Source organism: Mirounga angustirostris, unplaced genomic scaffold, assembly GCF_029215605.1.
Source record: "Mirounga angustirostris isolate CCGP_5_RB_7025 unplaced genomic scaffold, mMirAng1.0.hap1 SCAF_2, whole genome shotgun sequence".
NCBI lineage: Eukaryota > Metazoa > Chordata > Mammalia > Carnivora > Phocidae > Mirounga > Mirounga angustirostris.
This window is the reverse complement of record NW_026991710.1, coordinates 139,997,070-140,285,427: the sequence shown is the minus strand read 5'-3', so window position 1 is coordinate 140,285,427 and position 288,358 is coordinate 139,997,070. Positions and strand designations below refer to the sequence as shown.

General features: G+C 39.1%; 2 protein-coding genes and 1 long non-coding RNA gene across 4 annotated transcripts; 1 reads left to right on the top strand and 2 right to left on the bottom strand.

Moving 5' to 3' along the window:
* Nucleotides 1-142,562: 142,562 nt before the first annotated feature.
* CPE (carboxypeptidase E) lies at nt 142,563-259,382 on the bottom strand. 2 transcript variants are annotated; one of them, XM_064585239.1, is made up of 10 exons: nt 258,765-259,382; nt 181,074-181,214; nt 180,695-180,891; nt 178,855-179,022; nt 170,307-170,424; nt 168,284-168,466; nt 152,426-152,565; nt 147,804-147,903; nt 144,967-145,085; nt 142,563-143,371 (listed from the first exon to the last, which is right to left on the bottom strand). In XM_064585239.1, exons 1-10 carry the CDS (start codon nt 259,069-259,071, stop codon nt 143,273-143,275), a joined length of 1,572 nt encoding a protein of 523 aa, XP_064441309.1. In that variant the 5' UTR covers nt 259,072-259,382; the 3' UTR covers nt 142,563-143,272. The 2 variants fall into 2 exon arrangements, with proteins under 2 accessions (XP_064441309.1, XP_064441311.1); XM_064585241.1 differs by lacking the exon at nt 181,074-181,214 and having other exon boundaries at nt 258,765-259,371.
* On the top strand, nt 229,766-230,594 carry LOC123848112 (rRNA-processing protein FCF1 homolog). The gene has a single exon (XM_045880180.3). It carries the CDS (start codon nt 229,785-229,787, stop codon nt 230,379-230,381), a length of 597 nt encoding a protein of 198 aa, XP_045736136.2. The 5' UTR covers nt 229,766-229,784; the 3' UTR covers nt 230,382-230,594.
* A 13,084-nt stretch (nt 259,383-272,466) lies between the features above and the next one.
* On the bottom strand, nt 272,467-284,221 carry LOC135363670 (uncharacterized). Its single transcript, XR_010409610.1, has 4 exons — nt 284,042-284,221; nt 277,498-277,544; nt 277,121-277,255; nt 272,467-272,700 (listed from the first exon to the last, which is right to left on the bottom strand). It is a non-coding gene; the product is annotated as an uncharacterized LOC135363670 (long non-coding RNA).
* Nucleotides 284,222-288,358: the final 4,137 nt, after the last annotated feature.

Genomic DNA, 288,358 nt, shown 5'->3' with positions numbered 1-288,358 from the left:
AACTTAAATCTCAGTAAGCACCTATATTTAAAAGCCCATAATAATTACTGGATGTGTAGCCTTAAATGAGACTAATACTGTATTCATGCATTGAGTAAATGCTAATAGTATACTATGCATTTCATAAACACTAATTAGTTGTCAAAAGCAATTTTTCTTAACCTTTTCACAGTGTAGTAAGATATGTGTAATGCATATTACATAAAGTGACTGAGGGTGGGGTCTGGAAGATGCAACAAGCAAAAATAAAGCCAGATGTCAGTGAAATTATCCCAGGGTGAGCTGTCTATCTCTTCCCTTGCTATTTCTCTATTACTATATTATGAAACTCCAATTGGCAGAGAGCCATTAAATTTTAGTAGCAGGAACCACCCAAGAGAAACAGATTTCTAAATTTTTTTCTAATCTATTTGGAACTTCCTAGAAATAGTAGCGGTAATATTGTAAGTCCCAGAAGTTTTAACATGTTAAGTGTACATCGTAATCCCCTTTTTCCTCTGGTAAATCTAAAAAAGTGACATGAAGACTGATAACGCTTTACAAAAACATTTTTCTCAAAGAATTTATAACCAGACAATTGCAGACTTTAGAACAGCCACTATTGGTAAATATTCCTTTATTGACCTCTTTGTTTCCATGTCTTTCTCTATAAAATGGCGGTAGCAATAGTGCTAACTTCATAAGGTCATTGTGAAAATTGAATGAATTGGTATATGACAAATTCTCATAGGCAGATATGGCTCAGAATTTAGAGTTATAACTTTTATTTTAGAGAGATAACATAGTACATATACCATGTGTTATGTGACGCTGTAATTAATCACAATATTTCTTCACAGCCTGTAATATTTGCCTTGATGGGGTGAAGATTATAAATTAAAAATTGCCCATTCAGGACAGTTCTTGCCACCAAATGAATTCAGACAGTCTTGCTGCCAATTTAGCTTAAAACAAACTTTTTGATTTTTAGAATCATAGACAAAAATTGCAGTCCCTTATCTATAGAACACTTAGACACTTAGCACAGAACCTCACATATAGTGAGCATTAAGCATATGTTTTTCAATAGTTATATTTTATATGATTATTATTATCATTATCCAATTTGGAACTCAAGAAATTTCTTCCCTTTTTTCCTTTCTTCCTTTTCTCTCTTTCAACAAATAAATATCCAGGGCATTGTACTTATAAGGCACAATTCTACATGATGAGATAATTTGCCAAGGGTAACACTTACATAAAATGCAATTCCTTTCCCAGGACCAAGGACCAGTAAGATTCCTAAAAATATTACTTTTTATTGCTGCGTTAAGCTGTTTATCACTAAAAACAAAACTTACACTTTATATAGCCATACTCAACAGCTTTCACCTGTACATTTATAAAGTCAATAATTGAGTTAAATTAGCAACTAAATGGCAGCCTTTCTTATGGTGTTATTGTAATGTTGACATAATTTGATTACCAAGGTTTTCTCTGATCAACCACTTCTTACAGGAAAAAAGAAAGACCCTGGAAGATTCTTCATAATCAAACTATTCTTAAAACGAATAACTAAATAATACACATTTAAGCCTTACTTTGATATTTTCCAAAACATTTCCCCTCTTCCCAAATATGAGATTTCCAACCAAATTTCTAATTCAGTAACAGGGCTGGTTTTAAAAAAGAAGAAGAAACTAGGGTAATACTCCATACTTATCCAAAGAGTATTGATCAAAACCAAATCCTTCTTGAATAATATTTTAAGAGTTAAAAGTACAAACTCTCAGCTATAAAATAAATAAGTCATGAGGATATAATATACAGCATAGGAACTATAGTTAATAATACCACATTGTATATTTGAAAGTTGCTAAGAGAGTAGATCTTAAAAACTTTCATTGCAAGAAAAAAAATTGTAACTATGTGTAGTGACAGATGTTAACTAGACTTATTGTGGTGCTCACTTCACAATATATACAAATATTGAATCATTATGTTGTATACCTGAAAATAACATAATGTCAATTATATCTAAATTAAAAAGAACAAATCCTTATTAAATAACATTTTACACTCAAGAGATGAAAATCTTCAAAGCATTCCCCATTAATTCCATAAGAGAGTTACTTACGTTTGGTCCAAATCTGTAGAGAAAAAACTCTTGGGGCAAAATGTTAAGTATGTCTTTTAACATAATAACAACCGATCATACCTCAGATTCTCTCTAAATTCAATTCTAACTTCTAAACAGGACAGACCCTTCTGCTGAAAAATGTTTTCACCATTTTTCTCAGTTATTCAACTGCTATACTAACATGTTTAAGATCTAATTAAAAGACTAACCTGGGACTTTTTACATTTATAACTAATTTTGCCTATTTTGAATACAATACTTTGTGAAATGAGGATAATAAATCTTACCTCCTACAGTTACTATGTGTGTCCAATTCAATCTCAACGCACATTTAATTTCAACTATTATTTGCCCAATAAAGATATGTAAAAGGTTGTGTAACCTGTTAAACAGCATAAAATGGTAACAGTTTTACTCTTAATCTAAAAGTGAAAAAAAATTATGTAGAGAATCACATTCATACATTTCTATTAGGTAGGGACCTGTGGCAGATTCATCTTAAAATTCTTTAATTTGTGAGACATTTGTGACTTTCTAAACAGCTTGATATAGGCTATCTTATTTTACTCCCCTTAGCAACCCTTAAGGAGAAAGTTCCTAAAGAAGTCTAAGTATCTTCCTTGAACTCCAGAGTTACTGATAGGACATCATCCTTCATTAATGAGGTCCTAGGTCCAAATATCAGGATATTATGTGACTTCCCTAGGTTGTTCTTGGTTGAAGCAATGTGCCTCGCTAGAGAAGAGACCCTAATTCCCCTAAGGTCCCAAGGTATCTCTAGAGCAATTGGGCTGACTGTATCACTGGAGTTGAATCAGATTGTATCCTCAGGTAAGATTAGAATCACCCACTCCACTTAGTTTTGTGATTGCACTATTATTATATAACATACTTATACAATGGCATAGTATGAATAGAAATGCAATAGAAATAAACAGAACAGAGCAACAAGATATGGCACATGTGGTAAATTAAAAAAAAATGTTAAACAAAATGGCAAGTTGCAGAATATATACAGTATATTATGTATATGTCATTTATAATATACATGATATCTTATATTATATATATACACATATAGTAGAAGTATGAAAATATAGGTAAGAATGATCAGAAGCAAATTCAGCATGGCTTATTTCTAGAAAGGGAAAGGAATGAATGACATAGCGGAAGGGACACAGACAGGGCTTTAACCAAATCTAAGAAACTTAACTTCTTTAAAAAAAAAAAATCTGATATAATTATAACAAAATGTTAATATTTGTTCAAACTAAGTTTGGATGACCAAATGTATATATATGTTTCATAAACTGTTATACTATTATAGTAAAATTTTTCATAATTTTAATTTAAAAAATGAATATGTGCATGATAGGGGGAAAAATAAAACAAAGGAAGAAAGCATGTTACCCCTAATGCATTTTCTCTTAGAAACTGGCAACGTATACACACCACTCCGATTTCCTAGTAATCTGTTTATTAGCAAAACAATGCCAGATTTTTCTGAAAACTGAAAAAAACTTCTATAACATTGAACACTTAGTATTAATGCAATTCTATACTGCATGCTCTAATTTAATCATTCCAAAAACTTTGTGATAGTCATCATCCCCATTTTGCAGGGAAAGAAATTCGGAAGCAAAGTAATTTTTTCAAGGTCATACAGCTGTGGCAGAACTAATGTAAAACCCACACAGGTGTGGACCCAGAGCCCATTTTCTTCTGTCATTATTATATTAGGAAACCATAATAATCAGACAGAGGAGGAAGGAAGCAACTAAAGCAAATAGATTAGAATGGGAAGAACTGGAGATATCACTGGAGTTGAGTCCGTTAGAAGCCAGCTTAAGTGGAGAAATGCTTTTTAAAAAACATTTTAAAAGCATTTTTAAAAGATGAGATCTGAGCCATGCTTTAAACGAGATGTCTTTACTGACTTAGAAGAATAAAATGCAACACAGGCAGTGAAGCAAAAAGGGAGGGTGAACTCATGGGAGACAAGGTTCATTTTTTCAGAACAAGAATGGGGAGTGCAATTGACACAAACAAGAAAAAGACAAAAGAGAGAATAGGCCTAATGGAAATTTAAAGAAAAGAGATCCAAATCAGAAAAGAAATTAAATGATAGAAAACATATGAAGACTATTTAGACAGAAAAATAAGGAAGATTGAAGAATCAAATATTAGCTTCTGAAATCTGAATCAAACCAAACTTTTAAGGCAGAAAGAAGAGCTGAATCATCTGATTTCAAAGGTAGGAAAATTGGAACAAATGATTAAATTGAGAAAAAAAATGGGGAGCAGAATTGTGGTTTGTTTATTTTTAGAGGTTAAATGGAATACTCTTTTGAAACATGTATTAAAAGCATCTGATTCCACATAAGGAACTTTGAAAGTGGAACAGGAAAAAGAATTCTGCTTCTGTTTCTTGAGCCTTCTGAAAGTACTTAGGTGGGTGTGTTTGGGTGGAAACATGAGCTTTTTTTTTGAACACCCTCTGATCCTCCCCCACCTCAACCTGAAATCCTAAAGCTGTGTTCATGACAACACAATCATTTCTACAGTAACTAAAGAGCTGTCAGCAAAAGAGGATTATTACTTAAGTTGAGAAATAAGCAACTAAAAAAAAAACCCGTAAACCACAAAGAACAGGTTCCCATGCCAATATTGAAAGTGACAAAGCCAAAGCAATGCCAATACGGAAAATGTTATGAGCTGGGCAGCCCCAACTGACCTTCTAGCGATTGGTTTCCAAACTTTAGGGAAAGATTTCTACAGTTTAACCCAATATAGTCAGACTTTGATATATTTTGCTGACTCCTCAGATACAAATTTATTAATGGGTATCCAAAGTCAATGGAAGGCATTTGGTTTGTATGCTACTTCCCACCCACCTGTGACTTATTGTATTCAAATTGAGTCATTTGGGTACTCTGTGATAAGAATTATGAATTCTTTGTGAAGGTTTGAGGTGGTCCAAACTCCACCAACATAAATAAATAAATTATACTCTTTGTTTAGTTAATGTTGCCTAGGAGTTCTAGGGAAAATAATGATGTATTACTATTCCAGGAAAGCTATCAGACCATCTCCCAACATGGTAGTAGAAAAGCTACCACATGGTTTCTGCAGTGAGCTCACTTTCCTTCTCTTTGCTAATTCAGTTTAGAGTGCCTCACCCTTCTCTTTTTTCCAATTTTTGCAACCAATAAAGAAGGGTTTTAATATTGTTTACAACAAATTACATGTTCAATAGGTTATAGATTCAGAAAAAAAAAATCCCTCTTAGCAGGTTTGCCATCTCATGTCAAAGAAAAAAAATGATTGGAAAAAAAATGATTATCTACCTTACCTAAGTATTTGTTCTAAATAAAAGAAGCTACGAGTTCCCACTTTACAATTTTTTAGTCTGAAAACATGTGTTTCAATCTGCCAGACAGCAAGTGATAAATTGAGACAGGACATATTGATATCATGAAAGAAATTTACTTTCAGTAACAGTAACTATGCTACTGGAGAATTAGAGTCTTCAAGGAATATTTTCAAGAATTTTTATGCCATCATTTATATAATTATAAAATAAATGTAAAATTGAGGATTTTTCTAATGCTGAATAGATGCTTTCCACAAAATGTTGGAATTTTCCATTCCTCAAATTTTGGCAATTTAGGGAGCTGGGTTCATTCTGCTAAGCCAGTAGGGCCCATTTTACAACAAAGAACCTTGCTAGTCCTCTTAAAAAGTTAAGGGGCTTCATTGGATGGTTCCTTGGAAAGCAATGGCAGAAAAAGGTAATATGGTCTTTTCAAAAATGTGGAGTTGAAGTCAGAAAATCTAGAATCTATTCTAACCCTAGCTATTTTTACCAGCCAGGTGACCCTGGTTAAATCAGTCAGTAAACAGTTTCTTCATCAGCAAATCGGGGACAATATCAACCACACTTCTCTCACAAAATTGTGAGAATCAAGTATGTGCATATGCATGTACATAGGATTGAAAGGATTTCTGTGTATATGTGTGGACAGTAAAAAATGTAAAAATTCAGACAAAATGTGAGTACCAAAGTCAGAAAAAGCCAGCAGATTGGCACGTGAAAATGCATGCCAAAAAATATGCAAAATGGTAGCAAGAGAGGGGTGCACATTTGGTGGAAAGATGGTTAGATTCCAACACATCAAAGCCGAGGCAGAAAATGAAATTGCAGGATTCATGACGTCCATCCATAAAAACACAACAGTGACAGAAGTGGGACAAATTCTTTATGATACCAAAATAGAGAAATTTCTCTAGTGGGATCTTAAAAAAAAAAGTGTGCACTATATAAATGAAAATCACCAATGTCCTCCCAACTATTTCCTTGGATCCATAAGATGATAAATTTCCCAGGGCTATTTATTGTCATGAATCTTAGCATAGGCTAACATAGGATTATAATGTCAAATCATAGTTTAATAGAAGCAACTTTTTGGTGTATAAAAAGAAAAAGTGTGGTGCAGGTACACAGCTCTTTACTGGATGGTGTGAATACATATAAATGTATTTACCTAGAGCAGTAGATCTCAAACATTTGGATCTCAGGATCCCTTTACATTTTTGAAAATTATTGTAGCCACAAAGGGCTTTTGTTTACCAGAGTTATATATATACCAATATTAACCACATTGAAAATTAAAACTGAGAAATTTTTAAAACACATGAATACACCAGAGTGATGATATCTTCACATTCCATGTGCCTCTGGAAAACTTCATGGTACACTCATGAGAGAATGCGAAGAAAATGACAAATAATACCACAGCGTTAGAGAAACAGTCTGACATCGCAGGCCTCCAGAAAGTAAGAGTTTCACATCATACTCAGAAAACAGCTAATGTAGAGAAATTAAAGATTTATGCATCCTTTGAGCAAGGTTTCATGAATATTATTTCTTGAAATCAAACCTTTAATAAGAACTAGGCAGCAGAAAATTTGAGATATTACCTTTGAAAAAAAATTTAGATGGCAGGCATTTTATAAAGTTTCTGGTTGTGAGAAATTCCATTTACTTACATGATCAACTGAGGAACGTTTTTTTTGCTAAAATTAAGAAACTAAACCAAAAGTAAAACAGACCTTACCTCCATTTGAAGACAGACCAAGACAATTTCTCACAAAATTTAGTTGGGATATTATGGCCAAATGTTCTCCAATGGACAAAACCATATACATACAACTTTAGTAGTTATTACCAGTCTCTCATCATGGCCAGAAACAACACATTTAACTAAAGCACTCAGAGAATATTTAACTGCAAGCAATACATCTCCCTGGTAAGTCCTAAATACGCAAATTGCTAAATGTAGCCCCATATGGTTGAATGAATGAACCTGATAGAACTATTCAGTATATGCCAAGTAAATGTTGGAAGACATCTCTTGAAAATCCTAATTTGAAATAGTTTAACTTAATTCATTTTTTACAAATACTAAATTGTCTTCGAGCCACTGTTGTGTGGACAGTGATAACAATGATATCGTGAACTGAAGGAATCCTCTTAATTCTGTAGACTGGAGTGGAGGCAGAGCTGGAGGGGTGCCTCGCTTATTCAAACATGATATTGTGTCTTTACAATATAAGCCTAACAGTTCTGATTCAGAATATCTTCAAATAACACTTTAGCTTGTTTTTAAATCAGCTTAACTAGATAAAGGACTATTTCCAGGATGCAGGGGGGAGAGGGGAAAGGCAGCAAGGGATTTCACATCTGGGCTGTAAAATGCTCACATATCCCAACTGGAATCTGGGTTCCCTTGATCTCACACTCCAAATTCATGCTACAGAACATCCTCATGATCAGTTTTAATGTTTAGCTCAGATCTGATCTTCCTACTCAAATTTATTATATCGGTTTTTCCAGGGTAATGAGAACTTTATAATAAGATTGAATTTGATTGAATTCTGGGTATCATCTTCCAAATTTCAATTAGCTATGGCTCACAAAACCAGCGGTCTTCATGGTATCGGTCATTAGGAGAATGAGCTCTACATTTGATAAATCCAAATTAGATAACATTGGTTTAAATTTAAGAGCAGATCACTGGTAATAAGTAAAAAGAAGACTACTTGTTCCAAGCAACAGAGGCAGAGTTCTGAGCAACCTTCACATAACAACAGATCGACATTGGGATCCAGCGTATCTTTCCTAACATTCCCTTATTTTATTCCAGCTTTATTTAAATATAATTGACATATAACATTGCATAAGTTTAACATTTGCTACACATACATATTGCAAAATGATTACCACTATAGTGACCTGTTGTGAATGTGTGTGTGTTGAGTATTTTAAGATGCATGTTAACTGTGATAATCTTTCTTCCTTTTTTTTTTTTAAGATTTTATTTATTTGACAGAGAGAGACACAGCGAGAGAGGGAACACAAGCAGGGGCAGTGGGAGAGGGAGAAGCAGGCTCCCTGCTGAGCAGGGAGCCTCATGCGGGGCTCGATCCCAGGATCCTGGGATCATGACCTGAGCCGAAGGCAGACGCTTAATGACTGAGCCACCCAGGTGCCCCTGTGATAATCTTTCTATACAGTATATCCCCAGAACCTATTCATCTTGTAACTGGAAGTTTGTACCCTTTGACCACCTTCAACCATTTCTCCTAACCTCCACTCTTAGTAACCACCCCCATCTATTCTCTGCTTCTATGAGTTTGTTTTTTTTAGATTCCACATACAAGTTATCTCACTTAGTTTTCGTCTTTCTCTGTTTAACTTATTTCACTTAGCATAATGCCCTCAAGGCCTGTCCATTTTGTTACAAATAACAAGATTTCCTTCTTTTTATGATTAAATAATATCCCATATATCTCACATTTTCTTTGATCATTCATCCATCAGTGGTCACATAAGTTGTTTTCATATCTTGGCTATTATAAATAATGCTGCAATGAACATGGAGTGCAGATGTTTCTTCAAGGTCCTATTTCCATTTCCTTTGTATATATACCAAGGAGTAGAGTTGCTGAATCATATGATCATTCTATTTTTTTTAATTTTTTTAGTGGCCGCCCAATTCATATTCCCACCAATAGTGTACAAGTGTTCCCTTTCTCCACATCCTTGCCAGCATTTGTTATCTCTTACCTTTTTGATGATGGCCATTCTAACAGAGGTCAGTCAGGTGATATCTCATTGTGATTTTGTTTTGCATACCCCTGATGATTAATGATGTTGTATACCTTTTCATGTAACTGTTGGCCATTTGTATGTCTTCCTTCAAAAATTGTCCATTCAGGTCCTCTACCCATTTTAACCAGATTATTTTTATATTATTGAGTTATATGAGTTCCTTATATGTTTTGGATATTAACCTTTTATGAGATACATGGTTGTAAATAAGTTTTCCCATTTCATGGATTCACTTTTCATTTTGTTGATTTTTTCTTTTGCTGTGTAGAAACTTTTGAGTTTGATATAGTCCCACTTATTTATTTTTGCTTTTGTTGCCTATACTTTGGGTGTCGTAACCAAAAAAATCATTGTCAAGACCAATGTCAAGGTCTCTTCTAGGAGTTTTATGGTTTCAGGTTTATGTTCAAGTCTTTAATCCATTTTGAGTTAACTTTTGAGTTAACTTTTTGAGTGGCATAAGATAGAGGGTCTGATTTTATTCGTTTGCATGTGTATATCCAGTTTCCCCAACACCATTAACTGAAAAACTATCCCATCCCCATTGAGTATTGAGAATACTTATCATGTATTAGTTAACCATATATGCATGGGGTTATTTCTGGGCTCTCCATTTTGTTTCATTTGTCTATGTGTCTGTTTTTATGTCAGTACCATACTGCTTTGATAACTATAGTTTGGAATCAGAAGTGTGGTATCTCCGGCCTTGTTCTTCTTTCTCAAAATTACTTTGACTATTTTGGGTCTTTTGTGGTTCCCTATGAATTTAATGGGTTTTTTTTTCAATTTTTGTAAAAAAAAAAAAAAATGCCATCGGAATTTCAATAGGGATTGCCTTGGGTAATATGAACATTTTAACATTAATGCTTCTGATTTACGAACACAGGATACCTTTCCATATATTTGTGTCTTCAGGTTCTTTATGAAGTCCCCTCTGGCTGAGGGAGTCTTCCAGGCTCTTTTTCCTGGCAGACCAGTACCACTGGCTGAACTTCACAATTTGGCAGGACTGCAGCTGGGCTCTGCAGTTACTTCTGTTTGGATGGGACTTCAGGCTGTATTCCCCAACCAGACAGTGTCTCTGGCTGCGCTCCATGTTCAGACAGGGTGCAGGCAGAGCTCTGTGGTTGGATGGGGGCTCAGATTGTGCTCTGGGATTAGGCAGGCCACAGGCTATACCCCAAAGCTGGGTGGGGCTGCAGACTGGGCATTGCAATCAGATAAGCTATAAGATGTCCTCCAAGATGCTGGGCATCTGTAGCCACAGAGTGCAAGACCAGACATTATTCAGGGAAGTGGAGTGTGGCTTTGAATTTGCTTCTCTGCCTGTGTGGGGCCATAATATGGATTCCATGGCCAATGTGGCCCATTTGGTGGGTACTAAATCAGGTGGTACTGCTAGCTGAGCTCTCTGGCTAGATGGGGCCACCAGCTTAGCTCTGCAGATGGCCTGAGACACTGTCTGGGATCTCTGCCCAGACACCATTGTAAGTAGGGACTGAGTCTGCCAAGATCTGAGTGCTGGTTTCTGAAAGCCCTGCTACCCTTCTCCATCTCTATCTGATCCCCAGTGGTCAAGCCCTGCAAATTCCCCCTGTGATCCCTGTGAGGCGAGACTCAAGTGGGCATCCCAGGAAGCATGTGCCAGTGTTGAGGAAGCTAGATGTCCACCTTGGATTTTCTCTTCCCCCTGGAGAAACTATAGACCCAGGGCAGCCCTCTCAGTGCAATGCTATGCCAGCCTGGGGGAGGGACAATATGGTCAAAATGAAATAGTTACTCTTATCCTTCTAATGAGGTCCTTGTCCATCTCTGTGCTCCAGAGGGGTACTTCAGACTTACCCTTGAGGCCTGGGATTTTCACGATGGTGTCTTGTCTATGAATAGTTGCTAGTTGGTCTTCTGGTGAGGAGGACTGAAATTGGAAATGAACTATGTCACTATCTTAATGATATCACCTAGTTTTTTTTTATTTCCACAGTGGGCCTTTATACGTTCCACTTTTCTGGTGCTCCACACATGAGGGGTATGATAGCATCACACATCTTATTGCCTAGCTCAAATGCATCCTACTCAGGTACCCACTCTCCTGACTTGGTGGAAGATGTCTCAAGACTCCCTTACTCTTTTCAACCATTAAATTAGACCAGTACAACAGTTAGACAAATAACACTGTATAAAATAAATATTTGTTGATTATAAGAAATGTAAGATTTAGAAAAATATTAAAAATATAATAAAAACTGCACTGAGTTAATATTTAATATTTTGATATATATCTTTCTAGAATATATAAGTATATTTAGAGAAAGAAATTAATATGCACATAGAAACTAGGATAAGATAGTAGTAGATATATTCATTTATATAATTAGCTTGATGTGAATAATATATTATGCCAGCATCATGCCAATTATATATTAGCTGTACTCATTCCATACAAAGCATTTTTTCTATCAAGAAGCATCTTTAGAAACAATTTTTAACTGAATAATCATAATTTTAATTTTGTTCCTTTATTATTAACCATGTGGGTTATTTGAGAATGCTTTGAAACTATAGATCACTTACAAGTAAAAAATAAAAATTAACATGATTGCCATTATTATAGCCCCAGGAAGATTATAGTATAACCTGAGTATTATCTTTTGCTCTGAAAAGATGGCCATGTTATACATTAATATATGAATAAACTTACTGGAGAAAATAATTTATTTGAAAATAAATGCTTTGACACCTACACAAGTCAGCTAAGTTCTCTATAGACTCACAGAATGACTATAAAATAACTACCCATTTTTTTCTTAGTCAGTGTTGTTTCCTAATGAATTTTTCTAAGTGGTTTGTCCTGTCTAATTTTATCAGTCTAATAAGAATCCATGCTTCAACTTTCTCACTGCTTTAGGCAGAAATTCCTGTGAACATGTCAAATGCATGAGTGAATGGACAAATTGGCATAGTGGGAGAGCACACACACAAAAGTGAGATGGTGGCTGACCGATTTCCCTAATTACTGGAGTTTTAATGAGATGATAAAGCCCTTACTAAGGATTTCCTAAGTTTTATTAGAAGTCAATACTCTTTTTCTATTTGCAAAACAAGGGCAGCTCAAACCAACTCACAAAAGGGCAGTGTCATATTCAGTTTACAGTTGATGGTCATAGTTAGTGCCAAATGAAGCACTAATGGACAGCACTGCTGAACATGCAAACAAAGCAAAACACAGCAAAACAAAATTTAAAAGGGGGAAGTGATCTCACATGGTAAGCGTGACAAAACAGCGAGGCCCAAATGACTGGATCTCACCTCTCCTTTAAAATCGTAGCCCTGAGTCTTCACTCATCTGAGCCTCTGATCCCACAAAAACAACTGAATCATGTTAATTCTCTTCTAATCCTGCCACAGCACATCTCTCCAACCAGTAAATATCTGAAGAATGTGCTCCTTTTTACCTAAAGGACTTGTGTTTCACTCAAATTAATCCAGTTGGCATCCTTTGTTCATAATGCCCACCTTACTGTTATTAGTTACCTATTATTATTACTTACTGGTATTAGTTTCTTAAATATCTATGTATTAGCTCTAAACCCCAATTCTTATGATTTCTCCTTACAGGTTGCTCTCACAAAGCTTCACAGCCATGAACAGTTTTATTTTTTTTTTCCAAATCAATGAAATAAGAAGAGAGAAGTCATGAAGTCAGCAATATATCTCCTTTATTTCTCCGTGTTTCAGAATACCTCTTTCCTTGAAACACAGGGGGCTTAATGGCTCTTACTACTAGTTCAAAACTCAGACAGCAGAGGATTGCGGTTCAGCTCCCTGCCCCGTAGACAAAACATACGCAAATATGCCTGCTTAAGAAAATTGCCTAGCCTCAGACTAGTGTGATTTAGTTTCATGATCCTTAGTTTTCTAGTTGATCTAAAAAGCAGGATCATTTGACATGAGAATGTATTAAGTGACGTGCATGGTCATTATCCCCAAGAGAAGGTGGCACTCTCTAACTTCTTAATCAACCCAAAGACTGGTTATTGATTTTATCAATTGCATAAATTATTTTTAAACTTTTAAAGGACTTTTTATACTTTATAAAAGGTTTATTTCAAAATTTGCTAATACTCTGGCATTTACTGAATGTCATTTTTAAAAGGTGTGAAATGCATATTTAACTTCTCATAGCTAAATTACCAAAATCTATTTGATATGCACAAAATACTGGCTTTGGGGGTAGGCTCATTTATTGAGTGTTCCTCCTCTTAGAAAAATCCTTTGGGGGTGGCCTTGGTGATCATGTTTGTTCAGGCAACACTAATTGGCTCCCACAGCCCTAGGAGATTATGCCAGGGATAGACATCTGACTTAGATTCTCTTTCATAGGAATTTGGAATTGAGACCAAGAGAAAATAGTTTCCTCAGTTTGTAGATGGAACTGAATATTTAAACTTGGGTGGTATGGGACAGCCATATTTGTGGAGAAAACCATACTACACAGAGAGTGAGTTTTGAAGACACCCACAGAAGGAAAAAGAGACACAAGGCCATTAGATCACAGTTAGAGAGGCTGAGAGGATAGTTGGGTTAGTTTTTGATGGTTTTTTAATTCTTGACTGCAAGGCCTTCATGGTATGATTAACTCCTGGATTTTTAAATTTCCTCTTTATTTTTTAGCTCACATAAAAGAGATTGTGTTATCTTTTATTTAGAACTGAAAGGATACTGGAGTTTATAGCTGTAGAAATGATGGTATTTTTCATTTTATACATCATAATTTTCAGTTCAAAAATTTCATTTCCTTCTTTTCTAGGATTTCCATTTTTCTGTTGAGATTTCTTTTTTGTTCCCTGATTATATCCCTCCTTGCCTTTAATTTCTTGAATATGTTTATTTTATTTTATTTTATTTTTAAAGATTTTATTTATTTATTTGTCAGAGAGAGAGAGCACAAGCAAGCGGGGGAGCTGTAGGCAGAGGGAGAAGCAGGCTCCCCACTGAAAAAGGAGCCTGATGTGGGACTAGATCACAGGACTCTAGGCTCATGACCTGAGCCAAAGGCAGATGCTTAACTGAGTGAGCCACCCAGGCATCGCTATAAGAGCTCTTTTAAAGTCCTTGTCTGTTAAGTACATTATTTCTGTAATGCTGCATCTATTTTGGTTTTTATGCTAATTTTTTTAGAAGAGGGTCACTCACATTTTTTTGCTTCCTCACATATATAGTCATTTTTTATTGTATGCTGGACATTATGGGTGTACATTGTTGCATGTCTGAATTTTGTTGTCTTCCTTGAGTTTTAAGGTTTGTTCTGCCAGGCAGTTAATTATTTGTAACTCTGCTGAATCATTTAAAAGGCTTGTTTGTAAACTTTGTTAGGGTGGACTAGAGTCATCTTTGACTGGCTCTATTGCAAAAGGGTGGCCTGACTGAGAACTCTACTGAAATCCTGAGTGTTCACTGAGCTCTCTCCACTCTTTCTGATTAATCAGAAATCAGAAATCTCCCAGCCCTTTTCAAGCGACAAAAACTGTTGCCTTCCCAACTCCCCAGCAGTTTTCATTCTCAACAATTGTTTTTGTTTGTTTGTTTGTTTGCCTATTGTGGAATTGTGGAATTTTGTCCTGAGCATGTGCAACTTAAGTTTTATGAACTCCTTTTCTTTGTAATGTCCTCCATTCTGGTAACTTTCCTCAGACAAACCAGCTCCTTCACTATCCCGAACTCTGATCTCTGCTGCACGAGCTCAGCAAGACCACTGGGCTTTTTTGGGTTCCCCCTACTTGCACAGTAGATTAGAAAGTATCTCCAAACAGAAAGTCAGGACTGTAATACAGCTCATATTGTATGTTACCAACAACTGAGGAATCACACTCTTGCACCTTTTATCTAGAGTCTGAAAAGAATAATTTCATATAATTTGTCCTGTTTTATAATCATTCATGGTCAGTGCCCAGTCTGGGGTCAATTAGCCTATTATGGAGAGCATTTCAAGAGATTTATTGTAAAAATGTTCCTTAAAATTAATTTTATCTAGAATGAATCTATGTGTTGACTATATTTTTGCTTACTTGCATAAACACAAACATTACTGTATTTTTATTATCTTGCTTAATATTAGGTTTCTTCACACATTTTTAAAATTATGTTTATAGGTTTATTGTGAATCAAAGAATTTTTGTTACTTTGATCTTACTTTTGTTTCCTTTATGCTTCTTCTATCTAGCCCTAGAGCTGTCTTTTCAGTACCAGATCTTATAAAAGTATTTTGGGTCACCTGTCCTACAATGATATATCAAATCTAGACACAGAGCATTTGGGTACATTCATTCATTCATGATCACAATGATCTTTGTGGGTACCTTAACATTCTCCTATTTGCCAAATCTCAACAGTGTGTAAAGCCTTCATCACTGTCCCCATGAATCCTTTAGTGCCCTTTGCAATGCAGGAACAGAACTCAAAGCTACTATTAGATAATTGTGGATCTAAAGCTCGATAGGTCAGCCCCTTCCATCATTGGTAAATAGTAAGATTTATCTAGTTTTTGGTTAACTCTTTTACAATTTTTCTATTATTGCTATGTACTTGGAGAAAAACATGAAATCCTGAGCCATCTTGACCGAAATATATCTCTAACCACCCAGTAGACTTCTTTCTCTGAAGTTCCCAAAATTTAAACATGAAACACAGTAAGCAGTTCTGATTTTATAGAGTAAAAGCCTTATATAAAAGAATCATTAAAAATAATAAATCATCAAAGAGCATGTCCTCATCAGAAAGTAATACCCTCTACGTAAAAGGAATAGAATCATTACATGAATTGTAACTAAAGTTTTTTTTGTTTTTTGGTTTTTGGGTTTTTTTAAAGATTTTATTTATTTATTTGACAGAGAGAGACACAGTGAGAGAGGGAATACAAGCAGGAGGAGTGGGAGAGGGAGAAGCAGGCTTCCCCACTGAGCAGGGAGCCCGATGTGGGGCTCGATCCCAGGTCCCTGGGATCATGACCTGAGCCGAAGGCAGACGCTTAATGACTGAGCCACCCAGGCACCCCTCTAACTAAAGTTTTAAACCCCAAAACACTATCACTTTTGTTTTTTTAAAATTGTCTCCTTCCTTTCTGTAGTCACAATGAACTAACATGTTTTGACATGGGTAAGCACAAATTTTAAAATCTGTCCACTGCTACATATTTCCCAGGTATAAAATGCTAGAACCGAAATAAGTAATCTCTACTATCTCTTCCACCTCTCCTGTTCTCCATATAAACTTATTGTTGCAACAGGAAATTACCATGATGTTATGGTAGCCTTTGAGTTTATTACTCCTAGGTGAACTGTTCCTAAAAGAGTCACTGACCAAATTAAAATGCTCAAATCACAACTTACTGAATCAATTTAAAACATACAGTGAGAACCAAGGAGAAAGAGATGGGATAGGTTAAAACACTTAGGACCAGATGTTTACTAGACTTATTGTGGTGACCATTTCATAATATATACAAATATTGAATTGTTATGTTGTACACCTGAGACTAATATAATGTTATATGTCAATTATACTTCAATAAAACACACACACATGCATACACACACACACAAACACACACAAGACAGGGGACAAGTGGAGTAGAAGGACCATATTACCTGAGTTCTTTATTAGACAATGTGTATGTACACTCTTCTCTCTCTCTCTCTCCTTCTACCCCCCCCACCCATTCCCATCTCAGCAGCCAGAAGAGTTATAAATACCAGAATTGAGATTGAATAACAGAACTTGACAGATGAAAGATGTCTGGATAAACACACTCTTTTTCCTTCAGAAACAAGTACTTGCCTCAATTCTAACTCACCAATAACTAGCTGAGCAGCCATAGCTTTGATTTGTTTGTTTCAGGAAAGGATACATAGGATCAGAATGGGTGCTACCAATGGATGCCCAAGGTGATATAACCTGTAAGTCATAAATATTCAGTAACTTTATTGGGCTCTTCCCCCTTTTTTTTTTTATCTATGTCCTATACATGTATGTTCTCTTTACTAACTCCTTTGGTTTATTTTATGTCTAGCATGCCTCAGAAATGACTTCCTTACTTATTATCAATACTGAGTTTCATTTATCTTCCTGAAGTATTTGTTTCTCTTATTCTCTATAGCAGATTTGAATATTCTTAATACAACAAATATTCATTAAAAAAGTTTTCCAAAGTTCTAATAATATCTAGTAATTATTTCACATTGATTATGCCAAGCACTTTAGTAGAGTATCACATAGTAGAATATCATATAGTAAATTGTCATATACTCTGACAGATAGATACTCTTTGTTGCCTGACAGTCACTTTCTTCCACAGAAACAGGACGCATCTGAATATCAGCCCACCGTCACCATGTGCATATGGTGCTTTGTTCTCCAAACACAGGAGGAGTATCATGATTGGTCACAGCTCATTGAAGCAATCTCGTCTACCCAGCCAGGAAATGGCATTTGACACAGTCCTGGCCAATAATATCAAAGGGGATCTGCTGTGGGGATTCTGGAAAAGATATTCCTCACTGATAATAAGAGCTTAATAAGAACCGTTCCCTTATCTGGACATTATTTTACCTTTATTCAACTCTTAGATTTGCAGTAACCTCTTGGGATTGTGGTGACAGTTTATGAAAATAAGCCAAAAGGATGAGAATGGCAGAGCAGAAAGATGGAGAGAACCAGAGAATTTGATGATTCTGTTAAGCCACTGAATTAATCAACCCTGGAATGACCCAATCGCCAATATTCTTTTTTTTTTTTTTTAAAGATTTTATTTATTTATTCATGAGAGACAGAGAGAGAGAGAGAGAGGCAGAGGGAGAGGCAGGCTCCCAAGGAGCAGGGAGCCCGATGCGGGACTCGATCCCAGGACCCTGAGATCATGACCTGAGCCGAAGGCAGACGCTTAACCATCTGAGCCACCCAGGCGCCCGCCAATATTCTTGTTATATAAAATTTTCCTTAATGTTTAAGGTACTTATGATGGAATTTTCTGTTTACAGATTTTTTTTAATCCTGACTGCTACAAAAAACAGGACTCCATTTAATTCTCCCAATACCCCTAACACCCTAACAAAACAAAATTTATAAGTTATAGACCTGGGATTAGAATACAACTTTATCTGATTCCAAAACTCATATTCTTAAATGTCATGTTAAATCGATTTGCTAATAATACGTTTGATACAAACAGTTCAAATGTTTTCATCTTCCTTGGTTCCTATAAGTGGATCTTTTCACTCTTCTTTTCCCTTACCTACCTTCCATTCCTTCAAATTTATATTAATGACACTAGGTCCAATAGGCTATATGCATAACAAGTTTTCAGTTTTCTTTTATTAATATATTCATTAATATTTTTTCTTTTCATTTTGTCTTAGATAAACCACATCACTGATCTTTTTTTTTTTTTTTTTTTTTTTTTTTTTTTTTAATTTTTTTATTCTTATGTTAATCCCTTTACATTACAACATTAGTTTTAGATGAAGTGTTCCATGATTCATTGTTTGTGCACTACACCCAGTGCTCCATGCAGAATGTGCCCTCCTAAATACCCACCACCAGGCTAACCCATCCTCCCACCCCCCTCCCCTCTAGAACCCTGTTTGTTTTTCAGAGTCCATTGTCTCTCATGGTTCGTCTACCCCTCCGATTTCCCCCGCTTCATTCTTCCCCTCCCGCTACCTTCTTCTTCTTCTTCTTTTTTTTTTTTTTCTTAACATATATTGCATTATTTGTTTCAGAGGTACAGATCTGAGATTCAACAGTCTTGCACAATTCACAGCGCTTACCAGAGCACATACACTCCCCAGTGTCTATCACCCAGTCCCCCCATCCCTCCCACCCCACCCCCCACTCCAACAACACTCAGTTTGTTTCCTGCGATTAAGAATTCCTCAGCCCAGGGGAAAAAATGCCTCCAGAGGAAGGCACTCCCTTAGGAGAAACCGTCTGTGATACTCTCTGTGTTGGCACCTGAGTCTTTTCTAAGTGACCTTAGTTTCTTCACTCTTTTTTTTCCCATGTAAAGTCAGTTGGCGATTCACTCTCAGTTCCTTCTGGGCCTTACACAAAATGTCTTCAACTTTAAGTGTGGGACTTGTGATTTTCATCCAGAAGACAACAAACAGTCCTGGAAACCACTTAGCTGAGTCACTTCGATACATCATGTGAACTTGCATATTTCATGGGGCACAGAGCCCTGCTCCCTGGGAAATGCTCATCTCCAAGATTTGAATAAGACTGTCAGGATGAATTAGCATGAAATGTGACATTCATTATCCCTTCAACTTCCAAGAGGTGAGAAGGAAGATACAGCTTCTCTGTCAAAAGAGATTTGTCTTTTTGTATAGTGAGATCAACCAAGGAATCACAGGCTTGAAAGGACACATTTGAAAAATATTATATAACATTATATTTACAGTGGAAATCCCAAACATCTAAGGAGCAGCAAAGAATAGGTAAATAAGAAAATAAGGTCCCTGACCAACAGCACTAAATATCACAATGTTCATTTGCTGTTAAGTCGCATACATCACTTTTAGAATAAGCCTTCAAGTTCTTACTCAGAAGCCATTACTCCTGTTTGAGGCATTATTATAATAAATTGGGTTAATTTGTTCTTGGTTCCTAACAAATGAAACTCACAACATCAGAAGGAATGCATTGTTTAAGGAAGAGGATGGTTTTAATAACATGCATATTGAAAGCAAGGGGAAGAAAATAGACAAATGACAGACAGAAGCACCACTTCACAAAAGCATGCTAGCCTATGGCCATTTATTCAGTGCCAACAAGTCAACAGGCTTTGAAATTTTCACTATTTTATGGCTCAGAATTATAATTAATAGTCATAATTATGACTTCACACTAACAAGACAAATTAATAATATTTGATACACATGATTTTGCAGCTTTAGCAATGATGGTTGAATGAGTAGCAGTGACCAAAGTTTTCTTCCACTAATCCATTCAAAAAGATTAACAAATTATATTCAAATATATATTATTGAACAAAACTAATCATAGGGGTGGCTCAGTCCGTTAAGCATCTGCCTTTGGCTCAGGTCCCAGGATCCTGGGATAGAGCCACATACGTCCTGCTTCTCCTTCTCCCTCTGCCTCTCCCCCTGCTTGTGTTCTCTCTCTCTCTCTCTCTCAAATAAAATAAATAAAATCTTTAAAAAAAAAAAAAACAACTAACCATAGATCTTTGTAAATATTCTTCAGCAGTAAAAAAACCTGAGAATAAAAACAATAAAAATAATAAGTACCTCTGGGTGAAAAATGACTTGATTTATAAAGTATGTGACGGAGGGGGGAGAAATAGCTGAACATTTCCAAAATGACAATTCAGGAGACCCCTAGCAGACAGTCTGCCTGCCCCCACAAAGATTGGCAATTAGAGAGCCATCCATGAACAAAAACAGTACTGGGCGGGGAGGGGCGGGGGCCCTCTGGAGTCCACTTAAGAAACTTCAGCAACATATTAAAACCAAAAGTCTAAAAATAACCGAACAAGAGGAGAAGGAAAACAGCTTCATTTTGCCTGCATCATCCCAACCCCCACGCCAACATTGCTCAGAGCCAAAAGGGAACTTCCCAGCTAGGAAGAGTTGCCCTCACTTGGAAAAAAGAGTGGGGGTTTGCAACCAGTTTCCCCAACCATTCAGGGCACTGCACGAAGGTCCCACTTAAGCTTCCCTCAGCTCACACTGGCAAAACTGAGATCTGTAGAGGCATCTAGAAATGAGGAAGAAAAGCAGGGGTTTCCAGTGGCAGCCCCCCAGCAGGAGGGATCACGGTTCACAGTGACCTGCTCTGCAGACAAATTTGCCAATGAAAAAACCAATGGGCAGTGCAGACACCCTGCAGATTTCCCCAGCCTCACCCCACCGGCATTAGCAAATGCTGATGTTAGCCATCTGAGTACCTCCCACTCCCTCCCCCGCCCCCAGCCCTGCTGGAGCCCAGGAAGTGCCCTGGCAGGCAGCCCAGGCCTCCCCAGCTTCATGAGTGCAGGGTACCAGGCTGGATGACTGCAGCTGACCCCCCACCACCATGCAGGAACTCAGGACTACCCCCTCCAGCTGGGCACTTTCACCCCGCTGACCTGACACCTGTCGCTACCCTCGATGGCAATGCGCACACCTTCAGGGAGACTGTGCACCCACAGGAAAGCACACTGACAACACCCAGGGCCTTCCCAGCGGAGTATGGGCCCAGACCAGGCCCTGTCTACTGTCAAGGGCGTCCCCTGCCACGCACTGTGGCAAGACCCAGAGAACAGAGTAATGCACACACCGTGTGCCAGTGTAGCCACAGTTGGACCCAGCCCGCGCTTCCTACCCTGGGCCCCACCACCTCATGTGTGTCTGCAGCCATCCCCGGCCACCACACGGGTACCTGCAGCTGGCCCCCACAGCCAAGTGTGCCCACGCTCCTGGCTCTGGCCACTGCGGCAGCCCGACCCCGTCCGATCCACTGGAACTTCAGGCACTGCTGAGGACCCCAGCAGCCCTTGGACCCAACTATACCATATGCACATTGCCAATAAGTAATAGACATTCCCAAATAAATCAAAATGAATGAGATAAAAACCAACACCTGGAGGAATAGTAAGATTATTGAGCAATAAGAGCACTGAAATCAAGCATTATGAGAAATATGGATTTAGAGGCGCCTGGGTGGCTCACATGGTTAAGCGTCTGCCTTCGGCTCAGGTCATGATCCCAGGGTTCTGGGATCGAGCCCCGCATCAGGGTCCCTGCTCAGCGGGGAGTCTGCTTCTCCCTCTGCCTGCCACTCCCGCTGTTTGTGCTCTCTCTCTCTCTCTCTCTGACAAATAAATAATAAAGTCTTTAAAATTTTTTTTTAAGATTTTATTTATTCATTTGAGAGAGATACAGAGACAGAGAGAGAGAGAGAGCACAAGCAGGGGTAGAGGCAGAGGGAGAGGAAGAAGCAGACTCCCCGCTGAGCTGGGAGCCCGACATGGGGCTCGATCCCAAGACCTAGAGATCATGACCTGAGCCGAAGGCAGACGCTTAACCATCTGAGCCACCCAGGCACCCCAATAATAAAGTCTTTAAAAAAAAAGAAATATGGATTTAAATAAAAAACCTAATTATATAAGTTTCAAGCACAAAATTCATATCACTTTTGTTTATTAAAAATCGTATCACATTTGTTCATATGGAATAACATATCACCCATATTGACTGAATATAGACAAATTATCATTCATCTGTTTGCACAACAGAAAGACATTTTCAGGTTTAACAAAGCCTTGGAAAATTTACTAATTAACTTTTCTGTAAAAATCATGAATGTGCATTCCAGAGAACTAATGATTGAATTTAAGAAAGAACACACATGTGAAGACACAACTATATTACAGATATATAATGATTATTGAACTGAAACTCCACAGGATGAGAAGATTGATATAAGGAGAAATACTGTTAACAAACATAATCTTTAAGCTTTTTGTGTTAAAGTGAAGTCATAAAAGAACATAGCTGCAGAGTGTTAGATTCGTGTATATATGAGAAGCGTCAGGGACAAATTAAAAAAGAAAGGCAAAACTAAGTACATGATTTCTTGCTTTACTTATTTCCATTTACAGAACCCGTTAGTGGCAAAACTGTCCTCAATTTAAAAATTAAATTGGGTCTTTTGCCTTGTTGCATCCAAGAGAGCAAGATGGGCCCACCAGCAGCGCTCCTGGAGCCATCTGAGGAAATCTGGCCAGGCTTCTCGTTCTCGACATGTCTGCTCAAACTGGCACGGTCTGATCCAGAAATACAGCCTCCATAAGTGCCACCATGTTTCCATCAGTGCCCAAAGGATTAAGTTGGCTTAAGGGAACTTCCTTGAAGGGGTCATCCAAGAGACCTACCTTAACTGTAGATATCCAGCATACCTACCTTAATGCTAACTCACTGTACATAAAATAAAAATACTTCAATTATGAGTGTTTTAATGTGAAAAAAATTAAAATTAAAAATTAAAATTAAATTGGGATATTCATAAAATTCAACATGTTTGACAAATGTTTTTTTTAAAGTATCACAAGTTCATATTAAGTGTTGAATTGCAGATCATCATCTTTATTTTTTTAAACAAAGAATAGTTTGAATACCAAGAAGCTGATTCAAGTTTTCTTTTGTGGAAAAAAAAGAAATCATAACATAGCAAATTTTAAAAATTAAGACCAAAACATCAAAAAAATACAAAAAAAAAAAAAAAACCCATAAAATTCTATTATTTACTTAACATACCTCCAGAACACTTCCTCTTATTTTATATCTGATGTTCTTTTTTTAGTATCTGAGCTTCTTCATCATCTCTTCATAGATGATTTTTTGTTTTGCTTTATTCGCTTTTAATATACATACAGTACAATGTGTGTAAATTAAATATACAGTTCTAGGAGTTTGACACTACAACAATCAAGGTACAGAATAGGTCCATTGTCCCTGAGTTTTGCCCTCTGTGACCAGCTCCTCAAAACCACTGACCCATTTTTCTCTTCCCATAATTTCACCTTTTCCAGGAGTTGGAATCACAGAGTATGTTGTCTTCTTAGTCTTGGTAAGACTCATTCAGCATAATGCACTTGAAGTTCATCCATGTAGTTACATTTAGCAATAATTTTTTCCTTCTTATTGCTCAATAGCATTCCAATGTGTGGAAGTTCCATAAATGTTTATGAATTCCCCCTGTGAAGAATACTTGGGTTATTTCCAGTTGGGAAAATTATGAATAAAATACCTGTAAAGTTTTTTTGTCGGAACACAAGTTATTTCTTCTGAGTATAATACTGTGGACTAGTTTCTAGGTCATGTAGTAGGTGTATACTGACCTTTATAACGGCACTTCTAAACTATTTGCTGAAATGTCTGTCTTTCATTTTGCTTTTCCACTAGCGATATAGGGGAACTCCCCCTGTATATTCTCACGAGCACTTTAGGTTTTTTTGTTCACCTGTTTGTTTTTCTCATCCTAATATGTATGTAGTGATATCTTATATTTTAATCTGCATTTTTCTAATGACTAATCTTTATTTGCATTTATTTGTCAACTGTGTGTGTTCTTTGGTGAGGTGTCTAATCTGATCTTTTACTCATTTTTAATATTTCTTCATATTACTTTTGAGAGTTTTCATACATACTTAATACATCTTTATGAGATATGTGATTTGAAATATTTTCACCTTGTCTTTGGTTTGTCTTTTCATTTCCTTGAAAGTAACTTTTGCAAAGAAATTTTTAATTTTGATGAAATTTAACTCATCCATTTTTTAATTGTGTTTTGTCATCACAAAGACACCAAATAATTCTAAGAACTCTTTAAGTAATCCAAGACCACAGAGACTTTCTCTGATGTTTTCTCCTAGAAATTTAACAATTTTAGGTTTCACATTTAAGTCTATGATCTGTTTGGGGTTAATTTTTGTATTGAGTGCAAGGCACAGCTCTGTTGGAGGTTTGTTTTTGTGTGTGTTGTGTTTTTCTTTTTGTTTTTGTTTTTTGCCTGTGGATGTTTAATTATTTTAGCACTATTTGTTGAAAAGATTCTCTTCTCCACTGAATTGCTTTTGCACCCTTGTTAAAAGCCATTTGACCATATCAGTATGAGTCGATTTCTGGATTCTCTATTCTGATCTGTCTACCCTAATACCACATACTCCTGATTTCTGTAACTTTTTAGTAAGTCTTAAAACTGGGTGAGTTTTCCTAGCATTTTTCTTCACATTCAAAGATGGTTTGGCTATTCTAGTTCTTTCCCCTTTCCATATAAATTTTGGAATCACTTCATTCCTATGTGCAAAAAAAAAACCCATTGTTTCAGATCTTGATTGGGAGTGCATTAGATCTATAGTTCACTTGAAGAAAATTGACATGTTAACAATATTGAATCTTCAATCCATGAACATTTCTTTCTATTTATTTTCATCTTTTTTGATTTGTCTCATCAGTCTTTTGTGGTTTTTAGCATACAGATTCTGTATATATTTTGATAGATTTATACCTAAGTATTTTCTTTTTTGGCATTATATTTTTGGAGATTTTTTTTGGAACGATTTTAATTCAATTTTCAATTGTTATTGTTAATATATAGAAATATAATTTATTTTTGTATATTTACCATGTATCCTGTGACCTTCCTAAACTCACTTGTTAGTTATAAGAGCTTTTTTCTAGATTCCTTAGAGATATGTACATAATTCCCCAAAATTGTGTATAAATAGGGATAGTATCATTTCTCCCTTTCTAATTTGTATACTACTTATTATTTTTCTTATATTATTGCACTGCCTAGGACTTTCACTATGATTTTGAACGGTAGTGGGAAAAGGGGGCATCCTTGTTTTGTTCCCAATCTTAAAAATTCAATCTTTCACCATTAAGTTTGATGTTAGCTCTGTGTGTGTGTGTGTGTGTGTGTGTGTGTGTGTGTGTGTGTGTGTGTGTGTGTGAATACCTGCATTAGTTTGCTCAGGCTGCCATAACAAAGTACCACAGTCTGGATGATATGAGCCAGAGGAATGTATTTCTCACGGCTCAGAAGGGTAAAAGTCCAAGATCAGGGTGTCAGAAGGTTTGATTTCTTCTGAGACCTTTTTCCTTGGCTTGCACATAGCTGCCTTGTCACTGTGTCCTCTCACGGCTTTTTGTCTGTGTGTCCAAATTTGCTCTTTTTTTTTTTTTAAGATTTTATTTATTTATTTGACAGAGAGAGACACGGGGAGAGAGGGAACACAAGCAAGGGGAGTGGGAGAGGGAGAAGCAGGCTCCCCGCTGAGCAGGGAGCCCGATGTGGGCCTCAATCCCAGGACTCTGGGATCATCACCTGAGCCGAAGGTTGTATTGATTATAAACCAATATAATTTATAATTGATATAAATTATATTGATTGATTTCTTTAATGTTTAACTAGTCTTGCATTCTCAAGATAAACCCATCGGTCATGCTGTATTATCATATTTTATACTATTGAATTTAATTTGCTAGCATTTTTTCTTTTTTTTAATTATGTTCAATTAGCCAGCATATAGTACATCATTAGTTTTTGATGTAATGTTCAATGATTCATTAGTTGCATATAACACCCAGTGCTCATCACCACACCTACCCCATCCCCCCACCCCCTCCCCTCTGTAACCCTCAGTTTGTTTCCTGGAGTCCAGAGTCTCTCATGGTTTGTCTCCCTCCTGATTTCTCCCAGTTCAGTTTTCCCTCCCTTCCCTTATGGTGCTCCCTGCTATTCCTTATGTTCCACATATGAGTGAAACCATCGGGAACCTGCGCTCGCGATTTGCTAGGATTTTGCTAAAGATGTTTGCATCTGTGATCCTAACAGGTAATGGTCTTTAGCTTTTTATTTTTCTTGTAATATCTTTCATTTTAGAATCATGGTAATGCTGAGATCATTAAATTAGATGATTGTCATATTTCTAGAAGGGCTTGTGTATGCATGATATTATTTCTTCTTTGTTTGGTAAATGAAGCCATCTAGGCCCAAAGCTTTCTTTGTTGGAAGTGTTCATGAATTCAATTTCTTTGACAGATATAGAACTCTTCTGGTATAGCAATGTTTTTTACTATCGTTTCCATAGAAGAGAAAGATAATTCAGTCTTTCTTCCAGTGTGGTTGGTGGGTATTTGTTATTTTATTCATGATAGTTAGGCTGCAGAAACATGAGCCTTCGCGCATTGACATGTTCACTATTTGTAGGACAGCTATACAGGTTTTTGCCCCACAATCCAGGAAGTCTGATATGTTTTACACAGTTTTTAAACAATTCTCATCAAAGAAGAAAATGTATGGTATTTTCATGAATGCTACTTTATTTTACACTTTATTAAATGTATACTATAAAGGAATACTTTATCATAGTGTTATTTAAACTATAATATATATACAATATACATCTTATTTTCAAGGGTACATCAATATTCATGATATAACCATTTACTAAGCCACAAAAAAAGTCTAACTGAATATAATATATGGGTATATTAATTCTTACTTTTAATGCATTGACTATTATACATCAATTTATAAATTAAAATACTTATAAATGTTTAGAAATATTTCCTGATAAAGTAATTGAATAGAAGAAAAATCAGAATATTTAGAAAAAAATGAAAATACCGAATATAAATACAATAAATGCAGTTAAGACATTTTTATTAAAAATAATTTTTAAATTTACATTCTCTTATTATTTAATAGACAATTCAACTAAAGTTATAAAAAACTTGTGGTTTAAAATTTAAAGAATATGAACAAAAATGTAATAAATTTGAAAATCAAAATAAGAATGATAAGTTTCTGGTAAATTTTAATATGAAATCTCCAGAATTAAGCTAGAAACCTCACAAAGAACTATTTCAGTAACAAAGTGAAAAAGTCATCCAAGAACTACGCTCAACCACAGTTGCGGAAGGAGGTCAGTTAAACCTGACAAGCCCTTTGAAGAAAACTTTCAAGCATTCAAATTGATGATTTCCTTGTAATTCACATTTAAAAGCCTAGGAAAAAATTCGGAAATTACTTAATTTATTTCACAAAAAAAAATGTGGTCTTCCCCAGTCAAATCTGTTTAATGCCAAAAACACTCTATCTCACTTATGAACATAGGTGTGAAAAATCTATTTTTAAAATGATGGACTAACGTACAGAAATTAGTTATACCATATAAAATAACCCACTATAACTAAGTATGGTTATCTCCGAAATGTAAGAATTTCCCAATATGAAGAAGTCATTTTAAGTGGCATTTTAGTTCAACAAGAAAAAAATATAAAAAGTTTCGTTGATGCTGAAAAGATTTAGGAACAGACTGAGACTTGCCCAGGTCCCATCAAGAAGCCCCGGAGAGAAGACTGATGGGAGTGTTCCAAGAGCCTTGAAGAAGAGGTTGCTGACATGTGTTTGTTTCTGAACACAGGGAACAGAGAAGAAACAATTGCAGAGTCTGTGAATAAAGGCGGCTGATTAGAGCTGGGATAATGGCCAATAGCAGATTGTGCTAAAGAAAGTTGGTACCAAGAAGAACCAGAACATAAGAATTACTATTTATGAGATGGATGGTGGAAACAAAGTAAGGGTGAGCAGATTGATAGTCAGGAGCCAGATGTCCAAGCACTGGCCTAGGTCACTCAGGTGTTACTTCTCATGTGGTCTTGCGAGCTTTACTTGGCTAGAAGTGGCTTCCTAAAATTACTGAACTATGCCAGAGAAGTTATCTAATAAGTTCCAATACATCATTCCCAATGTTCAGTGACATGATAAAGAATACCTATGTTAAATACTGAAAAGGCATTTTAAAGGCATTTCCTTTAAATAAAAATATAAGCTTAAGTTTATTAATATTGTGTTCAAAATTCTGGTTTTGCAATAAATGAAGAAATGAAAGTTCTGGTTATAAAATAAAGAAAATGAATAAAAATACTGTAAATATGGAGAGAAAAACAATCATTTTATTATAATTTTATCTATAAAACCCCTCAAATCAACTAAAACAAATTATTAGAGGGGCACCTGGGTGGCTCAGTCAGTTAGGCATCTGCCTTCAGCTCAGGTCATGATCTCAGGGTCCTGGGATCGAGCCCCATGTCAGGCTCCCTGCTCAGCAGGGAACCTGCTTCTCCCTCTCCCTCTGCCCCTCCCTCCTGCTCATGCTCTCCCTTGTTCTCTCTCTCTCAAATAAATAAATAAAATCTTTAAAAATAAAATAAAATATATTATTAGAATTATTTTAAGAATTTAATAAAGTTTTCAGATTTAAAAAAACATACACATATCAAACATGACTCATATGACCTGAACTATTAAGGGATTTTTTCTCTTTTATTTGGAGAAGTAAAGAATGAATACTTTATTTCCGGATATGAATGCTATATACGATGAAATATCAGCTAAGTTATGGGTATTAAAGAGGGCACGTTCTGCATGGAGCACTGGGTGTTATACACAAACAATGAATCATGGAACACTACATCAAAAACGAATGATGTAATGTATGGTGATTAACATAACATAATAATAAAAAAAAGAAATATCAGCTAAGTTAATATGTAGGTTTAATGCAAGACCAATCAATCAAAAATAGATATATAGAGATACAGACATAGACATAACTATAAACATGGATGTATTCAAATAAAGATATAGCTATAGATATAATTATTTGATCAGAGAGAAGCCAGAAATATCAGGTTATTATATAAAATAAAAATTAAAAGATATTTTAATAATATTTCAAAGCCTAAAAATAAATCTGACTAAATATAATAATTTAATTTATGATAAAATATCTGCAGAAATCAATGAAAGAGATCTTTTTTTCATCAATTGAGTTAACTAGCTAGAAGTTTGGGAGATGTTTATTTTTTCTATAATCTATGTCATAAAACAACGCAATTCTCTCTGACCACAAAATCGTAACTTCCCACACTTCCTGTTGTTGCTACGGAATATGCTCTTTAACCTCATTATGATCCCTAGTCTCCTCATCCCACACATTGGCAGGGTTTCATTGGCTTCTCTGTGCATTTGAGGGCAACAATTTCAAGGCAGCCCACCCTAACGGTACAGGAAAATTCCCACCTTGTCCATTGCCAGTCTCGATCAACTACCAGTTTACTCTGTAGGAGAGGACATGTGTAATGCATTTTATAAACTGCAGATCATTCCATAAATGCTACCTGTTAATATTATTTCTTGAGCATGGTTCCAGGCTCCTGAGTGCTGCCAAAGACACTGACTAAACTGAACTGGAAAACCATGCTCTCCAAAATCACGTGGGCACATTGCTACCTGGAAATTGTGTCATCTGTCTTGGTGTAATGAGCTACATCATCTCCCACAGTGATTTTCACACATCTTTTTTGCTATCCTTAAGTAACCAATCCCACCCATTATCTTGTATTCTAAACAGATGACCTCATTTCCCGTTTGACCAAGAAAATTGAGACCCTCTGAAACAAAGTCCCTCAATTTTCCTAATCTCTCACTGTATCTATAAAACCTCACTGAGTATTTGCAATCCTCTTGTTCTCTTTGCTATCTGAGGGGGAAAAGATGATACCTCTTCTCTTTGCCAAAGTTCGCTCACTCTACTCACTTTTGATCTCACTCTGTACAACATCCCTTGGGAATTTTTCCAGTCCTTTTTGCCTTTCTCCTTCATACAACTTCTTTACTGCTAATTTATTTTCCTGTACCTCACACCCTTCTCCCTTCACCATAGAAATAAACCTTCCCAGTCATCAAGACTCTTAAATAGTAGTTGCTTCTTAATCTTGATTCACATCCACACAATCTAACAGTTTACAACCTGGCTTCTGTTGCCACCAATGTTCTGAAATTGTGGATAAATCCTAAGCACCAAATCCAATTACCTTTTCTCACTCTTCGTCCTCCTTGACATCTCAACAACATATTACGTTTTCCTTATTTTCTCGAATACAGTATCTTTCTTGCTCCCATGAAAGTTACTTTTGGGTTTCCTTCTCTGACTCATTTTCCTTTTCATTTCCCCTAAATGCTGATGTTTGCACCAAGATGGCATTTCTTTCTCATTCAGAGAGATTGCACTCACTCACTACATTTCAACAATAACTTCAGTTGTTCCTCTTTATCAAAAGCTTCTGTCTCTGTATTTCCACTTTCCTTATAAAAGCTATATATGTCATCCTGAAACCTCAAACCCAATATAGACAAAATGAAAGTCATTTCTCTTTAAACTGTGTCTGATTAACCTCAGAGAAAATTACTCTTCTTCTTGAAAATATTTGCTAACTGAAATGTTTGTGCATAAACTTGATCAAGAAACTCAAAGCCACTTTGCCTCTACTTACACGCTGATTAACACAAGACTCCTCTGATTAACCAGACACACCGGGGATTCCCAACTTTTCTGTGTTTTCCATGTTCTCTTTTATCAGTCTCTCCATACTACCTCCTTTAAAAAAAGCTTTTTTATTACTTTGACCTATTCATATTTTTTCTTTTATCAAAACTAATATATACCTATTGCATAAAATTTGGAAAATACAAAAGCATTTTAAAAATAATTAAACTTGGGGTGCCTCAGTGGCTCAGTCAGCCAAGTGTCTGACTCTTGATTTCAGCTCAGGTCATGATCTCAGGGTTGTGAGATCGAGCCCCGCATCAGGCTCCACACTGGGAGTGGAGTCTGCTTGGGATTCTTTCTCTCCCTCTGCTCCTCCCCACCTCCCTCTCCCCCTCCAAGAAAAAAAAAAAAATTAAACTTGCCTGAAATCTTAGCATCCAGAACTTTGTTCACATATTGATATGTATATACATATATATGCATATACATAGATACATACATATCTATACACATAAAATATATATATACATATCTATATATATATAGATAAAATTCCTGTTTTCTCTGTAAGTACAGTTCAACAACAAATTCTGCCAATTACCAACCATGTAACCTCAATGGGCTCAGTTTCTTTAATTATAAATAGAGAAAACAGTACCTATATTGTAGATTTATTGTGTAAATTTTTCAAAAATATTAAAACCAACAGAGGCTATATCATACAGTAAGCGTCGGAACACATGTTAGCTTTTTTCCCCCCGTTGGACATTTTTATGTCATTAAATATTCCTCAGAATATTATGATTAATTTCTCTATAGTTTTCCATAGCATGAATGACAAAGGCATTTACCCTGTTCCCTACTACTTGATATTTAGTTTGATTCTAATTTTCCACAACTGTAAAAAATACTGAAATTAATATTTCTGTGCATATCTAACAATCATAATTACCATCATTTATTTACTGTTTACTCTGTGCCTATCACTGTGTTAAATACCTCCATTACCTCGTTTAACTCTCATTATCATGAGTCCCATTCCATACATGAGGAGAGAACAGCATAGAGAAGGTAAGTCACTTGCCTAATGCCAACTGGTAAGTGCAGAAGGCAGGGGTCAGACTCAGTTCTTCTGACCTACAAAGTGTATGTTTATAACCATTTCACAGCACTGCCTTCTCAGATTTCTGACAAACATACATTCCTGAAAAAGGAATTTCTAAAATGAAAAGTATTGACATTTGATAAATGTTATAAAGTGATACTTTTAAAACTCTAGGCCAAGTTATACTCCCACTAGCCAAGTACGATGCTGTCTACTTTCTCACACTCGGGCATTGTTAAAATAACCGTAACCAGTTTGATAGTGAAAAACGTACCTATTGTTGTGAGGGTTGCATGTTGGAGGCTTTCACGAATAAGATGGTGCATACAGCATTGAGAAACGCCTGAATCCTCTTCTGGATTCAGCACCTTCTTCCCTGTAAGGTTTTTGAGGTGAATGTGCTTCAGGAATAATACTGAGTGAGAAGCAAAATATCATTTTATTACTTCTCAGGCCACTGTCCAAGAACGCTCTGTGCTCTTGTTCTGATAATTAGAGCTTAAAAAATGCCAGAGATCTAAGCAAGAATCCTTTCCCCACTAATTGGATTTCTAATCTTGAGATCTTAGGATCTTTTGGCTGTCCACGTGGAGGAAAAAAATTGAAGACTTGCTTTCAGTCATTCATTTTTTTATTCATTCCAGAAATGTATTAAATATCTACCTTCTGCCAGGTCTGCTCTAGGAGCTAAGGATACAGCAGTGAACGGAATACATTGAAGTCCTTCTCCTTATTGAGCTCACATTTCACAGATGAGATAAACAATATTTATTATTTCTTTGTTTATAGCTTATTTTATCTGTAGAATAAACAAACAAAATTGTATTTTATGTATTTTGTATTTAATATAAATTCTGCAAAATTATATAATATAATATATAATATATATAAAAAATATATATAAGTATATATTTATAATTATATATGTGGTATATAATATATATAGTATACATGTAGTGTAGTATATATATAGTATGTATATACAATTCCCTACAGTGTTAGGATTATGAAGAAAGTAATTCAGGGTAAGGGAAAAGGGAGTGATGTGGGCTCCTATCTTATATGGGTGGTCAAGGTAGGCCTTACTGAGACAAAAACCTGACATAGGGAGAGATAAATTGAAGCATTTAAAATAAATTCTTCCCTCTACATTTGTTTTAATTCATATTCCTTCAATTATTAGTGAGGTTAAATATGTTTCCATATGTTTCTTGGCAATAATTATTTATATGTGTGTGAATGTGGCAGGGCGAGAGAGGGGGGCTATTGTCGTCTATCATGAAGTCCTTTTTGATCCCCAACCAAAATTGATTTAATCTTACTTGGAAGTTCAATAAAATTGTATTTGTGTCTCTTGTGTGCTTATCATACTCCACCTAGTATTTGAAATATTTTTTGCTTGTCTTATCTTCAAAGTGTCAATCTTTTGAGGTCTGCAATTATTTATTTAATCTGCATCACCCTTTCTATGTAGCTTAATGTGTTGTATGTGGTAGGGGTTCAGTAGGTCTTTCTTGAATTAGGCTGAATCATGAGTGCACAGGGATTTGATCTCAGATAACCTTAGATGAGATTGTCTTTTCCAAGTCTTTAGGTGTTTTTGCTTTACTCTGTTATATGAGTTTAGTAATGGTTTGTGTCCTGTGACTGTGTACAGATCACAGGGAAAACTGTCACATTATTTTTAATTTTCTTGATATTATACACAAGTTTATTTCAATATAATAGAGTCCTCTGATTTCTGATTATTTCTGTACAAATATTTCTTCCTTCCTATGAAGGAAGGTTTTCTCTCTCTCTCTCTCTCGATTTGCATTTGCCCTTTGTCCACACACCGATGTTATCCATCTTGGCGGTGACTGCTGTATTCACTGACCCAACCCCGGGGTCAATACTAGGTCTTGTCTTCAGCAATTCCACCTTTCCCCGAATTTGTACAAAACCCCAAGGAGCCACTGACAAACACAACTATGTAAAATACAAATATTATAGTATTTTAATAACGTAATCATATTAACATCCAATACCCAAAAGGAAATCAATTACTTACCCTGGCATTATTCTAACTGTAGTTTCCCTGCCCTCCCCCCCGCCCAAAGTCGAGTGTTCCTGTGAAAGCTTTCATAAACCAAAATGACCTAAAGCAAAGAAGCAATGATCATTCATTTGTATGGAAAATGTTTCCAGCATTGCCAGATTCAAAAAGTAACCTCTCTTAAACTTTTCTGACACCTTAGGCGACATCTCGCTAACGGATGCACAGACTAAATTGAGATAAAGCACAGAAGCTCACAGATACAATTCAAAGCCCTTGAGGCTTGTCGCCGAGTGTAATTCCCAGGCAAGGAGCGGGACGGGGACACTCCAGACACTCTCGGGGTGCGCGCTGCCTCCGTAATGACTCACTGGGAAACAAACGCCGAACGCTATTTGCACTTTTCGCCTTTTTCATAAAAACAAAAATCCTCCTCAGATTTTTTTCAGTTAGTGAAAACAGGTACCAATATAGGTCTTTCACAAAAGCAAAGGGGCCTAATGCGATCCTTCGAAAAGTGAGGGATACCTGGATATAAGAATAAATGTTGTAATGAAGGAAACATGTTCCTAAATAAAGCCAAGCTACTGTACTATTAGAAATGGTGAGGTTAGAACCTGTTTGTCTCTTCGGGGCGTAGCATCATGATGTCTAGAGAATTTAGGTAGTCATTCCTACTTATGATCCTTTGATATACTGATAATAAAACAGGAAAGAAGAGTGTGCTTAAAGGGACAAACTAGTCCCATGCATCCCTGGGTATGAAACCGCGGAACCTCAGCAGGCAGCAAGAGAACCACATTAACTGAGTCCCAAGAGTCCACCAAGTCTGTGCAGAGCTGGTTGCCACAGTGGCGGCTGGAACAACACCGGCAGCCAAAGGATCCAGAAACAGGAGGTCAAAGGATGCCAAGTGGTGCAAAAGAGGTGGCTGATACAGATCTCCTTCTAGCGCTGAACTGTCACGGATGATGTAGAGTCTGCATTTCGGTATCAGATTAGGCAAGCAAATCTGTTGCATAGAGAATGCAATTTGAATGGGGTTTGTTCCTATTTCTGTTACACAAGAAAGTCTATCATGAAGAAATAGTTCGCTATTCCTTGCCAGGTGGTCAATCCACCTCTTGTGGGGCAACAGAGGGCCTTTCATATTGTAAATGCAGCATCTCAGAAATGCAGAATCTACCTCGCTTAATGCCCCAAGATTTGACTTTCAGAACCAAAACCTGAAGCTCAGAACATTCACATACGGTTTGCTAAAAAAATCACAGCTACGAAATAGAAGGATCAGGGCAGTCCGTGCCACAGGTGTTCTGACTCCCTGCCCAGGGCTTTTAGTAACACACCTCACCATATAAATACTGTGTCTTCCCTAAGCCTGTCTGGTACTGGCTGTGAGATAGTTGCCTGGATTCTGGCCCCCTCCATTCCACACCTACACTGACTCTCTGGAACTCCGGACATGCCCTGACAATCAAGATCCCCAACCCCGAAAACGCAAAGATCGTTCCATTTGTAGGGAACACAGCCAGCATCTAAGACTCATCAGAGCTCGCTGCACAGAGTGTAAACCAGTTTCTGCTGCACCAGGGAGGACACCGCCTGCCCCACTGCGGGAATACCAAGCGAGTGTGTGCATCATGCTCAAGTTAGCGCAAGAGGGCTGCCCTCCAAGACCCAATGGCAAGAGTGGACTTCCAGTCTCTGAAATGGGCTTTCTCCCCAAAGAAAACATCAAGAGAAAGTTCATCCATGACCAGAAATCACCCACTGCCAACTATTGGTGCTTTTTCTGGGAGTCCAAAATGTCCTCTAGCTGAATGTAGGTTCTGGCAATCATATTCCTAAAACAGAGCTCTGAGCCAACCACTGGCTTTTTCCTCACTGCTTCCATTTAAGAGACTGAATGAGAGGCTTCCTTTCTCCGAGATTTCAAAGTCATCACTATCCATTGATGTCTGTGTGTTTGCACTGTCTAAAATGACATTTCTGATGTTCATTCATCAAGTATTGAAAGAATGTACATTTGTCATAAAGCTCTTATGCTCAGCACTATATAGGATACCAGAATATACAAAGCACACAGAACTCACCATTTCCTTCTATTCATAGATAGGTAGCAAAGCAGTTTGAAAGTTTTATAGAAATACAAGGATTTATTTAAGGTACAGACCTGCACCTACAATATCTAGGAACGATTAATGTATTCAATTCTGATGTCTGACAAATATTCTGACAATCTGAGAAATACAGTATAGATAATGGCCCATCCTTATACACATTCTCACACAAACAGCATATTAGAATTCACCAGAACAGAACTTGTAAACAATTTTCTGTTTTGTTAACTGTACAATTGTCAATTACCTAAAGACCATCCACATGGGTCGGTACTAATTCAATGGAACCAAGGGCAACAGGTAAGTGAAGAGATAAAAATGAGTAAGAAAGTAAACTCTCAGATCAGACATTCTTGACCTCTTAAAGTCTCGATGACATACACAGGCTGTACTAACAAACGCAGGACTGAAATTACCAACATTCCTCTTTGGAAAATATACTCATGGCTCTGTACACTGTAAGTGTAGTACACTTATAATAAAGAATTATAACATATTTTTAAAATATCAATATTAGAAAATACTAGTGTGCTATTCAAACTATATTAAGGAATAAAATATAGTATTTAAGAACTGTGTAAATAGTCTTATCTACTTTGATAATTGTGTTGAAAAGCATTCAGATGGTCAGACATAGGTATAAGCTAAAATCTGCACTGGGTCATTTTTCTACTCGATCTACTTAAGTACAGAAAAAAGCTTCAAACATCTGTTCCAAATCCTCCCTAAAATCAAAATTAAAAATTCACATAAAGATCCAGCAACAAGTCAATAGAAAAGAAAATATGTATATGTGATCTCTTTATGCATAAGTTCTGGTCTCATTTTAGAAATTTAGGGCATCTATTACTTTAGGGAATGTTTGTTTCTAGTGTTTTTAATATTTGCACTGCAAAATCGATTTTCCTCCTGATCCCAAGAACCCCTCAAGTATGATGGGGTGAACATTTATTAAGCAGTGACCTGGAGTCCTGAAAATCTAGAACACTCCAAAAGATTCTAATTTACCTTTTGACAGATTTAATTTATAATTATTATGATAGGTTGAATAATACTGTCCCTAAAATTCCTGTCCACCCAAAACCTCACACTGTGACTTTATTTGGAAATGGGATCTCTGCGGACGTAATTAGTTAAGGATCAAGATGAAATCATACTGGACTAGGGTTAACCCTAAACCCAATAAAAATGTGCTTGTAAGAGTCAGGAAAGGACACAGAGGGAAAAGGTCATGCGAAGACAGAGATTAGTTACACTGTCGCAAGCTAAGGAAGGCCAGGAGCCACCAAAAGCTAGAGAGGTGAGGAAGGATTCTCCCCTACAACCTTTAGAGGGAGTGTGGCTCTGCCAATACCTTGATTTCAGACTTTTGGCCTCCAGAACTGTGAGAGAAGAAATTCCTATTATGTTTGTGACAATTTGTTACAGCAGTCACAAGAAACTAATACAAGCGACATGATCTACTCCAGGGCCTAAGTCCATTGATGGAAGTTTAACCTGGAGACAAACATATTCCCTTTACTGGATCCCAAATTTACACCGTGTTGAATCGATTGTAAATAATGTGCAACAGGGGCACCTGGGTGGCTCAGTTGGTTGAGTGACTGCCTTCGGCTCAGGTCATGATTCCAGGGTCCTGGGATCGAGTCCCACATCGGGCTCCCTGCTCTGCGGGGAGCCTGCTTCTCCCTCTCCCACTTGCCCTGCTTGTGTTCCCTCTCTCGCTGTGTCTCTCTCTGTCAAATAAATAAATAAAATCTTTAAAAAATAATAATAATAATAATAATAATGTGCAACAATGGTGCTAAAAAATTAATTATTCTCCTAAGAGTCTTAATTTAGGGAAAAAGTTCAATAATAAGATGCATAGAAGATGTCTTCGTCCACTTCTATTTTATCATATGTTCTCCCATTTAAATATTTTTGAAGTCAAAGCTAATTTAAAAGTCATCTTAAAGTTCAAAGTTAAATAGACTTTATAAAACAACTGTTTTCAAAACACTATGTGTGTTAGTCTCAATTTAGCCTTCACGTTTTACAAGATGTGATAATCAAATTGCTTTTTTTAAATGTATATTTATGGCATTTTACCTTCTCTTAAAAATCATCATAGAATGAAGTGCAAATTCAACCCTACACTTGCCATAAATGAGGTGATCTCAACTGTCACTTTACAAGTTGTACTCGAGAGTGACTTTATTTCTCCCTAATATTTCTTGCCTTGTATGAAATGGCTCCTTCAGACTGTCATTCCTGCATTCTTTTACTGCCCACAGACCAGTAAAGGTTGGCTCCATCCGGGCTTCCTCAGGGCATCCTGCTCTGTCAGAATGTCAAGGCCAGCAGGGTTCCAGTATTACTTACCCTTTATAGGCTATTGTTCCCACCAACTATATTGTCGTACGTTGTCATCTAAAGGGCGTATAAGATTTATGGCTAATTCAATGGTCCTGAGCCACAGTAGCAAGAACCTTTCAAGAGACAATCATATCCTTTTAAGGAAATTACAGAGCTGGCCATAATTTGCTGCCTCCAAAATCTACCAGACCAGATTACAAGTCCTATGAAAATTAAAACCAAAGTGACACTGCTTAGCATTTGGGATTGAAATAAACAAAAGGGATACACATGGCTTAGAATCCCAGAAGTCAGAGAAATGTCTTCGTTCTTTAAAACAGAAACATAACAAAGTTTTCAGAAGGTAATCATATGGTTACTCTCATTGGGGAGCCTAAAGCAGAGAAGGACAACTTTTCAGTTGCAATTTTTTATATCGTATGAGAACAGGGAGAGTTGTCATCATTCGGCAAAGTGGATGTTTTAACAGTGAGCCTCTGAGTGCAGATGCTTCAGTCCATGTGAATGTGTTGACAGGGGGCAAGGCCAAGGGAACCCTTAAGGTAAATAGTGGCCCCTGCCTTGGAGTCCCCTACTCCAGGAACATGCAGTGAAGAACAAAATGACAGGACAGGATGTTCTGAAGAGCAAGTACGCACCTCAGCACCACATCTCCATCTCTCAAGCACCTAAGGGTCCATTTTATGAGAAGGAACAACAGTTGGTCCCTGTCCCATAAAATGTCAAAGTATATGCCTAGAAAGGTAAAGTGCCAGTAGAACTAAAAGGAGCCCCTCAGGTTTCTGATATCTGCTATAAAATATATTTTTAATCAATTGAATTTTATTTCTGCTTTGGCTAAATTACAACATGCTTTAGGATGTTGATGAGCTCTACTTTACACTGAGTAGATGTTTGGACTATAATCAAACTCCTTAAGTGAGTTTTTAAGATCCTTCGTAATTGGACTCCCTCGAACAGCTTTCATTTTTTCCCTACTCCTCCCCTTGACCCTGAGCTCCAGCAAATCTGAAGATTACAGGTTTGGAGGCACTATGCTGGGTGTTAGGTTACAGGCATTCCTGTCGTCAAGGAAATCAACAAGAAGTGCAGTAAGTACGATAAGAGCTACATATATACAAACACGGGACACTTGACCCAGTTTGGGGGTCACAGAAGGCTTTCTAGGAAAAATGTCCAGAGCAACATCTGAAAGGTAATTAGGGTTAGGCAACTTGGGTTGTATGCACAAGTTTTCCTTACAGAGGGAACAGCCTGTGCAAATGCTAGGACGTCAGAAATTCCTTGAAAACATGACAAACATTCTCTAGCTTATCTCCAGCTTCAATTTGTCAATGGTATCTAAGTGCCAGTTACCGTGAGTGAATTTGAGATGAGTTCTCAACACAAGTTTCCCCCCCAGGTTCTCCTAAATTTCACAAGTTTCCTGGGCTCAGGCCAATTATAGGAACCAAGAAACAAGCCTACACAAATTAAGAGTGGGATGATATACGTATCATTTTGTGAATTGCCATCCCTAAGTACAGTATTCTTCCCTAAACTATAATGCCTGGCCCCATGTGGCTCTGTTAATTGTTTTATTTCACTCACTGTTTAAATTGTTCTCACTCTTCAATAGACTGAAGGCCTGTGGTCTCCGTGAAAGACGTCCTAAAAGCAAACTTGGCTTTGAGCAGCTGTTTCTCTTCTGTAATCTTTTATATTTCATACAATTCAGGTTCATTGGTCTCCCTGACAATATCCTCATTTGAAAACACAAAAGCAAAGCAGGAACAATGCTATCAACCATGCGTGTTAAAAGCATGACATCTCCCCACCTCCATTTTGGCCTGACCCCTCTCATTTTTCATCCCTTGGCCTCATTCCCAAGTTCTTCCAGTCATCCCCTAAGCTACTAGAAAAATATGTTGGATGAGAACTTGGCAAAATATGGCCCTTCTTTAGCTAAATATACATGTGTAATACACATATGTGTTCAGAAAAGAAGTAGGCAGAACTAATTTCATATACACCACAGTGGCACCACATCTGTTCTCCATAAATGTCAATTAAGAGGGAGAATTAGCTTGGAGTTGGCCCAGAGACTAGAAACTCTTGTGTGTTCAATTCCTGGCACTTTCTTTTGACTGACAATGTGATGCTTCACAAATATTTTACCCTTTTGGCACTCAACTTTCCTTCTCTGTAATGTCTACTGGTCACCGTGTGTACTTCCTAATTTCTGTGTATAGTTTTCACTAATCTTGATAAGTATTCAATTTAGAGGGAGAAGGGAGATCATATGCATGAAAAAAATAGAGCTCTTTCTGGTTTGCAAAATTACTTGATTAAAGTTAAGACATGAAGTACAAATATTGTCCATGTAAGTCTATTTTTAATGCCAAGTTCTGATGTTAAAATATGCTCACATTTTTACCTATCACTTGTGGCATGTACTTTCTACTCCAAAAGATAAAATATTATAATTCTAGAAGTTTTCTAGGTAATATCAACATCCTTCAATTTGATTTTTAAAATATATTTCCTTTTCTAAGGCTCACACACAAAAACATAGATCAGTCCATTTTTTTAAACTCCAACAGTAAATAAATTGTGATTCTAATTATCTTTATGTGCTGCCTGACTTATAAAAAATTAAAATAAAAATTTTAATAGAAATTAAAATGAAAGTCTGTGGCAATGCTTGTCTTCAGAAGAGCTCTAAGAAATTTATAAATACTTCTTCAACCATTTCTGGTGTTCTAATTTAAAATGATGCATCATGCAAGAGTTATAAACAATTTTTTCTTATAAGATTACCTCCCATACAAAGCTTGGTATCAGTTCTTATAAGTCATTTCCTATGATTTCTGAATCATTTGGCGAGTAGTTATACATCTGAGTGTAACTGAGTGACCTAAATAACTTCTGATTCATCACGCCCCCATCCTATTTTATATTTAGCTGTATTTGCTCCCCAAATGGGAATGTCAACAAGGAGCAAGGTTGTATCCAAATAGTCTCCAACTTATAGTTTTATTGTTCACTTCCCCAAAGACATGTTTACATCTTTTGTTCTCCTAAGTTTTTCTTATTTTAAGTTCTAAGCCATATGGTTTTGTCAGGCAAATATACAGATCTTAAAGCTGGAAAAAAAAAATCTCAAGGTTGACTAGTTTCAACTACCTAATAATGCAGGAATATCTTCGTAAACTCTCTGAAAGGTAATCCAGACACTGAACAGTTCTAGGATGGCGAACCCATAAAATCACACAGAAACCAATTTCTTGTATTCCCAAATTAAGACTACTTGCCTTTTCCAATGTGTGGTGAGAACAACATCCCTGCAGGCCTTTGCATGACTCGCTCCCTAACTACATTCAAGTGTCTACTTCAGTGTCACCTTCTCAGAGAGGCTTGTCATTTCTTCATAATACTTACTGTCACCCAACATTAAACTATAGGTCTACTTGGGTTTTCCTTGATTATCTGATGCAACACAGAAAATAAGCCCCAAGAAAATAGGGACTGTATTTTACTACCAATGTATCCCCAGCTTCTAGAATAATGCTTGGTATATAGTAGGTGTCAGAAATGGTTGGCGATTGATTGAATATTGAACTTCAGTGGGCATCCCTGTATCTTTCACCACTGATCCTTTTTGGAAGCAAATGAGAGCAAACATTCTTCTACCTAACAGCCAATATTCAGATATTTAAAAACATCTTTTCTTTTTTTTCTTAAAGATTGATTTATTTATTTTAGAGAGAGAGTGGGGGAAGTGGCAGAGGGAGAGAGAATCTCAAACAGACTCCCTGCTAAGCATGAAGCCAGGTGCCAATTCAGTCTCACAACCCTACAATCATGACCTGAGCAAAACCAAGAGTTGGACGCTTAACGACTGAGCCACCTAGGCGCCCCAAAAACACTTTTCAAACTCTTTCCTTTCAGAACTATAGTACATGGCAGCAGAAAGCATTTTCAAGAGCATGATTTTAGAATGTAATTTTATCATCTCAAAGCAAACAGCCACCAAAGTAAATCTGGGGAGCAGGACGTGGGATCCAAGATATTAGAAGTAATATAGTGATTTTTGATTAGGAGATGGAATTGGGGAACAGGGAAGAAATCTGGACTATTGCTATTTTCTCTATTTAAGGGGTAGTACAGAAAATGAATTACCAGGTCAATACAACAGCTTTTTGATAGAGTGCTATAAATTCCAACAAGCTGTAGGAATGGCCACAATATTAATTCTTTCTCAACAAAAGTGTTCTATGTTACCTAAGGAATTAACTCATAGTTTCTTTATCTGTAAATTGAGGGGGTAGACAAGATTATCTTCAACCTTCTGACAGCTTTGAAATTATCCTTACAACCAACTTCCTTCTAGTTAATAAATGATACCTGAAAAGAACATAAGTCTTCTGCTGAGATTGGAGATGTGGGGGTGGGGCTGAGGACCTGAGCAACATGAGAGTTTTGGAACAGCCTTTCTCAGAACTGAGCTAGGGAACTTTAAAGAATCATGACCTGAGCTGAAGGCAGTGGTTTAACCAACTGAGCCACCCAGGCGCCCCACAAATCTCATTTTCAACAATCATTTTAACCTCCTCTTCAACAAGTCTTTTATATGAGTTTCTATGACTAGCAAAATAATCTGGCTTTCAGTCTTATCTGCTCACCAAAAAGGCAAGCAGCCAGGAGTAGAGGAGGGCCAAGAGTGCAGAGTTGGCCCCATAGCCTGTCTTCAACACAAGTATGCTCCGCCTTCTTACCTCCTATAAAACTGTACCCACATTCTTTGTCCTTCAGAAAGTCAGCTAGGGAATATTAAGCAACCTTCCACGCTGACCAAATTCTTTTCATTTACCTTGCTAATTTTCTTCTTAGATTACCTCCATCTTCACTTTAGAAAATAGGCCCAGCACTAGGGTCTCAAACTTGTATTATCACAGCATATTTTTTCCATGTTTCTAGTCCTCTTTGCAGATCTCCATTTATCATTACCACTTTCCTTTTTCCAAAACAATGAGTACTTCTCTAAGGACTAGGCTGTGGCCCAGTCTTCTTCACCTTTCCTTCCTTACAAATATCCACAGAAGGACCCTATCACCAAAATATTTACTGATTGCAAGAATTCCTTCCTCATGTCCCCAGTGAGGCTTCTTCCCCTCTGCCAACACTATCTTCCACCAGATAAAGACATTGTTACCTGGAGGAAACCGGTTTCCTGTCTGTAATTTGCTGAGTCACATTTGCCATTACTTTGCTATAATCATCCAACACTTGTTTTCTATTTGCACCTTATCCTACAAAAAGTGTGTCTCTTCATTCAACTCTTTATGGTTTTCTCAGCCAAAATACAAAGTTCAACTTCTGCATCATGGATGCTTCCTTCAACCTCTCACTGGCCATCAATCAGATCAACTCTTTTCCCACCTACACAGCACCCATTCCTTCACTATTTGCTCTAGGAGCTCTGGGAGCAACATAAGGAAGCATGATCATCCCACACTTCACAGGTAGGAAAATTGAGGCCTTGACAAGATAGTTAATTACCTAAGATGGTAGACTAGACAAGCGTGGTGGTGACTCACTGTACTCATGAAAGTAACATTGATGTGTTCAAAACAGAAACTGCTAGATAACATCTTATGAATGTATTTTACCAAGAATTTAGGTGAACACATGACTGATTTTCCACTGGTCTCTTCCCCATCTGAGCACAGACGTTTATATAGGTTTAACTTCATCCCAAAGAGCCCAGGCCAGAGAATGATAAAAAAAAAACCTGAGGGCACATTCGCCAAACCTCCCTTTCCAGAACTCAAGCATCCAGCCTGTCCCCAGGTCCTTGTGAATGAGAATATCATCTTCTCTAGGGTTGCTTGAAAGGCACATCTTTCCTATTATTTCATTTTCAACATGAGGAAGTCTTCCTCTTCTTAATCTCCACTTCTCTCTTTTCCATAAAAAAAAAAAAAAACCTGTAACAAAGTCAGAAATAAAGTATTTCTCTTAGTGATCTCTCAAATAGATGGAGACTATCAGTGTCCTGCTTTACAAAATGCTGAGCCATGCTTTATTGTTCTGCTTTAGGTATTCAACTTCGTATTTCCTTAGATAAAGTGATGACTAGCATCCAATAACATTTTGCTTAAGCAAGATTTCATCTTAGACAATCTGACAGTGTCCTACACTATGCATATGTAACCTGAAAACTTTCAGAATACATGAAAGAATTTGGATTTCTAGATAAGAATACTTTGTGTTCGTTTTCCATTGCTGCGGAACAAATGATCACAAACTTAGCCATTTAGAAAAAGATGACTTTATTAACTCAGTTTCCTAGGGCCAGGAGTCTAGCACATTTCTCTTGGGTCCTGTGTTTATGGTCTCACAAAGCTGTAAACTGTCAGCCAGAGTAGGACTTTATCTGAGGCCTAGGACCTTCTAGGCTTCTTGGTTGTTGGCAGAATTCAGCTCCCTGTGATTATAGAACTGAGATAATCTCTTTATTTCTGGGGGCTCCTGGGTGGTTCAGTCGTTAAGCATCTGCCTTCGGCTCAGGTCATGATCCCAGGGTCCTGGGATCGAGCCCCGCATCAGGCTCCCTGCTCTGCGGGGAGCCTGCTTCTCCCTCTCCCACTGCCCCTGCTTTGTTCCCTCTCTCGCTGTGTCTCTCTCTGTCAAATAAATAAATAAAATCTTTAAAAAAAAATCTCTTTATTTCTGGCTTTTACCTGAGGCCCATCCTCACCTCCTGGAGTCTACCCATGGTTTACTGCCATGTGGCCTTCCTTATATTGTGGCAGGTTACATCTTCAAGGCCAGTAGGACAGAGCCATTCTTGCTTTGAATCTCTCCCTCCAGACTTCTAAGACAAAGTCTTATATAATATAATGTAATCATGGAAGTGACTAGCCCATCATATTCACAGGTCCTTCCCACAATCAAGCGGAGAAGATTGTATAGGATATGTTCAACTATTGGGGCAGAGCAGGGAGGATGTGTGTCAGAGCCCCATGTTAGAATTCTGCCTACCAAAATGGTTCAGACAGGAGTTGCCTCCTGAAGAGACATGAGTCATCCATTTTTTCTGAGGTTATCACAGAGGATAATTAATGGAGTTAGTCAAGTCACAGATGCAGCAATTGCTGTTTTCAGTGGGCATTTTCCCAACACTGTGACCCTAGTAGGATGTTCACCTGTCTGTGAGAGGCTAAGGGACTGTTGTTCGCAAATCTACCACCAGTCTGGAGTCTACAAGATAAAGAAAATTCAATAACCTATGAATGGGTACTAAGTATTTTAATTTTAAAGCTTTTGAGCATGGGGGATTCTTTGTGCTGATAATTCTAGACAAGCTTTGGGGGAAGAATTCAGAAGATAAACTTTCAAGTAGTTTCGTGCTTTTAAGGCTGTTTCAGGCATGAATTATCAATAGCATGCCATAAACCCTTTCCCATAAAAATTTTAAGCTTAGCCTGAGAAATTATGATGTTTGAAAGAAAGCAAAATAATAATAGTCTTCCTCATTAGTATTCTAAAACTGCAGGCTAGCAAAGCTTACAAATACTCAGTCTATGATAGCATACATGAACAAAAATTAATAAAAATGTGCCAGGACATCATATTTGCAATATTTAACTTCACATTCAGTAAAATGTAACATTGCTCCTGTTTAATTTTTTTTTTTTTTAGTTATTAGATAAAACTTTCCATAAACCTTACTAGATTAAAAGACTTTTTTTTCCCACAGTGCTTCTATTTTGAACTTTAAACATGTATGGTTTTGATAGTGCCAGCTAAGTCAATTAAGACAGGGAGCTAATGTTGTCTCCCTAAATTGTGAGGTTGTCTACCATCAATTGTAATCAGCCTTCCCCAGGATATAGACCCAGGGAATTCTCTTTCCACCAACTGCCAATCTATGCCTACCACAACATGCACAGGAACATGGTAAGAAGAGGCTGATTCAGCACAAATCCACTATGTACTACCATGAAATAACTCAATGCATCTATTCAATAGATCCCAGAGCAATTTCTTCATCTTTGAAAATGAAGGCACCACATTCGTATTTGAACCTCAAATCAGATGCTACAGGTTTCTTTTCATTCGTGTTTTCTAGTTTGCGTAACTTGCGTCAATTCAGTTGGAACTAAGAATTCTGGCAGTTTTTCTCCTTCTCTTCTTGGGTTTTGGATGCTCTTTCTGCACCGTGGGATCTTTCACTGTAAAGCATCTCATTCCAGGCAAGTTCTATGGGGACACATGAGCTGGAAATGATGCTGGCTCTAAGAAGAGCCTGACTTGCTGGCATTGTTCTTGGCTCTTCAGGAACTTCTCAACAGTGTCCAGCATTCTCAAGCAGCATCCAATTATATCCAGGCCTCCTGAGGATCTATGTAGGCTGTCTCACTGCTTATTCTCAGCATTCTGTAATGTCTGTGTCTCTGGATCATGGCAGATCCAAAACATGCCTTTAGATTTCTTTTAGCAAGTGTTTGGTTCTATGCAAATCCTCAGTATATGGTTTTTATTTCATACCTATACAAATCACAGGCCTGGATCTTTTTGTCTTTGAGAATGTGCTATCCTTATCTAGGTTTTTGCCATTTTTCTAGTGTGCATGTGGGAGGTGGGGAACTAAGTGGGGGTGGTTGACAGTTCATGTTCAGAATTGAAGAGGGAGAAATCAGAGGACATAGAAAATAATATAAGCATATTTTCTAGATATAGGAATATTCTGGAAGAATATATAAGAAACTGTCAACAATTGTCACCTTTGGAGAAGACCAGAGAATTGAAGAGACTATTGATTATACACCACCGATTATTGATTATACATTCTATTTGAATGTGTTCTACTCATTCATTTTATAAATGTGCATTTAATTTTTTCAATTAAAAATGAAAATGAGGAGCACATGGGTGGCTCAGTTGGTTAAGCACCTGCCTTCAGCTCAGGTCATAATCCCAGGGTCCTGGGATCGAGCCCCACTTCAGTCTCCCTACTCCGCAGAGTCTGCTTCTCCTTCTCCCTCTGCCCCTCCCCCTGTTTGTGCTATCTCTCTCTCTCAAATAAATGAATCTCTTTTTAAAAAATGAAAGTAAAAAACAATGAATACTCAAATGAATACTGTGTCAGTTTGATTTAAGAAGAGAATAGAGAAGTTCACTGATGTGAATCGACATCAATTAGAGCTAAAGTGACAAACCACCTCCCCTTTCGCAGAAAGGAGCATTTCTTCTTCATTCAAACAAAACCTTGCCAAGCACTCTTCTGGGTGCCATAAAAATTCACACAAAAGACATCATACCATTTTCATCCCCCAGGAAGCAGAGATGTGTCAGACATATCAACCAAAGAATAGAAGTTAAAGCAGCTGATGGTTAAATGCCAGAAAGTCTCTTCTGGCACGAAATGCACAATAGTTGGAATCATACTGTTATGAGTTGAATTGGATCCCCCCTAAAAGAGATATATTGGCATCCTAACCCCTAGTGCCTCAGAATGTGACCTTATTTGGAGATAGGGTCTTTACAGAGTGATTAAGTTAAAATGAGATCATTAGGGTGGGCCCAGTCTGACATGCTGGTGTCCTTATAAAAAGGGGAAATTTGTACACAGAGACTGGCCCATATAAAAAGAAGATAATGTGGAGACACTAGGAAAGCACCATCTCTGAGGCAAGGGGGGCCCAAGGCAGCCAGAAGCTGGGAGAGAAGCCTACTACAGACCCTCCGTCACAGCACTCAGAAGAAACCAACCCTGCCAACACCTTGATCTCAGTCTTCCAGCTTCCAGAGCTGTGAGACAGCACATTTCTGTTGTGGAAGCCACCCAATTTGTCAAACCTTGTTACAGGAGCCCATCGAAGCTAGTATATACACATTAACTTACTGACTGTTAAAATGAACCCACCCTTCCTACCCAACCACAAATTAGCCTTGAAAAGAGAAAGAATAGAAAGCCATGTAGATTAACCTCAACTGTGCTCATTGTAGCTTCCTTTCTCATCAGTGGTTCTCAACCAGAGGAGACATGCCATCCAGGCGACATTTGCCAACACCTGGCGACATTTGGGGTTGTCACGACAGGGGGGATTGCTGCTGGGATCCGGTGGGTGTAGAGGCCAAGGATGCTGCCAAACACCCTACGATACACAGCTCAACCCCCAACAACGAAGCTTCATCTGGCCCAAAATGTCAAAATCACTGGTTGATAAATTCTGTTTCTGATGACATTAAACCAAGTTTTCTTTCTACATAACATATTGTATTTGTACAGTATTATATACTATATACATAATATATTGTATTTTCTTTCAACAAATAGTTGAATGCCTATTATATTCCATGTGCACATAAAAGGACATTTGTGAAAATATATATTCATTCAGTATCATGAACAGCAAGTAAAATGTGGCACATCGTACAAAAAGTGACTCTTCTCCAAATACCTTGCCTCTTTCTGCTTACCACCCCCTTATTTATCTAACTAATGTTAGGCTCATTGTTGTGTTTCAGTTTTGCAATCTAGTTAAAGTAATATATCATCCCCTCCATGTTATAACTTCAAAATCATCTCTAATAAATTAGCACATGTCTCAAGAAAGCAACTGCTCTGAAGCTGGTTTTAGATTCCCTGCTCTTGTAAAGCTTGTGGGAGGTGACTCGGGCTAAGAGAAAAGAAATTAACAGACAGCTGTTGCTATGTTCTGATCTGATGGGACTGAAGCCACATATTCTGTGGTTTCTCTCCCGGTTTTCTGTGCAGTCTCCCCAGTATAGTACCTCTGTCTTCTTATTCCACAAAGGGACTAAAGCCTTTTTTTCCCCATTTAAAATATCTCTAAACCCTTTCATTCAACTGTCAAAAAAGTAAAATACTGATTTTCTTCTTTAAAGAATGTGTAATGTGTTAATAGGGTTTTTTTTTTTTATTTCCTTTGATGAGTTTAGATTTAAATCCCAAATTGAGATGGCTATTGAAAAGATGTCTTGTAGTTTCATATAAATGCCTGATGGTCTTTTATCCACATTAACCATTGTATATTTGAACTTGATGGACAGTTTTTCTCAAAAAGAAAAAAAGAGAAGGTTCTAAATTACCCCAAAGATCAGAATGAAATGCACGGGCAGCTTTACTCCATGCATATTAGCATTTACTCATTTATTCATTTATTCACTATACCTTAGAACAGTTTCCTGCGGTTTTTGACTAGGAGAAATCTGTCTGAACAGTTCATGCTGTTAATGAAAGGGGACTATTTTTTCCACATAAATGTTTTAAAGCCATTGACCTGATTCGCAGTAACTCTAAATGGATGGGTTTAACTATAAAACTTCCCAGGTGAATGGTTTCTCAAAGACAAAAGAAGTTGTGTGCATTTAAAAACGTAATTGAGGAGCAAGCATTGCCTACATTACGCACAACACAGCTGCATATAAACATAAGGTATTACAACCTCATGTCACATTTTTACTTGAATATTTTACCGTTGGAAGAATTCTTGTATAAGCCATTTGAAGAGCCTCGAGGGAAATTTGCAAGCCCCAGAAGAAGGTCCACATCTTTTTTTGTTATATATGTTGGTAATGGTTTTGTTGCAACCTTGGAATGCTGTAAGTAAAGGAATAGAAGAAACTTAAAATGCCACCTAGAAAAAAGTTTGCATGTGTCTGTTTATTTACTTGTTTGCTTGGTTGCGTGTTTCCTGGGAGCACGAGCTCCGTGAAGTCTTCTGTCAAATACCAGGCTTGCTTCCAAAAAAACAGGGTTTCTTCAGGGGGCGGAAAAGAAGTAAATCTCACCGGCGGAGTCGTGAGCAAACGGAAGGATGACAGAGATGTGTGGAGTGCGCAGCTTCAAGATGAATGCTGTCAGCATAAATTAAGTGTGGCTCCTAGAAGACAAACAGCAGTAGCACCAGAAAGACAGAGTTATTTGTAGGCTTAGAACTGAAAAGCAGATGAGAAAATAAAAAGACAAAACAGTGTGTAGTGCAAAGCTTGGAGAGGGCAGCCTGTGGGGAAAAGAAATGCTCAGGGATTTTATTGTGGTGCAGGACACGGAGCATGAAGGGACTGTAAGAAAGGGAGCGCTCCAGAGAGAAAACGTCAACCAGAAATAAAAAGTACAGGACAAAGGGATCATGAATGTATGAGGAGTCACAGCAAAGACAGCAAAGCTGTGTTAAAGAACTGAGGTTGAATAGAGATTGAAGGAATCTCAAAAGGCGCCTGAAAGCACCCTCTATCACAGAGAAGGCAGCAACAATAGATAAAGATACACAAGTCACAAAAGCAACTTTGAAATATTGGCATAGCCCATGGGTTTATTCCATTAATAAATAATAGGAGCTAGAGAACGGCTATAAATTCCCTGATGAGACAGGATTGATGGTTTAAAACTACACCAACACCCCTATAGTATGCTTCTAATTCACTCTTCTGTTTAAGTGGAACTCTTAATCGACTTGATGATTGCCAAATCATCCCCTTTAATTAAAGTATTGCTTAAAATCTCTACTCAATTTTCCATCTCAAGTAGAAGTCCTTGGGTGGACCTGTCGATGGAAGCAATGTCAGTACATAAGCTCTACTGATTCATTCTGTTTACGCTCTTACCTAATTTTTAGAGATAAAAGGACAGATGGTTAAATAACCAGCACCCCAAAATGGATGGTTACCCGGCAGTACTTTTTTTTTCACTTGATAACCTCCCTTCTGTGGAAGGTAATGAGTTCTCAAGCATTCAGAGATGGAGCTGGCCTGCTTATTCCTGCTTCACTCTCTTCCAGATTTCCCTTATCTTGTCCGCTAGAGTCAATCAAGCATTGCTCGCTAGTAGCTGACAGGCTGTGTATTATTTCTGGCATGACACTGAGAACACCATGGAAAAGTTCCATCTTGGGCTCTGCACAGCCAATGGAAGCATTCTTGGGCAAATACTTTTTACCCCTACGGGGCTGGTTTTACAGCAGTAATTTATTCATTCACTCGTCTCATATTTATTGAGTTAAAACCTATAACCCGACAGATACGGAGCAGTTTTCCCTGCCCACCTGGGCTTTGGGGTAAATTCTAAGTGCAGCTCCTCTGAGTTCCTGAAACTAAGGATTAGCATAATCTAACTCCTACTGACATTTAGAGCGGGAGTAACCACCTCTAAAACGGGAAGTCCAGGAAGGCATCATGGAAGAACTAGAGTTGGAATTGGTTGAAAGTACCTCAAAAGGTAGAGATGTGAAAGAAACTAATACCTGCATATTACATGGAGAATGACCATAATAATCAGAAGGGCCATGTTTGGAAAGCAAATGTTTAGGTAAGAACCAGTTAAGGTTGACTTGAAGGCTGGACTCAGTGAAGAAAGCAGAAGAGATTACACTGTCTAAGTGGGTGGGCCCTAACAAAGGAGACCACGCTCTTCCCACTGGACCATGAGTAGTTAGCGGGAAAGGAAGAGCCACTGAAGGCTCTGGAGCACAGGAGTGGACATCAATACGATAAAGTTGTAACAGTGTTTTGAATGGACTGGCACACATACAGAGCTACAAAATTCAACTGGCAGAATATTCTAGCCATTTAGGTATAAATTTCATTGAAAATGAGAAGTGAACAACTAGTTTAAAAGCTGCTGATGGCAAGATCAGTACTCTTGCTATCCCTGGCACCTAGCACATTATATAAAGACACAAAATGTTTTTCTAGTAAGCAAAGATTTAGGAAATGAATCAGGAACACCCACAGAACAATGAAAGCCAAAGGGCAATCAATGCCAGGTGCCATGGCATGGTAAAGAAGGACCAAGGCTGGAAAATGGCCAATAGATTTTACAACAAGAAGGTAACTGGTAACAATAAAGAGAAAAATAAGTGTTTAATCACTGGGTGGCAGGAAGAGGGGAGGTGGAAAATCTTTACTCCTATTTCAAGAAACTTGAAAGAAAAGGAAAAAGAAAGACTCTTTGGTAAGAGGTAAATAATGAATTTTTTTTTCTTAAAAGTCTTTGTCTCTCAAAAAGGACACCTGGGAAGGATTTACTTGGTGGGAGAAAACCTAGTGTTCAGGGACAATAAAGTCTCCAGCAAGAGAGTAATTAACTAGATAAAATTAAATAGATATAATCCAGTAATGAATATTTGTTAAATACACTTATGAACTGAAAACTATGCTAAGCAATGGAGATATGAAGAAGAAAATAAACAGTTTCTGTCCTCACAGAATTTATAATCACAGGGAGAATCAGATAGGACTAACACACAATTACAATGCAATAATGACTTTAATGAAGGCATGTACCAATTATAAGTAAGAGAGGAGAAGGAAACAAAGAGTGCCTGGGGGAGTTATAGAAGATGTCATGGATCCACTGTCTCTTTTTTGTGTTAAGTGAACTCTTATAATGCTTTTGCAGTATCACCCCACTCCACCAAGTCCACGTGGTTTGATCAGATTGACCAAGATCTCCAGCTCCAAGATAGATATAGGACCCCGGGCCAGCCAATCAGAATAATACATCCCCCAGTGATTAATCTGGGAATGGGCATGTGACCCAGTCCAGGCCAATCAAAATCCTCCCCAGAATATTGTTTAACTATGAGTAGCAAGAAGAGCCAGTTTCTCTTCTATAAATGACATATGGCAGCACCAAGCAAGCCTTGGCTGCAGGTGTTCTCTCTGCCAGCACAAGAGAAAAGGCTGCCTAATAATGAAGACAAACAAAAAATTAATTAATTAATTAATTAAAAAGCCAACAGAAAAAGAAAAAGAAAGGTAATAAAAAGAAAAGACTTCCAATAACATTTAAGACCCTTAAGACTTTGTGCAGGTAGCATATTTAAGAACAAACATAAAATCTTATTATACTAATTAGGCTGACAGAAGTATTCTAAAGTTGTTATGGATTGAATGTTTGTGTCCCCCCCGCCCCCCCAAATCCATATGTTGAAGCCTTAACCCTTAATGTAGTGGCGTTTAGAGATGGGGTCTCTGAGAAGTAATTAGGGTTAGTTGAGGTCATGAGGGTAGGACTCTGGTCTGATGGGATTAGTGCTCTTATAAGAAGAAACATCAGCAAGCTTGTTCTCTCTCTTTCTCTCTCTCTATTTACCTACGTGCACCAAGGAAAGGCCATGTGAGGACACAGCAAGAAGGCAGCCATCTGCAACCCGTGGAGAGAGCTCTCACTAGACACCAAACCTGCTGGCAGTTTGACCTTGGACTTCCAGTCTCCAGAGCTGTGAGAATAAGTTTCTGTTGCTTAAGCCACCAGCCTATGGTATTTTGCTATGGCAGTCCTACTTGACTAAGATAAGTTTCAAACACATAGTCACCCAGAACCTTACCTAATATAAGTACTTGATGAGCAGTATCAATGGTGATTTTGGTATATCTCCATTGCCAGATCATGCCATGGACTATCAGTGTTCTCTTTACTGCTGGAAATAGGATCATTAGTGCCTTTAAATCTAATAAAAGTAGAGAATCAGTTTGAGAAACCTAAGAACCAGTTCAGAAAATTCATCCATAAGATTCTGCTTCTCTAGAACCATTCTCAGTACTAAAATAGAGAGAAAGAGAAAGATTGATTTTAAGAAGTTTTCTCATACAATTGTAGGAGCTAGCAAGTCAGAAATCTGTATGGCAAGCTGGCAGGCTGGAAATTCAGGCAAGAGTTGATGTCGCAGTCTTGAGTCTTAATTCCATAAAGCAAAGGGTTGGAAACTTGGGCAAGGTTTCTATGTTGCAGTTTTGATACAAATTCCTTCTTCAGGGACTTGTCTTTGCTCTTAAAGCCTTCAACTGATTGGATGAGGACCACCCACATTACAGAATGTAATCTGCTTTGCTAAAAATCTACTGATTTAAATGTTAATCTCATCTAGAGATTCACAGTGACATCTAGAACTGGTGTTTGACCAAACCTCTGGGCACCACAGCCTAGCCAATTTGACACATAAAATTAACTATCACCTCCACATAAAAACTTGTCCACAAATGTTCACATCAGCTTTATTCATAATAATTTCAAACAGGAAATGACCCAAAATATCCATCAGTAGGTAAATGGATAGATTGTGGTATACTCATACAATGAAATACTGCTCAGTAATAACAAGGACAAATTATTGACATAAGCAATATGGATGAACCTCAAAATCATTATGCTGAATGAAAAGACAAAAAAAAAAAATACACATTGCATAATTCCATTTCAAGAAAATTCAAACTAATCTATAGTGACAGAAAAAAGTGGAACAGTACTTTTCAGAGATTGGAGGTGGAAGGAGGAATGAATTATAAAGGGACATAAGAAAAATTTAGGGGGATGATGGAAATAGCAATTATTTTGATTGTGGTGATGGTTTCATGGTGTACACATATGTCATAAAGTCATTGTGGCAGGCAGCCTCTGAGATGGCCCCAACAATCCCCACCTCCTGGTATTCATATCCTTGTGGAATCCCCTCTGCTTAAATCTGGGCTGCATTTAGTGACTCACTTTTTTTTTAAATTGACATACAACTTTGACCTTTGTCTTCATGGTTCTATATGGTTGGTCAAAGGATCAAACTCATCAATATGAAAAAAATGTCAATTGATTTATCAAATACCAGAATATGTTGGGAGCATTTGGTAACTGTTTTATTTCTAAAACTATTGATGGGGAGAAACAGCTTCCTTACTGATTCTGATAATGGTCTGACCTGGGTAAAGCAGGTGTTGTAGCATAGAGAACTGGAGGAACTTATGGAGGCAGAAAAGTGTTTTTCCCAACTGCTCAACTTCCCAGCTGACCAACATCCCAGAAGGTGGCTTTGTTTTCTCTTCCTGAGGGAATTAAAGAAGAGATTATCTTTTTTTATAAGTCAAATTCATTGCTTATTAACCTTGCTTTTTATTTGTTTAAATATATTTATTCTTTATACTCATCCATGTGTTCACTCATAAACATACAGTAATGTTTTCCTCTTCCCAGTCTCACTCCATGAGTGAGCTCATGCACACCCACTAATTTCAGCACCATCCTCTTGTTTACCCTCAGACTGCAGCCCTGACCTCTCTCTTGAGCTTTAGAATTCTATACACACTATTTGATATTTCTTGGATATCTAATAAGCATCTCAAACTGAGTATCTTCAAGAGAAAGCTCTTACTTCCCTCCTAAAGGAAATGCTTCTTTTCACTCCCAATATTACAGTACCAACTGTCACCCAATGGCTTGATCAAAAAGTTTAGGAACAATACCTGATTCTTTCTTTTTGCCCACCTCTACACCCAATTTATTAGAAAGTTCTGTTAACTTCATTCCATCATACATGCCGGATCTCTCTGGTTCTCATCACCTCCTATAGTTGCTCATGTTCTCTAGTTGCAACTATAACTCATTCTCTATAGAGCAGCTAGAGTGAGTTAAAAAGAAAAAGAATAAAAGAAAAGAAAGGAGAAGAAATCAGATCCTGCCATTCCTCTTCTTTCCATTTAATAATAAAATCTAAAATCCTTAACCTGATACCCATCGCAAGCATTTAAATCACCACTAACCACTATTTCTAGCTAACTCCCTCTAGTTCCCAGTTCTGCTAATTTTTTGACCCACCATGGTCTACAATCCATAGATCTTGGCATCTTTCACTGTCCCTCCCCTCTGTCATCTTCTCATCCACTTCTTTGGCCAGTTTGAAATCTATGATCAATAATTACAATCAGTCATTTTGGATATACTTCCAAATCCCTTCTTCTTCTCTTACTACTTCATAATTACTTGGCAAACTTCAACTCTTGGTTAAATCTGACTCAACTGTTAGACCATATCTGTATCCACACAAACAAATGGGACCAGAGAAAAGCACGATGCTCAAATTGATGATTCTTCTAGCATCAAGAAGACTGTTAGCGCTGCCTGGCAAACCTGCTGTGTTTCTTTGGCCAATTCCCTTTCTCACTCCTCCAATCTCTCAAATAAGACCCAGGCATCCTATTTCTCTGAGAAAATAGAAGCAATCAGAAAATCTTCATAATCTTCCATCACTATATCCACCAAGCTACCTGTATCTATGCCCATATGTTCTGCCTTTTCTAATTACTTTGGATAAACTGTCCATGATTCATTCTAGCAAAGCAAACAAACACTCCATTTATGCATTAGATCCCATTACCTCTGATCTACTCGAAAACATTGCTTCATGACTCTCCCACTTCTTTCCAGTACCATCACATTTTCCTTCTGTCCTGGATCTTAATTATTTCCATCTTAAAAAAAAAAAAGTTGTTTGATTTCACATGCTCCTCTAGTTACTGCTCTATTTCTCTTCTTTTTACAACAAAATACCTCAAAAGATTTCAGGCTTCAATATTCCTCTTCAATCTTTGAGCCCACTCTGATTAGCCTTTGTTACTATTGAGTAGGGAAAACACATTCCTTCTGTGTGCTTCACTCACTCTCACATGACCCCCACATTCACAACACTTCTGTCATCAAATGTGAATTATAATCAAATGTGTGGGGTTTTACTCCCAAGCAATACCCCAACACCAGCTGAGTGTCCTACAATCTAAATCAATTCTGACACTACCTACCTGGAGGTAACATTAGATCCCACAGGTTAAGGACTCAGTCCCACAAGACTGCCTTCCTCCTCTTCAGATACCAATCACAAGTCTTCAGGTGGTCACCTGTGTTTCTGACAACCACCTATAAATTGGCATTCCCATAACCCCTCTCCTCACGTTCCGTTCCTTGCTAGAACAGCCCACAGAACTCAAGGAAACACTTTCTTACATTTACCAGTTTATTAAAGGACAGGATAAAGGATGCAAATGAACAGCCAAATGAAGAGATACATAGGACAACGTCTGGAAAGGTCCCAAGTACAGAAGCTTTTGTTCTCATGGAGTTGAGGTGTGCCATCCTCCCAGCATTTAAATGTTTTCATCAACCCAGAAACTCTTCTGAACCCCATGCTTTGGGGATTTTTTATGGAGCCTTCCTCACATAGGCATCATTGATCATTAACTCCACTTCCAGCCCCTTTCCCCTTCTTGAAGGAAATGGGACAGGGGTGGGGGATGGCTGAAAGTTCCAAGCTTCTAAAAGCTCATGAAAACCCACTGCTCAGTTCTCAGCTGTCTTTCACCTGACTTCAGCAGTATTTGCGACAGTTCTTTACTCCATCCCCTCATTAACATTTGATTAACTTATTGTCTGGCAAACCACACTCCCCTGCCTCTCCTCTTATCTCTCTGGCCCTCTATCTCAGTCTCCCTTACCTGTTCCTCCTCTTCTCTCCAATCTATTAATATTGATGTACTCTAAGGTTAAGTCCTGAGACCATTTCTTTTCTTTGACCCTCACTGCGATGATCTCATCTGGCTTTATGGCTTTACATATCATCTATCCACTGGTAATTCTCAGATTTGTAACCTTAGGCAGGACATCTCTGATTTCCAGAATCACACACCCAAACATACCTACTCAATAGCTTCACTTAGATGTCTGATAGGCATTCAAAACTTAACATGTCCAAACCTGCGCTCTTGATCTTCCCTCTCAAACCTTCTGCATTTCAGTACGTATCAACTTCATCCTTCCAGGAGCCTAGACTGAAGTCTTTCTCTTATACCACACATTCAATCTCAGCATGTCATGCTGTTACCAACTGAGTACAAACTGCCAGGCTTCCTCTTTACAACCTACTATCATCTCCTGATTAGATTATTGCAATAGCATCCTTTTGGGTCTTTTTGACCTTATCTTTGTCCCTTTACGGTCTTTTCTCAGTGCAGCAGCCAAAATGACCCTGTTAAAATAAAACATAAGTGGTCCCATCAAACTCTCTAATAGCATCTCATTTCAGTAATAGGGAAAACCAAAATCCATAGAATGGCCTGCAAGGTCTTAGGTGTTGCGGCCCTTTTAGGGCTCTGATCTCATATCCTGCTACATCCAGTCTTGCCTTGTTCACTCTATTCCAACACATGGGTCCCTTGTTGTTTCTGGAAAAAAATCAAGCACCACAGGACCTTTGTACAGGCAATTCCTTCTCCTACCTCACTCTTTCCCCAACTACACTCAATCCTTTATCTTCTTCAGGATTTCTTTCAAATGTTATTTACAATTATTACCTCTTTGCCCCCACATTACTCCCTACTCCTCTTTTCTGCACTATTTTCCTCCATAGCACTTACGAACTTTAATCATTTCTGAATTCACTTCTCTGGAATTTCTTCAACTCCTTTATATCTGTGCATGTGTGTGTATGTGTGTGCATGTGTACAAGTGTACATATGTGTGAGAAGGGAACAGACCACACTCGATCCAGTTCTCTAATCTGAATGCAAGAAGAATAGAGTGAGAGACTTACTTCTGAGTCTCTCATGATTCCCTAGTCAATGACATAAATTAAAATCTGGAAGTCTAAGAAATAGTTTGTAATAATAATTGTTACCACTACTTTTGCAGATAAGACTGTCTCACAGAAACTTTAAGTGACTTGCCTAAGGTCATTCAGCCAGTAAAGAAGGCTAAGCCATGAGCCACAATTTCAACCCAAGACTTTCTGACCCCAAAGCTCACAGACAAAATCACTTTTCTAGGCATACTGTCCTAAAGCTGTTAATTATGTAACATATAACATCCATGGAAAGGCGATATAACTAAAAGTTATTTTGCCTATAACTACTTTCATACATGGTCTATAATGCAGCCTCTTTTTTTCCCATAATATGCAATCCTTTACAATTATAGCCTGGAAATTCCATCCATTCTAGACAGAACAACTGTTTACACCTTCAACACAACAAATTTTCATTTACCTTAACAACCTGCTTTACTCTTTCCACTGTGCTTATGATGCTCATAATTAACCGAGGCTGAGGTTCATCTTTCACAGCCAACCAAGGCCAAACAACAGATACAGACTTGCACTTTGTGACAGTGAACTATGATTCACACCATCATAAAATTCTCCAGACTTTATTTGGGAAATAGCTAAAGATATCGAAAGATGTGTCCCAAAAATATTCCAACCCCCTCACCTCTCTTCACCCACCCCCAGATTGATGACATTGATATTTGCTTCTCAGCAGGGAGGCAACAATAGACAATGTTGCTGACGCCTCATATGAGATGCACTGCAAACCCCTGTAGTGAAGGCCAGGGCCAGTTCTGTCCCTTCTGATCAGGTCCTTTCCTTCCCTGCTTCACACTTGGCACCTGTTCCCGAACAGTTGACTAACACTGAGCTGCTCCTGAGTACAAGTAGGGAAAACACATTCCTTCTGTATGCTTCACTCACTCTCACATGACCCCCACATTCACAACACTTCTGACATCAAATGTGTGGGGTTTTACTCCCAAGCAATACCCCAACACCAGCTGAGTGTCCTACAATCTAAATCAATGCTGACACTACCTACTTGGAGATAACATTAGATCCCACAGGTTAAGGACTCAGCTTCCATTTTAGCTTCCAAAACAAACACCTTCCATTTTATGGAAAAGGAAAACTTTTACAATAATAGGGATTCCTGTGGCCTGGAGTAGATAACAGTCATTTTGCAGATACTTCATTCCCCAGCTCAGCATATACATATGCATTGAGCTTTGAGAGAAAAATCATTGCCTAAATTCTTCGTTCAATTGACCCAAGAAGTCTAAAAGTTTGCTATTGCCTCCCTTTCTTTGATTTTGGTATTGAACTTTTCCTGGACTGATTTTAAATGTAAATATTTCTGAAGGAAGTAAAATTTTGTTAGTATCACTTTACTTCTGACTAGTATCACTTTATTACTGACTACTTAGTATCACTTTACTACTGACTAGTTTACTACTCACATGACAGAAGGCATAAGGTGGCATTAGGACACCTTAAGAGAGAAAGGTTTATACCTAAAAAAGGTTGGAAGTACTCAGGAATGCAAAAAATAAATTTAGTCTTCCTCCAAATCTCCTACCACTTGTTAATTGGAGGAAGGAAGGAAGGAAAGAAGGAGGGAGGGAGGGAGGGAGGGAAGGAGGGAGGGAGGGGAAGGAAGGAAGAGAAAGAAAGATCCAATATAGTTTAAACTTAACCCAACCTAGTAATTTTAATAGACCCCTTGGTAGTGCTCATTATCTCTTAGGAAAACACACGTGCACACATGCACGCACACACACACACACATACACACACACACAGGCTCCCAAATAGCTAGCATCTAAGTGTGTAAACAGGAGGGGTATAGCTCACCTAACCTCCTGGTGGGATGGAGAAGATTGAGCATTAGTATCCTCTTGCTTCTGTGGTCTCTACAGCAAGGCTGCCAGATACCATGCTGGCCTCCAGTCATGGAGATCACATGATCCACTCTTTTTGTCCATGAAATGCTCCTGAAGAACTCCTGCACTAAGACACATCTTGGCTCCCACTGATTCACTGGGCCTCTCTAAAGGCTAAACCTTGCATTCAGACCAGGCCAAGGCAGTATGCTCTGCAGCCCTAACTTACAGCTACTTCCCTCAGAAAGAGCAGCGCCCCTGGAAATGTCCCCATCCAGACCCTCAACTATTTCTAGATCCACTATGTCATCCAAGAACCAAGTTGAGGTTGGCTATCCCACAAGAAGCAGCCTCTTTTCTAGGGTCCTAAGGTAAGATGACCACAGCAGCTCCATTCCCTTGGAATCTCTCATAACACGCTACACATGGGGAGAAAAAATCAAGACACACATTCTTCCCTCTTCTCCTCCTCCACTTTCACCATGCAGGCCTAGAAGGGATGGACTTTCCCCTGCATTATACTCTCCTCTTATTGAATCCAACCTCTTGGCCTACAGGAGTGTTTTCTCTAAACTTTCTTGATGAAATTATTCTTCAAGGATTAGATGTTGATATTCTAAAGGCAAAAATAAAGAAGTTCAAAAAAATTCAAGAAAATGATCTGATTGGAAAGGATATTATCTCACAGCATAATGTTATTTTGCATGTCAAAAGCTTAATGATTTCACATTCATTCTATTTACATTTCTTCCATCATAAATCCCCTTAGGTGAATAGATCTCTGAAGACAATTAGGGAAAAATCACTACTCAGAATAGAAAAATGTCAAGCAGGTTCAAAGTTATTTCAGATGTGAACAGAATTTCAGAGAGAAGGCAAAAAAAATTACCTAATAAATATACCTTAATAAATATATCCTGTTGGCTAATTAAGTTAAAGTTTTGAGAAACAAAAGAAAATTATCTAATATTTTCATGGAAATGCAATGAACACAATTTTTTTTTTCTTGAGTCTTCTAAGGGTTAAGTTTCAGCAAGGCTCAAAATTACTTTTATATCTCATATTCAAGGTGTCAGTTGTCAGTTTCCATTCCCACCTCAACCCTTCCTAGGACTAAGACTCTACAGAACTTACTGGATCCTTGCCTAAAGACCTGGGGGGCAATCTGCATGTTTTGTACTTCTCCTCTGTGCAAAGGGAATAGTAATGCCTTGAGTTCTAGAAATTTATTCAGATTCCCTGACATCAAGGGAATTACCTCAGGCGGCTGTCTGGAGGTTACACAAGCCCAATCACTCCCAATGGAACATTAGAAAAGATTTCAACCATCTTAACCTCTATTTGTCCAGCCCCTATCAGCAGTTTACTTTGCTCTCACTGAAATTGTCTAAGGATTCACAAGCAGTTGGCTGTAAAGAGAATAGATCCTATATAAATATCCACGTTGTTTTTTCTATTTCCTTCTTGCAAGTACATTGGGAAGGACAGGATTTCACATAGGAAACACTGAATGATAATATTTGGGGAAAACCTGCTGACTTTGTAAGACACAGTTGGCCAAAATTCAGGTCAGAAATACCCAGAGAAGTAAAAGGCTCCTAGAATTACGGGGATGAGGTTTCTGCAGGCAGTGAAGCCCTCTGTAAAGGACAAGGGATATTTATGCTTACAAAGGAAAAAATGGAAACATTAGCAAGGCTGCAGGCAGCCCATGAGTGTGGTACACAGGTGTGCCAAAAAGTAACTACACTGTGACTTTGCAATGAGTAAAGGAAATAATGGCACTCAGACTTAATGATAATAGGAAAAGAGAAGAAGAAGGGGCAAGAGAAGGGGAAGGGAAAGGCAAAGAAGGAGAAGATGAAGGCAAGAAAAGATAATAACTATATCTAGGGAGAAATTCAGCAAAATAAGATCCACACTCTATGGCTGAAAGGATAATTTTCAGAGATGTCAATTAAGAGAATTCTGAAAGAAAATCCTTTACTAAAGGACTTTGGAGAGTGTTCTTTAGTCATTTAGTCATTAACATTATTGATAATTATAAACTGCTGAGCCCCTGGAGTAAAATCATCATTTCTTTTGTTTCCTAAGGGCATAAGTACTACAGGGGACATTCATTTATTTCCTTCTCAAGGAATATGAAGAGAAATGTGTTTTTGTCCTATTGAACTTACTGGAGAACAAGTCCCAGTTGGCCAATATTGGAATACATGAAAAGACATGTTAGATGTTTAGACAATTAGCCTTTTAAAGCCAACAAGTATCTTAAATGTTCTGATGGGTTATGAAACAAAGAATAAATGCCAACCTAAGGTCATATCTAGTCAGGTAGACAGATGAAATTTTAATATCCAATTTTTGTGAATGGTGATAGGGGTTATTTCTAAGAGTGTTATGGAGGGTAAGTGAAAAAAAAAAAAACCCACTATCTTCTCAGCCCCATCTGTACATGGTGCCAAACTCTGGGCTAAGGATTAGGGATATTAAGGTGACTCCTCATGAAGTTCATGACCCAAAGGAGAAGACAAGCATGAAATAAGCACTTACAAATAACCACAAGCTTTGGAGACAGATACATAATGATATGACAGCACCCAGCTCGGGCACCTATTCTAAGGGTACTGGAGGGTGATTATAAAGAAATGAGTTCCTCAAAAGCAAATAGATATATTAAGAATAGAAATGCCATCTATAAAGATCAAATCCTAGTCTATAACCAAACAGAAATAGCTTTTGCCTCTTCAGCTCCTCAGAGAGGTTGAACAGAAGAAGGGGAAGTGGCCTTTGGGTTTGGAATGTCCCTGTCTGGACCCAGTGGATCTGTGATCCAGCATTTAAAACTGGAACAGAGCCCGAGCTGACAGCTGACAGGTGTGAGTCCAGAAGGGCAAAAGGAAAGTCTGTTCTGCGTGATACTTTACACGTTTCACTCCTAAATCTCTTTCCTTAATGCAGATTTCAGATGTAAAATCACCACTTCCACTAACTCCTTCCCAGGAGAATTAATTATGCTAGTAAGTGCTGGTCACATAGCCAGGATGTGATCTCAGAAGCTTCTGAAAATCAAAGACAATCTCTAAAGCCCTCCCTGAATTAGAGAACTTCATCTTCAGTAATTTTATTACTGAGCATTTAGGTCTTGCTAAGTGGCCTGGTCTTGGGCCTACTCTGTTTAGTCCCAGTGGGCACTGAAGATGGGCCTAAAGAAAGAATGTTCCTTTATGCTTCTGAAGGTGTGTCAGGAGTCTTGGATACATGATATGGTTGAGCTAGAGGAACCAGAACAGAAATTACCACTAGGGCTGGAGGTCCTAAACTACCTTTAGTTTAGTATGTAGGTTGAGGAAGTCTTTTCTCCCTCAACCTACAATATAGTTCTGAGACAAATATATATCATATCATCAAGGCTACTTGATAAGGGCTAAAGTGGGAGTTAGATCAGGAAGGAAGTAATGATGCAGTGATGTGATCTAGAAGGTAACAGAGTTAACACCTTCTGTACAGGGAGTGGGAGGGAGGGAATGTTGTTGTTTACATAGTCCTATCACACATACACTGAAATAGCATCTGAAGATATCATCCCTGGTAACTCTTAGTAATAGACAGTCCTCATTCTTAATCGCAGGAATCAAACTGAGGGTTGTTGGAGTGGGGGGTGGGGTGGGAGGGATGGGGTGACTGGGTGATAGACACTGGGGAGGGTATGTGCTCTGGTAAGCGCTGTGAATTGTGCAAGACTGTTGAATCTCAGATCTGTACCTCTGAAATAAATAATGCAATATACGTTAAGAAAAAAAAAAAAAGAAGAAGGTAGCGGGAGGGGAAGAATGAAGCAGGGGAAATCGGAGGGGTAGACGAACCATGAGAGACGATGGACTCTGAAAAACAAACAGGGTTCTAGAGGGGAGGGGGGTGGGAGGATGGGTTTAGCCTGGTGGTGGGTATTGAGGAGGGCACATTCTGCATGGAGCACTGGGTGTTGTGCACAAACAATGAATCATGGAACACTTCATCTAAAACTAATGATGTAATGTATGGGGATTAACATAAGAATAAAATAAATAAATAAAAAAGTAATAGACAGTCCTCCACTCAGTAGGACTGAGGTATCCATCATTTAGGAAAAGGCAGAACCCAGAACCAAAAGGAGAAATGTTCACCTTTTGGATTTACAAAACAAGCTCTAAAAGCCCAATTTAGAGACAAGGCTTTCACTTGGGAAAGCTAAGCTTTGCTCCAAAAAGAATTTGTATAACCCAAAGAACATCTTTCAAAGATGAAAGACTAGAACATGAAGATTTAAAAAGTTAACCAGAGCACATGGAAGGATGCTGGATGATACAAAATAGCATTTTACCACCCCACTGGGAGGAGAAAAAGCCCTTCTTGGATTAGGGAAAGATGCTGAAGAGGAGCTAGAGAGAGTTGAGACATTAGTACAGGGCCTATTCCCTTCTTTCAGTTCGGGTTCGAAGTTGCCAAAAGATGATAGAAACACCAAGATAGGTTTACGATTCTCATGCCAGAAAATACAAGAGGAGCCTGCTCCCCCTCCAACTGCACCAAGGCAGAGCTCAGAAAGGAGAGGATAAAGGAACCAGGGGAAAATCTTGATTGTTCCTTGCTTTGGATAAGCTACCTAAAGAGCACATCATCATCATATTAATGTTCTTTTCCTTTTTCTACCTTGCTCTTAAACAATGGTCACTGGAGGGCACACTTACTCCGTCATCAAGATTCCAAGTGAAGGAACCCCACCTAGAGCCACACTTTCAGTGTCTCTTCAGCCCCTCCTCACTCTTCCCCAGGAGAAGAAGCATGGGCTATTTTATTGCTGAGCTTGGGAGAGGGACAAAGGTCTGTGACCTCTGGATTTTTTTTTTAAGATTTTATTTATTTGAGAGAGAGAGAAAAAGTGCACAAGTGGGGAGAGAGGGAGAGAGAGGGAGGGAGAAGCAGACTCCCCACTGATCAGGGACCCCAAAGCAGGGCTCCATCCCAGGACCCTGGGATCATGACCTGAGCTGAAGGCAGACACTTAACCAACTGAGCCACCCAGGTGCCCTAACCTCTGGATTTTTATCCAGAAAGTCTGCCTCTGGGCCAACTTAAATGACCGTGGTGGTGGACTGCATGGGAATGTGAGGTGGGGAATATATAGATATATGTAAGTATCCTCTGGGACTTGGGAGCCAAAAGCAGGCTCATCATCACGATGATCATTAGCATTTTTCTTACATTGGGTCATTAAAACTTGATATTGTTCTTTCTTAAAGGGTCTTCATATTCAGAAACAACCCCTTTTTTGTAAATATGCATGTGGTTGAGCACTATTGCTGTGCAGGAGGCCTCTTGCATTTGGATTGTGTTGACTAGTGAATAAATGCTTAATGGTATTATATATTTAATGACAAACCAAATGCCATCCAATAAAAGCCAAGAGCTCTGTTGTGTTTACCTGGGAGCACAGAGGAGTAGAGAGCACATAAAATGGATGAGTAAGCAGTTTTTCACTCTGATATCTTTACCAGAGCCATCAGCAATTTTTCAAGCACATTCTTGAAAACTTAGATGGCATACTGTTCCTAATTTTCTATACAGTCAGAAGCACCTACTGCCTGTGAATTAAAATCTAGCAGGTAAGAGAAATGACAGAAATTTCACAATTTACAGATGTTGGTATCAAAGATCTTCAGAGGTGCAGGATTCTCTACATTACAAATGCCTACAAGATCATTTTTGCCTGTTGTGGGAGACCAGAGCCTGCTTGGTATTCTTAACTTGTCTGTCAAGAAACAATTAAGGAGATATACACCATCTTGAAATATCTAAATGAGACTAGCAGAAGAAACTGCAAACAGATGGCCCAGGTGCAGTGTCCTAAGACCAGTACACACTGCATCACAATGAAGGAAACTATTACCTCACTGAGTATAATTTAGAACTGTGTTTTCAATAAGTCAAGAGATTTCAGCGTGTTTGCCTTAGCACACAGTTCAATGTGAAGATGTCTAGATCTCACACTGAAGCCCTATAATTTAAGCTGCAGGGTTCTTCAAAGCAGGTTTTTCACAAAAGTAATAGGGACATCTGACTGATTTTCCAATTTTTCACAGCAGAAAGATCCAAGAAATCTCGTTCATGAGATGGTGTTTTTACTGGCATCCCCAACTGACAATGACAGCAAAGATGAAACTCAGAGAGCTTCCGAACCTAGTTCAAAGGTTCATGATCCATTGCATCCTTCTAATAGCACTGCAGGGTACCATGGAGGATGTACACGTTATTCACCCCATGATAGAAGAACTAAGGTTACAAATGCTATTTAATTCTTTAAGGCAAAGGCAGGAGCCAAATCTCAATCTCTTGATATCTAAGTATCAACTCACATTCTTACATTGGTTGTACAAAGTGCAATGGAAAGCAGGGCTATACAATTCATTTGTACTTTGTAGGCAACAAAATTAGAATTTTTTTTACTTGAATGTCCATTTAATACCATCCAGGTCAAATTGAATGTTAAAGGCTATGTCTACACAGAAGAAACCACTGCACTTAGACTTATAATAATAATAATAATAATAATAATAATAATAATAAAACCTAAAATATAGGAAATTGATCAATTCAAGGTCTTAAGGTGTTTACTTTAATGCTTCCATTAATTTGCTCTCCATGTTGGAGTCTCAGGATAAACAACTGTTTTGTTTTGTTTTGCTTTGTTTCCTTATATTTTGAAGCTCATCATGATAACAGTACGTAAGTCGCAGCATGGCACTGAAGCTCTGCAGTTATATCCCCAGCTGTACTTGATGTTGACCACATGACCCCCTCCTGTCTTGGCTCATGCCACCCTGCTCTTCTATTCATTATTCTCCTCCTCCACCTTCTCTGAATATTACTTGTCAAGAGACCAATTTCTAAACCATGCTGCCTGGATTCAAATCCTGGATCTGTCACTTACTTGTGTTTCCATTTCCTGACCTATATCTCATGCTTGTTGTAAGGATTTAAGAAGTCAATGCTTATTAGGCAAAAAACATGAACAGACATTTCTGCAAAGAAGATATACAAATGGCCAAAAGACACATGAAAAAGTGCTCAACATCCCTCAGCATCAGGCAAATACAGATCAAAACCACAATGAGATACCACCTCACACCAGTCAGAATGGCAAAAATTAACAAGTCAGGAAACGACAGATGTTGGCAGGGATGTGGAGAAAGGGGAACCCTTCTACACTGTTGGTGGGAATGCAAGCTGGTACAGCCACTCTGGAAAAGTGTGGCGGTTCCTCAGAAAGTTGTAAATAGAGCTACCCTACAACCTAGCAATTGCACTATTGGGTATTTACCCCAAAGATACAAAAGTAGTGATCCAAAGGGGCATCTGCACCCCAATGTTCCTAGCAGCAACGTCCACAATAGCCAAACTATGGAAACAGCCCAGATGTCCATTGACAGATGAATGGATAAAGAAGATGTGGTGTATACACACACACACACACACACACACACACACACACACACACTGGAATATTATGCAGCCATAAAAAATGAAATCTTGCCATTTACAATGATGTGGATGGAACTAGAAGGTATTATGCTCAGCAAAATAAGTCAATCAGAGAAAAACAATTATCATATGATCTCACTGGTATGTGGAATTTGAGAAACAAGGCAGAGTATCATAGGGGAAGAGAGGGAAAAATGAAACAAGAAGAAACCAGAGAGGGAGACAAACCATAAGAGACTCTTAATCTCAGGAAACAAACTGAGGGTTGCTGGAGTGGAAGGGGGTGGGAGGGACAGGGTGGCTGGGTGATGGACATTGGGGAGGGTATGTGTTGTGGTGAGTGCTGTGTATTATTATATGTTAATAATAATAAATATATATATATTGATGCCCAGAGTAAACTAAGTGCATTAAATATATTTGTATACTAAAAAAAAAGAAGAAGAAGAAGAAGTCAATGCTTATAAAGAACTTGGAACAATGCCTGGCACATGGTAACTACTCAATGTATGTCAGCAATCTTCATATAGTCATCATCATTATCTTCATCATCATCATCATCTTGTTCATCATCATCATCATCATCACCATGCCATGCTCTCCTCTCAGATGTAGTCCATTTATCCTGACTTCAAGTTTTCATATGAAGGAACATCACCTAGAGCAACACTTCCAGTTCTTTCCAGCCCTTCTTAGCCCTTCCCCATAAAAAGAGAGAGAGAGAGAGAGAGATTGGCTTATTTGACAGTGAGCTTCAGAGAGAGGGACCCTCCTTTTATCTAATCCACCTGCATGCAGATAGCCTATGTTCTGATTCATTCTCATTTCCAAAGCCAGAGGAAAGTAAGTATGTCTAACTACTGGGTGAAATTCTCACAAAGGCTTTTGGCCTCAGAGGTAGAGCCATGTTCCCTAACCAACGTTATCAGCAATCAAGGTAATAGTTCCATCTGTAAGTGTTTGACCCCTTTGTCCAGCTCCATGCTGATTTCAAACTCTGCAGCGGAAGAGCAATGTTCTACGCTGATCAGCTATAGCCTCAGCACCAGCATGTACCCAAATTCTGTCCTTTCTCCTGCATGCTCAATCTACTACATCAAATTCCATCTCTCTTCTAATGACACAACTGCATATCTACTTCTGGGACAGATCTGCCCTAGCACTTCAAACACCCCCATGTCCTTAATTTGGACTATCCTTAATTCAGATACATCATAATCTTCTACTCTTTTGCACTACCACCAATCTCTCTCCTTCCTCTTTTACCAACTCCTATGAGAATGATCTTGCTAAAACAACAACAGCAAAAAAAAACAAAAACAAAAAACACCAATGTAACATAATCTCCTCTAGGAGATAAATCCAATATGCCCTATGTCTTGGCCATACCGTACCTTTTCAAGAATACTGAGATTTATTCACACACCTTATGTGGAGGTTTAAGTAGAAAAAGAATACATGTTATCAAGATAAAATTAATTTTATCATTACTAAAAATTTCATCCCACAATATGAATAAAGATCTTTGAGTACCTCAAATATGCATTCAAATCACGGTATCTGAAGTGTTGAACGATGCTTTCCTTTATGTCACATCAATTTTAACGTCTCTGTTGTAAGTGAAAATAAATCCAACAAATTACTCTCAAGTCCCATGTCACACTGTTCTCAATATGGAGCTCACCAGGCTCAAAATTCGGTCTCCCAGGCCTCTAGGCATTACATGGCTCCCCCCTTTCTCTGACATCTTCTTCACTTCCATTGTCCTCTAACCTTCTGACCTCAAGTTATAGATATCAGTCCCTTCAAGGAGTCTTTCCTAATCTCTACCATCCCCCAACCATAATCCTCACAGCATCCATTATGGGCTCTATTTGGACCCTAAATTCATGCCCTTGAAATGGCCTGTTTATTTTGCCTGTCTGCCCCCTCCAAACATTTAAGTCAATATCTCACTGACCAGTGAGTCACCAGCATTTATCATTACCCTTGCACGTAGTAGGTGTTCAGTAACAGCTTATTTAAAAAATTAATGAATAAAGTGCTTACATTAGTCCACACATTGTGGTAAATATAGGAGATAGAAGAATGAGGTAGAGGGGCACAAAACAAAGTAAAAGATACAATGTTGACTTTAAGAAGCTTACTGTATACTTTGGAGAACAAAATTAAGTGTTACAGACCAGTTCTTTCAATGGTTTTTCTTTATTCCTCAAAAAATAAATATCAATAATACTTCTTCAATGCATTTGAATACAACAAAAAAAAACTGAAGAATTACATGTATTGATAACAGGGAATTCAAAGCAAGTCAATCATTGTGTTTTTGACAGTTTATTTCAGAATTGTTTACCGTCTCGAATGACTCCTAATCTGGAAAAACTGACCATTCCCTTCAGCAGCCATAGTTACCATTGTCTTTATTTTATGTGAGCGGTACATGTGTGCCAAAGCTAGTTTTATGTGCAATGGGTTTATGTTTCATTAACTCGGACAATAGCTGTTGATCTTTTTCCCTGTGCTCTTAAAATTTCGCTATTGCAAATACCTATAAATAATGTTACCCTGTCTTGGAACATGGACTCTGAAACACGTCATCCTGAAGCTAATCGTAGATCATGCTGCTATCACTGATTCCAGGCTTCAACTCTGAACAGCTTGATAAGGCTATGTCTCTGAGTATACCACTGGTTTAGTACATTACTAGGCCAATGTCACTGATTTTATCCACACTAAAAAGTCATCGTTGAGTCATTTTACTTTTTGAACGGAACATCGTGAGCATTTTCCACCAAAACTTAATTAATCATATTTTAATCAGGGCCCTGTTACAACATGCATGCCAGACTGTGTTAAGAAAAACAGCAGGTTAGTCAGCCAGCTAATAAAGCTCAACTGGTAAATTGCTGAGTTTACTTCTCGCTGCATGGATGAGACAGTCAGACGTTTCTGGGTCCTCAGACATGACTCAGAGGCTGCAAATGTCCTGCAGGCACATTCATAGACAACTTACCAAGGACCACTGAGACACTGAGACTCCTTTTTCTTTTCTTTTTAACCTACGTCTCTAAACAAGCTGTAAGGATTGAGGGAAATCAGTTGCAAGGCTGTTTTACCTGATGACAGCATGATTGCATTGTGCTGGTCGTGAGCCAGGAAAGAGGAGTGCAGCCATGGTCAACCAGACATGGGGTCCCTAGAGGTTTGTGCCTGGACTCTGCAACCAACCCATTAAGTTAATTCAGCATGTCCAACATAACTGTTTAGGTGTTGAGAGTACTAAACATAACCAACTCAGAGAATAGAAGTCTAAACAACATCTACTTTACTGACAGTATTTTCTTACTAAACATGTCTTCAACTTGTGAGCATTGCTAGTTCATTTTCTATCCTCTCAGAACTTTGAGTCAAGATAATAATATATCTTCTACACAGACATGACTAACATGCCACTATTTTGAGGTCTTCACTGTGCTATGTGTAAGGAGATAGCAAAGAAAGAAGAAAATGGGAAGACTCTGAGTATTTATCAGACTAACACACTCTGTAAATTTAAAATGTATATATAAAGCTTAAAAATTGTTATAGAGCCTATTTAGGGAACCACTATATGAAAGACCAGTCCTTTGTTACTTAAAGTTTCCTAAATGTCTCAACAAGACATGCTGCCTGACTAGATGTGTCTGGAGGGAACATAGAGGCTAGCTGTCAAGAGGCAATTTGAAAAGAGCAATTGAATGTCCTAATAGAGCCAAATAACAGTTGCTACAAAGATTATGGTTGGGGAATGGAAAAAGTTAGTAAAGGCTCTTTTAAAGAAGTGATGTTGGGGCGCCTGGGTGGCTCAGTCAGTTAAGCATCTGCCTTTGGCTCAGTTCATGATCCCTGTCCTGGGATCGGCCCCGCGTCTCTTCTCCTTCTCTCCGGCCTGTTTCTCCCTCTCCCTGCTTCTCCCTTTCCCTGCCCCCCTCTCATGCTGTCCCTCACTATCTCTCTCAAATAAACAAATAAATAAAAAAAGAAGTGATGTCTATCTCAAGACCAGAAGGTCAAGAGGACTGTGAAGGTGAAAACTTCAGGGAAAAGACACAGCCCATGCGATTCCTAGAAGCCAGAAAGATGGTGTTTTGAGGGGTCTCCAAGTTTCTCAGACAGGGTCCCAAAAAAGTCCGCTAACTATATTGACTATATTGGGGCTCTGTTGGAGAAATGCGTCTTTTCAAGTCATTGGACAACACAGGAGACCTTGATTAAACTGATTTCCAATCTCTAAAACAAAGCTAATGCAGCAGGCTTCAGTATATCGTCTTCCCTTGCCCAAACCTCCCCCTCCCTACCATGCATAAGATTTCCAGATTTTTAGAAAATTGTTAACCTAGAACCAAAATCCAGCCATTTTACATTTTAAGCAAAATACCAAACTTTTTTTAATCCTCCATCTTAAGATATGATCTTCTACACTGAGTGCTTTTTCCTCTGACATAATTATAAATCCACATTACAAAATGAAATGACTATCTCATTACCAGCCACCTTCTCAACTGGAAATTAAGCATATTCTTTCCAGTGGCATTTCTATAATTGCTTTTAATTTGATACATTTGCTTTTCTTCTCTTTGACCATGAACTCAGTAAGAGATAAGCACTTCTCTTAAACTTCTTTGTATTCCTCACGGGCATAATAAAATTTCTTAAAAACAAGAAGTAACAAATGAATGTTGTTGATTGAAAAGACGTACAATGTAACTATAATGGGTTTTATTCAGAGCCTAAAGCTGGAAATCAGCTTTCCAGCCAGAAAGGACAGGAAAGCTTTGAGAATAACAGATATCTTCACACCTTCATTTTGTATCTCAGCAAAAAAATAAAATAGTTTTTAAACCAAAATGATAACCAGAACTATTTCAAATATTTCAACACTAGATCTCAAAGCAAAACTAAGAGGATTTGTAATGAAGCATAAAGAATCTTGCCTGTGTTACAAACACTATTAAAATCAGATCGTAAAAATGAAAAGTTTGGACATCCATATTACCTAAGCAAAGACTTGGTTATGCCAAGAAAACTACATTGTACTCCTAATAGATACATCCCAGGGCTGTGTGTGTGTGTGTGTGTGTGCAATTAGTATTCCTACTTTAAATGTACACCCATGTTTCATGAAGACACAGAAATCACTACTAAGCTTGAATTAAAAAGTAGCCTGTAATAACAATCAAAATTAGCATTTATAGAGAGTGCACTACATGCCAGGTACAATTCTAAAACTTTACAACAGTAGCTCAGTGTATTACAACAACCCTGTAAGCTAGGTGCCGTTCAAATCTTCACTTTATAGATGAAGAAACAGAAGCTCAGGAGAGATCAGGTCTCTTTCCCAAGTCACACAGCAAATATGTGGCATGGTGAGAATCGAATCTAGCCAGTCTCCACCTCCCACTTAACCACTACACAAAAATATTCTAAAAAAGAAAGACACAATTTTTGAGAAAGGAAACTAACCTCATTATCCAAATTATTATGTAGTAATCTCACAGCATTCAAACAGATGGCTGGATGGATGATGTGACGCTTGATAAAGGAAGAGATTGCTGAAGAAAATATTTTAAATGGATCAAAAGGTTTAAATTTAATGAAATAAAATGTTTATTAAAAGGAATCAATTTGGGAAGAAATCTCTCATATTGTTCTTTTTTATAGTTTAATATTTGGCACAGTAAAACATATCTAGAGTTTGACCAATAACAAGACAGTTCTCAGAGCTGCCTTCTCTTTTCCTACCTCTGAGGCTATTGTCTCAGGCAACCACTGACAAATCTACTTTTACATTGCTTACTTCTACGTTTCTAATGCTATACTATTATTATTTTCTATTCTTGACCTTATCAACTGACTTTCTACTGTGTAATATATGTCTTCATGGTGGGTGAGCATCCAGTATAGCTGTTGAGAAGACCAAAGTCATTCTGACTCCTGGTCCTTCATATTTGACCTTTCTCTCTGAGTCTCTCTCTTCTTCTCTCCCTCTGAAAGCTTTTAGGACATTCTCTTTTTTCCCCAGGTTCAAAAATTTTAGCAGCTCTTTACTTCCAAATTGTTTCTTGTGATTGAGTTCCAGTTTCAAAACACTGTGGTCTGATAACATGCAGGGAATAATCTCAATCTTTTGGTATCAGTTGAGACCTGATTTTGACCCAATATGTGGTCTATTCTGGAGAAAGTTCTGTGTGCACTCGAGAAGAATGTGTATTCTGTTTTTTAGGGTGGAATGTTCTGTAAATATCTACGAAGTCCATCTGGTCCAATGTGTCAATTCAAAGCTTTTGTTTCTTTGTTGATCTTCTGTTTAGATGATCTGTCCGCTGCTGAGAGTAGAATGTTGACGTCTCCTACTATTAAAGTATTATTACCAATATAATTCTTTATTTTGGTTAATAGTTGGTTTCTGTAGTTGGCTGCTCCCATGTTGGGGGCAAGATTTTCTTGTTGGATAGACCCTTTAAGTATGATATAGTGTCCCTCTACATCTCTTACTACAGTCTTTGGTTTAAAATCTAATTTGTCTGATATGAGAATTGCTACCCCAAAGGCAAGGGAAACAAAAACAAAAATGAACTTTTGAGATTTCATCAAGATAAAAAAACTTCTGCACAGCAAAGGAAACAGTCAACAAAACAAAGAGGCAACCCACAGAATGGGAGAAGATATTTGCAAATGACACTACAGATAAAGGGCTGGTATCCAAGCTCTATAAAGAACTTCTCAAACTCAACACCCAAAAACCAAATAATCCGGTCAAAAAATGGGCAGAAGACATGAACAGACACTGCTCCAAAGAAGACATACAAACGGCTAACAGACACATGAAAAAATGTTCAACATCACTAGCCATCAGGGAAATTCAAATCAAAACCACAGTGAGATACCACCTTACACCAGTTAGAATGGAAAAAATTAACAAGGTAGGAAACAACAAATGCTGGCAAGGATGTGGAGAAAGGGGAACCCTCTTACACTGTTGATGGGAATGCAAGCTGGTACCACTCTGGAAAACAGTATGGATGTTCCTCAAGAAGCTAAAAATAGAGCTTCCCTACAACCCAGCAATTGCACTACTAGGTATTTAACCCAAAGACACAGATGTAGTGAAAAGAAGGGGCACATGCACCCCAATGTTCATAGTAGCAATGTCCACAATAGCCAAACTGTGGAAGGAGCCAGATGCCCTTCAACAGATAAATGGATAAAGAAGATGTGGTACATATATACAATGGAATATTACTCAGCCATCAGAAAGGATGAATACCCACCATTTGCATCGACATGGATGGAACTGGAGGAGATTATGCTAAGTGAAATAAGTCAAACAGAAAAAGACAATTATCATATGGTTTCACTCATATATGGAACATAAGGAATAGCATGGAAGACAACAGGGGAAGGGAGGGAAAACTGAAGGGGAGGATTTCCTCAAGTTCTGCTTCTAAACTTACTATTTATTGTTCTGTTCTCATTCATGAATGCTACATTCTTTTATCTCTCTAAAAATAGCTTCTTTATTTTGTGTTGTTTTTCTCCGTTTTAGTTCCGTTCCATTACTTGCATTATCTCCCTTTTCTGTTTTGTTTTGTTTTTTCCTGTTGTTTTGGTTCCTATCTTTCTATAAGAAACTTTACTCAGATCCCTGTACCACTGACAGTCTAGTGAGAATTTACATTTACAAGTGAGATGCTAAAACTCAATAGAAGTTCTTTGGCTTGTCAACAGGTAGATGTCACTGAAGGGTTTTCAGGCTAAAATCCCTCTCTTAGTAGGGGGCTCCTGAATATCAGTATCACCAAGACTCTTCCCTTAGGCCAATCAAATTCTCCCAGGAAATTATCCAATCTCCGGCCTGAGGGGGCAGGGGAAGGTCAAGGGTTGGCTGATGTCTCTGTACTGGCGTTTCTCTAATTCTCTGCCTAAGAAGGAAAGGGAAGTAAGTAAGTACATACAACCCACCATGTTTAACTGGAAGATTCACGTGTGAGACTTTATTCTTCATTTCAGGAAAGTAAGTTAATTTAAAGGGAAAAGAAAATAGCTTTTTATTTACCCTGTTTTTCTTAGGCAAAGATTATTTTGTTTTGGGGTTTTTTTGGGTTTTTTAAGCTTTTATTTATTTATTTGACAGAGAGAGACACAGCAAGAGAGGGAACACAAGCAGGGGGAGTGAGAGAGGGAGAAGCAGGCTTCCTGCCGAGCAGGGAGCCCGAGGCGGGGCTCAATCCCAGGACCCTGGGATCATGACCTGAGCTGAAGGCAGACGCTTAAGTACTGAGCCACCCAGGCACCCTAGGCAAAGATTATTTATGACAATGAGTCATCATGTGAGCTATTCAAACCAATGCTTTTTAAGATACAAATTTAACAAACCCTATTAGGAATGATGGTTAGGTTCCGCAACTCAAAGAACATAGGAATTGCAAAGATTTATCAGTAGCCCCTTTTAATTGCTGCTGTCCCAAAATATGGAAGCAAAAAGTTTGTTGTTTTTAAAAAATGAATAAATACATAACAGTTTGCTTTCCTCAGGTTTATGCTGCATTACCTTCTTTAATTTAAAGTGAAATGTCACGACAGCATTTTGCATATTCCTTCCAAATGTTTTAATAACTGTTCTATATATTCTCTTTCATAGTTAACCAATCTTTCTTTCTTTCACATCTATATTATGTCTCTCTTTTGCCCCAGAGTTGTCTTTTCTATGAAACAGAGGAATAATTCCTAATGATAGAGCCACAATGTTCAAATAATGTCCCAGAAGTAGTTCTATCTTTAGGAGAATCCTGATCCAGCGGTTCAAATCATGTCGGTGAGGACACAATTTTCTTGATCTCTCCACTCATTTCCTACCATATTAGCATTATCCTAGGGCTTATGCAAGGGTTCTTTCTACATCCACACCTGGACCAGCTCTTTCGGTGCACAATGACTTCCCATCCCAGAGCTCACATTCTGAAATCAGACCATCCAAGAGAATATTGATCTTGTCAGGAAATATCTCCTTGCATCTCTTTAGCTCTGATTGAGTTACAGGTTCATCCCTGAACCATTCAAATGCTGTGGTCAAGGACTATGGGAAATGCTGATTAACGAGCTGGTAAGAACCCACTTGAGCTGAAAATGGTGGGTTATCATCACACAAACCACACAGCTGAGAATGGGGAAGGTGGTTCTCCCAAAGAAATTCAAAATACTATTAGGAAGAGGAATACTGAACAGCAAAAAAAGCAACAAATGTCTATTGAAGTTTGAGTTTAAATGTGTTCTTTTCACTTGGATACTTGATATTTCAAAATGATAGGCCTTCCCGGGGTGTGTTTTTAATATTATCTTCCATAAATCTGAATATCAGTGGAACCCTTAAAAGCAGGGGCAATGGGAAATCTTTACTCACAAAGCTAACTTAGAATGTGATTTAGTTACTTGTTCTTTGAGTATCAGGGGGCCAATTTTACAGAACCATGTGAAAATAAGTGTGTAACTATTAAGTATAACATTTTCTAAATTCCAAGGAAAAAGATACATTAGAATACACTTTCGTTTAGGTATAACAATCTTCTCCAATCTCTCCTGCCCATCTTTCCAAACAGCATTCATCAACTTCTTTCACACATTCCCAAGATGTAGGTCAGTAGTAAAGTCTTTATTAAATAGTTACCTCTATTCTGGGTGTCTTTCTAGATCATTCAAGTCATTTCTCCTTTCCAGTTAGGAGCTGATTACAAAAAGAATTTTTTAAAAGATCATGTATCATTCAACCTTAAAAAGGAAGAAAATCCTGTCACATGCTACAACATGGACGAAACTTGAGGACATTGTGCTAAGTGCAATGAGCCAGTCACAAAAAGACAAATACTGCATGATTCCACTTAAATGAGGTATCTAGAGTGGTCAAACTCATAGAAACAGGAAATAAAATTTTGGTTGCCAAGGGGAGGGGGAAAGGAGGAGTTGTTTAATGAGTAGAGTTTCAATTTTATAAGACAAAAAAACTTGCAGAGACTGATTACACAACAATGTGAATATACTTAACCCTACAGAACTGTACACATAAAAATGGTTAAATTGGTAAATTTTGTTATGTGTATCTTACCACAATTTTTAAAAAGAGAGTTTGAAGCATTGAGAAATTAAGCATCCAAGACTGGAAGATAACTAAAATATGTTCTTGGGAAAGTAAAGCAATAATCATTCTTTTCTTTGAGCTCCTAGAGCAATGGAGGGACAGAAAAAAATTAATAAGACAGGAGAAAAATCTTAATGTAATAGATCTGTCAAAATTGCAAATATTGATTTTGAGACTCCAAAGCTACTGTCAGGTTAGATTCAGGCTAGAATCATATGTTTCATTTATCATTCATTCAGATTGCAGGCTTGTTCAGAGAAAACAATGAAGGCAGGCGAGGGAATTTTGTAGCTTACAATGGCCAGCCCAGTGCCAAACTCATATTAAGAACAAAATTAGTGCCTTTTGAAAAGCTGAAGGAAAAAAAGTTGACAAAGATGGTATCCAACCACTTGTCACCATTTCACTGCTGTATCATGACCCTACCCCTGTCACTTTCACTTAGAGTATTGCAGTATCTAACTCGTCTCCTTGCTTTTGCCCTTGACTCCCTGAAGGATATTCTTAACAGAAAACCCATAAAGGTCCTGGTAAAAATGAATCCAACCACATTACTCTTCTGTTCAAAACCCTTCATGGCCTCCCACTCAGAGTAAAAGCCAAAATCTTACCATGACCTGCAAATTCCTGTAGAGTTTAAATCCTCATCACCTCTCTGATGTTGTCTCATACCACTCTCCTCCTTGTTCATTCCATTCAACCACACTGTCCTCTTCACCATTTCTTGAATATATGAGCTCATTCTATAGCTTTTACCCTATAAATTATGGTGCCCCAATTTGTGGTTGATTCCCAGACTGGTGTACAATCATGTGGGAATAACATTAATGCATGAGATAAAGTATATATATAGATAACCATTACTTTATTTTTTTTAAGTAAACTCCACGTCCAGTGCAGGCCTCTAACTCACAATCCCAAGATCAAGAGTTGCATGCTCCACTGACTGAGCCAGCCAGGCACCACAACCATTATTTTATGAAAACGGAATGCTTTATTTTTAAGTTCTATAAGTAGTGACTTTTTTAAATTTTTACCTTTGTTTCACAAACTAAACATAGAACCACATTTAAAGATGTAAAAATATACATAGATTTTTGTTGTTAAGAGTTCCATTTGTATTTAAGTTTTAAACTCCACATATCTTGAAAAGTACCAGATGTTGGGAGTAGGAAGGGGGCTTTAAAATCTTAGCTTGTATACCTCTATATTGTGTGAGGTTAAAATATTAAAGAAAAGCTTCAGTACCATTGTATTTAATTTGATAAGCTGTACCTATACACACACCAATACACACATGCACACACACACACAAACTAAAGGACCTTTGGGGTAAACAATGCAAAGTAGAACAATTAAAGAAAAACACCTATTTGAAAGAATCAGAAAGAAAGGTTATTTTTAAGCACTCTGCATAACTATAGAATCCATGGGAAATGATTTTTTGCTAAAGGTAAAATTGGAGAAATGGTCATTTTTTTAATTTTCAGAGATTTGCAGTGTCTTGTTAGAAACCCAAGCAATATCAAGAGCAATTCTATTTATTTGACTGAACTAAAAATAGACATTTGCTCTTGGCTCTAATTTTTAATTCGGTTTTTACCAGATGGATTAAGACTCTTGCTCTGTCACCCCCTCATGTGTGGTTTGAATCACCAAGACATAACCTAACATGCACTTCTTTCCAGAAAATTCCACCACTCAGATGTGTGTTTCTTTTCTACATGATCTTTTTTCCCAAATCATGGGCATCAGTTCCTTTAGGAACTCTGTCACCAGCTATCTTAGCCCTCCCATGGGAAACTGGGTGTTAAGTTATTTTCACAAAGATACAAATGGTATTTGTGTTAGCCATGGAAGTCTTCTGCTCTGATGTCCCTTCAAGAGAATCTGCTGGGATGGAGGTAATTGGGCAGACAACCTCCAGCTGCCACATCTTCCAACCAGCTGGAATTGTCACCTGAAGCCACCTTCTCCTCAGGCTGCTATCAGCCAATGATTGAGCATAGCTGGGGCAGTAGAGTTGGGTCTTTACTCTCCAACTCAGGACTCCTCTGACAGCCAGTGTTTGCTCTGGAGCTGCCCATCCGCCCAGCTAACACTCTGAGAGCTACACTGCTCTCTGAAACGCCACCTACACAAACTTTCTTCCTTCCTTCTTATTGTTACAGGTGTCACATCAGCATCATGGTCTGAAGACTTCCTCTCCTATTCCTTCAGCTTCCTCTCACCCTTATCCTATAACACCAATGAGCTCAGAAGTATTTGGTAAATTGGGCAATGACATTAGTATAACTTGGATATTATGGTGATTTGTATGCAATTTTTCCTGAGAGATTGGATAACCTTCAAGTGGAAAAGAAAGAGCCATCCACTCTGCTAGTGTTTAAAGTCCTTTCTAGCTCTACGGTAAGAAACTTTAAAATGAGTAATTATGCTCAGAGTTGCCTCACCAGGGAGCCTCAGCCCATCTCTGCTCCCCACACTTGTGCAGATTTACTCTTCCTCCTGGGTGCACCTTCCCAGCAGCTCTGCTCTGTGGAACTCCACTTCCATCTCTAGTATCTTGGCACCACAAGCAAGTGTTTACATTTCACCAGTTTTTACCTTCTGAATACCCCTAAAGCAGCCTCCAATCACACTGAATCAGCCATCTCTGTTCAAGTTATCATCTGAGATTCCAATTTTTTGTGGTGGTTGTTAGTTCTTTGGTTACAAATTGAAGAGGTGTGCGGGTTATTACGCTATTGTCTTTCAGCTCCAGACCCACCTGCATTTGTTTTCTAAAGCAGCATAACAAAAACCACACACTCAGTGCCTTACAACATCATTCACTTATTATTTCCCACATACCAGTTGTCTGGGCAGAACTAGACCCTCTGCTCAGGATCTCACAAGTCTGTTATCAGGGTGTCAGCACCGCTATGGTTCTCATTGGGAGCTCAGAGTCTTCTCATTCAGGAAGTTGGCAGGTTGCCTTTGAGGGACTGAGACCCCCTTTTTTTTCTAGCTGTTGGCCAGGGAACACTCTCAGCTCCTGTAGGCTGCCCCCAGTTCCTTACTATGTGGCCCCTTTAGGCAGCTCACGACATAGATGCTGGCTTTCTTCCAGGCCCACGGGAGAGCACCTCTCTGACTTCTAGTCCCTCTCCAGTTGGCGATGACAGTCTTTTTTTTTTTTTAAAGATTCCATTTACCTACTTGACAGAGAGAGAGAGAGACAGCGAGAGAGGGAACACAAGCAGGGGGAGTAGAAGAGGGAGAAGCAAGCCTCCCCCTGAGTAGGGAGCCTGATGTGGGGCTCTATCCCGGGACCCTGGTATCATGACCCCAGCCAAAGGCAGATGCTTAACAACTGAGCCACCCAAGGGCCCCGGCTATGACAGAGTCTTAAATAGTTGTACCACACTCAGAGGGGTGACTATTCTATCACTATTTGTCGTATAACATAACCTAATCAAGGGGCCACTGTCCCGTCATACTCACAGGTTCTGCCCACACTCTAAGGTAGTTGTTGTATACAGGTCATGTACACAAGGAAGTGGGAATCTTAGAGCCCATCTTAGAAATCTGCTGATCACACAGTCCTTCTGTACTCTGCTTTGTGATATCGGAGCCGAAACTCTGAAAACCATATTTCTGCCTTGCCATCTGGCTCTGTTAGTTTCTGCCAGTGAGGGGCAGGCAGGAAGGGAGACAGAAAGGCAGGGGAGGAGAAAGGTCTTATTCTTCTTTGTTTGCTCGCTGTTCCTGTCAGCATTGCCTCAGCAACAGCTCTCTTCTCTGAGACAGCAGTTGGGTTCAGTCTTCAGTTTTTCAGCAATAACAACCTTACCATATCCCCCCAGAGATCTGAAACCCTGTTTCATGGGACACCTCCTCTGACCACCTGAGATCCTATCGTGAGTGAGCTAGCACCCGAACTCTAAGGTTATAGTACCAGCCTCACTTTGTCCTGTCTAGTTTCTGATGAACCCATTTTCCTTTCTTTTCCCCCCAACCTAGGGTCAGAGCAGTGTTTTTCTGTTACTGTTTTGTATTACCTCAATTTCCCTTTTTTACTTTTTCAGTTCTCCAACACTTGTTTAAGCAATTGCTCATAATAAATTCTTCCTGTAAAATAGCTGGTGTGGTTTCTGTATTCCTGATTTGACCCCAGCTGACACAATAAGCTTTGAATAGTCTGCCCTGCTGCTACTTTTTCTAAACCCTCTTATTTTGTGAGAGATACTGTAAAATACATGTTATTCAGAAATGTATATATTGGATAATAACAAAACTGTAATCTTCTACATTTTTAATGACTAAGTTTTGTCTATCATATGTATGTAGAATAATTTATTCATCCAGTTCCCTATCTTATTTAGATTATTTCAAACATTTTGCTATTACATATAATCCCATCATAAACACCCATATACACAAACATTTGCCCACATATCAGCTTATTCCTTAGAATGAATTCCTAGAAGTGAAACTATGAGACTAACTGGTAAAAACATTTTTAGAGCTTTTGATACCAAATTTTCCTTCTGAAAGGTTATGATAATTTAAACTCTATCAGCCATGAATGAGAATGTCCATCCCTCTATGCTCTTACCAATCCATTACTTTATTTATCTGGTAAAATTGTTGACATTTTGAGAGATGGAAAATGGCATCTCATTTTAACTCATCAGTAATCAAAATTTTTCCATATGTGTGTTTGGACTGTTCACTTCTTTTGTGAATTGACAATCATTGTGCCTTTTCTAACCCCTTCAACCAGAATTCATATTATGCTCCTCTCAACCTCAAAATATTTTACTTGCATTTGCCATTTACCATAGTCGGCTACTAGTCCACCATGGCTTATGGGAACATTCCTCTGTTTCTTTTGGTCATTATCACAGTCTATTATTTTTCACCAATGGCATACTCTTCATACTCTTGAATTTTTCTTACACTTTCTATGGATATAAATCTACACAGCAGAATTTATGTTGTACAAGTAACCCCTTCTTATGTCAGGACAAATTTAGAAGTTGACCAATGGTTGTTAGACTAGAAGATCCCTTAGACTCTCCCTCCAGCACTTATATTTTATGTTTCTCTGGTCATACTTCAAGCTGTGCTCTGGTAAGCTGCTTTCTTCAAACAATTGGATAGTTTCTAAATACATATTATGCATAATTTTTAGAGATCAGATCATTCTGATAAATTTGGATGAAGTTAAGGGACAGTCTTATAAATGAATCATATGATACTGAATTACTTCCATGAGATGACAATAAAAGTCAAATATTTAGTAATAACACTCTGATGTAAAATATACTTATAATCAAACAGAGTTTTTGTTGCTTACTAGTTTTATGATTATAGATAAATCCTTTAACATCTTTAATCCTCAATTTTCCCATCTGAGAGGTGGATATAATAATAATTAACCAATATTAACTGAATAAACAAAGCACTATTCAGAAAATTAAATGATGGGGGGCGGAGCAAGATGGCGGAGGAGTAGGAGACCTGGATTTCGTCTCCTCTCAGGAATTCAGCTGGATAGGGATCAAACCATTCTGAACACCTACAAACTCAACAGGAGAGCGAAGAAAAGAAGAGCAACAACTCTCTCATCAGAAAAGCGACCACTTTCTGGAAGGTAGGACGTGCGGAGAAGTGAATCCGAGGCGATATTCGGGAGGATAGACGGCGGGGGAGGGGCCTCCGTCGGCCGCTTCTGGCAAGTGATAGAACCACGGAGCACAAAATCGGAACTTTTAAAAGTCGGCTCCCCCGAGGGACGTCACTCCGGTGGCTAAGCGGGGGGTGGAACCCTCCGGGACAGTGTGGTCTCAGGACCCTCGGGGTCGCAGAAAGACCGGGGGTGCCTGAGTGCGGCAGAGCTCCCAGGTATCGGAGCTGGGAAGCCGGCTGCAGAGGCGGAGCCCAGGCGCGGGCTCTCAGCTCAGGGTGGCCATTGACCGTGATCCGCGGCACAGTCGGGCCCCTGATCCTCCAGCAGGGACCCAACAAGCGGCAGATCCAGGGAGACTCACCTTCCTCCCCCCCGGGAGGAGCCGCACGGGAGTGCACCGCAGGGATCTGCTGGGTTTGGAGACTCCACCCGGGGTCGGGTGCCAGAGATAGAGGCGCGCGGTCACAGGCCGGTTGAGCACGGAGTGCAACTGCAGACCGGGGAGACAGGAGTGACTGACGGCTTTTCTCTGGGGGCTCACTGAGGAGCGGGGCCGAGTTCTTGGCTCCTCCGGGCGGAGATTGGGAGGCCGCCATTTTCACTCTCCGCCTCCAAAGCTGTACGGAAAGCTCGCAGGGAACAAAAGCCCCGGAGAGCAAACCCGAGCAGATTACTCAGCCGGGAGGGGGCAAGGGCGGGGCAATTCCGCCTCCGGCAGAGACATTTGGAAACCACGGCAACAGGCCCCTCCCCAGAAGATCAGCGAGAACAGCCGGCCAAGACCAAGTTTACCGATCAATGAGAACGGCAGAACTCCAGCGCTAGGGGAATAGTGCACATAGAAATCATGACTTTTTTACCATGATTCTTTAGTCTTTCAAAGTTAATTTTTTTTTAACTGTCTTTTTTTTCTTTTTTTTCTTTTTGAATTTTTCTTTTTCCCTTTTTCAACCAACATCTTATCAATCCCTTTTTTAAAAAAAAAACATTTTTTATTTTTCATTTTTAGAGTCATATTCTATCCCTTCATAGTAGTTACCCATATTTTTGGCTTATATATATAAGTTGTTCTCTCTTTAAAATTTTGAGATAGTTTCTTCTAACAGATTAAAATATACCCTAAATTGCTAGTATATGGTGTTTTCTATTCCCCTGCCAGATCACATCCTCTCCCTTTTTTTTTCTTTTTTCTTTTTTTAAATCCTCTTCTTTCTTTTTTCAAACAACTTCTTATCAATTCCTTTTATTAAATTTTTTATAATTTCCATCTTTACAGTCATATCCCATCCCTTCATCATATCAACCCTTATTTTTGTACATATATAAGTTTTTCTTTCTTTAAAATTTTGGGAGGCACTTTCTTCTAAAAGACCAAAATACACCCCAAATCTACTATGTGGCACTGATCTATATACCAGCCTGATCATATTTGATCACATTCTGTTTTTGTTGTTGTTGTTGTTGTTTTGTTTTGTTTGTTTTTGTTTTTATCTTTATCTTTTTCTTTTTCTTTTTTTTTTTTCTTTCTCTTGTTTCTCTCTTTCCCTTTCTTTTCCCACTGCTTCAGGTCTTTTCTGATTTGTTTAGAGTATATTTTCTGGGGACGTTGTTACTCTGCTAGCATTTTGTTCTCTCATTAATCTATTCTCCTCTGCACAAAATGACAAGATGGAAAAAATCACCTCAACAAAAAGAACAAGAGGTAGTACCGACTGCCAGGGACCTACTCAATACGGACATTAGTACGATGTCAGATCTAGAGTTCAGAATCATCACTTTAAAGATACTGGCTGGGCTTGAAAAAAATATGGAAGTTATTAGAGAAACCCTTTCTGGAGAAGTAAAAGAACTAAAATCCAACCAAGTAGAAATCAAAAAGGCTATTAATGAGGTGCAATCAAAAATGGGGGCGCTAACTGCTAGAATAAATGAGGCAGAAGAGAGAATCAGTAATATAGAAGATGAAATGATGGAAAATAAAGAAGCTGAGAAAAAGAGAGATAAACAACTACTGGATCACGAGGGCAGAATTCAGGAGATAAGCGATACCATAAGACGAAACAACATTAGAATAATTGGGATCCCAGAAGAAGAAGAAAGAGAGAGAGGGGCAGAAGGTATAATGGAGCAAATTATAGCAGAGAACTTCCCTAATTTGGGTAAGGAAACAGGCATGAAAATCCAGGAAGCACAGAGAACCCCTCTCAAAATCAATAAAAATAGGTCAACACCCCGACATCTAATAGTAAAACTTACGAGTCTCATAGACAAAGAGAAAATCCTGAAAGCAGCTCGGGAGAAGAGATATGTAACCTACAAGGGTAGAAACATTAGATTGGCAACAGACCTATCCACAGAGACCTGGCAGGCTAGAAAGGACTGGCAGGATATATTCAGAGCACTAAATGAGAAAAATATGCAGCCAAGAATACTCTATCCAGCTAGGCTGTCATTGAAAATTGAAGGAGAGATAAAAAGCTTCCAGGACAAACAAAAACTAAAGGAACTTGCAAACACAAAACCAGCCCTACAGGAAATCTTGAAAGGGGTCCTCTAAGCAAAGAGAGAGCCTAAAAGCAACATAGACCAGAAAGGAACACAGACAATATACGGTAACAGTCACCTTACAGGCAATACAATGGCACTAAATTCCTATCTTTCAATAGTTACCCTGAATGTAAATGGGCTAAATGCCCCAATCAAAAGACACAGGCTATCAGACTGGATTAAAAAACAAGACCCATCAATATGCTGTCTGCAAGAGACTCATTTTAGAACCAAAGACAGCCCCATATTGAAAGTGAGGGGGTGGAAAACCATTTCCCATGCTAATGGACACCAAAAGAAAGCTGGGGTGGCAATCCTTATATCACACAAATTAGATTTTAAACCAAAGACTGTAATAAGAGATAAGGAAGGACATTATATTCTACTTAAAGGATCTATCCAACAAGAAGATCTAACAATTGTAAATATCTATGCCCCTAACATGGGAGCAGCAAATTATATAAGGCAATTAATAACAAAAGCAAAGAAACACATCGACAACAATACAATAATAGTGGGGGACTTTAACACCCCCCTCACTGAAATGGACAGATCGTCTAAGCAAAAGATCAACAATGAAATAAAGACTTTAAATGACACACTGCACCAAATGGACTTCACAGACATATTCAGAACATTTCACCCCAAAGCAACAGAATACACATTCTTCTCTAGTGCCCATGGAACATTCTCCAGAATAGATCACATCCTAGGTCATAAATCAGGTCTCAACCGGTACCAAAAGATTGGGATCATTCCCTGCCTATTTTCAGACCACAATGCTTTGAAACTAGAACTCAATCACAAGAGGAAAGTCGGAAAGAACTCAAATACATGGAGGCTAAAGAGCATCCTACTGAAGAATGAATGGGTCAACAAGGAAATTAAAGAAGAATTAAAAAAATACATGGAAACCAATGAAAATGAAAACACAACTGTTCAAAATCTTTGGGATGCAGCAAAGGCAGTCCTGAGAGGAAAGTATATAGCAATACAAGCCTTTCTCAAGAAACAAGAAAGGTCTCAAATACACAACCTAACCCTACACCTAAAGGAGCTGGAGAAAGAACAGCAAATAAAGCCTAAACCCAGCAGGAGAAGAGAAATCATAAAGATCAGAGCAGAAATCAATGAAATAGAAACTAAAAGAACAGTAGAACAGATCAACGAAACTAGGAGCTGGTTCTTTGAAAGAATTAACAAGATTGATAAACCCCTGGCCAGACTTATCAAAAAGAGAAGAGAAATGACCCAAATCAACAAAATCATGAATGAAAGAGGAGAGATCACAACCAACACCAAAGAAATACAAACAATTATAAGAACATATTATGAGCAACTCTATGCCAGCAAATTAGATAACCTGGAAGAAATGGAGGCATTCCTAGAGATGTATCAACTACCAAAACTGAACCAGGATGAAATAGAAAACCTGAACAGACCTATAACCACTAAGGAAATTGAAGCAGTCATCAAAAATCTCCCAAAAAACAAAAGCCCAGGGCCAGATGGCTTCCCAGGGGAATTGTACCAAACATTTCAAGAAGAATTAATACCTATTCTTCTGAAACTGTTCCAAAAAATAGAAATGGAAGGAAAACTTCCAAACTCATTTTATGAGGCCAGCATTACCTTGATCCCAAAACCAGACAAAGACCCCATCAAAAAGGAGAATTACAGACCAATATCCCTGATGAACATGGATGCAAAAATTCTCACCAAAATACTAACCAATAGGATCCAACAGTGCATTAAAAGGATTATTCACCATGACCAAGTGGGATTTATCCCTGGGCTGCAAGGTTGGTTCAACATCCGCAAATCAATCAATGTGATACAATACATTAACAAAAGAAAGAACAAGAATCATATGATCCTCTCAATAGATGCAGAAAAAGCTTTTGACAAAGTACAGCATCCTTTCTTGATCAAAACTCTTCAGAGTATAGGGATCGAGGGTACATACCTCAATATCATAAAAGCCATCTATGAAAAACCTACAGCGAATATTATTCTCAATGGGGAAAAACTGAGAGCTTTCCCCCTAAGGTCAGGAACGTGGCAGGGATGTCCACTATCACCACTGCTATTCAACATAGTATTGGAAGTCCTAGCCACAGCAATCAGACAACAAAAAGAAATCAAAGGCATCCAAATTGGCAAAGAAGAAGTCAAACTCTCACTCTTTGCAGATGATATGATACTTTATGTGGAAAACCCAAAAGTCTCCACCCCAAAACTGCTAGAACTCATACAGGAATTCAGTCAAGTGGCAGGATAGAAAATCAATGCACAGAAATCAGTGGCATTCCTATACACCAACAACAAGACAGAAGAAAGAGAAATTAAGGAGTCGATCCCATTTACAATTGCACCCAAAACCATAAGATACCTAGGAATAAATCTAACCAAAGAGACAAAGGATCTGTACTCAGAAAACTATAAAATACTCATGAAAGAAATTGAGGAAGACACAAAGAAATGGAAAAACGTTCCATGCTCATGGATTGGAAGAACAAATATTGTGAAGATGTCAATGCTACCTAGAGCAATCTACACATTCAATGCAATCCCCATCAAAATACCATCCACTTTTTTCAAAGAAATGGAACAAATAATCCTAAAATTTGTATGGAACCAGAAAAGACCCCGAATAGCCAGAGGAATGTTGAAAAAGAAAAGCAAAGCCGGCGGCATCACAATTCCGGACTTCAAGCTCTATTACAAAGCTGTCATCATCAAGACAGCATGGTACTGGCACAAAAACAGACACATAGATCAATGGAACAGAATAGAGAGCCCAGAAATGGACCCTCAACTCTATGGTCAACTCATCTTTGACAAAGCAGGAAAGAATGTCCAATGGAACAAAGACAGTCTCTTCAACAAATGGTGTTGGGAAAATTGGATAGCCACATGAAGAAGAATGAAACTGGACCATTTCCTTACACCACACACAAAAATAGACTCCAAATGGTTGAAAGACCTCAATATGAGACAGGAGTCCATCAAAATCCTAAAGGAGAACACAGGCAGCAACCTCTTTGACCTCAGCCGAAGCAACTTCTTCCTAGAAACATCGCCAAAGGCAAGGGAAGCAAGGGCAAAAATGAACTATTGGGACTTCATCAAGATAAAAAGCTTTTGCAAAGCAAAGGAAACAGTCAACAAAACCAAAAGACAACCGACAGAATGGGAGAAGATATTTGCAAATGACATATCAGATAAAGGGCTAGTATCCAAAATCTATAAAGAACTCATCAAACTCAAACATCCCACAAACTCAAACAAAAGAACAAAGAATCCAATCAAGAAATGAGCAGAAGACATGAACAGACATTTTTCCAAAGAAGACATCCAAATGGCCAACAGACACATGAAAAAGTGCTCAATATCGCTCAACATCAGGGAAATCCAAATCAAAACCTCAATGAGATACCACCTCACACCAGTCAGAATGGCTAAAATTAACAAGTCAGGAAACGATAGATATTGGCAGGGATGCAGAGAAAGGGGAACCCTCCTACACTGTTGGTGGGAATGCAAGCTGGTGCAGCCACTCTGGAAAACTGTATGGAGGTTCCTCAAAAAGTTGAAAATAGAGCTACCCTATGATCCAGCAATTGCACTACTGGGTATTTACCCCAAAGATACAAAAGTAGGGATCCGAAGGGGTACGTGCACCCCGATGTTTATAGCAGCAATGTCCACAATAGCCAAACTGTGGAAAGAGCCAAGATGTCCATCGACAGATGACTGGATAAAGAAGATGTGGTATATATATACAATGGAATATTATGCAGCCCATCAAAAGGAATGAGATCTTGCCATTTGCAATGACGTGGATGGAACTGGAGGGTATTATGTTGAGTGAAATAAGTCAAACAGAGAAAGACATGTATCATATGATCTCACTGATATGAGGAATTCTTAATTGTAGGAAACAAACTGAGGGTTGCTGGAGTGGGGGGTGGGGTGGGAGGGATGGGGTGACTGGGTGATAGACACTGGGGAGGGTATGTGCTCTGGTAAGCGCTGTGAATTGTGCAAGACTGTTGAATCTCAGATCTGTACCTCTGAAACAAATAATGCAATATATGTTAAGGAAAAAAAAAAGAAGAAGAAGAAGGTAGCGGGAGGGGAAGAATGAAGCAGGGGAAATCGGAGGGGTAGACGAACCATGAGAGACGATGGACTCTGAAAAACAAACAGGGTTCTAGAGGGGAGGAGGGTGGGAGGATGGGTTAGCCTGGTGGTGGGTATTGAGGAGGGCACATTCTGCATGGAGCATTGGGTGTTATGCACAAACAATGAATCATGGAACACTTCATCTAAAACTAATGATGTAATGTATGGGGATTAACATAAGAATTAAAAAAAAAAAAGAAAATTAAATGATGAAATGTATGTCAAACCTTTAGCACAATTCCAACATTAGTCAACAAACATTTATTGAGTCCCTATTATGCTTCAGGTACTCTACTAGACTATGGGGATATAAAACTCAATAAAGCGTAGGAAGTATTTGCCCTCATGGAGCTCAAATTCTAATAAGAAGAGATAAACAATCAACAGATAAATAATAAAATATGTAATGTACTCAATGGAATAAATAAAATGAAGAAAAACAAAGCAGTTATCAAGTTCTATTTTAAAACCATAATAATTGAGATAGGCAAACTGACCACATTAAAGGGTTATAGAATGCAGAAACATTCCCACAAGTAGAAGTAAATTTAATTTATGAAAGAGCATACCTTATAGATTAGTGCAGAAAGATTGACTTTTCAATAAAGATTCTAGATTAATTGGTTATCACATGGAAAATAATGAAATTTGATCCATACTTCCCAACATTTACAAAAATTTATTTGAGCCAGATTAAAATCTTTTTTTAAAAGGAAAAACTATAAAACTTTTAAAAGGCATTATAGCAAACTATCTGCAAGACCTTGAGAAAACAATTTCTTAAAACAAAGCAAAGGTTAATTGCATTAGTCAGTGTTCTCCAGAAAAACAGAACCAATAGGATGTATATATACAAAGAGAGAGAGAGATTTATTATAAGGAATTGGCTCACCCAATGAAGGAGGCCAACAAGTTCCAAGATTTGCAATCAGCAAACTGGATACCCAAGAGAACTGATCGTGTAAGTTCCAGTATGAATGTCAGTAGGCATAAGACCCAGAAAGAGCTAATGTTTCAGTTCAAGTTGATAGGCAGGAAAGAACCAATGTGCCAGGCAATCAGGCAGGAGTTCCTTCTTACTTATGGGAGCGTCAACCTTTTGTTCTATTCAAACCTTCAACTAATCAGATAAAGCCCATTAACATTAGGGAGGGCAATCTACTTTACTCAGTCTACTTATTCAAATGTTCATGCCATCCAAAAACATCCCACAGACACACCCAGAATAATCCTTGGTCAAATGTTTGGGCACCCTGTTGCCAGTCAAATTGATACATAAACTTAATTATTATAAGTCCACCCCTTTTCAACCTGGCACCTATATACATCTCCTTAAATCATACTTAATCTCCAAATAAAGACAAAAACAAGGTTATAATTCAACTTAACATAATACAACTGGCCTGCCTACAACCAAAAATACACTAACCTTTTCTCCAAAAGAGGAGGTGAAATCCTTGAGTGATGTGTACTCTTCTTGGTATTCTAGAACTTAAATACTATGATATAAAATTAACAATGCTTAAATACTATGACATAGAGTCATCTTATGTTACATGATGAGGGAATAAGACAGGGAACAAAACAAAAATATTATATGCATATTATGTATATATTAATGTATCATATGTAGTACACACACATAAACATATTCATAAGAAAATAAGGAGGGAATATTCTTACAAGTTTTGTTTCTGTAAATGGACACATGGTTGTAGCTGGTATTAATAGCAAATTTCTTCCACTACTCATCCCATATTCCCTTTGACCTCAGAGCAAACATCTCAGCTGGGTATGGTTCTTTACCTGGTGAGGTGACCCAAGCCTTCATTCCTGAAGGGTCTGGGCCATGAGTAGTCCTACCTGGATTGGGTTGTTGTACTTTTCCATTGACCCTAATCACTGGGCAAGGTAATACAAAGAGATACTCTAGGGAATCCCTGTATTCCAGACATACTCTTCCTATAAACCAATAGAGCTTAAGATCATGGGAATAGGTCACTAGGGGTAATAATAAGTGGTGCCACTCTGATTTTCACCATACCTAGACCTGTGAATCCTGGCTCTAAGACAAAAATGTCATGCATTGGGTGCTGATTCAGAGCATATACAGCCTTCTGGAGAACCTTGCCCCCACCTTAACAGTAAACCCTCTAGATGGGATTTCATCCCGTGTTATAATCCAGCTAGCTGCAAGATGAGATTGTAGGTTTGATTTTCCGTAGTCCCAGCTCTGTGGCTACAGAAAATAAGGGTCTCTTTCAAGACACACATAGAAGCCTTCAAGTCATTTATGTGGTTCTTGAGTTGAGACTTCAAATCTCTGAGCTCATCTTTTTTTTTTTTCACTACTTTATCCAGTGACATCAGTAACAATGAGCCAATCTCGTTATATTCATTAGTTGGACAAAAATATTTGAAAGCATTATATACACAGTCACTCAGCTCCTTGCTTTTTATAAGTGTCTGATTAGGAGCATCCAATGGTGATATTTTGGGTATCTATATTGCCAGATTATGTCATGGACTATCTGTACTCTCTTTACTGCTAGAAATAGAGTCATTAGCATCTTTAAATCTAATCAGATTAGAGAGCCAATTCCAGAAACCAATTCAAGAAAACTTGAATTTTTACCAGAACCAATTCAGGAAACTCATCCTTAAAATTCCATTCTTCTAGAACCACTCTTGGTACCAACATCTCTATTAGTCAGGACATCCACGGCCCAGTCAAGTTGATATATAAAATTAACCATCACATAACCACGAAGCAAAAGCTTGATTAATTCAACCACATTAAAATTAAGAACTTCTGCTCATCAAAAGATACCATAAACAATTTGAGAAACAAGCCACAAATTAGGAAAGCACAATTGCAACATAAGTGACAATAAAGGATTACTATCCAGAATGTGTTAACAACTCCTATGAATCCATCTCACTTATAATCAAAGAAATGAAATGAAAACCAGAAAGAGATAGCATTTCACATCAGAAATTGGCAAAACAAATCCATGTAATGGTAAAGATATGAAGGAATTCTTACACACTCTAGTGGGAGGGTAAATTGCTATTGTCACTTCTGAAAATTATTTCACATTATCTACTAAAGCTGAATGTGCACATATCTTGTGAACTAGCAATTCTCTTAGGAATATATCCTAAAATCCTGGAGTAAATCTTGCTCTTGTGCAATAAGACCTGTACAGAAATATTCTTACCAGTAATATCCCAAATGTCCATCAGCATTAAAATGAATACATCAATTATGGTATATGGTATATATAGTGGAATACTGTATGTCAGTGACAGTAAACTACAGCTGCATGCATCACCATTACATGGGGCATTGAGTCACTGAAGAATATAATAATAATAATAATAATAATAATAATAATAATAATAATAATAATAATAATAATGATAGTGGCTAATATGTAAGTTTTTTATTATTACCAAGTTCTTCTCTAAGTGCCATTTATATACCTCTGAGGCAGACCGCAGAGATATTATGGATTTGGTTCCAGGCCACTGCTATAAAGTAAATACTGCAATAAGGTGAGTCAAATGAATTTTTTAGTTTTCAGTGCATAAAAAGTTATATTTACACTCTACTGCAGTCTTTCAAGTGCAATAGCCTTATGTCTAAAAAACAATGTATATACCTTCATTTAAAACTACTTTACTGCTAAAAAATGCTAACAATCATCTCAAGTTTCAGTGGGTTGCAATCTGTATGCTGGTGGAGGGTCTTGTCTCCTTATCGATGGCTCCTGACTCCTCAGAGTGGTGGTTGCTGAAGGTTAAGGTGGCTGTGGCAACTTCTTAAATTAAGACAATGAAGTTTTTCACATCAATTGACTTTTCCTTCTAGAGGGGAGGGGGGTGGGAGGATGGGTTAGCCTGGTGGTGGGTATTGAGGAGGGCACATTCTGCATGGAGCACTGGGTGTTATGCACAAACAATGAATCATGGAACACTTCATCTAAAACTAATGATGTAATGTATGGGGATTAACATAAGAATAAAAAAAATAAAAAATAAATAAATTGACTTTTCCTTTCACAAATGATTTCTCTATAGTGTGCAATGCTGTTAGATAGCATTTTACCCACAGTGGAACTTCTTTCCAAATTGGAGTTAATCCTCTCAATTCCTGCTGTGCTTCATCAACTAAGTTTATGTCATATTCTAAATCCTTTGTTGTCATTTCAATAATCTTCACAGCATCTTCACCAGGAGTAGATTCCATCTCGAGAAACCGCTTTCTTTGCACAGCTGTAATGAGTGACTTCTCATCAGTTCAAGTCTGATCATGAAATTGTAGCAATTCAGCTACTTCAGGCTCCACTTCTAATTCTAGTTCTCTTGCTATTCCCACCACATCTGCAGTTACTTCCTCCACTGAAGTTTTGAACCCCTCAAAGTATCGGTGAGGATTGGAATCAACTTCTTCCCAACTCCTGTTCATGTTGATATTTTGACCTCTTGTTAATGGCATCTAGAATGGTGAATTCCTTCCAGAAGGTTTTCAATTTACTTTGCCCAGGTCCATCAGAGGAATCAACCATCTGTGGCAGCTACAGCCTTATGTCTTAAATAAGATTTGAAAATAAAAGTGACTCCTTGACCCATGGGCTGCAGAATGGATATTATTTTAGCAGGCATGAAAATATTAGTTTCATTGTCCGTCTCCATCAGAGCTCTTGGGTGACCAGAAGCATTGTCAACGACCAGTAATATTGTGAAAGGAATCTTTCAACAGATCTGAATAGATCTCAACAGTGGGCCAAAAATATTCAGTAAACATGTTATAAACAGATGTGCTGTCATCCAGTCTTTGCTATTCCACTGACAGAACATAAGCAGAGGACATAGCATACTTGTTAAGGACCCTAGGATTTGGGGAATGGTAAATGAGTGTTGGCTTCATCTTAAAGTCACCAGCTGCATTAGCCCCTAACAAGAGAGTCAACTTGTCTTTTAAAGCTTAGAAACCAGGAATTGACTTTCGCTCTAGCTATAAAAGTCTTCTAACAGAAGGCTTTTTTATCTACATTGAAAATCTGTTGCTTAATGTAGCCACCTTCATTAATTCTCTGACTAGATCTTCTGAGTAACTTGCTACAGCTTCTCCATCAGCACTTGCTGCTTCACCTTGCACCCTTCTGTAATGGAGCCAGCTTCTTTCCATCTTTAAACCTCATAACCCAACCTCTGTTAGCTTCCAGCTTTTCTTCTGCAGCTTCTTCACCTCTCCCAGCCTTCAGAGAATTGAAGAGAGTTAGGGCTCTGGATCAGGTTTTGGCTTAAAGGAATGTTGTGGCTGGTTTGATCTTCTATCCAGACCACTCAAACTTTAGCAATAAGACTATTTTGCTTTTCTATTATTTGTGTGTTCACTGGAGTAGCAGTTTTCACTTCCTTCAAGAACTTTTCCTTTGCATTCATAACTTGGCTGTTTGGTGCAAGAGGCCTAGCTTTCAGCCTATCTTGGCTTTCAACATGCTTTCTTCCCTAAGCTTAATCATTTCTAGCTTTTGATTTAAAGTTAGAGATGTATGATTATTCCTTTCACCTGAATACATAGACACAATTATAGGGTTCCTATTGGCCTAATTTTAATATTGTTGTGTGTCAGGGAATAGGGAAGTGTGAGGAAAGGCACAGAGACTGGAAAACAGCCAGTCAGTGGAGCAGTCAGAAAACATACAACATTTATCAATTAAGTTTGCATTTTCTGTGGGCATGTTCTTGGCACTCCAAAACTATTACAATAGTAATGTGAAAGATCATTGGTCACAGGTCACCATAACAAATGTAATAACAATGACGAAGTTTCAAATGTTGCTAGAATTATCAAAATGTGACACAAGAGACACAAGGTGAGCATATGCTATTGGGAAAATGGGGACAAAAGAGTTGCTCAATGCAGGGTTGCCACAAACTCTCAATTTGTAAAAAATAAAAATAAATTTAAAAAAATAAAATAAACAGCATCTGTGGAACACAACAAAATGAGGTACGTCTGTATAATTTAACCCTGCAAGAATGCTGTGAGCTACATACAATTATTGTTCTCATTTTACAGATGATGAAATTGCAATCAGAAGGATAAAATAATTCGCTCAAGTTGACCCAGCTACCCAGTGAAGAGGTGAAGCAGGATTTCAAGCCTAGCAAATATGAATACAGTCATTGAGTGTAGTTAGGTATGTTCAAAAATTGGCATTACTAAACACTGCATTTGGGGATACACATATACATGTTTATTAAATGAAGAAATATATGGGGGGGGGAGCTTCTGGGTGGCTCAGTTGGTTAAGCATCCAACTCTTGGTTTTGGCTCGTCATAATCTCAGGTTTGTGAGATCAAGTCCCACATAGGGCTCCGTGCTCGGTGGAGAATCTGCTTGAGATTCTCTCTCTCTCTCCCTCTGCACCTCCCCCGACTCGTTCTCTCTCTCTCTCCCTCACTCCTTCTCTCAAATAAATAAATCTTAAATCATTCTCTCTCTCCCTCCCTCTCTCAAATAAATAAATAAATCTTAAAAATATATATATGGGAATGATTCACATAATCTTTTTCCTCTAGGTGAAGTAGAAGAGGGGATATTTTGATCGTTTCAGAATTACTAGAATTCTTTCATTTCTTAAGCTGAGTGATGGCTATGTTGTTGTTCATTTTATTATAATTCTTTAATCTATACCTCTATATTTAATCTACATTTATATCTATACATATAGGTGTGTGCACGTGCACCCTCTATGTGAAGACTGAGTATGCTTTCCTGCCACTCATATACTTTTATCTCAGATCTAAACAAGATTTCTCCTTAGCACCTGTCTGAAACTCAAAGCCAGGAGGAAACTCCTTTCTTACCACATTCTTTCCCAACTAAAGTGAGTCAGAATAACCTCGTCCATAAATAGGGATAGAGGAAAAACAAAAAGAAAAGCATGGAGGGAGTATTAGTTAATATTTTTGAAAATTATATTATCACTATCATAATACTGAACAATGGAAAGAAATGTCCAACTACATGGTATTAAGTGGTGGCACACTTACTGAGTGGAATGATACTATTTTAAATTAAAGAATAGAAAGTAACATCAAAAATTAAAATATGCTACGTGGAAAAATAATTTTATTAATCCATATATACATATTGTCAGACAGTTGGCTTAAAATAAAGGTTTGAAGGAATGAAGCAAGAAGGAAATAAGATTTGAAATATGGTTGACAAAGAAGACGGAAAGCCTCACCGATTGCCTGAGTCCAGTCTTAGTTGAATGGCTCAAAATAAAGTATAACTTCTTTTTCCAAAAAAATTTCTTAAAGAAAGATAAATTATGTTCCCATAAAGTGCATACAATTGAATAATAAATGATAAAAATATTCAATAACCTTGGTTCATTGATAACAGAAGGAGAAATTTAATGAGAATGTACTTTGTATGTGATCCCATCCAGACCTTCTGAGCATGGCCAATATAAAAGACTAAAATGATCAATAGTGCTGAATCCCACAGGGTGAGCAAAATCCTGGGATGGCCACAACTCTGTAATCACAGATGATCATTCATGAAAATGCCACTAGCCAAATTCCATAAGTAATGCATTAGCCCTGAGTGATTGATCTAGAATTTTGCATAGGGTAATTCTTTTATTCAAAGGAAAGAAAAGTTTCTCTCGCTTGCTTCCTAATGGAAGTTTGCACATTCTTTTCCAAAGAAAACAGGGTTGGGATGGAAAGCTAACAGTATTCAGGATTGTCAAACCCTCTCACACATGTCACACATGTGTAAAGAGAAAATTATCATGGACTAAGAAGGCAAAGATTTTCACATCTGAAAGACAGAATGGTTCAAGAGGTGTTGCGTGTTAAAAAAGACATTAAAGTCATGAAGAGCATAAATTTGTTGACCATAAACACAAACCACCAAATCCCAAAATACTAAAAATGAGCCAGAAAGGAGGTAGTTCTGGAACAATTTACTAAACATATGGAACTCATTTCCCCCCCAATAAATAGTGTGAAACAAAAATGGAATAGCCTAGGAAAAGATTGGTTAGAGCTCTTTTGTCCATTGATTTAATATATTATAAAAAGAGGGTCCTAATGTCAGTCCATGAAGACCATCGGAGCAGGAAACAGTCAAGCTCCTCCCAACACATATTCTTCTGCCACTAACAGTCATAAAATAGACTCAATGTAATGCCATCTTTTGTGTTTTTACCTCTACAGAAACAGTGCCTGGTACATGGTGGATACCCAAATGGATATATTTGCTCAGTGACTTGAAACACAATCTGTATGTCCCAGCACCCTCTGAACCATCATTAAATTTCAATCTGCTGTGTCATTGCTCTTAGGGAGAAAAAACCTGAAAGCCAAAGATCTTATCAGAATAGCAATCCCCCAAATACTTCTTAAACTCGGTAATAAAATAAAAGTCAGACATTCTCCCTTTAAAGAAACATTTAAAGGTCAAGATAGAGTCATTAAAGTACTCTTGGTGAAGAAAAGGTAGTAAAGTAATGCCAAATTCTGGTATTAAAAGGAAGCACAATAGCAGATATTCAATTAAGGTCATTCATAATTTGTAACTGGTATTTTAATATAAAAACTCCATTTAGCAAAGAATGCCATCACAACACATCTCCTGCTTCATCCACCAAATGATAATGAAATTCTGTAACTTACCAGGCAGTCAGTTTTTCACAAGATCTATGACAACTATAAAGCTGTGATTTGAGTTCCATCTTAGCTTTGGAGAAATAAAATTCGTGAGAAAATAATCCCCCTTTCTTCTTCTGTCTACCATCTTTTCTCATACGAAAGGCACCGAACAACATCCCTTGCAAGTATCCCAAGCAAGTTCAAAATGCCTGACTACCTTTGTAAGGCTGCCAAAATCTGTCAATGAAAGGAGACAGACAAAATGCAATAAAAGGCACTAACATGATGGCTTTAGCAGACATGCATGTAAAAAGTCTCAAGGTATTTCTCTCCTACCGGTTCCAGAGATCTTTCAAGTCTTCCCCTGAACCATATGAAATGTGCCATGTATTTTATCGCATTTCTTCACTGGCCTTTTGGAACCCACTCCTGCAGGGATTAACAAGAAGCAAGGCCTTCTCAGGGTCTTTTGCTGTCATTTTGTGTATTAATCAAAGAAGAGTCCCTAAAGAAAGTGTATCTTAGAAATCTAAACTTGCTGTCTCTGCAACATCCTCATCACTGCTGGGAAGTAGGGTGAGTGTAAGTCCTCAGAGCTAAATTCCACACTAGGGACAAAACTAACAAATCAAAGCAGAATTTTTACTTCCTGGAATGATAAATAAGTGTAGGAGGACAAGAGGCATGAAAAGTGGATGGAAAAAAATATTTCCTCCCAATGACTCCCATATATAATGTCGTTTTTACTGTGGAAAAAAATCCAAGTCCACACAAAAATTAAAGAACAGCACAATCAACATTGGTCTACCCCTTACCTGTATACACCAACCATTAGTCATCTTGTTGCACCTGCTTCGTGTTCCCACACAGATATGTACAGACACAGCCTTCTGCCAAGCCTTCCAAAAGTAGGTTGTGAACAACAAGACGCCTCACCCCTAAATACTCTAGCGCATATCTCCCATGAGCAAGGGTGTTCTCCCACACAACCTGACACCCTTACCAGGCCTTCTAAAAACTGAATTTAATAAGATCATCCAATAACTAAGCCATACTCAATTTGTCCCTAAAAATGTCTTTTATATGTTTTTTTTTAATTCAGGATCTAATCAAACTCCAATTACATTTGGCTGTCATATGTCTAGTCTCCCATTAGCCCCTCTGATGTTCACATCCAGGCCAGTTGTTCTACAGAACATTCCACCTTCTGAATGTGTTTGACAGTTTCCTCATGATTCGATTGAGACAAAACATGTCTGGCAAGAACTCCACTTAAGTGATGCTGGATACCTCCAACTGCATCACATTTGGAGGCAACTAATGTCGGGCTGGCCATTGTTGGAATGCCGAGCTCAACCACCTGATACCATGGTCACTGCCAGACCTCTCCACTGTAAACACATATTTCCCCAAGAAACAAACTGAGGGTTCTAGAGGGGAGGGGGTGGGGGGATGGGTGAGCCTGGTGATGGGTATTAAGGACGGCACGTGTCGCATGGAGCACTGGGTGTTATGCACAAACAATGAATCATGGAACACTACATCAAAAACTAATCATGTACTGTATGGCGACTAACATAACATAATAATAATAAAAATAAATAAATAAAGATGTATTTTCCTTCCATTGTAATCAGTAGGCGATGTGTGGTGTGATGCTTTGCAACCACGTGAATACTCTGTCCCTCAATAACCAGGCACCCAATGGTTCTGGTACTCAGAGATGTTCCTCTCTGAAACCAATTATGACCCTGGAAGTTTATAAAACAGAAATGTTCTGTCATTCTTTCTACATGTATTAGCTGGCATTCTGCTTTAAAGAAGAGATTTTATTTTCTCGATTTCTCTCTCTCCCTCTTTTTCTAATATTATGGAATCAGGGAATTTTGATATTTGTTATGCTTCATCGTCATTATTGTTGTTTTTGAAGCTCATTTTGTTCCAAATTTATTTGGTTAGCGGATTCCTTTCCAGGCAGCTCATGGATTTGTTGACATGTCTCCATCATTTTGTGAGCATTTTCATGTTTTCTGGCCTATAAGATATTCCAGGTTAAACCCAGACTTTTCCTACTCCAGACCTGGAATTGGCCATTTCGCCAAAGAACCCTAATTCATTTCACTGGATAATGGGCACTGGAGGTGTTCAAACTGAAGAGGCATCCAGTGTGAACTGACAGCCCAATGGATAGAATTCCACTAGGATGTCAAGCAATTTTAACATTTAAAAGAAAGTAATGATTCTGGCCCAAGTTTCTGAAGAAATAAAATTAACAATGAATTCCCTTTATTTTCACTCCTAACATGCAAAACGTGCCCAGACAATGTTTAGGACACACAAAGTGTGTGCCCGGTAACTGAAAATTATTCTTGTTAATAAAAAGAAGTATCAATAATACGAATCCATGAACTTATATTACAGATCACACAGATTATATTTTGACACTGACTTTATCATCCAAGTTATATTTTACTTAAGCCCATTGTAAAATTAACTCACCGTCTTGGAGTTCACACTGACCAATATGAGGCAAAATGTATCAGAATTTTACCAAGATATAAGGACAACCACCTCAAGTTGAATATCTTCTGAAGGTAATTTTCCAATAAGCGGACCTCTCTTACTTCACTCTTTTTTGTGTTGCCACTACCCTAACTTATAGGTGTTCACTACCTCTTACTTGGACTTTAACATAACCTCCTGGAATGTTCTTGTTTTGAGGATTCATGTGTTGAAATATTTGGAAAGGAAAAGTTACGATGCCTGAAAATCTCCTTCAAATGGTTTAGGAGAGAAAAATACATAAAACAAATACAGCAAAATGTTAACAATTGGATCTAGGGGCTGAGTATACAGGCTCTCACTGTACCACTCTCTCAACTTTACTGTTTGAAAATTTTCACCATAAAACAAGAAAAAGTAACTCCCTAATGGACTTAACCTATTCATCCTCTAAGTCTTTGCAAGGCAATCAGCATTGTCTTCTTTACTTCCGTTTTATTTGAGCATGGTTGGTACAAAATGTGACATTAGTTTCAGGAGCACAACAAAGTGGGGCAGCTTCTCTCTACGCTGTGCTCCCCACAGGTGTAGCCACCATCTGTCACCATACAACCTATTACAATACCACTGACCGTATTCCTTTCCATGTCCTCTTTAAACCCAATGGTGAGCATGTCTATCTCCTGCTCAAAACTTGCAAGAGCTCCCATTCACCTCACTGCGCTGGCGGTGCTGTGCTTATGCTAATTAAAAACGGACCTGCAGGGCGCCTGGGTGGCTCAGTCGGTTAAGCGACTGCCTTCGGCTCAGGTCATGATCCTGGAGTCCCGGGATCGAGTCCCGCATCGGGCTCCCTGCTCGGCGGGGAGTCTGCTTCTCCCTCTGACCCTCCCCCTCTCATGCTCTCTGTTTCCCATTCTCTCTCTCAGATAAATAAATAAAATCTTAAAAAAAAAAAAAAAAAAACGGACCTGCAGTCATACCACTTGGGTTCAAGTCCCGGAGTTACTACTTACTAGCTTGTGACGTATTTCTTAATCTCCTTGTGCCTCAATTTCCACATCTATGAAACGAGGACAATAGCTGTACCTACCTCACAAAGTGTTACAAAGATCAAATGAGCAAATGCATGTAACACACATAAAGCAGTGCCTAGCAGACGTTATGCTGTATCAGTGTTAACTGTGTAAACCCAGGGTACTTCTTTCCATATTATTGTTATTTTAAAGGATTCTCTAGGTCAAAAGCCTTTAGAACATGCCAGGTTAAGTGAAGTAAAGCGGGAATCCCTGTTAGATTATTAATTATTCTAATGTCCATAATGAATCTTCCCACTCAGTGCATCTCACGGGACCAGTACTTTGCAGATCTGACTGGGAGGAACTGCTGACCCAGAGAATAAAATCTCAGCTCCTCTGCTTGATTTTATAGGGCTTCCATAACAAAGCTTTGCCCACCTGCCAATGTCGCATCCTCCTGCTTTCAACCACTCTACTCTTGGCCCAACTTCAAATTCTGCTACCTCCTAGCGCATCCTCAATTTCCCCACATGCACTTCGCTTTCTACCTGCAGGGATTTTTCCCCCATCCCCACCCATCAAGCCAGTTCAGATGGTGCTGCCTCTATAAAGACCACCCAGACGCTCCCAGGTAGAATCCATTTTTCTATTCCTGCTCTCTCTGAGTATTTTGCTTAAAAAGTCTATGAAAACACATGACATTCTGCCTTACATCGTGGAGATATTTGTTTGTTTTTGGAAACAATTTAGTTGGATTACTTGTAATTCCATAAGAAAAAAAGCACATTCGAGTTACAGAAACAATGCTTCCCTGAAAGCATTGTTTCATTCTTTGCGACACAGACTGGTAGTGTTATATTCTGTTCTGAATGTATCTGCTTTTGTACAAAATCATAAATTCCTCGAGAGTAGAATTACATCTTGTCCATTTATATATCGCTCACCATAGCCAACAAAGTTCAATAAACATAGTACATGTTAAATAAATGTGTGGGGAGTTATTCCTGGTACAAGAATCTGTCTCACAGCTCAGATTCAGAATTTGATTTTATTTAATTCAGAATAAGGGGAAAAAAGAGAAGGATGAGGTAACTTCAGAAATAAGATACATGAAAGGCTTAACTGTGTTCTATTTGAAGAGTCCTTCATTTTGAACAATGTAAATTTAGAGAACCTTCTCTTCTTCTCCCTTTCAATACTGCAAACTAAATGAAGGCCAGAAGTCGGTAAACAAGTTGAATGTTGTTATTTCCTTTTAGTAAGTGGCAATGGGCAAGATGCAGGAACCAGAACTTACTAGGGAGAAAGTCGATGTCATCTGGGCAGAAGCGCAGCCCCTAGTTGGCCTGAATTCTAGTGGGAAATGGTAATTAGATATGTTCAGATTCTGACCATCTGGAACTATAGGAAGCTTCTAAATTTGATTTGTGTTGGAGGAGCTGTGGTCGAGAAAGGAACATGTGCATGGTGATTGGATATACTCCAAAATGTGACTTTTTGGACCCCAAAACATGTATTTCTAGAAGAAAAATGTGAGCAAGATTCCCCTTTGCCCTAAAACTGTTGCTTAGAAACCTGTCTGGAGAACACGCAAAGTTAACCAATAAGCGTCTACCCAGAATTTCTAATCTCATAAGAATAAACACTTAGACATTTTGTCTTTACATTAGAACCAAGATGTTCCACCAAATACAAACAGTGTTTCTCCATACATTCTGTAAGCTTTAGGCAGTTGGAGTGCAGCTGAAACAAAGAGAAACAGCTAAGTAGTATACAAACATTTCACTCCTACATGTAGTAACATCAGCAGAGCCTACTTTAAAGCAGTTTCCAACAATGCCTGGGAGGGCTCAGAGATGCGACTTTTGGCTGGTTTCAGAATGGAGCTAATAGCATTTGTAGAAAATAATAATACAGAAGTCCAGTGGAGCTATATAGATTGCATCCCAAGCCAACCTTTCTGAAATATAATGTTAAAAGAGTTCCTCCTGCCTTTATTCAATACCACCCTGGTATGCAAATAACAGGACTGGCTGTATGAGTGAAGCAGAGAAGGAAGGATCTGGTTCAGCTCCTCCAGCCATCTCTGAGCTCATCTTAATGGCTCCGGCCAAATAGTCAGCTGAGTTCTCATATCTTAGCAATTTTAAGGATTTGTCTGTGTTTAGAAATCCAGAATTGCCCAAGTTTCAAAATCTTTATGGAAACAAATATGAAAACATAATTACCTTGTTTTCCTCAAGAATAAGAAGAAGGGGAAGGAGAAGAAGGAGAAGGAGGAGGAGGAGGGAAAGAAAGAAGAAGAAGAAGAGAGAAGAAAAAGAAGAAGAGGAAGAAGAAGGAGGAGGAGGAGGAGAAGGAGGAGAAGAAGAAGAAGAAGAAGAAGAAGAAGAAGAAGAAGAAGAAGAAGAAGAAGAAGAAGAAGAAGAAGAAAGAAGAAGAAAGAAGAAGAAGAAGAAAGAAGAAGAAAGAAGAAGAAGAAGAAAAGAAGAAGAAGAAGAAGAAGAAGAAGAAGAAGAAGAAGAAGAAGAAGAAGAAGAAGAGAAAACAAAAAAAAAAGTAGTGTATCCATCGAGATTAACATTTGAAAGAACAAGAAAACAGGCATGTTCTTCATGTGGTTCTCTTCTTCCTACTCCTCAAAGGTGAATGGCTGTGTTAAAGCCTTGAATTCTGAGCAATAGACTTCAGGTGTGATCTGCCCAAGCAATAGCCTCTGTAGCAGGTGAAAGCAAGGAGAGCGGTTTGAAGAACTTGAAAGATGACAACTTCTTTCACATCCTGGATCTACCACTCACTAGGTTTGCACCCTTAGTTAAGGCTCCAGGCCTCAGTTTCCTGATCTGCAAAACAGGGTAAATTCTGCCAACCACCCAGGATGGTAAAGATAAAGTAAGATGATACATGGACTGCACTGTGGTGATAAGTAAATGTAGTAAACGTCTGCCACTATTTTTCAGTCTTTCTCTTTGAGGCTCTAGGTCAAATGATAAATGATAAATAGCAAATAGGTATTTTATTACCCAATATGGTCATTTTTCCCAACCAGACATATATCTGACTGCTTCTGCATTCCCCATCTTTAAAACCAATTCTGTGGTGATTCACAGCCATAAAAAATGTAATTACCCACTATTACTGAAACCTGACTATGTTCCAAGCACTTTGAATAAGTTACCATATTCTCATTGGATCCTCATGGCAAAACTAGCTTTCTGTTTGTTTTACTAAGGCAGAAATTAAAGCACAAAAAGTTTAAACCACCTGCTTAAAGCTGCACAGCTAATTAAGTGGCAGCCCCAGATCTCAATCCGAGGCAGTCTGGCACAAGGGCCCATGCTCTCCAGGACTATTGCCTCCCTGCTTACCCACTGTGTCAACCACACATTAAGTTCCCAGAATGCTTTTGTTCCAAATGAGGGAGACAGTGTATGCTGTTACCACTTGGTGACAAGTACCCTAAGAACTCTACTGCGTCAACACAGGTATCACAAAGTCGTGTTCAATGATAAAGATCACACCTCATTTTTATTTGGGATTTTTTAGACGCTATCAGGAAATAGTCTAGGCTTCCACCTACTTTAATAATTGCATCTGAGAGTTCACAGAACTATTAAAAGAAAGCTACCTTCTTAGCCCAATGATCTTGTCCGGTATCTAATAAAGAGTCTCTATAATTAGACTGTGCCTCCAAGGGCGCCTGGGTGGCTCAGTTGGTTAAGCAACTGCCTTTGGCTCAGGTCATGATCCTTGAGTCCCGGGATCAAGTCCCGCATCGGAGTCCCTGCTCAGTGGGAAGTCTGCTTCTCCCTCTGGCCCTACCCCCTCTCGTGTACTCTCTCACTCTCTCTCTCTCAAATAAATAAGTAAAGTCTTTAAAAAAAAAAAATAGACTGTGCCTCCATTTTTCACTGCATCAGTGGATTAGTGGATCAGTGGTACCATTGAGGCGTGAGAGTTCTTCCTCCCACTGTCCATGCAGCTAACTTACTCATCCTTCGGATCCCTGCTGGAATGGCACTCTTTCAGAGAAGACCTCACACATCCCTGACTAAGTCTCTCATTCATTGATCAAGCCTTGTAGGTTTCAGGACCATTTAAATGTCAGTTCCCAAATGTATACGTCCAACCCAGACCAAATGAAACAAAACATTAATTTTCAGATGACTAATGAACACTCCAAGCTTGATGTGTCCTAAATTGAACTCCTGGTCTTTGCCCCAAAAGCTGCTCCACTCTCAGCCTTCCTCAGCTCAATCAGTATCTCCTCTACCCTTGAGTTGGTCAGACCAAATGCCTGGCAGCCATCCACAAGTCCTGTCTTTATCTCTTTAAATTGAATCTAATTTATCAGGAAATCCTGTTGGCTCTACCTTCAAAATCCAGCCTGACTGACTGCTACCACTTCTTTATACCCCCACTACTACCAACCAGGTCCAACCTACTATTATCTTCTCCTGGATTGTTGGTCTCCTGCCTTCTCTGTTTGCCCCCCCAAAAGGTCTTTTAACAGCCAGAATGATCTCATAAATAAGATGATGTTTTATCTCTGCTAAAAACCCTCCATTGCTCCCTGGCTCGGTCTAAGTCAATATTACAATGGCTTCCAAGACCCAACATGATCTTCTGTTCATTACCTCTGACCAAGTCCTCTAAACCAGTGTACGTTCCCTTCCAGCCATGTTAGCCTCTGTGCAGTTCCTTGAACTCACCAGATATGTGTCTGCTCCAGGACCTTTGCACTTGCTACCCTCTGCCTACAGCTCTTTCCCTCATTTCTTTCAAGCTTTCAGCCTATGTCACCGTGTTAGTAAGGCTCTCTATGACTGCACTATTCAAATTTGTAGATTCCTCCTCAGTGCTGCTTTTTTCTTTTCCCTGCTATATATTTCTCCATAACACTTACCTTCCAGTGTACTATAAAGTTACCTTATTTTGTTTGTTATCTATGTCCCTCAACAAAAAAAAAATTTTGCCACGTAGACATGAATCTTTTTCTGTTTAGTTCACTAATGAATCCCAAGCATGAAGAACAGTGCCAGGCACTGAGTAAGCAGCCAACATGTATTTGTTGAGTGAATCAAATCAGACCACCCGTTATATGATCACTTAGCATTGCATCTTTTTGTAACCTTTCTCATAGTTATAATTGCTTTTGCTAATTGTGAGCTTGTTTACTTAATGTCTCTCTCCTCTGCTAGTTTATAGGTAATATGAGGTCTGAGACTGTGTCTTCATGCCCAGCAGTTAACAGACAGCCCGTTACTTAGTAGATGCTGACTAGTATTTGTTGAATTAATGAACAGGACGAGGCAGCAGTTAGCATTAGTTCTGTGCAGTCTCCATGTTCCTGACTGTATTACAAACAGATCACCGACTCCAAGAAGGGCCTTGGTGAGACAATAGAGGGTTTCTATGTATTTTTTTTTTAGATTTTATTTATTTATTTGACAGAGAGAGAGAGAGAGAGAGAGAGAGAACACAAGCAGGAAAATTGGCAGGCAGAGGGAAAGTGAGAAGCAGGCCCCCAGCTGAGCAGGGAGCCTGATGCGGGCCTCGATCCCAGGACCCTGGAATCATGACCTGAGCCGAAAGCAGACACTCAACTGACTGAGCCACCCAGGTGCCCCGGTTTCTATGTATGTTAGGAAGAGACTGAACACCTTGATGAGAACCCAGTAGGTAACAAGATATGTAAGGCAAGTATGCAGATGGTTATACGTAAGTACAGTTGAGTAGCATTGTTTATGTGTAGGGGATTGTTTGGGTTGGGGTGCAGGGGGTTTTTTCTTTGTTTCTTTGTGATGACTAAAACAGTATCATCTTTCTCCAAAGGCTTGTATCTTGGAGGTATCAAAACTTCTGGGAATAAGAAAGAAGAGTGTTACAAGATTATGTCAGGTTATTTCAAATAGAAAAACCAAGTTACAAACCTGAATTGTTTGAGGGCTAAAAGAAGAGAAATAAAACAATTTTTCACTCTTAAGAGTAACCTGGTTTTGCACTTTTATTTTTAAAAAATAATCTGTATACTTTTTTTTGCTGTTTGTACACAATTACCTCTCTCTTGAGAGTTTTCTTTAAACTATCATAGCATAAAAATAAACTTGCTTTGAAGTTAGAAAAATGATTTTACTAGCTTTTTAATTGGTGTTATACTGCCATCTAGTGACCATAAAAATGTATGACTCACCTGTACAACTGAAAGGCTCTCCAAGGCCAATCACCACGCAGCTGATTCAGGTGGTCAAGGTCCCTTTCCATAAGGCATCCCTTCCCAGACAGTCCACTGTATCAGAGTGCCCCTCTAGACTAATGCTTGCTCCTGACATGTCCCAGCATGAAAATGATTTTATTATGTTTATTATCTTCTGTGTATCAAATAGGCAACTTTTATATACTTTATAAATCTCTTTAATTGGACTCATGAAAGAAATGCCCTATTGGGGGATATAATCCATTAACGTCCCTTCCACTTCTGACTTCATAACAATCAGGAGATGTTTCAGATCAGGTGAACCTCAAACACTTTCCTAACCACTTCAATATAGAGAAGCTATGAGACCATTGTGGCAAAAGAGGTAGCCTCTTTCTAGTTAGATGTATGTGAACACAAATATTGCTGCATATATTTCTGACAGCAATTATAATGATAAAATTCCTGAGCTCTATAAAATTATTTATCTTCTAAAAAATGCATATTATTACACTCAACTGACAAAGTCTCCGGAAATGACTATTTGGCTTTTGTGGATTTAAAAAAAATCTTCAGGATTACAACATACTGTAGCACACTCCAAAGACCATAAAATCTTTAGAGGACTATTCTCTATCTGTCAAATCAGCCCAAGCTGCTGGTTTATTTGCCATTCATTCTTCACCACACTCACTTTGTATAATAAAGGTGACTTGTCATTTGATTGGCTTTATGTTTTTCTCAACAGTTTCCATTTCTAAAGATAACTTAGAAAAAAACATACGACACAGAAGTTGGAATATATTTACTTAACTCCATTTTCATATAAACAAAAAGGAATTAGTGAGCAATGGTAAGACGATCTTGTCTGACTAACATCTGGCATGAATATATCTAGAACAAAAGGAGGCCTCCAACTTTGAACCTCCAAGGGAAACCTCCCCAGAAAAATGGAAGCACATTTACAAGATGGAACAGAGAATGGTGGTGTAAGCCTTATAACCTAGCAATCCATTGCCATCAAAGAAGCAAGGACTTCTCATGTTTATTCAAGGGGATGGAATGCATGTTTCTCGTGAAAGGGGTCATTAGAATTATAGATACTGCTTACTATCTCAGTCCATTCAGACTGCTATAACAAAATACCATACATGAGGTAACTTATAAACAACAGACGTTTATTTCTCACAGTTCTGGAGGCTTGAGGTCCAAGATCAAGACACCAGGACGTTGAGTGTCTGGTGGGAGGCCGCTTCCTGTTTCAGAAATGGCCGTCTTCTTACTGTGTCCTCGTAAGACAGAAGGCACAAGGGACTTCTCTGGGGCCTCTTGCATAAAGGCACTAATCCTATTTATGAAGGCTCTACCCTCATGACCTAATCACCTCCCAAAGGCCCCACCTCCTAATAGCATCACATTGGGCATTAGGATTTCACATATAAATGTTGGGGACAAACATTCAGTCTCCAGCACATGTGTACAAGATATTTTCATTAGAAGAGACAGTGAGCAAGGTGTTAACAGAAACTCCGAAAGCAGAGATTAAACCTTTTGTACTTAAAGAAATAATTCATTAAAAAAGAAAGTATTCATTAGTAAATAAGAAGTAATTAACTGATTTTATTTTGTCTTGTCTTGATAACAAAATTTTAAAATAAAATTGATCTTAAGTGTTTACTAAGGATATCATCATAATATGATTAGCATCCATATCCTTTTTCATAGTGTGTGAGAACATAGGTTTTTTAAAAATTTGTTTCCTACAAACAATGAATCATGGAACACTACATCTAAAACTAATGATGTAATGTATGGGGATTAACATAAGAATAAAAAAAATAAAATAAAAATTTGTTTCCTCCATGTTTTATTCCCTGCTATGACTAAATCAGTAGGGAGATCTCTCCTACACTCCTGCAATCTATGTCCTCACTTCAGAGCCTCTTCTCTCCATCCATGGTGTGTCCTCTAACATAGATCACATTTAAAAGACCATCCTAATCAAATGGCATTCACTATAGGAGCCTTTTTTCTCAATTCTATGCCCAGCATGCACACTCCAGTGCACACAGACAGACACACAAATCCCCAAGGAAAAAAGTCAACTCGTTATTCCAGACTAGCATTTCCCAAATAGTTCTATGGATGTTAATAGGTGTTAGGTGAACAAAAGGTACAAGATCAAATAAGTTTGGGAAATGCAGTATTAAAATGTTAAATAGCCATACAGAGTATGCATCTTCAGAGCACTGCTCCAGCACTATCTCCAAGAGACAAGAGACGGTTGTAAAAACTAAAAATATGGTCAAAGTTTAGGCATTTAATTTTGATTCTTTGGGTCCAAATACATGCAAGGATTAACCCCATATTGTACTTAGTATATAATATATGACTCTTTATTAACCACATTTTTGCAGCAATGTTAAAATCTCTTCAGGTATTAACAGTCAGGACAAATGGGAAGAGAAGCACGCAGTGGCCAGCTTCCTCACCACAGAAATGTAATAACCTTTTGGATTATCCAACTTGGCCTCAGACAGTGGAGAAAATATTAACTCTATTTCCACTCTCAGTAGAGCAATCACTGTCCCCCCAGTGAATGACCAGTCCTGTGTGCTCCCACAGCTCATTGCACAAATATCACCTACAGGAAGTGCCAGGCAGCATCATTCCTGGCTTGAGGCCTGTATGCCCCACGACCTCCCAGAGGCCACCGATGGTGTTTCGCACATGGACATACCTAACACAAGGTCACCACCTAATAAATGTTTCTGGGATGAAGAAAGGAGAGATTAAAATCAACTGGGATGACTTAGTTTTCACATCAAGGGGATCTTTCCAAGAAAGAAGACTGTTAAAACAGAAATAGATGCTGTCCAGTAGGATGATGAAATAGTGAAATAGGAAGCCTGACTCTTAAACTGAGAAAACAGATGGATGAAAGGCTGGATAGAATGAGCCTTTTCCACCAAAACGGAATACACCAGAAAATGTGCAGATAATATTTAATTTTATCAGCAGTTTCTCCCCTGAGCATACCAGAAAAAAAAAACAATAACAACAAAAGGCCTGAAATGCTGTCATCGAGCTGCCTTGAAAATAAGGTCTGCAGAAGTATTATTTAACTTATGGGTAAAAAAAATAGGTGGCTAGAAATCTAACTTTATACCTTAAGGAACTAGAAAAAGAAGAACAAATTAAGACCAAAGTTAATAGGAGGAAGGAAATAACAAAAATCTGAGTAGAAACAAAATGAAAATAGAGTAAAAAGATGATAGAAAAGATTGATAAACTAAGAGCTATGCTTTTTTGGAAAGATAAACAAAATAGACAAAACTTTAACTAGACTCACCAAGAAAAAAAAGAGAAAGGATTCAAATAAATAAAATTAGAAATGAAAGAAGAGACATTGCAACTGCTACCACACTAACATAAAGGATCATAAGAGATGTCTAAAGACAATTATACACTAAATTATTAACAAATTAGACAACCTAGAAGAAATGGATCAATTCCCAAAAATATACAACCTACCAAGACTGAATCATGAAGAAATGGAAAATGTGAACAGACCACTAGTAAGGAGATTAAAGCAATAATCAAAAACCTCCCAACAAGCAAAATTCCAGGAACAGATGGCTTCACAGGTGAATTCTACCAAACACTTAAAGAATTAATACCAAAAAAGAAAGAAAGAAAGAAAGAAAGAAAGAAAGAAAGAAAGAAAGAAAGAAAGAAAGAAAGAAAGAAAGAAAGAAAGAAAAGAAAAGAATTCATACCAATCCTTCTCAAACTCTCCCCCAAAATAAGAGAGGATAGAACACTTAAAAACTCATTTTTTTTCAGGCCAACATTACCTCAATACCAGGCAAGGACACTACAAAAAAGAAAATTATAGGCCAGTAGCCCTGACAAATGTAGATGTAAAAATCCTCAGCAAAATATTAGCAAACCAAATTCAACAGTACATTTAAAGGATCATATACCATGATCAAGTGGGATTTATTCCAAGCATGCAGGGATGGCTCAACATCCACAAATCAATCAATGGGATACACCACATTAACAAAAGCTGAAAGATTTTCCTCTAAGATCAAGAGCAAGAGAAGAATGCCCATCTTGCCACTTCTATTCAACATAGTATTGGTAGTTCTAGTCAGAACAATTAGCAATTAGACAAGAAAAAGAAAAGCCATCTAAATTGGAAATAAAGAAGTCAAATTGTCTTTTTGCAGATGACATGACTATACACACACACACACACACTTAAACACTCAACCAAAAAAACTGTTGGAACAAATAAACAAATTCATTAAAATTTCGGGATACAAATCAATACACAAAAATCAGTGTGTTTCACATTATTTACAATAACAAAGTTATGGAAGCAACCTAAGTGTCCATCAATAAATGAATGGATAAAGAAGAGCTGGTATACATATATACAATGGAATATTACTCAGCCATAAAAAAGAATGAGATCTTGCCATTTGCAACAACATAGATGGACCTAGAGAATACTATTTTAAATGAAATTAAGTCAGAGAAAGACAAATACCACGACTGCACTTACACGTGGAATCTAAACAGCGAAACAAATGAAGAAACAAAAAGCAAGCAAACAAACAAACAAAATGACTCTTAAATTACAAAGAACAAACTGGTGGTTGCCACAGAGGAGGTGGGTGGGGAGATGGCCGAAATAAAGGGGATTAAGAGGTACAAACTTCCAGTTATAAAATAAATAAGTCACAGAGATGAAAAGTACAGCATAAAGAATATAGTCAATAATACTGTAATAATGTGTAGCAACAGATGGTGAATACACTTACCATGGTGAGCACTAAGTAATACATCAAACTGTTGAATCATAATGTACACCTAAAACTAATATAACACTCTATGATAATGATACTTCAATAAAAAAATAAGTTGTATTTCTATTTACTAACAATAAACTATCAGAAAGAGAAATAAGAAAATAATCCCATTTACAATTATATCAAAAAGAATACAATACCTAGGAATAAATTTAACCAAGCAGGTGAAGATCTGTATACTAAAAACTATAAGACACTGATGAAAGAAATTGAAAAAGAGAAATAAATAAGAAGACATTCCATGTTCATGGATTGGAAGAATTGATACTGTTAAATGGTCATACTACCCAAAGCAATCTATAGGTTCAGTGCAATCCCTATCAGAATTCTAATGGCATTTCGCATTTCTCACAGAAAGAATAAACAATCTTAAAATTTATATGGAACCAAAAAGATTCCAAACAGTCAAAGCAATTGAGAAAGACCAAAGCTGGAGGCATCATGTTTTCTAATTTCAAACTGTGTTACAAAGATATAGTAATCAACAGTATGTTATTGACATAAAAACAGACACATAGATCAGGGAACAGAATTGAGAACCCAGAAATAAAACCCATGCATATATGGTCGATTAATTTATGACAAAGGAGCCAAGAATATCCAATGGGGAAAAGACTGTCTCTTCATAAAGGTATTAGGAAAACTGGACAGCCACATGAAACTGGACCAGTATCTTACACTATACACAAATATTAACTCAAAATGGACTAAAGACTTGAACCTAAAACCTAAAAGCATAAAACTCCTGGAATGAAACATAGGGGGTAATCTCCTTGACATCAGTCTTGGCAATGATCTTTTGCATTTGACACCAAACTCAAAGGCAATAAAAGCAAAAATAAACAAGTAGGACTACATAAACTAAAAAGCTTCTCCACAGCAAAAGAAATCATCAACAAAATGCAAAGGCAACCTACTGAATGGGAGAAAATATTTGCAAATCATATATGTGATAAGGGGTTAATATCCAAAATATATAAAGAACTCACGCACCTCAATGGCAAAACAAAACAATATGATTTAAAAATGGGCAGAGAATTTGAATGGACACTTTTTCAAGAAAACATACAGATGGCCAACAGGCACATGAAAAGGTGGTCAACATCGCTAATCATAAGGAAACGTAAATCAAAACCACAGTGAGATATCACTTCACACCTATGAGGATGGCTATCATCAAAAGACAAGTGATAACGAGTGTTGCAAATGATATCAAGAAAATGGAGCCGAGCCTTGTGCACTGTTGATAACAATGTAAATTGGTGCAGCCACTATAGGAAAGAGTATGGAGGTTTCTCAAAAAATTAAAGTAAGAATTACCATATGATTTAGCAATCCCATTTCTGGATCTATATCTGGAGGATAAAGATTTGAGATATGTATACACACACACACACACACACACACTGGAGTGTCCCTCAGCCATGAAAAAGAAGGAAATCCTTCCATTTGCAACAACATGGATGGATCTTGAGGGCATTATGCTAACTGAAATAAGTCAGACAACGTAAGACAAATACTGCACGGTATCACTTATATGTGGAATCTAAAAAAAAGTCAAATTGATAGAAACGAGGATCATGTATAGCATGATGATGATGGTTGATAATACTGTATTGTATATCTGAAATTTGCTAAAAGAGTAGAAAATAAATGCTCTCACAAAAAAAAATAATAAAGAAGAAAAGGAAGAAAGAAAGAAAAATAAGTGAGGCAATAGATGTTAATTAACTAGACGGGGGGATTCTTCCACAATGCATATGTATATCAAATCTTCATGCTGTACACATTAAATATCTTACAATTTTATTTGTCAATTATATTTTAATAAAGCTGAAAATAAAGAAGAGTAGGTGACTTTAGGATCCTTTACTGACTGCTAAATGGTAAGATGTGGGAAGGATTCAAGATAGTCAGAGGGACACTTTGAAATACGATATCATAAAGAATAAAGTGTTAAATACAATCAAAAATACTTTCAATACCCCTCAGATCACACACTCTCTCATTCAAAACTCTCCCTTGTTACCTTCTATATCCATACTTCGTCTTATTTTCTTCCTATCACCCATCACTGCCTGAAATGATTGATAATTTTCATTCTTCTATTTTCATTCCTTTTATAATTTTCATTCTTCCCTCTATATTATGTGGTCTCTGGAGCTTAGAAGATTGATGTATTACAAGCATTTAATTAATAACAGTTGAATCACAAATGATGTTTTACTATAGATTTGAGCAGTTAGATACAAAGTTACCTCCAGAAGCTATTTTTGTAGATACTAAAACAGACTTACATGTACATACAGTGTAAAGAGCCATTAGTCATTTCAGCCCACCCCTGTTACACTGCTACTACCACTTCAACTCCTACTACCTCTATCTTACTACTACTGTTACTGATTAGTGATAATAACAATAGGAAACCTCTTTTTTGTTCGGTACTAAACCTCTTAAGCACTTAATACATACTAGATGTTATTCTAAGTACTTGCCTTGTGTTAAATCATTTAATCCTCACAAGAATTCCATGAGGAAGTAAGTGAATATTAAAGATGACATTATTGAATCAGATTCATATGACTCAGAGAACTCACCCAATGTGAACTTTACTAATAACTTCAAGGACACAAGCAATCAAAGGACACAAGCAAAGCAGGGAATGGTCTGGGACATCCCAAATAAAAATATAAATGAAAATTTAATGAACTGTAATACATTCACTGAGAGAGCTACAGGGCTGGGAGAATACAAACATTTGGAGTAACTCAGAAAGAGGAGGAGAGGAGGAATGGCTTCATAGCAAGCCATGGCAATGGAGTACTCATGCACGTGCACATACATGGACAATACATATCCTCACAAACACACATGTTCAAGAGAGAGACAACCACAAAATTCAAGTGCGCTGTAGTACTCTGTTTGCCTTTCAGAGAGAACTCTCCAGATCTCTGAATACCAACTCAAAGGCCCAGTTGGACAGCAGTTCTTTTGGAAGGCCAGGGGATCCCAGAGTGAAGCCCAAAGCAGTGCAAATCAAGTAACCATAACTGCATTTATATGAAGCTTGAAAGTTTTCAGAACACACTCAATTTGTGTAAACAGATGAGAAATTTCAGCAGAGAGATGGAAACTCAAAATAAATAAATACATAAATACATAAATAAATAAATAAGAGCCCAGTGAAAATGCAATGAGTGAAAAATGCCATTCCAAAGATGAAGAATCCCTTCAGTAGGCTGGACATAACATAAGAAGAAGAAAATGTACCTGAAGATAGGTCAGTAAAAATGATCCAAACTGAAACAGAATAAAGTAAAAAAGAAAGTTAAAAGGAAAAGAGCATGTAAGGTTTGTGAAACAACATTAAATGGTCTAAAAGAGATAGGTGATTGGGGTCTCAGAAAAGGAAGAGACGAAATCAGGCAGAATTATTTGAAAACATAATGACCAGCAATTTTCCAAAATTAGTAAAAGACAAACACAGGTCAGAAGAAGTTCAGAGGACTCCAAGCAAGATAATACAAAGAAAATATCAACCAAAAGAGATAGTAAACACTGCTCTCTTTCTCTTTCTCATAGGTTTGTTTTAAAACATAATATTTGTGTGTGTGTGTGTGTATATATATATATATATGCAATATATATATATATAGCAAAACTTTTCAATGGTTTTTGGTTTTTTTTTAAGATTTTGTTTATTTATTTGACAGAGAGAGACATAGCAAGAGAGGGAACACAAGCAGGGGGAGCGGGAGAGGGAGAAGCAGGCTTCCCGCCCAGCAGGGAGCCTGATGTTGGGCTCGATCCCAGGACCCTGGGACCATGACCTGAGCCGAAGGCAGACGCCTAAGGACTGAGCCACCCAGGCGCCCTGACTTCTCAATGGTTAATGGCTATTGTTGGGATTACAACCAAAGTCAACTCTTCATGTTTCAGAATCACTGAACATTAAAGAAACTAATAACTCAGGAGCCCCTACTGTTTGTCAAACATTCCTTTATATTTTTCAGAATATTCTTCATATATATCCTGCAGCCACCACAAATCATTCATTCATTCTCTAAACATTTATCAAATGCTTACAGTTTGCTCCAGGCCTGGCATCTCTGAGAAAGTAACGTAGAACCGAAATCTAAAAACCCCACACAAAGACAAAAGTGACTATTGAGGAAAGGGGGAGCCTGTTTCTAGCCAGAGGAATCAGCAATCCCAAACGTCCCCAGGTGGGAAGCAGCCTCGCGTATTCTAGGAGCTGACGGGATGGAGTGGTGGCGATGCAGCCAGCCAGGGAAAGAAGGACTAAAGAGGAGGCCTGATCATGCAGAGGGTCACCGGTGCCTTGCGGAACGAAACACACATTGAGCAGAGCCGGAAATTAAGTTCGGAGCTTCTTGACTCCCTAGCCTCTTTCCACTTCCTGGGATGGTTCCAAACTTTTGTAGAGCTTCATACTTTCCAGAACACGTCCACAGTCCTTATGTCTTCAAGAGCTCTTAAACTGGATAGCTGATATGCAGAGCTCCAGCCTCTTTCCTCCACTAAAACCACTGCTTTGGAGCACCTGGGTGGCTCAGTCAGTTCAGCGGTTGACTTTTGATTTTGGCTCAGGTCATGATCTCAGGGTCCTGGAATTGAGCCCCGAGTCAGGCTCCGTGGTCAGCAGGGAGTCGGCTTGAGATTTTCTATCTCCCTCTCCCTCTGCCCCTCCCAGCTCTCTTTCTCTGTAAAATAAATAAATAATTTTTTAAAAATTAAATAAATAGGGACACCTGGGTGGCTTAGTCGGTTAAGCAGCTGCCTTCAGCTCAGGTCATGATCCCAGGGTCCTGGAATCAAATCCCGCATTGGGCTCCCCGCTCAGCAGGAAGCCTGCTTCTCCCTCTGCCTGCCGCTCCCCCTGCTTGCGCTGTCTCTCTCTCTCTCTCTCTCTGACAAATAAATAAATAATCTTTTTAAAAATAAATAAATAAATAAATAAGTTAAACCATTGTTTTGCTGCTAAACTCTAGCAGCAAGAGGGATATGCTAAGCAATCTTTCAACTTTGAGTGAATCAAATGCTTGACTTATTAAGGTCACGAATGATGGGGATTTTACAGATCCATTGGCTGCTTTTGCATGGTCCTATTTCCTACCCCCAACACACCTCATGACCAGAATTTATGTAACTAAAGGAGTCTACATCAAATGTTTACCACAAAGGATACAGTGAAAGATCAGTTTTACTTCCCCTTTTCTGTATTTATCAATAAGGTAATAATGAAGCTTATAGAGCACAGACATACAGGCAGCTAATGGTTGAGAGTTGGCACACATCTTTGGAGAGGATTTATTACCATAAGCTCATACTCTAGAAGGAGAAATGCGAGCTGTCATAGAAAACATACACTGATCAGTGGAGAAAGGGGAACTCTCCTACATTGTTGGTGGGAATGCAAGCTGATGCAGCCACTCTAGAAAACAGTATGGAGGTTCCTCAAAAAGTTGAAAATAGAGCTACCCTATGACCCAGCAATTGCACTACTGGGTATTTACCCCAAAGACACAGATGTAGTGATCCAAAGGGGTACATGCCCCCCAATGTTCACAGCAGCAATGTCCACAATAGCCAAACTATGGAAAGAGCCAAGATGTCCATCAACAGATGAATGGATAAAGAAGATGTAGTATATATATACAATGGAATATTATGCAGCCATCAAAAAAAAACAAAAAACAAAACAAAACCAAAAAAAAAACGAAATCTTGCCATATGCTACAATGTGAATGGAACTAGAGGGTATTATGCTAAGCGAAATAAGTCAATCAGAGAAAGACAAGTGTCATATGACCTCACTGATATGAGGAATTCTTAATCTCAGGAAACAAACTGAGGGTTGCTGGAGGTGGTGGGGGGTGGTAGGGATGGGGTGGCTGGGTGATAGACATTGGGGAGGGTATGTGCTATGGTGAGCGCTGTGAATTGTGTAAGACTGTTGAATCACAGACCTGTATCTCTGAAACAAATAATACATTATATGTTAAAAAAAAAAAAAAAAGAAGATAGTAGGAAGGGAAAAATGAAGGGGGCGGATATCAGAGGGGGAGATGACCATGAGAGACTATGGACTCTGAGAAACAAACTGAGGGTTCTAGAGGGGAGGGGGCTGGGGATTGGGTTAGTCTGGTGATGGGTATTAAGGAGGGCACGTACTGAATGGAGCACTGGGTGTTATAAGCAAACAATGAATCATGGAACACTACATCAAAAACTAATGATGTAGGGGCGCCTGGGTGGCTCAGTCGTTAAGCGTCTGCCTTCGGCTCAGGTCGTGATCCCGGGGTCCTGGGATCGAGCCCCGCATCAGGCTCCCTGCTCGGCGGGAAGCCTGCTTCTCCCTCTCCCACCTCCCCTGCTTATGTTCCCTCTCTCTCTGTCAAATAAATAAATAAAATCTTAAAAAAAAAAAAACTAATGGTGTAATGTATGGTGATTAACATAACATAATAAAATAAAATTTTTAAAAATGCAAAAAAAAGAAAAAGAAAAAGAAAACATACACTGAGGAGTTTCCCTTGACCTGTGACTTTCTTAGGTACAGAAGGGGAAGGAAACAGTGTTATAAGCATTCATGTACGCTCCCCAACACCTGACACCATGTTAATGAAATGCCTTTACAAGCCTGTTTGTTACAATCTCGGAGCCTGTACTCGGGGACTGTTCTCACACCTGCCTCCTCAGATCTTATCTTTAGCCTTCCAAACAAACTGAGCTCTGCCGAATTTCTCATCATGCTTTCAAGTGTGTTGCCTCTGCTACAGCCTACAAAATGAAATACCATAAATTAACTTCTGATGCCAGCGTGGACATTTGACTCTTGAGTCCTGACTTTACTGATGATCGGTTTGACAAGCTGTTCAGAAAACACCTATGTGCAAACACAGAGGTCAGCTTATATTTGGGCCCGGACTGGACGCTGACTCTCATTTACCCTGCTGCAGCTGCTTGGCAGGTAGGAACCAGGTCCCTTTGCTAAAGTCCTCTGTCCTAGAGATTCTTCCTTTGCTTCCCTCACTCTTGCTTTAATATCTTCATTTTGATTCCCACTGTGGCCATCCCCCAACAAATGGTGACCACACTGTACATAACTTGCTACCAACTCCTAACAAGTCTGCCTGATGTGATCCCTGCCCATTCCCATACCCATTTGCTCAGTGTTTCTCACCCCACACTCCATGAGGGTCTTCAGTAGGTGACCGTTCCCAAGTCCTACATTGTGATATTTAAGGCACAAATGAAGACATCCTGATCTATGAACAGTGGTATGAGACCTAGTGAGATAATTAGGAAGATGGGAGTTCGCCACCCAAGGCCCCCTCAAATTTTAAGAAAAGGAAAGAATTATAAGATTGAAGCCCATGGAGTTGCACTTAGAAAGGAGTGAATAAGAGAACTCTATCAGTTACGGTCCAGCCAGAAAGCAGAAACTGTACTGGATGTTTGAACGGAGATAATTTAATATACAGAATAGTTTGCAAGGATGAAAAACTGTTAACTAGGTAACTGAAAGGGTAGAAAGAAACATCATAGAGGTAGTAACTGCAGGAAGCAATTTACCCTCTGTAAGACTGAAGGGAAAATGTTGAAATTATTAAAAGACTTAGGGGAGGGACCCTACGGATGATGTTTACAACTTCCTTCTTTTATTTCTAATTACATGATTTTCTTTTTTGCACTCAACTGGCACCTCAGTTAGTTGGGGTTCTTAACTGATAGGGTGGCCAAACCTCCATGGGCAAAGGATATGAATCCTCAGTATCCTGCTTTAGTTTTTGTAGTTTTCCATTAACTTTTATAATTAAACATGGAAATGCTAAGACATACCCCAGAGAGTCCTGTGAGTTCCCAGAGAGAGTCCTCCCTATCCCCTCTGTATAACACCAACCAATCTCCCCTGCCTTCCGAAGAGAGATAAGTCCACAATATCTCTCTTCTCATGTTTGTCATTTAAGTGTTCTGCTGATGATGAAAATTATGATTAAGACAATGATGCTAAAATGTTACACATATTAGAGCAAATAGGAAATGTGAGAATAATTAGTAATAGGGTGAGTCTTTTAAAATGAGAAGAAAAAGTAGAAATGGAGTTTGCCTCAGTAAGTTAACACACATTACATCATGCATGGAAATTGGTTACTGGTTTGTTTAATTATTACACATTTTAGTTATGTATCATTGATATAACATTTTTATCATGAGTTTCACTTAGCCAGAATATTAAACTATACAAGTATGTTCACACCTCGTAGTCTGGGTTTATCCACAAAAACCAGTAGTTTATAATGCCAGCACGAAGTAGAGGAGCATGTTGTGAATCCACATGTCAATCCATGGAAAAGAAACACTGTCGGTTGCAAATTCCAGGCTAGAGTGGAAATTCTGGTTTGTTTCGCCCACGGCCATTTGATAGCCCTGCCAAATTTCTTTTACCTGAACATCTGTGTGGGTTATCTTCACAGGAAAAATGTGGGATATGTTGCCCCAATTCCTTTTTCGATTTGTAATTTTTTAGGCAAGTTAAGACAGAGTTTCTTCAATTAAAATATTTAGAAACAGATGGTATGATAAAGATGATAAAGATCTGCTAACAATTTCCAAACTCAATAAAAGGACAGTTAGAGGTTCTAAGACCACTTCAATAAGAGAAAACATACCTATGCTCACCTAATCTCTTCTGTTGATTATTTGTAAATTTGCCAACAGCAATTTTAAAGAGATCGTTTTATTTCTTTATAAGATTAGAAGAGCACGGAAACATACAAAAACAAATTAAAGGAATTTATTAAGTTGTCCCTAAGGTTTTAGCTTTTCTCTTTGAAATGTACAGCTATGCAAAGATTTGCATTTGGCATCAGCGGAACTGCATGCCAACTACCTCTGGATGCCAATTCATATGTCTAATTCAGTAAAAAGTTAAAGCAACAGAGATTGTGTGTGTGTGTGAGAGAGAGAGAGAGAGAGAGATGCCAAACGCTAACAGCACTAGAGAGGAGATATTTCCAAAGAGAATTCTATTCTAAGCAGCAACATCCAGCCTGATTTGTTCTTTGACTTGTGAACAGCTAACATCTAGCTAGCAACAAGTACAAAAGGTCTTCATGTGAACCACAGAGATATATTTTAAATGTGTATAAACCCCTATCAGACCATCTCCATTTTAGACTGGCAATGACATTGAAATCTCTCTTTTGTATTCTCCTTTCTTGCCATTGCAAGTTTCAAAACAAGACAGTCCCAAGTTTCAGGGTTTTATGTCAATGGTAATGGTTGTGTTAAAACTATGCGTAGTTGTATAGAAAGGCAGCCAGAGTTTAGAGAATTGAACACTGGTCTTAGAATCAAATTAGGTTGGGTTTGAGTTTCCACTCACTCACTTGCTGGCTACATGAATGGGAGCAACTATCTTTACCCCCAGTGCTATCCACAAGAAACATACAAAGTACCTAAATAAAGGGAAAATGAAAAACATTCTTGAGAATAGCCTTTAATTTTAGAACTTACAATGTAACAGTTTAATTTTAAATACCCTTGTAAAACATTTTTTCTATAACTCATTATTGATGAGTTAAAAGAATCCATTTCACAGGAGGGGAAAGGGGGAAAGGTGGGTATATAACTCTTCCATGTTATGCATCAGAGGGATATTTAAATTAATAGTTGTTTTTTTTTTTTTTTCAAGCAAAAACTCTCTCACATCCTATCTTGGCATCTTATAACATGATAATCAAACTGCCTCACACCCAGCCAAGATATTCAACAACAGAAGTTTTGATGGGGACGGGTCCCATTAGAACAGAAGCTCCTTGACGGCGGGATTTGGGTCCACTGGGTTCAGTGTTGTGCACTTATACAGGAAACAGTTCCTAAGATGTACAATAAATAGTTGAAGTCTCCAACATTTGAGAGAAGGGGTTTTGCAGTCAAAAGATAGTATGAGATACATTAGGTACCTATTAGGTGAGAGAAGGGGTAAGGGGAGGTTCAGGAATGGAGGTATGAGGGTAGTGGCCAAATTATTGAGTGCCAAATCTCACATGCCACTCCGGATTGCCAATTAATATATAACGCAAATATCACAAAGCAGAAACCACTTCAAAGTGAAACACTGAGAATATTATAATATGTATATATTCAAGAGATAGTGCAACATACTTCTGGGTGTAAACTATATAACATTAAAGGAAATATAAGTGAATATCTTTCACCAAAGTTTATAAACTGAAATTGATCTTTCCTAAGAAAAGGAGAAAGAATGGTTGGATAAATTATATTTAGTGAGTAGATGTTGAACTTACTTGAATTCTACACATTTGGACAAGATTAGGGGGAAAGATACACACACACACACACACACACACACCATAACTCAGAGATAAATTTAGAGCATACCTTAGAATTTCTTACTTAGACTCCTAAACTAATATTTCCCTGGAATATTAACCTGAGGGTGTATTATATTTCAGAATTATATTTCTAATAGGCAGACAGTGTAGAATAATGGGAAGGTCAAGACTTGGTAGCAGAAGGGTCTGGGTTTCAGTGCTGTCTCCACAATTTTTTTTAATAACCTTTGGCAAGTTGCTTAAACTCTGAGCCTTAATTTGTTATCTGTAAAACAGGGATATAAATACATTCTTAGCAGGTTGGTGTGAGGATAAATAAAGTAGGAAAAGTGGCTGGTATAAAGTGGGCACCCAGTGATCCATTTTTCCTTCGTTTCCATAGTCCCCATGACTACATACCCAGCCACCTTGATAGTTATAAAATGCCCTTCACCTGAGAATATAGTCAAATAACTCATTCAAATGTTTGCTTTTAACAGAGCGAGATTGTTGGACTAAATTTTCTCTTGACGTTGGTCAAAATGATTAAACTGATAGCTTTATCAAAAAGTCTTAAAGTTAAACAGAACATTATAGCAGATTTTACAGAGGATTGCGATAGTTTCTGTCGTTCTCTTTGAAGAGCAAAGATGTCATGACTGAACACAAACCCTCCCGAGGCTCCTGGGCACTGTGCAACAGGAAGCTTGTTGAAGGTGATTGCTTCACTGTACTTCACTGCGTAAATCCTACACTACCTTCAAGGTAGGAGCTCTGTTATTCTTGCAGTCATTCTCCTTTTCTGGAATATTGACGTTTCAGGAAGAAAGCAGCAATAATTTACGGTCTACAGAGAAAAGGCACATGTGATACTTTAATCTCATAATTTATTCCTCTGGTTTAACCGAAGCCTATATAAATGCATATTAAAATCCAAAGCTGAAGTTTCTGACTTCCCTATCTTGTCCTAAGAGCTCTTGTATAAAAGGCTAAGGAGGGCTTAGCCACCTCCACTTTTGATGGGTGGAAGCACCACCTCAGTACACCTAAGGGGCTGCCTGGAAGTGTATAAAGGTTAGGACTTGTGAGCCATCACCTTGCCTCCTGCCACATGCCAACTGATCCAATTCCAAAATCTCCCAATTACTTCCTCTCAGTGCTGCTTGCCTTATCCACCTGGTGGACTGACTCCTCCATGTTTCCTCCCACCTTCTAGATGCCCTGGTTGCCACTGTTGGTACTACAAAATGATTTGGTAATTTCTGCACTCGTTGAGATATTCCTGGTAAGACACACTGCAGTAAGTGATTAGCAGCATTAACACTTACCTATATGGTTATATGTATTTGTGTTATAAACATTTGAGTTCCATTTCTGGTTCTGGCTCTTGTGACTTTGGACAGGTTACTTTCGTGGAGTTAGCCGAACTACCAGTTTCAAGGGCACAATCCTGCAGGCTTCCAAGTCTGCTCAAGACTTCTGGCACCAACTGCAAGAAGTTAGAGTCCAACTACAAACTTAGAAGGGCAAGTCCATACAGGATCATCCTCGCTTCTGACACCAACTACAAGTTTGGGGGTTCCCAAAACTACCTCAAGTATGACAATTCATGAGAAGGACTCAGAACTCACCAAAACCTGTTATATTCATGGTAATGGTTTATTATAGGGCAAGGACACAAATTAAAATCAACAAAGCAATTGATGCATAGGGCAGAGTCCAGAAGGATTCCAAGTGGGAGGTTTCCATTGTCCTCAGGACAAGTTACCGTCTCAGCAGCAATATGTGAAAATATACATGGAGTTCTGCCACCAGAGAAGCTCACTCAAGCTTCCATGTTCAGAGTTTTTATTGAGGCTCCATTACACAGACAGGATTGATTGACTGGCCTCATGGTTGAACTCAGCCTCCAGGCTGACTGATACTCTGTAACCCTATGACTTCCACCCTAAACCACGTGGTTGGTCTCTTTGGCATGGCCGGCCACCACTCTAAGACTATCAGGCCTGGTCAGCCTCTACCCTAAACAAAGACATTCTATCAGGTATGATCTAGATCACATCCCAGAAGTCAAGAGCAAAGGCCAGACCTCTCTTTGGGCAAGGCCAAATTCTTTACTACACATTACTTAACATCTCTGAGAGCCAGTTTTCTCATCTATAAAATGAGAATAATGATGTCTGCCCCATGATTTGTAAGCTTTAATTCATAAAAAAATACAACTATTCTCTAGATTCAAAAACCCTACCTTACAGAAGAATCCTTTGAATTTTCTGCTCAACTGAAGTAATTTTTCTATGTCTGGCTCAAATATTATCACATAGTTTCTGCCATTAAACCCTACTTTCCAAAAAGATCTTTGGTAATTCTGACTGCACAGTATTCTCAGGAGCACACACTCCCTCCATTGTCAGAGGAAATAGTACACCGTGGTGGGAAATGCACTGGGTCAAGCACTGGTGAAGAACCTGGTTTGAGCACGCATTAGCTGTATGATTTAACCTCTCTAAGTCTCAATATCCTCATCTAAAAATGGAGATGTCTGGCACCTCATCCGTCCACAGAGCCAAATAGACATGAGAGGGAGAGGGAGGGCGCACTCAAAGGTCCCCCAGATACTATCAAACCAAAAATCTATGAGCAAACATTCCACAGCCAACAAAGCTTCAGCAAAGCTCCCCAGCCCCACCCTTCCCCTCTCCATCTCCAAGACCTACGATGTTTTCGCTCCTCCTTCCAAAGTTCTCCCCTTCCAGCTCTGCCCCAGCTCCCTTCTCCCACTTGCCTTTAAAATTAGGGAAAACGAGGAGAGAAGGAAGAAAATGGAAAGTGAATATTTATTATTTGCTGTCTTTACCAACAACAGGGCAACATTCTTTCCTGCTTGCCAGTACTTCCAAAAGGCTCCAGTGAGTGGGGTCAGAAGTCGTCCAGACCTGGTCCATTCACAGAGGAAGGAATGTCCATCCACAATGTCCATTCATGGAGGAAGGGATGTCCATCCACAATGTCCATTCACGGAGGAAGGGAGAGAGGGAGCCCCAGAGCCTCAGCTCTCACATTACAGTATCTTCCATGGAGAGCTGCTTCGTGGCACCTAACTTGGCTAAGGCTGCGATGGGCCAACCCAGAAATCCAATTTCTTTCCATTTTAATGAATGATTTATAAGCTTTGAATGGTTTGGTTTCAAATTACAAGGAGACCAATTTTCTTCACCTGTGCTCTCCTGCAGCCAAGAGCAAATGAGATTTCATGAGCGAAAACGAGGGGACAGATGCAAATAATGAATTGTTCCTGAAAGGGAAGACTGTTCCCCTGCAAAGGCCAGTTGCCACTTTACTACAATTATTCCAGAAGACTAAACAGAGGAGACTGTACGTCTTCATCTGATGTGGCCCAGAGCCAACCTGTTGGAAACTTCATCTGCTCGTGTAAGAGGTAGGAAAAATATGAATTTGGAACATAGTTTTGGTCTGTAACTTAAAAAGACAGGCACAGACATTACTTCTAAACAAATGATTGCTGTGTTTAGTATTGCAATCAGTCAGCCCTGGCTGAGACCAGAGGACACGTTCCCTCTGGCTCGGGGGGGGGGGGGGGGGCAGTTAACTAGGGTAGAAGATAGACCCGGGGGAAACCAACAAGCATGACTCAGCAGTAGAGAGAGCCAGAGGTGGCAGAGTCACTTATTCCAGGGCAAGGGGACGGGCCCTCAAGAGAGCAGCTGTATGGCAAGGGCCACCTGACAAGATCTGTGGAATTTGGTAGAAGAACACAACCAACCCACAGTGCCAGGGCAGGGAGATAGCCCGGGGAATAAGCGCACTCCTCCTGACCCCCAATCTTCACATCTTCCATTGGTGTCACCCAATCACAAGTCCAAAGGCAAGGGGGTGCATGGATGCAGTCCAGGACCGAGCATGAAAAGCGAAGAGTGGAGCTGGAAGGAGAAACAAAAAATAGTTAATACAAGGATCCTTTATATGTTCTATCTTATGTGGGAATATACCATGTGTTGTGTATTGAACTGGGTCCTCCAAAAATATATGTTCAAGTCCTAACCTCTAGTGACCAGTTGATGTGGCCTTATCCGGAAATAGGGCCTTTGCAGACATAATTAGGTTATAATGGGGTCCTACTGGATTAGGGTGGGCCCTAATCCAATGATTGCTGTCCTTGTAAGAGGAGAAAACTTTGGACACAGGCCCAGGGAAAACGTTATAGGACTGCAAAGGCAGAGATTGAAGCAATGGGTCTATAAACCAAGAAATGCCAAGGATCTCCAGAAACCACTAGAAGCTAGGAAGAGGCAAGGAGGGATCCTCCCCTAGAGGCTTTGAAGACACCATGGCCCTGCCTCTCTCTTGATTTTGGATGTCTAGTCCTCAGAACTGTGACTTAGTAAATATGTATCATTTTAAGCCATCCAAATTTGTGGTAATTTATTATGGCAGCCCTAGAAAACTAGTAGACCATGTATACCATAAATGATAGACCCTGTATCGGCATCAACGTGCAAATGTTACTGCGCTTCAGGGAAAACATGACAAATGAAAAACTATTCCCAGAAGCAGTAATTTCAGGAGGGATGAGGTATATTTTGAAAATGGAAGGGACAGTGTCACTAGCATTCACCAGTGTTCATAAACACTATGAACATTTTAGGTGACCTACGTAATGTTCACCATTCTAGATAACCAGTACCTGGGTGATATAAGATGTTCCTATAACTACCTTGTATGTAACATTTTTATGATTCTCTTAGAAGGTTTTCTAAAAACTCTAAAGCACTGGTTCTCAGTCAGAGCCTCTTTTGCCTCCCAGGAGCCATTCGGCAAGTCTGAGGACACTTTTGCTTTTCATAATTGGAGGATGCTACTTGTATCTAGTGCATAGAGGCCAGGGATCCTACTAATCATCCTGCAGTGCACCAGCCAGCCCATCGCAACAAAGAATTATCCACTGAAATGTCAATAGTGTTGAGGTTGGGAAGCCTTCATCTAAAGGAATATTCCAGAGTTGTAAAATGGGAAAATGATTTGTACCTACAGAAACAATGAACAAATCCACATTAATCCTAATGGAGATTGTTAGTGGAAGACTTACAAGGGCACATCTCAGAGATGCTAACTCACCAGCAACTGCAAATACAGGCTTCACGATTTACCCCTCACTCATTAATTGACATCATTTTTAACTGTTCTTTGGTTTCCTCATCTGTGAAATGGGGATCCAAAAGAGTACCTAGATTTGCTAGGGAGAGTAAAGGGGAAAATGTAGGAAATGTGCTGTTGCATAGTAACTTCTCCAATAATGCCAACAATTATTATTATCATCATCACTGATATCATCAAGATTATTATTAGGATCCATCCCACCAGAATCCCAGGGACCATGTCCCACCACCACTTTGCCCCATCTCACTTCTGAGCTGTCTCTGTTTTGACATGACCTGACTCCATGAGATCTCTGGAAAAACGAACTGCTGATCTTCGATAAAAATTCTAAAATCAAACCCAAATCCAATTCCACAAAAACATATCAAACTACCACTAAATGCTAAATGGAAATCTCCTTTTCCTTGAATTACTCCATATCATTCATTATCAAGACAGACTCAGGCATCTGTTCACCATTTCCTTATTTTGTAAATAAAAAGAAAAAAAACCCTCTCTATATGTGTTTCTTTCTTGGTTAGTCAGAACAATTCTAGCTTTTTCACTTCTCAGTTGTCTCTAACAAATGATTCTATTATTTTATGTAAATTAAGCTGGTTACATAGTTCTGTAAATATACTTGTTTGTTTTTACTTATCTTGGTTCTTTTTAAAAGGCAGAACATTGCTTCCCCTAGATCCTGAATTTGTCCAGGAAAAAGATATTGATCGATCTCTATTAGCAGAGGTTTTGTGTACTTTATCTCAAGTAATTCTCATAAAAACCAGGCAAAGTTGGTGTTTTTATTTTTGCTTTTGGATTATGGAACTAAGTCTCTGAACAATTAAATAACTGGCCAGACGAGGACAAAGTTTGACATTCAATAATTATCAGAAGTTCACATAAAGTGCAATATTTTAAAAAAAAAGTTTGTGTGATCTGAACTCTACAAAGCAAGTTTATACCTGAGGAATATTTGTGGCTACATGACCCCAAAGCAGCTTGAGGCAGAGTGTCTTTTTCATACTTGGACACTGTTACACACTTGCTTTTGTTTTTTAGCAAAATGACCTCCTGCAAGAAAATGAAGTAATACCCCTCTTAAAACTCAGAAATACTTTTTTTCCCAAGAAATCATGTACAATTTGCCCACAGTGGCATCTTGATGGCTTTGCCATTACTGGGCACACACACATATGGGGAAACCGACATCATCATAATTGCATACAAGTCCACAGCACAGGGGTTTTGCCTTACAAGCTCAGTGTTCTTCAACACTATTCTGATAAGGAAGCAAGAAGACTATTTCAAACTGCCCTCTAAGCTGTGGAGAGAAGTTTAAAGACAACTTATCTCAGCTCACTTTAAGAAGTGGGCATTTTAACAGCAGACAACAAAAAGAAATAAAAGGCATCCGAATCGGAAAAGAAGTCAAACTCTCACTCTTTGCAGATGATATGATACTTTATGTGGAAAACCCAAAAGTCTCCACCCCAAAACTGCTAGAACTCATACAGGAATTCAGTAAAGTGGCAGGATAGAAAATCAATGCACAGAAATCAGTGGCATTTCTATACACCAACAACAAGACAGAAGAAAGAGAAATTAAGGAGTCGATCCCATTTACAATTGCACCCAAAACCATAAGATACCTAGGAATAAATCTAACCAAAGAGGCAAAGAATCTGTACTCAGAAAACTATAGAATACTCATGAAAGAAATTGAGGAAGACACAAAGAAATGGAAAAACGTTCCATGCTCGTGGATTGGAAGAACAAATATTGTGAAAATGTCAATGCTACCTAGAGCAATCTACACATTTAATGCAATCCCTATTAAAATACCATCCACTTGGGCGCCTGGGTGGCTCAGTTGGTTAAGCGACTGCCTTCAGCTCAGGTCATGATCCTGGAGTCCCGGGATCGAGTCCCGCTTCGGGCTCCCTGCTTGGCGGGGAGTCTGCTTCTCCCTCTGACCCTCCTCCCTCTCATTCTCTCTCTCGCAAATAAATAAAAAATCTTAAAAAAAAAAAAAAATACCATCCACTTTTTTCAAAGAAATGGAACAAATACTCCTAAAATTTGTATGGAACCAGAAAAGACCCCGAATAGCCAGAGGAATGTTGAAAAAGAAAAGCCAGTGGCATCACAATTCCGGACTTCAAGCTCTATTACAAAGCTGTCATCCTCAAGAAAGGATGGTACTGGCACAAAAACAGACACACAGATCAATGGAACAGGATAGAGAGCCGAGAAATGGACCCTCAACTCTATGGTCAACTCATCTTTGACAAAGCAGGAAAGAATGTCCAATGGAACAGAGACAGTCTCTTCAACAAATGGTGTTGGGAAAATTGGACAGCCACATGCAGAAGAATGAAACTGCACCATTTCCTTACACCACATACAAAAGTAGACTCCAAATGGTTGAAAGACCTAAATGTGAGAGAGGAATCCATCAAAATCCTACAGAAGAACACAAGCAGCAGCCTCTTTGACCTCAGCCACAGCAACTTCTTCCTAGAAACATCGCCAAAGGCAAGGGAAGCAAGGGCAAAAATGAACTATTGGGACTTCATTGAGATAAAAGTTTTTGCACAGCAAAGGAAACAGTCAACAAAACCAAAAGACAACCGACAGAATGGGAGAAGATATTTGCAAATGACATATCAGATAAAGGGCTAGTATCCAAAATCTATAAAGAACATCTTAAACTCAACCCCCAAAGAACAAATAATCCAATCAAGAAATGGGCAGAAGACATGAACAGACATTTCTGCAAAGAAGATATACAAATGGCCAACAGACACAGAAAAAGTGTTCCACATCACTCGGCATCAGGGAAATCCAAATCAAAACCTCAATGAGATACCACCTCACACCAGTCAGAATGGCTAAAATTAACAAGTCAGGAAACGACAGATGTTGGTGGGGATGTGGAGAAAGGGGAACCCTCCTACACTGTTGGTGTGAATGTAAGCTGGTGCAGCCACTCTGGAAAACAGTTTGGAGGTTCCTCAAAACATTGAAAATAGAGCTATCCTATGACCCAGCAATTACACTACTGGGTATTTACCCCATAGATACAAATGTAGTGATCCAAAGGGGTATGTGCACCCTGATGTTTATAGCAGCAATGTCCACAATAGCCAAACTATGGAAAGAGCCAAGATGTCCATCAACATATGAATGGATAAAGAAGATGTGGTATGTATATATACAACGGAATATTATGAAGCCATCAAAAAAAAAAAAACTGAAATCTTGCCATTTGCAACGACATGGATGGAACTAGAGGGTATTATGCTAAGCGAAATAAGTCAATCAGAGAAAGACATATATCATATGATCTCACTAATATGAGGAATTCTTAATCTCAGGAAACAATGAGGGTTGCTGGAGTGGAGGGGGTAGGAGGGATGGGATGGTTGGGTGATAGACATTGGGGAGGGTTTGTGCTATGGTGAGTGCTAATGAAGGGGGGGAATTGGAGGGGGAGATGAACCATGAGAGACTATGGACTCTGAGAAACAAACTGAGGGTTTTAGAGAGGAGGGGGTTGGGGGGGATGGGTTAGTCCAGTGATGGGTATTAAAGAGGGCAAGCATTGAATGGAGCACTGGGTGTTATATGCAAACAACGAATCATGGAACACTACATAAAATAATTAATTAATTAATTAATTTTTTAAAAAAAGAAGTGGGCATTTTAGCCTGAGGTTCTTGTTTTGTTTTGTTTTTAATTTTATTTTATTATGTTGTGTTAATCACCATACATTACATCATTAGTTTTTTGATGTAGTGATCCATGATTCATTGTTTGGGTATAACACCCAGTGCTCCATTCAGTACGTGCCCTCTTTAATACCCATCACCAGGCTAACCCATCCCCCACCCCCCTCCCCTCTAGAACCCTCAGTTTGTTTCTCAGAGTCCATTGTCTCTCGTGGTTCATCTTCCCCTCCGATTTCCCTCCCTTCTTAGCCTGAGGTTCTTAAAAATGAAAATGAGGCAGGTTTGTTGAGTACAGAGAGTAGACAAAGGCAGAAGAGCCACCATCTGCCTCCCTGTCCCTTCTCCCACATCTCTGGTTCCAGGACAGGATCCCCTCGGAGTTCTGGTACCCCCTCAACCCCTGATGGACGTGGCTGATACTGAATGAGGTGCTGACGGCTCCTGGGCACAGCTGGCTAGAGAGGCAGAGATAGAGATGGAGAGGAAGAGGATGAGGGGAGGGGCAAGGCAGAGAGAGAGAGAGAGGATGAGATAGGTCCCGTATCAGAAGGCTATGGTGGGAGTCAGAGCATCCTCCTACAGTTCAGATGTGACTGTAGCTGCAGCATCCCTGCCCTGCCTCCCCTCCCCCCCACCCCACCTCACTCCCTCTTGCCCCGGCTCCTCTGCCCCATTATCAGCACTAGTGCTCACCGACCCTCTGACTCAGAGGCTTCTGTGCATTCCTAAGATTCACTCCGTGAGGGTGTGGTGGTGCAGGGAGTAGGGCATCTAAGGACTTGAGTGCTTGTCTTGCTCAGGGAGTCAACATTATCAACACCTGAGAGTCATCATATTTTATGGCCAGATCTTGCTGGCCAGTTCAAAGCTATTTCTGAGCATGGCACATTTTAATCACAACCTAAAGATTTCCGTGTGCCTTCCATTTTGACCTTCCCTTATATTCTATAGGAAATTTCCTAGTCACAGACTTATGAGATTAGTAGGAAAAGAACTTTAATAAATACCTAAATAGCAATGAGACTGTTCTCTAGTTCAGTATGGGGAGACCGCGGTTCTCAGAGGCGCCCGCTCCCCGAGCCTGTCGCTCGACAAGCTGCAGCTGCTTCTCCGGTGGACGAGCTAGTCCAGGGCTCTGTGTCTCCACCACACCGCCTGCTTTTCTAAGTTCATCCTTCCCGGTGTTCAATGAGTCTGCATGCAGTTTCTCGTATCTGTCCATAGTGAAGGAAGCAACCTAACTCTTCAAGGAATTTCTGCATCATGCAGCAGACCTGGTTTCAGATAAGCCAGGATAAACTCCAGAATTAGGATCTGGGCTCTTGGGGTCAGGGCCAGGGTTGGGAGAGTTAGTTATATGGTAATGGAGAGGGCCAAGGGGGGTTCTCTAGAAGGCAAGCTGCCCTGGGAAGGCCTGAGGCTAAGGAAGGCCCTTTCAGAGGAAGGCCCCTTCCAGAGGGAAGGCTTACAGGAAGGAGGAGGAAGAAGACAGTCTATGCATCTTGCCCGCAGAGGTTTCCTGGCTAAATGCAGTCGTGACCCTCAGAGGTCCAGAAGGCAGAGGGAGAGAGAGCAAAGGAGGAAGGATAGAGGAGGCAGAGGAGAAGGAAAGACAACAGGCAAAGGGAAATTATGGAAGCTTATGACAGAGAAAATGTATCGGGGAGACAGAAGATCAGGAAAACAGAAAAGTAGAAAAGCAAGAGAAAAGGGGACCATATTTTAGGTTGCAAAAACTCAAAAATGATCCTGGGTTTGAAGGTGAGTCCTAAGTGGGAAAAAAATTACTTTCTGCCCTTCTATTTTTTGTTTGTTGAGCTACCATCCCAAGAGATCTGTCCGTAATGAGCTCGCTATCCAAGCACCTAAGTAGGCCACGTACAGCTTCTGTGGAGGGATGGTTCACAACTGCCCCAGTTACGAAGGCCGAGCCCCGTGCTGTGATTGCCCAGGGCCATATTCTCTCTGCTGCGTGGGTGAATAAGAGGAAGAGGAGATAACACGACCAAGTTTGTGCAGGCACAAGCCTGCAGGCCTGTTCAACTTGGCAAAGAACTCAACCAAAAATCCAGCATCTAATCCCTTTTTCACATCTGCCTGTCAGTTCTGCGGATCTGTTGGCGCCTCCCACGGATTGACAAAGAGCACGTATGGCGATCGGGACCCTGAGGTGTGCACAGAAAGCTGGCGTTTTCTTACTTTAATTACACACATACTTGGCTTTGAAATACCTCTGTGTATTTAACGCGTAAGAAAATATATTTTAGGTTTAAAGCGAAGAATGTTGCACCACCCACCTCTTTAATCTTCCCTCACCAGACCCCAAATCCCACAGCAGTGGTTCATGCAGCCAGAGAAGCCGTGGCAACAAATTTATGAAACTCTGGTTAGACTCACTGCGATTTTCTCACCATCTTGCTCTTCAACTGTAAGGTTTAAAATAAACACCGAGGAAAAGCTGCCGCGAAATTTCTGGAGCAAAAGGTAGCTGTAGGCAAGTGACTGTGGCTGGCTGCTTTGAGATTGTTGCATTGCAAGGGCAAGGAAGGGAAGTGTGCCTGGTAGTGTCAGGGCTGATTTTTTTTAGGAATTTCTAGAATAAATATTAGTGTAATTGTGGGTAAGAAGAAATAGCAGTTTTAGCCAGAGGGTTCACTGAAAAAAATTGTAAGTCATGTAATCAGGACAATCAGAAGAATGTATTATTATGATATTCAAACTCATGAAACTTGGCTAATCAACCCCTGATTCAGCTATTCAAAAAAGTCATTGTATCATTTTCTGGTTTTCAGATTTTATACACGTGTTAAGCTTTGTCTCATAATAATCAACCATCCTGTCTTAGTAATTCATCAAATATCTTATTCATGCGTCAGTTTTCTTAAGTCTATGAGTAGGATTCCAGCCAGATCAACTTGAAGACCCAGAGTCAGTAAGTTTAATTTTGAAAAACTGTATAGAAAAAAAGTAGGAGAAAAAGATTGTATTTCTTCCTGTTTCATAGCAACTGCCATAGGTAAATGGGTAAGTGTTTATAAAGTTTACAGAGTAAAAGGGCAGGGTTATTAGTGTCAATGTCTTCGTGACGTGTTTTCTTCCCGCTACATTTCTAACCGTGTCAGGTGGCTTGCTATTGACAAGGCTCTGGTTTTATTTTTAGGTTAATGTTGGAATATCTTAGTTCAAGTGTATGCTGCCCACCTGCCCCTGTGCTCCCTCCTCTTTGAGCATGCGTTCATTCCTCCAGCAAGTACCTGCAGGTAGATGTGCACATCCAATCACCCAGAACTTCCAGGCAGTCTCTCCATCTTCCGTCACTGCATCACCAGATGGATGCCTGGGTGATAACATTTCAGAAACACTGTTTTCACACTGCAAGTTGGACACTAACCTCACAAATCCTGAAGTATAAATTCATTATGGTTTTATCCTTCTCATTGTATCATCTGAACTTCATATTGCTGATTAAACCCAGCAGTGAGTAGAAACAATACAAATAATTTTTTAAAATCAGTTTTCAGTTAATCAAACACACGACTAGAGTTGATACTAACATTATAGCTAAAGAATACCCTATTGCAGGAGGTCCAACCAGTTTTATGCCTCTTTATTTCTGCTCTCGACTGAATACCATCAGCAGACTCGGGGGAACTGCGGGTGCCAAGACCGATCTCGATCTAACATAAGCATATTTATATCTTATCTACACCCCTATATTACACCATCACTCTTATAATAACTAGGTGTTCACCTCATTTCCAAGCACTGGTCCCACCTGTGGGTCTTCTACCTGGGTTTCTTCCATGGTCCCAGTTTCCAAGTAGCAAATCTCATAACTTAATCTTGCAACAATAGTAATAGTAATAAAAATAACCACACATTTTTTTAAGATTTATTTATTTGAGAGACAGAGTGGGGGAAGGGGCAGAGGGAAAGAATCTATCAAGCAGACTCTCTGTTGAGTGTGGAGCCCAACATGGGACTGGATCCCCTGACCCATGAGATCCTGACCTGAGCTAAAACCAAGAGTTGGATGCTCAACTGACTGAGCCACTTAGGCGCCCCTAACCACACTTTTGTGAATAATAATAATATGTTGTCGAGTAATGGTACATTTTTGAGCACTTGCTACATGCCAAGCAGTTTTCTAAGTGCTTTACGTATATTAATTAATTTAATATGTGCACCACGGGCCCCTTCTTGCCAGGATTACAGACTGGCTTATAGACTGCCCAGGAACTCATGACCAGGAGCAGAAGCCTCACTATCCACGGATAGCCTCCTTGAAGCTAAGGGCTTGTGTCCCTTAATTTATTCCTTTATTAAAGCATCGTATTCATCAATTTTCTATCTGATTTCAGGAACCCTAATACTTCATTTTATACCCTCCCGCTCCACCTCTGCAACCAGAACCTGCTCTGGTCAGCTTCTCAGGAATTCTCTGCCCCCATGGAGGAAGTGAGGGACAAGGAGGCAGTTATAATGCCTCATCTTCCCCTCTACCAGCCTTGTTCTGCTGTAGGTTACTGGCCATGCCTGGTAAATCCTGCAATGTGTCTCTTTGCAGCATTAATTTGTGGTCAAGCATAATATCTGTGCCAAACAACACCAGGTCCACTGGGAACCGGATCACACTCACTGGATTCATAGTAATTCCTCCTAGCAAGAAGCTATAAAACAGGAGCTTGTTATATTTACTTGCAGGATGTTTTAAAAATTATCTTTAAAGGGTAGGTAATAAATCCTACCCAGAAACCCCGACTATAGTGATCAGCATATGTGAAGTAGTCAAAGGAATATAAAACAAAAATATGTTTAATCAAGAATGTAACCCTTGGGACACCTGGGTGGCTCAGTCGGTTAAGCATCTGCCTTCGGCTCAGGTCATGATCCCAGGGTCCTGGGATCGAGTCTCAAATCAGGCTCCTTGCTCAGCCGGGAGCCTGTTTCTCCCTCTGCCTGCCACTCCCCCTGCTTGTGCGCTCTCTCTCCCTCTCTCTCTCTCTCTGACAAATACATTAAAAAAAAAAAATCTTAAAAAAAAAAAAAGAATACAACCCTTTCTGGATCATGCTAAAGAAGTGAGGTAAGGTAAAAACAGATAGACTTGAGGCCAGACAGACATGAGTTTTACTCTTGGTCTGCCACTTACCACTTACTCTTAGCTCTGTGAGGTAAGGAATTTAACTTAAATTCTGAATCCCTTTCTTCATCTGTCAGACAGGAATGCTGCAACATTTCCTATCTCACAGTTTCATGGTGGGGTTTCAAAATACTACATTTCATTCAAATGCCCAGCACAAAGTATGGCACAAGATATATGCTTGATAATGGTGGTGAGTACCATGGTAACAGCCATGGCCATAGACCATGGAAATGTCCTATTTTAATCTCTGGTCGAGATCACAGAATGAGCATTTAGTAATTGCAGATGAATCTTCAAAGGAAAAGAATGGAGAAAAGAAAAGGAGGGAAAAGTTTAAAAAAAAAGAGCTAAGATAGGTAAAAATCAGAAGGAGTAGAAGGAAGTACAGCAACCCACAAAACTAGCCTTGTGGCCGCTGGCATCATGAAAATTTCCAATTGGGTGATTTTTCTTTCCTGAGCCATTACAGACCATATTCACTGATGACTCAACCCAGGTAAGCCATATCTTTGCCCTGTTTTTAAAACTGATTTTCAGGGAATTTTGCAATGATTTAAATTAATCACGTAAGACTAAAGTTAGGAACTATACTAGAAACCCAGGTTATAATTGAATTGATTCACTGGCTGACTCTCTGGTAGGAAGAAACAAAGGATACAGAATCAGAGCATTTGTAAGTACCTAGAATGATATTTACCTAAGAACAGCAAAACCAGGATGGAGTATATTTATAAGTGAGTACATTCTATCTCGACATTTCTGAGGCAGAACCTCCAAATGCTGTCCAGTTCTATCCACAGAAGAATTCCTCATGAGAATTTTGAAAAGAGAAGTTGAGTCATGTGTTGGAACAAATGATGATTTTTTAGCCTCCCACAACACCAAATCATGGAAAGATTTCAGACGCTGTGCGAAAAGAACATGAACATCAAAGTTCATGGTTCCCTTTCTACAAGTAATGTTTATCTTTGTTTATGCAAAGAATTGAAAATCAAAATGTGAGTGCAGATTAGCTTTCATAATAATGTGTCTAATTTTCACTGTCGATGAGGGGGAGAAAAAAGCAAAGTTTAAAATGTGTTCATTATTTCACGAAAATCAACTCCCCAGTCCCTTCCCTTTCTGATTTTTGTTACCTACAACAATTTAGCCCTGTTGTTCATAACACAGACTTGTTTAATCCTCAACCCTCAGATCCTCCACTTTCTTGCCTGCTCTAACATTTACTTTCAAACCAAATGAAAAACTTTAATGCACAATTTTAATTTATGCTAAGTTTATATGAGGCAACAATGTGACATGAAACCAAAAAAATGTCAGTCCATCTTAGATTGTATTAAGAGAAGTGCGATATTCAAAATGAGAGAGGGACTGGTCCCACTTGAACTTTGGGAAAAAAACGACAACACCTAAAGTATTATACCTTTTGAAGATTCAACATATAATACCCATTTCTTCCATTCTTGAGCTCAGGACCAGCTAAAAAGTAAAACATGGGGACCCAGCAGACAGAGGTTAAACAGTCAGCTTTATTATTGATAAACTAATTGGAGAAAGTGATGTTAGATCTGTGATACAAAGAATCTGTTAATATTCTAGGCCCACAAGTTCTTCCTCTGTCCCCATACACACACCCAAAGTCTACCTCGGTACCCCAGGGAGAGTCTGGAGCTGCCTCTGCCTAGGGTAGAGAAGAAAGGGAAAGAGGAAGCTTACAGTCCTTTGATAGATTTGTCCCACCCAATTAGATCAGCTCACCTGTCATCACCTAACAATTAAGTGACTGACTTCTCTGTAGGAAAGAGTCAGTGAGAAATAGGACTAGAGGCCAGGAGTTTTATTCCAGTGGAGGTCTTTGAGCACAGAAACACTGACCAGGAGGAATTTCCCTCCCAACAGCACTCAATTCTAGACACTTCATTTGATAAAATCAGAGCATGTTGAGAGCAGGACCAGGAAAGTGGGGACCTTTGAAACCCTGCATCATGACAAATGGATGCAAGGGCAAGACTACATGGAATTAACACCTGTCTTCCAATAGTCGCATGCGTAGCCGACTTGGTCTGTATAGCCTTGTGGCAGAGAGATATTCTACTTGTGCCTCCGTATTTCCTGCATCCTGCTCAGTTAGGCAAACCCATATGACTAGTCCTGGCCAACAGATTGTGAGAAGAGCGGACAAGTGTCATTCGCAGGCTAAGTCAATAAAAGGTCCATTCTTGATTCTTCAGTCTCTCCTTCAGTTCCCTGCAATGACCAGGGAGGTCCCACATTCCAAATGGTATACCTCCATCCACCTACGTCCTGAATGAATGACAGAGACAGAGTTCAAGAGCACCATGTCATGGCCTTGCAGAATGAGAACAGGAAGCACTTTCCAGAGTCCAGAATCAATTCTGGAACCAGGACCATTCTCCATCCCCAAAAGAGGAGGCCTATAGAATATCCACTTCCCGAGATCTCAGAATTGCTGCAGACCAGTGAATGCTGTGCACCTCTTATTTCTCACCATTCCGAGTAGGAGTGTTTACTGACTTTATATTGACCCTATTCTGTTGTATGTTGGGTGAGAAAGATGTATATAAACTGTCTCTTTGGTTTGTAGATTTGAGGAGCAAGAGAGGTCACATGTTGATCTGATATAGAGGCCATTGTGGGATCACTCAAAAATCCCAGACTTGAGGCTCAAAGCCTTGATTTAAGTTGCCTCACTTGTGGAGGGATCAAGTGAATTCTCTATTTAGAAAAAAGGGAGCAAACCTATGTTGGCAGCCAGAAGGGAGAACTATAATAGTGATAGTGTTGCTCACCAAAGATGGTGATTCAACAGAGCTGTGTGACTAGCTCCAGGCGATGGGCCATGGACAGAAGTGACTTCAGGTATGTCTTACAGATATTTGAGTCAAAAATACACTTTTCTTGTGCTTAAGCCATTATATATTGGGGGGTTTGGTATGCCAACAGTTAACATTACATTAACAAAAACCTATACCTGCATATTGATCAACCATACCATCATCAGCACCACCACTACCACACACGCACGCACGCACGCACGCACCCCTACACTCAGTCACTGCGCGGCCCATACCTGCTCCTATTTTAGGCATGGGCTTACATGCATTGAGAGGCTATTTCTGAGTCCCCTCAGCCAGTCTAATTTAGTTTCTCTGTCATTCTCTTTTTCTGAACACCCTATTCTTTCCTGCCATTTTACTCATCATGATAGATAATTACATACTTATTTCTGTGTAATTTATTTAAAGTCTATGTCCACAACTGATCCATAAAATCCATGGAGTCAGAACCTTTTGTCCACCAATAACACACACAGAGTCTGCACTGTGCTTGGCAAACAGCAGTCACTGGATAAATTTTAAAATGGCAAAGATAGTGGTGCCTGGTTGGCTCCGTTAAGGGGCTGACTTTGGCTCACATTGTGATCTCGTGGTCTGGGACTCGAGCCCCATGTCGGGCTCCCTGCTCGGTGGGAAGTCTGCTTCTCCCTCTCCCTCTGCTGCTCCCCCAGCTCATGCATGTGCTTGCTCACTCTCTCGCTCTCTCTCTCAAATAAATAAAATTAACTAATTAATTTTAAAATGGGGAGGATTAACAAGTGAGAGGCCATTACAGGAAATACACTTTTCATCACAAGACCACAACTCTAGACCAAAAATCATAGAGAATTAAAATAAAATAAAGACCATGGGGATTTTTTTTTTACCTTTATTCGTTCAGAATGCAATTCTAGACCAATCTACAACCAAGAGAAAACACTTAAACTTTTAAGTGGCGTTAACAGGCTGAATAATATAACAGTACAGCCCCCATATGTACAAGCAAGAAGTCGATTTCCATTCTCATCATAAAACCTCTTTCTAAACATTTACATTTCCTTCCCATCCAAAACAATGCATTAACATGATCATGCTTATATAGCTAGTCAGCACAAGACAAATGACAATTGATACTGAACTATTGAAGTCTTGCGGTATAGTGCTCACAATTCCACGCTGTAACTGTTGACCTTTTCAGTGCACTCACCAGGTGGCACTGTCACCAATTACATTAAAAGCACTTCATTAATTTTTAAAGGCTAGAATTACTCAAAAAGTTTCTGTATCGTAAATAACATGGAATATTGCATTTAAGTCTAAAATGGCAAGATCACTTATACCTTTTCTACAGTCCTCCATGTAATATGTGTAGGAAAATGAATGTTATATGAGGAGAAACAGACCAAGTTCTTATATTTTTACCTAAAAGTCTAGTTATTTATTTTAAGTAGTGTCTATTGATACTTAAATGATTACAAAATAAATCAATGTTAAATATTGCACAAAATCTAAAGGAAAATGGCCACGTTACATCATACTATATTGTATAGATAATGATTAAAAGCAGCTAATTAGAAGCTTTTTTAAAAATTTAAAGTTTCTGACATCATTTTCCACCATTCCATCAATTCTTCCTTTTCCTCTTCTTTCCTTTCAGAAAATGACTCCAGTTCAAAATCAACCTAAAGGAGAAAATCAAGAATATATTGTTACCAAACTGCATGTGTATCTTTAAAAGCTGAAATTTTAAAAATGAGCGCAATTCTAGAGCTTATAGAATAAGCTCAGTTCAGCCACCTCAATTAAAGTATAGCCTAAAAATCCCTTGTGATAAACAAAGATATTTTCAGGGGGAAAAAAAACAATCAAAAGCCATTATGTTTGAAATGTGCTTTGATCTTATAGCCTTGTAGGATTATTTAAAAGCAGATTATTTAAAGGCAGCTTATTTAAAGGCAATCTTTCCCTGCCAATAAGAAGATGTAATTTATAATTAATTTTTTTCCTTTGAGTATTCACTGAGCATCTATAATCCTTGAATTTTCTCCTAATAGCTGGGGAAATATGGCAGAATGTAGTTCAGTGTCCTGGTGTCCCAAACCACAGGTTCTGCTTTCCAGAATCTTGGATCTGCTAAGGAAACTGATGGAGACATATACATCTCCAAACCACTACAAAGGCCAATGGCCCAGGAACTCAACTCTGTGTGAACTGGGAGTTCTCAGCAGGTCTACGGAAATCCATGCACTTCGGCATAAAAGGCTATTCAAAATCTGTACTTCCCATCCTCAGTCCTCCTCGGGCCCTTTAGATACCCCTGCTCTCATTGCAAATAGAAGTAAGAGTTCTTGGATCTGGCCACTTAAGCCCCTAGTTTTTTAGGAATATAACACTCACTACCTCCTTGAAGTAACACTGGCCAGAAAGGCTGAGATCCAAATAACTGAACATTTAACAACCTGTTTCTGGGGCTACTTTTTCCTAGGAAAGTTTCACTTGTCCAAATTTACCTCCTGATTTTAAAACACATACAGCCTAATGTACACATACATGCAATGAAAACCAAAGCACCAGTTAAAAATTCAAGCTATTCTGTCTGCAAAACTAAGCACTTATACTCCAAACTTTGAGTCATGCACAAAAATGCAATAAATTCTTTTTAAGTAAGCCTTTCAATTGGAAATCCTGCAGGCCATTCCCTGGTTGCAAAAATGTAATGCAAAGATTGTAGAATGCAGCAGAATCCTGCTCCAAGAGAAGTTTTGGTCTCATCACCATCACCTTCCTAGTGAAATAAGTGGTACCTACTTAAATAAGATGCACTTTTTGATAGCTCTTAGCACATAATATGTGCTTAATAAATATTTGGTTAATGCCTAAGATCACCTGACAGGCATAATTAATTTTTCCAAATACTCACTGAGTAGTGTACTGAATGCTAGAAATAGAAAGATAAATGGAACAGAAATCTCATTTTAGATTGAAATCAATGTGGCAAATAAAAGTTTAATTTTTTTAAGTTGTAACTGATTTTCTTGTGGATGTCTTCAAAAACTGAGAAACGATAAGGGAGCTTCACACTGAGTGGTATAAAATCAACCAAGGAGCCCTTGGTCAAGTCACCTGACTTTGCTAGGCCTCAGTTTTCTCATCTGTTAAATGGAGGTAATAGCGGTACCTACCTCAGAGGGTTATTATGAAGACTAAATATAAATCATTTGAATACGTGTGACACAGACGAAGTACTCAATAAATCTTAGCAATTATGATCTCTTACCCCAACAGCAGGGCTATAAGGAACTGCTACTTTCTTTGTTATTGCCAGATAGCCCGGAGCGGAGGCTGTGAGTTTATAGTTTCCGGGCACAAGCAATCTCCAGTAATCCCCATCCTTTGCTGTAGGGAAACAAAATATCAAATCACATAATTATGCCATTTTAGGAATACCTAGTATACCTCAGTTCAACTTCTTTGATTCCCTATTTTTAAAGTAGATGTTTATGGAATTTGATAAAACTCCACTGAAATGAGTGTTACACTCTCTTAGAGGAAGAAATTTCTAATAGCAATTTTACAGATATTAATGTCAAACTGTCAATAAATCTTCTAAGATCATGGATCCTCATAATCACATCAGGAGTGACACAGGTAAAAAGATATATAAAGCCCCCAATCATGATGCCAGAGCATCTGGTGCTGTGTTTTGATTCTGGCCAAGTATCTTGTCATGAAGACCTGATGGGCTGAATCTAATCAGTGCTTCACAAAGAGTGACCCAAGACAGCCTCATTGGAAACCCTAAGGCACTAGCTAGAAGTTTCTATTTCTGAAGATTCGGAATAGGTTGGTCTGAAGTGCTGGTCTGGAGGGACTGCATTTTCAACAAATTCTCTGGAGAATTCCTAAGCAGAGGTAAGGTTCATAATTCTTCTCACCCCACATGTCCACAGCTCCCTCCTCATCTCGGTTAGGATCCCTGGCCACCCCTATATAATCAGTCTCATGCATGTGCCTTCAACTCATCTGCTTTTCCCTCTTGGTTATACATGCCAGGCAAGCCACCAACCCTGGATCATTTCTGGCTCTCCACCTGTCCCCACGGAGCTGGGGAAAACACACTGCCTTGCTCATCAGTCTCTGACTCATATACACCGACCTAACCTCGGGCATGGAACTGCCCGGTCTTCCTTCTAGTCCCTTCCTCCCTGGTCCTTCCACGCTCTCATCTTCCTAGATCAGTGAACATCAATCACTTGGGAAACTTGGTACAGTGCAAATTCTAGTTCGCTAGCCCTAGGGTGAAGCCTGAGATTCTGCATTCCTAACCAGCTCCAGGGCACTGCTGAATTCAGCTGCTGGGCGGGGCACACTTTGAGTAGCCAGGCCCCAGTGAACATTGCACACTTTCTCCTTTTTCCTAACACCCCTGACACATCCTCTTCATCCTCACTCTCAGTTGATGCTTTCCATCTTACTTCACTGTGAAAATAAAACCAGAAAACAGAAAAGCCCCCGTGACCATCTCTCCCAATCTTCCTCTGACTCCCACATCTCCTTTCAGCTGGTGCATCACTGATCGCCTTTGCTTTATAGCAAAATGTCTGAAGAGATTTGTCAATACTCTATTTCTAATGTCTCTCCTATTCTCTCTTAGACCCTCCAATGAGGCTCCACCGGCCCGTGGAAACAGATTCTATAGGGATTCTCCACACTGGTTCATTCACAAGGTTCATCTTACTTGGCACTCCTGATCACTCTCTCTTTCCTGAAACACTTCTGGGTCTCCAGGACAATGCATTCGGTTCTCTCTCTACCTCAGGCTCCATTCCTCCTTCCTATCCTGCCCTCGAAAAGATCTTCTCAGATTTCATTCCTTTCTACCTGTATGTATTTCCTATGTTAGATTTTCCTAAGATGCCTGCATCATGGAATGCAGAAAAAATCGCATCTCTCTGGCACTTGGGTTGACAGGCAGAAGAGGCTCCATGTAGCCAGAGGGGACCGAGGCCTGGGTGCCCTCTCTGAGCTCTCTGAGGGCTAAGGGAGCAATGTCTTGGCACAAATTCTGGTATATTGGTTGGCAAGATGTGCTGGCACTTAGTGGGGTGTTGATAAATATTTGTTGAATAGATAAATAAATGGGACTTTAGGGGGGCATGTTAAGGATTTTTTAAAATACTCAAGTTAGAAATGAGGAGGTTAAGAAAGAGGTAAGGGTACAGAGTGGGAAATAAGGTAAATGTTCAATAATTATAAGGCCTGGAAATATGTGAATAGTTCATAACTAAAAATATATTGTTGTTGTTGAAAAGACCCAACAAATGACAGTTAAAACTAAAATGAGCTGGATAAATGTTGATCAACAGGAGTAGGTAGGTTTGTCAGGAAAATACATCCTCGTCCCCGAACAGGGAAAACTGAAATGGGGTTTTGAAGTTAGAAATTACTAACATCCACCTCAAAGCTGTTAACATCTTGTTTGACCCTGAGTAAGTCTGCATTTATCATACAGATTAAATGAAGAAACGTGTGAGAAATCCTAGACACACAATACACTGGCATTTTTCTTTCCTATTCTTTCCACTCTCTCCTGAGGTCCTCCAATTAACAGCTTGTCAGCACTTCAGATTGATCAGAAAGATGCTGATACTTCAACTCCAGCGAGTTCATTTGCTTTTGCCTCAAGAACTACACGGAACTTGATGGAATGAGCACTGGGTGTTGTATGCAACAGATGAGTCACTGAACTCTACCTCTAACACTAATAATACACTATATTGTTAATTAATTGAACTTAAAATTAAAAAAAAAAAAAAAAAAACTACACGGAACCTCCGGTGGATGGCACCACCTGTGAGCTCCGGGCTGAGAGAGTGAGGAAAGGGCGCCATCTGCTGCACTCCAAGTTCTAAGCCAGCAACCATCCCGAGTAACTGCCTGACCTGCTCCCACAAAGGAAATTTAACTAGATCAAAGCTGGAGGAGAGAGAGGTAAAGAGACAGAAGGCATTCGATTGTTTTGCTTAGAATAGCGTTAAGAACTGTAACTAGGATAACAAGTAATCATGCTCTGTATTACACTAGAGCCTCCAGATCACGGCAGAGAACACCCACCAGATGTAATATCATGGTCTATTCCTTCCACAGAGATGGTTGCATTGGCAATCGGGTTCCCTTGAAGGTCTCGGACAAAGCCTTTAACTCCTCGGTGTATCTGTGAAGGTCAAGAACCAAAAAAATCAAATTAGAAATTATCTAAGAACACGTTTCATGTCAAGAATCTCCTTAATTTCGGGGCACCTGAGTGGCTCAGTCAGTTAAGCGTCTGTCTTCAACTCAGGTCGTGATCCCAGCGTCCTAGGATCAAGCCCCACGTCGGGCTCCCTGCTCAGTGGGGAGTTTGCTTCTCACTCTCCCTCTGCCTGCCGCATTCTCTCTCTATCAAATACATAAATAAAATCTTAAAAAAAAAAACTCCTTATTTTCGAGCAGAATACTGTAGATCCTCATTGTTTAAGGATCAAAATATGCTCAAATTGTTTTGAACATTCTCTACACTGTTCTTTCTCAAGTGGACAAATGGGAAGTAATCCCCTGAAAATTGACATATCGTTCTGTGTCAAAGAAAGACAACAAAGTACCTTCCAAATCACCAAAACAAAACAAACAAAAATCTGTCATATCTGTAAAGTAGATCTGGGCTTAGCATTTTTCATTACTTTCTCCCTCTTACATTTGGTCACCTGTGTGTAGGCTGTATGGCCCCTGCCAGCTAACAAGAATCACATTCCAGCCCTTTACCCCTTGTTCATGTTGAGTAAAAAGATATACCGTGACTAGGCTTGCAGTAAACCCATTAACAATATTCTTTTTGTTGAAAATAAGTGACATGAAAGATCTGTGAACTTCAAAACTGAAGACTGGATTTAGAAAGGAAACGGAAGAGGCGCTGTGAAGAATAACGTCCTGGAATTAAGCTGTAGTCGATAACTAATGCAATGCAAACTACAAAAGCAGCTTTTTCCTTCGTTTTTAAACAGAATTCAACTAAGTCAATATGCGTTTCAAGTGACAGAGAGTCACTTCAGGTTCCTGAGAAAGTGCTGCTTCTGGAAATACCAAATGGTGATTCATTAAGCTTAATTACTTAACAGAAGATGCCTGAACTTCCCAGAGGTTCAGCTTGGTCCTCACTCCATCTAGCCCTAGAAATCGAATTTTCTTTTGCTCCTGAGGATACTGAAATATTTCCCACAGAAGGTAGAATAAGTCTCAGGTCTGCCTTTGTCATCAGAGAATAAATCTGGCAGTAGTACAATGTTTTATCAAAGAGATGCCCCGTGTTATCAATCAACAAATCTTTTTGCATTTGCTATTTTTTTTAAATACAGAATCTCTAAAACCCTACAAAAATAACATGTATTTCCTTTCTCTAAAGGCAATTTGGAGATCCGAAAAAATTTAGAGAAGAGGAAGAGAGCTACACAGAGAGCAGAAAATCAGAGGAAAAATACAAACTTCAAATTTCTTAATATGAGGGCTCTTCAAGGAAATTTAGAAGGCTTGTAAACAAGCCATTATTTACCCACATGTACTCTATGCTCACTGAGGCACTATAATCCTGGTATTATCAATATTATAAACCTTAGAGAAATGAAAGTTTTAAATTTCCTTGCCATTCGAAAATAAGCCAATCACTTCAAAAACACATAGTTCGCCTGCATTAGGCACAAATATATCCAGTTAATATTCATGACTTTACTTTTTCTGCCTCAGCAACCCAAAACTTATAGTATGCCATTTAAGAAATAGTGAAATAAGTAGCTATCTATCTCTGATATGGCAATTTTGGAGCAAACTTCTCTGAAAAATTCCACTGTAGTAATAAATCTCAATGGAAGTGTTACAGGCTCTCACAACTCCACATGAATGCAGATCAGGAAATGCTGTCATTTTATGGCTTTTGCAAAGGAAATCATGGAAGTTCAAATTTCACTCATGCCTGAAGAAGCTATTTACTACACTTGTCCTTCCTATAATGCTCTCTCCTCAGATTCCAGGACATCAATCAACCAATGCTGGGAAAAAAAAAAAAAAAAACAGAGATTCCATTGTTACTAGAACTGTCCATATCACTGACCCTTAAGCCCTCCCATACGTTAGGTATCAGCCAAAGAGTTTGTTGAAATGGAGACTCTGGGGTCCTACCATGCAGGGAGTGGGATTCAGTGGTGGGCCAGGAAAGTCATTTTTAACAAGAACCTAGGTGATTCTGATGCCTGTGGCCACAAACCATTCTTTGGGAATTTCTTTGGGAATTTTAAGAACTAGACTGTTCCAAAGCTATTGAGTGAGAGGCTCTCCACCATAGCGAACTATTTATCTTAATTAACTTTACAATTCCAGTTCCTGCAAACATCCCTTTAAAGCCCTGCAAGGGATTTCCTTTCAACCAATTACAGAATTAGACCTTCTAATCACCTATTTTCCATGAGTTGTAAACTAGTCCACACTTAAACTTTAGGTCCAGGTGTTCAATTACTAAGCCCCACCGTACTCTGTCCCATTGTCAATAAAATAATTTCAATACAGAACTTCTGGCAGTCTTCACTGACCTGTCATCAGCCTAAACTAAGTGTTCTATGAAGCAAGCTGGATGAGCCCATTGTAAACATCACTCTCACTGCTTCCACACAGCTGGTACCATAACACTGAGGTCCTATCAGGGTGGATCCTATGGGTCTGTGGACAGATCAAATTCTGATTCCAAGTGGCATAAAACAGCACTGTACGACCTGTTCCCTCTTCTTTCCAGCTTATTTCTATATAAATTGATGAGCTGATACATGCTTACTTGCCACCATAAATATAACACATATTCTCCTCTTTCCTGATGGTACACATTTGTGGGTTTTGTTTTGTCTTGAGTTTTTTCTTAATAACTAAGACCTAAGCAGCAGCTGAACTTCTTTTTTAAATTAATGAGCAGGACTGGTTTAGGGACCCAGTGTGCTGCCATGGCTTTTTGTAACTGACCTTTATTTTAGCATTTATTATCCTCTCGTGTGATTCGGTACTGACGTTTCTGAACTCACTAATATGAAGACTTCTAGCCCCAGTGCTTCACAGTGTGCCTAAGACACTAGACTACCTGAATAAATTTTTGTTGAAAGAACTATATAAATAGAATGAAAAGCACTGTTATAAAGGAGGCATTATTTGACATCTAAGTGGAGGACTTTTCAAATAGCCCAGTCTTACTTCCTCTTCCCAAAAAATGTATTTATAGCTCTCCTCGAAGGAGATGCTATTCATGGGTTCTTATCAGGGTTGCTCTAGGGTCAGCATGGCTAATTATCCTCAGCTTTTGTTGTAGAAAATGCCTTTTTATATTAACATGCAGCAGGATTCCACTGATTGAAAAACTGTGTAATGTAATTTTTAATCTTTGTAATTGGTGGATCTATTCCATGAGAATCACTTTTAGTAAGGTGTTATATGGATATCTGACACGTGTAAAAGAATACTTAAGCTGATTTTACATTTTTTTAAATGCACTGGTGCCCTATGTATATGTTGTCCACATATATGCAAATAGCTTCATGTTTATTTAACATCATTTGTTCATATCAAATTAGTTTTTAAATTAGTCTGGACTATCTGCTGGCGTGTGAAACTGACATCACTCTACTTAGCTTTGGGTGTAAAAAGCCACATACAGAATGGAATTTGAAGCCCATCAAGGCACCACAGGCAAGGATCAGAGTCTTTAGGTCTATTTCACCAGCGCGGCCCCTGGTGCCAATGTCAACACAGTATAGAGGTGTAGGGTGGGCAGGGGACTGGCCTGGGTTTAATCTCAGTAGATAAGTTATCTTACTCTTGCGGATGGTGAGATTCCCCCCAAATTCCGTAGAGACCCCACTGGAATGGCTACTTAAGTGCCTATCTAGCACAGATCTAGGCTTGTGTGTTATCAGAGGCAATATGGCATGGTGATTCTGGAAGGACACAGCCTGGATTCAAATTCTGCCTGAGTGACTTCAGGCAAGCTGTTTGACTTTTCCGTGTCTCTGATCCCTCATTTTTAATTCAGGGATGATGATGATGATGACGATGATACAACTTCTATCATAAGGTTGTTGTGAAGATTAAATGCATTAATGATTACATATAAGACATTCAGAACAATGCCTGGGAAACAATAAACACCCAATAAAGGAAAGCTATAGGTATTATGATTACCTCAGATCCCGCTCAGTGGAGGGTGAAACAAGTGGGGCATATGGGGCACAGAATTTAAGAAGGCATTCACACTCGGGTGCTGATCCTATATCCACATGCCCTGAAGAATAAATACCTCCTTAAGTTTTGGGCCCCAGGCGCCTCACTTACCTCACCCTTGTCGTGGTCCTGCCTGGGATGCCCTACAGGCCCAAGACAATCAGGGAGGAGGGTCCTAGGACTGCCTGGCTTAGAGCAATATGAATGAACACAGGATGTCACTTCACTTTACCACAAATCTCAGTTTAATCAGTTCTCAGTGAATATTCATGAGCCACAAAACCTATGACAAATGAAAGCCTGTTTGGACTACTACCGACATGTTTTCCAAATGTAGCATCCTCATTCTGAGTCAGATGGATTCCCCTGGACTGGACTCCTCACAGGAAACGATTGTATGCCAGGTTTAAATGCTCTGAGATCTCCCATTTTATGCTGGAGGTGGTGTTTACCTGCTCGAGGTAGCTAACAAGGGAGTTTTTGTTATCCTCCCAGTAGCTCTTCAGAGTCTCTTCAGGTGGAAACTTTTCACAGCTAAGCTCCACAGTGATCTCGAAACAGTTGCTGCTGAGATAATTGAAGTCTTGCATTCCTGCCAAGGCACCAAATGGAAAGTCAAAATATACATGTGGAGACGAAAACTCTACACAAGCCGTTCTGCTGAATTGGGAGCTAAGCAAAAGATACACCAACCGGTGCATTTTGAGTAGCCTGTGGGAAACCACAAGGAAAATCACCTACCATAAGGGACAGAACAACATAATTGGGAGGCTGTTACTGCCTTAGAGCAGAAACTCTCGGGTTCTTAAGCAATCACTTAGCTTAATGCATTGCTGTTGTTGGGTGCTAAAGCAGGCATCGACCATGTTTTGATTGCTGGAACTGTCTTCAAAGAAGATAACAGGGAACAATGACATCAAAATGACAGAATAGGAGCTTTCTACGATCTTCCTAGAAAAAGAACGCCAATCTTGACAATCACCCATGGAACAAAGTGCCTTTGTGGAAGGCCAGGAGTCCAGGGCAGAAGTTCCAGCACACCACTGGAGGGAAAAATCAGAGACTGGATACACTGAAGAAAGTAAGAGTAATGGTTTTGCTTTATTTGCATCAGACCTTCCCTGATGTGGCACAGCTCAGTACCAAGAGAGAATTTTTTGGTCCATGATTTCTCTCATGAGGGAAAGTGGGAACGTGAGTGAGTTGTGCTGGACACAGCTTCTTTCTCACCCCATCCAGAAAACTTAAGTATACTACATGACCAGGGCAGGGAATGGCTGGGAGAACAGTAGCCAAGACTTCCAGAGTGTATCAAAGGGATGTGGATCTTACTAACCACATCACAGACTCCATCAGGAAGCCTATCCATTAGCCATTGGAGACACCTTGCCTGCAGATCCCCTCAACTGGCCCACAGGCACCCCTAACATTCTGCACACCCCACCCACACACCTCACCCTGTGGCCAGCTCCCTCTGCATGCCACTGACAGTAGCAACAGCAAGCCTTTTCAGATGCCCAATGAGCACACACAGAAAGCCGGCCCAACTCTGCAGGGCTGAGAGAAATTTGAGCATTTAGCACTGCCCTAGAGAAAGCAAACAGTAGGCTATCAGCAACTGACCTGACCCTGCAGGATCAAAAGAAGGCACACAATTTTAAGAATTCTCCCCCTAAGAAGTAAGGAGGAGGTATAGCATAGAAAAGGTCTGGGAAAGCCTCAGAATTCCTAACAGGGCTAAGAGAAGTTATTACTCTACCAAAGCCTGTTGGTAAAGACAGAGGAGGTGACCTTCTTCTTCAAATGGGAAGGCAACAACACAAGACTTCAAGGAACATGAAAAATCAAGGAAACATGACACCACCAAAGGAACACAATAATTTTCTAGTAACCAACCCCAAAGAAATGGAGATCTGTGATTTTCGCAATAAAAAGTTCAAAATGGTTGTTTTAAGGAAGCTCAGTGACCTACAAGAAAAAACAGAAACAAACTCATGAAATCAGAAAAATTATACATGAACAAAATGAGTTTAACAGGAAGAAATCATAACAAGAACCAAACAGAAGTTCAAGAACTAAAAAACAACAACAACAACAAAAATACAAAGAATTAAAAGGAGGAAAATGCAATAGGGAGCATTAACATCAGACTGGATCAAGCAGAAGAAAGAATCAGGAGGCAGATTCTTTTAAAGGAAGCAGGTCATTTAAAATCATCCAGCCATAGGAAAACAAAGAAAAAAGAATGAAAAAGAGTGAAGAAAGCTTACATGACTACAGGATACCATTAAGAAAACAATCTACAGGTGGGGAAAAGATGGCAGAGGAGTAGGGGACCCTATTCCAACCAGTCCCTGGAATTGAGATGGATACTACCAGACCACTCTGAACACCCACAAAATCAGCCTGAGATGTAAGAAGATAGATCTGGATCTCTACAAACAGAATATCACAGGTGGTTGGTTTCGAGGTACAAAGCAGGGAGCCGTGATTCCACAGGCCCATATCGGAGGATAAACGGCAGCCGGAGGGAGCCTGGCTGCCGGGATCCTATACTGCCAGTGAGCGACAGCCTCCAGTGCTGCGGACCGGGCACACACTCAAAGACTGGTAGCAGCGGGGAAAGGACTTTAGGGTTGCCCCTGGACGGAAACCCAGAGCTGCGGGGCCACGCGTGTGAACTGGGGGCGGCTGGTGGTTTTAGAAGCCCAAAGAGCAGAGATGTGCCCCAACCTGGAGTCAAGGACTGGGAGCACTGCTGAGAGGAGCACAACCCAGGACCACTGCAGTTTTAAGCAGCACAGACAGAAACGGAGATAGTGTGGCCTGGAGAGCTCACTGAAGAACAGACTGTGATCTCTCTGCTCTGAGGCAGAGGACTGGAAAGGGTTTCTTCTGCTCTGACTCTTGGAAAAGACACGGAAAGCCACCAGGGAAAGCCACCAGAGAAAAAAAGCCCCCAAAAAACAGTTTTCACTGAGCCCATCACCCACCACAGGGGGCAGGGCAAATCTGCCCAAACAGGGTTGCTTGAGTAACAGCACGGTAGGCCCCTCCCCCATGAGACAGGCTGGGAAAACAAGAGGCCAGCAACCCTAAGGTCCCAAGAAAACAGGGGCATCTTGCTTGGGATGTGGTCAATAATTTGGACTCTGTACTTCCCCTCAAACACCCCTCAACAGAATGACTAGGAGGAGGAACCCCCAAAATAGGAAAGACTCAGAGATTCTGACTTATGCCACAGATTTACAAATGGTTTCAGATATAACCAAGATGTCGGAGATTGAATTCAGGCTAGCAATTTTGAAGACAATAGCTAGAATGGAGAAATCAATTAATGGCAACATACAGTCTCTAAGGGCAGAAATGAAAGCTGAATTGGCAGAACTTAAAAATGCTATCAGTGAGATCCAATCTAATCTAGATAATCTAACACCTAGGGTAAGCGAGGCAAAAGAACGAATTAGTGACCTAGAAGACCAATTAATAGACAAAAAGGGAAAAGAGGAGGCCAGGGAAAAACAACTCAGAATCCATGAAAATAGAATCAGAGAAATAAGTGACACCATGAAATGTTCCAATGTCAGAATTATTGGAATCCCTGAGGGGGTGGAGAGAGAAAGGACTAGAAGATATATTTGAGCAAATCATAGCTGAGAACTTCCCTAATCTGGGGAATGAAACAAACATTCGTGTCCTAGAGGCAGAGAAGACCGCTCCCAAGATCAAGGAAAACAGGTCAACACCCCGGCATATAATAGTAAAACTCGTAAACCTTAGAACCAAGGAAACCATCTTAAGGGCAGTTAGGGGGAAGAGATTCCTTACGTACAGAGGGAGGAACATCAGAATGACGTCAGACCTATCCACAGAGACATGGCAAGCTAGAAAGGCCTGGCAAGACATATTCAGGGTACTAAATGAGAACAACATGCAGCCAAGAATACTTTATCCAGCAAGGCTGTCATTTAGAATAGATGGAGAGATGCAGAGCTTCCAAGACCGGCAGAAACTGAAAGAATATGTGACCACTAAGCCGGCCCTGCAAGAATTATTAAGGGGGGTTCAATAAAAAGAGAAAGACCACAAGATTGATATAGAAAAGAAATTTACAGGGACAATCTATAAAAACAAGGTCTTCACAGGCAACATGATGACCATTAATTCATATCACTCTCAATGTGAAAGGCCTAAATGCTCCCATAAAACAGCACAGGGTTGCAGACTGGATAAAAAGACAGGAACCATCTATATGCTGTCTACAAGAGACTCATTTTGAACCTAAAGATACATCCAGACTGAAAGTGAAGGGATGGAGATCCATCTTCCATGCCAACAGACCTCAAAAGAAAGCTGGGGTAGCAATTCTTACATCAGACAAATGAGATTTTAAACTAAAGTCTGTATTAGAGACACAGAAGGACACTATATCATTCTTAAAGGGTCTATCCAACAAGAAGATCTAACAATTGTAAATATCTATGCCCCCAACATGGGAGCACCCATCTACATAAGCCAACTGTTAACTAAAATAAAGAGTCATATTGATAACAATATGTTAATTGTAGGAGACCTCAATACTCCACTCTCAGCAGGAGACAGATCATCTAAGCAGAAAATCAACAAAGAAACAAGAGCTTTGGGTGCCTGGGTGGCTCAGTTGGTTAAACGGCTGCCTTCGGCTCAGGTCATGATCGCAAGGTCCTGGGATCAAGTCCTGCATAGGGCTCCCTGCTCAGCAGAGAGCCTGCTTCTCCCTCTCTCTCTGCCTGCCTCTCTGCCTACTTGTGCTCTCTCTATCTCTGTCAAATAAATAAAATCTTTTAAAAAAAAGAAAAGAAAAGAAACAAGAGCTTTGAATGACACACTGGACCAGATGGACCTCATAGATATATACAGAACTTTCCATCCTAAAACAACAGAATACTCATTCTTCTCGAGCACACATGGAACTTTCTCCAGAATAGACCACATACTGGGTCACAAATCAGGTCTCAACTGATACCAAAAGATTGAGATTATTCCCTGCATATTCTCAGACCATAATGCTTTAAAACTGGAACTCAATCACAAGAAAAAATTTGAAAGAAATTTAAACACTTGGAAGCTTAAGACCACTCTGCTCAAAAATGTTTGGGTCAACCAGGAAATCAAAGAAGAACTTAAACAATTCATGGAAACCAATGAGAACAAAAACACACTGGTCCAAAACCTATGGGATACTGCAAAAGTGGTCCTAAGGAGGAAATACATAGCCATCCAAGCCTCACTCAAAAAAATAGAAAAATCCCGAATTCACCAACTACCTCTACACCTTAAAGAACTAGAGAAAAAGCAACAAACGATACCTAAGCCACACATTAGAAGAGAAATAATTAAGACTAGAGCAGAGATCAATGAATTAAAAACCAGAAACACAGTAGATCAGGTCAATGAAACTAGAAGCTGGTTCTTTGAAAGAATTAATAAGATCGATAAACCACTGACCAGACTTATCCAAAAGAAAAGAGAAAGGACCCAAATTAATAAAATTATGAGTGAAAGGGGAGAAATCATGACTAACACCTAGGAAATAAAAACAATTATTAGAAATTATTATCAACAACTACATGCCAATAAACTGAGCAATCTGGATGAAATGGATGCCTTCCTGGAAACCTATAAATTCCCAAGACTGAAACGGGAAGAAATTGACAACCTGAAGAGGCCAATAACCAGTAACAAGATTGAAGCAGTGATCAAAAACCTCCCAAAAAACAAGAGTCCAGGGCCTGATGGATTCCCTGGGGAATTCTACCAAACATTCAAAGAAGAAATAATACCTATTCTACTGAAGTATTTTTTTTTAAGATTTTATTTACTTATTTGAGAGAGAGAGTGAGAGAGAGAAAGAGCACAAGAGGGGGGAGCGGGAGAGGGAGAAGCAGACTCCCTGCCGAGCAGGTAGCCCAATGCGGGACTCGATCCTGGGACTCCAGGATCATGACCTGAGCTGAAGGCAGTCGCTTAACCAACTGAGCCACCCAGGCGCCCTCTACTGAAGTATTTTCAAAAAATAGAAACAGAAGGAAAGCTTCCAGACTCATTCTGTGAGGCCAGCATTACCTTAGTCCCCAAACCAGGCAAAGACCCCATCAAAAGGGAGAATTTCAGACCGATATCCCTGATGAATATGGATTCCAAAATCCTCAACAAAATCCTAGCTAATAGGATCCAACAATACAGTAAAAGGATCATCCACCACAACTAAGTGGGATTTATCCCCGGGATGCAAGGGTGGTTCAACATTCGCAAATCAATCAATGTGATAGAACACATTAATAAGAGGAGATAGAAGAACCATATGGTCCTCCCAATTGATGCAGAAAAAGCATTTGACAAAATACAGCATCCTTTCCTGATTAAAACTCTTCAGAGTATAGGGATAGAGGGAACATTCCTCAAGTTCATAAAATCCATCTATGAAAAACCCACAACGAATATCATCCTCAATGGGGAAAAGCTGAGAGCCTTTCCCTTAAGATCAGGAACACGTCAAGGATGCCCACACTCCCACTATTGTTCAACATAGTACTAGAAGTCCTAGCAGCAGCAATCAGACAACAAAAAGAAATAAAAGTATTCACATTGGCAAAGAAGAAGTCAAACTCTCTCTTTTCACAGATGACATAATACTTTATGTGGAAAACCCAACAGACTCCACCCCCAAATTATTAGAACTCATACAGCAATTCAGTAATGTGGCAAGATACAAAATCAATGCACAGAAATCAGTTGCTTTCTTATACACTAACAACACAACTGTAGAAAGAGAAATTAGAGAAACGATTCCATTTACAATAGCACCAAAAACCATAAGATACCTTGGAATAAACCTAACCAAAGAGGTAAAGGATCTGTACTCTAGGAACTACAGAACACTCATGAAAGAAATTGAAGAAGACACAAAAAGATGGAAAAATTTTCCAAGTTCATGGAATGGAAGAAAAAACATTGTTAAAATGTCTATGCTACCCAGAGCAATCTATACCTTCAATGCCATCCCGATCAAAATTCCAATGACATTTTTCAAAGTGCTGGAACAAACAATCCTAAAATTTGTATGGAATCAGAAAAGACCCCGAATCACTAAGGAAATGTTGAAAAAGAAAAACAAAGGTGGGGGTATCACGTTGCCTGATTTCAAGCTATATTACAAAGCAGTGATCACAAGACAGCATGGTACTGGCACAAAAACAGACATATAGACCAATGGAACAGAACAGGGAGCCCAGATATGGACCCTCAACTCTATGGTCAAATAATCTTCGACAAAGCAGGAAAAAATATGCAATGGAAAAAAGACAGTCTCTTCAATAAATGGTGCTGGGAAAAATTGGACAGCCACATGTAGAAGAATGAAACTCGACCATTCTCTAACACCCTACACAAAGATAAACTCAAAATGAATGAAAGACCTCAATGTGAGACAGGAATCCATCAAAATCCTAGAGGAGAACATAGGCAGTAACCTCTTTGACATCGGCCACAGCAACTTCTTTCAAAATACATCTCCAAAGGCTAGTGAGACAAAAGCAAAAATGAAGTTATGGGACTTCATCAAGATAAAAAACTTCTGCACAGCAAAGGAAACAGTCAACAAAACAAAGAGGCAACCCACAGAATGGGATATTTGCAAATGACATTACAGATAAAAGGCTGGTATCCAAGATGTTTAAAGAACTTCTCAAACTCAACACCCAAAAACCAAATAATCAAGTCAAAAAATGGGCAGAAGACATGAACAGACATTTCTCAAAAGAAGACATACAAATAGCTAACAGACACATGAAAAAATGTGCATTATCATTAGCCATCAGGGAAATTCAAATCAAAACCACATTGAGATACCACCTTACACCAGTTAGAATGGCAAAAATTGACAAGGCAAGAAACAACAAATGTTAGAGAGGTTGTGAAGAAAGGGGAACCCTCTTACACTGTTGGTGGGAATGCAAGTTGGTATAGTCACTTTGGAAAACAGTGTGGAGATTCCTCAAAAAATTAAAAATAGAGCTACCCTATGACCCAGCAATTGCACTCCTGGGTATTTACCCCAAAGACACAGATGTAGTGAAAAGAAGGGCCATATGCACCCCAATGTTCATAGCAGCAATGTCCGCAATGGCCAAACTGTGGAAAGAGCCGAGATGTCCTTCAAAAGACGAATGGATAAAGAAGATGTGGTCCATATATACAATGGAATATTACTCAGCCATCAGAAAGGATGAATACCCAACTTTTACATCAACATGGATGGGACTGGAGGAGATTATGCTAAGTGAAATAAGTCAAGCCGAGAAAGTCAATTATCATATGGTTTCACTTATTTGTGGAACATAAGGAATAGCATGGAGGATATTAGGAGAAAGAAGGGAAAAATGAAGGGGGGGAAATCAGAAGGAGAGATGAGCCATCACAGACTATGGACTCTGAGAAACAAACAGAGGGTTTTAGAGGGGACAGGGGTGGGCGGTGGGTTAGCCCAGTGATGGGTATTAAGGAGGGCACGTATTGCATGGAGCACTGGGTGTTGTACGAAAACAATGAATCATGGATCACTGCATCGGAAACTGGTGATGTATTGTATGGTGACCCACATGACATAATAAAATAAAATTTAAAAAAAAAGAAAAAAAACAACCTACACATCACAGAGCCCCAGAAGGAAAAGAGAAAGAGAAGAGGCAGAAAGCTAATATCAAGAAATAATGGCTGAGAGCGTCCTAAATCCAGGAAGAAATTTGGACATCCAAGTTCATAGGTCCCCAAAAATTTCAATTCAAAAAGATCTCCAGGACATATTAGAATAAAGCAGTCAAAAAAATCAAAGACAAAGAGATAATCTTAAAAGGAGCTAAAAGGGGAAAAAAATTAAAAAAGCTTATAACTTACAAAAGAACAGCCCCCACCCTGCCATAAGGCTATCAGCAGATTTCTCAGCAGAAACCCTATGGGCCAGGAGACAGTGGGATGATATGTTCAAAGTGAAAGAAAAAAACTGCCAACCAAGAAAACTTTACTCAGCAAAGTTGTCCTTCAGAAATGAAGGAGATACTTTCCCAAACAAACAAAAGCTGAAGGAGTTCATCACCATTAGAACTGTCTTACAAGAAATGCTGCAAGGCGTTCTTGAAGCTGAAATGAAAGGATACTAATCTGTAACATGGAAACATATAAAAATATGCAGCATACTGGTAAAGGTAGGTATAGAGTTAAATTCAAAAGACTCTAATACTGTATTATGGTAGTGTGTTAATCACGTAACTCTAGTATAAAAATTAGAGGACAAAAGTATTAAAAATAACTAAAGCCACAATAATTTATTAATGAATACATAACATGAAAAATGTAAACTGTGACATCAAAAACAAAATATTGGTGGGGAATGGCATAAAAAGTGTTTTTGTAAGCAATCAAAATTAAGTTATCAGCTTAAAATGGACTGTTATGTCTATAAGATGTAAGCCTCATACTAACCACAAAGCAAAAACTTATAATAGATTCACAAAAGATAAAGGTATAAGAACCAAAGCATATCACTAAGGAAAATCATCAATTCACAAAGGAGGTCAGAAAGAAAGCAAGAAAGGAATAAGAGAACTACAAAACAGCCAGAAAACAATAAGATGGTATTAATATATCTTTTAAATGTTAATGGTTTAAATCCTCCATAAAGACATAGAATATCTGAACAGATTTTAAACAAAACAAACAAACAAACAAACAAAAAACCAGGATCCAACTCTATGGTGCCTACCAGAGCCTCAGAGCCTCACATCATCTTTAAGGACAATGAGAGTTTGGAGTGAAGGAATGGAAAAAGATATTCCATGCAATTGGAGACCTAAAAAGAGTAGGAGTAGCTATACTTTTATCAGACAAAATACACTTTAAGCCAAAAAGCTTTAACAAGAGACAAAAAAAGTCATTATAAAATGATAGAAGGGTAAATTTCTCAAAGGAACTAACTCTTGAAAATTATATATGCACTCAACACTGGAGCATCTAAATATATTAAGCCAATACTAATAGGCCTGGAGGGAAAAACAGACAACAATTCAATAATAATAGGAGACTTCAATATCCCAGTTTCAACAATGGGTAGATTATCCAGTCAGAAATCTATAAGTAAAAACTGTCCTTGAACTATATGTTAGACCAAATGTATCTAACAGACATAAATGGAACATTCCATCCAACAGCAGAATTACACATTCTTCTCAAACCCACATGGAATATTATGCAGGATAGATTCACAATTATGTAGAAAATTAAACCAACACACTTCTGAACAAGCAATGGGTCAAAAAGGAAATCAAAAGGGAAACCAAAATATTATGAAACAAACAAAAATAGAAACACAGCACACCAAAACTTATGGGATGCATTAAAAGCAGTTCTAAGAGGAAAGTTTATTACAATAAATGCCTGCATTAAGAAAAAAGAAAGATCTTGAATAAACAATCTAACTTGATATATCAAGGAACTAGAAAAAAAAGAACAACCTAAGTCCAAAGTTAGCAGAAAGAAGGAAATAAGAAAGATCAGAGCAGATACAAATGAAATACAGACAAGAAAAACAAAAGGAAAGATCAACAAATCTGATAGGTGGATTTTTTTTAAAGATAAACAAAACTGACAAACATTTAACTAGACTAAGAATTAAGAGAGAGGGGCGCCTGGGTGGCTCAGTTGGTTAAGCGACTGCCTTCGGCTCAGGTCATGATCCTGGAGTCCCGGGATCGAGTCCCACATCAGGCTCCCTGCTCAGCAGGGAGTCTGCTTCTCCCTCTGACCCTCCCCCCTCTCATGCTATCTCTATGTCATTCTCTCTCTCAAATAAATAAATAAAATCTTAAAAAAAAAAAAGAATTAAGAGAGAGAAAACTCAAAAAATAATCAGAAATGGAAGAGGAGACATTACAACTGATATGACAGAAATGCAAAGGATCTTAAGAGACTATGAATGATTATAGACCAACAATTGGATAACCTAGAAATAGTTAATTTCTAGAAACATACAGCCCACCAAGACTGAATTATGAAGAAACAGAAAATCTGAAACAGACCAATTACTAGTAAGAAGACTGAACAAGCAATCAAAAATTTCCCAACAAAGAAAGGCCCAAGATGGTTTCACTGGTGAATTCTACCAAACATACAAAGAAGAATTAACACCAATCCTTCTAAAACTCTTCCCAAAAACTGAAGAGTAGGAAATACTCCCAAACTCACTTTATAGGCCAGCATTACCCTGATACCAAAGCCAGAAAAGGACATTACAAGAAAAGAAAACTACAGGCCAATATCCCTGATGAATACAGTTGCAAAAATTCTCAACAAAATACTAGCAAACTGAATTCAACAGCACATTGAAAGGATCATACAAAATGATCAAGTAGACTGTATATTTGGGATATAAAGATGATTCAACATATGCAAATCAACAAATGTGATACACCACATTGATAGAATGAAAGATAAAAATCACAATCATCTTGGGGCGCCTGGGTGGCTCAGTCGTTAAGCGTCTGCCTTCAGCTCAGGTCATGATCCCAGGGTCCTGGGATCGAGCCCCGCATCGGGTTGTCTGCTCAGCAGCGAGTCCACTTCTCCCTCTCCCACTCCCCCCGCTTGTGTTTCCTCTCTCGCTGTGTTTCTCTGTCAAATAAATAAATAAAATCTTTAAAAAAAAAAAATCACAATCATCTCAAAATTGCATAAAAAGATTTTGACAAAATTCAACATCTTTTCACGATAAAAACTCAACAAATTGGATGTAAAAGGAATGTACCACAACGTAATAAATGCTATATATGGCAAGCCCACAGCTAACATCATTAATGGTGAAAGGCTGAAAGCTTTTTCTCTAAGATCAGGAACAAGAAAAGGGTGCCCACTCTCACGACTCCTATTCAACATAGTATTAGAACTCCTAGTCAAAACAACCAGGCAAGAAAAAGAAATAAGACATCCAAATTGGAGAAAATGAAGTAAAACTGTCTTTGTTTGCAGATGATAAGATCTTATACATAGGAAGTCCTAAAGATTGCACCGAAAAACTCTTGGAACCAATAAATAAATTCATTAAAGTTGCAGGCTGCAAAACAACATACAAAAATCAGTTGCATTTCTATAACTAACAATGAGCTATCCAAAAAACAAAGAAAACAATCCCATTTACAACAGTATCAAAAGTAATAAAATACTCAGGAATAAATTTAACCAAGGAGGTGAAAGATCTATAAACTGAACACCATAAGACATTGATGAAAGAAACTGAAGAAGACACAAATGGAAAGATATCCTGTGTTCATAGATCAGAATTAATATTATTAAAATGTCCATACTACTCAAAATGATCTACAGATTCAATGCAATCCCTATCAAAATTCCAATGGCATTCTTTAAAGACAGAAAAAAATTCTAAAATTAAATGGAACCAAAAAAGACACCAAACAGCCAAAGCAATCGAGAAATAAGAATAAAGCTGGAGATATTACACTTTCTGACTTCAGTCTATACTATAAAGCTATAGTAATCAAAATGGTATGATACTGGCATAAAAACAGACACACAGATCAAAAGTCCAGAATTAAGAGCCCAGATATAAATCCTGGCACATACAGTTAACTAATATTTGACAAGGGAACTGAGAATATTCAATGGGAAAAGGCTAATCTCTTTAGTGAAAGGTATTGGAAAACTGGATATCCACACACAAATGAAAGACACTGGAATGTTATTTTACACCATACACAAAAATTAACTCAAAATGGATTGAAAAAGTAAATGTAAGACCTGAAATCATAAAGCCCCTAGAAGAAAACATAGGGCAGGGACGCCTGGGTGGCTCAGTCATTAAGCGTCTGCCTTCGGCTCAGGTCATGATCCCACGGTCCTGGGATCGAGCCCCGCACTGGGCTCCCTGCTCAGTGGGAAGTCTGCTTCTCCCTCTCCCACTCCCCCTGCTTGTGTTCCCTTCTCACTGTGCCTCTCTCTGTCAAATAAATAAAATCTTTAAAAAAAAAAAAGAAAGAAAGAAAACATAGGGGAAAAACCTCCCTGGCATTGGTCTTGGCAACAGCTTTTGGACATGGCAACAAAACACAAGTAAAAAAAGCAAAAATAAACAAGCAGGACTACATCAAACTAAAAACTTCAGTACAGAAAAAGAAACAGTCAAAAAAAAAAAAAAAAGAAAAAACAATCAATCTATAGAATGGGAGAAAATATTTGCAAACTATCCGATGAGGGGTTAATATAAAAAATATACAAGGAACTCATACAACTCAATAGCAAAGAAACAAATAATCCAATTAAAAATGGACAAAGAACCTGACTACACATTTTTCCAAAGAAGACATAGAGATGACCAACTGACATATAAGAAGATGCTCAACATCACTAATCATCCGGGAAATGCAAATCAAAGCCACAATGAGACATCTCACCTCATACCTGTTAGAATGGCTATTATCAAAAAGATAAGAGACAATAAGTGCTGGCAAAAATGCAAAGAGAACTTTTGTGCACTGTTGGTGAGAATGTAAATTGGTATATTCACTATTGGAAAAGGTAGGTTCAGAGGTTCCCAAAAGAATTAAAAATAGAACTACCATATGATCTAGCAATCCTAATTCTGGGTATATATCCAAAGAAAATGAAATCATTATCTAGAAGAGATAGATATCTGCACTCCCATGTTCACTGCAGCATTATTCACAGTAGCCAAGACATGGAAACAACCTAAGTGTCCATGGACAGATGAATGGATAAAGAAAATGTGGTATATATAAACAATGGAATATCATTCAGCCATAAAAATTAAGGAAATCCTGCCATTTGCAATAACATGGATGGACCCTGAAGGCATTATGCTAAGTGAAATAATTCAGATAGAGAAAGACAAATACTGAATGATCTCACTCATATATGAAATTTTAAAAAGCCAGCTTATAACTGCTTGTTATAAGATGAGTAAGTTCTGGGGAGCTAATATACAGCATGGTGACTATAGTTAACAATACTGTATAATATATTTGAAAGCTGCTGAGAGAGTAAATATTAAATGTCCTCACCACAAAAAAAAAAAAAAAAAAGAAAAATGGTAATTATGTCAAGTGATGGATGTCTTAGCTAACCTTATTAGGTAATCATTTATGCAATACATAAATAAATAAATCACATCATACACCTTAGACTTACATGATGTTATATGCAATTATATGTCCATTAATCTGGGGAAAATAAAATTTTTAAATAATTTTTTTAAAAAAGACAATAGGGTCAAACCCTCAACCCTCACTGGGCTACTAAAGAAATGTGCATCCCTCTGAACCTACCTCTCTATCAGGGAAGAGCTTGGACAGTCATATAAGATGGTCTGACATACTATTTTGTTCTTTAAGTTGAACCAATAGCACAGTAGATTCCTAAGGGCTTGGGAGTCTTAATAATATACTACATACTAATTTAACATTCAGAGTATCTACTACATACGAGGCATAATAAGAACACTGCAAACTGTACCAAGAGAGAAGATTCTGCATCCAGAACAATTTTACTTTGAACCTGATTCAAGCTAGTAGTGAATGCTATTGGTATCCACAGGATTGCTTCACCGAGCCAGGGGGTCCATCCCCAAATTGCTGTTTGAGTGTTGGCTGTTAAGAGTTCAGAGCTGACTGCTGTTTTCTAGGAGAGCGGCTGATAGAAACCACCTAGCTTGGGAGGTTACTCCCTCCTATCTCTCATTCCAAAACCCTCTTGGCAATCCCCAACCAAAGACTGACTTATATGAAGCCACCAAAGGTTGGTCCCCTTCCCCTAGCCTCAGGGCAGGATAATCCTGCCTGTGATTTAGACTTGAGGCCTTCCTCCCAATGGCTCAGGCTGAGGTTATGGCTGTCCCTGTGACCACATCCTTGTTCACCTCGATCCCCCTCCCTACCCTGCTTCCCTCACTTCCATACAGGGTTTTTCCTAAAGGGCACTTCCTCAATAAATTACAAGCAACCAAATCCCTATCTCAGGCTCTGCTTCTAGAAAACATGGACCTAGGACACTGATTTCATTCACTATCTAGAGAGCTAAAGAAAGTCAAAGCTTTCTTAGATTATTGTGGTTCATAATCACTAAGATTAATATTATTATTATTATTATTGTCATTATTTTACAGATACACATCTCTTGGTATTCTGTAGACAATACACTGTCTATAAACGTAATTCCAAAGGAATCATTAAAGTTTTTATAAATTGAATTATGAAATTACTTCCCATCTGACATATTCGACATAGTCTAAATCCTAAATCTGACTTTATTTCTCAGGCTATAGGGGGACAAAAGTGCTAAATCTGATCTGGCCTGATGCAAAATATAAGTTAAAACAAAACAAACATATATCAGAAAGAAAAATATCAGGAAGGATATTTTTCTCAGGGCATAATTCAATAAAAGGAGCATATTAAACAAACCCAAACCCCATAATTCACTAGTGCTGCTACTGCCCTAATTCTCTTGCATTTCCAGGTGGGTCATAGAAAATCGTTCTTGGGCAAAGAGGGTGGAAAAAAAAAAACAAAACATATCAGTATCTTTACATCTCATTCTTCATCCTGGATAGAGCGAGTGTTACACAACTGTCGATGGTCCGACTAACCTTGAAAATAAGAGTTCTATAAAGTCTACGTGCGGCAAAGGGAGTCAGGATTGCTGCCTGGTCACCTAGAAGATGCCTCCTCCAGCCAACGTGCTGCCTGTGAGCTTTTCCCTTTTCCAACCCCATAAAAGGTGAAGAGCTTCATGATCTAATAGTGCTTATTACAGTAGTGAATATAAACTAATATTCCACATCAAATAGTCCCCATTATCCCACCATTTAAAAGAAAAATAAAAGGTATATGGACCAAGATACACTGCCCTCTAGTATATACATTTGACTATAGTAAAAGCTTAACTAACATAATATATATAATAAGGAAGCTATCTTAAGTAGGGTATTTCACAATATTCGATTTATGTCTTTCCCATGGACGTCGTTCGTTCATTTCTCATATGTCTTCAATTAGCATCTTGATTTTTTAAGAGTCAAAAAAACAAAACTATACATAGCAACCATTCATGCAGAAAACTGATTTTAATGGATGAACCATCGATTCCGTCTATTTCTTAATGTTTGAGGAGGACTGAAAGCTCTCCACATCTAAACGGCACTGTAAGTAAGTCACCGAAGCACCGAAGCACAAAGCGAAACGGAAACTCACCGCCAGGTACACTGTACCAAGCAGCACCATTGGTTGTTCCAGCTACAAAGCTGCTGTCGTCATCATTCTTGCGACACGGTGGCCGATTGGGGTCAGACATGGGTGGGTTAAAAGAGGAGTACGCGCGAGCCAAGCTTTGGAAAATGGCATCATCTGGGCAGGAGCTGTATTCATGAGCACTACCTAGAAAATAAACCCACAAGGTTAAAGAAATTAATATAGACCAAAGAGCATTGCGTGTTTTTGAAAGAGTGGTTCAGTGTGGTCTCTTGCTGACCTCTTTTTTTTAAGATTTTATTTATTTGACAGCGAGAGAGAGCAGCCGAGGGAGAGGGAGAAGCAGGCTCCCCGCTGAGCAGGGAGCCCCCTGCGGGACTCCATCCCAGGACTCCGGGATCATGACCTCAGCCGAAAGCCACGCTTAACCGACTGAGCTACCCAGGTGCCCTCTTGCTGATTTCTTTTTTTTTTTTAAGATTTTATTTATTTATTTGACAGAGAGATAGAGAGCGCGCACAAGCAGGGCGAGTGGCAGGCAGAGGCAGAGGGAGAAGCAGGCTCCCCGCAGAGCCGGGGGAGCTTGATATGGGGCTCGATCCCAGGACTCAGGGATCATGACCTGAGCAGAAGGCAGTCGCTTAACCAACTGAGCCACCCAGGCGCCCTGATTTTTTTTTTTTTTTAGCAACATCACAATGGGAAAGGAGTGATGGTCTGAGTGCTCAACAATTACACTTAGTGTTTAAGTTATATACCATTCTGTTCCACACCACAATGTAGAAATTGGGTAGAAAGGACATTCTACTTATGCACTGAAAGCTTCATGAGAAAAGGTGATAAACTCGTGGTAAACTTGATCTGAGAAAACAGAAAGGAGATTTCCATTGTTAAAATTTTTAATTTAAAAAATGTGACCTCTGGGTGCCTGGGTGGCTCAGTCGGTTAAGTGGCTGCGTTCCGCTCAGGTCATGATCCCGGGGTCCCGGAATGGAGCCCAGTGTGGGGCTTCCCTGCTCAGCTGGGAGTCTGCTGTTCCCTCTGCCCCTCCCCCCCCCCCCCCCCCCCCCGCTCATGTGCACACTCTATCTCTATCTCTCACTCTCTCTCTCAAGTAAATAAATAAAATCTTTAAAATAATAATAATAAAATAAAAAATGTAACCTCATAGCCACCATGAGTCATTCTCACACATACTTTTCAGTATTTGAGTTTTAAAGTTTAAAAAAATCTCCCATGTGTAATATAAAAAGAAATAATATATATTTTGATACACTGTGTCTTCATATATGATAAAATATGCCAGGCTTTTAAATTGCCCAGCTATTGACAAACTACAAAATCTATAAATTTTAATGTTTCACCAAAGACTCTCTCCAAGGCTCAAAGTTTCCCATATCTAAAATTATCATCGTGTTCTTGCAAAGAATGAATTCTTCAAAGACCCTTGAGAGCCCATCCATAGCAGGAAATTTCTTGGAGCGACAAAAAGTTAAGTTGAAAATAACTATCTGACTAAAGCTTGCTGTGCCTGAAATTTAACTAAAACTAATTTGAGAAAGTCAAAGCACCACTTTCCCCTCCCTGACACCACTAGAAACAGTTCCAAATGCAAAAGCGTTGAGCGTATGGTAAGACACGGAGAGATCCACATGGGCCCTGATCAAGCTGCAAAAAGACTGCTTTCATTTTTAAGCCATCTTGTACACAAACCTGTATCATTTCCATTATCTCTCGATTCTATCAGGGTTCAAGAGTGACCCAAGTTCATGACCTCTGTTTTCTCCCTTTCTCTTGCATTCTGTCAAGATCACGGTCCTCTTCAACTAAACTTATTAAAAAGTTACAGTCCTTTTCTGCCAAATATTTATACGAATGCCACATGAAATAAACATACGTCCTTCTACAGGCAAAATCACTTAATGGCCAGTTCCTTAAAAGAATGGTCCATATAGAAATCATCCTATAAACCCTCATAAAACGATTGTAAACTTTGAACCATTAGAGAAGCAGGAGGAACACCTACCACTCCGCGTCTCGTCATAGGGGTAATTGGCCACAAGGTCTCCTCCATGGAGATTGGCAGAGAGCACGAAAGGAATATCCATAATCCAATGAATGACTGCCTTAGTCTCAGGAGCAAGCTGTATTAAAGATTAGAGGGTAGAAGGATTATACATTTGGTTAACATTGGTGGGATCTCTCAATAGGAAAGACATAAAAAAGGAAAAACAACAACAGTAATCGAAAGCTGGTCATAGGTCATCTTTCAAGTGCTTTGTGGTGGTTGTCATAAAAATAAAAAAGCTTCCAGTAAGAGCAGCATTTCCATCTCTACCTTTCCCACTTATAATAAAACATATTTCAGTAGTGTTAGAATTTCCTTAAAAGTTTTACTTTTGTTAGCTGCCAGCTTTTTTCTCTTTTTTGTTTTTGTTTTTAGCTTTTTTCTCTTTGAAACTTGAAAACCATCATGCAAATCACTGACAAATTCTAGGACACTTCCATCTGATCTTTGTTAATAATAGCTAAGAGTAAGACAAAGAGAAAAGAAAATAGTTGGACTGAAGAACAAGATTCTTTCTCTATGGTGGTTAAACTCTAGAAATGTATGATAGATTTTATTTCTTTTATTACTAATTATTATTGTTTATTATTTTCTTTTATTGCTTACTATTTTTCCAATTCCCTCCAACTACCTCTGACACTGTTCCTATAAAAAAAATATTAAATTGGGTCTCTTTCAAAACTCACTGTAAAATATCAGCTTACTTTGGGAAAAGCATCTTAAACAAAAGCAGAAGTTTCAGAAATTCATGTTGCCTTAATTTAATGACTCACAGCCCCTCTTATCCTGGTAGCAAAACAAAAGAGGAAAGAAATTTATACAAAAGAATTAACCTGGAGCCAGACACGTATTTCATATGATGAGTTTTTAGTAGTAACTAGGAAGACTCTCAAACTCCCAAGTACCTCCTTGATTAAAAAAAAAAAAAAAAATTCCTGGAGATGTGATCCATACTTTCTTTGGGACAGAAAATCTAACAGCATCAGTAGGGTTTGATGGCTGCAAGACCTTGTATTTCTGTATCTCTGTTCAGTTCATGAATGAGCTTCACAACATCCCCATCGGATAGGCAAAGATATTCAACCCCTTTCACTGGGAAGAATCTAGGGGTTAGGTGTGTTAATAACATGTCCAAGTTCACACAGCTAAGAATTCAAATCCAGTCTATAAAACTATAAAGCCCACGTTTTTGTCAGTATTGATATATAGTTTGATACTTTAACGTATCAAAATTACCCTATTTTTCATGTAGGCAACTTATAATCGTGAAAAAGTGTGATTTAGAATAAGGTGCTGTTTTTATTATTTATTTGATTGGTTTATCTCATTCTCCCTATAAAAATGTTTATTGTAGAAAATGTAAAGGAGACAAACAAAAAGAAAGAAGATTAAAATGACCCATAATTTTACCATCTAAAGATACAAACCGCTAACATTTACATGTATCTTTCTCAGTCTTTACCAATGCACTTATGTAATTTTTTAAATGTGATAATTTATGTATAATTTTGTATATGACCTGTTTTGTTTGACAATGGGTAACAAACACTTTTGCTTGTCATTGAATAACCTTCTAAGTTACTATGTTAATGGATGAATAGTATCCAATATATGGATATATCATTCTTAAACATGAACAAAATAATAGCTAATATTTATTAAACACTTTCTGTGTGACACATTGAAGTCTCACATCCACCCTATGAGATAGGGACTACACGTACTCCCCGTTTTACAGATGAGTAAACTGAGACACAGAGGAGTTAGGCAATAGCATGAGTCCAATCAGTTGTGAGTGGCAGAGCCTGGACTCAAGCTCCAGAGCATGAACACCAGCACTAACAATCTCCAATTTGTGGGAGGGGTTGGGGAGAAGGGGGACATATTGGTCTGACGGTACAAACTTTCAGTTATAAGATGAATAAGCTCTGGGGATCTAATGCACAGCATGGTGACTTAATAATACTGTACTGTCTACTTGAAATTTGTTAAGATAGCTCATAAGCATTCTCATCACGAAAGAAAACTAAGGTAACTATGTGAGGTGATGGATATGTTAATTTGCTTGATTGTGATAATCATTTCATAATGTATACGTATATCAAATCATCATATCGTATACCCAATTTTTATTTGTCAATTATACTTCAGTAGAGCTGGGGGATAGGATCTCCAATTGTTGGGTGTTGAGTTGTTCACTATAGAAAAAAATTGTATAAACACCCTTGTAACTACTCTTCTTTCAGATCTATACTTTCCTTAGGGAAATTTTCCTAGAAATGGAATGACTTAACCAAAAGCTAAGCACAGTTTTTAATTTTATAAAATGTATTACAAATTGCCTCTCTATAAAATACAGCAATAGTATATTAAGCCTGCCATTTCTCATCATTCTTACCAACATGGGATATGTGGTGTTTTTTAAATCTTTCACTTTGATACATGACAAATTAGATTTTTTGTAAATGTGCATTCTTTGATACACAAATAAAACTGGAACCATTTCTATATGTTTAGTAACCATTTATGTTTATTCTTTGGTGACATATTTATACATGGTTTAGCTGATTTTTCTATTGAAATGTTGATCTCTTACTAATTTGCAAGAGTTGTTTATTCAGTAAAAACACTAACCCTCTATATTATAGATATTTTCTGAGTTTGTCATTTGTCTCTCAAATTCAGTTTTTTTCAAATTTAATAATAATACTTAAAATACAAAATATTTATGTTTTCAAATTTACTGATCTGATCTTTTTTTAATTGTCTCTTCCTTTGCTTTTGCATTTTATTCGTTCATTCAATAACTAGCAAGTGGCCACCATGTGCCAATTTTTCTATATGAGGGATTTAGAAAGTTCTATCCCTTTCCGAAAATTATATATTTACTGAAGTTTTCTTTTTGAAGGCTCATACTTTTTATAGATTTTATGTTGATCTATGCTGATATTTGTGAGATGGATTAATCTCAATTTCATTTATTGAATTACCCTGTCTTTCCACGATGATCTGAAAAACTCCCTTACTATACACTAAATTCTTATATGTACTTAAATTTGTTTCTAGAATTCAAATTAATTTAAATTAAATCCAGTTTAAGTTTTGATTTAAATCAACCATAAAATAACTAATACAGAACATCTAATCAAAAACAATCTTTAGGGGCTCCTGGGTGGCTCAGTAGTTAAGCATCTGCCTTCGGCTCAGGTCATGATCCCAGGGTCTTGGGATTGAGCCCCACATTGGGCTACCTGCTCAGCAGGAAGCCTGCTTCTCCCTCTCCCACTCCCCCTGCTTGTGTTCCTGCTCTCGCTATGTCTCTCTGTGAAATAAATAAATAAAATCTTCAAAAAAAAAAATCTTTAATCCAAAAAATGCATATGCTCGTTTGCAATGAATTTATGGTTTATTAGGCTCAACTGCTCAAAAAATGGCAATAATATTATGTGATATGAGTTTAACACATTCTTTTATATTCTGTTCCAAGTTTTCTTCGTAGTACTGAATTTCTTTCCAATCCTCTTCCTTGTACATCCCCTTCATTTCTCCTATTTGCTCAAACCCAGTGATTGGTACTGACAAATACTTCAAGGAGTTCAAAAAAGACAGAAATCCCGGTGGTTTGGAGAATCATGGGAGACTTTAGGAAGGAGGTGGAACTCCACTATGCCTTGGGGGGAGAAAGGCAGGTAGGCTTTGGATAGGAGGAAAAGAGAGTAGTAAAAAAAAAAAGAAAAGAGGAGAGTACGTAAGGGGTAAAAGCAAGCAAGGACTGCCTGGGGTAAAGGATTGGTTTGAGTGGGAGCTCAGGAGGCAAAGCCCTACAGTGGCAGACTGTACTTTTGGATTTCTTATTCACCTGAAAGGGTTCAAAACAGTGTGCATGGTATGCTTCCATATATTTATAGATTGATACGTGCATAAAAAATAATTCTAAAGAATACATACCAAGATGTGAATGGTGATCATTTAAGACTATAGGGTAATGGGTTCTTTTTCTCTTCATTTATATTTACTTTATCTTTTTGTTCATAATAACATACTAATTTTAACATTTTTTAAAGAAACTTTTTTGGAACAAATATAACATACAGTCCTGAATACACAAAGTCATATTTGGCTATTAGGTTTAGCCTATTGCTAATTCTGATACATACACTATTGCTAATGTTACCAATATGTTCAAAAGCAAACGAGTAAATTCCACAATTTGACAAATTAAACTCAGTTTGTCTCCATCTACTAATAGAATTTTTTAGGCTGACTAAATGCTGAGATCCCCTGGGTACTGTAATTATATATTTAAGTAATCCATAGAGAAGCCTCTGGAACATCTCTAAGATTGAGCCCCAAGAGAATCTAGAACCAATTATGACTATCTTTAAAATTTCCATTTAAAGACTAAGTATAGCTTAAATGTTATGCTCTATAATTAGATGGCTTTGACTCTTAAAATACACTAAAGCTATATTTATTTCCCTTTCTTCATGACTCTGGCCATTAGAGATAAGTATACAATTATTAAAATTGTTTGATTTATTTTAATTCACTCCGTTTTCAAGCAATCCAGGTCCAGGCTCATGTACTGAGCCCAGATAACAGTGGAGGTGACCAGGCCAAATTGCTCAAGAACAGATGAGAAAAGACAGCAGGAAGAACTCCACAGCAACAGAGAGCTTTTGTTCAGAGGTTCAGAAGAACAAGGAAAGCATCTGGAACACGTGGTAAAAATGCAGATGCCTTTTCATCACCCATTCCCACGGCATACACACCCCAGACTTCCTGAATCAGCATTCATAAAAGTGTGCCTTTTTAACCCCAATTCCTACAAAACTTGAAATTTAAAAACCACTATAAGGACAGATTGGAGGTGGCCAGAGGCAGTGTTGGGGGACGGGGAGATGGGGAGGGAAATGGGTAAAGGTGGTCAAAAGGTATACACTTCATTATAAAAGAAGTCCTAGGGATGTGATGTACCAATGGTAACTATAGTTAATAATACTGTATTCTATATTTGAAGTTACGAAGAAAGTAGGCCTTAAATGTTCTATTACAAGAAAAATATTACAACTATGTATGGTGACGGATGGTAACTAGACTTATGGTGGTGATCATTTCACAATATATACAAATACCAAATCATTATGCTGTACACCTGAAACTAATAGTATGTTATATGTCAATTATGTCTCAATAAAAATAAAACAAACATAGAAGCTACAATAAGGGATACAGACACTGAGAAGGGGGAGTAAGAAAAGGCGAGATGTGTGATAACATTCACAAAATGCCTACTACGTGTCTCCTACCGGGCAACGTCTAAATACGGTCTCAGTCTTAATGACAAAGATGGAAAAAAAGAGAAGATGAACCAGTTATGAATAATAGCATCCCCGAATTATTAGGCAGGTTTACTAAAGATTTAGTCTAATGTAAACAAACCTTGCTTCTGTTCCAGAAAAGAGACTAAATTTTCATTTTTATGTATTTCTCTTTAACTTACCTTTACCCAGAAAAAGTATTGGCATTGAGATACTTTTAATAAAAGCTCTAATTTTGAGGGGCACCTGGGTGGCTCAGTTGGTTAAGCAGCGGAATCTTGATTTTGTCTCAGGTCATGATCTCAGGGTCCTGGGATCAAGCCCCGCCTCAGGCTCCCTGCTCAGTTGGGAGCCTGCTTGAGATTCTCTTCCTCCCTCTCCCTCTGCCCCTCCCCGCACTTGCTCACTCACACGCTCTCTCTCTCTCTAAAATATATAAATAAATACTAAAAAAAGTTCTATTTTTTTAAGTACCATGAGCATATATCTTTTAAATAAGTATTGCTTACACTAGAAATAAGAAAACACCTAACACCACGTTTCTGCAAATATCACACAGGTTCTGTTGGGGAAGAGGAAGGTCTTGCCGATGGAAAGTGTATTGCACTGCACAAAGGTTGCCCATCATATATCCTATGGACATGAGTTTATTTCACAGATTCTTCTACACAAGGTGGCAGGCATTACTTGTCCCATTTCTCGGATTTAATGAAGACAGCGCAGGCAGCTTAATGTAAGCAATGGGGAGAGTCTGCCGGCTGATAGCAGCACTAGGCTTCCACGGTGGTTTTCCATTTCTGCCTTACCGTTCACAACTTATCACACAGGACTGCCTTCTTTTTACCTCTGGTAAAAAAAAAAAAAAAAAGACAGTCCTCTGTTTTCCAACTCTCATCCAAGAAAGATGGACCAGGGGCTGAGAAACTGCAAATGTATCTGTGACTCAGAAGCAGGAATGTTTAAGTGACTCACTTATCAGGTTCTACTAGAATCCTCAGCCCCTAGCAGCCCTTTTCTGAGACCAGTTTCCACTTGCAGGCTTAGCTTAAGTTTCTGAAATGAATCCTAAATATAGGCAGGAAAGTTATAGGAACTTTACAGCAATAATCCAGGACCCTCCCTATCTCCTGGATCTTCTATCTAGCGCCCAACCGCATGATGAATGCTTGTCTGGAACTCCAGCTGTGGATTTTCAGGTACTGTGATTTGCTTGTCAGGCTGGATCGCATTCATTCCTAACAGGTTTTCAGCCTACTATGTGTCAGACTCAAATATAAGCCATAATTCTTGCAACCAAAAGACTGAAATCTAGAATTAAAAAGGAAAATAGCTATATAAATAATTATAACAAATACAATGCTCTCTATAGCTATAAGCACCATACTGGAAGTATTTCTAAAGAATGTAAGGGAAGCTTAACTGGACCCATCTGGAAGAGCAGAAGGCTTCACAGAGGAGGTGACATGGAAGGAAAGGAAAGAGCATTCTAGAAGGTTGGACCAATGCATACAAAGATATAAAATTATTAGAAAATACTTTGCTTAGGGAGCAAAAAGGAATTGGTGGACCACAGTCCATGGAATATCAGAGCCAGATCAAGGAGTGGGTCAGCCAGCAGCTGCCAGGGGCCAAGGGAAACTTGAAAGGCCATGGCACTATAATAAAATGGAGAAATTGTACTTTCCACGTTCTCACTTAGGAAAGGTACGAAAAGGAGTTGATGAACCAGAGCAGAATTGCCTGGAAAAACACAAGAGGAATGGAGAGCTGCCAACCCCAGTTCTTCTCCACCTTCCCTCCACAATGGGCTCTACCTCCCTCCAAGTAATTGAAAACAATGTTCAAACAGTATTGGTTTGAAGGAGCATCAAACGTTTAGTGGATATGTCAATGCACCCATCTAACTCTGAGGTACATAACACAGAGTCCTGAGAAATTTTGCTGAAACGGTAATAATAGTTACAGGTCCTGACTTCAAGCACTTTATAGATCCTAACTCACTCAGTCCTTATAACCACCTAAGGGGGTAGCTACTATTATCATCTCCATATTTCAGCGGAAGAAGCAAAAGCACAAAGTGGTTAGATAACTTTCCAAAACTCATGCATCAAATATGGAGCCAGGCTATGAAGAGGTGGCTGCCCCAGAGTCCCCAGACTAAGACTAAACCATCACACAATTCTGACATACTGAGTTTTTACTTTATCCTCTGGACGGTGGGGAGCTGGCAATGAAGCAATAATTTGTGCATGAAGATCACTCTGGAGGAATTCGAGAAGATTGAACAGGGTTGGGAGTGGCTGAACCCAAAACAAGAAGAGGGGACGGCTGTACTCATCAGAGCAAGAGACAATGGGGGCCTCAACCAAGCAGTGGAATGAGTTTGCAGTTGAGAGACTGAAGAAGTGTTAGGGCCCTCAGGTCACTGAGATCCGCCAACTGATTGCTGGTGGCGGGGACAGTAATGGAACAGTCAAGGCTTTGATGATAGGGTAAATGAGAAAACACTGTTTTCTTACAGAAAATGTTTGGCTTCGAGGCCCTGCGTGTCGCCAGATGAAGGGACTCAGTGAGCAAGTAAAGTTGAGAAAGAACTCCACAGGAGATCGGGAACTAGAGAAATGGATATGTAGGGAAAGAGAAAAGAATAACAGATGGCATTTTGAAGGCCAGCACTTAGCCAAGGTAGGCGAAGCTGAGCAGTAACTGGAAAGGCAGTAGAAGGAGCAGGAGAAAGTGGAGTTGTGCAAAGCAAAGAAAGAAAAGGTTCTGGAAAAGAAGAAAAAGATCAACAGTGTGAAATGCTGTGATGTGCTGATACAGGGCCTCTGAAAGGGCCATAAAGACTTTCAAAGACACTCACAACTGGGTTCCTTCCTCCTATCCCCTCCCCCACTTCCGATCCCTCCCCCCCTCCTCCTCCCCCCCGTTTCCCCTCCCCCCTCCCCCCCGTCTCCTATTTCCCCTCCCCGTTCCCCCGTCCCCCCTCCCCCATTACTCCCTCCCCCCGTTCCCCCCCCCCCCGTTCCACCCCCTCCCCCATACCAGCCGTGACTTTCTCAGCACCAGGAACTATCCCACAGAAGCTTTAACATTACTGCAACGTCCTCTATTATGATGAAGCTATTAGAACATACTTCCTTAGGCTAGAGGACAAACCCAAGAAAACTATACATGTTCCCTACCTTTGTGTTTTGATCCACGATCTTCTTCAGATTTTTCAACAAATGATTATTTGGACCACCTTCTTTCTCATTAACATAAACTATCCTATCCAGGTCTGGAAAGTTACGGTTCAAATCTATTCCTTGGGCATTGCTTCGACCCACAAACCAGTCCTTGAGCTCACCAGGCTAAAAAAATCAAGAAGAAAAATAATAAGTTATTTATTATTATTGTTGTTACTATCTAGTTAAGGTCTTCATTAATAATTTTTAAAATAATTTATTAGGATTAATTATTTATTTCAACAATAGCCTCTCAAAATTGTATTTTCACTCTCACTGACAAACACATGAAGGTTTCAGGTTTAAAGTATTTATTATGGTTATTTCAAAATATTTTCAATGAATAATAACTTAAATTTTAGTAATAATTACATTTAAAAGATAATTATCATCAAACTGCAAAAAAAAAAGAACTATATATATTAGTAACAGATGCCTTTCAAAGCATGCCAGTCTCTATTTGGGTTTAAGTGAAATATTCATTGGCTCTGTAAATCACAGGAATCTATTTTTTAAATATTCAAAAGAATAAATTACTAAAGAAGACTGGAGGTTTAAAATGAGTTTAACATGAATTATGTACATAATAGTAAGATATCTCCCTCTTACAGTCTTCATGAAAAAATATGAGCTCTAGCATCAAAGTTCAAGAGCTTCGTAAGTTGAGAAGTTTCTGTTCAATTTTAAACCCTTCATTTCAGTAACGGTATAATCTGGAAATGTAATGAATTTCCAAGACATTCAGCTGTATTCCATAATGCGTATTTTCTTGTTTTACTATTAAATTATACATAATCTATGATATAGAGCTAATTCCCATATTCTTGAAGTTATATAAGCTCAGATACCTTAGACTCCAAAGAATAAAATCCATTACAGAAAGTAACAGTGTAATCTTTTGTCCATTCTGTCTTACAGATCTGAATATCACCTTAAAATAGTAAACATTTAATTTTCTATGTTATTAGAATTTTTCTAACTTTAGAAATTATATCAATGTTATTTACAGAAGTTCTCTGGGTTTCTTACAATGTCAAACTGTCAGGTCACTGGATTTTTTATTTTTAAGGTAAAAATCAACTCCCTAACTATAAACATACCAATACTCCCCAAAAAAACAAGGAAATCACTTCACACTGTAGAAAACGACTAATTTCTCCATGCCTGTGCAAACAAAAAGGAAACACATACCATTTATCTTCTCTTAAAGTGCGATTACTGTCCAGCTTCTCTAACAGTTAAAATGTATTAATTTCATTTTACAGGTAGGAGGGGTTTTTGCTGGTGGCGGGGTTTTTTTGTTTTGTTTTGTTTTGTTTTGTTTACTTTACGCACCATACATAGACAAGAATTAAACACCCGTGAAACATTGATCTGGCCAAAATTTTTCTTCCTTGATGTCAGTAGAGGGCGCTATGACATCACTTCATTCAGAGGCAGCAATGGCATGACTCCTCAACACTTGGCAGTAGTCTTACTTTCAGCTTTTTAGAAGAAAGGAAATTTACCTGGTCACAAAGGTGGGTGAATCAATACGATTTATTTAACAACAAAACAAATCATTAATTAAATACCGACTTCACCAAATTTCTCATTCGCAAACTGCTGAAGAAACTCACCCACCATCCCTTACCTTCTGAACCTTTTTCTTACCGCCAAGTTGAAGAGCGTATCACTTATATCCTCCCCTGCCCTGTCCGTAAGATGCGTGTGAGTTCAGCATTACTTACAGATAAGCACACATGTACAAACACAAAATGAAAGGAGCCTGCCCCGCTCTGGGCCGGCTGGAACTCACCTGAGACGCAGCCTTCTCAAAGCCGTCCGGGTTGAGGGAAGGCATGATATGGATTCGAGTGGTGTGGATCAGCTTAACGATTGTCTCGTTGCCCTTTTGGTATTCGTTGCACAAGTATTGGGCCAGGAAAATGAGCAGTTCCCGTCCAACAGCCTCATTACCGTGCATATTCCCAATGTATTTAAATTCAGGCTCACCTAAAAGACCAAAAATCAGTAGTATGGAGACATTTTCTATATCTCTGAATAAAAGACAAATGGCATACAGTTATGAGTATGTTGTATCTCTACTAATTTACTACACATAGCTGACAGCTGCTTCTCCCTCCAGAATAGATGCCCAACAAATCTACTTTAAATGTCAAAATATTCCAGGGCACCTGGGTGGCTCAGTCTGTTAAGCGGCTGCCTTTGGCTCAGGTCACCATCCCGCGGTCCCGGAATCGAGCCCGGCGTCGGGCTGTCTGCTCGGGGGAAGCCTGCCTCTCCCTCTGCTCCTCCTCCTGGCTCGTGCTCACGCTCTCAAAAAGTCAATAATTTTTTAAAAAAAAATAATAAAATAATAAAATAAATAAGTAAATGTATGTCAAAATATTCCAAACAATAATAATAATAATGTATCGCATGCCTTCTATTGATTAAACACCAAACTTCGCATTTTTTCTTATTTAGTGCTCACCAAACATCTAAAAGTAGGTATTATTTTATAATAGCAAACTGAAGTTCAGACTGCTTAAGAGAGTTGACCACAGCCCATGAAGCCAGGATTCAAACGCTGGTCTTCTCATTTAGTTAAAAGTCTATGCTTTCCCCCCCCCCCCTTTTTTTAATCCTAGGTATTAAAAGCATGAACTTCTGGAGCCAGACTGCATGGGTTCAAATCCTCACACCAAGTCTTACTGGCTAGCCTTGAGCAAGTTACTTTGGCTCTCTGTGGCTCTCTTTTCCCACCTATAAAATGAGAGAACTATAAAATTATTCTACCTATAAAATTATTGTAAGAACTAAGCGAAAGAATAAGTATAAATGCTTAGAACAGTGCCTGGCAAATAACAAGTGCTATGTTTTTGCTATAATTATTATTATTGTTATTATTATGTCACATTATCTTATCAGTGTGATGTGCTTTACCACATATAATCTAATTTTCTCTTTACAACAGCCCATTAAAATGGGGAAGACAAATATTTTTATTGTCATTACTGTACAAATGCAGCACCAAGAGGATACATTTTGCTGAAGGGCTCAGAATTCAGACATAAATCACTATTGCCTGTTTCTGCTGCTCTCTGTTACATTTAGGAGTGATAAAATTGCAGAGCATAGCAGCAAATGCTCTTAATTAATCCTGTTGTTCTGCTCTCTTCTGCTTCATCCATCCCCCAGGCCCGATTTCTGCAGCAGAAAGGATTTTCCCACTTACAAAATCACTAGGACTGCTCACCTCTGATAAAAAAAAAAAAAAAAAAAAAAACCACTGGAATTATTTTTCTCCTGGAAATACATTATCTAAGTATCCTTTGCATGAGATTCCTGAGTGTGTGATTTAAATGACTGCTAATCACAGAAAACCGTGTCCTTGTGTGACCTCTCAACCTTCATCTAAACTAATCTTAATCTAAGGATCAGGCAGGAGCAGGATCAGGGCTATTTATATGCCCCTCATTTTTTACTTTGAGGGAAAGTCGCTAATAAAACTGTGCCTAGGGACTTACCCACAAGGTATGTGAGAAGAGATGTTTTCTTTGCTTCTGATTTCAAAAGTCATAATAACCTTCTTCCTGTCTGTCAAACTCAGTGCTTTATACCTTCCCCCTTACTGGATATAAATTTGATTGAGGCGCAGAAGAGAGGGTAGCCGTCCATTACAAAAGAAAATAGAGATGGAGTAGCCAGAGGAGTATTACAAGCCTATTTTGCAGTTATTTGAGAAGACTACACTGTGGGAGGCAGGCTGGTCCCGCCTCTTACCCAACACAGCTTTGTGTGAGGCTTCAGTCACTCAAAAGAGCTTGGCCCATAACCCATAAGAGTAGATGAACGCACTGAAATTTTGTATTACTTCCCCGGATTTAAAAAATACATATTTAATCATTTAAAAGAGAAATAGCAAACTCATACTCACTTAGCCCCCCAGTGTTTGTTTGGTGGTCACAGTATATTTTGTATTTGAATCTGAATGCTCTCCTGGTTCTGCCACAAATCACACCACTCCCTATTGCTACAAGGCCTGATTTTCAAAGTCAGAAAATTTCCAATATGGTTTTGTTTCTTCAATCTGTAGGAAATTGCTCTCAGAAGCAAATCTCCCCCAAAATGTTTATTATATTTGTGAGGAGATAGTAATAATAGTAACAATAGCAATGCTTTAGTTTGACATGAAGATAGCTAGAACTATAAAGGTCATTTTATAGAAGACATTAATATATGGAAATAAAATTCAAGACACGTACGACTTAGCAAAAGAAAAGGCAAGTGTATTTTTATCATCCTCTGCCTTCTAGAATAAATTAGATTGCTAGATAACGCTCTCACCAGAATACAGAAGAGCTGCACTAAGCCTACTGACGTGTCTTATAAGATGAAGAAGAGTCACAGTGTTGTTGGATGTGTACATGCAAACCTTGGTGTCCAACATTACAGGAGACTCCAAAGCCAACAGAGCAGCATTCTTAAACTCAAGGAATGTGGGGTCTGGAGAGGACACAGACATGTGCACGAACTGTGTTCAGCAGTGAGGCAATGATGAAGGAATGTTGGATACATAACCAACCAGCTTCAAGGTTCTAAATTGGAATAGTCCTACCACCCGTATGGCCCTTCTCCGGCCCTTTGCCCTCCCAAAGCCAAATTTATCTTTTTACAACACAACCCCCATTGGGTCCCCTCTACCTAAAACCCATCAGCTAACCAAATTCCCATTTGCTTTCAACATAAAGGCCAGAATTCTCTGCAAGAGCTTTAATTCCCCTGTGGTTCGGCCTGGTCCACCTCCCCTGTCTCCTGAGGCACCCCCTTCACTCCCTATCTTTCCGCCACAGGGCTCTGGCCTGTGAGGGATGCTCTTGACTTGTCACACACACACATTTTGCCTTCACGTTCTCCTAATCATGGAACACCATGGTTTCCTCAGAGTACCTTTAGTCTAAGTCCAGTTCTTTTGTTATTTTTAATACCTCAGTGTGAATATATACCTTCATCAGCGTGATTGTTTGATCTTCCACCCCAGACTGCATGGTCTATCAGTGTTGGGATGGTATTTACTAGAGCTCACTAGTACATCACTCCTGCCCAAGGGAGAGCCTGAAACACAGCTGGAGCACAATAAATATCGATTAAATAAATTCACGAGTCCATGAATAAATGATTGGTCGTGCTTCTCACTTCCAACCTCCCAGCAGCATGACTGACAGTACAAAGTGTGCCCTTGAGATGCAAGTGCAGCTGTGGGCCTCTGAAAATTTTCTGGCGCAGTGAGGGGGGACACACGAATAAACTGAAGGGGACCTGAGGTAGGCTCAGGGAGTCCGTACCCTGGGGGCAATATTTAGAGACCTCAACACTTGTCGCTATATCCGACATTCCCAGGCAGGAATGGAAATTCTTCTTTGGGAATGAAGGCAGCCGTGTTGTGTGAACAGCTGATTTCCCAGGAAGAAGATTAATCTCCATGGTCACAAGAGAACCGCAAAACCTCTAGGCAAGAACTCCCCAGGGCTATTTTTGTTGTAAAGTCTAAACAAAGAGTTCTGAAGAGACTTTGACTGCCAAATCCTTAATTTAGAAACAGATATAAAATGGAAGCCTTCAGACTTTGAATAAGCCTCTCTGTGTCAGTTTACCCTCCATTTATTTAATGAGGACTGACTGCTTTTCCCCAACACTTAATTTTCTTCTCTGCGGCTCTAGAGCTGGAGTTTACAACAGGCTGTGCAACGGATGACGTGTGCATGTCTGTTTACAGTGTCGGCAGAGAACAAATCCCAGGTTTAGCAGCTGTGTCATCTCTCGTAGATTACAGCTCGTAATGCACACGCACCCAGGCACGAGCTCATCTCTCTCCTAGCAACGGGAAGAAAAGGCAGCAAGAACTACTCTCAGTCCACTTGGGGATGGTTGGTTTTACATTCCTCTTACGCTCTGCACTCACCATCTAATTCATTTTCCTTTTTACACAGTGATTAGCCTGAGTTCCTGATCCTGCACCGAGGCATCATATTTGCGCAGGTGGCCAAACTGCCGATGGCATTGGCTCGGGAAGTACAGTTCCCCTGTTGAATCCATTTTTCCACAATTTCACATAGCCATCTGTCTTCCAGTTACTTCACATGGCACACGATCATCAATCAAGCCACCGTTAAAAGATAATCATCTGACAAACCAAACCCAGCCTGGCTGGGCCGAGTTTCCATCGTTTTCATCTGCGTCACAGAACGATCAATGTACCTGATTGGATTTGTATTCTCATCAGAACTATATAAAAATAACTGATCGGTATTTTAACTGATGGGCATTTTAAAATCAAATCCAAAGCTTTACGGAAGGCAGAAATAAATTCCAAACTGAGGAGGCAAATGATTTTAAGTTCCGTACTTGTAACTCTTCATTTGCTCCAATTGTTTATTAATGTGATTTGAAATAACTAAATCACAAAAAGAAAGAAAGAGAGAGAGAGAAAAAAGAAGAAGAAAGAAAGTAGGAAGGAAGAAAAAGGAAGGAAGGAAGGAAGAGAGAGAGAGAAAGAAAAGAAAGAAAGAAAGAAAGAGAAAGAAAGAAAGAAAGAAAGAAAGAAAGAAAGAAAGAAAGAAAGAAAGAAAGAAAGAAAGAAAGAAAGAAAGAAAGAAAGAAAGAAAAGGACTCCTGAGTGGCTCAGTCAGTTATGCATCCGCCTTTGGCTCAGGTCATGATCCCAGAGTCCTGGGATCGAGTCCCATATCAGGCTCCCTGCTTAGTGGGGAGCCTGCTTCTCCCTTTCCCTCTGGCCCTCCCTCGCCGCTTGTACATGTTCTCTCTCTCAAATAAATAAATAAAATCTTTAAAAAAAAAAAAAAAGAAATTTAAAGAAACATCTATTGCTTCAAAAACAAAACATAAGTATTTTACACCCCCAGAAACCCAAACCCTTTGGGCTTAGCACATGGGTGAAGTTTAAAGCTCACAGCAGACTGGCAAAGCCCTCAAATGGTAGGAATTAATGGTCTTTATTAAAGTGACCAGAAAGCCCCTAAAGCAGAAGTTCACAGGCCCAGTAGGGCTGAGCCTTAAAAAGAAAAAGAAAAAAATAATAAAGAGGTAAAAGTAAAAAATGGTAAAAAAATTTCCTTCTCACAAAAAGGAAATTTTACTTTCACTACCTTATTTGACCCAAGGGTCAGCCTACCTGTCTCTAATATTTTGTCCTCTTGAAAATAGCTGACAGGTTGACCACTGGGGAGAGGGCTTGATCAGATGATTTGGAAAGCCCTTTCAAATCTTAGAGTCAATTATTCAATGACCTCGATATGGGAAGAAAGGAGCTGAAGCAAATATCGAATGGAAAATGAGATAAATGTGAAAATAGGTTGTAAGCTGTGAAACTCTAGGTAAGAAGTGTAGCATCATTATTTAGAAAAAAGTAAGTAGGTTAAGGGTATTTTAACAAAGAATTTGATTATAGTAACAGAACCTTTCCATCTTTCATTCTGTAAATAGAGATGAAACTCCTACTGAGATGAATCTATTCTTCCTCCAACATCAAATTATTGCCAAAATATAAGTCCACTAACTCATTCGAAAGGTATACTTCACTCACTGATTTCACAGTTCTTTGAGCTGGTGACAATTTCAAAATACATGTTCCTGGTACATGTAATATACTAAACACATTGCTGAATAACTAGAGCATCCAAAAATAAAACCCTATTTCTCAAAAATATCATGGCAAATTATGCACCTCACTAAAGATTTAGAGAAAGAGACATATAAATAGCTATCCAAGCAGCACAATGACTGAACAGATTTGATTTACAAATGGCTATGCAAGCAAGTTGGAAACATCTCTGGAACAGATGGGCCTTTCCATCAATGATCTCCCTCTCTCAGTGGTAAACCTGGGGTTAAGACATTAGTGCTACTAATTGTTTCCACTTGTTTGACATTCTAACATATTAGAGCTTGTAAATCACTCTTGCAGAATGAACCCTGCAAGTTTCTGAAAACTTGTCAATAAATACGTCATTAATTGGCTCATGTTTTAGCATATTTTAGCAGCCTAAAATGCTGAGTGTATTCCTAAAAGAAATCCAAATCTCCAAGGGCCAAATAAATAATAGAAGAGGGTGGGTACAGATATGAAAATAGATTCTTCTACAGAAGAGATGAAGAGAGAATAAAGAGAAGAAAAAAAACAAGGAAAGGCAAAAGAATAAAAAACAGTTGCAGAAGACAATACAAAGTGTAGAAGATTATATTACCCCCTCTTGCTTCCTCCTTCATAGTCATATTTTAAAATAACTAAATTTACATGGCATCTTGAAAGTAAAATCTCACTTCATCTGATTTTTAATGGGCAGCCAACACAGAATACATTACAGAATTATTCTGCAGAGACGCATTCCAGAATTCTTTTTCAAAATATTAATTATGCATTAGCCATAACGTATCATTTTAAAGTCCTCTTCCGAATGATATCCAGCGTGTATCTAGTAAGATCCTATTGAAGAAAGAGGAATAAACAAAAATGCAGAAGGTATTTCTAACCTTGCAAGTCTATAAAAACAATGTCAGAGTTCCAATATCAATGAATACCTTTAATTTTTTTTATTAAGATATTCGTTTTTACACGAGTATCCTAGAAACTTTTTACAAATACCCACATACGATGATGAACGTGTAAACGTTTAACAACCAGCTCTGAACTGCTGGCCAATTTCCATGGTGCAAATGTGCCCACTATGGCCAATATGAAGTTATCAATGTGAGGTCAGTCAGCTCACAAATTTCCGGAAAATTAAAAATAGGTCTCATAAGCCAGTACAAGCCTACTCCAACACACCACCGCACATGAAGAGCAATTATTTGAAATATGTAGCTTCTGGTTTCTCCACATGTTCTCCAGAAGGTGAATCTGAGGTCTACGGAATCTGAAGGATTTTCAAACACCTTATGAAAAGTATAATCAGGCTAGGCTATACTGTGCTGCCTTTCTTTATGTTTCATTTCATGCAGTAAGAATTAAAAGAGGTTTGTTTGGGGTTTTTTTTCTTGTATTGTGATAGAGCTGTTTTCCAAAGCACTGCACCATTATCCATCCAGTCTAGGGGGGAGGAAAGGAAGAGAGGGGTAGGGAATTTTTCTTTTGGCTGAGTGAATTATTCTAGCAGTTACTTATTAACTGGATTACATCACCTTTTCTCTAAAGCTAATTATAATAAATCAATGAAAAAAATTTTACTTTAACTTATTAAGAAGTTTTTCTAAAATATTTATCATTTCAGGTATTCAAAATTCCTTCTGTTCTTCTTATCGTCTTGACCTACAAGGCTATCTTTGCGATGAAAAAGGCATTATAATTTCTGTGCCCATTCCCAGAAATTCATAGTTTAAAAATCACAGAAGTGGGTTACTTAAAATTAGTAACATGAAACATTTGACAGCTAATACCCAAGAAGAGGCTGCCTACAAAAGCCTTAGAGTCAGAAAAACCTTTGACTTGTTTAAGAGCATCGTGACATGAACACGGAATAAGTTTTAATATAGAAATCAGATAAGGCAGAGATCATTTTAATGATGTAGTTTCATGATTTGAAATCTTTCTGTAGTTACGAATCACCAGGGAAGACAGAATTATTTTTAAAATACTCTAATAGCTATAGATCACATCAAATGGTTATCAGAATGCCTTTGTGCAAATATTTACTGAAGATGGATTCTGGACCTTAAAGCATCTTTTAAAAGTATTAATTTTATTTTAGATAACTCTCTTAGAAGACTCTTAAAACAAGAGGTCGTTAGTATTGCTACCACCAGTATTTGGATCCCATAAAATAAAAGATAAATATATCTAAGAGGCCAAGAACAGAACAGAGTTAAATGAACTGGCATCAGAAGAGGGGGAAAGAAACCAAGAATGGACCTGGTTTCTGACACGTGATTATGATTCAGCCTTTGCTGGCTCTCTCGTTACCATATTTGGTTGTGACTGGTATGTTAGTCTGGGAAAATAATGCCCATGAGGAGTCATGTCGTAGCTCGGGAAGAGAAGTTTAGGTGCCGCAACAGCTTCCCAGAGGTGGTTGTGTGAGGAAGGGTTTGGCTGATTCTACAAAACTCCAGAGGACAAAACTAGAATCCTGACTAGAATGTCCAGAGAGAGAGCGCTTAGCACAGCTGAAGAACAAACTTTCTTTCAGCGCAAGCTGTTGAAAGCCAAAACAGCTGTTGTGAAGTCATCAACTCCCCTAGAAGGCACAGAGGTATCTCGAAGCCTCGCTGTATACTCGATTGGATGACCTCAAACATCCTACCATTCCATAGAAACAGAGCCTGATAGCTTTTCTTTGACAAACTATTGGTATTCAGCTTCTAAACTTGCCCTGTACAAATCATAGCTCTCAATAAATGTTAGCTGACAGTTTTGACAGTTCTCTGGAGCAAAGAGGAAATGGTAGACCATCATAGTGAACTAAGGCATGATTACAACAAGTAAAGGAAAAACACAAGTTCCTATCCACCAATCACCACTCTGTGCCCAAGACAAAACAGCCCATCTTACTCCAAAAGGTGAATAGATAAGAGGAGTGAAAGTGATGACATCAGAACCTACGTGGGTGGAAAACGTCAAGTATTTCTAGCAGACACAGATGAATGGAGAAAAACTTCAGTTTGCTAAGAAGCAGGTGAGGTGGTGGCAATACTAACGACCTGAAACAACATCAGCGATGGCAAAACTTAGTTGAATATTCCAATCTCTTCCCAGAAACTCCTTGGAACTTTCTTTTTCATTCTCTCAGGAAAAAGATAACTGAAAAGTCAAACCGATTTGTCAAAACATCTTCACGACGCTATTCTCTCAACATCATTCTCTCAACATCTGAGATGTTAGTCTCAGAAGTGGTGGGCAATACAAAAGAATCTTTTCCAGGAGAGTAGAGGGAAAAGTGGAGTCTCCCAGGTCTTTCTGCATGACTCAGAACCTTAGAAATTCTAGCCCGTACGAGCTGGTGATGATCCCCTTGTGGGAGGACTGGGTCCTCTTTCAGTCTCCCGCCAGGAGATTATTCTATGCTGGGGCATGCGTGAAGTATCCTCTTTTGTTCAATGGCATTAAAGAAAACTGTGCTGACTTACTGCTCTCTAGGTCAGGATCAATTGTGGGCTTCTTACAAATACAGATTTCTGAGCTCCATTCCCAAAGATCATACTTCAAAAGGTCTGAGAAAGGGCATGAGCACCTGTATTACTTTTTTTTTTTTTTTTAAAGACCGAGGGTTGGTTCTGATGCCTTTCTGGGATTGAGAAAGAATGATTTGGGAGTAGGTACAGGGAAAGTCCAGTGATGGGGAGGATTTCAATGATGCCAGCAGACAGGTAGGAATTCCAGTGGCCAAGGGTCAGTGGGATACAGATGAGAAGGGTGATAGTTCTTAATTTATGAGACATTGGCTTTTTTGAGAATTTGATTTAAAGGAAAATATGAGTTCTCTTCCCTCACATTTGCAAAAGAAAATCCACAAAATTATGCAAAGATCTTACAGACTTAAGGAACCTTATACTAGACATTTAGAAGTCAGAATCTGGAAATAGAGAAATCACAACCACCATAAATAGCAACATACATTTCTTACATCCTCTTGTTTCCTGATCCAGATGAATGGACTATTCCATGCCCTTCCTTATTGCAAATGGAACACAATAGCATGGCAGCAATAGAGAAAGAAAGTCAGGGGAGTGGGGAGCATAAGCTTAGATAAGACAGTCTTGGGTTTGAATTTCAACTCTAACATCGTATATCTAACCTTTTGCAAATAACTTCTTCCCCAAGCATCAGGATTCTTTTCCGTATAAACTGGCTCACTAAAACCTCTTCTGTTGTGTTGTTGAGAAGATTAAATGAGAAAATATACAGATGAGACATTCTCTGCCAAGCCCAACAACTAGTAGATAACCAATAAATGGTTGCCCGTGACTCATGTTGTTAACATAATATGAACAATCCTCCATACTGGAAACATATAGAAGCTAGAAGCTTCCAACAATAATATTAGGTGATCTTGAATCTTTCGAAGTGTTTGGAAAATTAACCAATCCTTCCAGGAGTATAGATAAAAATATCAGCCTAGTGTTGACCCATCCCATATGGCAGGCTCCTCAGACTTGGATGTGCATCCGAATCACCTGAAGATCCTGTTAAAATGCAAATTCCAATTCATCAGATCTGGAGTGGGGCCTGAGAGCCTGAAACTCTAATGAGCCCCAGGGGATACCTGGTGCTGGTCTGTGGACCACTGTGAGCATAGAAAGATTATTTGGAACCTCCAAAATCAAGAGTGGGGGACGGAGAAAAAGAGAAAGAGCAAGACACTGACTTTCAAATAATAAACAAATACTCTTTAGAAACTTAAGTGCTTTTTCTTAATGTCGGCTTACTCCAAACAACTTGAGTGCCCACCCTGCCAAAGGCACCCAGCATAATTCTGGAAACCACTACATGGTCTCAGGCCTAAGATGCACTATAAATGCTAAACTGCATGGACAAAGAAGTATCTGCTAATGTAAACTGAACCCAATGTTAGATGCAAGAGGATGGTAGAATATTATGGTGCTTATTGATACATCCTTTTAATGCTCCAGAACTATTCAGGTCACAGGAAAGTATATTGCTCTTCTCAATTTTAAATTCAGTATTTAAATTTTAAAAATACATTAAAGAATTATGCACAGTTCCACATTTTTAATGTAGTTATGAATAAATTATGAATAATCATGGATTCTTATAGGCTATGTATTATCATATTTTGTTTATAATTCTCTCACTAAAGTACTTTCAAGATTTTTACTTATTGCAAGTATTCTAATTTTATCTCCCACTCCATTTCAACCATCTTCAGCTAGTCTTTTATTTATTTCTTTGGGGACAAAGATAAGAACTTCAGGGATTTTTCTTCTTCTTCTTTTTTTTTTTGCAATGAAGAGGAGGAGGTAGTACAATGAAGGACAAAATCTCATACAAGGACAAGTAGGGCAACTAAAGAGATATGCACAGCCCCCAACAAAAACTAGAGATTCCTGATCTTATAATACATTTTATTAATTTGTATTAGTATTTCACCTGATCCTTCCCTTAGGGATTTTTTTAGGGGGTGGGGGCAGAGGGAGAGGGAAAGAGAGTCTTAAGGAAGCTCAACATCCAGCACGGAGCCCAACATGGGGCTCTGTCTCACAACCCTGAGATCATGACCTGAGCCAAAATCAAAATTTGGACACTTAACGGACCGAGCCACCCCAGCGCCCCTCCCCTAAGGATTCTTTAAGATTAGCTTAAATATTCTACAAGCATTCTAAAGTAAAAATAATATTGAAATGTTTTACTAAAATAAAACTACCTGGCTTCAATGAAAAACTAAAGACAGTTAATAAATATTAACTAATTATCTTCAATTTCATGTGTCCCAAGTAAATAATATCTACAATCCCAAAACATCAACATAAAATATTATGTTGAACCTTGTCATTTTTCTTGCAAATAAGTTCATGATTATTTAAAGTTATTTAAGATTCTGTATTTGGATGGTTTGAGATATCTTGTCCAAAACATTCTTATTAAACATTTCTCATGAACAAAATAAAGGGCTACCTGTTTTCAAAACTAAGGGTAAAAATCATCATGTATATCAAAAGTTGCCATTTAAAAATGATTTCTAACTGCTTAACAGCTCAGAAAAAGATAAATAACTGTATCCCAAGCCCAGCAAGAGAAGAATTTCTTTTCTGGTAAGATAATTAAAATACAAAATAACAAGCCAAAAAGATCTCTCATGAAATTGCATGACACCAAAACAAACAAAAACTTGGGGCGCCTGGGTGGCTCAGTCCTTAAGTGTCTGCCTTCGGCTCAGGTCATGATCCCAGGGTCCTGGGATCGAGCCCCGCATTGGGCTCCCTGCTCTGCGGGAAGCCTGCTTCTCTCTCTCCCACTCCCCCTGCTTGTGTTCCCTCTCTCGCTGTGTCTCTCTGTCAAATAAATAAATAAAATCTTTAAAAAAAAAAAAAAAACTTTTACAGCTCTGTTTACACAATTTCATCACATATCTCAACTTCGAGGTAGGAAATAAGTTATTTTCTTCATATATCTGCTACTCTCTTTTTATCACTCACCAATCACTTTCTTGTCTTCACACTCACTTCTCTGACCTATGGATGGGCTCATCCCCACAACACATAAAATATGAAACAACATACCCAATAGAGCAACAAGGACAGTCATGAAAATTAACAAACAGAAGTCACAAAAAGAATTAGATCCCTCCTTAAATAAACTGGTATTCTCTCTTTTTTTTTTAAGATTTATTTATTTATTTGAGAGAGAGAGAGAGAACAGGCAGAAAGGGCAGAGGGAGAGGAAGAATCTCAAGCAGACTCTGTGCTGAGCGTGGAGCCCAATGTGGGGCTCAATCCCATGACCCTGAGATCATGACCTGAGCTGAAATCAAGAGTCTGATGCTTAACCTACTGCACTACCCAGGCACCCCAAACTGGTATTCTTTCTTTTTTTTTTAAAGATTTTATTTATTGGGCGCCTGGGTGGCTCAGTCGGTGAAGCGACTGCCTTCGGCTCAGGTCATGATCCTGGAGTCCCGGGATCGAGTCCCGCATCGGGCTCCCGGCTCGGCAAGGAGTCTGCTTCTCCCTCTGGCCCTCCCCCCTCTCATGTGCGCTCTCTCTCATTCTCTCTCCGTCAAATAAATAAATAAATAAAATCTTTAAAAGATTTTATTTATTTATTTATTTGACGGAGAGAGACAGCGAGAGAGGGAACACAAGCAGGGGGAGTGGGGGGCAGAGGGAGAGGGAGAAGCAGGCTTCCCGCTGAGCCGGGAGCCCGATGTGGGGCTCGATCCCAGGACCCTGGGATCATCTGAGCTGAAGGCAGATGCTTAACCACTGAGCACCCAGGCGCCCCTAAACTGGTATTCTTGAAAACAAAATGGCAACTCATCATTTCTGGTGTCACACATGAACACATTAACATACATGGCAGTGTTCAAGTGTTCACTAACGTCTTTCTCATCTTATCCTTCTTTAACCTCATGGTACACGTGTAGGCATTACCATCTTGACATTGGTAAGCACAGACTAATCATGTCACAACTACACCATCTTATTAGACCTAGAATCTGAAGGTTGGTGATGTTAACAATGGTCTGCATGTATTAAGGGTTTACCCTGCAGAAGGGGCTGTTCCAAGGGCTTTCTGTTTATTAATTCATCACACACACACACACCCCCCATGAGATAAGAACTATTTTCATCTACATTTTACAGATGAAGAAACCAAGGGCGTTGGGAATCTAAATAATGTCCTCAATATCACACAATTTACTAATAGCAGTACTGGGATTCAACACCCTTGACCTACCACCACAGCCAAATTATTTAACTCTCCTGCTACCCGCCTCACTTAATCAAGTTTTGATATTCCATTCTGCTTTGCCCTGAATATCCAAATTTTAGTTTACCAATATGTACTAATCCACTGAACAGTAGATGAAAGATCAAAAATGTCTTAGTGTGGCAGCCCATTATTAGGTGTGGTAGAGTAAAGGGGTCAGTTAGTAATAAATGAGGTTGGGTCTTTGTTTATTCTTTGTTAGTTCCTACCAGGGCCAGAGCCAGCAGTGTCTCCTTCTTTTTTTTTTTTTTTTTTTAAGATTTTATTTATTTATTTATTTGAGAGAAAGAGAGAGAGAGAAACAGCATGAGACGGGAGAGGGTCTGAGGGAGAAGCAGGCTCCCCGCTGAGCCGGGAGCCCAATGTGGGACTCGATCCCAGGACTCCGGGATCATGACCTGAGCCGAAGGCAGTCGCTTAACCAACTGAGCCACCCAGGCGCCCGCAGTGTCTCCTTCTTACGGCTCCCTTTCCCAGACAGAAGTAAGGCATTTCCTGTCCCACACATCGGAAGATGCAGCTATGGTATGGCCTATAAGAAAGAGATAGTTGTTCACTGTAGCACTATTCACAATAACTAAGATGTGGAAACAAGGTAAGTGAACACTGACAGATGAATGGATAAAGAAAATGTGGTATACACATACAATGGAACATTATTCGGCCTTCAGAAGGCAGGAAATCCTGCAATATGTGACGGCATGGATAAATCTCAAGGACATTATGCTAAGGGAAATAAGCCAATCTCAGACGGACAAATATTGCATGATCCCACCGGTATATACACGGTATCCAAAATGGTCTAACTGAATAGAAGCAAAGAGGAGAACTGTGGTTGCCAGGGCAAGGGTGGGGGAAATGGGGAGCTGCCCATCAATGTGTATAAAATTTCAATTATGCAAAATGAGTACATTCTAGAGTTCTATTGTCCAACACAGTATCTGGAGTGAACAATACTGTACACTTAAAAATCTGCTAAGAGGATAGGTCTCATGTTGTGTTCTTACACAATAATAAAGACAAAAAGCAAACTAAAGAATGTCATCCAATTGTCCACAACAAAGACCTCGTTCTTCAGTCGTTACCACCATCCTGTAATTCATGTGGATGGTGCAGCTGAACACTAGTGCAGCCCAAGATGAATCCCTCTGTTCTCCAAATAAGACTGGGGGGCAGGGAGGAATGCAATGAGGGTAGGAAGAGTGGATATGGCTGGGGTAGCAGGACCTCTGTGGGAAGTAGAGTTGACAAGTATAACAAAGAATAGCAGTGGCCACAACGGCTGTTCCCCATCTTCCCCGCTTGGCTATCATCACCTCCCATACTCCACCTCAATCAGCAGCTATGTCTTTTTCTAACTAGGCTCAAACCCCAATGGGCGGCCAACTTAAGAAGATGCAGTCGCTCTCCCTAGTGGTTCAACGTGCAAGCTCTGGAGTCAGGCTGGGTATCTGTCTGCGTTCCATCATTTACCAGCCATCAGGCTCGGGCAAGTTCTTAACTCTCTGTACCTCCATTTCCTCAACTTGGATGTGGGCACGACAAAAATACCTACTCCACGGGATTCTTAGGAGGATTACATTTTTAAAATCTATTAAAAGTATTTAGATGAGCAGCTTGCGTGTTGTAAATGTCCAAAAAGGTTAGCTACTTGATCATGATGACAGTGACGATGAGGGAAGAGGAAAGAGAAAGCAGAGAAGGAAAAGGAAAAACCACTCAGAAAATGCTCTTTGCTCTAATTTTTGTCCTGACTTCTACACAGAAGACTTTTTCAATGATTCTGACTTACTCCTCCTCATAATTGCTGGAGAGCGCTTGACATGCAGTGTGGCGAGTGCGGCTGAGAACAGGATTTCTAACTATACTTAATTGTAATTAAATTTAATAGCTGTATGTTGAACAGCACAGGACTAACTCCTTATTTTTTTTTCTCTGTTACAACCCAGAAACCTAATTTGACTCTTTTGTGTGAATTCCCGGTATGTTAAGTATATTTACATGGCAAAAAGACAAGTTTGAAGAACGTCAGAAGGAAATTCAGAAGCAGTACTGTGGACCACCAGCACAATTCCGTTTTGGAGTGAAACTATTTTGGAATAAAATAGTTCTATGTTGAAATAAAAACTCATTATTTTGTTATAGAAAAAAAAAAAACTTTCCTTAGGTGGGAAAGTTTTAGAAGGTTCTGCCAAACCAGAAACGTGATTTAAATAATGAGAATTTACAAAACAAAACAAAAAAAATGCTATATTTTATATATTTTTTTAAAGATTTCTTTATTTGAGAGAGCGAGAATGAGAGAGGGAGAGAGAGTACATGAGAGGGGGGAGGGTCAGAGGGAGAAGCAGACCCCCCTGTTGAGCAGGGAGCCCGATGCGGGACTCGATCCCGGGACTCCAGGATCATGACCTGAGCCGAAGGCAGTCGCTTAGCCAACTGAGCCACCCAGGCGCCCCAAAATGCTATATTTTATACAAAATATGGAATGCATTCCTTACTCCCCTCTTTTAGCAGGAGGGATGATAGAGCTTGAGTAGAACCATGTACAAAAGTCACTCCGAATGCATCTGCATACACAACCTGAGGCAGCAGCAAGAGAACTGAAGCAGCGGTGGTCATTTTTGGTTTCGTCAAAATGCCTATGGGTCCTCAACCATAACCCATGGCCTGCAGCCAAGGACGAAAGGCAAACCCAAAATTTTGAGTGGACTTAGACCCAAAGGAAAATTAAAAAGATCTGTAAAGGAAGCACCAATATGATGGGTTAAGTGATTGGGAGTGACTGAAACCAGGATCTCATGGAAAATGCCCGCCCTGGAAGTTTTAATTATTGGTTCTAGACCGCTACCTGGAAAACAAGCTAGTGAGTCTAGGCAGTGGCTTGAGAGTGCCCTGAAAACTCAAGTACCACACTGGTCTGCTCCAGAGGCAGGCGTGGACAGCACGTTCAAATGATGGCATCATTCGTTAGCAAAATGGGGCTGAGTCGTTGTGACGTCCTATGTCACAGATAAAGTCCCCCAAGTGCTGCCAATCAGGTCTCTCCAGGGGCTCAGGATATATATGAGCCCCCTCTTCTCCAAGTTGCTTCAATTCTCCAGATACACAATACTCATAAGTTTCTTTACACTATTCGAGCCATTAAAAACAATTTCACCATTCATCAGATCACCAACCAAATCAGGACTCTTGAGAGTGTAAGGGATCCCAGCAATTAATTACTCCAGAAAAACAGTCATAAACGGGGCCACCGTGAACAAGCCAGGTCACGTGGTCACCTTTGGAATCCTGGTAACAGATTTGCCGACATCTGCATTACGAGAGGGGCATGGCTCAATCACCCCAGGTTTGCAGCCAAAAGATGTTTCAGCACATGCATCTCCCCTAGTTTGTTTCCCTTGGGATGTGTCTTTGTACTGATGAATTTTCCATCCAGCGATATCTGCAGTCCCTTTAATGGAAGAGTATTTTATATTCTTTTTTTATGGTTGAGATTAAACTGTTGGGGCTGCATTTTTAAGATTTATGTCATACTGACATTTGCTGATGCTGTCCATGAGATAAGAAGCACCATAGCCTTTCTGGGAACCAAGAGGTCCCAATCTCAGAGGGAATTTTCAAGCGCTAATTAGCCAGTGCTTCTTAAGGTTTCACATGACACTGAGGAAAGCCCTTCCAGGCAAATACTTCCCCATTTGAGAAATAGGGGCAGAGGTGGTAGTCTCTTGTGCACTCCTTGGAATTCTCCCAGCTCTGATGCTCATGTTTACTAAGGGCTGTGGGTTATCATGACACCATAAGGGAATGCAACTGGGAGAGTAGGAAGAGGATATCTTATAAGTGGATAAGGCTTAAAGTATATAAATTATTATGGACACTTACTGTTGTTCATTCCCTCATGCCCATATGAATCATGAAATCAGTGACATTTCCCAAAACCCTGACAGTCATACCATCGCTCCAGAAACTGTCTCTTGGGAGGGCATGGCAGTAGCTGGGGGAATTCTGAAACAAATGCTTGGTTCATTTCTGCTATAAGTGAATATCTTGGGAACCTTCCATTTGCCAACATCTGCATTATGAGAGGGGCGCGGCTCAAACTGATCTGACTTCTGGATAAGAAACAAGGTTATTTTCTATAATGACAAAGATTAACTTTAAAACCACCATTCTTCCTGCCTCCCAGGGATTCAGCACTGTCAAAAACACTGAACCTTTCTGGCTAAAGACGTCAGAGCATGAGAGGCATGTTGAAAATTTGGAGAGGATACACGGAGAGTGAAAATAGAAAAACAAACACACACACACACACACAGTGTTTTTAGCAGGAAAAACTAAAGAAAATAAGAAAGGCTAATGTGGAAGTGTTATGTGAAGCTATATAACAGCATAATTGTATTATGTAAAAGATAAGCTTTGAGCAAAGGTATTTAAATCTAAAAATTCTAGAAAGCAGAGAAACGAACTGCATTTTGCTCATTCATCAAGCTATAAGCTAATCTGGGGAATGGTTTCACTCTCATTATTCTACCAGTTCCCACCACTTCAATGCTTTTTTTTTTTTTAAAGATTTTATTTATTTATTTTAGAGAGAGACAGAGACAGCAAAGCGGGAGGGGCAGAGGGAGATGGAGAGAGAGAGTCTCAAGTAGACTCCACGCTGAGTAGGGAGCCCAACTGGGGTTGGATCCCAGGACTCTGAGATCATGACCTGAGCCGAAACCAAGAGTCAGAAGCTTAACAGACTAAGCCACCCAGGTGCCCCCCAACACTCTTTTGTCTAGAACACTGACATGTACAACTTAAGAAAGCTGCTCCCCTTTACTAATTGGATGGCTGTCCCAATCTCTTGGTGTATAGAAAGTTCTAGCAGGAACTATAAAAATATATTCTCATTAATAACGGTACCCTTTGTTGGTAGTCTCTCTGAATTTTTTATAAGAGTGAGAAATATAGCATAAACCTCCTGTCACATGGAGACATAAAAGTTCGAAACTGAAGTAAATCTTGAAAGTGTCATGAGTCACATTAAAAAAAAAAAAATTGCTTCAGCAGACTTCTGCCACAACATATTGTTCCTTCTGTGTGAGTAAGTTGGCAACAGAGAACACAGATGGCTCCTCCATGAATAATTTATTTCTAACAATTTAACTAGGAAATGAATTCCTCTTGACTTATAAATCAGAATGATGAACAACAAAGACATGGTCTACTATCCTTCCCCCAGTTAATTCCATGTTTGCTTCCTCATCTTCTACCTTATCCATTTCCCTTTTTACAAGTTCTGTTGCCTTACCAAATTTTAAAGTTGCCTCAACCCAAGTCTACCTTCTGGCAATTACCAGACAACAGGTATTTATGGTGTTATTTGGGGTTTGGGCTTTTGTTTTTGGTTTTGGCGGGGCTGAATTTGTTGTTGTTGTTCATATTGGGTTTGTTGGATGATTGGTTAGTTTTTTCAAACATAAAGCTAGACTCTTTATCCAAAAACACCTTTTATGAACCAGGAAATGAAATGTTCCTCATTATTCCCTTTTTTCTAAATCAGAATTATAAGAGCCAGATTCTCCGAAGGCTTAAGCCTCTTCCTGACTCCCAGTCAGACATCTTTAAAAATTACACACACTCTTTTATCTTTTTTTAAAGATTTTATTTATTTACTTGACAGAAAGAGACACAGTGAGAGAGGGAACACAAGCAGGGGTAATGGGAAAGGGAGAAGCAGGCTTCCCACAGAGCAGGGAGCCCGATGTGGGGCTCGATCCCAGGACCCCGGGATCACGACCAGAGCCAAAGGCAGATGCTTAATGACTGAGCCACCCAGGCATCCCGAAAATTACACACACTCTTTTAAAATACCAGGATGCATATTAATCAGGAGGGCCTTGCCCAAAATCTGCCCAGCATTAAAGGGACCAGTCTTCACATTGTAGGTCAGTCTAAGGATCCCCACCTCTGCTTCTGGCTGGTGGTGCTCATCCTTTGAGCAAGCACTCCTTGAAACTCTATCAGGAACTGTGTCTTCCATGAGTTTCAAGAAACCCAAAATCAGTTCCATAAATTGCCCCCATTGCAGCCACTGGCATGAAACTTTACAGTTCTTTTTTTTTTTTAAGATTTTATTTATTTATTTGACAGAGAGAGACACAGTGAGAGAGGGAACACAAGCAGGGGGAGTGGGAGAAGGAGACGCAGGCTTCCCTGCAGAGCAGGGAGCCCGATGCGGGGCTCGATCCCAGGACCCTGGGATCATGACCTGAGCCGAAGGCAGATGCTTAATGACTGAGCCACCCAGGCATCCCTATTTTATCTTTTTATTTTATTTTTTTTTAAAGATTTTATTTATTTATTTGAGAGAGAGAGAATGAGAGACAACATGAAAGGGAGGAGGGTCAGAGGGAGAAGCAGACTCCCCGCTGAGCAGGGAGCCCGACGCGGGACTCGACCCCGGGACTCCAGGATCATGACCTGAGCCGTAGGCAGTAGGCAGTCGCTTAACCAACTGAGCCACCCAGGCGCCCCTATTTTATCTTTTTAAAACCATATTTATTTTAGTGACTTTGTAACACTAATGTTTGAAATTGCCTGTTCAAATTATCCATTTGTCTTCCGCAATAGACTATAAGGTGCATGGGAGCAGGGGTTAGGACAGTTGTGTTCACTATTAGGACCTGGCACAGTGACCATCATTAAAGAAAATGCTCAATAGATATATGCTGATAAAATGATCAATAGAGGAGGAAACGTGATGCAGCATAACTGTGCCTCAAATAAAGAATAGATGCCCAATTATTTCCCCTTCTCCTTCCTCAGAGGCTTTTTTTTTTTGTACTTCCATATATACCTGTTGCTTTGTCTACACCAAAATGGCCTCCCTAACCTGAGGCTAGTGTCTGGAGGAGACATGTACCGCAAAACAACCCCCCACCCCGCCACATAGATCCAATTACCGAACTTTGCCAATATTTCTTATATCTATTCCCTTCTGAATACTCTTCCATTCACTATCCTCATCATCCCTCACTAAGTCTATTAAAAGAGTCTGGTAAGGTGACTTCCTACCAGACCTGACCCTCCCCTCATTCATCTTCCACACAAGTGATCTGAAATGTACATCGTGCTGTCCTTCCCCTAACTAAGCTCCTTTAAAATCTCCTTAACCCTCACAGGATAGAGTTCAAATTATTTTGTATTTGAACTTAATCTAAACTCTAGGTAGCTTATGTTGATGCCCAACGTCTGGCCCTCATCCACCCCTTCCAGCCTCTCTCTGACTCAACCTTCACCCTCAAGCAACATTAAATCATTCGTGGCTCATCATATACACTTCGCTCTATCACATCTCCATATGTGTGCACATTATGTTCCATCTGGCCAGATATCTCATTCCCCACTCTCTCATCCAAAAGCTCTTACTCAGACTTCAAGATTCAGCTCAGATGTTAGCTCCTCCAGAAAACCTTGCTTAAATTCTCTCCATACCCCACTCCCTGCTTCGAGACTGGCTATTTGCCTTTCCTCCCATGATACCCAATGCATGATGACATTATAGTAAGTCTTACAATGTCTTGAATTCATGTCTTCTATTAAACACAATAACTTCAAGAGCCACAACATTGCTCTCTATTTATATCTTCAGGATCTAGCAGACTGCCTGAATTATTATTTAACAAGCACTGACAAACAGGGTTTCACTTTAATCCTCCTCCCATCTCCTGTCCCTTAGAAAATAATAAGCTCAAGTGCAGGGAGATTGGCAAAATAGAGCCAATTCACTCAGGATCCAGCCCCTCAATAAAGATCCCTAAAAAATGTTACTGAAATGGTGTCTAAAATGGACATCTGACCCAATTACAAATTTTTGTGGGAACTTATCCTTCTAAGAGAAGTGCCTATCTGAGAAAGGAGACAACACAGAGAAGAGCATTCCCCTTAACCAAGTGCTTGAAATCTTACTTTCTCTCTGATCCAACCATGCCTGAAGCCAGGTCTATTCTACAGTTTATCATTTCTGTAAACCAATATATTCTCTTTTTCCCTGGAGTTGAGCTGTCTGTCACTTGCTATGAGAATCTCTGTACAGTGTCCAACTTAAATTACCACTTGAGATATCAAAGTTCCAAAACCAGACCAATTTTGAATACAAAAATAATAAAGAATAGTAACTAGTGAAGGTTAAAATTCTTCTATATGTCAAAATTAAGGTGTTTTTTTTTAAAATCCCTGAATTTCTCCATAAAACACTTCAGTTGAGGTGCAAAAAAAAAAAAAAGACCATTAAATGAATTATTAAAATCCATTTCAGGGGCACCTGCGTGGCTCAGTCGTTAAGCATATGATTTTGGCTCAGGTCATGATCCCAGGGTCCTGGGATCGAGCCCCACATTGAGCTCCCTGCTCCGCGGGAAGCCTGCTTCTCCCTCTCCCACTCCCCCTGTTTGTGTTCCCTCTCTCACTGTGTCTCTCTCTGTCAAATAAATAAATAAAATCTTTTTTTAAAAAATCCGTTTCACATTGGACTGTCTCTAAAATAGACTAAATAAGAAATTGGCTGGTCCTTGGAAAACTCTGGCCCAATAATAACGTAATGTTATTCTTTAAATGTGTTTTGATAGGAAACAGACTAAATGTCTAGGGGCATTTTAAGCAGAGCAAAGGCATCACACACTAACTTGAGGAAAAACTGTTTGATGGGAGAGCTTTAAAGGTAATGTTACATAATGATACAAAACTCCCAAATACAAGGTGAAGTCTTTCATGATGCCAAGAATTAGAGGCATCTTTGGTGGCAGGGTCTGTAGAGGCCATTGGTTTAAGGTCCATCTCTGACCTCCATCCAGAGATGGGTAGGGGTCTGGACTGGAAGTTGAGGGGGGCCTCTCACCCTCAGCTTAAGAAAGTGAACTGTCCTAAGGTTCTCATCGGCAGCCAGGGCAGCCATTCCCCAACTGGAGAACAGACATGACAGGAGAAAGTCTGTTACTGAGGCAGCAGGCATGAGAGAGGTCCCTAGTGGAGGATGAGCCCTTGGGACATGTGAAAGTTCAGACCCAGAATCAGCTTTATGTGGTGACCATGCCATCCAACTTGGCACATAGGACTGACCACAGATAGTGGTAGAGGGCACACCCTTCCCAAATGTGGTTCACACTGAACAAAGTAGTTGAATTGGCTTTACTCAGAATGCAAGTTGGCAGTTGTTAGAATATTGGTCAACTGCAGAAAAATAAAAGATAGCAATTTTTATACACCAAGCCTATAGCACACGTTAAAAGAAACAAGTAGAAAAAAAAAACTTATTTTTTTTGCTACTCTATATCCATTTATTTATTTTATTTTATTTTATTATGTTATGTTAATCACCATACATTACATCATTAGTTTTTGATGTAGTGTTCCATGATTCCTTGTTTGCATATAACACCCAGTGCTCCATTCAATACGTGCCCTCTTTAATACCCATCACCAGGCTAACCCATCCCCCCACCCCCCTCCCCTCTAGAACCCTCAGTTTGTTTCTCAGAGTCCATAGTCTCGGGAAATTGGAGGGGGAGATGAAAAAAAAAAACTTATTATATTCACATAGTGCTCTTCAATTTATGGAGTGTGTTTTATATATTATTCTGCCAAAAAGTCTTTGGAACAATCTAGATCAGGGCTTAGCAAACAACAGTCCATGGTGTGTTTTTGGTAAATAAAGTTTTATGGAAAAAAGCCACACCTATTCACTTATATATTGTCTACAGCAGCTTTTGCACTACCACAGGACTAAGAATAATTATTATCTGGTCCTTTAGAAGAAAAGGCAAACGAGACCATTAGAGGAATGAAAGTGACCCAAATTGAATATTAGCTACCTCTCTTTAGGACTGACTAGTCAATTTCTGTTCCTCGGACATTCTGTTTTGGACAAATTGAGTTTAAACTACCTATAAGAAATTAAAGTTAAGATATATTATGCTGGAGTTCAGAGAGAAGTCCCAGCTGGGGTTAGACATGCAGTCTTCACTTTGCATGGATCCAATATGCATGAATATAGGCCACACTGTTTAGCTAAATAACACCAGTCCCCCAGCAACATGGTTCACATTTCAGTTACCAGGGCATATTAGGTGTGAGTGTTTGCAGAAAATACAAATGTCACTGCTAACCCTTCTGTCTACAAATCACTCCTTAAAATAACAGATGTGCATCATGATGACTGACCAATCATGTCATTTCTTTTAAACTTTGTTAGTGATTGGTCACTGCACATCTGTCATTCTGTTTATGCCCAGACAGCAAAGCATATAGTTGTGTTGCCTTTTTATCTCTCAGTGATAGAACATACGACTTTTCACAAACTGGATAATTAAAAGATGAAATTGCACCAAAGACACGAAAAGTAATAATGTAGGAAGTAAAATTCAAATTGAACTCCAATGGAGGTTTTTTTTTAAGATTTATTTATTTATTTGAGAGCGAGAGAGCGTGTGCACATGCACGAGTGGGGGGGCATGCAGAGGGAGAGAGAGAAGCAGACTGAGCTGAGCGTGGAGCCCAACACGGGGCTCAATCTCATAACCCTGAGATCATGACCTGAACTGAAATCAAGAGTCAGACACTCAACTGACTGAGCCACCCAGGCACCCCTGAACTCCAATGGAGTTCTGGAAGAAATAGCTAATAGTGGGAATATTGACAATGTTACCATCTGAGAGACTCTAGATATGCAGCCAGAGGAACTTAGTGAAGGGAAACTTATCAAAATAAGTGAGGAAAGTGGTTGTGAGGAAAAGGATAAAGATGTCTCAGAGGAAGTGATGCTGGCAAAAAACAACTTTAAAGGAACTTTCGGAGACATTTTACAACATTGAAAGTGCAAAGAATAAAATGTTGGAAGCTCATCCAAACTCAGAAAGCAGTACTACAATTTACTGAGGCATTGAAAAGATGTTCATTCTGTAAGGTAAGTTATACAAGGAGAAGCCTTCTCCCTTGCTAGAAGAAGAAGCAAGCAAGCACTGTTCAAACTACTCTTGATCCATTTTTTACAAAGAAATAGAACCCTAATTCTCAATATTTCTATAATTTTCAGTTACAGTGTACTAAATAATATTAAGCTTACTATTTTGCATTTCCCTATATATTTATAGTCAGAAGTAAGAGTTTTTCATGTTTTAACAAAAAATTTCAAAGACTGTGACTTGTCCCTTTTATTATGAAGATTGCTTTGCATGCTTTCAGTTGGCACAGTCATTTTTATGATCCTACATTCCCAAGCACAGTGAAAAATGCTTATGTATTATAATATCATCTGCATAAAAGTGGCATCTAAAACCATGAGACTATGTGAGACCTACTTAGAAAAATGTCTTTTCAACTCTAAGTTGTAACTCATTGAGTGGGTAGTGAAATCAAGTTAGTGGGTGTGAAGAGGATTCTAATTAAATAGAAAAGATTGGGAGAAAGAATGTATCAAAATGTGTTGTTTTTCAAGGACTTTGATTCAGTGTGTGTGTGTGTGTGTGTGTGTGTGTACCCAGCAATGTTCTACAATGTGTTTTTTACTGTATAGGGATCAAAATAAGTTTGAAAGTTACTGACCTAGGAAATGTATGCAAACAAAAAGATCAAGGACAAAGTCCTAGAGTTGTCTAAGTATTTAAGTTTGGGAAGTGGAGAGAAAACTATAAAATGGGTAGAGAAGAATCAGCCATTAGGGGGAGAGGAGTACTATGAAACCACCAAGTCCTAGAAACCAAGTAAAAAAGTGTCTGTTTTTTAAAAAGAAAGGAATGACCAATGAAGTCAATTGCTAATCCAGTAACTCTTATACTTAGCTACGTGGGCACTGATGATCTTGACAGTGATGGAGATGGTAACCTTCAATGGAGTTGTAGGAACAAAAACTTACTTGGAATTTATTCAAAAGAGCAAGGAGAATGAAGGTGGACAGACAAAAGTTTTGCAGTAAGATGGCACAGACTGCTATTTAAAATTTGTGAGGAACATGATATCAAAATGAATAAATGTCAGCACACATAATATTACATATGTATAAAATATGTTCAAATTTATTATTATTTTTTGCTCCCCTTCTACACCTTTTATGAATCATAAACCTAAAAGGGCACATGAAAGGTTATAGTCTTTGTATTCCCAAAACTTTCAGGGATTGTTAATATTTTACATCATATTTATAATTATTTCCTATGATTAAACAACACATAACATGTTCTGCTACTTAATTAATTAACTAGCCAGTTAATTAATTATCTGCTCTTTGTAAGCACAGACTCAAACTTTCATCCTTTCTTCTTCTGTTTCTCTGGGTTATTTTCCGGGGATGATGTCTCCTGTATCCTGAAAATCATTAGCATCTCAATTCTCCCAGAAAGTCATACATGCAAAATCATGGTCCCTTTTCATTTCATTGAGTCAGTATGAATTATTGGAGACTATAGTTATCTCATCTTTTTTCCTACAGTTTTGGCCAACTAGCTCCAAAGATCTTTTGTTATCATGAACCCAATTACCAGGGGTCACTGTCAGTCTTCTTGCTGACACCCTATTGGCAGATCCCCCCATTCTTACTTCTCATCTTCACCAAGAGCTTCTGAAATACAGTGTTCCATGGAACATAAGGCAGGTGGACACCGTGACCCCAGGTTGGGGTTCGTGGGTTCCATTGAGTTTTTCAGGTGCTGGAAGTAAATAGCTCTAAGAAAGACGGTACGTACACAAAATATTTAGTATTAGGTTGAGCCACATGAAATTACCTTTTCTGTAGGCCAGGAATCATCAAATGTAGGCAGTTTCACATGGTTAGGCCTAAAAGTTTTTCTTGCAAGACTGTGTGTCTTCCATGGCTACTAATCAATACTCCAGCATCTCTGTCTCACTTTGGTTCTCCAGCTGGCAACAGCTTCTCTAATATCAGTGTTCACACTGCAGACAGAAATGATAGCTTGACATGCACTCATTTAGCAAATATTTGCTAGGAGCCTACTATACAAGGCACAGGATCTGATGCTGAGAATTCAGAGTCGAAACTGACCCTCCGACTTCATCATCTAGCAAGGAGCTGAATGTCAGGCAAACAATCACACAAGTATTCATTTCATTAAAATTGAGCTAGAAGTTATGAAATAAGTATGGATATAGCAGAAAGAATCTAAGTTAGCCTGGGAGGATAGAGAGGGTTTCTCTGAAACCAATAAAGCTGAGAACAGAAGGTTGAGTGGGAGTCAGGAAAGGGAAGTTTTCTAGGGAGAGGAAAACAGCTTGTGTAAAGGCCCCAAGTCAGGAAGGAACTGGAAGTTTTCATGGGTCTGAATGAAATAGGGCCAATAGGACTGGCTCAAAGTGATCAAGAAGAAAGGGGCTCAAAATAAGCAGAATAAAGAAGCAACTCCTTGCCAATTTATCCGCCCCCCGCCCCCAGCAGTGAAGCAATTAAAGAGCTTCAAGCAAGGGTCTGACGCAATTCAATTTGCATTTAAGAAGGATTACTAGCCACCCTGGAGAGCAGGGACCCTCAGCGAACGGTGGCTAGCACACCAACCCTGCAGCTATCTGTTTGGTAAATAAAGTTTTACAGGAATACCACTGCTGTTTGTTTGTGTACTGTCTCTGGCCACTTCCCCTTCAGTGGCAGACTGAAATAGTGGAGGCAGAAAACTGTATGGCCAACAAAGCTAGAAATATTTATGATCTGGCCCTTTACAGAAAAAGTCTGCTGACCTCTGGTGCAGGGATAATGAACTAGAAAGACAAAGAAGGTAATAAGGAAAGAAGTCAGGAGACACTGTGGTGGCCCAAGCGGGAGATGCTGTTGGCTTGGACTAGGATAGTGGTGGGGGTCATGGGAAGCATGGACAGATTGGAGAAAGATTAAGAAGTAGAGCTGGCAGGGCTTGGCGATGGCCCGGGAGAGGCAAAGGAGGCATCCAGAGTACCTCACCGCCCATCCCCCCCCCCACCCCCCACCCCGTCCCAGGTTTCTGGTAGGAGCTGCTACTTAGGCAATTAGGAAACAAAGAACAAACAGGGTTTAAGGGGGCCAGATCAGGAAACTGGCCTTGAACTATAGCTATAAATAAGAATAATGCATCTGGAACATGGAAATCTTTGGTGAATCGGTCATCTGTGCCCAGCACAATGACTAGAATATAGCTCGTAGGACGAAAGACAGGCACAAACAAATCTGCCTACGCCAATCAGCTTCTCATTTTTTAAGTACCTACAATGTTTGGGACGTGTATTTGTCTTCCCAGAACTTCTTCTCTGGCATCATCCTGATTGTCAGGCTTATGCTGTCTGTCTTACAGAGATTTGTTCTTTAGGGGGGTGGTTTGTCAACAGGAGAGAAAGGTGATGCTTTTTGTTTTGTTTTTCCATCTGTTATATCCGTCTCTCTTACCTTTGTTACCTGTGTTCTCGATTAGCCACTGCAACGGAGAAGAATGTCTACTTGACTCTATAAAGCCTTCAATGTACTCCCTTCTCATATATGTAAACATTCTTATTACTCTCTGGGACCCTTATCACCCTTTCCCATATTTTAGTGTTTTCATGTTCAAACAGAAATCTAATCAGCATTCGTGTATCTCTGTTCCAAATTCCAAGTTCTTCAGTATTTAATTCCAGTTACTACTCTTGGATGGTATACAGAAAAAGCAGAATCTTTCCATTTCAGATGTTTCAAACTTGTGAGGAAGCAGCATCTTGTGCTGATAAAAGCTTGATCTTTGTCAGAAAAACTCCCCCTATTAATAACTATGTGTTCTTACTTAATGGGGATATTAACATCTCTTCACAGAGAGCTATGGGAATTAAGTACAGAGTTATATATGGAAAGTACCTAGCCTAGCATCCTCAGCATATTTCCTTCCCTCTCTCCCTTTCTCTTCCCCTCTCTGATACAGAAAGATAGTCAGTTCTGCTATCCTTTCCCCTTTTTCCAAGGGTGATTTTGTAGCACTGACAGACCTAAATGATAGCCAGGCTGGCATGGAACAGATATGAAAACAAATGCTGAAGCTCACCCAGGTGGCATAATGTAAGAGTGAACAGTGGAAGGCAGAGGTACCACATTAAGGCAGGGAAGTCCCACCAGAGAAGGAAATGAGAAATACGGAGACAACTCAACACCACAACTCCTAAAGCTTAGTGGAAATATGACTCACAGCTCAACATAAGGACATCTAAGGTAAGGAAGCCAGGAGGCTGGGAAAAGACAGGGCACACATTGGGAACACCAGGAAGAGGCCCCAGGCTCCATGCCAGACTGAGCAGTCTCAGCAGGGAACTGGAGCTGGGTGCTGAAGAGCTGTCTTTGGAACGATCACAAAGTCTCCACTCAGGTGAGGCAGGTGCATTGGAAAAGGCCAGAAGATAGAGCTGATCGTGAGCAACCATGAAGGCCAGAGTTTTTTCGAGTCAGGCAAGGGGCTGCACTTGTAATAACAAGATGGTGGCTCACTTCGGCCTTAGCCGTAATTCCATTCAGTCCCTGGTTTCCTCTGCACTGTGCCAGCATTCTTCAACCTTGGTGTCCAAATAATTAACTCAAATCATTTTCTGATTGTTCTTTTTGCCTTTTCTCAGATATAACTTTCTCACTCTAAATTCCATTCTCTCTTAGTAGGCCTGGAAAGTACATATCCTTTTTCTGTTAATAACTTTTTTTTATATTTCTTCTGTGATCCATATATTAGATATAAATAAAAATCACTTTTATATAGATCTCTATTTTTTTTCAAACTTCAACATGGAGTGAAAATTACCTGTTTTACTACCATCCAATTTCAACCATCAATCATACTGTGCAGAAAGTCCTTATCTTCCTTTGGGGATTTGTGCTAGAAATGATGAAGCTTGAATATGAATTGACAACACTTTTAGTCTGTTACCTTTAAAATGTCACTAAAATTGGATCCTGCAGAATACATCTATAAACATCGTTCTGAAATCCCACACTAGTACTTAGGTTTGTAATCAGGCCAAAAAAAAAATATTTTTAATGTTATTTTTGTCACATGTTGTTTTGCACTACTTTTAAAAATTTTTATGCAAACTTCCCAAAGCGACATTTTCCTCAGAGAACAAGGAGGTCTTGTAGTAAGTATGGCTAAGAGTACTTCTTCCTGAATGAAGCAGGGGAAATCGGAGGGGTAGACGAACCATGAGAGACGATGGACTCTGGGGAACAGGCTGAGGGTTCTGCGGGGGAGTGGGGTGGGAGGATGGGTTAGCCTGGTGATGGGTATTAAAGAGGGCACGTTCTGCATGGAGCACTGGGTGTTGTGCACAAACAATGAATCATGGAACACTACATCTAAAACTAATGATGTAATGTATGGGGATTAACATAAGAATATAAATAAATAAATAGTACTTCTTCCAAAAATTGAGTCAACACATGCAATCAATTTGGCCACATATGGTTACTTGCAAGCAGTAATTTTTTTTAAATGAAAACTACCTCTAGGTTATGTGATTTCTGTGGCTATTAAAAACTAGTAGGAAAATAAAAAGACTAGACTCAATCCATTTTAAATAGCACAGTAACAACAATAATAACATTATTTCTATTTTTCTTTGATATTTCCACTCAGGTTTCAAACAATCAGATTCTCCAGGTGTATAAAGATTACCTGCAGAATTACTCCCAACAGAGTCATGGCTAGCCTCATACTAGCTAAGGTTATGACTTTCCTAGGGATTAGATGTTAGGCATAAAATTTTTCTTACCTAACTATGAGTCATATATACAGTATGAAAAAACAACCCCAAAACACAAGCAGAGCATAAACAAGGACTTATAATAATTCCTTATGGTTTATCTTGGTTGTTTATTATTGCTTTTATATTATATATATGTATATTTGATTTTTCTTATAAATTGGAAGTGTTATTAACATGACAGAAGCTTAATCATCTTTAAAGTGTGTGTAAAAAGACTCTTAACTATAAAGAACAAACTGATGGTTACCAGAGGGGAGGGGGGTGGGGGATGGGTTAAATAGGTGATGGGTATTCAGGAGAGGACTTGTGAGGAGAACTGGGTGTTGTATGAAAGTGTTCAATCACTACATTGTACACCTGAAACTAATATTACACTGTATGTTAACTAGAATTTAAATAAAAACTTTAAAAAAATAAAATGTGTGTAAAAGAACAAAGAATCTTCCCACGATACTTATTCTGGGAATTCTTTTGTACAGACTTGGATCTTTTTTTCAGATTTGGATTTTTAAAAGCATTAAAAGTAGGAGTTGCAGGGAATTAGAAGTTGTTAAATTAATGGTCCTCAGAGTCACAACTCCCAGAGCCCACATCCATGTATAGTCCCCTATGGTCTGCTGGTTATCCAGAACCTGAACAGACAGGTATAACTGAAGCCATTTGAACCAGCCGGCTTCTAAGTAAACTAGAGCAAACTAGCAGAAGAACTGCCCCAGCTGAGCCCAGCCCACATTGCTGACCCACAGATTTATGAAAAAAGCAAATGAGTGTTTTTAAGCCACTTAAAAGTGGCTTTAAAAAAAAAAAAAGGCACTGAGTTTTGGGGGTGGTTTGTTATGTACCAATAGATAACTAATAGAGGAGAGAAGAATGACAGGATTGGTAAAGAGAAAGAGTAAAGATTGGTGTTGTTAAAAGACAAACTGAGGCACATTAAAAATTTTAAGAGTTCATTTGAGTAAAAATCAATTTGAATCAGGCAGTATCCAATCTAGTAGATAGAGAGCAGCTCCAAGGAGCTGTACAAAATGACAGATTTTTATAGGCAGAAGGGAGCAGGAGCAAAGAAATTATACTAGGCAAAAAAAAAAAAAAAAGTGGACTAGTTACTGCAAGGTTACTTTCCTTTAGGGGGTGGCAGGGGTCTATCAAACAGATTACCTAAATAGTGCTGATCCGTTGATTCCTGATGGACTGGTTTAAGATTCCATTTCTGGCAGAAGTGAAACTGTAATTAAATCTTAGGTTTGGTGATGTGAGGCCTAAGCGACTCCATTCAGGGCCTGTTGTCTGGTTTTAACAGGCTGAAAAAGGCTCCGTATCAGATATCCATGTCCTAATCCTGGAGTCTGTGAATGTTGTCTTATATGGCAAAAAAGGAATGGTCACGTAATGATGTGATTACATTAAGAATCTTGAGAGGGAGATTATGCTGGATTATCTGAGTGGGTCCTAAATGCGATCACACGGATCACACGTGTCCTAATAAAAGGGAGACTTCCCACACAGAAGAGGAGAAGGCAAGTCTACTACAAGCTGGAGGAGGGAAGGAAGGGATTCCCCCCTAGAGCCTTTGGAGGGAGTAGTAGCCCTGCCAACACCTTGATTTCAACCCAGCAAGACTAATTTTGAAATTCTGGCCTCCAAAACCATACAGAATAAATTTCTGTCATTCTAAACCACCAGGTTTTTGGTGATCTGTTACAGAACTCACAGGAAACTAATATAATGGGTCATGCATGCATATGAGAAGCCAGGCAGTCTTTATGTTGTGTTGTCAAGGGAAAAACTACCTCCCATTACAGACAAGCCTTTTTTCTTTGGGCAGCAGGTCATGTTGGGGTATTTTCACACTGGAATATTTAAGTCTTGCCAAGGAGTTTAAGAAAATACAGCATAGGGATGCCTAGGTGGTTCAGTCAGCTAAGTGTCTGATCTCAGGGTCATGAGTTCAAACCCCACGTTGGGCTCCATGCTGGGAGTGGAATCTACTTTAAAAAAAAAAAAAATATATATATATATATATATATATATATATATATGATGTATAATCTTAAGGAAAATTTAAGGAAAGTCCCATTTCACTAGTAAGTAATTAAGAACACTATTTTTGTATTTGTAGAATGCAATACAAATTCATATGAAATTTTTCAAGAAGAATCTAATATTCAGAAAGAAATAATCAGAAATTTTTGTGGATTTTTACTCAATGCCCATATTATTTTTTCTTTTTTAATTTAGAAATTATCCTCCACAAAGTGACTAAGTAAATTATGCCATATCAATAAAGTATTATGCAACCATTAATATGCCCTCCAAGTAACTGCAGAAAATGGTTGAGAAAATGTTTATGATACAATATTTTAAAAAGGCAGAACAAAATTATAATATATGCATACACATACACACAGAAAGAGACAAAAAGGGAGCAATGCCAAAAGATTGCTACAGCTGAACTAGTTATACTTTTTTTGAAGCTTCCCAAATGTGTCTGTGTGTTCTTTTATAAACCAGAAATGGCCAACCTCAGATAGAAACAAAAAAGTTTTACTACTTCCTACTTCTAAATGAATGTGAGGCAGCTTACACAGTTTAACATTACATAAACTAGCCCACTGAAATGGAAAATAAAACCAAAGCCAACAAAAGGAGTGTGTCTCAAACTTTCCTATGCATATTAATCACCTGAGGACCTTGTTTACATGCAGATTCTGATCTGATGTGTTGGGTCTGGGGCCCAAGAGCCTGGATTTTGAGCAAGACCTTTGTGTTGGTGATGCCATTGGTGGAAGGGCACGGGTGGGCACCACACTTTAAGCAACAAGGCAAGAAACAGGGAGGAGATGACATGGAGCACCTGAGATGACTTAATCACGGTAACTGGACTGCAGTTAGCATCTTGCCCAGCTGTTTAAACAGAACAAATCACTATACATAACAAAGGCTAACCTTAAACCATAATTCAGTAAAAACAAATGCTCCAATAACCTGGCCTTCAATTTTACTTTTTAAAAAACACAGAACAGAAGAGGCACCTTGGGTGGCTCAGTGGGTTAAGCGTCTGCCTTCGGCTTAGGTCATGATCCCGGGGTCCTGGGATTGAGCCCTGTGCCAGGCTCCCTGCTCAGAGGGAAGTTATCTTCTCCCTCTCTCTCTGTCCCTCACCCTACTCAAGCTCTCTCATGCACACGTTGTCTCTCTTTCTCTCTCAAATAAATAAATAAAATCTTTAGAAAAAAATTCTAATGTTGAAAGGCATTCCCCAAGAGAATTGTTTTTGAGCGTGGAAAATTATCAGCTATTTTGATTTGGCTGAAGACCCTAGATCATTGCTAGTGAGAGTCCTGAAATCCAAAATACAGAGAATAATACAGAAGAGTTTATTACTGAAGTCTCCAAGTAATTCTTTCAGGCACTAATAGATATTTAGATGTCTGTTTCTGTCTTAGAAAAGACATTCTGTCTTACAATACATAACAATATTATAAAAATCTATATTCACTGTTGTACATAATCACTTAATCGAAGGTGTCACCTAAACCAAAACAGGTGTAACTGTAGCATTATTGACCTTTGGGACCAGACCACTCTTTGTTATGAGAGGTTGTCCCATGCATTATACGATGTTTAGCAGCATCTATAGCCTCTATCCAATAGATGCCAGTAACACCTCTCCATGAGCTGTGACAACCAAAAATGTCTCCATGCATTGCCAAATGTTCCCTGAGGAGCAAAATCTTCCCCGTTGATAACCACTAATCTAAAACATCTACTTGGACTTTACTGGTATTAAATGACTTTCAGGAGAAATATTTTGCTTTTAAACAGATCTGACCTTAAACAATCTTTGTATGATTTGACTGTATTGTCAATATATTACTAACTCTGGTAGATTATTTTTTACTCCCTGCTCATCTTTATCCAACTAATAACTAGGCAGGTGGAATTTTCTATTTTCCCAAATAGGAAGTAGGTAAACCTTTCACCCTGTCTTCTATCTGTAGGTACCTAAGAGAATATTGATCCAAAATATTGCTTGAGCAGAGTCCCATAAATTCCTTAGACTCAAGAAATTAATTTAAGAACTAGAAAAAGTACTAAAGAAAGACCTACAGTTGTTGTTTTTTTTTTAACAAGATAAAAATCTAGAGGCTTAAAAATCAGAGTAAAAACTCCTTAGTTAGGGACACCTGGGTGTCTCAGTCAGTTAAGTGTCTGCTTCAGCTCAGGTCATGATCCCAGGGTCCTGGGATCAAGTTCCACATCGGGCTCCTTGCTCAGCGGGGAGTCTGCTTCTCCCTCTGCCTGCCACTCCGCCTGCTTGTGCTCTCTCTCTCTCTCTCTCTCTGACAAATAAATAAATAAAATCTTTAAAAAAAAAAAAAAGCTCCTCAGTTAAATACAAAGAACCAACAAATGTTGAAAGATAAATAACATAGATTCATAATCTCTATTATTATTGAAAATACAAATCTATGTTATCTTTATGGTAAGCAACGGTGGAAATAAAAAGAGGTTTCTACTTTTTAAATCATTACAGAAACTAAAAGTAAAGAAGATGGCATTCATTGGAGGATGCAAAATAGAAAGCAAATAGTAATAAAAAATAAAAGCATAGAAATAATGATAGGATCAAGCATAAAAATTATGGCAATCAATATAAATCTTTTATATTTTACTGTCAAAAGGAAACGAAGTCTAAGACATGATGAGAAAATAACTGATCCTACAGCTTCTGATAAACATACCTAAGATAAAATGACAAGGAAAGACTAAAAAAAAACAGAAAACAAGAATATGGGCACCATATCAAGCAAACCCAAAAATAAAAAAAAAAAAGGAAAAGTAAACTAGTTATGCCAAGTTGACTTTAACTTTTTTAAAAAAGAAGTAAGTAGTTTTTTGAAAAGTTACAATATCTACTGAGTATGTAACTCTGAATAATGCATCAAGAAAAGCACATGCAACAAAAACCCTTGGAAATACAAGCAGAAAATAGTCAAAGCACAGTTACATAAGAGATCAACACGCCTTCGCCAGTTTACAGTAGGTTAAGTAGATAAAAAGAAGGATAGTGGAGGGGTGCCTGGGTGGCTCAGTCGGTTGAGCGACTGCCTTCGGCTCAGGTCATGATCCCAGGGTCCTGGGATCGAGCCCCGCATCGGGCTCCCTGTTCAGCGGGAAGCCTGCTTCTCCCTCTCCCACTCCCCCTGCTTGTGTTCCCTCTCTCGCTGTGTCTCTCTCTGTCAAATAAATAAATAAAATCTTAAAAAAAAAAAAATCTATAAGCATGACCAATAGACTAACCAAAAATATTAAGAATGTCATCAGTTGGGGCGCCTGGATGGTTCAGTCGTTAAGCGTCTGCCTTCGGCTCAGGTCATGATCCCGGGGTCCTGGGATCGAGCCCCGCATCGGGCTCCCTGCTCCGCGGGAAGCCTGCTTCTCCCTCTCCCTCTCCCACTCCGCCTGCTTGTGTTCCCTCTCTCGCTGTGTCTCTCAATGTCAAATAAATAAATAAAATCTTTAAAAAATAAAAATAAAAAATAAAATAACAATAATAAGATTGGTAAATATCAAAACACATAGAATGGGTCAAACATATACTCAGAGACATTGTCATAGCTTTAATTTGTATTCATGTTTAAATATTAAAATAAATGAACAAGACTATTTTTAAGTTGTAAAAAGATCGAAGTTTCTTTAAGAAGTAAAAAGTAATTTAAAAATAAGTAAAGAACAACAGGAAAGAAGAACAATGAATTGAATAAACAAATTCCAAAGCTCCTTATTTGAAGTGATAATAATGATGGAATAGACTAGCACTTTTCAAACTGGTGTTAAGAAAAAAAATCACTAGCTGTGCCAAGAAAAAGTCTTCCTCTACACAAATAAGTTCTTTATTTTTAAGTTCTTTAAAACATCAAATAGACTTCACAAGTTTTCTTTTTTACTTTAAAACTTCTCAGATCTTTTCTTATGTTAATATGTACTCTGAATCCTCAAGAAGGGTATTTAGTACAATTTCCCAAGCTCGCTTGCCATTTTTTAGTATTCTGAGAAGAGCTTGGCAAAATGCTGAACTAGACAAAACTCTAGCAAAACTATTAAGGAAAAAAGTAGAAACAGATTAGAAACAAAAGAAAATAATGTGTTAAATGGAATGCTAGGCACAATGACACATTAAAATGGGAGAACATGATTTAAGAAAGCACTCACTGTCAAGATATGCCTTCTCGTTTATATTACTTGTGCTTTAAATCAGGATGTGATTTTAACTAAAATCATGAAATGGATGAAAATCTGAGCACAAAATATTAGCTTAAATCAAACTTTAAGTAAGCATTTTTAACTCCAACACAAATTATCCTTTCCTGGGTGCAGAGCTATACTATGTGAGGGGAGACAAAGAAACTTCAAAGGTCCCTTTTGGAAAAGCAGGAAGGAAAGGGGGTGTGCAAGGCAAATGTGAGTTCTTTGAGCAAACTTGGAGAAGAACAAGAAACCCAGCACTCTGGGAATGAACCCTATCTCTGACAGTAAGACACAGAGGACTGCTGCTATAAACTGCCAAGCCCAGGAGGTGGCATAGAGGCAGAGGTAATTTGCTGACCAACTGTACAAGGAACATCAAAATTAAGATTCAATACGTTCTCTGGAGGACTGGAGGACAAGTTGCAATAGCCAGGCATGTAGGTCCTAAAAGAACACCTTTCAATACATCTGTTGTTTTCTGCCCTAAAGAAACCGTTAGCCTACAGAGCACAGCAATGAAAAGTCTCCAAATCTGAGGGCAATTGGAAAATATTTTCAACTTTACTACTGCACACCCAATAAGTTTCTGCCTTAAGAGAATGCTCAATTTGACCAGCTCTAGGCAGTTAAAGGGAAATAACTAATAATCTGGCAGGGTGTTAAGGACTGTAATTTTCCTGTATGATGCAGACCTAAATAGAGCCAGCCATTCTTTATTACATTAATAAATAGGTAGACCTCAATGAAATAATTTTCTCAAGATTAATTACACCTCTAACTCCAAATCTGAGAAAAAATATACAAGGTAAAAAAGTACAGTCTAACATCTAAATACAAAATCAGAAAGGAGAAATACATTAAAAGAATAATCTGCCCCAGTTTATTCCTAATATCCCTAAATAAGAATTCATCTCAAATCAAAATGACATTTGCTAAAACTAATTACTTATTGCAAAGGCGTAATGTATCTAATCTGCAACTACAGAAGCACGGTCATTTACATGCTCAAGTATGCACATTGGCCTTCCTACACAGTGAGCAGAAGAACCATCCATTCCCAAGAAAGGCAGAAGGGAAAGATGGCTATTGGTGTTATTACATAACAATGTACTAGAAATTCTGCACTTTTAGTACATGTGTGTAAATAAACTGGGATATGTAAACTTTGACAAATAATGCAAACATTGCATACAAATTATACAGTACACTCAGAAAAACTGAGGGGAATCAACTGGACAACCATTACAAATGAAAGCTCAACAATGGCCAAAAGAAGATATAGATATAGATATATAGATATATGAAAATATACATATAGTCAATAAATCTTTCACTTCAGAAATTATGTTACAAATAGAATGAAAGAAAATTCATCCACTGTAACAAGAAAACTATTATTTGTATAGTAATGATTCTAATGAGAAGTATATTACCAATATTAGTACATCTGCTGGAATTTTCTAAAAAAAAAAGATGTAAAATATTTTCATTTTCCCCAGATTCATGCTTTGATGTATTTTCAGTCAAAATAAAAGAGGATATTTTTGTTACATGATAAATGGTTCTTCAGACCTCTTAGAAAACAAAAATGGTGAGAATAATGAAACAAAAAAAATCATTAAAGAGATGAGATCTGAGAATGAGGATGAGGGTAGCACTAATCCTTTGAGATACTAAGAGATACTCATACATATAAAGCCATAAAAGTGAAAAATCTATGTATAAGCACAAGAAGAGAAAAATAATTGTGTATATGTATATATAGCTCCCAGAAATAACCTATTGTATTTCTTAATCACTGATAAAGACATTCTAAATCTGGAGTTAAAAAATATTATTCAGTGAAGGAGATTGGATCAACAGGCTAGCAACTTGCAGAAAATAATGTTTAGATCTTCAGCTACCACCCATACGATAGAGCAGGTAGGGGAGTTCGTTGGTTGGCTGGTTGGTTGGTTGGCTGGTTTTTGAAACTTTTCATACAGTAGTTGCCAACTGAAGTTTCCAGTTGGAACTGGAAACTCCTTTGAAATTTTTTCAATGTACATATGCCAAAGGCACCACCCTTGGACAGGTGCAAGGGACAAGCTATCTAAAGGACAATGGGATTAAGTAATGTGATGTGCAACACCCTTCCCTTATTAAGAAGCACTGACATAATGGGAAGAGTTGGAAGACATACAGAACTGAGTTCAAATCCACTCCATTGCTTACTAGGTATGTGACTTTAGGACACTGATTGCTCTATATGATCCTCTGCTTCCCCAATTATAAAACGAGGATGATAATACCTATGTTCAAATGTTATTTTGAAGATTAGATAAAATAGCTTATGTAAAGTGTCTAGATTTCATGATTCAAGTTCATTTAAAAGTGTACTGATACATAAGCTTGTTTCTCTGAAAACCATGTTTTTAGAAGTAAAACAAATTTTCATAGTATATTCAATTCTTTGCTTTGGGTTCTCAAGAAAAGGGCAGAAGCATCATCACATAATCCACTTCCCAGTCTTTGACTTGATTCATTCCAACTTAAAAAATAATACTTACTCTTAAGTAGGTATGGTTAAAAACCAAGAGCAAAACAATAAAAAGAGACAAGAATACAATATATTACATTATTAACTCCTTCTAAAAAAGGAAAGTGAAGCTTCTAATATCTCTGATGCATGAAATCAAAGACCTATTCCAGCACCCAGCAGAAATGCTTCAGAGGTCCAGAAGAGGGTTGTAAAAACCCACGTTTATCTGACTCCTTAAACTGGACACTGCTATAAGAAAATGGAATAGGGGGGCGCCTGGGTGGCTCAGTCGTTAAGCATCTGCCTTCGGCTCAGGTCATGATCCCAGACTCTGGGATCGAGCCCCGCATCGGGCTCCCTGCTCAGCGGGGAGCCTGCTTCTCCCTTTCCCACTCCCCCTGCTTGTGTTCCCTTTCTTGCTGTGTCTCTCTCTGTCAAATAAATAAAATATTTTAAAAAAAGAAGAAAGAAAATGGAATAGGTAGTTCTCAGTTTTAAATACAAAAACTTAGGTCCTTTATTGTAAAAACTATCCCCAATTCTAAATGTTCAACCGCGTCAATCCTAAAACAATGGCAATGAATTTTTTTTTCAAATTCTCCCAATACCATTTCAAACCATCAGTTTTCTCTGCTAGAGTCTCAACTTTCAAATTAATATTCTTTACTTTAAACCTCAACATTGTTATTTCTCATTTTCTATATCCCATTCCAAAGATCTTTCTAAGGAAAAAAAAAAGAGAGTGAGAGAGAGAGACAGAGAAAGAATGTTTTGTATACTCTTTCAATTAGAAAATTATTTTGCTATCTTAGTCAGCTATTAATATTCTTAGGAGAATTCTTTCTTATATCAAAAATGTGAAAGGAACAGATTTAATACAAATCCAACTCTTTTTATGCAAAACAAAATACTTTTTATAATTTTGGTCACCGTCTCTAAATAAACAAAACTTCTGTTCTAATAGAATAATGCATCTCACATTTCTATTACCCTGACACAAATACACAGTTATTTAATATTCTGTTTCTGTACCAATCATCCTCTCTTGTAATGCTAGCAAAGAGTTTTCATTCTTCCCCCAAACCTTAAACTACAGATGGATAATTTTACAGTCTTTGTGATTTTTAGTACAATCACCGCTCACTGACTACTTCCTGTCACCATCTGCCTCTTTTAAGGCCAAATAGGACATTTCTTGGCGTGTTTATTTTTCTCCACAGTCTGTTGTCTGGCATTTTTCTCACCACCTTCTGGCCTTCTGTATTTTTGGATAGCTGCTCCAATCTGATTGACTCTGGGCTCTTTCCACTCTTGTGTTTCCTGATTTTTCCAATGGGCCTTGAATGTCAATCAGTGGGCTAAGTTCTCATTCACACAAAATCTGTTTGCCTCCCTGCTGGCTGATGGTATTTGTGTTTTAAACCAACACATTAATTAAATCCTTGAATTTGTTATTCTTCATGACGACCTACACTGGTGTCATCTGTCTTAAGGTAAATGCTTTAGAGGATGAGAAATTCTCATATCCCCTCAGAATTCATTTCCAATGTGAGTATAAGTAGTAACAGTGGCACATGAATTTGATCCTTGAAGTCCTTCATAATGTACACTTGGTGAAACGTTCCTTACACAGGACCAAACCAAAACACAGATACCAGACCAAAATATGTGGACTTTGTTAATACTGAGCAGAAAATCATTTGTGGATCTGACTTCTTGCATCCACTATCAATTATATGCTAAGGACCCATCATGTTCCAGGCACAGTTTCATAGTTACACTGATGTGATCTACTTAATTTCATGTATCTTGTTTATATAGCTCTCTCTGGGTTAAAATCATGGCTCTAAGTGAAATGCAGTTGTTACCATCGAGAAAGACAAAACCATGATGAAATGATGAAAAACATTTACTGCCAATAAATATTTATGAATGAATGAATGAATAAATGAAAGCTCCAGCTCTACTATTTGTTTTACAACTCTAAAGTTAATGAATCCCCTTGAATTTATTTCCTTATCTGTGAAATGAAAGTATAATTTCCACTTCACCAGATCGTTATATTAAAGGAGATAATCCATATGAAGACCTAGCCTATAGGTACTGCTCAATAAGGGCTCTGTCTCTAAATCAGATATTATCCAATAATATCAAAGGAATCATATTTAACTCAGTCCAAATAGTTTTATGGGGCTACATTTGATTTTTAGGAAATTCATTCATTTAAAACAAAAAAGTCCAAACTAAGGAGAATTGGACAGTTTCCCAATTTCCATAACCATCAACACCACACCTGCTACTAATTTTCTACCTCCTACTCCATTCCATATTATTTTCTAGTTTGAGACAATGGCCCTATTATGCTAAGTGAGATAAGTCAGGCAGAGAAAGACAAATACCATATGATCTCACTCGTATGTAGAATCTAAAACAACCAAACCAAACTCATAGATACAGAGCACAGATTGGTAGTTTACTAGAGGCAGGGTGGGGGGAGGGGTAGATGAAGGGGGTCAAAGGGTCAAACTTCCAGTTACAAAATAAATAACTCACCAGGATGTGATGTACACCTTGGGGACTATAGTTAATAATACTGTAGTATATATTTGAAAGTTGCTAGGAGAGTAAATCTTAAAAGTTCTCATCATAAAGAAAAGAATTTTGTACGTGTGAAGATGGTTGTTAACTGGACTTACTACAGTGATCATTCTGCAATAAACACAAATATCAAATCATCATCTTGTACACCTGAAACAAATAGGATGTTCTATGGCAATTAGATCTCAATTTAAAAAAAAAAGATAAAGGAAAAGAAAATGGTCTTTTTTCTCCACCTCTTAAATTCAGTGGTTGATTTTGCACTTTGTGCAAGGAAGCCCACCAGTTTTCTAAATAAAACCCAACCCCCACCCTGCAAGGTTACAGTAAGGGAAGCATCCTATACAGCGAAGGGAAGGGAAATGTCGGAGAACAGATTCTTTTTCTCTGAGATCTCGAGCATTCATTCACCGATTCATTCCAAAATATCTGTTGAGTGCCACTCTGTGCCAAGCCCTGTGCTGGGCTACCATGTTGAAAAAGACAAAGTTCCCACCTCCCTGAGTGTTGGCCCTAACAGGACATACAACCGCAAAACAGGGCGAGGAGGAGGCATGTGTCGGGTTGCAGGAGCATCTGGAGCAAACAAACCCAAGCCAGACCTGGAGAATCAAGGGAATATCATCACACAGACACTGAAATCTAGTGAATGCGATAGATAGCCAGAGAGGGAGGGAGAAGAGCGGTCTCAGCAGAGGAAAGGCATATGCAAAGCCTGGCGCGGAACAGAGCTTTGGGGCTCTGGAGATCAAGCAAGTTACACGGAGGGATCCAAGTTGTCTACTGCATCTTCTCCCCTTGCTGGTTTCCGTTCTGTTACCTCAAAGCCTCCAGCTCCCTTATGTATAAGTACCCCATCCTGCATTCGCCACGCTACTGGAAATTTGGAACAGTTATTTTGTGTCCCTGCTCGGGGCAGAGCATCTGCAAGAGCAGCACCACAGGGCGGGCCGCGCAGAGGCACTGGGGCTGAGGAGAGGGCCCAGAGCAGCAGGTGGGTGGCAGTGAGCAGAGTCAGGGCCAGAAGCTGGGCTAAATCCTCCCCAGGCACCGTCCCCCACCTCGCACTGCGCAAAAGCTGCGGCTTAGCCCGATTAAGGAGGCCAGAGAGCTTCCTTACACTTCCCTTACCTGAAGGCACTAATTTGGTCTCATTGAAAGTTAGGAGTGAGCTGGCCCAGGAGTGTGGATGGTGGCTGAACAGCCGGGGGCGTACAGATGGCAACATCCCTTACCTTGTCCAGCACATGCATTTCCCAAAAAACATTAATGCCATGCCTAGAACTGGAAAACCGAAGCCAAGTTCAAAATCTTTAGTTTGCATTTAGTGTTTACCTCTGGTGGGTCTAAATCCTGGACAAAACTAAAAAAGCAACCAAAAAGATCCGACCTCCTTCAGAGAGTGTATATAATGGCATTAACAATGCTTAGTTCATCCTCCCGTTCTTACTCTCCAGTTCTTACTTAACAAAGCACATGAAGGCCTATATGAGACAAAGATAACATGTAATATGCCACTAACTAAATGTATTTGTATTAATTTGGATCTCTACATTCTACATCATTGAAATTACACACTTCCAATGTATAAAATAATTAGGTGATGGTAGGGGACAAGAGAGAGAGACACAGAATATAAATGTTCACCAGTGAGCCCGTACTCATGGCGAAAATTTAAATATTAGGTCATTGTTAATTATTCCAGAACATACTTTCATGGAAAATAATACTGAGAAAATATTAAGGATTGTGGTGACTGCTACCCTGAATAATGCTGTTTTTATTTGGCTGTATTTAATCCACATGATAAAAGAATTTATTAACATGACCCTCCAGGTAGCAGTAGCTGTAGAGGGTGATTCAAGTCAGTGCTTATGCAATCGCTCCCCAGAGAACAACAGAATCCTACAAAGTAACACAGGAAGAAACACATTCAGGTCCGCTGCCCCCACACGTGGAGAAGTAGATTAGCTCCCTGCTGTGGAAACCTGTAAGAACCTTTCTTTGAAGGCTCTTCCTCAAATCAGAAGGTCAATGACCCACAGATGGTTTCAGGTTTGGCACTGTTGATATCTTCACTCATTACCTGTTTATGATTTGTGAGCCGAAGGGCTAAGAATGAAATAAAGACTCCAGGCCAATGTCTCATTCAACATATTCATTTGGAATTCATTTATAATAATTAGGTGGTTATAGGAAAACTCAGTCTTCTAGTGTTAATCATATTTTGTTAAAAAAAAATTGGTTTCTGCTCTACAACCTGGCATTTTGCAGTCACTAGAGTTCACTTCAAAATGCAAATAACCAGCTATCCCTCCCTCATGTGAGTGGTACTTTTCAAGCTCAATTTTATTTCTGGATGCATTCTTCTGAATGACTCTATGTGCGTGTATGTGTGTGTGTGTATTCCTGTCCAACATTTCTCTGGACAAACTGTGTAAACCAGTTGATTTTCACCAGATACTGTAATGATGGAGCCAGGTAGCCTACAAGGGAACACTGTTCAGGACGTTAACACACACACACACACACACACAATTTATGTAAGGCAATGTTCTTAGTTTCCTGATTGCATCACTGTTTTCGTTTTTCTTACATAAAAACTATTCTTAGAAGCATAACAAATTTTGTTTTTCAAGGAAGAACATCTGGCTTTAAGTTGCATACAAATACACTAAGATTATTTAAACTCACCCTTCTTTAAAGCAGATCATCCTGTTCATCATAGGATTCTTAAAAATTTATAGCTTTGTTTTTATTTGTCATAAAAAAAAGCTTTCTTTGGAATAAAACAGATTTTATCCAAACAAGCAGAATTATTTTCAAGATGCATTCATCTGGTCAATTTGATAGATTAAGACTCTCCTCAAGTAGTAATCGCTCAAGTTATTTTAGGAAAACTACTAAAACAATAAAAGCTTAAAATGTGAATTATGTAAGTTTTAAATATTCTAAATCCTTCATGGATTTTTTTTGCTATATATAAATATAAATATATAATATATATAAATTTATATATATTATATATAAATATATATAAATATATTTATATATAAATATCTCAAGAAAAATAACAAAGCTAAGACTTTTTTTCTTCAGTATGCCATAAGCAAGCTCAGGAAATGTTTTAAACTGAACATTTCTCTTATCCATATTAAAAATAGAATATTTCTCCAAATGCTATTAATAATTTAACTTAGAATAGAATCATAAATACGCATGAATGGAAGATCACTTGCTCTCTCCCCATGTTCAAAAAGACCTTGGACTATACTTTTCCGTAAAGATAAAGAGCTTGCCAATTTTCAGGTATCTCGAGGCACGTCTATGCCGGAAGCTCTGAGGAAGACAAAGGAAAGGTTTCACTGGTATCTTCGCTGATCCCTTGGGCTGTTGTGGTTGCACCTACTTTGCATTCCCACAGCACTCCACCCATGCCTAACCCATAGCATGTGCCATAATTACCTGTGGACAGGTCAGTTTCCCACACACAAGTTCCCAAGCCATTTTAGTGGTCCTTGCTCTCTATTTGAGAGAACAGCACAGAGAGGTTCAGTAACTGGTTTAAAGTCTCAAAAGTAGCAAGCGATAAATCTAGAATTCAATTAAGAGCTACCCGATTCCAAAGTCCCTCACTGTCCCTTACACTACACTTTTGCTAACCACCTAGTAATGTACCTGCCAAACTGGTGTTCAGATGTCCGCTAATTGGTTAAGTGTATTAACGCATGACATTCTGTGTTAGAGAGAACTGTGTGAACAAGACCCCATCCCCCAATACCCCCACCCTCCACGTCGGCCTCACCGTCATGGGGTTTCCAAACCAGGGAAGGAAGTGATGAGCATACAAACACATTGTGGAGAGGTTGCATCTAGGTGGAGACTGCAAATGAAATAGGATTTAGCCACTTTAAAAAGAAAGGCAGAGTAAGAGGAAGGAAGGGAGGATAAGATGTTTGAGGCACAGGAAACTGCATTCGGTAACGTGCAAGGGGCAAGAAAGAGAATGTCTTGTTAAAAGAAGCGAAGTACAGCAGGGCTTAGAGCTGGAGCGGGAGAAGGAAGTGGCAAGTGAGGAAGCTGCAGAGGTTATGCAGGGAACCATCAAGAAGTCTCCCCCGGACTGTATCATAAACTTCCGAGCTGCTAGGAAACTAGATCTTAATTATTCTCAGCACAAAAAAAAGAAATGACAGTTACATGACGTGGTAGCTAACCATACTATGGTAACCCTACTGCAATAGATAAATGTCTCAAATCAACCTGCTGTACACCCTAAACTTATTCAATGTCATATGTCAGTTATATCTCAGTTTTAAAAATGAGAGAGAGAGAGAGTGAGCATGCCAAGAGGTTTGGGTTTGATCCTAAGAGCATAGGTAAATCTTTGGACGGTTTTAAGCAAAGGAGCAACATGGATTTTGTATTTGAGAAAAATCACTCTTACTATCCGGAGGAAGGGGAATGGAGGGATGACACTGAGGAGAGGCTGGGAAGCCAAAGGGAAGACAGACATTAATCGAGGCAAGAGATGAAGAACACTCTACCACTTCTTCCTGGTGTACAACTTTAAATAAGTCATTTTAAAGTTTTTTTCAGAGTTCCACATTTTTTAAGTGTGAAGAAAAACACTGCCTCCCTCACAGGGTTGTTTTTAAGATTAAGTGCAGTGACAGAGCTGACGGCATGTGGGACAGTGTGGAGAACACAGGCTCTGGAGTAAGAGAGTGTGGATTTCATCCTGAGTCCTCTACTTCCTAACTGTAACTTGGGGCAAATCATGTAACCTCAGTTTCCTGAGTCACATAAAAGAGAGATAACAATGGAACCTGACTCATAGGGTTTGTTGAAAGGATTTTATGGAACAATGCCTGTTTTATTTATTGTCTTATCTCCAGCATCTAGAATTTTGCCTGGTAAGTAGAAAAAGCTTACGAATATTATTAATTATTTGAAAAGTATAAAGGACTACATCATTGTAAGGTGTCCCTATATCTGTAAATTATAATTGCCTAAAATTTTCCCACCACCAAACTATATTTTTAAAAATCCACAGTCTCTCCTTTAAAAGAACATCTGTTCTTTTAAACATAAAAGTTAGTTTACATTCTTCTCTTCCATTTCTTTCTTACATTTTCCATAATGTGTTTTACTCTTTCAAACAAAACTTCTGTTGAGTGAGTTTGTAAACCCTAACTTTCAGGCTGGTGAGGGCCCAAGTGCCCTCTAAGATCACTGAAGCCCACTCTGCATGTAGACAGATGCTATTCCACTGGAAAAGCTGTCCCTTGGGTGGAGGTTCAACACCTTTAAAACCCATATTAGCTCAGCTGATGGGACCTGTGAAGCAGTGATTTGCTGTACTGAAAGTAACAAATGACTACAAAAAAGAGTGTTCCCTTGTGTTCAGAGAAAGCTTTCATCTTCAAAGAGATGATTTCATCCTCATGGACTTAAGGGACACTCAGGCCCCACTCTCTTCCCCACACTGCTCTTCTCGTCACTTCTGGTAAAGAAAGCTCTGCTCCTCAGATCATCAGCAACAGGTGTGGCATTTCAACTGGCAGAACCAGAATCCACTGAACAGTTTATTACATACTATTATGAGTGCACACTCTTCACTTTGAATAAAATTATTGCATTAATCATTTAATCAGATACACAGAACATGTTTGCCATGTAGCCTGCACTCTTCAGGTAGCTAGATACCCATGAGAAAATCGCTGTAAGCACATCACAAGGTCTCCACTGTGTATTGTAAAGAACTAGAATTCAAGTGGCCACAAGAGGAGAAAGCTGGTTTCCATCTTCATTCAACAGAGAATGAGGAGGGGAAGTGCATTCCCTGATCAAGGCTGTGCTTGGCCAGTGATTTAACAAGTATATGGCACTGATTTATCAACTGTGTAGAATGTCAAGTATACTTCACCCCATGGACTGTGAGTTCCACAGAATGAGATAAACCAAGTAAAACAAGGAATCAAGGGAAGTTGGAAAGGAAGGAGTGGAAAGAAGAACAGGACAGAGAGGGGAAGGAAGGGAGGGGAAAAGGCAACAAAGAAAGGGAAGGATGAAAGAAAAACAGTCGTCCAAAAAATCCATTTTTAAATAAACAAGAACTGATAATACCTCTCTTATGCTATGAAAGAAAGAAAGAAAGAAAGAAAGAAAGAAAGAAAGAAAGAAAGAAAGAAAGAAGAAAGAAAGAAAGAAAGAAAGAAAGAAAGAAAGAAAGAAAGAAAGAAAGAAAGAAAGAAAAAGACCTCCTTTTCCAATAGAGTCTTTTTGTTTTAATAATTTCTCTCCATAGAGGAGATAAAAAGGTGGAAATATTCCCCCTAGAGAGGAGAAAGAGACCAATTCTCAGAAACAATGAGCTAGATTTTGATCTTAAATAATACTCGGATCAAGATCCCATGAGATAATATTGAAAGAATCACTTCCTTATTTCCTTGAAGATTGGAAAGACGATGTAATGTCCTAGATTCACCATTTTCTCTGGTCCTGGATTCCACAACCAGTGCCGCCAGGAAAGGACCTTTGACATCCCCCAAAACCAGGCTTTCTGCAGAACTGTTGTCCTTTAGCCCCAAATCCTACAGCATCCACAGAAACCCCAACACGTATACCTACACAGGCACACACACACTCACACATACACAAGACATGGTAGCACCTTAAATGAAAAGTAATTCTGAGCAAGATATTCCCATTCTCTAAATTAATCCCAGGTTTTCTGTTAGGCCTTTAAAATATCTTCTAAGAAATTATTCCACCTTCCATTATGGGAAAGGAATAAATGCAAAGACAAATATGGTCCCCTCCTTTTTGTTTCCTTTTTTTTTAGTAACTGCACATATAAAACCTCTGCCCCTTAAATCAAGTAGTACTGAGATTCTATTTCAGCACCCTCTGGAATGACAAGATTCCAAATGTGCAATAAAAATAAATCTCCAGGGGCGCCTGGGTGGCTCAGTTGGTTAAGCAACTGCCTTCGGCTCAGGTCATGATCCTGGAGTCCCGGGATCGAGTCCCGCATCGGGCTCCCTGCTCGGCAGGGAGTCTGCTTCTCCCTCTGACCCTCCTCCCTCTCATGCTCTCTGTCTCTCATTCTCTCTGTCTCAAATAAATAAATAAAATCTTTTAAAAAAAATAAATAAATAAATCTCCATTAATAGCTGGGTCTTTAACAGCTGAGAGAGTCACGGGTCCCTTTCGTTTACTCACCAGCTCGAGTGTGATTTCTACTTTGGGCACAGCTGTGAACAGGTCCATTAATAATCAGCCTGCATCAAAAAGGGATCAGTTCAGAAGAAACAAGAGCACGACGTGAACATGGGGAAGCAAAAGAAAGCAAGAAAGTATGCCACCATGAAGCGAATGCTTAGTCTCCGAGATCAGAGGCTTAAAGAGAAGGACAGATTAAAACCTAAAAAGAAAGAAAAGAAAGATCCCAGTGCACTCAAGGAAAGAGAAGTCCCCCAACATCCTTCCTGCTTATTCTTCCAATATAACACACAGCTGGGCCCACCTTACCACATCCTGGTTGATACCAACTTTATCAACTTTTCCATTAAAGCGAAACTTGACTTAGTACAGCCAATGATGGACTGTCTGTATGCCAAGTGTATCCCTTGTATAACTGACTGTGTAATGGCTGAAATTGAGGAACTGGGGCAAAAGTATCGAGTGGCTCTAAGGATTACCAAGGATCCAAGATTTGAACGATTACCATGCACACACAAAGGAACCTATGCAGATGACTGCTTAGTACAGAGAGTAACTCAGCACAAGTGTTACATTGTGGCCACAGTTGACCGGGACCTTAAACGAAGGATCCGGAAGATCCCTGGAGTTCCCATCATGTACATTTCTAACCATAGGTACAACATTGAGCGGATGCCAGATGATTATGGAGCCCCTCGGTTCTAATTCTTAAATGATAGAGTTCCTCTGCCTTCCTTTACCAACTTTTTCTGTTGCCTGTTCGTATTAGCAGTATGCTGTAGCATGAATTATTCTTCTTACCCATTTGCTCTGTTATGAGCTGACTATGGTTAAAAACACTCACTTTTTGATGTTTTGAAATTGATATTTTGTATCATTATATTGTTGCATCTTTTTATAAATCAGATGATTGCTCATATAAAAAAAAGGGATCAGTTCATAGCTCTAGGTTTCAATGATTATTTTTTTGACCCTTTATAAATTGAAGTTGTTCTTCTGAGTGAATTGTTCATACTGTTCAAAATTGACCCATTGAGGTCTCTGATTTTTTTAATTAATTAAATTTAGATTAAATTTAATTAATTAATTTAAAACTTGTATAGTTGACAGATAAAACTACTTCAGGAAGAGGGGCAACTGGTACACAATCCTGAGATTATGTATATCCCATTAATACTGCATTATTATATTATTACATTAATTCAGCAATATGAAGGTTACTGGGTAAGCATACACCCTAGATAGACTATAGCATAAAACAACTCTAAAATAAAGACTGGCCTATCGTTGTTCACTGCAGGAGATCACCACAGTATCTCATAGTTTCTTAGAAAAGCATTGCTACACTGCTATTTTTGAGATTTTTTTTTAAGATTTTTATTTATTTATTTGACAGAGAGAGAGAGAGCACAAGCAGGGGGAGTGATAGAGGGAGAGGGACAAGTAGACCCCCACTGAGCAGGGAGTCTGATACGGGGCTTGATCCCAGGACCCAAAGGCAGACACTTAACCAACTGAGCCACCCAGGCGCCCCTTCTTTTTTTTTTTTAATTTTATTTATTTGAGAGAGAGTGAGTGAGAGAGAGAGAGCACGAGCTGGGGTGAAGGGGCAGAGGGAGAAGCAGGCTCCCCACTGAGCAGGGAGCCCGATGTGGGGCTCGATCCCAGGACCCTGGGTTCATGACCTGAGCCGAAGGCAGACGCTTAACGGACTAAGCCACCCAGGCACCCTGAGATTTTCTTTATCAAGATTTCATTTGATGGGCATTAAGGAAGGCACGTGATGTGATGAGCACTGGGTGTTATTCACAACTGATGAATTATTGAACACTACATCTGAAACTAATGGTGTACTCTATGTTGGCTAATTGAATTTAAAAAAAAGATTTTATTTGTCCACTGAAATTCTCTGAACCAAAGAGAATCATCAAATTAAGTTTACTTTTACTCTGTCATACAAATGGCATCAAGTCCATGGGATATACGAGTGCCTAGTAGATTCCAACCACCTTCAGCCACCTTACTCTCCAGTATTCAGTTTCATAATCTGGCTGCTTCCTGTACTTCTCCAGAACCGTCACCCCCTCCACGATGAGCTCCCTCACATATTCATGCACTGAGCTGCTCTAGGCATGTTTGTAACAAAAAGAACATCAGAAGAAGGGTCAGTTGCTGCTCCGTGATTTCACCAGTTGGAAGTAAAAGCTTGAGATTAACATAAATTAATCCATCCCATAATGTCTCCTGCAGAAACTTGCTCTAACCCTCTGATCAGAATTGATGGGGGCTTTTTACTCTACGTACTCTTAGCCCTTTGTAACAATTATTGATTTTATACTATTTTCTCTTGAGTCTCCTTCCACCCTAATAGCCCTTTGAGTATCAGAAATCATGCATACCTAGGGGAATCAGGAGAGTGTATTACCATGGCTCTCAAGTGGTCCCTGGACCAGCAGCATCAGCATCCCTGGGAACTTGTTAGAAATGCACATTTTCAGGCCTCACATCAGAAACTCCAGGGGTGGGCCCCAGCAACCTATGTTTTAACAAGTCCTCCAGGTGATTCTGATGCAGGCTCAAGTTTGAGAGCCTCTGGTATATTTGAACCACTATGGGTTTTGGAAGCACATAATCTAAGTTTGTTGTTTTTTTTTTTAATTCCTACTGTACCACTGATGATATTAAGCAAGTGATTTGACATCTCTGAGTTGCCCCTCCTCATCTATGAAATGGAAAGAACATTAAACAATGCCTGACAAATAACATCTGTCTTTATATTTACATTACTGTCTTTGTATTTTGTAACATCAACCTCGGGCACCTAGTCAATGCTGAAAATACTTTGTCCTTCACATTTATTTACTTAATCGAAGCAAATGAACTGAATGAAATGAGAAGAAAACGCACAACCATTGGGAACCAAACCATAATGTGTCTGCAAGCAACACCATTGATAGATACAGGTAATGGATGAAGAGAAAAGTCACTTAAAACGCTACTTGGGAGGGGCGCCTGGGTGGCTCAGTCGGTTAAGCATCTGACTCTTGATTTCGGTTTAGGTCAGGATCTCAGGGTCAACAGTTCGAGCCCGAGTCCAGCTCCGTGCTGGCCATGGAGCCTGCTTAAGATTCTCTCCCTCTCTCTCTGACCCTCCCCCACCAAGCTCGCACGCGCCCGCATGCGCGCTCTCTCAAAAAAAAGAAAATAGATTGCCTAGGGCTGGTGGGGAAATATGGGGAGGAAATGGGGAAATGGACAGTGACCTGATGATGGGCATGGGGTTTCTTTTTCGGGGGACGAAAATGTTCTGTAACTGAAGGTGGTGGTGGCTACGCAGCCCCATGAATGTACTAAAAACCACTGAATTTTATCCTTTAGCTGTGTGAATTGCTTGGTGTGTGAAGTCTGTCTAAATAGATCTCTAATAGAAACAGTAACAGCAAGGACTTTCAGCCATTAAAAGAGGCAAGTTTTAGGATAGAGTTTGAGAGCAGTATAACTCTGAAAATGCAAGAAAAAACTGTGAAGTCCGTTCAATTGTATATTCTCCTTCTTATAATGTATCAAAAGAAATACAAAGAAAAGATGGAAATAAGATTAAAAATATGAATTATAAGATGTCTTTGACTTCCTCTTTTTATATTACCAGCAAGCCAGAAAACACATGTCAGTGGCATATGTGGTAACTTAAGTTTTAACAATGAAATCATTGTCACATTTAATAGTAGTGGCAGGATTTTAGAGCTAAGGCTCTAGTGATTGTCCATTCCAGCTCCCAAATTTTACAAAAGTAAACTTCTCTAACATTTTCCATTCCATTTCACACTTCTTCCCCACCAGTACGGAAACAGTTTTTATTTAACTCAATTTTAAAAAAACTGTCTTCTGGAACATAGGTTTCATTACCCCAAGAATACAGATTTTTTTTAAAGATTTATTTATTTATTTTAGAGAAAGAGAGAGTAAGAATGAGGGGAGGGACAGAGGGAGAGAGAGAATCTTCAGCAGACTTCTCTCTGAGCATGGATTCCAATGCAGGGCTGGATCCCACAATCCTGAGATCATGACCCAATCCAAAACCAACCATTGGACACCCAAAGAACTGAGCCACCCAGATAACCCTCAATTTTTTTTACATTAAATTTCTTACACTCTCTTCTCACATTTAGTTGACTTGAACCTTTGTTGCAATGGTTTCCTTTGTAATATAAATGCAACATAAACCATCCACAGTTCAAATTTTTCCTTTCAATACCTTGTCTGGACAATTAGGCAGAGCTTTGAAAGAATCAAGTAGCCATCTAAATACTCTTCATAATCACCATTAATTTTCAGTTGTTTCTGAGAGCTGACTTTTTAAATCTGAGCTCCAATTTAGGCTGTCTGCTCTTCAGTTCAGAACCAAATATTTCTCAGTGTTTGGTTCTTTCAAATCCTGAACCGGGGAGGAAAGTCTGCCATTTTACATTCCAGATTTCAAAGCAGTAATTATTAAAAGGAAGGAAGGAGGGAGGGAGGGAGGGAGGGAGGAAAGGAAGGAAGGAAGGAAGGAAGGAAGGAAGGAAGGAAGGAAGGAAGGAAGGAAGGAAGGAAGGAAGAAGAAAGAAAGAGAAAGAAAGAAAAGAAAGAAAAGAAAGAAAGAAAGAAAGAAAGAAAGAAAGAAAGAAAGAAAGAAAGAAAGAAAGAAAGAAAGAAAAAAGAAAAAAATTTACAAATATTTTTAAAGACATGGGTATTTTTCCTTTCCATTTTTTGACTTGCCAAATTTCTCAGGTTTTCATATTGACTCTTTCCTCTTCAGTGGAGAGTAATCTTCTGTGACACATTTGAAAGTTTATATTTTAATTCACACGGTGTCATGCAACTGGCCAGAATCACTTGAAGTACAAACAGCCTCCAAGAGTGACCTATACATCATGAACAGACTCTGTAACTATGAGAATAATAAACCTATCACAAATGGGACCAGTCCTTTACAAAATTCATTCAAAGATCTGAAGAGGTAAGTTAACATCTAAGTAAATACTGAGTGAATCAGGCTGAAAGTGTTTGCCATCATGATTATTGGCACATTTTCCTTCTCCATCACAAAGAGATTGGCTTGAAACAGTAGTGATATCTTGATCTATAAAAAAAATTACTCAGTCTTTATTAAATGTATCTTGTGAATGAAAATAAAGTTGTAGTCTTCTGAAAAAGAATAGGACAAAATAATCTGTAGATTTATCACCTTTCCTTACCTATCTTTTCTTCCTCAAATTATCCTACTCTTACTTCAACAGCCTCCTGGCCAGTCTCCCTATCCCACTCCCACTTTTAAGACATCTGGCTTAATATTAAAATAACTAATTTTACGAACACAATACTTTTCACAGATTCACCCTTAGTTTAAAAGCTCCCAGAAGCCCTTGTTACCGCCATCACATCTAAACTCCTATGTCCAGCTTTCAGGGTCTCCCATATTGAGGTACCACCCAATCTTTTAAAAAATATTGTGTGTTCCCCCAAAAACAGGCCCTCCTCCACTCAAATAGGTGTTCCACAACAAGACAGGAAATATAGGAGAAGAATAAGGTTTGGGGAATAAAAACAATCCTTATTATTTATAAAACATACATTGTGTGCCATGAATCATGTAAAGCACTTCACATGCACTATCTCATTTTATCCCCACATAAATCCTGTGTGATAGGTTTTGTGATTTTACAGAATGAAAATTAAGCCACAGAGAGATTAAAGATCTTCAAGTTCTCTAAACTACTAAATGGCAGAGCCGGCAACCCTCATGTGTCTTACCCCAATGCTCAAGTTCCTGCCCATATGTTGAGTTTCCCTTACAGTGAAGGTGTTCACGAGGCAGATGAATATGCAAACCTGAAGTCCAGGGGGAGAGACTAGAGCTATGTTTTGCAGGCATTGGCTTGTAGTTAGCTGCACCTATTTCTGAGAATGAGCTTGTCCAAGGAGAAGGTGTATAATGCGAAGAGAAGAAACCAAGAACAGAAGTCTGGACAATGCCACCACTTAAAGGGCAGACAGAGGAGGAGACCTCAAAAAAGACTGAGAAGATAAAAGGAGAACCAGGAGACTTAACCAGCACAAGTCAAAGAGGAGCTGCAAGTCACAATAAACAAGCATGATCAACTGTATAATGAAAAAATAAATAAATAAGGCCAAGTATGATAAAGATTAAAAACTGCTCAAAGGAATTGGTGGTTAAGAGCCAGGGTGACTCAGAACTTACCATCCAAACCAGGACAGTTTTAAGAGTGAAAGGGGGCTCTATTAACAAATACCCAAGGAGCACAGAATATGGCCGCAGCACAAACCACGACACAAGGTCACCCCATGAGGAGATCACTAGTGTCCTTCATGAGAACAGCTTCAACAGCATGATGCCATGGAAGCCACATTTGCTGTGAATCCAGAATGAGTGTGATGAGGACAAAGAGAGAGATTAATCTTTCCAGAAGCTTGGTTTGATGGATGAATAAGAAAAGGTTAGTGTTTGATGTAACCCTCCATTAACTCCATATTCCTTGTTCTGGCTCCTCCCTCTCAGTTCTACTGAACCTGCCCCCAACAAGTCACAGTGATTTCCAGCCAGCCCAGGAAGTGTGTGACTTTTACTGAGCCAGCAACCCTCAGTTTGTTTCCTATAATCAAGAGTATCTCATGGTTTGTCTCCCTCTCTGATTTCTTCCCATCCAGTTTTCCCTCCCTTCCCCTATGATCCTCTACACTATTTCTTATATTCCACCTGTGAGCGAAACCATATGATAATTGTCTTTCCCTGATTGACTTATTTCACTCAGCATAATACCCTCCAGTTCCATTCATGTCGATGTAAATGGTAAGTATTCATCCTTTTTGATGGCTGAGTAATATTCCTGTGTGTGTGTGTGTGTGTGTGTGTGTGTCTATATACATATATCCATTCATCTGTCAATGGACATCAGGGCTTTCTCTACAGTTTGGCTATTGTGGACATTGTTGCTATAAGCATTGGGGTGAAGATGCCCCTTTGGGTCATTATATTTCTATCTTTGGGGTAAATACCTAGTAGTGCAATTGCTGGGTTACAGGGTAGCTCTATTTTCAACTTCTTGAGGAACCTCATAATCCTAAAATTTGTGTGGAACCAGAAAAGACCCCAAATAGCCGGAGGAATGTTGAAAAAGAAAAGCAAAGCTGGCGGCATCACAATCCCGGACTTCCAGCTCTATTACAAAGCTGTCATCATCAAGACAGCATGGTACTGGCACAAAAACAGACACATAGATCAATGGAACAGAATAGAGAGCCCAGAAATGGACCCTCAACTCTATGGTCAACTCATCTTTGACAAAGCAGGAAAGAATGTCCAATGGAAAAAAGACAGTCTCTTCAACAAATGGTGTTGGGAAAATTGGACGACCACATGCAGAAGAACGAAACTGGACCACTTTCTTACACAATACACAAAAATAAATCCAAAATGGATGAAAGGCCTAAACGTGAGACAGGAAACCATCAAAATCCTAGAGGAGAACGCAAGCAGCAACCTCTGTGACCTCGGCCCACAGCAGCTTCTTGCTAGACACATTTAGAAAGGCAAGGGAGGGCGCCTGGGTGGCTCAGTTGGTTGAGCGACTGCCTTCGGCTCAGGTCATGATCCTGGAGTCCCTGGATCGAGTCCTGCATCGGGCTCCCTGCTCGGCGGGGAGCCTGCTTCTCCCTCTGACCCTCCCCCCTCTCATGTGCTCTCTCTCTCTCATTCTCTCTGTCTCAAATAAATAAATAAAATCTTTAAAAAAAAAAAGAAAGGCAAGGAAAACAAAAGCAAAAATGAACTATTGGGATTTCATCAAGATAAAAAGCTTTTTTGCACAGCAAAGGAAACAGTCAACAAAACTAAGAGGGTATGTCTCTTAATATATACACAACAGATAATTATTATTTAGAATGGAGAGTTATCATTTAGATAACAGATGCATTTGGTATCTTTTCACTTCTTACTTGAAAACCCATTATTTTTATCACCTTCAGATACAAAAGGAAAACTGACAATTATTTATGTTCTAATGTTAAACATCTCCAATAATCATTATTTTTACAAAATAGCTCTAACTATGTGGTTTATGGAAACACCATGTGAGAGAACAGTGGGTTCATTTTTAGGCACATCGAGATTAGTATGATCATGTAAAGGTGTATATTTAGGCAATTAAATTTGTATAACATAAGTGAGCTCAAAAGTAAAGCCTTTAATTCCTAGTGTCAAAGCCTAGAATTATGAATTAATAAAATTGGCTATAACAGGCAGTTATTTGAAGTGGAACTTCTTAGTCACCGATTAGTTAAAAGAGCCCATTCCTGCAAAACCTATTTTTAACACCTCAGTGTACGTCACCTGGTATTCTTTGTTTCACAGAACTGTACCTTTAAATACGGCTTAATGCCAGATGGTCTCCTCAATAAAAAACAGCAGGAGGCAACATATTAATGTTACTCAACAAGCAAGTCTGCAGACACTCAACCAATGAAATTAGTCTTCAGTGGCTAAGCCATTCTGTCACCATGGCAACACCTACTTCAGAAAAAAAAAAAAAAATACTGGATTTTCCAACGAAACGAGCCACCCATCTTAAAACTCCAGTATGATTCAAGCTACGATGATCAGATTAGCTAAAGTAACCGGCTAGGTCTTTTGAGTCACCTCACATCAGGTCTACCTATGAAAAGTCATTTGCCCTTCTATTTTAAAATATTTATCTATAATCAGTTTCTGACTCTCTTGATTTCCTAGATAAATATACTTCATTTAAAGGTGTGTGTATATGTATGTGTGCATACACCTGTAGGCCAACAGTCCTAAATATAATGACAAGTGCTAATGTCTTACAAAATTTTCATTGGTACATACTCTAATGAGTCTGTTATTCATATTATGTCTGATTAGAGAGATTAATCAAGGAAATAAATGTAGAAAAGACCAGAATGATATTCTTATGTGAATGGTTAAAATCATAGTTAAATCTTATTTTTAATATAGCTCCATTTTTAAGTTGTAATGATAATTTGCTCCAAGGCAGATGATCTTGTTTTACCTGATGAAAACGCAGAGAACCTACTATTTGGAAATATATTGTAAAATCAAGATATGATGGTGGGGTAGCAAGGAGACTTTGGAAGCAAGGAAAGAGGGTGTTTAAGAACATGGCACAGGGGCGCCTGGGTTGCTCAGTCGGTTAAGCTGTCTGCCTTCGGCTCAGGTTATGATCCTGGGATCCTGGGGTCCTGGGATCAAGCCCCGCATCAGGCTCCCTGCTCAGCGGGGAGTCTGCTTCTCTCTCTCCCTCTGCCGCTCCCCCTGCCTGTGTTCTCTCTCTCTCTCTCTCAAATAAATAAAATCTTAAAAAAAAAAAAAAGAATATGGCAGCAGCTTCCACTCAAATCACATAATAAGAAGGAGAATTTCGGGCGCCTGGGTGGCTCAGTTGGTTAGGCGACTGCCTTCGGCTCAGGTCATGATCCTGGAGTCCTGGGATCGAGTCCCGCATCGGGCTCCCTGCTCAGCGGGGAGTCTGCTTCTCCCTCTGACCCTCCCCCCTCTCATGCTCTATCTCATTCTCTCTCTCAAATAAATAAATAAAATCTTAAAAAAAAAATAAGAAGGAGAATTTCTTAAAAAGGAAAGAGAGAGAGGCAAGAAGAGAGGAACTGGTCTTAGAAGAAAGGAAAGGGATGAAGCCAACAGGTTTTAATGTACTGATTTTGTGTATTTGTTTAACAATGTAGCTATATATCCATGTACATTCTAATCTTGATTTTGCCACTCATAAGCCTGTGACGTTAAATGTTACTTCGCTGTATATCTGTTTCCAAATTTGTAGAAAGGGGATAATAATAGCACCAGTCCCATCGGGGGTCGGGATTAGATGAGTTAAGCCTCTAAACAGTGTTTGGTACATACTAAGCATTATGTAAATATGAGCCAAAATATAAAATAAATTCCTATTCTTTTCACAACATTTCAATATTTTTGCTTATGTTTTCTATTTCATTCTACCTTATTTATACTGTTTAGTGCTTTTTGTTTTCAACTTTGCTTCCCTTTCTTCTTTTATTTTAAATGTTATGTTTCAGTCTCTCGTAATCTTTTTAACCCTCTTTACTACCTTCTTATCTTACATGTCGAACATTTGAAGGCTCACTTTCTCAGAGCTACCTCAAAGTTAGGCTGTAGAAGCTATAGCAGTGAGACCCCAGTCTATAAACCATGATGAGTCTGACACTTCAGTTCCCCCTGATAGATTCTTCAGCCCAGTTAAGGATGACTCCAGAAACTAATTCAGAAATGGGATGTAATATATCTTCCAGGAACCAAAAACCTCAGTACAAAGAACACACTTGATTAACCAAAAAGTATTTTTTCATGAACTCTGCTAAATTTAAAATTTCAACATACATAAACACACACACACACTTTTCTCCTTTGAAGGGAGGAGAAAAGAGAGGGGAATGGAACGTTGGTGGGGGTGGGGTGGGTAACTCCTTTTCATGAGGAAAAAAAATTGCTCTTCTTTGGAGGAGAAAAAAGTTGCAACATTCTTAGAATAACTGACTAGATAAAAAGTCAATCTAGTTTGTATTTACTTAAGACAAGGGAGGACTCTTCTTTATACTGGAATTAGCCCAGATCCTGGGCCATACATGCAAGACTGAGTTGTCACAAACCTTTCACTATAAATTTTTTTAGTGATTCTACTACTGAAGTACTTCTGTCATTAACAGGCCTTGTGTGTGCCCAGTTAGCATTCTCTGAAAAAAAACATTTCCCAAGAGTCTGTACAATGCTCTATGTGAAATAACATGTAAAACTTTTGAACTACATAGAATACACAGCATTTATGATTTCAAGTTTAATCCTGAGCTGTCTATTCAGCTTCTAAGCAGAGTATATCCTTAACAGAAGGTAAGAAACAAGAGGAAATGTAGTCCACACTCTTTTCATTCTAATCCATCTTTATAGGAGAACTTGGAAAACGACCCTAAAAAGTCACTTTTTTACTAGTTTGGCAAAGAAATAGCTGCTAACAAAACTGCCCGAGCAAACCATGACCAATATTATTCACTGACCCTTGACACACAGAGAACTGCCTCCCGCCCATTCTTCTTGGCCTCGCTCCCACTGGGCTCTAGACTCCCACCCTTATTGACGCCCAGTGACGATGCACAGGTCAAATGGGGAATTACAGCAAATGTCTGAATAATTCAGACCAAATACTTTCACCTGAAACAATATGATAATACCCTGAATTAACTACAAAATTATCTCAAGTCTTTTCATTGTATTATTGGCCCATTTCCTGCTCATGAGAACACACCCTCTCACTCAAACATGGTCCTAAAGATTCTGGTATTTTTACTGCTTGTCCAAATGCTGCCTATAAATTACCAACAGAATCTATCATCTAATCATCTTTGTAGGGTCTCACAAATGGCAAAAAACAAAACAAAAAAAGTTTCACCCATATATATTTCATATGTATTCTTAACTTCTTACAATAATGCATACCATTATTTTCTGTACAATAATTTAAGGGGGCACTTTTTTCCAGGTATAGTTCCTATAGTTCCTATGAATATTTATTCTTTTAATATAGCTTATTTATTAGATATGCACAATAATATCAATAATTCTTCTACCACTGTAATGTTTTATAAAACACTCACAAATATAGAAATAAAATTCTTTAAGGAACTCTGCTAATTGTTGGTTTGAAAAAATTCTCAAAAAATATGTCCTCCTCTTTAGCACAAGTAATTTTTTCACATTACAATTTAATGTAGACACATGAACAGGCCAACACAAGTGCTATTTTTAAAAGGAAACCTCACCCAATATCAGTTATTTATATTCTGCACCCCAACCTCCAACAACATATGATTCATTCTGCACACGACGCACAAAACTTGAGGTGGTCTTACGAACCACAATACCCTCACAAAGGCCCTCCCCCACTGTTGACACTCTCCTAGGACTAGGATTCTAATTTGGAATATACAACTCAGGAATCTTAAGACTTTACTGTAAATGGGCAGTGAGATGGGAGATGTCTGGATTACATTCCCAAAAAATTGCCTTTATGTAGTCTAGGAAGCACTGTGCATATCTGACCTTTGTTAATAAATTCTCATAAGTGTATTTTAATGTATATGTAACTGTCCTTCCTTGGACAACCTCTGATTTTGCCAGGGCTCATCCTGAAGCAAGATTAAGTACCTCATCTCATCTCCCAAAGTAATCTCCACAAAGCATCACAGAGCATAGTAGATTCGGCTGACTTCCCCATTTGACATTTCTATCATCCCCAAAGTTTCTCTTAAGCCACCAGCCATTAAGTCTTTCTCTCCCTCTCTGACTGTCCACACAGCCTCTGAAAATGTACCTCTCCTTTTTATTTAATTTAGCCCATTCCTCAGCACCTAAGGCCCAGCCCTTACAAGAGTTCATCAGAGCGTCTTCCAACACAAGCTTGTTTCTTCCTAGAGAGTGGATTCTACGGGCCCCCCCCCCCAAAAATAACATTTTCTACATACACTTAGAGTATGCTAAAGTGATTTATTTCAATCCTTTCCTGATTTTGCCACTTAACACACCCTCTGGCCACTCCAGGCCCTGTCCATCCACCTTCAGCACACCCATACCCATTTAACAGCACACAGGCAGGAAACTCTGTTGTAAGGAAATAAAAACACTGATAAGTTACGTTCCTGTAAACTCCCTCCCAGACTTCAGTCCATGCAGATAGCTCTTGACCCTCAATGGCCACATAAGAAATAGTTAGTTAATTCCCCTTTCTGTATACTGTTATGGGAAATACTCTAAAAAGAAAGCCCAACTGTCTGTCAGGAAATGGGTTCTAGGCCTCCTAGGCTACAAAAGCTTAAGGAGGTGGTTTAATCTCTCTCTGGAGTACAACGTAATCATCTATAAAATGAGAGTGTTCCTTCCAGATAGGAAAAAAAAATTATATGATTCCGTTTCACAATTCTATGTAACACTAATAAAGATTGGGTTTAACATTAGGAGCAATTTAAAATAATTTTACTCTAATCAAAAACCTATAATTTGAAAAATTAGTTAAATACTAAATATTTCTGCATAGTGAATTTCTCTCCCAAAAGCATCCGACAAACTACATGATCATTATTTAAATGTTACACAAATGCATCTGGATGAAAGTTCTGGAATGTCTGCCAATGCATGAAGAAAAGCCATGGGCTGAATTCTCTTCAATATCAAACTACATCATTTTTTTGTGATGTTTTTATTTGTTGTTAAGGATAGTTTTTGAAATGTATAATCAAATATAATTGAGCTATATCTAACTGCGGGAAATTAGCCTAATAAAATCAAAATTACTTAACATCTTTTTACTCCATAACTTTTAGGGAATGTCCAGTAATAGCTACATAGAGGTGAAAAAATACAGGTAATCAATTGTTGCTTATTACAATATAATATATATTATATGCTTAGTATAATTATATGATATCTAATATAACCATATCATTTTATATGCTTAATTTATATGAAATGTTATATATAATGTATATATAAATATATACATAATGCTACATCTTGTATATGTTATATTCTATACACATACATTACGTTATAATATATAATGTTAGCATAAGCTCCATCCCAAATAGTTTTATCCTCCTGGGGAGGGAAATTGACCCCAACGGACAACACCCTAAACATTACATTCTCTCTAACAAGGTGGAAATTTCACATGTTAATGTAATTATCTGTCACAACTGTTATTGAAGACTTATATATCACCACTAACAGTGGCAGTAAAGAAAGAGACACAAGAATAATCTTATACTGGCATATATCTTCTACTTTCCAGATGTGATTCACTTTAAGACCTGCTCAAATCCCCCTCCTTCTGAAAGTCCTTCATGATTTCTCTCTCAACTCCTTGCAGAATTTGAGTCAATACTTCACATTAAGTACTTGGCAAAATACTGTTGTTTCTTGCTCCCTTTTGTAAGTATCTCTTCAATTTGCAGAACGTCAGTCATAGAGCAAGTACCTGCTTATTATTAACGAGGCCCATTAGAGATACAGATATAACGAAGTGCAGTAATAAAAGATGCACATCAATTACTGACCTCTACTACCCAGAGTTTGACATCCAAACGTGAAGCGGTTTAAAAGCACTTCTATTGGGTATTTCTAAATGCCTAGTGAATGAATGTCTTTAGATGTCCAATTAGGGTGATTTATACCTGCAAGTTGTTAGTAGGGCCTTTTTGATAATAAAGGTCTTATTACCTTGGTCTGGGAACTGAGATCATGGAAAAGGTGGTATGTTCTAAACTGAGAGCCTTCTTGGCCTCTTGGAAAGGTTGGCAGGGGTATAAATGCTTTGCTTATGTTGCTGTCTTTACAGAGTCCATAAATACATTAACTCTGTTCTATGAATTCTGGGGGAAATAGCAGCCAGTCTCACCTTTCTGTACATTCATTTAGGAAACACACTCTCATTCATTCCCTCTCCCTGCCCACACAGGTCATTGAAATTCTAGCAATCAGTGGCTCAGCTTCAATGTTAAAATACCAACAGCACCAATGATAAGAGTTTTAAAACTACTCAGGAAAAAATACTTAATGTTCCTGGGAGTTACATGTAATTTTTTAGGATACAGTTTGTGCAAATTGAAGTAGAGTCAAAACAGAAGCAGAAATGTTTATTAGAACAGTACCAAGTACCCCCAACTCCCATCTATCCAGCAATCTGAATCAACAATAAAAAAGCATACCCAGAAGTCTAAAAATAATGGGAAAAAAAGGGTCTCAGAATATATGTTAAGAAAAAAAAGAAGAAGAAGAAGATAGCAGGAGGGGAAGAACGAAGGGGAGGAAATCAGAGGGGGAGACGAACCATGAGAGACGATGGACTCTGAAAAACAAACTGAGGGTTCTAGAGGGGAGGGGGTGGGAGGATGGGTTAGCCTGGTGATGGGTGTTAAAGAGGGCACGTTCTGGATGGAGCACTGGGTGTTATGCACAAACAATGAATCATGGAACACTACATCTAAAAAAAAAAAAGGTCTCAGAAATATTAAAAATAACTGACACATAGTTCACAGTTTTTACAGCTAGTGCAAGGCTTAGAGTTGTCCTCAACATACAGACCACCAATTTAGACACAGGAGTAAAATTATTATACTCTTTTAATGAAGGCTCTCCAGTTCAGTCCACAGTGACCAGGGGAGAGAAAATTAGTTGTTGAAATGGATTTGAGAGGTACAGTAAAATTGTGTATCACTCACAGCTATGAAAACATTAAACTCTTTTAATCCCAGACACGACAGTGGACAGTGGAACACTGGAATCAACCGAACGCCAGATACATACTGGGGAGACTCTTCCAAGCAACACTCAGCCCAGAGGTTGTTCTAATTTGGAGAAAGTAAATTCAAGGAGAGTTTATAGAATCCTTCCCATGCATTAACACATAGAAGGATATTTATCAGATATTTTGCAAATGCTCAACACCTCCAAAATCTCCTGCAGCTCCTGAATTTGGAAGCAAAAATTCTTTCAGGGGACTAAGCTCTGAGCCACTGCATGCAGAATCTAATGTTAAATGCAAGCTTTCTGATGCCTTAGATAGAGTGACTTATGGGAATAAAAAAGATTTAGAATTTAACTTGGTTTAATTCAACATTCAACTTAGTAGAGGTACAAATTATAAATTCAAAATCCTAGTTATTCCATTAGCATTTAAGTTCAGTTTACAAGTCATATTGATGTGTTTGCAAATCCAGCAGATTCTATAATCTGACCTTAAAGGGAAATTTGGTCACTTAATTAAATTGTCTTAAAAATTTCAAACTGTAAAAATAAATTTAATATATTTAATTTCCTTTTTAAGTCTCTTGTTTGACTGACTGACAAACACTCCTAACTTCTTAAATAATATGGTTAATCTAATACATTAAATGTACATAGTCATTCTTTTAGTTTTATTTAAACTAAACAAAACACAACAAAACAGTTCGCCCATTTCTCCCACGCCCTGCCCCATACATGGTGATTCTTAAGTTCTCTCATTGTTCTAATACATTTTACAAACTTGTTAAAATTTCAGCTTAAAAATCATAATTGACACATTTTCCCATTGGAATTACAAGGCTAATCTTTAGACATTGGAATCTACCAGATTTTATTAAACATTTTAAGTTTTAAAAGCACTTAAAACTCCAATAATACATAAATTATTTCTAAATCTCCTTAAGGTTTAAGATTCTTACTCCAAAGAGAAACAGCTATGTCAAGCCACACAGTTTTGGGGTTACCTGCCCAAAGAAATGTGGGTAATGTTGGGGGTTACACCACAGATGACTGAAGTTCTGGTCAAATGTGACATCCAAAGCTGAAGATATTTGGGGTAATTTTTTACCACCTCAACTGCCATGTTGAGCCACTATAATAATTTCTATTTCATGAACTGCAAAGCTTAAAGAAGAGAGCAATGATGACTTACCCATATCGCGAGCTTTATGACCTATCTTCATCTAATTTTCAAGACAAATCGGAGTTGGTAATTCCCTCCCAGATGATTATACCACTAATCTGACTTTGTACTTCCTTGACTCTTAAAATAAGTAATTTCCATCCTGTTTCAAAAATAGTTTCCTTCTTTTCATTATCATACTGTTTGATAGGACCACACAACTCTTACAAATATTGAAATAGTATTCAATTGCATGTTAATTATCACTCGTAGCTTTGATCTTTTGGTCACAACTTCCATGGTCATCCTCCTGATGACTAAGAGCCCTTTGCAATCAGCACTTTGGTTCTGATACAAGAAAGCAGCCAGAGTGATGTCACTCAACACAACATGGAAAGCAGGCAACACAAAGTCAAGGCTTTGTATAGAAAGGACCAGAACAAGAAACAAGACCAGTCTACAGTGGAGCAATAACATCAGATCCAGCCTGTGATTAGACGTACATGCCAGGCACTGTGGATACAGCAGTAAACCTGGCAGAGATGTCCTCAAGGTCACAGAGATGGCAGAATTGTGCATTGCTATAACATCTGCCCTGCTGTGGAGAGCAGGATGTACTTCCATGGCCACAGTCAACGGTTTGGCAAAGGGTGTAAAACTGTATCTAATAGGTGTGTTATTCATTCTGAAGTATTCATTCATTTATTCATTCATCATTTTCAACACTGCATTGAGAAACTACTACGGACCCAACACACCAAAGAGTCCCCACTGAAATGTGCAGTCGCAATCCTGGTTCCAGAAGAAGACAGACAAGTTAGGAAACCTCTCTTTTAAAAAGGTAAGGACACATCACTTTATAATTTGGCCACTTTGAAAATTAAGCACTGACATTATATGATGGGCCCTAAATTTAACGAAATTGATTTTCATTAGATGTTGGATTTGTTCATTTATATTTTAGTGACATTTTAATAATGTTTACATGCCAGATAACTTTATACAATTTAATTTATAAATGGTTATACATCACAACCTTCTAACAGTTTTAGTATATTTGTCAATTAAGAAATTAGCAAGAAGGATGGTCGTCTAGAGAGAAGGAAAACTTCAGCACAAGCAATAATTTACATTATTACCTTGTAACTGAATATAAAACTATATTTTTGAGGCTTCATTTTACAACTCTGATTTTTGTCGTAAAAGAAATGAAGAGTGCTAAGGACATGACAGCCAGGAAAATTTGGCTTTTTTTGTATAGGTGATAATAGGCTGTCTCTGTATGATAAACAAAGGCAGTATAGACTTAACCCAAATGTGCCTATTAAGGACTCAGATTGTTCCTTCCACAGCCCCATTACACTTCTTAAAAATAACCCCCTTGAGGGGTGCCTGGCTGGCTCACTCGGTAGAGCATGTGACTCTTGATCTCAGGGTCTTGATATTAAAAAATAAACTCCTCAAATTACCTGTCCTTTTTATAGTGTAACTATTCTTAATATTTGCTAAGTCCTTCCTCATACATAAATAACAGCAATATATGTGCATTTTTACAGGGGATTGATTAAGATCACTTGTGACAAAATCTTAAAAAAAAAACAAATTTACTTTTTTAATTTTTCTTTTAAATGCTTTTTTTTTCCCAACAATAGGCAGACTCTTTCTGCATCTTTAAGTTCCCATAAAGATATATATTCTCCAATTCCTCACCTGTAGCAGGTATGGAAAATCGGCTCATGTAGGACCAAACTGGAGGTTGTTTACAAAGAGATGGGGAGCTATGGAATAAATGCTTGGCAGTAAATGAGCCGTGTACACATCCCTTCATGTTTATAACCCAAAGTTCACAGACAAAAGCCTCTCAATTGTTATTCAGATGCTACTCTATTTTAATATCCACAGAAGAAAGGAAGAGGAGAAAATGTGAGACCACATTAACCAGTGAGGTTCTTCAAACCTACCTCAGAGGGGATCTAGTTAGAATCCTCGTAAAAGTAAAGGCAAATCTGTCCCACTATTTAAAACCCTGGTGGAACATCTGACCAGATTTAGAGAAAGCAACAATAACTCAAGAAAACTTCCTGAAAGAAGAAAGCTTTTGAAAAAAAACTTTTAAGATTTTATTTTTAAGAAATCTCAACCCCCAACCGTGGGGCTCAAACTCAACCATTGCTAGCTCTTCCAACTGAGCCAGCGAGGCACCCCAAGACTTTTTTTTTTTAATAAGCCACTTAGTGAGAGAAGACTCTTTATTTCCTGATAGTAGCTATGGGTGGGAGTAAAAACAACGAAAATGAAGGCTATTTTACAGATGCAACTGAAATCTATAAATATAAAGAAGCCAATTTGAAAGTTAAAATAATTTAAAATGATAGCTCCACTCATGATTATCTTGCCATCATCTAGACAAAACCTATATGTCTATATAGTATTTTAATCTATTTGTCTATGTAGTATCATTCACTATACATCCATATAATATTCACATGCGAATTATTTATCTATATTTTGTATTGCTTTAGCATTTTCCAAAAACTGAATTTGACTCTTGAGAAAATACAATAAGCAGATTTCTCTTTGGGTGAGCACTATAAAGGTCCTATTGACTGTGTGAAGTTAGTGCAGTTTCCCAAAAGTCTGTTAACTTAATTCCCATAAAGCTGATTATGGTAAGAATCTGGCTTAATATTTACTGAGTTCCCACAGTGAATGAGACTGGTTCCTTCTCATAAACTTAAAATGAATGAATGAATGAATGAATGAATAAATAAATAAATAAATAAATAAATAAATAAGGATCTGTGCTGAACAATGTCACAGTTTGAGACAAATGAAACTATTTCAATAAGACTGTACTTTAAAACATATGGCCCACACTGCACCTAAAACACACACAAAAAGGACAGAAGACATTTTATTTTGCAAATGTCTAACATTTCCAGTAGTTTCCCCTACAGATACTGTTTTTATGCTTGCTACATCAAGAACAGAATAGGGAGCTCTTCGACCCTTGCATCTATATGGAGCACACATTTTATACAGAATGAAGTAAAATGCCCAATGGTTATACAGCATGTAAATTAAGCTCAACATGTGTAAAAGAGTGAATCCAGGGGGCGCCTGGGTGTCTCAGTCAGTTTAGTGTCTGACTCTTGGTTTTGGCTCAGGTCATGATCTCAGGGTCATGGGATCAAGCCCTGAGTCAGGCTATGCGCTCAGTCGGGAGTCTGCTTCTCTGTCTCCCTCTGCCCTTCCCCCCACTTGTGCACTCTCTCTCTCTCTCAAATAAATAAATCTTTTTTTTAAAAAAAAAAGTGAATCCAAGTCAAGAAACTAAATAGCTCATTTCAAGATATGCAAAGGAACTGCCTGAAAGGGTGACTGGAAGAGAAAATAAAATAGCATATACATAGTGGGTATTCAGTAAATATTCTCTAAATTAAATTAAAAATATTAACTACACCGACAAAAGCCTAATTCTCTTTTCATCTTGGAAAGTTGCCTTCATCTTGGAATGTTACATAGCAATTTTTTATAATGGTTATGAGAAAAGGCCTTTTTTAAAACTACCCCTTGGCTAGAAAAAGAAAAAGAAAAAAAGGTATTCAGAAATTTGGTCAGGGAGGTGACAGCCCAACATTTATATTGAGCTTTTCCTACCCTGAACTCATGGTCAAGCTTATGATTTGTGCAAGATGTTGAGCTGAGCTCCAGAAATAAAATATTTCTTTGGGAAAAAAAATGGACAATGGCAGTGAGTAGCAGCTGTGTAGTAAAGAGAAGATTTTCTAGTTTTGAATAATTTAATGTAGTAAGAGAAACGGGGTAGTCCAATCAGACAGCACCATTCTGGGATGTGAACATCTGAGTGTTTGCCTGCATATGCAAATACATGAGATAATTGTTGTTTTTCCCAATTCCCTGAACAGCAAGGGATTATTTTAGGAACCTGGATTTAAGTTAAAGGTTATACTTAGTCTCATTTTTTTTAAAATGAGTGATCTGCATCCATTTTTTAAATAATTAGTCTTCGTTTGAAAGCAAATGTCTTAAAAATGAGAGGTATTATTATTGTTATTATTATAATAGGACTATGATGCTCGGCAGTGACTTTATAGTAAACAGGTTTCTATTAAAAAACGCAAAATATTTACTGGCAGTGGAGAATTGTTGCTGAGTTTATTACTATACGTCATTCATTTCTCATTTAAGAGTCAGCTCTGTAACACTCTACGCGAGCCACCTTATCCTTCAAGGATTACTATTTGAAGACATTTAAAGATGTAGGCAATCATTTGAAAATAATAAAAGGCACTGGGAACACAGACAGGATCTTCTCTGAAGCCACATTTTATTAGAAAGAGCTGGTCGCTGGATCGCCTACAAAACACCATATCCTGAATTTTGAAAGAAAGAGAAACATTCAGAAGAATGGACTGGCAGCAATTCCTGTAATTAACAAGAAGGGAAGGAAAGAGTGAATTTAAACGTATTTCAAATTTGAGCTCTTTTGACCCATCAGCTGGCTTTCAGATAAACCTCCTCCTCTACGGCATTTTCAGGGGCATGATTTGAATGCCATTTCATGAGGGAAGGGAAAATTAAAACCTGGGATGTATGCCTTCCACCTTCAAAGGAGCACACAGTTCTTAGCACACAACACCGAAGGGCTCAAGCAGATTTTCTAAAGGTCAAAAATTTTACTAAGTACATTTTTACTGGTCATCTTGAGAACTTTTAGTTAATGCTTAAAAAGCCACCTAATTTTCTAAAATGTCTCAAGAGAAGAGTCCGGTTGTAGCAGACAACAAACACAACAAGCCATCACTGATATGTGGGTGGATTTCTCCCCATTATGCAAAACTGGATGCATCACAATAAAACAGAAGTATATACATAAGAAAAATATCAGTTTTATCCTTTCTTGTGATCATACTGCCAGTATGCCACCAGGCATAAAATCAACATTGACCTTCAACACAGCTTTGTTTGGTGATGCACATTTTTGGCCTGTTTGAGAAATTTCATTTATTCCACAAACGTTCCGAGTGGCCACTATGTCCTACACAGAGTACTAAACGTTTGGGATAAACACCATCTGTGACCACAAAAAGCTCACAGTCTACTGGGGAGCATTTAGACCAACATTGGGAAAGACCATAATAGAGGTAATAACTGTTGACACATGTTGAACTAAGGACTTTATATTTACTACTTCACTGAATCATCACATTATTGTCATTTCATAGGTGATGAATATAGGACTTACAGAGCAGTTAAGTAATTCACCCAAGAGCAATTAATTAAAAATAGGAAGAGACAGGGTTTGAACAAAAGGCCCCTAATATCGGTGCATATAGTAGAAACCTTTACATGATAGCTCTTCAAAGAACTCTGGAAAACAAAGAAATGGGAGTAAGGAAATTAGGGAGGGGGAGGAAGGAGGTTTTAAAGAGCTTTCACTTACAGTGAGGCTGTAAAAGAATAAAGTAGTCAGGACCTGAGCAGTTTCATTATAAATTTTTTGGAAAAATAAGTTAGTTTGCCAAAGTAAATCTTGGAATTGCCCTGGATTTATTTAGCTCCGTGAAGAAACAACCGTGAAGACACAACCGTGAAGACGTTCTCAAACACCCATGAACATGTTCACTGTTCCTACTGAATGAAGCAAATTAGGATATAAAACTGAAGAGAAGCAGGAACGCCTCACGTTTTAAAAATCGAGAAAAGGCAAACATGTGCGAACAAGAAACAGTGATAAGAGGGGAAAAGTCCTTGGGGGCCGTCCATCAGAACAGGTAAACATGTAGAGCTCCCATGTGACGGCCGACACCGCCAAGGAGGCCACTCCAAGTGGGCAAAGCCAATGGAGCACGTTTTCCGGATCGACTGAAATTGCAGAAAAAAATTTAACAAATGAGCCCATCTTCTTAATAACTAGATGCAAGCAACTTCCTGGAATTATTTTCTGTATACCATACTGCTTCGGCCTCACGGCAACCCTGGGAGGTTATGAGTTTTTAAGTATTCCTATTTTATAGATAAGAAAAACAGGTAGACCGAAGTTAAAAGCATAAAGCTACTTACCAGTAAAGGAACTGGGATGCACTTGATACTTTAATCTTTCCTATCAAAATGATCTGTCCTATGCCTGATTGCCTCAGGACCATGTTCTCAAGTCAATAAGCCTATCTTAAGAATTTACACAAATCGCTATGCTAGCTGTTTAAGGGAGGAAAAAAACAGAAGCCATATGCTCTCCACCACTGAGGAACACCTTGTATGAGTCTCTCTGCTACAGAATTGTCCAATTAATCCTGCATAATGTTAATGAATGATAACATGCTAATGCTCCGTTTCTCAAACTAATGAAATACTAGTTCCAAAATAAGTTCCTCGAAAAAAAAAAAAAAAGTGGGGTCCCATGGGGAAAAAAGATTGGAAAATACTGTATATTATATATCTAACTTGGAGATTTAAAATACAGGTTTGTTTATTCAAGGGCTCTGATAAGGTGTGCAATAAACAAACCTATTTAGTTTTGTTTACCTAATATTTCTCAAGCCAAGCTGAACTAATGTTCCATTGAACATACTTTGGGAAAGACCGGGTTATACATCACCCCTTAGAGGGATTATTTTTCTATTTGTCAAAAATATCTTTCCCAAAGGAAGGGACTGCCAAGGTGGGGATTTCACCCCCATGCTATGTCAATAAGTAAGATGCTGGCAGATGATTCCTTTGCTATCTCTCAAATCGGTTTCCACAGAAAGCTGGTACTTTGCCTGAGCACAGGATATAATGTTAGAGGCCAGTCTCATTTCCTCTCTTCCATAAGCCAATCACAAGTCAATCAAATACACAATTTCTGGCAAGAGCTGCAATAACTCACTCAGGTCTAAAAATAACCCTTGACCATATGTGGTACACATCTAGATCCTTCTCCAGAATCTAACATCTATGTTCACCAACTGTAAGGTGTTACTCAATTATAAGCATTTCCCACTAATACATAACATATTAATCTGGTATGAAAAAGGTCATACAAAATAATCAAAATCCCCTTTTTTTAATCTGTATAGAAATTTTGCCAACATTAAATGTTCCATCACAATATTTGGCAAATACGTACTGGCATTCATACACTTTAAATTTTAACAGATTTTGGAAGGAATAGGTCCAAAATAATCATTCCAGCCTTTGAAAGAGAAAAATCTATGCTCTAAAGAAGTTTCTAAGATAGCATTTTAGCTATAAATCAGACTTGCTTCCCAAGAGCAATCTTAAACTACATGTTAAAGAATTCATGTTTTAAATAAACTAATCTTAACTCCCGTTTAACTCTGGGAGGACTGGTCTGGGAAAACAGATTTCATTGTTTAGACATAAATTAATACAGGTTCTTTTATGAGTATTGTAATGATGGATATGCATTCCTAGGACAGCATATGTTTGGGTTTGAGAACTTGAGTCCCTATGCACAGAAATATTTTAAAAGTATAAGATATAAGCAAACAGGAAGAAAAATAAGGAACATGATGAGGCCTGGCAAGGATCATATCTAAGGGAACACATCTGAGCATCTAGAATCAGCCAAGAGCCCAGTTTGACAGAGACTCAATCTTAGCCAGCCCTCATCCTACTCCTGCATCAGGGGTCCAGACTCACAAAGTGTGAGATGAGACTGGTTCCAAGACCACTTGCAGTTCTTCTAACTGAGGATGGCAGCTACGCACAACCCTTCTCCAATCCAATTTTGCAGGTCTCCAAGAGATACAAAATAATAACTGAGACCCAGAATTCAGCCAGTCTAGAGTCAAGTTGATTCCTACGGTGCCAGGACAGAATAGGCATGGATATTCCTGGCAGATCAATTCAAAATGGAATTTTCTTTCCCTTTGGATGAATTCAAATGTAGACTATCTGACCGAACAAATCATTTTCAGTAGATAAGTTTCAGCTCAGGCCACAGCCTAGTACCATGCAAGTATGATGATCACTTCTTGCTGCTCAGGAAGAGAGCTGGTGGTGTGAACAAATACCTTCCATCCCTAACCTGCCAATTTAACCAAGTAAACCTCTCACTTGCCCGGTCTACCACAGGGAAAGCTTTATGTATGGATGTTTTGTTTTGGGAGAGCTCTTCTATTATGCTAACTAAATACTTAGACATTAGCTACCTTTTTTTAAAGTTCAGAAAAAGAATTTTTTAATGAAGATTTTATTTGTTTATCTGAGACAGAACGAGAGTGAGAGAGCACAACATGGGTGGGGGGAGAGCAGAGGGAGAGGGAGAAGCAGGGAGCCCAATGCGGGGCTCATTCCCAGGACCCTGGGATCATGACCTGAGCCAAAGGCAGACACTTAAACGACTGAGCCACCCAGGCATCTCCAGTAAAAGAATTTTGATTAAGAAAACTAATAAACTTGACACCTCTCTCTTACTGGAAGGTAAGATGATTATGGGCAAGTTGATCAAAGTTTTAATCAAGTAAATGATTTTGTTAAGCCAAATATTATTTCTTTTTTTTTTTTTAAGATTTTATTTATTTATTTGAGACAGAGAGAATGAGAGAGACAAAGAGCACATGAGAAGCGGGAGGGTCAGAGGGAGAAGCAGGCTCCCTGCCGAGCAGGGAGCCCAATGCAGGACTCGATCCCGGGACTCCAGGATCATGACCTGAGCCGAAGGCAGTCGCTTAACCAACTGAGCCACCCAGGCGCCGGCCAAATATTATTTCTTACTAGCTTAATCAGAAATATTAATTCAAGCAAACAAAAAACAGATACTTACAAGGTGAAAAACAGTTAAGACACTGCCCCTAGATGCAGGGGCCTCTGTTAAAACATACATTTGTTCAAGCTGCACTGGCAATGGTAAATTCCAGTAACTGCACTTTTCCTGCCTTCTTGTCATCTAGTCTTCAATAACCTACCATCCCCGGTGTCCTTTCTCCAGTCCTCCCACACTGTTCTTGCAGCCTTCATACTGCCCTTCCAATTCCTATTTCTCAGTTCCCCAGAGGGCAAGGACTAGCTTATGTATCCTGCACAGTGCATAGAACTTGGCCCACCTAGAGCGTGGGGTGCTCAAAAAAACACTGAATGCATCCATTTCTACCTCAGAAGAAGTGTGGATGTTCCTTTTTCATTTCTTAAAATATTTTACTCTAGAAGGAATTTGACAATCATTTAAGGATGGTGAATACTCTCCAACTTCCTAAAAAGTTAATTCATACAGTACTATCAAACTTATATACTAATCAGACCTATTTACTAATTTTAGAAATAAGACAACAGGCCCAAGGTGGAGTCACTTACGCTAAGCTCCACATCAGAGACTGAACTTACTTGCAGGTTTGTTTTTTTTTTTTTAAGATTTTATTTATTTATTTGACAGAGAGAGACACAGCGAGAGAGGGAACACAAGCAGGGGGAGGGGGAGAGGGAGAAGCAGGCTTCCCGCCGAGCAGGGAGCCCGATGCGGGGCTCCATCCCAGGACCCTGGGATCTTGACCTGAGCCGAAGAACTTACTGCCGAAGACCTGCCCTGAACTTACTTGCAGTTTTATCTGTCCCAGAAATGGAATCTTAAACCAGTCACTTAGGAATCACCTGATCAGCACTAGTTAGGGATTCTGCCTGATAGATCCCTGCCATTCCCTAAAGGAAAGTAAGCTTACAATAATCAATCTGCTTTTTTTGCCTAGTATAACTTTCTTGTTCCTGCTCCCTTTTGCCTATTAAAGTTTTTCATTTTGTACAGCTCCTTGGAGCTCCCTTCTATCTACTAGAGTGGATGCTGACCCATTCATGAATTGGTGAATAGAGCCAATAAGATCTCTAAAATTTACTGTTGAATCTTGTTTGTTAACACTAGTTCACTGAAAATTTCTAACCTACTTATCTTCTCTTATAAAGTGATGGAGAAATTTCTAACCTACTTATCTTCTCTTATAAAGTGTGGCTTTTTAGTGTTGGTTCATCATAGTTTATTTCTACCTTTAAAAATACAATGGATAGGGGTGCTTGGCTGGCTCAGTAGGTTAAGCGTCTGCCTTCCACTCAGGTCATGATCCCAGGGTCCTAGGATGGGTCCCGCATGGGGCTCCTTGCTCAGCGGGAGTCTGCTTCTCCCTCTTCTTTTGCCCCTCCACTCATGCTTTCTCTGGTTCCCTCTCTCTCTCAGGTAAATAAATAAAATCTTAAAAAGATGAAAAATAAATAAAAATACAAGGGATAGGGGCGCCTGGCTGGCTCAATCAGTGGGATGCAACTCTTGATCCTGGGGGTCGTGAGTTCCAGCCCCATATTGGGTATGGAGTCTACTTAAAAATAATAATAAAAAAATAAAAAATACAATGGATAGACATTTGTATTTTGTTATTAAGTAACCATGACCTTAAAGTTCCCTTCATTTAACAAGGAACTATAAAGCACATAATGTAAATCGGGGCAGAGGTAGATGTTTGTCTTTATGAGGAATAAAACATTTTATTTCAAAGCACTGTTTTATTCAGCTAATGACTGATTCCATTTTTCCCATAATGTGTATAGAGTGCCTGCGGTGTGCCTGAGTCAGGCTATGTGTGCAGGCGTCGTCCCCCCTCACAGAGTTTGCAATCTAAAAGAGAACTCTGCAAATCTTGAAAGACTATACATTCCAGGTATTGAAGTAAAAGAACTATTGTTTTCATCTTCAAAAGCATATTGCGTCCTAACAGTAATATCACTTTAGAATTTTATTTAACTTGAAACAAAACAACAAAAAGTTAACATTAGCTTTCACATTATCTTGACGAAACAGTGTAACACATTCTGAGGAGCAATCTCTAATAGTAGAACAACAAAAGGTTCTAAGTAAGCAGGCAACAGGAGAATCACAAATATTTAGATTAGCTTTATCTGTGCCTAGGATGCCATGACTTTGGTTATTTGAAATAATTGAGATGGAGTCGCCACATTTTTCATTTTTCTTTATCTTCAGAGAACAGTATGAAACCAATCTTCAAACTTTCTAAGTCTACATGCTGAGTCCTGCTAGATCTCACTCCATAAAATGTTTTCTAGGATCTCATTTTAGGGTCTGACAACAAGCTTATACAAACCTTTTCCCTCATATTAGTTGAAGGTAAGAAAAGTTTCCTGCTTGGGCGCCTGGGTGGCTCAGTCGTTAAGCGTCTGCCTTCGGCTCAGGTCATGATCCCAGGGTCCTGGGATCGAGTCCCACATCCGGCTCCCTGCTTAGCAGGAAGCCTGCTTCTCCCTCTCCCACTCCCTCTGCTTGTGTTCCTGCTCTCGCTCTCTCTCTGTCAAATAAATAAATAAAATCTTTAAAAAAAAAAAAAAGAGAAAAGTTTCCTGCTTGAAGATTTATTATTGATCAACCCATACACTCTGCATTTGAAGATCAAAGAGTCTCTATTCATCACTTATTTTAATATTTTTCCAGTTTGATTCCTAAATATCATCATAAAACTATTCTGGCCCTACATTGAGAATTTTTTGTCTATTTTCTAGCTTTCTCTGTAATTAAAAAAAAAAAAAAATCAGGCATCCTATGCTACTGTTATTAGCCCAGATTATTTTAACAGTACCTTTACTATCAGAAGACCAGGCCTTATATCATTTGAAGAGTTACATCATTTCCAAAGAGCAGAAGCATAATGAAAAAAAGACCCAAGAACATTTTTTAAATCCATTTATTAATACCAAATGAATCGCATTTAACGTAAATAAAACGTGCCTTAACACATTCAGAAGGAAGATGCATAAGACGGCTATATGGGAACATCAGCTGAAATAAAAACCCGGTCACAAACTACTCATCTCAACTGGCTAAAGCCAAGAAAATGGGATACTCCTTTTTTCCTTAGGCCGTATGCAGTTTCAGAATGGAAATGCCTGTCAGGGCCACTTTTCCACCCTGGCAGGAAGACCTACGTGTCTGCACACACCACCACCCAGTGCTGCCGATATCGTTCACGCTGCTGGGGCACCCACAGCAGTGCGCGTACCTGATAAGCACATACAGGTAGGGATGGGTATGCAGAGCCTGCAGGACCCAAGCTTGTCCTCTGGAAATGAGGAAACAAATGCGAAAGGACTCTTCCTCGTTTCCTCTAAGTTCCTGACTTCTGCACCTTACCTTTCTACTCTTGTCTGCAAGGAAGGTCGACCTCCTCTCTGAGGACTCCCAATTATTCTCTCTGGTCTTCGACGCAGCAGAGTGAGAGTGACCGCCCGGTTTTGCGGGCGTGCGGATTTGCGTGCTCCCCTCCCGCCTCCCGGGCCCATGCTCACCAAGGGTGAACTAAGGGCTGGAGGTGGGCGCAAGGCTTGGGTGGGGGGGAGACCGCAGAGATGGGGAAGCCGGCAACCCGCAACGCTCTAGGTCAGGTTCATGCATCTGCATCCCTCCCTCCACTTGTACCTTCCACCCCAGGCGCCCTTTCCCAAAAGGCACCCCCGGGCCCACCTTTTTCCCCCCTGCCCCCACCGCCACGTCCAAGCCTCTGCGGCCCTCCGAGACGCCCCCGGAGACGGCAGGGTGCAGCGCTCTTACCAGGCTCATGGACACCGGGGTTGTCGGACAGCTCGATGACCAGGAGCTCCCGGCCCTCGAAGCTGCGCCCCACCGTGTAGATCCTGCTGATGGCGGTGCACTGCAGCCACACGGACACCAGCGCCTCGCGCAGCTCGGGGTAACGGTGGTACTCGAAGGAGATGCCGTCCTCCTGCTGCAGCCGCCGGCGCCGCCTCATGCCCGCCGCGGGCGCCCCGGGCTCCTGGGCTCCGGCCCCCAGCAGCCACCCGCAGGCGGCCAGGGCCACGCACAGCGCCAGCAGCGCCCGGCCTCCTCGCGCGGCCATCGCCCGCGCCTCCCTGCGCCCGCCGCCTCTTTTGTCTGGGCTCGGGGACTCCGCGGGCCGGCGCTGCGCGGGGAGCCAAGTTCCGCAGCAGCCTCCGCACGCCTCACCTCCCCGGGCGACTGAGCGCCGGCCGCGCGCGGGGCCACCCAGAGGAGAGGGGCGAAGCGGCGGCTCGGCGGGCCGCACTACTGGCCGCCGAGCCCAGGGGAGCTGCAGGAGAAACCACTGCGAGGAGGGGGCCGGCGCGCGCCAGCCGGATTCGGTGCGGATCGGGGAGGGCGGCTGGCGTGGCCGGCTCGCAGCCACGTCAAGAGCCAAATGGCGCCGCGGACGACGCAGGTGAAGTGACAGCTACGGAATGCGTTGGGAACGTTGCGGTCATTGAAAGACCCAGGACTTCGCGCGTGGAAAAATGCTCTTGGATTGCTAGGGGAGCCTTTTAAAGTAACATCTGCTCTCAGCCGACCAGGGTTTCCATCTTGATGCACCAATAATTAGAGACTATTCCAGGAAAAAAAAGAGAGAGAGAGAGAGAGAAACAAAAAGGAATTATTGGCAGCCACTTGCCCTTTCCCTATGATGTATCTTTAATGACTGCACTGATAGTCCAAACACAAACCCAAGAGTTGGGCTTGCATTTATTGCAAGGTCTGGCTGGATAACAGAACATTGTGCACTTTGATTTAGAGGTTTAAGACAATAAAAATACATTCTATCGTTTTGCAGATACTGTCTTTAATTGTATTAAATGCACATTCCTGGATTCTCTCAGGAAAAAAACGAAAAACAAAACATGATAAGGCTGTCATTTGGCAGTGCTGTGCCAACCTCCTTCTGTAGCAACCCTCGGAAAAACAAAATACAACACTGGGTGTGCACTGGACAAAGGATTCAGTTTGATTTAAGATTAAATCTTTCAGGAGCAGTTTATCTGGGTAGTTCTGGCTTCGAGTTTCTTATTAGATCGTAACCAGGATGTTGGCCAGGGCTGCAGTCATCTGAACGCTTGATTGGGGCTGAAGAATCTTTTCCAAGAAAAAATTTAAAAATAAAAAGATTAAATCCTGTTATAGAAAGAAAACTCTGATCAAGAGAGATAAAGCCTCCAAAACCTTCTTAAAGTTATTGTAAAAGTATATAATTATTTAGAGCTTTAAATGCCCAGCCCTTGGACAAAATTTATATTGTTGGAGCAACTCTGAAACAAATGTTATTCTGAAGAGGTTGCCATTTGGATTTAAGAATAGTGCAAATCTAAATAAATAAATAATCCATCGAGTACTCCAACCAAGCAAAAAAAAAAAAAAAACTGGACACCGTGAGACTTTTTTTCTTTCTTAACTTGTTCTTTCTCCACCTGTCTAACAATGCATCACACTGAATAAAAACTTTCTCCTGGAATAGGACATTTAAATGATTTTATTGGACCAAAAGAAAAATGTTTCTGGAAAAACTGGTTCCATACCCCTATGTCTACATTTCCTACAGCATCTTTTTTGGATTTGGGGGGGGGGGAAGCTGCCACTAGGAAGACATGCCACTTGGTTAGATTTGCATCCAGCCACGTTCCTTGTTAATGTAACAGAGCTAAGAATTGTATATTTTCCACTATGACCAGCCTGTGTTTGATTACATAGTCCAGAAGTATAAAACCAGAGTTATAATTACATTTCTAAAATCATGCCCAAAAGAGCAACCTTGGAAACCTAGAAAAAGAAAACAGAGTGGCTAAAACCAATAACTTCAGAAGTGGAAAGTTAAGATTTTCATGTTAGCAATTTAAGGCAACCACACTAATTTGTGGCTAGGTGGGGCATATGGACTAGTAACTACACACATGAACAACATAATATCGATTGAAGTCCTGCATTGTCCTTTAGCTATCTCTCTAAACAAAGGGTATGCTTTCTATTTTTTCCCACATTTCAATTTTATGGGTTGCTTTTACTTTTTTTTTTAAGTGGATAGAATCTTAATAGCTATGTAGACTCACTTAAGGGGGACTCTCTTTGCATCGTAGAATTTTGTTTCCTTTATGTATAAAACAAAAGGTTTTGACTGGGTTACTCATTTGAGTGCAGCAGAATCATGTAGAGTTTGTAAAATGTGCAGCTTCCCAAGCCCCCACCAATACAGGAGTTCTGAGATATATTCCACATATTAATGAGGTTCCAGGTTTTAATAGCAACACCAGGTATTTCTGATTTTGATGTTTGACTGACAAACACACTTTGAGAAATACTGTCCTACATGTTTTCTAAGGTCTTTTTCAGATCTAAAATGTTATAATTCTTGGGGCACCTGGGTTGAGCATCTGCCTTCGGCTCAGGTCCTGATCTTGGGGTCCTGGGATTGAGTCCTGCATCAGAGCGGGGGGGGGGGGGGGGGGTCCCTGCTCAGCGGGGAGTCTGCTTCTCCCTCTGCCCCTCCCCCCCCCCCCCCCCCCCCCGCTCATGCTCTCTCTCACGTTCTCTCTCAAATGGGTGAAATCTTTAAAATAAAATGCTATGGTTCTGGAAGGTATTTTTTTAGAAAAAAATCCCTGCTTATCTGATAGATGATAGAGCTCCTTGCTTATTTGGGGGCATACCACACACACCAACGAATCAGTTTAAAGGAATTAAAACTTGGGGGTTGGGGTGGCTGGGTGATGGACGCTGGGGAGGGTATGTGCTATGGTGAGCGCTGTGAATTGTGTAAGACTGATGAATCACAGACCTGTACCTCTGAAACAAAAAATACATTGTATGTTAAAAAAAATTAAAAAGGAAGAAGATAGCAGGAAGGGAAGAATGAAGGGGGGGGAAATCGGAGGGGGAGACGAACCATGAGAGACTATGGACTCCGAGAAACAAACTGAGGGGTTCTAGAGGGGAGGGGGGTGGGAGGATAGGTTAGCCTGGTGATGGGTATTAAAGAGGGCATATTCTGCATGGAGCAATGGGTGTTATACGCAAACAATGAATCATGGAACACTACATCAAAAACTAATGGTGTAATGTATTTAAAAAAAGAGAATGATTGTGTTTAATAAATGCCTCATAAAATTTCTTCAATTTTAACAATTGGCTCTTTTTTTTTTTTAAGATTTTATTTATTTATTTGACAGAGAGAGAGAACACAAGTAGGCAGAGTGGCAGGCAGAGGGAGAGGGAGAAGCAGGCTCCCCGCTGAGCGTGGAGCCCGATGTGGGCTCAATCCCAGGACCCTGGGATCATGACCTGAGCCGAAGGCAGACGCTTAACCCACTGAGCCGCCCAGGTGCCCCTAACAATTGGCTCTTAGAAGTGGGTCTGAGCTGCCAACAAACCACTATATCTATTTGTAGTCTCCATTCTTCACTCAGCAGTACACCCTCCATTTATGGCTGGCCCTCCTCTGTAGTCCCCCACAGAGGAAATATTGTAATGTTACTCAGTTTTCATGAACCTTCTACATCAGAATCACCTGGTAAGCATAGCCACATTCCAGACCAATTGGATCCAATTTTCTGGGGATGGGGTTTGGAAATCTGTATTTGAATAAGCTCTCCCCACCCCACCACTCCACCCTCTCAGGGTGATTCTGATGCACAGTATGATTGGAGGAACCCTCATTCCAGAGACTGGTTTTGAAATTTGACAAAACAGTGTTCTAATTCCAGGACAACTTGTTTTGGAAAACTGCTCAATTACTTCACCTGAAAATGAGGGACACTATGAGCATTCCATGAAATAAGGCCCGCAAGGCTTGTGGGCACAAGAAAAGCACTCCATAAAGAGAAACCTTCCATTGCCGGGAAAAACTGCCATCATGGTACCCTCTTACTGGCCACTGGAATGCCCCATCCAGGTATTCCTGCTTCAGAATCCTTCCTCCTACCTTCTGAACTCCAAACACCAATGTCTGACTTCCCTTGTTAGCACTGAGGAAATTCTCTCAGCCAGTCTCCACTCAACCATCTCTCTGTTCACACCTGAAATGCTCTGGGGGATGCCCATGTCCCTGGCCATGGCTGGGGTTGGTCTCACTTCTTCCCTCACTGCTCATTCCTCACATTTGTCACAGTTCTCTCACCGCTGGCTTGCGTGCATATCAAGGTCAGTCAGCTGTGCCACCAGAATGTTCATGCCACTTCCACATGTGGTTGGGTCCTTAATTAAAGAGGCAGACACATAAACAAGAGTAGAAAAAAGTTGAAAGCTTTGGATGCACGTGAATTTTCAAAGTGGAATTAGGCGCAGTTGAGGAAACAGTGAAGGGCTGAGGAAAACTTATAAAAATCTCTAAAACTTCCGCTCGGAGATTTGATCCCAAACCTGTCACTTTACCATAAAGAACCTGATACCGTTACCACCATAACGGTAGGGAAAGCATTATTGCATAAAGGCCTTGTTCCTAAAACAACCAAGAACCAACCAATGGATGTGCATATGCTTATGTTAAATTTAAATAGACTATTTAAATTGGGCTTGTATGCTTCATTTTTTGTTTTTCTTCTTTAACTGGTTTTTTTCCATTAACCAACCCACTAAATGTCCCAGTTGTATCGGGTGAGAAGGGAGACGTGTACTGTGGCCGGCGGGTCACAACCAAATGCATTCTCAATGTGCCACTTGACTCAGTGCTGACAGTACTCCATCTACGAGTATCACCACCTCAATATCGAATTACCGACTCAAATTGAAGGTAGTCCAAAGGGTTTATCGATGTTTTTCTACAACTCTATCTTGTACCAATTTCTCTGTATCCTAGAGGCCACCCCAGTATTACCGACCTCCCAGCAACATTGTCCAAAAACACGTAATGTGAACCAGATGTGTAATTTTAAATGCTCTAGTAGCCATGTTTTTAAAAAGTAAAAAGGAACAGGTGAAATTAATTTTAATAATAAATTTTGCCTAACCCAATGTACCCCAAATATTATCATCTCAGCTTGCAACCACTTTAGGATCTATTAACGAAATATTTTTCCATACTAAGTCTTCAAAATCAGTTGTGCGATTTACATCATAGCCCATCAGTGCCATTCAGACTAGCCATATTTAAAATGCTCAATAGCCACTTACGGTTAGTGACAACTGTATCGGACAGCTGACCGATCTTGCTGTTCTTACATTCCGATCTTCTAAAATTATTCCTCCTGATTTATCTTCATAGTTAATTCTGCGGTCCAAGCACTCACTGGTTATTTCTTTGCCTGGACTATGACAACATCCTCCCCTGGAGATGACTCTTCTCCATCACTGGTTAATCCGAGTTTTAAATCTTGCTGCCAAAACCACCTTCTCCATCATTTACCGTGATTACACTATCTACCATCCTGTCATGTCCATCACTCAGTGGATCAAAACCAAAGCTGCGATCCCCAAAGGGAAACCTTGCTCAGAATGGAGCCAGGAGGCCAGCAGAGGGAGCTCTCAGCCCTACCACTCCTGCCCCATTGCAGCCCCAACAGGAAGACAGACCTTGCCGGAAGATACTACCTTACTATCCCAGCAGAAGGAAGGAAGGTTTCCTCCTCCCCTGGCAACAGCCCAGCCAATGAGAGACAGTTACAACTCAGCCAGGGAAAAGCCACTATACTTCCAGCTCCCAGTTTACTCCAAAGACCTTTCAGTTTATAACTGCCTCTCCCAGCACCTCCCCCTTTCCTCGCTATAAAAATGCATTCCTCTGTTTAGTTCTCCAGACTCACCTGTGTTTTGCCCTAGCTTGCCTCTCCTGGGTTAAGATTCTCTGCTATTCCTGAATACACCCATCTTTTCTGGTGAAACAACTAGCAGTTTTATTTTGCAGGTTAACACCTTCTTCAGAGAATTTTACTGGAGAGCCCTGGGAAATCTTAACTTACTGTATCTCCTGCTGCTTCTTTCACTACATCGTTTTATCTCCCAATCTATTACTTTGAATTCCTGCACCACCATCCCCCAAACTACAACCATATTTCTATTCACACCATCCTTACCTCCTAAGCTTTCTTCCCTCCCCCCCAGGGCCAACCCTATCCCCTAACCCTATTCCCGTCCTCTTCTCCTCCACCAGGCATTCCCCCTCTCCTATTCTTTCGGGTCCTCTTTCTCTCCTTGCATTTCCCCTTTGCACCATTCTCTCCTATCCTTTTTGAAAAAAAACTGAAATTCTGACTTGAGTTCACTTTCCCCAGCTAGCACCCAAACACCTCAACTTTGTCACATCTCATTCACTCCTTCACTCAACTTCTACTCTGTAGGTTCTACACATTTAATAAGACTCAACATTCATTGACCTTTCCTGGGCTAACTCAGGACCCTGCACTCAGCTTAGTGTTCTTCTCCCTCTTCACACGCTCATGGTTTCAGTTATCACCTCCCTGCTCCCAAGATCCAGAGTCCCATATCCATTCCCTCCCACTCAGAGACAGAGGCCACCTTCCTTGTGTGTTTGTCTCCACAGCCTACCACAGTGGAACCACAATCATAGGTCGATATGTTTGCATGTGAATGAAGGAACTAGTAAATCTGCTAGCACCTTCCTAACTATGGCACTCAGACCCCTCCCCATGTTTGCAATGTTCTGCTTACTCAACAAGCTCTTGGATTCCCACCTTCTCCTACAGGACCCCTTCCTCAGTGTGACCCAACCACCACAGCCTTCTCTTCACTCAGCAACCACAGTTACCAAGTCGCTTGCATGTAACGTAAGTCATTTGCCAATTTTCTCATCTGATCTGTGTACTTATTCAATGTAGTTTCTATTTCTCTCTCCATTATTATTGTCTGTATTATAATTTCAATTCTACCACACTGCAAATACAATATTCAGGAAAGAAAATTGGGTTTTCTATTATGTTCTTACCTTTGGAAACCACACTGCTGAAATGAAAATCAGATTGCCAATTTCCATTGCCAAAGAATGACTGGTTTTCCCTTCAGCTGCTGGAAGTTTACCAGTACAAACAATGCAGACTGACTTTACGATGGAGGATGCTAACAACTTTATGGTGCTCAGGAATGTTAAGTATTACAGAGATGTACAAACAAGTACTGGAATCTTTCATTATAAACAACAACCATGACTTAGCTATTGTGTCACTTTTCAATCCATAATATTTCTTGCACCTTTTTAAATTTCAAGTGTCCTTGGGGCGTCTGGGTGGCTCAGTAGTTAAGGCTCATGCTTGGGCTCAGGTCATGATCCCAGGGTCCTGGGACTGAGCCCCGCATTGGGTTCCCTGATCAGCAGGAAGCCTGCTTCTCCCTCTCCCACTCCCCCTGCTTGTGTTCCCTCTCTCTCTGTCAAATAAATAAATCTTTAAAAAAAAAAAAATTCAAGTGTCCAAAAAAGAAAGAAGTTCACCTCTCTTTGTTTCATACAACTTAACAAGACATCAGCGTGAAACAGTCTCTTATTTAGTGAAAGCTGCTCATTTCTTCACAAGACTACAGAATTATCAGCATATGTAAACATATTGTGTGTCCATACATATATGTTAAAGTATCTCCTGTCCAACACTTTGGAAGCCTTTCTGCTACTAGATGGACTGACCAAGATGTTAATTAAGTGAAAACTAATGAGGTTAATTATGTACACAGAGAGCAAAACAAACAAACCTCTTACTCATGATCAGGACTACGTCCTTAATTTCAGGAAAGATTTGTGCGTGACAACAAACCCAACTCCACTGAAGCTTAGGTCAGATGGCTGTAGGTGGATGAGTGGTCAGTCATATTATTATTAGCAAAAGAAGAAAAAAAATACACAGCACATTCATCAAGTAGATGCTCAAACAATATTCACAATAGCAATGATTTTTATATAGTACCATTACACAATTATTGCTGTTAGGCTCCTCAATGTCGACTGATTATAGGCCTTGAAGTTAAATCAGGGTCCTCCTACACCCTGAACACAGCACTTGTATTGGCCCTTTTGTTGAAAAGTAACCCGTATGTGGAGTCAGTCCAAGTTAATGAGGAAGGGGGCTTGGTTTGCTCCCCACGTGGTTGCACGATTTACCTTCAGGGGCCTGCCTCCTCAGATATGTAGCTTGGGAAAGGGCGGATCATTCCACCGGGTAGATGAAGGGCCTGGAGGTATGGAGTGATCACTACCCAGCAGAGTCCCATTGGGGCTGAGCCTAGGTCTTGGGGCCAGGTTTGCCTTCTCAAGAGTGACTTCACGGATTGTGTCTTTCAGTGGAAATCCTGTGGTCAAAAGAATAGAGTTCAGATGAGAACTTAGCTCAGATTTGTGTAAGCAAAGTGTGGAGAGTATGGGGTGGAGAGAGAGAGAGAAATAGTGAAAAAGAAAGCAAAGGCAGAGGAAGAAGAGGAGTGGAGGAAGGGGAAAGAATAAGAAAACAGGGGAAGAGGGTCACCTGGGTGGCTCAGTCAGTTAAGCCTTGGACTCTTGATTTCAGCTCAGGTCTTGAGCTCAGGGTCATGAGTTCGAGCTCCCCATTGGGTTCATGCTGGACGTGGAGTCTACTTTAAAAAAAGAGAGAGACAGAGAGAAGGGAAGAAAAAGCAAAAGTAAGGCAGTCGAAAATCCAGTACTATCTCTATTCAAGGGCCTCAGAAACTTTATAAACTTCATCTACGTTAGTGTGAAAAGTGTGGGAAATTTACCTTCCCTCTGGATGATTAATCCTAAATCAAACTGAGGAATCTCTATATCTTATGCAAGACACACAGTAGCATAACAAAAACAAAAAGCATAACATTTATAAAGCATTTCAGTGGTTACAAAGTGTTTCTCCTGCATTTTCCAACTTGATTCTCTCAATGACCTCATTTTATTATCCACATTTTACAGATAAGCCACCTGAATTCATGGAGGATAAATTCAAAAGCAGCGATACACGAGATCAAAGAGAAATATTATTAACTCAAAGATATATTTTAGAATTACCCCTTCATTTAATTTTTTGGACCTGACCTGATTCTCCTTTAGGAAAATGTACTATAAATCTAAAGTCTCAGCACGTTACCTCAGGCAGGGACGAATTGATTTTCTGTGTTTTCCTCCTGTCTATGAAAAAATTATTATTTCTGTGCCTTTAACAACTATAAAATGTGGTGTTCATCAGACTTAAATTAAAATGATAAACTCTACTATTTTAAAAGAAGGTATCCAAAATGGAATAAAAAAGATAATACAATAACTTGCTTATAAAATATTATACTAGGCCCTAGTAGCTAAGGGAAGGTATTGTTTTTTTAGTCCCTAATTTTTCCACTAATATAATACATAGAAAAAAATCAAAAGTGCATTTTCTCTCATATACCCATGTTTGGGAATGAAATTACCAAAATGAAAATCAAGTGCCAGGCTCTCATGAGACAAATGTCACAAAGGGTGGATGGTTTTCTCTTCAGCTGTAAGATGTTGGCCATCTAATACATTTTTAAATCTTATAAATTAATAAATCTTATAAATAAATAAAGTCTTTAATTCTGGATCAAGTTGAGTTGCTCAGGAATCTACAGTGGTAACTCTAAACATTACACAAATGCACACAGCAGTACACGAATCTTTCATTATAATCAATAATCATATCTACTTGGATCTTTAATACTACTCTTGTCAAAGTATGGTCCCCACTTCCCTTCCCAACACACACACACACACACACACACACACACACAAACCCCCTGTGTTTCTCCCAGTGTGTTTCATCTCAGAAATGGCCTCATTTTCAGGGTGCCTGGGTGGTACAGTCCATTAGGCATCCAACTCTTGGTTTTGGCTCAGGTTGTGATCTCAGGGGGGTTGTGAGATCCAGCCCCACATCAGGCTCCACATTGAGCATGGAGTCAGCTTGGGATTCTCTCTCTCTCCCTCTGCCCCGCTCACACTCTTGCTCTCTCTCTCTCAAATCAATCAATAAATCTTATTTTTTGAAAAAAGAAATGACCTCATTTTCTATTTGTTCAATAAAATTACAGTTGACGGCCTCGATCTTCCCTTTTTCCTCATGCTCCACATCAGCAATTTCCATCAATTCTATCATATATATAGATATACATGTATAGCTATATCCTATCTATATATATGGCATCCACCCTTCTTGCCACAACCCCTGCCACTACCCTAATCTCAGCCACCAACTTTTCTCACATCAACCATTGCTACTGCCTCCTAACTGATTTCCCTGCTTCTATACCTGCCCACCCTGAATTTATTGTTCACACTGCGATCCATCTTCAAAATGTAAATCAGATTATATCATTCTCCTGCTAAAACGTCCCAGGAGCTTTCCAATGTACTTGGAATAAATTCCCACCTTCTCACCATGACTTTCATAGTCCACAGACTCTGTCTCCTGCCTACCTCGTCCATCTCCTCGAGAGCCACTCTCTTGGGATCTCCATGTGCGGTGGGCACTCCTAGGTACTATCTATCATATCTTCTTGTCCATTTCCTTCAACACACTGATCTCAAAAATGCTGTTTCTTTACTTACGTTGCTTTTTTTTTTTCCCTATAGAAGATGAGTACCTGAGGGTAGGTTCCTACCTCCAGAGTCTAACCTACGAAAGCGATTTAATAAATATTTGTTGAAAACAATGAGATATATGTCCACAAGAACTTTATGCCTTTTAAACTTTAAAGATTTTAAGGAAATACCCAATCTATCTCTAAAAGAAGAATATTATCCCTAATAGACTTAATATCTACAATCTTTTTAAAAAGATTTTATTTATTATTTATTTATTTGAGAGTGGGGGAGGAGAGAGCATGAGCGGGGGGAGAGGCAGAGGAAGAGGGAGAAGCAGACTCCCCGCTGAGCAGGGTGCCTGACACAGAGCTCCATCCTAGGACCCTGGGATCATGACTTTAGCCAAAGGCAGACGCTTAACCCCCTGAGTCACCCAGGTGCCCCAGTATCTACAGTCTCTGAACTAAGCACTATACTAATTATTGGCTTTAACCTTCCACCTTGTACCACATTTTACAAATAAGAAGACTAAAGTTTAGAGATGTTAAATAATTAGTACAAGTTTATATAAATAGGAAATGATGAAGTCAGACTGGTGAAGAAAGATAGCATCATTTCCATGGTATGGGCTTTCAATTCATTCATTTATTCATTCAACAAACTTTTATTTAGAACCCACTCTATGCCAGGTACCTGGTAGTTACTTGGTGGGATGTGGTCAGTGAAGAATGTAAATGGATTAACATACAGTCCCTGCCGAAAAGAGCTCAGAGCTCACTCTCAGTGTACAGATACAAGACTGCCTTGTCCAGTGATAAACGTGTTCTCTGGCTAGAACCGATTACCATGCATAGGAGAGTTTATTTCAACTAGGATGTAGCAGAATTGAAATTTGGGAAAAACACAACCTGTTAAGAAGTGACTTGTTGAGTATTTTTAACACTTTGAAAACAATATACAATAAAAATTCCAATATCTAATTAATTCACAGATTCAGAAGATACCACACCGCAGCTGCTTAGGAACCCACTTGTGACAGGAAGTGTTACCAAACACATTGAGTCATTAAGCCTTCCTAGTTGGGTAAAACAAGTAGGTTCAGCTGCCACATTGCTCAAAATTGCTTCATTAAGGATTCTCTCAAGTTTCTATGTGTTATTTATTCTGTCTGGTTCCTTGCCTCAGAAAATGCATATGTTGACTTCTTGACTTTCCCTAAACTTTGTTTAACACTTGCAGAAATCCCAACAGCCCAACCACTGTCCCCTCTTTAATCTAGTTTTACCTCTTGCTGGGGAGTAGTTTCTTATCTCCTTTCATGTTCAGGCTGGTATTCCCTCTACCACTTCAGTGACCCGCCCCTGAATGTCTATGACCAACCCACGCTTGGCTGGACAGCCAACAGGGGCGGGAACAACAGCACCAAGTAGAGAAAGGCTCAAGTGGTCCCTTGAACTGATGGGATTATGTAGGAGTGGAAATAGAGGGCAAGTGAGAAATGAGTCACACACAGGTGCTCTGATGGAAAATAAGCCACAAGCCCCCCTGGCCATTCTTCCACCTTGGCTTGTCTTTGCTCACTCCTCAGAGCAGGGCAAGCTCCCTTGCCTAAAGTGCTTCAGAAACAAACTCCAAAGCACATCATGAGCTAGCATTATTCTCCATCTTCTCTCATCATCACCCCCATTGCTTCCACCCTTCTGTCAGTATGTGGCATATTCCACACTCTCTGACCACCGGATCTTAGTGCATGTTGTTTACTTTACTTCGATTATTCTTCCCCTTCTGTCCCCACTCCCTTTCTGGGTAACTTTTGTTGTCAGTCAGGTCTCAGATTAGACATCCTATGGAGGAACCTTCCCTAACAGCCTCCATCAGGCAAGGAAGGTCCCATGGCTATGTGATCCCAAAGTTCCTTTGCCTCTCTCCTTTCTCAGAACTTTTTTAATAATTACTTCTTTAATTGACCATAATCTCATTATACTATAAATTTTGTGAAGGCAGGAATCATGTCTCTCATGCCTTCTAATGTCTTCTAGTGTGTTCTAGTGTCTTCTAGGGCCTAGCAGAGTTTGATACAAAAGTGAAACTAAACAAATATTTATTGACTGGATGAATACATAAATTCTTAAAGAGATCAAACTATGCTTCTCTGTTGACATCTGATACTCCACCATTTAAATTGAGCCTCGGGCGCCTGGGTGGCTCAGTTGGTTAAGCGACTGCCTTCGGCTCAGGTCATGATCCTGGAGTCCCGGGATCGAGTCCCGCATCGGGCTCCCTGCTCGGCAGGGAGTCTGCTTCTCCCTCTGACCTTCCTCCCTCTCATGCTCTCTGTCTCTCATTCTCTCTCTCTCAAATAAATAAATAAAATCTTTAAAAAAAAATAAAAATAAAAATAAAAATAAATAAATAAATTGAGCCTCATCGTCCAAAAATAACTTGCTCAAAGTCTACATCCATTAAGCTGCAACAGCTTGCATAACTATAGGAAACAGCTCGTGGTTATGGATGTATGCAGATCTGAGGGAAATATTGTCCTAAGCTGAGGAAGAACCCATCACCACTGCCTACTTCTGCCAGTTCACATGGAACCTGGAATAGAACTCTACTGACTGAAGTCCTGAGTAGCTGAACTAGTCAGTTCTTGCTTCGTTGCAATTAAAATAAATCGAATTCAAAATGGCATAAGTAAATAGGAAGGAAGGGCAGAGGGAGGTGGGGAGGGAGGAAGGAGGAAAACTAATTCACAAAATAGAGTTGGGGGGCGCCTGGGTGGCTCAGTCAGTTAAGTGTCTGCCTTCAGCTCAGGTTATGATCCTGGGGTCCTGGGATCGAGCCCCGGGTCAGGCTCCCTGCTCAGCAGGTCGCCTGCTTCTCTCTCTCCCACTCCCTTGTGCTCTTTCTCACTATCTGTTTCTCTCACATAAATAAATTCTTAAAAAAAAAAAAAAAGACATAATATAAAAAAAAAAAAACAGAGCTGGCCTCTTTCCCAACTTCTTCCAAGGACTCCTCCAGCACCAGGAATCTCCATCTAGCTATCCATCCACCTGTGGGTCCTTTTCTTGCCACACCCCTCTGTGTTAGCGTCATTCTATCCAGTGAGAAGGAGTTCCACAGGGATTTCTGCAGACGCAGTCAGTACATTCGGTCAATGCCCATAAATCCCCAAATTCCATGGATCAGCTGCAGACTTGGGTTAGGTGCCTATTTTCAGGCTAATTACTGGAAATAAGAAAATGGGGCACTATGGTAAGTTACACCTCAATTTTTTTTTATCTAAAAGCCTAGAACAAGTCAAACCCCCAACAGGGTCTCTATAAAGACTAGAAGCACAGGTAAAGACACATTATGTCATCCAAAACATATTCAATCTGTAATAAAAATAAAATAATATTATCTGTGTTTTCGGGCTTTATAGACTTCATAGACTAGAGTTGTGCCTTTAAATAATGTTCATGATCTAAGTTAAGGTCAAGATCTTCTCCTGACTTTTTTCTAGCTCGATCCTTGTTTCTGGAAGACTTTCTCCACCCATCCCTCAGCCAGAATCGGAGGGAAATCATTGCCAAGTTCTCAGTCTGGGACTCTTCAGGCTGTAAACAATTAAAGCTGCAGAGCCGGCATGCTGCCATAGGAAAAGGGAGTATTTTTGAGTAGAAGTCTCAGAATAGTGACAGCTCGGAGTATTTTGCCATCTTGTGACTTGCCCTCACTACACTGAATTAGTACTTTAGAAAACCATTCTTTACTCAGTTCTCAAGAGTCTCATGTAAGAAATTCTTGCTAAGGGACGCCTGGGTGGCTCAGCCAGTTAAGCGTCTGCCTTCGGCTCAGGTCATGATCCCAGGGTCCTGGGATCGAGCCCTGTGTGGGGATCCCTGCTCAGTGGGGAACCTGCTTCTCCCTCTCCCACTCCCCCTGCTTCTGTTCCCTCTCTCACTGTGTCTCTGTCAAATAAATAAAATCTTTAAAAAAAGAAATTCTTGCTGATATGTAAGCTAAGGGATGGCTATAGACTACCCGTGGACTACATGGTAAAAATAAACTGGAACAGAATGAACGAGACTCAAGAAGATCATTTGCTTCGGTAAACGAAATTGTCTGGGGGAATAGCCACCTGGACTATCTAGTTCCAGAATTATTTTAGTATTTCAATCCCGCATAGCATTCCTCACAGTAGGAAATCACTTCATTTTTGAGGTGTTGTAAGAGATGCTGCAAAATAGAACATGATTCATTTGGACTAAAATAAGAAAAACTGATAAAATGCCTGATAAAAATAATTTTCATGTAGAGTTTCCAATTGAGTTGAAAACAAAATTTTAAAGTTTTTGTTCTTAATAAATCTGCTGAATTAGAGTGAACTAATAACTATTTGAAGTTTAAATGTGCACTTGGTATTTCTATCAAGTCAGTTTAATTTATTGAATATATCTACCTTCCATATTTTATAGAAAGATATTTGTAAAATCTGTGTATACCCATTGGTATAAATAGGGGGAAATAATAGCTTCCAATGAAAAGGATAATTAGGGGCACCTGGGTGGCTCAGTTGTTAAATGTCTGCCTTCAGCTTAGGTCGTAATCCCAGGGTCCTGGGATCAAGCCCCGCATCTGGCTCCCTGCTTAGCGGGAAGCCTGCTTCACCCTCTCCTACTCCCCCTGCTTTTGTTCCCTCTCTCGCTGTGTCTCTCTCTGTCAAATAAATAAAATCTTAAAAAAAAAAAAAAGAAAAGAAAAGGATAAGTATTGGTTCCAAATTGTCCATTTCCCTGACAGATCATTTGAAAAATATTAGTCAATTAATTTAGAAAATCAAACTTCAGTTGTCTTCTTCAATTTTCAGCTTTTTGTTGCTGTTGTTTCTATTTTGTGTTGGGCAATTTGCTGGTTTTTGTTTTTTAGTTTTTGTTTTTTGTTTTTGCATGACCTGAGCTAAATGTGTTTAATCCTTAAACCCTTGTAAGATAAGCATTAATACTCCCATCTTACAGACAAGGGAACAGACACTCCAGCAACCTGCCCAAGATCCCAGGGAAACAGCCAGAGTCTGACTCCAGACTAAGGTTGGTACAGCTCCTCTCCCCTTTCCTTGGGCCTCACCCCTTCAAGCAAAATTGAATCGCCAGATGGCAAGGGAGCTACCGGGGATGGTGAATTGTCTCTCTCGTGGGCTCAGCTCGAAGCTTTTTCTCGTGGCTATTACAGAAAAGAGATTCGAGTCTAGGTAGGTGACCAAATTAAACAACTTTTAAGGTGACTGAATCACACAGAAGCATTATTTTTTAAATAATATTTAACAAAGCCCTGGGTGTGTCTGCGAACCCCTGGACGGTACTTCCAGTAAGTTGGTCCGACAAACCGCAAAGGCTTTAGCAGCTAAATACGTTGGATCCTTGGACAGACATCCAGGGGCTGTGTTTAGTGCTCTGTTTTATGGGGAGAAAAGGACTTGGTGTTTGAGGGCGCTGGCGCATCTTGGCCTTCCTAATTCCTCTCATCTGTTAGAAAAGCTGTGTCTCTCATTAGATGACAAGAAAAATCAATTCAGTGTGCCTGGGTGGCTCAGTCCGTTAAGCGTCCGCCTTCAGCTCAGGTCATGATCCCAGGGTCATGGGATTGAGTCCCGCATTGGGCTCCCTACTCAGCGGGAAGCCTGCTTCTCCCTCTCCCTCTGCTGCTCCCCCTGCTTGTGCTCTCTCTCTCTCTGTGTCAAATAAATAAATAAATAAGTAGATAAATAAATAAATCTTAAAAAAAAAAAGAAAAAAATGGATTCAATAGGGGAAGGAAGAGAAGTTAATACCTGGCTCAGTATGTGGTGATTTCCCACAGACCCAATCATCACCCTGCTTAGTACACACTCTTGGGGCTCCATAAAACCCTGAAATGAAAGACACCCATGGAATTCTCTAGATCATTCGTTTATTCATTTATCTTTTATTCTGGATGACTTCAGATACTATGCTGGGATTTTTTATTAAAAATTATTGACATATAATATTGTATTAGTATCAGGTATACAACATAGTGATTAAATATTTATATACATTGTGAAATGGTCACCAAAGCAGGTCTAATTACCATCTGTTGCCATAAAAAGTTTTTACAATATTATTGACTATACTCTATGCTGTATCTTACATCCCTTGTCTTATCTATTTTACAACTGGGAGATTGTACCTCTTAATCCCCTTCATCTATTTCATCTTTCCTCCCACTTTCCCCGCCTCTGGCAACCACCAGTGTGTTCTCTATGAGTCTATATCCAAACTGGTTTGTTTGTTTTTCCGAGTCCACAAATGAGTGAGATCATACAGTATTTGTCTTTCTCTGTCTGACTTATTTCACTTAGCATTATACCCTCAAGGTCCATCCATGTTGTTGCAAATGACAAGATTTCATTCTTTTTATGGCTGAGTAATATTCCATTGCCCGTGTAAATATATATATACCACATCCTCTTTATCCATTCATCTATTGATGGATACTTAGGTTGTTTCTATATCTTAGCTATTGTAAATAAGATAAGCTGCTATAAACATAAGCTTGAATATGTCATTTTGAATTAGTGTTTTCATTTTCTTCAGATAAATACCTAGAAGTAAAATTGCTGGATTGTATGGTAGTTCTGTTTTTAACTTATTGAGGAATTTTATACCACTTTCCATAGTGGCTACACCACTGCATGAGGGTTCCCTTTTCTCCACATCCTCCAACACTTGTTATTTCCTTTTCTTTTTTTTTTTTTAAGATTTTATTTATTTATTTGACAGAGAGAGACAGCCAGAGAAGGAACACAAGCAGGGGGAGTGGGAGAGGGAGAAGCAGGCTCCCCGCTGAGCAGGGAGCCTCATGCGGGGCTCAATCCCAGGATCCTGGGACCATGACCTGAGCCGAAGGCAGATGCCCAACGACTGAGCCACCCAGGCACCCCTCTTTTCCTTTTTTTAAAGAATTATTTATCTATTTTAGAGAGAGAGAGAGCATGAGCAGGGGGAGGGGCAGAGGGAGAGGGAGAGAAATCTTCAAACAGACTCCCCACTAAGCATGGATCCTGACACAAGGCTTGATCCCAGGACCCGGAGATCATGACCTGAGCTGAAATCAAGAGTAGGATGCTTAACTGACTGAGCCACCCAGGCACCCCTCTTTTTTTGTAATAACAGCCATTCTGATGTATGTGAGGTGGTATTTCATTGTGGTTTTGATTTGCAATTCCCTAATGGTTAGTGATGCTGAGCATCCTTCCATGTGCCTGTTGGCCATCTGTATGTCTTCTTTGGAAAGATTTCTATTCAGGCGGTGCCTGGGTGGCTCAGTCATTAAGTGTCTGCCTTCGGCTCAGGTCATGATCCCGGGGTCCTGGGATTGAGCCCCGCGTCAGGATCCCTGCTTGACGGGAAGCCTGCTTCTCCCCCTCCCACTCCCCCTTGCTTGTGTTCCCTCTCTGGCTGTCTCTGTCAATAAATAAATTAAATCTTTAAATAAAAAAAAATGTCTATTCAGTTCCTCTGCTCATTTTTTAATTGGACTATTTGGTTTTTTGGTGTTGAGTTGTAGGAGTTCTCTATATAATTATAATGTTAACCCCTCGTTGGATATATCATTTGAGAATATCTTCTCCCACTCATTAGATTACCTTTTCATTTTGTTGATGATTTCCTTTGCTGTGCGAAAGCTTTTTAGTTTGCTGCAGTCCCATTTGCTTGTGTTTGCCTTTGTTTCCCTTGCCTGGGGAGGCATATCCAGAAGAAAGTTGCTTCACCATTGAATTCTACCAAACATATAAAGAATAGTTAATACCTATCTTTCTCAAACTCTTCCAAAAAAATTAAAGAGAAGGAAAAGCTTACAAACCCATTTTATATGGCCAGCATTACCCTGATACCAAAACCAAACAAGAATGCAACAAAAAAAGAAAATTACAGGCCAATATATCTGATGAATATACATGAGAAAATCCTCAACAGAATATTAGCACACTGAACTCAACCATACATTAAAAGGATTATGTACCATAATCAGGTGGGATTTATTCCAGGGATGCAAGGATGGTTCAACATCTGCAAATTAATCAACATAAGACATCACATTAACAAAGTAAAAGATAAAACAATATAATTAATAGATGCAGATAAAGCATTTGACAAAGTCAACATCCATTCATGATGAAAACTTGCAACAAAGTGGGTGTAGAGGGAATATACCTCCACATAATAAAGGTCATATATTAAAATCCTATAGCTAACATAATACTCAACTATGAAAGACCTGTACACTGAAAATTATAAGACACCGATGAAAGAAACTGAAAAGGATGCCAATAAATGGGAAGATATTCTGTGCTCGTGGATTAGAAGAATTAATATTGTTAAAATGTCCATATTACCTAGGTCAATCTACAGATTCAATGCAATACCTATCAAAATTTCAACAGTATCCTTCACAGAACTAGAACAAATTCTAAAATTTGTATGGAACTACAAAAGATCCTGAATAGCCAAAGCAATCTTGAGAAAGAATGACAAAGCTAGAGGCATCAATCTCCCTGATTTCAAACTATACTACAAAGCTGTAGTAATCAAAACAGTGTGATACTGATATAAAAAGAGACACAAGGTTCAATGGAACAAAATTGAGAGCCCAGAAATAAACCCACACATATATGGACAATTAATATATGACAAAGGAGCCAAGAACATACATCAGAGAAAGGACAGTCTTTTCACTAATGGCAATTGGAAAACTGAACAGCCACATGCAAAAGAATGAAACTAGATCACTATTTTATATCAGACATAAAAATTAAAGACTTAAGAAATTAAAATAAAAAAATAGATTAAAGACCTGAAACCATAAAATTCCTAGAAGAAAACATAGGCAGTAAACTCCTTGACATCAGTCTTAGCAATGACTTTGTGGATCTGACTCCAGAGTCAAGGGAAACAAATGCAAAAATAAGCAAATGGGACTACAGCAAACTAAAAAGCTTCTGCACAGCAAAGGAAAACCCATTATCAAAACAAAAGGACAACCTACTGAATGGGAGAAGATATTTTTAAACCTTATATCCTATAAGGGGTTAATATACAAAATATATAAGAAACTCAACAACAATAACAACAAAAGTAAGCACTCTGATTTAAAAAGTGGGCAGAGGACCTTGGACATCTCCCCAAGGAAGACATACATATGGCCAACAGACACATGAAAAGATGTTCAACATCACTAGTCAGGGAAATGCAAATCAAAACCACAGTGAGATATCTCCTAACACCTGTTAGAATGACTGTTATCAAAAAGATAAGAAATAACAAGTGTTGGAGAGGATGTGGAGAAAAGGGAACCTTCAGACACCGTTGTAAACTGGTGCAGCCACTATGGCAAACAGTATGGAGATCCTTCAAAAAAATTAAGACTAGAACTACCATAGGACCCAGCTATTCCAATTCTGGATATTTATCTGAAGACTATGAAAACATTAATTCAGAAGGATATTTGTGCTTCTACATTCAGTGCAGCACTATTTACAGTAGCTAAGACATAGAAACAACCTAAGTGTCCATCAATAGCTGAATGGATAAAGAAGACATGGTAAAATTATACAGTGGAATATAACATAACTCAGCCACACCAAAAAAAAAAAAAAAAGAGAGAGAGAGAGAGAGAATTCTTGCCATCTGCAATAATATGGATGGACTTGAGGGTATTATGCTAAGTGAAATATATCAGACAGAGAATAACAAATACCATATGATTTCACTTATATGTGGAATTTAAAAAGGAAAACAAATGAACAAACAAAATAAATCAAAAACAAACTTACAAAGAACAGACTAGTGGTTACCAAGAGGGGAAGGGAGTCAGGGAGTGGGTGAAATGGGTGAAGGGGGTTAACTGTATGGTGATGGGTGGTAACTAGACTTGTGGTGGGGGATCACTATGTAGGGTATTCAACAGATGTTGAATCATAAACCTGTACACCTGAAATTTATATAATAAAAACATAACAACAACAAAACTAACTTTACATTTCTGAGACAAATGCCATCTGATAATGTATAAATAATCCTTCTTTATATCATACTGGATTTGGTTTGCTAGTATTTTCTTATGGATTTCCACATCTACATTCATAAGGGATATTACTCTATAGTTTTTCTTTGTTGTGATGTTATTGTCTAGTTTTGGTATCCAGGTAATACTGGTCTCACAGAATGCATTTTACTGAGTTTGAAACACTGCTGTTCTCTCTGTCTCTCTGTCTCAATCTATCAGGTCACTGTCAAGTGTTTTCACTTTCTTGAAAAGTTTATATGCCTATAGGTATTCCTGATATGGGTCCATAATGATTGATTAAATATTCATCCACTTAATAATAATTACAATGAAATCATTTTGTAGAAGACTTTTTGTCCAAAAGCTTTGGACTGGCTTCAGTCCAAAATAGTTATATTTTAACTAGCATTCCTAGGAACACCCAGACTCTGTGTAGGAACTAGGAAGGCGACTCTGGATAAGATAACCACTATGACAATCCCTGAGTTTAAGTCTACTGGGAGATACAGACCAGCACATTGCCCTTTGCATCCAGTGTGCTAAGTTCCATGATAGGAGAAGTCAACAGTCAACAGAGAAGTACCTAGGTCTGACCTGAGAGAAGAGGTTAGACAATGTTCAAGTGATGTCTAACCTGAGACCCAAGAGAGTAGGTTTATTCTTTGGGAGAAAAGGAGTAGAAATTGAGCAGAAGAGGCTCAGGTATCTCCAGATACTAAGGAGGCCTTGGATGAGGTGGGCATGAGGCCAAGAACAGAGGGATTCTGTGAAAGGGCACTACTGACCCGGGGCTCCTAAGAATGAATCTGGGAATCAGGGTATATTCTTCCCCAGACAGAGACTGGAACACTCTTCTCTGAAGAAACCAAACCCAACCTACAGAAAAAGACAAAGTCTGAAATGACTCACTTGCTGCCTGATCATCTAAAATGATTTCACAATCACATTTGCAAATACTTTCCCTCCTCAGGAACTTGAAAATTTCAAAGTGCATTTAAAACTACTAGGCAGGGGCGCCTGGGTGGTTCAGTCGGTTCAACGTCTGCCTTCGGCTCAGGTCGTGATCCCAGAGTCCTGGGATCGAGCCCTGCATCGCATCGGGCTCCCTGCTCAGCGGGGAGTCTGCTTCTCCCTCTCCCTCTGCCTGCTGCTCTACCTACTGGTTCTCGCTCTCTCTGTGTCAAATAAATAAATCAAGTCTTTAAAGCTACTAGGTACTTGATGAACTATTTCCTCCTCTCTCCTGGGATTCAGTTCTCTCTTAGCAGGGCAATCTTGCTTCCTTTCCCAACTACAGATCGTGTTCCCTTGACACGGGAGTGTAAGAGCAAAGTCGTTCAGACGGCTACTCCTGAGCAGTGACCTTGTTCTTACTTCTTACTCTCTCCTTCTTCTATTCCTAGCAGATGAATGATTTTATAGCAAAAGAAAGCTCACTGAATCTTCATGGAGTACAAGAAGTTTCACTCAAATCTGCCAGAAGGCTAAACAAAATTTTAGATGTTCTTTATTAGGTGGACACTGTCTTTTGTCAAGTTCAACAGACATGCATGCCCTCCGAATATATCAAGCTGCATACTCCATAGCAATCTACATCAATGAAGTCGGACTCTAAGCTGCCAAAGCATGAAAGTGCAGCCAGACCTCAGCTGACCCAGGCAGCCCCAATGCAGGGTTCCACCTCCGGCAGGTACTTCAAGAACCCCTCTTTGCCCTCTGCTCTCACCACCATTTGCTGTTATTACTTAAGACTTTCTGAATTGATTGTTACAATAGCAGCTCAATCGCTAAATCCTACATTAAGATGCTGTTACAGGCCCTCCCCTTTTTTTAATCGGTAGACGTTTCTCAAACTATCCCATAAGAGGCATCATGTCAGATGTACAAAGGATACAGGGGAAAATACAGAGAAGAGGAAAATCCCAGCTCTGCAGGCAGCTCAGCCACTCATGACCTGCATGTCTTTGACCATATGAATGCCCCTCACTGAGCCTCTGTTTCAGGTTGAGAGATTAGCATGAGCAACGGCACAGAAGAAGGGAAGCACATGGTGCAAAATAGGTATCTTTGGCTAAAAAGAGGTAGCAATACATAGTAGCATGTGCAAGCAGTGATAGAGACGAGTGCTGCAGAACCCGGAGTGGGGAGAGCCATGAGAGACTGCAGTCACCCGAAGCAGGAATAAGACCTTCTAGGAATAAGAAGGTGGGGGTGGTTCGGTGAGCCTTGAGCCGGGTCCTTAAGAATAGGGAAGGTAGGGAATTTTTAACAGAATAAACATTTATTGCACACGGCAACACATACTTCACATGGAGCATCTTACTAAATCCTCACAAAACTCCTATGAATTACTATTAGCCTCATTGCATAGGTAAGGAAATGGGTTTCGAGGAAGAGGAGGGGAAAAGGCTCTCCAGGAAGTGAGTGCTGCTGTCGTGGCCCCTGTGGCTTTGTCTCTCCTGCTACTGTCCCTGCAGTTGGTTTCAGTGTCCGTAAGCAAGCAGCTCCGGGTGTTACTTATCCTGTGCCCTTCTTCTCTGCCACCAGCCCTTTCCTTTCCATACACAGTGAGCATGCCTCTGTCCCCTGAGTTCTGTGATTTTCTTAGTAGGTTGAAGGTAATTTCAGATACTGGATTTTAGCCTCCCACATCCCCTTCCTTTTGACATGTGGAACTCGACCCCTAAGTACAGGTCCTAAAGACATTTCACATGGTCCTCCAGTGATTTTAGGTAAGAATGTCACCATTTGACAGTCACCTGCCATTCATGTGACCAGAGGCACATCATTCTTCAGAATACTGGCAGAGATATATATACAATGGAATATTATGCAGCCATCAAAAGGAATGAAATCTTGCCATTTGCAACGACGTGGATGGAACTGGAGGGTATTATGTTGAGTGAAATAAGTCAAACAGAGAAAGACATGTATCATATGATCTCACTGATATGAGGAATTCTTAATCTCAGGAAACAAACTGAGTGTTGTTGGAGTGGGGAGTGGGGTGGGAGGGATGGGGGGACTGGGTGATAGACACTGGGGAGGGTATGTGCTCTGGTAAGCGCTGTGAATTGTGCAAGACTGTTGAATCTCAGATCTGTACCTCTGAAACAAATAGTGCAATATATGTTAAGAAAAAAAAAAAGAAGAAGAAGAAGAAGGTAGCGGGAGGGGAAGAATGAAGCGGGGGAAATCGGAGGGGTAGACGAACCATGAGAGACGATGGACTCTGAAAAACAAACAGGGTTCTAGAGGGGAGGGGGGTGGGAGGATGGGTTAGCCTGGTGGTGGGTATGGAGGAGGGCACGTTCTGCATGGAGCACTGGGTGTTGTGCACAAACAATGAATCATGGAACACTTCATCTAAAACTAATGTTGTAATGTAAGGGGATTAACATAAGAATAAAAAAATTAAAAAAAAAAAAAAGAATACTGGCAGAGATTATAATCTTTTGGAAGAATTGATTAGGAGCTAAATCCTCAGAGATGAACATACAACCTTCTGACCACCCGCTACTGAATGGTTTAGAGTCTTTCTCCAGCAAGGGAGGATATGGGACTTGAAAATGATTTCATAGCCCGAGGCTTTACGTGAGAGCAGGAGACCTGGGAGCTGCAGGACAGGGGGAGGTCTCGTGAAATATTGCAAACATAGGCTTTTCTAAAGGTCTAAATGTCTTTAGCCAGAATATGCGGAAGAGTAAAATATTAGTTAATTGTGACATTATAGATGTAACTCTAACATATTCTGCTATTCATTTTGGCTACAATGTTAACCTTAAGCTTCAGTAAAGTCCCATAGATAATCCAAGAAAGAGAGCATTTTACAATTTTCTAGAGTAGAATCAGAGCTATGTGTTGTATTTGTAGTCCAGTCTCCATGTGTTATTTTTGACAAGTACAAATAGAAAAGAGATAGAAGCTTAATCCAGGTAATTTAAAAAGAGGTTGGCCAGTAAATCATTAAAATTTGCACTAAAGTTTTATATATGAACCTTACTTTCTGGGTAGCTACTGGTTTAGAATTTCTTCTCAGACAACTGTACATAATGAGAGAAAAATTTGGAAACCTATCCTGTGAGATTTTTCTAGAAGATGCAAGTCTCCAGTGTAGTGAATATAGTAGCTGCAAGCATGGCTTCTGATGTCAAAAGGCTCGCCCTGTGATCTTGAGTAACTTAACCTCTCATATATCAAATCCCTCACATATAAATGGAGAAAATGGCATTTGCCTCAGAGACTTAAATGAGATTATGCATTAAAAGCTCATGGGAAACAGTACGTTAAAAGGATTGTTCACCACGACCAAGTGCAATTTATCCCTGGGCTGCAAGGTTGGTTCACCATCTGCAAATCAATCAATGTGATACAATACATTAATAAAAGAAAGAACAAGAACCATATGATCCTCTCAATAGATGCAGAAAAAGTATTTGACAAAGTACAGCATCCTTTCTTGATCAAAACTCTTCGGAGTGTAGGGATAGAGGGTACATACCTCAATATCATAAAAGCCATCTCTGGGCGCCTGGGTGGCTCAGTTGGTTAAGCGACTGCCTTCGGCTCAGGTCATGATCCTGGAGTCCCTGGATCGAGTCCCGCATCGGGCTCCCTGCTCGGCAGGGAGTCTGCTTCTGCCTCTGACCCTCCCCCCTCTCATGTGCTCTCTCTCTCTCATTCGCTCTGTCTCAAATAAATAAAAAAAATCTTAATAAATAAATAAATAAATAAATAAATAAATAAATAAATAAATAAATAAAAGCCATCTCTGAAAACCCACAGTGAATATCATTCTCAATGGGGAAAAACTGAGAGCTTTCCCCCTAAGGTCAGGAACACGGCAGGGATGTCCACTATCACCATTGCTATTCAACACAGTACTAGAAGTCCCAGCCACAACAATCAGACAACAAAAAGAAATAAAAGGCATCCGAATCTGCAAAGAAGTCAAACTCTCACTCTTTGCAGATGATATGATATTTTATGTGGAAAACCCAAAAGACTCCACCCCAAACCTGCTAGAACTCATATAGGAATTCAGTAAAGTGGCAGGATATAAAATCAATGCACAGAAATCAGTGGCATTCTTATACACCAACAGTAAAACAGAAGAAAGAGAAATTAAGGAGTCAATCCCATTTACAATTGCACCCAAAACCATAAGATACCTAGGAATAAATCTAACCAAAGAGGCAAAGAGTCTGTACTCAGAAAACTATAAAATACTCATAAAAGAAATTGAGGAAGACACAAAGAAATGGAAAAATGTTCCATGCTCATGGATTGGAAGAACAAATATTGTGAACATGTCAATGCTACCTAGAGCAATCTACACATTCAATACAATCCCTATCAAAATACCATCCACTTTTTTCAAAGAAATGGAACAAATAATCCTAAAATTTGTATGGAATCAGAAAAGACTCCAAATAGCCAGAGGAATGTTAAAAAAGAAAAGCAAAGCTGGCGGCATCACAATTCCGGACTTCAAGCTCTATTACAAAGCTGTCATCATCAAGACAGTATGGTACTGGCACAAAAATAGACACATAGATCAATGGAACAGAATAGAGAGCCCAGAAACGGACCCTCAACTCTAGGGTCAACTAATCTTTGACAAAGCAGGAAAGAATGTCCAATGGAAGGAAAAAAAAAAAGAATGTCCAATGGAAAAAAGACAGTCTCTTCAACAAATGGTGTTGGGAAAATTGGACAACCACATGCAGAAGAATGAAACTGGACCATTTCCTTACACCACACACAAAAATAGACTCCAAATGGTTGAAAGACCTAAATGTGAGACAGGAGTCCATCAAAATCCTAAAGGAGAACACAGGCAGCAACCTCCTCAACCTCAGCCGCAGCAACTTCTTCCTAGAAACATCGCCAAAGGCAAGGGAAGCAAGGGCTTCCCTTAGCAAAGGCTTTCCCAATAGCAAAATGAACTATTGGGACTTCATCAAGATCAAAAGCTTTTGCACAGCAAAAGAAACAGTCAACAAAACAAAAAGACAACTGACAGAATGGGAGAAGATATTTGCAAATGACATATCAGATGAAGGGCTAGAATCCAAAATCTATAAAGAACTTCTTAAACTCAACAAATGAACAAATGATCCAATCAAGAAATGGGCAGAAGACATGAATGGACATTTTTCCAAAGAAGACATCCAAATGGCCAACAGACACATGAAAAAGTGCTCCACGTCACTCGGCATCAGGGAACTACAAATCAAAACCTCAATGAGATACCACCTCATACAAGCCAGAATGGCTAAAATTAACAAGTCAGGAAATGACAGATGTTGGCGGGGATGCGGAGAAAGGGGAACCCTCCTACACTGTTGGTGGGAATGCAAGCTGGTGCAGCCACTCTGGAAAACAGTATGGAGATTCCTCAAAAAGTTGAAAATAGAGCTGCCCTACAACCTAGCAATTGCACTACTGGGTATTTACCCCAAAGATACAAAAGTAGGGATCCAAAGGGGTACGTGCACCCCAATGTTTATAGCAGCAATGTCCACAATAGCCAAACTATGGAAAGAGCCTCGATGTCCATCAATGGATGAATGGATAAAGACGATGTGGTATATATATACAATGGAATATTATGCAGCCTTCAAAAGGAATGAAATCTTGCCATTTGCAACAACGTGGAGACTGTTATGCTGAGCGGAATAAGTCAATCAGAGAAAGACATGTATCATATGACCTCACTGATATGAGGAATTCTTAATCTCAGGAAACAAACGGAGTGTTGCTGGAGTGGTGGGGGGTGGGAGGGATGGGGTGGCTGTGTGATAGACATTGGGGAGGGTATGTGCTATGGTGAGCGCTGTGAATTGTGCAAGACTGTTGAATCACAGATCTGTACCTCTGAAACAAATAATACATTATATGTTAAAAAAAAAAAAAAAAAAAGATAGCAGGAGGGGAAGAATGAAGGCAGGGGAAATCAGAGCGGGAGCCGAACCATGAGAGATGATGGACTCTGAAAAACAAAGAGGGTTCTAGAGGGGAGGGGGTGGGAGGATGGGTTAGCCTGGTGATGGGTATTAAAGATGGCACATTCTGCATGGAGCACTGGGTATTATATGCAAATAATGAATCATGGAACACTACATCAAAAACTAATGATGTAATGTATGGTGATTAATATAATAATAAAAAATTATGATCTTTCAAAAAAAATTGATAGATGAATGGATAAAGATGTGGTATATATATATATATATATATATATATATATATATATATATATACACAATGGAATATTATGCAGCCATCAAAAGGAATGAAATCTTGCCATTTGCAACGACGTGGATGGAACTGGAGGGTGTTATGCTGAGCGAAATAAGTCAATCAGAGAAAGACATGTATCATATGACCTCACTGATATGAGAAATTCTTAATCTCAGGAAACAAACAGGGTTGCTGGAGTGGAGGGGGGTGGGAGGGATGGGGTGGCAGGGATGGGGTGGCTAGGTGATGGACATTGGGGAGGGTATGTGCTATGGTGAGTGCTGTGAATTGTGCAAGACTTTTGAATCACAGATCTGTACCTCTGAAACAAATAATACATTATATGTTAAAAAAAGAAGAAGAAGACAGCAGGAGGGGAAGGGGGAGAAATCGGAGCGGGAGCCGAACCATGAGAGATGATGGACTCTGAAAAACAAACTGAGGGTTCTAGAGGGGAGGGGGGTGGGAGGATGGGTTAGCCTGGTGGTGGGTATTGAGGAGGGCACATTCTGCATGGAGCACTGGGTGTTATACGCAAACAATAAATCATGGAACACTACATCAAAAAAAAAAAAAAAAAGCTCATGGGAGTGGGGAGCCTGGGTGGCTCAAACATCCAACTCGATTTCAGTGCAGGTCATGCATGATCTCAGGGTCCTGAGACTGAGCCCCACATCAGGCTACATGCTCAGCAGGGAGTCTGCTTCTCTCCTGACCCCTCCCCTTGCTAGCCCGCACTCTCTCTCTCTCGCTCAAATAAATATTAAAAAAAAAAAGAAGCTCTATCAGAATTCAGAGTATACAGTAAGTTAACTAGTGTGAAGAATGAATTAGGCATACCAAGTTGTTTAGTACTATTTCCAACGGTAGAGGTCACCCTCCCCCCAAGTACTGAGAGTCACCTTTAACTAATTAGGTGCCTGTGCATTCCATGAATATTAGAGAACAAAAGTTAGAGAATAAAACTTCCTATAGATTACCTTATAATTGAATGGCACGATTTTAAGCACAGCCCCCAAATCGGTTTGAGAATGAAGAGCTAACATATTAAACCCACACCCATGAGAGTAGGGGAAGGGACAGAAAGGGCAAATGGAAAGGGTCATAGGGACTAGGTACAAGTTAGAAAACATGGTCTAGCAGAATATTCTGTTTAACTTTCTGAATCCTTATGTGAATCTCTTTACTGTGTGTTTTCAAAAGAAGGAAAAGAAACTTAACAGAAAATGGTTCCATATTATAAATAACAATTTGGTACTATCATATACTAAGTTAGCATTATCAACTGTTTGAGTTAGAATCTAGATACCAGATTTAAATCAGCTTTAAAAAGTTTAACTCTAGGGGCGCCTGGGTGGCTCAGTCGTTAAGTGTCTGCCTTTGGCTTGGGTTATGATCCCAGGGTCCTGGGATCGAGTCCCGCATCGGGCTCCCTGCTCCGCGGGAAGCCTGCTTCTCCCTCTCCCACTCCCCCTGCTTGTGTTCCTGCTCTCGCTATCTCTCTCTCTCTCTGTCAAATAAATAAACAAAATCTTAAAAAAAAAAAAAAAAGTTTAACTCTATTTTCCCTCTG

What these genes read in the sequence shown, in the direction of transcription:
- CPE (XM_064585239.1), bottom strand. Translation starts at nt 259,071, where the DNA reads ATGGCCGCGCGAGGAGGCCGGGCGCTGCTGGCGCTGTGCGTGGCCCTG. An exon ending in CCCCGGTGTCCATGAGCCTG is followed by an intron (nt 181,215 to 258,764) that starts GTAAGAGCGCTG and finishes TGACTTTTTGAG; the next exon opens with AGCGTGAGCACGAGCCAGGA. An exon ending in TTGAGAAGGCTGCGTCTCAG is followed by an intron (nt 179,023 to 180,694) that starts GTGAGTTCCAGC and finishes TGATTTTTTTAG; the next exon opens with CCTGGTGAGCTCAAGGACTG.
- LOC123848112 (XM_045880180.3), top strand. Translation starts at nt 229,785, where the DNA reads ATGGGGAAGCAAAAGAAAGCAAGAAAGTATGCCACCATGAAGCGAATG.